The sequence below is a fragment of the Musca autumnalis genome, unplaced genomic scaffold (assembly GCF_047663935.1).
Source record: "Musca autumnalis isolate F117 unplaced genomic scaffold, ASM4766393v1 scaffold_3, whole genome shotgun sequence".
Classification (NCBI taxonomy): domain Eukaryota; kingdom Metazoa; phylum Arthropoda; class Insecta; order Diptera; family Muscidae; genus Musca; species Musca autumnalis.
Window position 1 is genome coordinate 58812096 of NW_027411866.1, and position 288358 is coordinate 59100453.

Below are 288358 nucleotides of genomic sequence, written 5' to 3' on the forward strand. Positions count from 1 at the left end.
AAAAATTGCGAGCTGTATCTTGATTTCAACAGACAGACGGACGGACAGACGGACATGGTTAGATCGAGTTAGAATTTTATGCTGATCAATAATATATATACTTTATAGGGTCTCCGACGAATATTTCGATGTGTTACAAACGGAATGGCAAATTTAATTATACCCTCCATATGGCGGAGAGTATACAAATAGTATTTTTAAAACATAGATCCTAGGGGAGGTACCCCGACTCAGAAATTTTCAAGAAAATCGGTTCAGCCGTTCTTGAGTATTTACGGAACATACATTGTCTTTTATATATAGCCTATTTTCACCAAGGGTGTTCCCAGTACATTCTCTGAAATTTTCAAGAAAATCGGATCAGCCGTTTTTGAGTATATACGGAACATACATACTAACATACACACATTGTCTTTTATATATAAGACTGGCCGGCCCGGTCCGCCTTGCTGGCCCTTGAAACAGTTTTATGTTACCTTTTCTTAAGTAAATTATATTTTTCTTGCATCGCAAATTAGGCGGGAACTGCAAGTGACTATAAATAAAACATCTTCGGAAATGTTGGTGTCTATATGAAATTTTGGCGGTACGTTAACTGATGACTTGAGGGATGCATTTATTTCATCTGCTGGAATAGTATAACTGGAAGTGTTTGTCTGAAATCTAAACGTGAATTGCTTTTAAATCCTTCAAGAATCGCTCTAAAGCTTCTTGGGAATTTTTATGTGCCATCGTACATTCGGGAGTGATCGGGTCTTAATGCTAAAATATGTAACACGGGTTGGGGAAACGGACACGTTCGTAAGTTTATATAGCCTATTTCCGCCAGTGGTCAACCCTGTACATCATCTAAAAATTAATTGGAAATCGGTTCAGAAGTTTTGGAGATATAACGTATTTAAAAAATGGGCGTGCTAAAAGTGTTTTAAAATAAGGAGGGCAAGGGGGAGGTACCCAGTCCCCTCCGATTAAAAAAATTTCAATTCAAAAAAATTATAGCCTATTTTCACCACGGGTGTTCATGTTGGGCCATCGCTGTACATTCTCGGAAATTTTAAAGAAAATGGGCTCAGAACTTTCAGAGATATAACATACTTAACAAAGTGGGCATGGTCGGGTCTTTAAGCCCTAAATAAGTACCTAGGGTCGGAGATTCAACCACCGTTGTCTCGCAAATTTATTTTCTAAGCCATACGATAGTATGTTTTGTTGCAAAGACAGAGTTTTAATAAAATAGGGCATAGGGGAGGTACCCCGCCCCGCAGAAATTAAACAAAATATATAGCCTATTTCCACCAGGGGTCATCACTATCCATTCTCTGGTTTAGTCGTTTTGGATATATAAGATATTTAAAAAGTGGGGTCTGGTTCCAAATGTTTACATAGGGTCGGAAACACAACAACCATTGTCTCGCAAATTAATTTTCTCTCCGATACGTTCGTCAACTTTACTAAAATAGCTTTTTTAAAAAATAGGGAATAGGGGAGGTACCCCGCCCCCTCCGAAATGCAAAAAATATATAGCCTATTTTCACCACCGGTGTTCCCTGTACATTCTCTGAAATTTTCAAGAAAATCGGTTCAGCCGTTTTTGAGTCTATACGGAACATACAAACACACAAACATACAAACATACACACATTGCCTTTTATATATAAGAAGATTAAGTTAGTTTTTTTCGTTTCCGTATTCAACAAATATTTTGCGAGACTATAAAGTAAATTAGAGTGAAATTCTGAGTCGATTTATGGATGTCCGCCTGTCCGTCTGTGGTAATCACTCTAGCTTCTAAACAAATTGAGATACACTAAAAATAATTATATGGTACAGCCATGATTATCTTTAAACTTATAGTTAAGGACTATTTTCCAGATGTTATTTATTTACGATAGTAGTGGTTAGTGTTCTTGTTCATACCTATGACTGGCGACCTTGTTTGTCTTATATACATATAAGTAATATTATTCAAATTAATTTTTCTTTGCAAATAATTATACATATGGTACAGGGAAAAATTTTAAAGTTATAATTTCACTACAAAGGACCTGAACAGAATTATTGACATAAAATGTATTTAGGATTAAGTACAATAAAAAAACATGCAATTTAGGAATATTTGGAATGGTTCCCATTGGGTTCTGTCCCTGGCTGCAGCCCTGGGAAACAATAAAATCGTGGAAACTGATTTATGGACAGAAATCAAAAGCTATATCATGATTTTTTTTACTTTTCTTAAAATTTTAAATCAGATATGTCCAATAGAACCAACTACTTTCAATATAAATGATGAAACTCATCCCCCACAAGGTGTTTGTAAACTGCCTGACGACTACAATTTGGGTCTGGATCATATTAGTGACCAACAAAAACTTATGTATGTCAAACGGTGCACTCTTTTTACAACTTTTAATTGTAGAAAATAAACAAATGATAAAATAAAAATTAAAAATGGCAAGTTATAGTAATGTTAAATACTAAAATAATAGAAGAATTCCCTGAAAACATCAATGAGCAAAACATTACAGTTGCTTACTCAGTTGCTCGATAAGTACCCTATTGTACGTTCTCGAAATGGGTATATATCATCTAAATTTCTCGTTTTATGTCACTTTAAATGATATTACACCGTTATATAGTGCATATGGGGAATTCCAAGTGAAATCGGACAATTCGGAGAAAAGTAATTTTTGATTTCAATTGTTTTTGGTTCAATTTATGCTCCTAGCCAACAGAACATTTTAGTATATTTTAAAATTATTTTTTGGCCAACGGTACAGAGATATCGCCTATTGAAATTATCGCATTTTTAAAGAACTATGTTCAAATAAATATTCATAACTTCTTTAATATTGGTCCAAATGGGACCATCTTTTTTTGATTTTTTTGTTTTTTTATCATCCATCCATCTTTTTTTTTGATTTGTTTGTTTTTTTATCAGCTATCGAAAGAAATATTTAGAAGAAAAATGCACAGTGGGCTTCAATGCAATTTTCGGGATTCAATATTTAAAATAAATTTTTAAACATGATTGCACCCTTCGATTTTTTCAAAAAAAAATTTATGGTAAACTACGTCCAATTACAAAAATTTTAAGCCCTATGTGGAAATGGGATTCGGACGATTACTATTTTTTCTGAATTTTTTAAAATTTGTCAATACAATTTTTCCTTTATACCTTTGTGCAAAATTTGTATTTCCTGTATTTTTGAAGCTAAGAGTACATATTTATCATTATATATTATATATTTATCAAAAAAATAGAAAAAAATCCACAGTGGACTTTAATGGAATTTTCGCTGATGCATTTTCAAAATCGAAAAACGACGCAGTTTTTAATATGTTTGAGATAAATTCAGAAATATAAAATCAAAACAAATATTTATAAACTAGCAAATGCCCGCTACTTCGTATGCGGAAAGGAAACGAAATATATATAAACAATATTTAATACGGGAATGGTGAATACTGGAGATTCTGTTGTACTAAGACCTATTTTATTACCAATATTTTTTCGATTGTAGTCAGAATTAAAAAAAAAAAATCTGCCGTATCGCATCCCTACACATCTACCATATTTTTATTACGAATTTCCAAAACTATTGCAAATTTCAGATTTGACTCCTGGTTTTACCTCTTCACTAACACAGCATTCCCTTCCAGTACGAATTTCCAAACACTTAACTTTATCTCACCCCTTCACAACAACAATCACGCACATTCACAATTCAAGGTTCTAGCTTTAGCGGTTTCGCCCAGAACCCGAATAGGTCCGTTAAATTTTCGGCGTTCAAAATGGCCATAAAAATCCACGTTTTCGGATATCCCCATATAACGGTACCTCTCGACCAAGTGTATTTAAAAAGAAGAACAAATGTATATTGTCCAATTTTCTTTAAATTTGGACCTTGAATACTCAGAGGATATAAAAGTTTAATTTAAAAAATCTCCACTTCAGTCCACGTTTATTAGAAGAGATATTTTGAAGATTTAGAGTATTTTGAAAATCTTCTGCACATTTTCCAACCGAAATTCGGAATTTGTGGCATGAAAGGTTAGAAAACTTCTTTACAAAAAATTGTACTTAATGTGCACGGGTATGTCAACCGTATATAACGGAAAATTTTTTGAAGGCATTTCAATTTAGGATTTTTTAATATCAGGGGGGTAAATACCTTCTAGTTAACAAAATTGTCGCATTGGACCACGTTTTCAAATTTACATACCAAAGCGGTCAGAACAAAAAAAAAACATTTTTTGAAAAGATACTTCACGTTTGACTACTTAATTTCAGTACATTTTTTACAAACTCCTTGGCGTTAACATCAAATCAATGGAACAATATGCAGTACAATTTTTCAAACTCACCAAATATATTCAACAAATATTTTTCCATTTCGTATTTTTTGTAAAAATAGCGTATTTCCAAATTATATAATCCCAGTTTTGTTCCTACACCCAACACCAAATTTAGTACCTTAACTATTTAAAATAGTTTTGGTACCAACATGTTACCCAACTTATCGTACACATAGGTAAACGTTTTCAAAATGACTTCCTTATATTCAACATATATCCTAACCCCAATTCACTTTTCCAGTTTTACCAGTTCACCTGAAACCCATTTGGGGACTATTTAGTAGTTTTTGTATAAATAAGTACGAATTTTCAAAACCTCCCTACCTCCACTCTAAACACCAATTGCTAATCTAATACCGAATTTCAAAATTCCAGTTCTACCCTTTACAAAATCAAAATTGTACAAAATTCTATACCATATAGCAAATACCAAAAGGTACCAAATTTTGTACCATTTAGCACTTTTCGTACACGATTTCCAATGTAGTTCCATTTAGCACTTTCCCATAAGTACGAATTTCCAAAACTACCTCAATCCTACACTCGAACAATAATCTGTTCACGCAAATACAAATTATAGCGAATGTCGTACCATTTAGTACGATTTTCCAAAGCTACCTCCATATCTCAATTCTATATTTCAACAGTAATCTTAATTCCAAATTTCAGGATTCCAGCTCTTCAAATCCATATCATACTAAACTCACTACCATTTAGGACTTTTCGACCTTTGGTACATCTTTCTTACCCCCATTCCAAATTTCAAGATTCCGGCCCTATTCGTTAACCCATATCCAAATTGTACTATATTTAGTACCATTTAGTATTTTTCGTATAATTTTAATTCGAATTTCCAAAAACCTTTCATTTTTACTCTCCATCAGTGACCTTCATTCAAATTTCAGGATTCCAGCTCTATTCGTTCACCCAAATCCAAATTGTACTAAATTTAGTACCATTTAGTACTTTTCGTATTTACAAAAACCTTTCATTGTTACTCTTCATCAGTGACCCTCATTCTAAATGTCTGTATTCCAGCTCAATCCGTTCACCCAAATCAAAATTGTTCTACATTTAGTACCATTTAGTACTTTTCGTACCCTTGTAATTCGAATTTCCAAAAACCTTTCTTTTTTACTCTCCATCAGTGACCTTCATTCCAAATTTCAGGATTCCAGCTCTATTCGTTCATCCAAACCCAAATTGTACTAAATTTAGTACCATTTATTACTTTTCCTATATTATAGTTCGAATTTCAAAAACCTTTAATTTTTACTCTTCATCAGTGATCCTCATTCCAAATTTCAGGATTCCAGCTCTATCTGTTCACCCAAATCCGAATTGTACTAAATTTAGTACCATTTAGTACTTCTCGTGCACTTATGGTTCGAATTTCTAAAAACCTTTCATTGCTACTCTCCATCAGTGACCCTCATTACAAATTTCAGGATTCCAGCTCAATCTGTTCACCCAAATCCAAATTGTACTAAATTTAGTACCATTTAGAACTTTCCCTGCACTTATAGTTCAAGTTTCCAAAAACCTTTCATTGTTAGTCTCCACCAGTGACCCTAATTTCAAATTTCAGGATTCTAGTGCCATCCGTTCACCCAAATCCAAATTGTACTAAATTTAGTACCATTTAGTACTTTTCTTACCCTTATAGTTCGAATTTACAATCCCACGGCAGCGGATTCTTTCGTACCGGATTGACCCGAAACCATTGTGTTTCGGCCAGCGGCTGCCAACCCAGCAAAAAACCTATGCTTATACGTAGGTTTCTAGCTGCTACAACAACAACAAATTTACAAAAACCTTTCATTGTTACTCTTCATCAGTGACCCTCATTCCAAATTTCTGCATTCCAGCTCAATCCGTTCACCCAAATCAAAATTGTACTAAATTTAGTACCATTTAGTACTTTTCGTACCCTTATAGTTCGAATTTACAAAAACCTTTCATTGTTACTCTTCATCAGTGACCCTCATTCCAAATGTCTGTATTCCAGCTCAATCCGTTCACCCAAATCAAAATTGTACTAAATTTAGTACCATTTAGTACTTTTCGTACCCTTACAGTTCGAATTTCCAAAAACCTTTTATTGTTACTCTTCATCAGTGACCCTCATTCCAAATGCCTGTATTCCAGCTCTATACGTTCACCCAAATCCGAATTGTACTAAATTTAGTACCATTTAGTACTTTTCGTGCACTTATGGTTCGAATTTCTAAAAACCTTTCTTTGCTACTCTTCATCAGTGACCCTCATTACAAATTTCAGGATTCCAGTTCAATCCCTTCACCCAAATCCAAATTGTACTAAATTTAGTACCATTTAGCACTTTTCGTACCCTTGTAATTCGAATTTCCAAAAACCTTCCTTTTTTACTCTCCATCAGTGACCTTCATTCCAAATTTCAGGATTCCAGCTCTATTCGTTCACCCAAACCCAAATTGTACTAAATTTAGTACCATTTATTACTTTTCGTGCACTTATGGTTCGAATTTCTAAAAACCTTTCCTTGCTACTGTCCATCAGTGACCCTCATTACAAATTTCAGGATTCCAGCTCAATCCGTTCACCCAAATCCAAATTGTACTAAATTTAGTACCATTTAGTACTTTTCGTACCCTTGTAATTCGAATTTCCAAAAACCTTTCATTTTTACTCTTCATCAGAGATCCTCATTCCAAATTTCAGGATTCCAGCTCTATCCGTTCACCCTAATCCAAATTGTACTAAATTTAGTACCATTTAGTACTTTTCGTACCCTTATAGTTCGAATTTACAAAAACCTTTCATTGTTACTCTTCATCAGTGACCCTCATTCCAAATGTCTGTATTCCAGCTCAATCCGTTCACCCAAATCAAAATTGTACTAAATTTAGTACCATTTAGTACTTTTCGTACCCTTACAGTTCGAATTTCCAAAAACCTTTCATTGTTACTCTTCATCAGTGACCCTCATTCCAAATGTCTGTATTCCAGCTCTATCCGTTCACCCAAATCCGAATTGTACTAATTTTAGTACCATTTAGTACTTTTCGTGCACTTATGGTTCGAATTTCTAAAAACCTTTCTTTGCTACTCTCCATCAGTGACCCTCATTACAAATTTCAGGATTCCAGTTCAATCCCTTCACCCAAATCCATATTGTACTAAATTTAGTACCATTTAGCACTTTTCGTACCCTTGTAATTCGAATTTCCAAAAACCTTTCTTTTTTACTCTCCATCAGTGACCTTCATTCCAAATTTCAGGATTCCAGCTCTATTCGTTCACCCAAACCCAAATTGTACTAAATTTAGTACCATTTATTACTTTTCGTGCACTTATGGTTCGAATTTCTAAAAACCTTTCTTTGCTACTCTCCATCAGTGACCCTCATTACAAATTTCAGGATTCCAGCTCAATCCGTTCACCCAAATCCAAATTGTACTAAATTTAGTACCATTTAGTACTTTTCGTACCCTTGTAATTCGAATTTCCAAAAACCTTTCATTTTTACTCTTCATCAGAGATCCTCATTCCAAATTTCAGGATTCCAGCTCTATCCGTTCACCCAAATCCGAATTGTACTAAATTTAGTACCATTTATTACTTTTCGTGCACTTATGGTTCGAATTTCCAAAAACCTTTCTTTGTTACTCTCCACCAGTGACCCTAATTTAAAATTTCAGGATTCTAGCTCCATCCGTTCACCCAAATCCGAGTTGTACTAAATTTAGTACCATTTAGTACTTTTCGTACCCTTATAGTTCGAATTTACAAAAACCTTTCATTGTTACTCTTCATCAGTGACCCTCGTTCCAAATATCTTTATTCCAGCTCAATCCGTTCACCCAAATCAAAATTGTACTAAATTTAGTACCATTTAGAACTTTTCGTACCCTTGTAGTTCGAATTTCCAAAAACCCTTTGGTACATCTTTCTAGCTCTCCATCAGTTACCCCCATTCCAAATTTCAGAATTCTAGCTCTTACCGTTTGCCTAATACAAAGGGTACCATATTTAGTACCTTTTAGTACTTTTCGTACACTTCTAGGTCGAATTTCCAAAAACCCAGCCTTATCTCACCCCTACACACCAACAGCAACCTACACTCAAAATTTCAACTTTCTAGCTTCAGCGGTTTCGTCTGGGCGCTGATGAATCAGTCAGTCAATCAGTCAGTCAGTCAGTCAGTCACTCACCTCACTACTCTTTTATATATATAGATAGATAAAACTTTTAACTTTTTAATAAAATAATAAATTTTGGACAAAGGTATAAAGGAAAATTTGTATTGACAAATTTTAAAAAATTCATAAAAAATAGTAATCGTCCGAATCCCATTACCACATAGGGCTTAACATTTTTGTAATTGAACGTAGTTTAACATAAATTTTTTTTGAAAAAATCGAAGGGTGCAATCATGTTTAAAAATTGATTTTAAATATTAAATCCCGAAAATTGCATTGAAGCCCACTGTGCATTTTTCTTTTAAATATTTCTTTCGATAGCCGGCTGTCGGTTGTCCCATTTGGACCAATATTAAAGAAGTTATGAGTATTTCTTTGCATGTAGTTTTTACAGAATTTGACTTTTTCAAGGCGCGATATCTCTGGAACCGTTAGTCAAAAAAATTTGAAAATATACTAAAATGTTTTGTTAATCAGCAGCATCGCCACAGCAAAAAATAAAGGAAATCAAAAACCTCATCTTGAAAAAGTGTCCGATTTCACTCAGAAATCCCCATATGTATCTGTCTAACAGGTACATGTGTTTTATTATGATTCGGCACTATAAAGGACAAGTTTGGTGTTAAATTTGGCCTTTCGAACAGTACGAAATCTTCCAATTTTTACATTTTTTAAATCGTCTCTTAGTTATCTATCATTTAACGTTGTAACATCTGCATATTGTTTGATTACGTAACGTTTTGTAGGTCACTTATTTGGTCCTGACCCAAATTATAGCCGCCAGGCAGGTTATAAACTACTAATTTGGATGTATTACACAATTGATATTGAACATATTTCTGTTATTTAGTTTCAATTGAAATGTTTGTAAAAATGTACAAAAATCTTGGTCAAACCTTGCAGTATAACAAAATTTCGGCCTATATGCCAATATGCAATTGTCATCTGGTTTCCAGGGTCATATTAAGAGACGGAATGATATACAAGCCAGTCTGATTGTACTTAAAGTTCATGCAACTGTGTTGCACATAATCCAAAATTAATTTTATGTCAATATCTGTACTTAATCTTTTTGTAATAAAATAAGAACATAAATATTTTACATTGTACCATATAAAAATTTCTCAAGAAAAGTTTTAAAAAAAATATTGTTATTAAAATAACGGTATATGTATAAATGCCACAAGGTGAACAGTTATAGGTTATAATAAGCACCTAATACACTAAAAACATAAATTATAAAAATCCCGGTTATGTACATTTTTAAGAAAAATTTGGACATAGACCATGTTTATATTTATATTATAGCTTTTTGCAGGGTTAACCTTCTTAATTAGGATTTACTTGACGTATACGCAAAGGAATTGACATTTGTAACCCAGTGCGTTTGTTAAATCCACTTGTATATAAACGTACTAATATTTATATTTGTAACATATAATTATTTCTAGGGCTGTAGTACTCTAAAAGTTTGCACAGATAGGTATTTACTTTGTGAAATAGCCCCCATATAACTGTACCGCTCGATTTCATGTATTTTGAAGTTTTTCGCCACATTTTCCGACTGAAATAGCTATAATTTGGCATTTGACCATTTTTCACAAGGTGAGAAAATGTCGAAAAACCTATTACAACATACAAATGTCGGTAATGGAAAAATTAAAACAAATTCAAAAACTCAATCAGATATGTCAAAATCAACGTATCCAAATATGGTGATAGTTTCTACTCGACCAAAATTGTCTAGCAAAAAAATAAAAGGAGCTAAAGATAATCATCGGAATTTTTGTTTAGATAAAAGCGCAATTTTTCTAGTTTTTGGAATACGTATACGTTTTTTTAGCACAAAATGAAGTATAATTTTTGAATAGCCTCAAATAAGATTTGAATAGTCTAATTCAGTATATACAAACATAAATTGACAATTTTTGTTCTATGTGGTCATTGATATTGATGACATGGTTTTAGTTTAATGCACTAAAAGTACGTAATTTTATAATATCGATCTGGATTGTATACAACACATAATGCAGAATTGGGAAATGTTCACTCCTCAGTGAAAAGTAATGGATTATTCTAATACCCATCCATGATGAATAATAAGCAAAATGAAGACCATCCAATGATTAGTGCTCAATGGCATCATTTAGAAAAACTACACAATAGCGTGGTAGTGGTAAAAGAAGTCAAAAACCTTGAAATTGTCTTTAACATAGCAAAACATTCATACATTTCAGCTGGAAAAGCATTTGGAATGCTAAAAAATATAGTTTCAAGTAAGATTCTGTGTGACCTTTTTTATAGTTAAAACAAGTGAGAAAAGACTATAGTCGGGACGGGACAGACCATGTGATACTCTACTCCACTACCCCGGTGCATAAGCTTTTCACTGGTAAACATTTCTTTTAGGGAATATAATCCGACTACCGCCAAACATAATATGCCTCTTTCTGTCTGGGAGCCCCATAAGCAACCAACATTTCGTGACCATCCGATCAAAATTGCGACCTGTAGCGTGATTGCAAAAAAAATGGAAGAATTGGATGCATTACCGATATCTCCCTTGTTTGACCACATTCGCCAACCTACTTTACACCAATGTAAAGGTAATATTTTCTTCTTCCATTGACAGGCTTTGCCGTTGAAAACCCCTACTAGAAACCGTTATATTCACAAAGAATAAAACTCTTATCCGAATATCACCAAAATCAGTAGGCTTCTTCCTCTGTGGGGCCCATCAACCCCCAATATTTCGTGACTATCCGATCAAAATTCCAACCTGAAGCGTGATTACAAAAAAAATTAAAAATTTGTTGTTTGCCCACTTAAGCCAACATACTTTGCATCAATATAAAAGAAGATCTTTTCTTCTTCCATTGGCGGGCATTTTTTTGGAACACTCCTATCAGAAGCGGAGGTATTCGAATAAGAAAAAACCGTTGACTTTTCTCCAAATAAGTTTTTGCCCATTCCGACCCCTGAATATTATCCGACCATCAGCGCGATTTCGAAAAAAATGTAAAAATGGGATGTATTACCGACTATTGCTATATCTCCGTTATTTGGCCACCTAATCCAACCTACTTTGCATCATTGCACTGTGGGGCCAATGGCAAGGTTGTGAGGCAACAAATCACAGGGGCAAGCAACACCTTCGAAATGTCGTACATATGTTTATAATGGGCTTAGACCAAAAGTGCAAAAATTCGGTTCAGATATAGATATAGCTCCCCTATATATATATATATATATATATATATATATATATATATATATATATATTCCACATTTCAGATTTGTCTCATAAAAGCCATAATATGCATCAGATCTTAACATAATTTGGTGTGTTACTTCTTTATAAGTTAATGCAAGCATTCTAAATTTGGTTTAAAAATAAGATGTAGTTATTGGTCCACTGGGACCAATGGGCTATGTCAAGACATAGCTAATTTAGTAAAAATGTACATAAAAGCATGAAAATGCCAAAACTCGGGAGGTACCTTTACATGGGGGTATTATAAAAATTTGAACCCTATCCATAATTTTTGGTGGACAATTGTTTGTCTACTGGGAACCCTAAATGTCGAAAAATATAGCTTAAACCCTTAAAATACCGAAAATCGGACGGTACCGTTATATGGAGGCTATACGAAAACGTGAACCGATATAGCCCATTTTCGAACTTGGCCTAAGTTAACACCAAATACACATAATGACAAAATTTCAGCGCTCTATCCCTATTCATTCGGAAGATAGGTTGATTAGAATATACGGACAGACGAACGGATTGACGGACATTGCTAAATCGACTTAGAATTTTACGCTGATGAAGAAAATATGAATGATTATTTCGATGAGTTACAAACGGAACGGCAAACGTAATGTACCCCCCATTTTATGGCGGATGGTATATATAAAAATAACCAAATTCGTAAGTTTTACGTCAACTAAAATCAGATTTTTTTTTTTGTTTTGCCTTATTAAGGCGAAGGTCATTTTTAGAGTGATATTTGAATTAATTCTCTTTCGAGTTGAGCTATTTAGACCTAATAGGTACATTGAAAAATTAGGAATCCACCGAAGTCCCACACATTCAACCACTATGCTACGTTTCACGGGTGGTTAGACCGATCATCAGGCATTGTATGAAAAGGCGCGGATGGGCGCTGCTATTTTTTCCACAATATGATAGTACACATTAATACCTTTCACCACATATATATAATATCACAGATACACCCCGATACCGATAGTAATACTCCAGAGAACACATGGACGACAAAACAAAATACTCCAAAAAAACATCACATATTAACTCAAAAATACATTTACCATACGTAACATTTTTATTATTTGTTAATGCTATCTTATTTTACATACCCATAGAAGAGTTTTCCATTTTTAAAAAATATAAAAACGTTGAGATGTTCTGTTTGACACCTAAAATGCTTTCACTATTTATTTATGATGACTGTCAGAAAATGATGCATAAGAAAATATGTGATCGGTATATCGTTATGTGATGTTACCAGATTGATTTATTTCTTATTTTTTGTGATTCAGAGTGTTGGCAATAGAAATCCGTTACAACTTTTTTCAAATTGTACACTTCAAAAATTGACTTTTTGCCTCGAAAACCTACCATTGGCCCCATCGTGCAGTGTAAAGGTGGGATATTCTACTTTCATAGTCAGGCATTGCGTTTGGAAGCTCCCCAACCAAAGCTGTGATATTCGTCATTATAAATTAAATCGCGAAAATGAGAAGTTGCGTTGTGTTTAAGTTAGAAACTCTCTATTGGTATTTTCACTACAAATCTCCAGGGAGCCTTTGTTCGCCTAGTTCGGATCGCAGAGAGGTCTCCTTTCCTTAGGTGTTCTCTACAAACCCTCTGAGAAACTATGTTCGCTTACGGCGGACCGTAGGGTGCTATTTCCAATCATTGCCCTGCAAATCTTCTCAGAGACTATGTTCGCTCAGTGCGGATCGTAGAGAGTACTCTCTTGGTAGTGGAATTTCTCTGCAATTTCTCCCGGGAACTGTATTCGCTCAGTTTGGATCGTAGTGAGAAGTTTCTTTCCAATAAGCAGTGATTTCCTCAGCCTTGATTCACTTTCGGTTTTTATACACAAATCACTTATTAGTCATCTCTTCACCAGTACGGAAGTACTTTTCGGTTTACTCGCGAATTGTAACGCGTCTCACCCCACTCAAGGTAAAGTCATCAGTACTTTTCGCCTTAATAAATCACCCACACCAATATTATTATTTATACAAACTAAAAACCGTTGTGTTTTATTTCATCTCCTTTTATTTATCGGTAACACTCCGGTTTGTATCACCATCATTCATCTCCACAAACAACAACTACTGCGGCCTTTCTGAGCTATCACCTAAACATCTGGTCCAGTCGAGCCGGGTAAGTTCCTTTGGATTTTGTTGTTGTCCACCTAAACATTTCATCCAATCTACGGATCAGTGGACAATTTACACGGTGTTGTTTGTGCTAATCGGAGTTTTTGTTCTATTCTTCACCACACAAAAGATTCCCCAATCACCCCTCACCACCATCCTCATCAACAAAACTATCCAATCGTATCACCAACAACATATATTCCCCCAAAAAACATACTAGGTATGTAAATTCAGTGTTTTTCATAAGTGAGCAAATCGCGAGTGTTAAATTTTTATCTCTTTTCGCATAAAAAATATTTCGGTTGCTGATCGACTTTAATCCACCCTATAGGTCGGTAATTACAAACAAATACGGTTAAAATCTTCATACAGTCCACACACTAAATCATTTGATAAAAATTCTCACCAAAATACGGTTGCATTCCCTTTGAAATATTAGCAAAATATCGTTTATTTTGTGAATTTAATAAATCAAATATACGGCATATCGTGCTTATGTCCGTGTTTATACAGGGAAAGTTGATGGGAAAGAAAATTGAGTTTATGGGCGAGGGAGTAGAGAGGAATAAGAGGGGGTACACACACCTCTGTACTGGAAAATTCTGTTTTGTTTCGTTTTTCTTCGTATACAACCTGAAGTTGGCTGCAGATTTGTTTTTGCATTTTCTTTAATTTTATTTTCTCTGTCGAGAAACAAACAACAGCGGAGACAATTAAGAAAAACCTTATTTTTTAAGCAAAAACAATGAGTGTGAAGAAGAATAAGATAAATTATAAAATTGACACAAACATGATTTCCGTGTCTAAACAACAAGGAAATTTTAAAAGAAATTGAGAAGAAAAATTTTCTTTCGAGATTGAATGTCTAAACACGGTTTATTTAATTATTCAATAACAAGACAACAAGTGTAGTCACTATCAGTACATCCATAATTATTCCAAAGGGAGAGCCCTTTAGTGAGAATTGCAACAATAAACGTCTTACAAATCAGCCGCCTTTTTTAGCATCACCTAATAAAACGAAAAAAACCTACCAACAACAATTCAATACGTTGTGGTCTCTCTACCTGCCTACCTACTACATAGTACATACCAGCATACGTCTACTGCTAGTTGTGTGTACTTTTGTTTTGTTGTACATATTCGTTATTTCTTCTGCTACAGTGGGTCGCAGGTGGAAAAATTATTTTTTATATAAATTATTTTTTAATATTTTTTCGGAAAAATAAATATTTGCATATTTCTTGAAAAATAATCAGTGTTCGTTATAAACGTTTTTGGACATGGTACACCCTACAATCGGCATTATATATTTTTATTTTTTATTAAATATAACATATATTTTTTCAAATATTCAATATAAATTTATATTTATAAATACTTAAATCACATTTTTTATTAACATATTTGAATTTTCGGTGGTGGTTTTTTGATTTTTTGGTTGTTCTGAAGCCGTGCACCCTACATTCGGTCCCTTTGGAATTTAAAATTTTCATTTTGCACAAGAAAAACATCCTCAAATTATTCGGTTTTCGATATTTTGGCAATTTGTGTTTCCCTTTCACACAAAATTAATCGGTTTTGTACATTCAGGCATTGATTGCTAAAACAATAAATTCAATTGATTCTTTGCAGCTTTTTGAAAATTCTTTGCAATTTCTTGAACGGATTCTCGGGAATTTGTTTAAATTTTCGGACATTTGGTTTTTTTGTGTTTCCGTTTCCGCAAAATAAATCAGTTTTGACATTTTAGCTATTGGTTCACCCTACACCTCGTGCAAAAATAATAAAATGTATTGAATTTTTGCAACTCTTTGTACATTTTTGTGAATTATTCCAACAAATTCGTGGAAATTTGTCTAATTTTTTGAAACAAAGAAATTCTCTACAATGCCGTTCGATTCCCCTTTCAACCAAATGCGAGTTGATCAGTTAGATCAGTACGACTTGGAGTTTCGTAGCACAGAATTGGACAAGCTGTGGTCAAAGGTCCAATTAACATTCGATCGTTGCCTCGATTATTTAATGTCGGCGGTAGATTTGAAAAAGGATAACATTGATTCGTTAGATAGTAAATACGAAGTGTGAGACTTACATTACTTGTAGGTCAACTATGAATCGCAAATTGGGCAAAATTCTTCAATCCTCCAAATCTTCACCTCACATCTCAATAAATGGTTCGAACCTCTCGGCAGAAGAATTTCACGGTGACCAAGCAAATAATATGAGTACGTCGACACCTGCATCTCATGAAATCGGTACTCAGGTGGATCATCCAGTCTCTTCATTAGTTGAAAACAGTTTTCAAACTCAAGAATCCTTCTTTTCACCTAATCCGGACAGTGTACATAATCTAGTACTCCTTCCCTGCGATATAGAAACCTTTCATGGTGATTTTTTGTCGTGGGCGACTTTCCGAGACCTTTTCACCGCGGTATATATAAATAATTCTGGTCTTAGTGACATTGAGAGACTGTGTCATTTAATTAGAAAGACAGACGGCGAGGCTAAAGAAATTGTTTCCAAGTTCCCACTAACTCACCGTAGCTTCGTCTTAGCATGGAAAGCTCTCAAAAATCGGTTTGACAATAAACGGGTTATTGTCAATAGTCACATGAAGCTTCTTTTTGATCTTTCACACATCGATCGTGAAACTAGTTCGGGATTGAAAACCCTTCAGCGCGGAATAAATAGCTGTTTATATGCTATGGCCGCATATGATATCAACACAGTACATTGGGATCCTATCATAGTCTTCATTTTTATTCAGCGTTTACCGCGAATAACTGTCACTCTATGGGAACGGAGTGTTAGAGACAAATCCGCTTTGTCTTCTTGGGAAGACTTGGATTCATTTATTTCTGAAAGAGTCCAGATACTTGACTGTTTGCGTGATATCAAAGGCCCTGAAACCAATAAAAAGTCTTCTTCCAAAGAATTTAAATCACCAATCACCAATAATTCGGTTTATAACAAATTCAAATCACCAGCCACGATAACTTGTCTTCTATGTCCTACGGAAATTCATTCTTTGCGAGCTTGTCCAAAGTTTAAACAATTGTCCTTTGATCAAAAATCTTCAACAGTGAAGAAACAAGGCAGTTGTTGGAATTGTCTTTCACGGGGTCATACAATTAAAACTTGTACTAGCACCCATAATTGCAATATATGTCGTGGAAGACATCACACCCTCCTCCACCGTTCTACTAATTCACCCCCCTCAACTCCTTCTTCATCAAATTCTACACCTTCTTCTTCTCGCCATTCTGTACTTCACAACAATGACAATATAGCTTCCACCTCCACCGGTGCCAATCCAACTATTGTAAATCAACAAGTCTTCCATACATTACAGAATCGTAATGTTCTTCTGGGAACTGCTATAGTGAATCTAATCTATAACGGTGAAGAGTATCCTGTTAGAGCTCTGATTGATCCAGCATCTGAGGGTTCTTTCATTTCTGAAACCATTAAAAATCGGTTACATTTGCCCACTCGCTCTTCTCTAGCTCGTATTTCAGGCGTAAATGGAACGGTATCAGCTAATACTCAGAAAAGTTGTTCTCTGAAAATCGGTTCAAGAATCAATTCTTCTTTGGTACTTCAAACGGAAGCATTTGTTCTCCCTCGGATATCGGATGACCTTCCATCTGTCTCAATGGATCCCGATATAACACATTGTTTGCCAAACATTCAGTTAGCTGATCCACACTTCTTTGATAGTAGACCTGTAGATCTATTGATCGGAGCTGGCTTATATCCAAAAATATTAAAAGACGGAACTCAGCAAAATATACTCGGCTCATTACTTGCACAAAATACGGTATTTGGATGGATTCTAACTGGTCCAATGTCCTCTTCACCTAGTAAATCCAGTGAATAAAATTCAAAGGGCAGCACCAACATACAACCAAAATTGCTCGTATCTAAACTATTTTCACTAGGAAGTATTTCCATTAGGTTCTCACCACGTATTCAAATATACATTATCTAACTGGTAATTCTAAAAAATGTTGATTCTAACGGCATATAATTATATTATTTTTTCCCTTCTCCAGTTGTACTAGTTACCCAACGGCTATGACACAGTACTAAATTTTAAATATAAGATCGCCAACATATTGAATTAAAATGCAATCATCGGAAAAGCTCATCTACCCTGAATTTACATACTTGGATTCCTAGTTGTAAGTTACTTTGAGTTTACCCATTTTATGTTGAAACAACCCTATGTGTTTCAAGGCTGGCGGCTAATGTTTAAGTTAGAAACTCTCTATTGGTATTTTCACTACAAATCTCCAGGGAGCCTTTGTTCGCCTAGTTCGGATCGCAGAGAGGCCTCCTTTCCTTAGGTGTTCTCTACAAACCCTCTGAGAAACTATGTTCGCTTACGGCGGACCGTAGGGTGATATTTCCAATCATTGCCCTGCGAATCTTCTGAGAGACTATGTTCGCTCAGTGCGGATCGTAGAAAGTACTCTCTTGGTAGTGGAATTTCTCTGTAATTTCTCCCTGGAACTGTATTCGCTCAGTTTGGATCGTAGTGAGAAGTTTCCAATAAGCAGTGATTGCCTCAGCCTTGATTCACTTTCGGTTTTTATACACAAATCACTTATTAGTCATCTCTTCACCAGTACGGAAGTACTTTTCGGTTTACTCGCGAATTGTAACGCGTCTCACCCCACTCAAGGTAAAGTCATCAGTACTTTTCGCCTTAATAAATCACCCACACCAATATTATTATTTATACAAACTAAAAACCGTTGTGTTTTATTTCATCTCCTTTTATTTATCGGTAACACTCGGGTTTGTATCACCATCATTCATCTCCACAAACAACAACTATTCTCTGCGGCCTTTCTGAGCTATCACCTAAACAGGTTGTATTAGCGACTATTGTGATATTTTCGACAACCTATTATACATCGTTGTAAAGGTGATATTTTCTACTTTCATTAGCAGGTTTTGCTTTTGATATATGTACCCCTTGTAGATGCGGAGATATTCGCTTTGAAATAAAACGTTGACTTTTTCTCCAAACAATTTTTTTGCCCATTCCGACCCCTGAATATAATCCGACCAAAATCAATAGGCTTTTTCCCTCCGGGACCCTTATCAACACCCAAAATTTAGTGACGATCCGATCAAAATTGCGACCTGTAGCGTGATTACAAGGTTTAGATGGACAGACGGACGGGCGGACACACATAGCCAGATAGACTCAGCTCGTCGAGGCATTCATTTTGGTATATATAAGTATGGGTCTACGACCATTACGATGCGTTACAAACTTTTTGGCCAAAACCAGCTTATAGTAGACTCCCCACATAGTGGTGTAGGGTATAAAGAATATTTTTATATTTAAAAAGAAATATTTATTATTTAAGTCAATAATATTCAAAAAGTTCATTCACTCCTCAAGGTGCTCCTGAACAAACTTTAAATAAAAAGAGCTTACACCTGGGAAGTCTTTGCGGGTTCTGAAACTACAATGTTCATAGATGAGAAAATCCAAAAGACAAAAAAAAAATCGCCGGTGAAGTAAATCCCGGTGAATGTTCACATTTTAGGGATTTTCAGGTTTTCACGATTTTTCTGGGAAACGGCAAGCCCTATCCGAATGGAACTATAAAAAATGTTTTAGAAGTGAAAATTCACCACAAGATTGTCCTTTATAATATTTTCGTAGGTTCTACCATTTTAAAGATGTAGAATTTCAAACTGGGACAATGCACTGACTGTATCGTCTCCTTATAAAACAATGTCATTACTGCAATTTCCCAACTTAAACTTATATATCTCAAAAATGATACAACCAAGGAAAGATTACGAAAGCCAGTCTCGTAGAGAATTTTCACAGCTATAAGAATTTCTCTAGTCCCATTTAGATAAGACTTGCCGTTTTCAAGCAAATCGTGAAAACCTAACAAAAAACCTAAAAATGTGACCTAAACTTCTATATCTCAAAAATGGTAAAACTTAGGAACAAATCATAACGGGCAATCCTCTAGAGAATTTTCACAGCTACAAAATTTTTTATTCCCATTTCGATAGGTTGCGGTTTCCAAGCAAAATCGTGAAAACTTAAAAAAAACCTAAAAACGTGATTTTTTGTTTTCTGATTTTTGAAGGCAAAGATTTCAATGAATCTGTTGAAGCGAGTTCAACAAGTAGTATTAAGATAAATTGGTTATTATTTGAATTTGCTACTTTATGTTCATATAAGCGATCTGGTAGCCCCTTGTAACAATAAAGCTTTCACTCAATTACAAAAGGCTACCATTTCATGTATTAAATTCCACCTGTTTCTCTTTACAACAACTAAGAAAACAACTGCATATTATTGCAGCAAATAAATGATATTTACTTGTACCTAAACCGCAAAGACGACAAGAAGTCTTAAATAAACTCTGCCGCATACTTCCATACTTTACCGAAACCAGGCCTTTTTATTTCAACCGCTTTAACAGTAAAAGGAGTTGCCACCGCTACAACTATAATTAAATTACAGTCCACTAAAGGCCAACTCCCGAAAATGTTCATGGTCCTATCGAGCCTCTGAGGGATAGAAGAATCTTTTTGGATCACGTCCACCGCTTTTATCTTTTAATTTCTTGGAGGAAGACGTACTTAATATAAATGGAAAAAAGGTATGTAAAGTGTGGTTACATATATGTGAGCATTCAGGGTTTTCTTCTTGTTTCCATGGCTTGAATTTTAATCAAAAAATTCTTACACTTCATCTGTAAACACAAAATCTTTGTTCAAGTCAAACAAAACCGCTCTCAACCAAAAATACATAGACAAAGTCTACCCGCAAAATGTTTCCAACAAAAATCCGCAACAACAACATCAAGAAAATAATTTTTTCCACACATCAAGAGCAATTTAATCTTTGCCTCACACATATCAAAGAATTGATAGAAACTCTTACTTTCGCGTTCTTTTACATGAACCAATAACCGCTAATCAATTCTAACCATCCATAGCCAAATCATCCTATAAAAAACAACAAAAACAACCATTAAGCCCAACACTTTACTCTTAATGAAGAGATCATACAATAACCTTATTCTCCAAAATTTGCTCCAACTGTCATACTGGAACTGATGGACCAACACACAAACAAACAGATCGTTTCAGATTTCTTACCCATTACAACAACCACATGCAATCATATGCGTAAGAGAATTGGGTTGCTGCATGGACACTCAACACGTGGTTTTGTCAAACAATAATTAAAAGAGATCAGCATACAGTATTTTGTGTTGACAGCCGAAGGGATGTCATATACAAAGTGAAAAAGGAATTGCACAATTATCAAAGAAAAAGTTAATAAAAACTATTTTACCTAAAAACAAATATGAAGAAGTGAATTAATAATATAATAATTACAGAAAAGGCTAATAAATCACCAGAAAATAATTTGTTACATGCAAAAGAAGAAAAGAAGGAAAAAAGCAAATTATGATTCTTTGTGGTAATTTCTATCAATTCTGTTCTATCCTTCTTTTTGTGATTTGCACCGAAAATAATAACAACAAATTCAACCTTTTTGCTTCATGCAGTGTGTGCAAACAGTAACCAAATAGACAACAAAGCAAAGAAGAAACAAACATATTAACAAATATTCCTTACGTGCATAATTTGTGTGGTTTACCAAACAGAATAATCAAAACAAAGAAAAAAAAAATTAAGAGTTGGGGTTTCAATAGCTGTGTTCCAGTATGCCAGAAACTATTAATTTCATGTTTGTATTATGGTGTTTTGATGATCATAAAGCGATACGTTACAGAAACCACACACTAACAGCAAGATATTTTTTGCCAAGCCACATTAACAAGGTCCCCGGAGGAAATATCGGATGGATTCCTGACAGAGCCACATATTCCAGTAAAGAATTGAATTGTGCCGATTTCATCAAACCATCGACACACAATAAATGGATTTGGTTTTTGGGTTAGCAAATTATGCATTTTTTCGACTTTACATTGTCTTTAATCGGCAAGTTCCTCCAAACGAACACGACTGTGAAGACCATCAAGGGCCTATAACTGAAAAAGAAAAAAAACAAGGTCTCCATAACAGACCACGTAAGGAATACCATTTGATCCAGAATTCGTCAAGCTGTCATTGTGTGTGTTTATGTTTTCATACAGCTAATTCAAAATAGCAACGAATTTGACAGATTTGGGGAAATCAGTTGGCCTCTTTACGCCACCTTATCATTACATCATGAGTGGGAGAGTAGCCTCAACTCATAAGCAATAGTTCCATCGCTGCAGTACAAAGCGAAGATCAACGTTTGTTTCCTTACTAATTATATTACACTGTCTCAAACCCGCTCACATACATACATATATAACTACACTTTGCATTTTACCTTTTTATTGCCAACTGTTTCAAAAAGTAAAGTTCTTTCAGCCGCTTCGATCATGTCTAGTTGGGTTGATCCTATCCGGAGGCAACGGCTATTCAGTTGCGTTACCGCAAGAGGGCCCGCCATGTTGAAGCGAGTTCAACAAGTAGTATTAAGATAAATTGGTTATTATTTGAATTTGCTACTTTATGTTCATATAAGCGATCTGGTAGCCCTTTGTAACAATAAAGCTTTCACTCAATTACAAAAGGCTACCATTTCATGTATTAAATTCCACCTGTTTCTCTTTACAACAACTAAGAAAACAACTGCATATTATTGCAGCAAATAAATGATATTTACTTGTACCTAAACCGCAAAGACGACAAGAAGTCTTAAATAAACTCTGCCGCATACTTCCATACTTTACCGAAACCAGGCCTTTTTATTTCAACCGCTTTAACAGTAAAAGGAGTTGCCACCGCCACAACTATAATTAAATTACAGTCCACTAAAGGCCAACTCCCGAAAATGTTCAGAATCTTAATTTCCAAAAAGATGAAATTTCATACCTGTCCCCAGTTTTACTTACATCCTGCTGTAAACTTTAAAATCGTCATATTACTAGCTCTAATTTCACAATCTGTAGTGCGATTCTCTAACTCATTTTTTGAGTTACCGACAAAAATCGGTAAAATTAAAACGCAAAACTATGAATGAAAAGTTAAAATAAAAGTTGACAATACTCTTGCTATCGGTAGAACTTTACGACTCCTTTTTATTCGTCGCTAACTTACCGAAAAACATCGGTAATTAACAAAATGATAAGCATTTTAAATTTACCGACAATTGTCGGTAACTCAAAAAATGAGTTAGAGAATCGCACCACAGATTGGCTTTTACAATTTAAAAAAGTATTATTATACGACTACCACGAGTGATTTAATCATAGAAAATAATTAATTTTCTTTACTATTCGTTAATCCGGACAATTTAACAATAATTCAGACACCACTCTGATTGAGGTTTTGAACAAATTTGTATAGGAAAGCAACTTATGTTATAATAAGAAGGCTGGGTTATGGGAAATTTTCTCACCTTGTGAAAACTAATTTTGTTTATATATATATATATATATATATATATATATATATATATATATTTTTTTTTTTTTATTTATTTAACAACCGAACATTAATTCAAAGCCATCGGGCCAAAAAAGATGAATTAAATTATAACAATTCATTGTATGTTATCACTATCACTAAGACTTATTAGTCCAGAATTATTGCTGTGGGGAATATCTGGAGAGCCTTAATAACATAATAATTTGCTAAGAAATCGACGTTTAACGGCAATAAACTTAATTTAGAACACTTTTTTGATGATTTTCCAAATTTAATTGACGATTTTCGTCAAAAAAAAAAAAAAAAAAAAAAATGCTTGCATATTTTTTGTACATATTCTGCACATTTTTGCATACTTTGCATATGCAAATATGCGAAAAAAAATAAAAAGATGAGCCCGTCATTGCATTCAGTTTTCTTCGAAACCAATTTTGGTCCAATCAGAATTTTCGTATCTTTATTAATAAAAAATATGTAAATATGCAAAATCCGATGTCTAATGAGATTAGACCTAAAGTTTATCGCCGAGTCCGAAAGGCGTGTCCTAAGACACCACTTGCAGATAAGTTTTACCTGGCTGAAGTACTCAGAAAATGTAGCTAACATTACCGAGGGGTATTTTGCCCACCCACTACCTTCAGCGTGCAGAAGGTTAGAGCTAGCAAACTATTGATATTTCCAACATTGGGTATTGTCTTTTGCATAACAAGGGTGATCCAACTAGAGGTACTTTTTTTCAATAGCCTTTTTTGACTGATCACGTGTGAGTCGTGTCATGTTATCATGTTATTTTTATTTAGTATTGTTTGATATTTTATCGTGGAAAGACTTACGATTGAACAATGTTTGCAAATCGTTCAACTTTATTACGAAAATTCGCTTTCTTTGAGGAATGTGTTTCGAGCCAAATTTTGTTCAACGATCCATTCTGGATTAATGGGTTATGTAAACAAGGAAAGTAGCCACATTTAGGTTAAGAGAAACCTAAACAGATTCAAGAGGTGTCACTCTATCCAGAAAAAAACAACGGTATCGTGTGGTTTGTCCGCTGGTAGAACTATCAGCTCATATTTCCGTCTAAGACGTAGACGCGGCCAACATTTGATAGACATAACTTAAAAAAATAAATGCCAAAGAATATTTTTTCAAATGATAATAAACAGTTGCCATTCAGTTATAACTGTCTGTGTTTTTTCTTTAAAAAATTTAGGAACCTCTAATTGGATCACCCTATACATCACAGAAATATAAAGAAGAACTAACAATTGTTTTTATTTAATAAATAGACACAAAAATACAATTTACTTTTCACAAAAATTTTCAGGTGAGACTACTCACATTCACAAAACCGGAAAGCCGCGTGATTTCTATTTTAGATTAAGGGTTTATAATCCGATAATATCGATAGACAAAACTATCGACTATCAATAAGGATAATTGATTTAAAAAATCGATACTACCGATGGTCATGATCCAGATCCATGCAGTGTACGTGATCCCATTTAGTAATTAAGAATAAAACAGTACAAAGTAATTTTACAATTTATTTATTTTTTTTTTCTTTTTTTGTGTTGATTCTGAATGCTATGGTTGTTGCCTTCACTAAATATTTAAAATTAAAACCTTTAAAATTTACTCAAAATATGTATTTATTCATAAATTTTTATTTGTTTCTTTCGACCACTACTTTCGTAAATATACTTTTTCTTAAACTCAATCAATTTATTTGATGCTTTTGTGTCACTTAATTTTCACAAAACATGCATTCGTTTCAATATTATTTTGGGTTGATTTGTTTTTAATAGTTATAACTTTAGTTCCTGTTTTTTTGGATTTGTTCTTTTTGTCCCATTGGTTAAAAATGATTCTTGTTTGTTTTAAGATTTATTTATTCACTAATTAACATTATTTATCAGAGATCCATTTTTTCTTCTTCTAAATACATATATATGTATATGTGTATATGTTCTGTAAGTAATAAAAAATAAACATTTGAACAAATTGCTTTTGTTTCTTATCAATTACCAATTACATATTGCCTTTTTACGAGCAACCGGTATTGGATTACATACACCCAAGGTATTGGAGAATACACCTAAATGTGGTCCACAATATTGTCATCGGCTTTGAATAGGATAACGAATGTGACAACTTTTTTATGTAATAATAGAAAATGTTATAAATAAAAATTGCATGTTTTTCTCAAGATTGAAAATTTGTTTACAAGTTTCATAGTTTCCAGAAATTTGGTTAAACTGTGAAGATGTAAAAATTCGATATGACTTTTCTTGGCCGTATTCCATATCAACATATCAAACATTTGACAACAGCAACATAATGTTTTAAACAGTTCTGTACTACATTAATTTCATCAATCCAATCCATTATGCTAAATATAAAGTTGCAAGTTTTCATTTTTATCCAATAAAAAAAATTGTTTACAAATTGCACAATATTGCGCTTTATTCTAACTTTTTATTCAGAGAGGTTTTTAAATTTCCAACATTTTTTCACATTATGGGCCTGTTCATGTATGTCGATAAGAAAATGAATGCGCAAGAAAAACTACCAAATTTGAGTGTGTTTTTCAAATTTGTTTTTTGTTTTGAAGCAAAAGCAAAGGCAATAATATTTCAAAAACTAAAGTTTGGGTGTGTTTCATGCGCACACATTTTCGTTTCGAAATACATAAACTGGGTGTATAGCTTCGTTCCAGAACTAAAAAGTTTTCACACATTTAACACATTTTGAACATTTTCCCCCGAAATGCGTTCCCGTACAGCAAAAAAGTTGCAAAATGTTCACTTCTCTTTGAACAAAAATGGCGCTGAGTGGCTTTCTCTTTAGAAACTTTTTACACGACAAATTTGAGCGAGCAAAAATGTGCAACATGTTTGCCGGCTTTCGATTAAAAAAGTACTGGAACGGAGCTTATGTAAACAAATTGTAAAATGAGTTCAAATATGATTTATGTGCAAACATTTTTTGCATATGGAAATATTTATTTCCGTATATGCACAATTAATTGGCAAAGTTGTAAGTTACAATTTATGGAACATTTTCTCATAATAATATTTGAATGTGCTTGAGAGAGGAAAATAAATATTTATGACAAAATTCATTTCAACATTCTACATAAGAATAGAAATTAATTATTGTGGTACTGCAGTTATGTTAAGTTAGGTTATCACAAGTAGTTCTTAAGTCCAACATATCGCTCTTTTACTCAAAAAGTGTCAAATCTCAAAATCTCAAAAAAATTTAGTTTCGAGAAAAAAGCGTTTTACGTTACCTATTGAAATTTGACTTCCCGACTTGAAAAGATTATTACGCAAAAAATAAAATAACCACTTCGACCATCTTTTGTAAAGATCTAGCCAGTTATCAGTGCTAAACTTCAGTACAAGATCAAGCATGATTTGAAGTCTTTTAGTGCTTCATAAACTCAATAAGCTTTCTTGTCGATTTATGCCAAACCCATAGCGAATGAGCTGTAACTCGTTAAGTTTTAAAGACATCAACATGAAAATTTGACACAAGATAAAGTAGAAGTCGAAAAAAGTAGAAAAAATAGAAATTGCTAACTCAGAAAACACAACTCTTTGAGTAAATGAGCGATATGTTCTTCAATGTCTTACAAGCACTTTGAAATATAGCAATTTGACCACATAAATCTAACTAAATTAAAGATTAACTTCCTAACTCTATAATCCGGTTGCTTGAATAATTACGATGTTATCTCCGAAAGGTACTGCGCCAACATTTGATCCCAATATATTGTTAATAAGAAAATATAATAATAAATATAATTAGATAAACTACAAAGAAAAAAATCAAAATAGGAAAAATTTTCTCAATGATATATTTACAATCGTATAAGGAAATATCACATTGGTAATTTGTTGTACAAAAACGAAGTGAGAACTGGTTGTTATAATCTAAAAAGACGGAATTATTCTGGATACATATGTATATTATAAAAATTATTAGAGTTTTTTAAGAAGCATGACGACAGACCAATGAAGGTGATATAAAAGCCTTTAGCAAATTATAGCTTTGTTCCTATTAGTTATCTTTACCTACGCATTTGGTAATTTCTACACGCCATATACCGAGGCGTGTAATTTTTGAAATGATGTGGTAACATTGCCGATTTTCATCCATGAGTTCGCAAAATCGTTGCAACATAGAAGTATTTTACAACTTTTAACACATTGGCAACAATCAGCCAGGTAAAATCCTTGGTGTAAGTAACACGGCCGTTTTTGGTCCGGTGAAGTTACCTATGAGTTGAAATTGTAAAATTTTGTTTACACGGGAGAAATCTATGAGCTCATAGATAACTACGCGTAGAAATTACGGGCATAAGGTCTTTAATACATTTGCTTTTTCATATATCTTACATGTTTTTCAAAAAAACAAGCAACATCCAATTTTATTTAAGAAAGTTTTGTTATTACATAATGCTTTCATATCCAATGCAACGATGACAATTCTAAGTTTTTTTTTTTATTTTATATTGGAACCATTTCAGCAAATATTGGCCAGACATTTATAATGTAAGTAAATAAATGAATAATGCCCGTAATTTCTAGCCCTAGGTAACCGGGTAGGTAGCTACTTATTAGTTATCTTTACCTACGCGTTTGGTAATTTCTACGTGCCATTTACCGAGGCGTGCAAATTTTGAAAACATGTGGTAACATTGGTGATTTTCATTCATGATTTCGTAAAAACATTGCCATATATAAGTGTTTTACAATTTTTAACACATTGGCAACGATCAACCAGGCAAAATCCTTGGTGTAAGTAACACGGCCGTTTTCGACCCGGTAACGTTACCTATGGATTGAAATTGTGAAATTTTGCTTACACGGGGGATATCTAAGAACTCATAGATAACTACGTGTAGAAATTACGGGCATAAGTATAACTATGTCTATATGTATATGTAAGAACATATATATTTATATATTATATGTATATAATTGACGTGCATGTAAAATGGCTTTAGTTCACTTCATTTCCTCGCCAAGAAGATACAAAAATTACATTTTTAAATATATTGGGCTCGGATTAAAAAGTTGAAAAAAATTATTAAGCGGGCTAAATTCAGGGCATTCATTACTTTAGTTTATATGGATAAAGTTTTAGACAAACATCTATATTTGAGGATATTTACACACACATACAGGATGAGAAAATTATCACCTATAATTGTGTATCAAATTATCGTCCACATGACTGACAAAAGTAAAGTGAATTTTGGTTAAATGATTTTAATAACAAGTGTTCATAAAAATTACATAATATTTGTATATTATGTACACTATAATAGTCTATAATCGTAAAAGCAATTAAATTACATTACATACTCACTTGTCAAAAACATGCAACAATTTGCTAGAGAAAAACTGCTTCCGGATTTGAAAACTAATTTGAGTTAGAAAAAGCAAAAAATAGAAACCAAATTTCCTATTTATTCCAAGAAGAAAAATGTATGCGATTGACATATGTACTTGCTGTGTGCGATGTATGAACGCCCCAAGCCCGCGAGATCCATAGAATGAACACTTCGGACCTTTACATATTACATTTAAGAGAGAAATTTTTACAAAAAGGATTTCAAATACATACATACATACATTTAAATATGTATATACAAAAATAGCCTTCAGTTTTATACAATAGTGTATGTGTGTGTATAAAAAAATAAATAATAATAATAATAAGAATTAATAAAAATAGATTATTAATATTAAAAAAAAACTAAAATATTATAATAAATATTTTGTGGTCCCTGATGTATTTCTAAGAAGAAATCAAAGACACACACATACATGTCAAGTGGAATAAAGATGTTTTTCTGATAAAAATATTTCTGTAGATAAGTACAAACGTGCTTGTCCTTATATTTAAATGTAATTAATAAAAAATAAAATCACTTGATTTTCATTTATGAACGGACTCATTTTCGTTTTTTATTAATGTTAACCTTCATACATTCCGTCTAGTGTGAGAAAAGAAGAAAATAATTAAGTGGGCTAGTCGGAATGTATGGAAGTGATGAGCACATGACCATATATTGGTTATATCAACAGTGGTTATGAATACAGAATATGTACGAGTAAAAGAACATAATAGATTTTTAAAATAGTAGACAGTTAACTGAAAAAATGGCATAATTTTCCAACATCAGTATAACTTGTCATTCTTGAAAATTTGCAAGCAATGTTGAAGCGAGTTCAACAAAATCGATTTACGATAATAATTCCAATTTTAAGATATGTGAAAATTTTTATTTTATCTGGTAACGATTTATAAAATTATATTTGACCCCAAATAACTTTTTTGCACACATGGGATCGATGGGGGTTTTTTATGACATTGCTTTTAATGGCAAACAAATGGAAATTTCTGTTATTTCCCCTTTGTACGCCTGTTTGACTGGATCTTTATTGACTGTGCAATACTTCACTTATACCAGAATCGCTGCATGAACATCGTCGACTTTTACAACCGAGGCACTTTCGAAATTTAAGGCTGTATTAACCTCCGCAATATTTTCATCTCCACGATTCCACTGGATGGAAGGAATTTCACCATCAAGCATTTCTTTTATTCTGACTACAAATAAGTTATCGTGGGGTTCCAGCATACTCAAAAAGAGTTTGTAAATAATATACCCAAACAATAGGAGTTTTAGAAAAAATATCGCGCAAATTGTATATTCCACTGTGCAACACTGGAAATGCAAATAACTTCTAATGGGCATTTTCTGAAAGTACATATTAAGACTACAAAAACCTTAGTTGGGTTTTGCCTTGGTAGATCGGGTTTGGATTTTATGGCCTCATATAAACCGGGCTAAAAGTAGTAGAACTTATATATCATATATCATTCCCAAAGATGACATAAAGAAAAATTTAACAGTTTTGGAGATACGCTGTGATATATATATATATATATATATATATATATATATACTTGTTTACGTTATCATTCGCTTGCTGGTTAAACTATGAAACCGTGCTCAGAGTGAAGATAGAAGAACACTGTGCAACAAAAGCCTTATTTGTTTTTTTTTTTTTTGGATCGGGTCGGATTTGTGGCTTCATCTTCAACATGGTGAAATATTGAGTTTTTAAAGCAACTCGGGGCCATATCTCTGAAACCAATACGAATCATGTTTTGACCTCTGCAGCAAACTTGTAGATAACAGCAAGATGAACTCGAAAAACTACATTTATGGCCTGAAATTTTATAATTTATCTAAAAATTCTCCAATTTATATATATATATATATATATATATATATATATATATATATATATATATATATATATTTATATATATATATAAATTGGAGATAAATTATAAATATATATATATATATATATATATATATAAATTGGAGAATTTTTAGATAAATTATAAAATTTCAGGCCATAAATGTAGTTTTTCGAGTTCATCTTGCTGTTATCTACAAGTTTGCTGCAGAGGTCAAAACATGATTCGTATTGGTTTCAGAGATATGGCCCCGAGTTGCTTTAAAAACTCAATATTTCACCATGTTGAAGATGAAGCCACAAATCCGACCCGATCCAAAAAAAAAAAAAAAACAAATAAGGCTTTTGTTGCACAGTGTTCTTCTATCTTCACTCTGAGCACGGTTTCATAGTTTAACCAGCAAGCGAATGATAACGTAAACAAGTAAAACTGCATCAGTTGGCTTTGCCGACAAAGATATACCCTCAGCATCTATATTGAGTCATTGCTTCGATGCACTTAAACAAAAATGTTGAACGTTTGTGAGGGAGGTACACTAAGGAGTGGACCGATAAGCACCATCTCCGAACTTTATCTAAGATTCGAAGAAATATTTCGTTATGCAAAATTTGGACCAACACAAGTAGCAACCAGCTGGTTGCTACACATGATTATCATGTGGGGGTTTTTCAGCTCTCGGGCCCCTTTCTTAGGAAGTATGGAATTGCCCCTGAAAATGTGTGTGCGTCGTAATAGTGGCCCCGAGTACAACCTGTTGCAAAAAATCAATGCTTTTGAAGCCTTGCACGTTTCAGAAATCTTGTGTGGGAGGTACCCAAAGGAGTGGACCAATATTATGCATACTCGCACCTGATCTATGTCTCGTAGAAATATTATGATGTTAGAAAAGTTTTGAACTTTTCAACCAGCCAGACAGAACGACATGGCTAAATCGACTCTAAATTGTGTGAATGTTGTGGTCTAAAACCATTATTTTGGTGAGGAACAATTTGGTCGTATATGGTAAAAACCAAAATAGTTTAACAATCGATGAATCCGAGATTCACCCTTTCAGCAATCGCGAACTGTTAATATATATGGCTTAACCTTGCATTTCATGGGCAATCTGATATTAGTATATGATTTTTCCACATAAAATAGATGATGACATTTTGAAGCCTGAATTTCAGGGTTTTTCGACTTTTTTAATAATCCGGACGCGTAACAAGGTAATATTCAAAACCGATTAAATGATTACAGAACTCGTTATTTCTTCTATTTGGTTGCTCCATCTAAGCCTTGGCCTGCCAGTTCTGCGCGCACCACCATGTGGGACGTGTTTATACGCCTTTTTAGCGGGTTCATCATCGCTCATTCTTATGACATGGCCTAGCCAACGCAATTGTTGCATCCTGATGCATTTATCTATACTGGTGGCGTTGTATAGCAGATACAGTTCGTGGTTCATACGACGTCGATATTCACCGTCAAAGCAGAGTGATCCGTAGATCTTTCGAAGAATTTTTCTCTCAAACACACCAAGCACTGCCATGTCTGCTTGCGCAAGTACCCAGGCTTCGGAACCATACATCAGCACAGGTAGTATGAGTTTTTTTAAACCTTATTTTTGTTCGACGAGATGTGGCTTCGTATTGAAACTGCTTACTTAAGCCAAAGTAGCATCTGTTGGCCAATACAATTCTTCTTTTTATTTCACAACGGATGTTGTTGTTGTGTTTACGGTGGTGTCGTGATAGATGAAGTCTTTTACTACCTCAAAATTATATGACCCAACTTCTTTTGGTACAAAACTGTTCGGAGAGGTTCTTTCCTATTTTAACTGAGGTTCGAGTGTCAGTTAAAGTCATTTTACAAAGCCGAATGAACTTTGCCAAATTCAGACTTGGCTTGTAATACCTTTGAACGTAAGGGGCTGTCGAAGGCTGTCTTATAATCGACAAAAAGGTGGTAGGTGTCGATCTGCATCTCTTGGGTGTTCTCCAGGATTTGCCGCATGTGGTCAATGGTGGATTTGCCAGGTCTAAAGCTGCTTTGGTATGGCCCAATTATTTCGTTGACCATAGGCTTTAGTCGTTCGCACAGTATCCCTCACACTATCTTATAGGCAATAGGGAGAAGATTTATGCACCTATAGTTGGAGCATAAAGTCTTATCTCCTTTCTTATGGACGGGACAAAGGATGTTCAGGTTCCAATCGTCGGGTACGCGTTCTTCCTGCCAGATGGAGCTAACTACCTGATGCATACACCTTATCAGCGTATCGCCTCCGGTTTCAAAAAGCTCGGCTGGTAGGCCATCAGCTCCTGCGGGCTTATTATTCTTCAGCCGGTTTATTGCTGTTTTTACCTCATCTTGGCTGGGCGGTATATATTCAATACCATCTTCTGGGATTGTATCTGTGGTGTCTTCTTCGTCTTCGCTACTATTGGACACCAACAGTTTTGAAAAATGCTCTTTCCATATCCTGGGCACACTATCTGTATCAGTTACCAAATTACCTTGATGGTCTCTATCGAAGCCATGAGTTTGATATTTTACTCTTTGGTAGAACTTTCGGACTTCATTCTCGCTCCTGTACATCTCGATTTTTTCACACTCTCGCTTTTCCATTTCTCTCTTTTTCCTGCGGAAAAGACGTTTCTCCTCTCTGCTTTTCTCCGGATCCGGTAGCCCTATATGCCACATTTTTTTTCTTCGCTAGCAGCACGACATGGTCATACCGTAGATTCCCCAGTGGAGGTCTCTGGTATTCAATTACTGATTTTACGGCTGCTTGCATGGAGTAGGTAATATTTTGCTGGCCCATTTCTTTGATTAAGCAATTGGGCCAGTTGAGTGCAGTATGCTGTGTCTAATCTGGTGACAGCCAGGTGCCCTTATGAATATCGAGATGCTTAACCCACTTAAAGCCACTGGTCGTTTAAACGCCACCAAAAATGGTTCCAAAATTAACGTAAAACTTGGATATTTTCGCACATTTTTGTGTGATTTTTTGCATTTTGTTATAGTATTTGACCTATGCATTTCCTCGTAATTGGCCTAAAACGCAAGCAATTCAAAAAATTGTGTTTTTGTAATTTTCGATTTTTAATGAAAAATTTAGATATGCGATAAAATTTTAATCATAAATGTTACATGCATATCAAGTCAAGGATTTGTTAGGAATATTGTAAGAGTATTTTCTCAAACAAAAACCAATGGATTGGCATGTAAGAATACACCTATATTACCCTGCAAAGTTTTTGGGACTTTAAAAATAAGGCTAGATTGCAGGAAAACTATACGTTTTAGAGAAAAAAATATTTGTTAAAAAATGCTTGAAAAGTCTCAAAAATATAATTTTCATATAAAATTTTAAGTTCTCTGTGGAAAAAAATTCTCGGCGCTAAGTGGGTTAAATCTGGTACTGCTAACTGCCATGTTTTTCCTGCTGCGAAGTCTATCAGCCTCATTCCATTGTTAGATGTTTCACTATGGAGACTGAATTTCCCGACTGTTGCGTCTTTATCCGTAATGCAGCAAGTCTTTTATTCACTGGTGTCAAGCTGGAGACCAGATGTTTTAACCTCCGACCAACTACAAATCCGTAGTGCGTCACCTTTAGGTGTTGTTGTGACGCTTTTCCCATTCGATTGTATTTCCTGTATGGCAGTAATGTCGGCATTGTACTTTTCAAGTACATCTGCCAAAGCGTAAACTGCACCTTCACTATAAAGAGTGCGAACAGCTACCCCAGGTGACACCACGGGAAGGTCAGTTTCCGCGTTCGAACCCAACCACTAAAACCGCGGATATAGATACTTTGAAAATAGGAAAATCACCAAAAGGATATTTTGATAAATTCACGTTCTAAACCTCTATTCTCTTTGAATATTTTTTTATAAATGGAATACTTTATACGCGATTATAATATTTACGAAAAGGTGTGTCATAAATTTCACAGATACGCGAGTAATATGTGTGTATTTTACCCAAAATAGAATGTGGAGGCACAGCCGCGGTTCTTGATGAATCTATTTGAAACAGAAGTACATTGACGTATTTTTTGATGGGTGCTACTGAAATCGGATGCGCATCAAAATCGTATGCACATTGCGCGACTTTTACACATTTTAAGGTTTTTTGCATTGTGTGGTGCAACTGACGCCACACTTTGGCCGCTGAGTGAAACATCGAAATATATGCATATTCTGATGTAATGTTGAATTAGATTGATTCGCTGTATCCAAAAGTGGATGCGCATCTACTGATTTTAACTAATTCGCGAATAACAGGCTTTTTAATTGTTTACATTTTTTCAATGGCTGTAATGTCAATATTACTCTTAATTTCCCATCCTCATAAAATAAAAATTACCGTACCGTGGTCAAAGTGAGCACGATTGTGGTCGAAATATTAAAAATTGAGCACGCATGTGACACCATTCATGGTCAGATTCAAAAAATGACAAAAGCCGTGGTAAAAAAATAGCACGCCTGTAGTCATGTTGACACCATACGGTGTTGATTTTGAATCTAATTTCTCCCTCTGTGTAGCCTATGTGGCTAAAAAATTAAAAATTACGAAAATCGGGGAGTACCGTTCTATGGGTGCTATATCAAGAAGTTGACCTACATATACAGACACATTTTTGATGGAAAGTTGTATGCCCCCAAGAAGGTTAAATACCAAATTTCAGCCATTTTGATGAGACATTGTTATTTGCGATTGCTTCAAACTAATAACAAAGTTAAAACCAAAGAGGCTTTGGAAGATTTGCATTCGTTTTCATTTCATATTATTTCAGGCTGTTAATGTTGATGTTGAATTATTATGCCATTATTTGGAATGAGAAATACAATTTCATACGTTTACATTGGTGGCTCAGACAAATAAAGAAGTCTTGAAAGAGAATTTGGAAAAGTGTGACCTTAGGTGTGGAATTGGCCTATTGCAAACCAACCAATTTAGACATTATATATAGATTACGTTATTTCTATTGCTTGTATTCCATCCGGGAAGATGTTGTGTGAGAGGGTGATAGGCTAGATTGTGAAATGGAAACATGATCGGTCATGAAACAATTACATACATACATATGTATGTTAATGTGTGTTTTAATAATACATTTTCAATTAATCTATATAAGATATTAAAGCTTTCAGATTTCATTATTCTAAAGTAGTATTCTTAAAAATATAGGCCGTTATCTTATTTTATTTAAAGAGGTATTTACATGTTTGACAGACATCTATTTCATTTATCATCTGGTATGACCATTGATCGGTTGCATTCCTCCTCCAAGTCCTGATGACTTCAACAAGGTATTGAATGACGTATAATTGGGTATATTCGTTGGTACCGCGTCTAAACGAAATATACGTACGTGTACTTCTTAGCCAGTTAAGGGGACACAGTGGTGGTGATTGATAAATGAGAATTGTACTCTTCGGTTTTGGCGGTAACACGAATATTATTCGGCTGTGTACATTTGAAGTTGTGACCGAGGGCGGGACTGAGGACACTGGGCACTGTGGTCCCTTAATACAATTATTAAATGCTATTGGCGTTATTGCGCTCGTTTGTTAGTCGTAAAGCTAGTTGTGTATTTAGTTATGTATTTGTTTTGATAGTTTAGACTAGAATGTAATTGTACGTTTCAATACTGTGAAATTGCTTTAATTTACTGACTAAAATACTATTAACATAAGAACGGGTTTTTGTGTATTTAACTAATTTTCAAAGTTTGTCTTTATCACGATCGATGCTCATGGCCTTGAAGATGCCGCTGCGACCTATACCGTACCTCATATTAAACTGGTCAAGGCTGGAGGCACGTGGTCGGGAATGGGTCGGCATCTGCTCGACTTCAGTTTCGCTGCATTCGGTTTCGGTGTCACTCAGTTTTCTTCGTCTACGCAAAAATGTGCTGCCTAGCTTGGTATTGGGCAGAGGAGAGCTTTCGGTGAGTGAATGTCCACGTTTTCGTTCCTGCTTCTCCATTTCGGCGGCTAACATTCGTACTTCCCAATCATTGTGATGAACCTGCTTGTCAGAACTGTCGTTGTCGTCATTTTCCTCCGCTTCCTCGCCCAAATGTAACTTCTCCTCTGATGAACTAGAACTGGAACTACTTTCGCCAATGTCGAGGATAACACTATCGCTTAGTCTGGTAAGGTTGTCGGCCACACTGACAACTAATTCGGGTTGATTTGTTGCCTTTCCTTTGCCATTTTTAATTTTGCTCCCATTACCAGTTTTAACGTAAGGACTATAGTCATAAGAAAAGTCTTCCCGACTGCGACTGGTTTTGGGTGAACACACATAGTGTCGTTTGGATTGTGTAGGGGGGGAGGAGGTAAAAACTGTATCCAGGGAATCACCACGCTGAAAAAATTATACAACCACAATTGATGCTACAGTTTCCTTTAGTAAAATAGACTACAGAAAACTTACCATAAAAAGTAATTCGGCCGATGAACCCGAGCTACTATCATCTTCCGCATTGGCATCTTGTTGCTCGTCAACTTCATTGCTTGCAGAGCTTATGGGTCCACTGATTTTATCACGATGTTGTTTTCGCCGCGATGCTGACGACGCGCTCAATTCCAACGTCCTAACCTTTGATTGGAGGTGTGCAATAAGGACATCTCTTTTTTCCACCTCCAATGCCATGCTTGAGAACTGAGATTCAAACTTTGAATGCATTTCACTGACATGCTTTCGTATTACATTGTCGATGCCACACAAAATCTGACTGAAGCAGTCGTGACCCTCGGGGTAACCTATTTATAGGAAGGGATTAACAGATTCAACATTCATTAAATACAAGTAATAAATAAATTTCCTCAGTTCAGTGCTTGTATTTGGTATTCGGCTACTGATGTTCGGTATTTAGTGTTCCAAAAAAATGTGCATTCGAAAGCTACTTACACTCGATTGAACATTGTATGTAAGAGGGACATTGCATGGCGTTTGTTAGTTTAGTGATATAAGCATTCCAATTATACATATGTACGTACATAGAAATACCTACCTTGTATTCTGTCAGGCAGGATGAGTAGAGACTTGGTATACGTACAAGTTTGTTTGTAACGGAAAACTACAATACGAAGGTACTTCATAAGTTCGGCCGAATATAGATACATAGATATACATAGTGTGCGTGTGTGTATATTTTATTAATTTTGCAAGAAAAAAATTACCAGAAATTATTGGAAGACACATTTATACTAATTACCCTGTGCAACACTGAAAATGCAAACTACTTCTAGTATGCAAATTTTGGAAGTATTTATTGAGACTACAAAAACCCTAGTTGGTTTTTTTTATTTTCAGATCCCGTTTGCATTGTATGGCCTGATTCAAACCGGGCTAAAACTACCCTTTTCTGCACTTATCGGGACTTTATCTCAGAAACGATTACTACTTTTGCCTTGCAGTCTTTCACAATATTGTAGCCCAATTTTTTTCTGAAATTCTGGTTAGTAGCTGCTAAACTATTGGGAGTTGAACCAAGTAACCTTCTTGCAAATAATTTGCTTATTTCTTCTTCTTCTTTCAGCTGTATTTTATATCATATATTTTGCAGCACTTATTTTAAACACAGTTCACAACGGGAGTTTATTCTCGTATTTGGGATCTGACTACATTGTTGATATAAATCAAATTATCAAAAATATACTACAAAACCGTTATAGAGGCATTTTACATCGATGGCTGAAGAGTTGTGTATTAAATTCCAACTATTATTGTTTGCGAAGATAAAACTACAACAAATTTAACAGTTTTTGAGATATGGTGCGAAATATATACAAATTGTGGAATTTTTTCGAGTTCTTTAGTTTTTCAAAAATTGTTATACACTCAGTCTTTAGGTTAAAGAGGGTATATACTAGGCTGGGCGATTTGAACATCATAGGAGGCCCTTCGTGTTTCTGATTCCTGACATTGTACTTAGCAAACAAGTTCCCAAGACCATATGTCTAAGGTCTAGTTTGTAGCACAGTGTCATTTATCGACATTTTCGAAAAAATTTCACTGTCTCAAGACCAAAACTGCCGAAGGAGCGTTCCAATGCTTTTGCGATGAACTGGAGAGTTCTTATTTATTGTCTTGGCTACAATTTTTGTCTTTGTGTTAGATCCAAAATCTCAATGGTTTGGCTGTTATATGCCAAAATATCCAAAACATGTGAATAAAAGCTTCAAGTCAAAAGCGGGAGGCTCGATTTTCACTTTTGACATATGGTCTAGTAGACTTTTTTGCTCAGTACAATTCCAGGAATAGAGAACGCGAAAGGCCCATTAAAGTTTTTTCTTTCATACAAATCGCCCCGCCCTAGTATATACATTTTAATCCTCATCGAAAGTACGGTTTTAGGTCGCAAGTATGTTTATATGAAACCCGTTTCAGACAATTTGCAGTAGATATAGCCACGCCCGTCCGTCTGTACGTCCGTCCGAGTAGTACGTAGGATAACCCTCGAAGTGAGAAACAAATTTGATCCAAACGTTTTACATCGTATTATTTCTTACAGACTCGGATTTTAAGGACTCGTCTGGCAACATGTTGTGTATGCGACCCTTACAATTTCTTTCTGCGGTAAGTCCATACTTCCTGAGAAATTGGCATAAAAACTAAAAAGAAAACATTTTTAAAGGTCCGAGGCTGAGGTTAGATCTCACTGATACTTCCTTATTTGTTTTCATCGATTTGTTTTAAAATTGGATCTGATAAAACAAAAACCCAAATAAGATTTTTGTCGTTTGTGTCTCTATTTCCATAAAATGCTCGGTAGAAGTTGTTTGCACACAATTACCTTAATAATACTGCACAGTGTTATTCTAACATTCTCAAACAGTGAAAATCTGGAAATTGTTCATTTGATAAAAGTATTTTCTAGTTGCAAGTTCCCGCACCAAATGCATTAATGTTCTGACATGCATTCATGTTATTATTTATTAAAATGACCGATACGCTCTTCTTAATGATAATATGATACACCAATATTATGCAGGGGTTCTGATGTACCAATTCGGGGTGCATAAAAGACGAAAATATCTCAGTATTCTTTGGGTTACTTAATTTTTTGATTTTATAACGGTAAGGGTAGAGAAAACATGGGTTGTTTTAGATTTCAACTTTAAAGTCGAATATTATCTTTCAAACAAGCCATTATTTTTTTAAACGAAAAATGACATCTTAAATCGTTGATCACACATTTGCAGATTATACATTGCGCTTGTGTGAGTATAAAAAATCCGAACGACCAACATTAGTATTACACTACCAAATCAACGTTCTTCTCATCGACTTACTTGTAAACAACACGCCAACCTAACGATCGCTTTGGAAATTGTTGTTGCTGGCCATCTCTGTCTTAAATCTACTGGATTTGCTAAATCAAGCATAGTCTAAACGGGACATTAGTGTGTATGACTGTTATTATAATCTTTCTAATAAATAACAAGCATACGAACTAAGGTACCAATGCACAATGGTTTCAGCCATTGGCCAAAAATAAAAAAACTGAATGTAAAATTTTTGGTACAACATCGGGCAACTCTGATTGCTACGAGGGCTACTAGAAAAGTTTCTGACCTAATAATGTAAACGCGAATATTTATTATCAAAAATAGTTTTATTGTTTTGTACGGTATTCTCCAGCATTTTTGCATGCACTCAAACCAATTTTTGGAGTACTTTTTCCACTCCGAATGAGGCATCTCAAAAACGTGGATTTGGAACACTTGAACAGCATTTTTTGACGAAGAAAATCGTTGACCACACTTTTTTCTTGATGTGTGGGAATTCAAAGAAGTCATTGAGTACCAAGTCTGGGTTGTACCCGCGTTTTGTCCGGTAAAAGGTTTTGGTTTGAAAGTGAGAGCGATGTGTGAGTGTTCGCATTGACATGGTGCACAATGTTTCGACTTTTCATATTGGTTTTTCGAAACTCCGAAGACTTCAGGAAAATAAATTGTGGTGAACCTACGTTCCTCAAGCCGTATAGTCGCCACATGGTCAGTTTAGCTGAAGAAACTGGCGACCATTTGCTTCGAAGTGATTCTTCCATGAATACCTTTTGTGGATTTGGCTTGTCTTCGAAGACCCACATGGTCGATTGTTGTTCTGTTTCGACCCATACGCATAGAAGCATGATTCGCCACTTGTGACGATCATATAACATTATATGAAGAACCGCGGGAAACAAAAAGCGATTAACATTGCTATTATCTATTCCAGTCAATTGTTTAGCCATCCATAAACAAAATTCGGAACTGTTATCATGTGTTTTTGGAAAATGCATCTGTTCATGTCTTTATTTCTATATGTTTTTGTCACTGTAAACAACTAAACACATGATCGTACGTTAAAACCGTACTAAGCAATGGAAATGTCAAATGGCCAAAGACATATAGAACAACGTGTGTTATAATAGTGTGGAATTTTGGTTATAGATGGCTAAACAATTTATTGGAATAGATAACAGCAATGTTAATCACTTTTGTTTCCCATAGAAAACATAAACATCGCGTTTTGTGGCTAAAATTTGTTTGTTTACTTTTGTTTTTTATTAATTAAAAATGAATGGTATTACATATGAGTTTAAATTTGTTTTTGTCAATATTCGAATGCATTTCAGAGAATAACAGTTTTTCGTACACTCTCTACTTAACAGAATATTGTTATGATATGGTAGCAACAACACAAAGTGTTCCCTAGGCCATAGACAAATTGTCGTATAGCCCATGGTGTAATAATATCAAAGATGTCAATATTATAAGATAGGAAAAGTCAATTGTGAAAAATTAACTGTAGGTGGAGTTAACCTCTGTTGCTACGACATCATAGCAACATTCTGTTAAACGAAAACTGTTATTCATTGGAATATTGACAAGAAAAACATTAAAACTCAAATTTGACGGCGTTGACTTTTGTTTTTTTATTAAATAAAAAATAAAAAATAGTGAAGAAACAAATTTTAGCCACAAAACACAACGTTTATGTTTTCTGTCGCGAGAAATGGGAATCAAAAACGATTGGCATTGCTGTTATCAATTCCAGTAAGTTGTTTTGCCATCTGTAACCAAAATGTGGAACTATTAGCATATGTTTTTGGAAAATGCATTTGTTCGGGTCTTTATTGCTATACGTCTTTGATAATATAAGGTGTTTGCATGAATTACAACAACTAACAATTTTACAATAACAAAATAATTTTATGGGAACTAAATGTCAATGGCAACGTTTGAATACTAGGGTCTTTCCAAAATAGTTCGGAAAAATTTACAAGAAATAAATAAAACGATTTAAAATTTAAATCTAATTGGCATCGAAATTACTCTATACATAATGTGATACATTCTACACTTCATATATTTATTGTGCGGCGCACAATGGTTCAGGAATCGATTTTCCTGGCCAAAAATCAACATTTTGTTTTGTCAAAAATATTTAATTTCTATATGGGATTCGATAGTAAACATATTGAAACTAAGGAAACCAAAAAATTAGGACCAAATATTGGAAGGTGTGGGCGTGGCGTGCCCCTAAAGACGAGCATTTTCCCCGTTTTTGGGAAATACGTCATTTTTGCAAATTTCTGGAAAAAGACGAAGCTATTTCTATGAAACTATAACAGATATTGTGTTCATTGTTTTTTTTGTAAGGTAGGTAGGATTGTGGCCTTAAAAATTCGTTTTAGCAAATTACCGTAGCGTTTACACAACATGATCTATTTTATTTTTCCTCGGGTACTAAATTTTATGAAATTCTAAATTTAGTGGACTAGAACTTTTGTGGAACAACATGGAACAAAGTTCTGTTTTCACAGAAAGATGCCCGAAGGTCTCCTCTTCCAGCCCATATATACTTTTGTTCCCGTCCCGTTCCGTCCGTTTAACACTTTTTTCAATTTATTGAAATTACATGGGTAAAAAAGTGTATTTTTCTATACTGTTTCCATATTAATTACAGTTTTTTACACAAATTACAACTTTTTTGAGTATATGAGTTTTTATACGAGTTATATAAATTTTATTTAAACCCAAGAAGAATTTTTTTATTTTTTGAAAAAATTAAATTTTTTTTGTAAAATTTTTTTTTACAAATTTTTGAAAAAATTTTTTTTCGACATTTTTTCGAATTTTTTTGTTTAGTTTTTTGGTAATTATTTTGTTTATTTGTTGGTGTTTGACTATCTTTAATACATAGGAATATATAAAAACCACAAAAACACTCATATTTTGATGAAAAATAGTTAAAAAACTCAAAAGTTTAACTTTGACATTGAATTTCTCTGCAACTACCAGACCGAACTTGACCGCTTATAATTCAAAGCTGAAAGCTGATTGTGTTATCTGTCTAACAAAAAAAGAATTATGAACATATCTCTATCCGTTCAAAAGTTACAGAATTTTGACCAGGAAAAAACGATTCTGAACCACTGTGCGGCGCTGAATAGAACAGATTGGACATCTATTTGTTAAATTTTGGAATTTTCGGGTAGATCCTAATATATTCTGACAATTCAGTTTATAAAAAAGTTCAAAGCCGTATGATTGTCACTTACACCTTACGAGAGTGGTACGTGCTTCCAGGAAGAACGCTATATTAAAAATGTTAACAATTTTTAGAGTTGTGTAGTTCCGTAACAAACTAGTTACAAGGAATTATTCCGGATAAGGGACTATTTCTAGTTAATATAGTTCCATTTATTCTCCTTCCTTTCCACTTCGATCTTTCTCGTTCGTTTCGTCCATTTTTTATATGCTGTCAAATTGTTAAGTAAACTTAAATCACGTGCACGTTACATCGCTGCAGTTTATTTGTATGTCCATTGTTTATGTCAACTAATCCACCAAACGATGAAAACAAAAAGAGTAATGAAATATTTGTTGAATTATTACGGTCTGGGAACTAGAAAGACTCATTGAACTCCATCGGTCTCGGAACTATTTGGAACTCCACCTTTTCACATGTAATTCGAAACATTCCTGTTGTAATTCGTAACATTTCATTTGTCATTCGAGAATTCCATTTGCAATTCGATTTATTCCATTTGTAATTCAAACTATTCCTTTTGTAATTCGAATTATTCTATTTGTTATTCGAATTGTTCCATTTGTAACTCGAATTATTCCATTTGAAATTCGAATTATTCCATTTGTAATTCGAATTATTCCATTTGAAATTCGAATTATTCTATTTGTAATTCGAATTATTCTATTTGTAATTCGAATTATTCCGTTTGAAATTCGAATTGTTTGATTTGTAATCCGAATTATTCCATTTGTAATTCGAATTATTTCATTCGATATGACAAATAGAATAAATAAAAATGGAACAATTGGAATTACAAATAGAATAATTCGAATTACAAATAGAACAATTCGAATTTCAAATGGAATAATTCAAATTACAAATGGAAATAATTCGAATTTCAATTGGATGTCTCAAATTACAAGTGAAATGTTTCGAATTACAACTGAAATTATTCGAATTACATGTGAAAATGGTGTAGATTTCCAAACTCTACCAATTTGATCTATATAACCCGCTAAATTGGTACGTTGGTTGTTGTTTTGGAGATTGCTCTGTTTCGCTATGTCTATTTTTGCATCATAAGATAATCGGTACTCTTGTTCATGACATTTTGTATTAACAGCATACGACAATTCATACTGTATACCCGGTCCAGAGGGGAGTGAGGGGATAATGCTACGTCCATGGTTTCTAAAAGCAATCGGCAGCAGCACAAAGCAGTAACCAGCGCATTAGCTTGCTATTTGCACAGGAAATATTTTTGGCCACCTCCTCCATACTAGTGGAAGCACTATGCATTGGAACTTTAGTGCGTATGATTGTTATTATAATCTTTCTAACAAATAATAAGCATACGAATTAAGTTTTCGCTTCTAAGAAGTACAAAATATTACAAAAAACAATAAACTTGGCTCACTGTCAGTTTAATACCTAGTATGGACATTAGGGTTTTAACTTTTTTGCATTTTTGCAAATATGAAAAATACCACCATAGCCCTGTAGAGTTTGAAAAAATATTAAGAAACGCTTTGTCACTTTCCCCCTCCCGTTAATGTACATATATATATGTATGTATATCCCAACGGCATCCCAGAAGTGATATGTATTTCTCTTATATCGAAAATAAGGGACCCCATTACTGAGAGTTAACTAACACTGAAAAATTTTCTGATGTTCTTACAAGGTTATGTGATAGATATGGTGTTCTTTTAGCTATTCCCCGCTTTTTAATTGTTGATGTAGCTAGTTACCAGAGGTGGATACAAAATTGAACTAGAAATATTGCATGCTTGTTACTGAATATACATATGTATGTATGTATGTTACTGAATATACATATGTATGTTAATATGATGTTGTGTGTATATACATATAGGTATGTAGGTACATATGTGTGTTGTTAGTATTATACAGACACACGCGTAAATATGCATTATGTTGTCTATTATACAAGTTGGTTATTTACTTGACGAATGTAGTTATGTTGAAGAAAAATTTGCATCACATTACTTGAGTTGCAGGATTAGTAGATTATCGATTTATAACATCGAAGTGGGATGTGTACATAGAAGCATTGGAGTTTGGGTTAGTAGTTAGGTCGAATGCAGGAACCAGGGTAGTAGTTACAGGGGAGTCCTGTGAAAATATTGCTGTAAAAATTATTTACCTGGCAACGATGGAACATGAGTCTGGCATGTGGTGTGATTTGTATCGGTGAGCGGGTAAAAATTTGTGGGATACATGGTTAGGGTGCTACTACTATTCATTTGAAATGTCTGGGAGACATTGGCTGAGGTACAGGTTGCAATTGATTCGGCGCGTATTAAATCGGGTGGTGACATCATCGAATCGTTGAAAAATGCATTTGTCGTGGTGGTCGGTGTCAATGTGTGACCAGATGGCAAAGGTTTTTCGGAGTGTGTGGAATCCTCTTGTAGACTGCCAGCATTGCTGGGAGGGCTAGAAAGAGTTGAATTGAATGTTACACTCTTGAACAGTTTACTGTGCCGCGCCACGTACCCTTCGACTGTGGGCTCCATGGAGAGACCTCTACTTTGCGAATTGGAGTCTGTCGACGCATCACAGCCTGTCCCAGCTAGTGATCTTCGGTGTTGTCGATCGTGGCTGATTTTCTTGAGAATGCTTTTCAGTTTTCTTCGCTCGAATGTTTCATTGGACTCTGGACTAAGAGGAGCGTAATCGTGTTGCACCGAATCCAAGTGATGATGTCGATGGTATAGTGAGGGTGGGGCACCCTTCGGTGTCTGCGATGCGGATGTATTGGTTGATGTTGTTGAGCTGGACTCACAAACTGATAAGAATTGTGAATTTATGCCTGCCGTATCGCTATGGCAACGGTACAGTGCTTCAGGTATGGGAACACAACTGGTTGTTTTGGAACTGTCTAAACTGAAGCTGCGAGTTTGCAGGGCACTCTCCAGTTCCGCCAATTTTTGACGTTCGTTCAGTATTTTCAGCCGTTTCACGAACGGCAATCCACTGTATTCAGGTGATAAGTCGAATACAGACTGATAAAGTTTCGAACTGCTTGCAGCAGTATCATTGTGACCGTTCCCTCGTCCATTGGCATTGCCTGAGTTGGTCTGTTTTGCCGTTTCGGATTTCTTTGACATTGCCTGCCCCAAGACTTCTTGACGATAGCCTCTTTTTCTTGCAGGTACGGGTGGAGGTTTTGATTCCTTCAACGGTCTTCCCTCTTTCGATATCTGTTGTGGTATGTTGCCATCGGAGAAGTTTTTCAATGGCGAAAATATGTCATCTGATGATGTATTTGATGTGGCTAAGCTGGTATAACTGGACGAAATCATTGTCGCCAACTTAAGCTTGGACCATGGTTTTATCGGAGTGTCTGAATCGGATAAAACTGAGGGTGTTGCAGTGGACGGTTTAACGATTTGACTTGAGATTGTGGATATTTGCTTGTGCGATGTATTGGATCCGATCGCACCAGCAGTCTCCTTTTCCCCGCATTTGAGAACCGCTAAAGATTTTGGAGGTTCCTTCTTTACACCACCATTTGATGCTGCAGTCGTTGCTGTTCTTTCATTTGTCTCCACGCCTGGGCTCGGCGATATTTTAACAGTGTCACCTTTTGAACTTCCTGTAGCCTCTTGCAGTTTTTGTATTCTTTGTCTAAAGGATACTTTCATCATGGGCTTGATTTGAGCCACAGCCAAAGAAGTTTGAGCCACATTGCTATGACTACTACTTGCAATCGATATGTTTTCTACTTGTTTGGTCATTTCAGGTACCGAAGTCATCTGCAAATTGAAGGAGATCATTAGACCAATGAGGAGTTAATAATGATAATACTAACTTACCGGTTGAGAGGAGTCTGTCCCCTGCGCAACAGGTGGATCGTTTTTAATCTTAAGTTGCTGCAAGCGTTGAATCAGAGGCAAACCTTCGTTAATCTCCCTCTCGGGCTCTTCCTGTATCGATTCCTGTGGTGATAACGTACAGGTTACATGTGAGTTAGGTGGAGATTTCTGTGGTGGTGTAGACTTAACAGCTCGCTCTTCGCGATCCTAGTGCAAGACACATAAAGACACATACAAAACTACTTTAGGAGCGGGGATTGACACTCAGTAACTCAGTTTAGCGGGTTGGCAGTGTATTTGTAAAACTAAATAAAAATAATGAAATTAGCGAAAAATAAGCAAATAATACTAAAAACAAGAAAATATCACATTCAAATTAAGCACGCCATACACAGAAAAACATCTGTAGGAACTTATTAAATATAACGAAATTTGTGTGTGTGTGTTTAAATGTGAAGATGACAAATTGTATTTCTTTTAAAAGTAAACGAATTTCTTAAATATCTCAGCTAACAACATTAATTAGTCCTGTCAAAATAGACCATGAAATAGCAAAAATCCCCACAAAGCCGAATTTTGGTATAAAGCTAGGGTTTGTTATTAAAGAAATAACCCAATCGATCCTACATGTGCAAAAGAATTTATTCGGGATCAATGGTAATATTTTAAGGGTTTTCGGAATTTTACTTCAAAACATATCATATCACATATAATTTTATTTCATTTCGGAGTCGAGCAATTTTGCTGGAGTCGGAGTCGGAGTCGAAAAAAATAACTCGACTCCGGGCAAAATTCTTTCCTACATTTATTAACACACGGTGTATTTTATTCTTATATGAACAATATTCGAACAAAAATGTTGTGTGTCCGTTTATACACATTATAAAAAAAAACTTTGAAAACATGTAAGCAAAAACTATATTATACTGAGTTAGAGGATGAGGAATATGATATTTACTATCATTGAAGCTCCACCATAATCAATTTCTATATCTATTTTGTCATGTCAGTATGTCTGTTGATTTTAAGATAGAGTTTCAAATTATATATTTTAAATTCGTCACAGAAATCTTATCAATCCGAATTGTTTTAATTCTTGTATAGGTCAAAGTTTTTATAGTTCCTTCAAGCTTACAATGTTCAATGTTTAAAGATTTTCTCACGGGAAAGGGTGCCAGTCGAACTTCACTTCGGTTTTATTGAGTTTTCATTTCAATGTGATAAGCTCAGGCTTTATATGCAAGTTTTGTAGTTGAGTATTATATTAGAACGAATGTTATCTAAAGGAATATATTATGAAAAAGCCAACATATAGGAAAAATTGTACATAAACTTGTACATCTAATATTAATTTGGTATTGAAAATTACCCTCGGAGTCTGGAGTCGTGAAAAAAATCGACTCCAGAGTCGGAGTCGAACTAAAATGGCTCAACTCCGAAACCCTGGTTTATGGACCTTTTTCAATATTTTAAATGGAATAAAATTTAGTATTGTCAATAGAAGGCAAAAGGTTATTGATTCTTGTAAAAGGAAATAATTTTTTGAGCAATTTTTTTCATTTCATAGTATTAAAAAAAATCAAACTGGTTTGTGGGTGACCTTTTTAATACTTAAAAAGAATAAAGGTTATTTTAGTCATTAGAAGGTAAAAGTTCATTCATTTTTGCTACTGGAAATCATTTTTGAGAAAAAAGGTAAGAAAGTCATAAGCCTAATACACAAATTCATGCGATCCGGCTAAAATAACCGGGGTAACCGGGTCTGTCCCCAAAAACTATTGTTCTGAAATTGGGATTCTGAAATTGATTTGAGCATACATACAAATGTATAAATACATTGTATTGACGGAAAATATCAATTATATTAAAAGAATTTAAAGTATTTTCAATATTCTATTAAAATCTGGAATTCTTACTTACTTACTTAGCTGGCCCATTACAGAACATTTGTTCCATAAGCCGAACTCAGAACAGATCTCCAGTTCTCTCTGTTTGTTGCTTCGCTTTTTGGAATACCGCGTCTTTCCATATCTTTTTCCACTTGTTCGCTCCATCGAATCCTTAGCCTGTCAGTTCTGTGTGTACCGCCATGTGCCCCGTATTTAAACGCCTTTTTAGCGGGTTCATTAGACGCTCATTCTTATGATATTGCCTAGCAAACGCAAGCGTTGCATCTCGATACGTTTATCTATACTGATGTCGTTGTATAGCAGATACAGCTCGTGGTTCATACGACATCGATATTCACCGTCAACGCAGATTGGTCCGAAGATCATTCGAAGAATTTTTCTCTCAAACACTCCAAGCAGAACCTTATCTGCTTGCGCAAGTACCCAGGTTTCGGAACCATACATTAGCACAGGTAGCATCAGTGTTTTGTAAAGCGTTGTTTTTGTTTGACGAGATGTGGCCTTGTTTTTAAACTGCTTACTTAGCCCAAAGTAGCATCTGTTGGCCAACACAATTCTTCTCTTTATTTCACAACTGATGTTGTTTGTTGTGTTTATAGAGGTGCCGAGGTAGACGAAGTCTTTTACTACCTCAAAATTATAGGAACCATTTTCCACTGTTGGTCCTAGGTCTATGGACGACGCATTGCGTCGACACCATCATCTTTGTCTTTTCGCCGTTTACTGCCAGATCCACTTTTGCTGATTCTCCTTCGACCTTCTTAATGGTATCAGTTACTTCCTTTACTGATCGTCCCATAATGTTAATGTCATCAGCATAATCAAGTAACATGTGGCTGTTGCAACATATTGTGCCATTTCTTTTAACATTTGCATCTCGTATAACCTTTTCCAGCTGGATGTTGAACAGGTCACACGAAACCTCTTTGGTACTAAATTGTTCGGAGAGGTTCTTTCCTATTTTAATGGAGGACCTAGGACCAGTTAAAGTTACCTTACATCGCCGAATGAGCTTTGCGGGGATACCAAATTCAGACATGTTTTGGAATACCTTTGGGCATAGGGGGCTGTAGAAGGCTGCCTTATAAACCACAAAAAGGTGGTAGGTGTCGATCTGCATCTCTTGGGTCTTCTCCAGGATTTGCCGCAGGGTAAATATCTGGTCAATGGTGGACTAAAGCCGCATTGGTATGGTCCAATTATTTTATTGACCATAGGCTTTAGTCGTTCGCATAATATCGCTGACACTAACTTATAGGCAATAGGGAGAAGACTTATGCCTGTATATTTAGAGCATACAGTCTTGTCTCCTTTCATGTGGACGGGACACAGAGTACTCATCTTCCAATCGTCGGGTACGCGTTCTTCCTGCCAGATGGTGCTAACTATCTGATGCATACACCTTATCAGCGTGTCGCCTCCGGCTCCTGCTGCCTTATTATTCTTGAGACGGTTTATTACTGTCTTTGCCTCATCTTAGCCAAGTGGTATACATTCAGTACCACCTTCTGGGATTGGATCTGTGGTATCTTCGTCGTCTTCGCTACTATTGGACACTAATAGTTTGGAAAAATGCTCTTTCCATATCCTGGGGCCTAATTCTCGCATTCCCTTATCGAGCGAGTTTTTGTTCGAAGAAAAATTACGAACGTTCGAAAATTTTGGATTCCCTTATACGATCGAAATTATTTAAAAAAGTTATCGATACATACGGTTATCGAACGGTGACGAACGGTGAAAACATATGGTAGACACAAAATATTACAAACAAACAAGTTGTTGTGCGGCAAGTTTCTCGTAAAATTAAATGAAAACTTGAAAATTGTATAAAATAGAATATAGAAAATTGTGAAAAAAACTCGCAAGATTCCACTCGAAAGTGTATTCGATAACGGATGCCGTAATCAAAATACTGAAAATATCGATCGAAATAACTCGATCACGTATACGAGAATTAGGCCCCTGAGCACACTATCTGTATCAGTTACCAAATTACCTTGCTGGTCTCTACAGGAGGATGTGCCTGTACCAAAGCCATCAGTTTGATGTTTTACTCTTCGGTAGAACTTTAGGACTTCATTCTGGCTCCTGCACATCTCTCTCCTTTTTTCCCGACACCTCTCTCGTGCGCTACTCATTGCTACTGATTGTAGAGTAGCCATATATGCCGCATTTTTCTCTTCGGTAGCAGCACGACACTCCTGGTCATACCACGGATTCCTCAGTGGAGGTCTCTGGTATCCAAGTATGGATTTTGCGACTGTTTGCCTGGAATGCACAATACTTTGCCATTGTGGTGATATGTTATCGGGACGAGGAGTGATTTGATTAAGCAATTGGGCCAGTTGAGTGGAATATATTATGGCTATCTGTTGTGATTGCAGCTAACCGATGTCTATCTTTCGTGTTGTGTCTATTCGTACTTTATTCACTACGTTTAATCTGGTACGTACCTTTGCTGCTACAAGGTAGTGGTCCGAGTCTATGTTTGCTCAACGGAACGATCGTACATACAACACGCCCGATGAATGTCTCCTATCTATCATAACGTGATCAATTTGATTTCTTGTTCTCTGATCCGGAGACAGCCAGGTGCCCTTATGAATGTCGAAATGCTTAAATATGGTGCTGCTAACTACCATGTTTTTTGCCACAGAAAAAAATTCTATTAGCCTCATTCCGTTGTGGAGACTAAATTTCCGACTGTTGGGCCAAAGATATTCCCCTTTCCAATTTTTGCATTAAAATCGCCTAGAATAATTTTATCGTCATGGGCAGGACAACGGTCATATGTTTCTTCTAAGCGCTCGAAGAATATATCTTTGTTCCGTTCGTCTTTGTCTTCGGTTGGAGCATGAGTGCAGATAAAGCTAATGTTGAAGAATTTTGCTTTTATCCGTATTGTAGCAAGTCTTCCGACTAAACTCATGCTTTGTGTCATGGCAGATATAACACAGTGCATCAACTTTAGGTCTTGTTGTGACGCCTTTCCCAATCCATCGCATTTCCTGTATGGCAGTAATGTCGGCCTTGTACTTTTGAAGTACATCTGCCAAAGCGTAAACTGCACCTTCTCTATAAAGAGTGCGAACATTCCAAGTGCAGATTCCCAGATCATGGTCCTTAAAACGTTTGCGGGGGTCGTCAACTTTAGAGATGTTTGTTTTTCTTTTCTTCCGTTTTTTCATAGTAGACTACTTTTTTCTAGGGGAGGTTTACTAACCCGACGCCCAAACCCAAGTTTTTAACGTTCTTATGGGTGAACGCGCAGCACATGTTAGCTCAATACTTTTAACGGGTGTTGAAGGTAGCTCCCCAGGTGCCACCACGGGGAGGACAGTGTCCACTTGAGATGAAAGAGGGATCAGATAGATAGATCCTCGGCTTTGTCAAAAAATCTGGGATTCACATATGGAAATTTCAAGAATTGACGTTTGAGAAATACGTACGATGTTTTTGATTCCACGGAAGTTTCAGTACTGGAATTCTGAAGCTCTTTTTTGGTTACATCTTTAGTCGCTAAGTCCTACCAATAGTAACAGAAGCGTCAACTATATTTTAAAAGTCGAATTAATGGTTTTGTTTTTTATTTCTATCGGTTTTTGTCGGTAACCCTATTGTTAAAGTAGAAAGATTTGTTAAACATTTGGCTTTTGGTTCTACAATTACACGGATAAGCTAATAATTAGTAATCATATTAATCATTTTCCAGAGAGTCCAGTTTCGTTTATTCTCCAGTTGCTGCACAAGCACTTACAATTCTATAATAATATTTTCTCAAGTTATGTTGGTTTGTTGGGTTGTCATTTATAATAGAAACAATTTGTGTTTTGAAATTTGTCATTTCAAAAGCAAAAGCTCTATTTATACCCTACACTACTATGTGGGGAGGGTATTATAAGTTGGTTTTGACCAAAAAGTTTGTAACGCATCGAAATAATGGTCGTAGACCCATACTTATATGTACCAAAATGAATGTCTCGACGAGCTGAGTCGATCTGGCTATGTGTGTCCGTCTGTCCATCTAAACCTTGTAATCACGCTACAGGTCGCAATTTTGATCGGATCGTCACGAAATTTTGGATGTTGATGGGGGTCCCGGAGGGGAAGAAGCCTATTGATTTTGGTGATGGTCGGATAATAATTAGGGGTCGGAAAGGGCAAAAAACTTAGGTGGATAAAAAGACAACGTTTTTTTCCAAAGCGAATATCTCAGCTTCTATATAGGGTATACCAAAAGCAAAACCTGACAATAAAAGCAGAAAATATCACCTTTCTAATGATGTATAGTAGGTGCTCGCAGGTGATCAAACAACGAAGATATCGCAATAGTAGCAAATAAAACCCAAATTTTAATTTTTGCGATGTTAATTATATTGACAAATATCACAGCTTTGGTTGAAAATTTTCCAAAAGCAAAGCCTGACTATGAAAGAAGAAGATCCCATCTTTACAATGATGCAAACTAGGTCGGCGTAGGTAACCAAATAACGGAGACATCGCAAAAGTCGATAATACATCCCATTTTTCTATTTTTTTTTTTTTTTTTTTTTTGGAAATCACGCTACAGGTCGCAATTTTGATCGGATCGTCACGAAAATTTGAGGGTAAATGGGGGTCTCACAGATGAAGAAGCCTATTGATTTTGATGATGGTCGGATAATAGTTAGGGGTCGGAATGGGCAAACACTTATTTGGAGAAAAGTCAACATTTTATTTCAAAGCCAATATCTCTGTTTCTTTAAGAGGAATATCAAAAGCAAGGAAAGTAGAAAATATCACCTTTACAACGATGTAAAGTAGGTTGTCGTAGCTGGTCAAACAACAGAGATATCGCAATAGTCGGTAATGCATCCCATTTTCCAATTTGTTTGTAATCACGCTACAGGTCGCAATTTTGATCGGATCGTCACGAATTTTTTTGGGAGTTGCTGAGGGTCCCACAGAGGAAGAATCCTATTGATTTTGTTGATAGTCGGATAATATTTAGGGGTCGGAATGGGGAAAAACTCATTTGGAGACAAATTCAAAGTTTTATTCTTTGTGAATATATTGGCTTCTAGTAGGGGTATTCCAACGACAAAGCCTGTCAATGGAAGAAGAACATATTACCTTTACATTGGTGTAAAGCAGGTTGGCGAAGGTGGTCAAACAAGGGAGATACCACAATAGTCGGTAATGCATCCAATTCTTCCATTTTTTGCAGTCAAGTTACAGGTCGTAATTTTGATGGGATGGTCACGAAATTTTGGTTGCTTATGGGGGTCCCAGAAAGAAAGACGCATATTATTTTTGGTGGTAGTCGGTTTATATTCCATAAAAGAAATGTTTACCAGTAAAAAGCTTATGCACAGGGGTAGTGGTGTAGGGTATAACATGGTCGGCCCCGTCCCGACTATAGCCTTTGCTCACATGTTTTCAATTGTATGGTGAGCAAATTGACACGCACACCGACAGCCTATGGTTTAGAACATTGGTGTAGAAGATTTTGTGGAGAAACCTTAACGCTTCAATATTTATTTTCTAGGTTAAAAAACCTGATTGTTGCATTTGTGTTTAGTAAATGTGAAGTTTTAGCAAAACAGGTCATACCAGGGTTCTATAGATTTCTCCAGACTTGCTTTACCTTTTTCTTTATACCCAAAAGGGATCATTTTGTCAGTCTAATATCTTCTAACAATTGTGATTTATTCTCAAAAGCAAAGTTGCAGCTCTTGTCTTTAAGAACAAAAACTGTTGACACATACAATCCATCAAACGTCATCTTCAAGGGCATAATCCTGAAGGTCAAATTTCTGTTATAATTTTTTCTCGGGTTTAAACGCGAAAGTGAAAGTGATATCTCGCACAGTGTCACGACCACGGCCAAACCATGTACATATTTCGGAATACAAATTTATTGATGGAAATTAATAGAAAACATTTCAATTTGAATGAATTTAAATAATGACATTGATATGCCAAGTACTTTTGTTAATGTGAAGGTGCTAATCCGAAAATTGTTGGAAATAAGTATTTTTGTCCTGATTTTACTAAAATTAATAAATTGTATTATGATCCAATATTCTAATATTTATAGTAATGGTCGTTCTAAAGGTAACTTTTACAGTTGTTTGGGATGTAATAAACTTGGATTTATTTTTGTTTGGAGGTAAATAATGATCATATGGTGTTCACACTTATTCAAGTCTGTAGTACTAGTACATTGGTTTTGTGAACCAAATTTTAAAATAAGTGGAATGGAAAAAATTTTCTATAAAAGTGCATATCGGTATTATTTGCGGTTGTGAAAAGTGAGTACTTCAAATGTATAACGAAGCCAGCTTTACATATTTGCATACGAACCTGTTATTTATCTTTTTCAGTGATAATTAAGGGGTTACCCCAATTTTTATACAAATGTTTTGGGGTGTCCACTAAGGCTCGAAAACTAATGGGCCGATTATCATATATTATTGTGGGCTTTTTAGGTACCCTATAATATTGTCTTTAAATGAGGAAATTTTAAATACATCCGTTTTGTTTAAAGTGTGAACTTTCAAAGCCAAAATTCCGATTTTTAATAAAAACAATTAGCCGTTTTTGACCTTACATCTCTTACTTAAAGAAAAAATTTTGATGTATTCAATAAGCCCAAAAATATATGAAGACTGAACACCAAATTTCAGTCATTACGGGTGGATAATGTGGCTAAAACCTTCAAAATAACGAAAATCGGGCGGAAACGTTCCATGGGGGCTATACCAAAATTTGGACCAATACTCACAATTCTCTGTATAAATATTTCGCAGCCCTCGCTAAATACCAAATATCAGGTTCTTTGGTTGGATAATGTGGCTAAAACCTTCAAAATACTGAAAATCGGGCGGTGTCGTTCTATATCAAAGCGTGGACATATGCTCATAATTTTTATCAGAAAACTTTTTTGTCCACTAGGAACCCTCAATGCAAAAATTTAGCCAATTTGATCGGTAAACTTAGGTAAAATCTGCAAAAATACCGATAATCAGGCGGTACCGTTCGTGGGGGTTATATCAAACGTTGACCTATACTTATATTTTCTATCAGAACATTTTGTTTGCGGGAACCCTCAATGCAAAAATTCAGCCAATTTGGTCGAGAGACTTAGGTAAAATCTTCAAAATATCGAAAATCGGCAGGTCCCGTTATATGGAAGCTATACTAAAACGTTGACCGACCTTTACAATTTTTTGACCTCGACATTGTCAGCCAACAATAAGTACTTGTACCAAAATTCCATCCACCTACGCAAACTCCTTCTATTTTTGGCCATCGTTTATATGTCGCACAGTGTAATGATCGAAACAATGATTTTTGGAAATGCGACAAGAACATGCTAACATTTCTTCATTTGTATTGTATAACACTGTGACACAAAATGGAACTCAAAGTCTGGGGGGTGGAAAATTTCTTTTGAATATGAAAGCCCTTGATGAGTAAACTATGAACCCAAAAGGAAATTTTCGCCATAGGTCAAGTTTCTGAGATATCGCGCGATGAAGTTTTTGATTTTTTCCTATAATACTTGGTAAAATAGCTCCATATCTCTGTTCGGCGTTGTTGTAGCTTCATTTTGAGGTGACATGTCTTCAGTCAAATCGACTGGCGAATCTTTTTGTAGAACATTTCATTCTTCTAACTGAATGCCTTTCATGTCCTTTATTTCTTGAACCGTTGTGAAAGTACCATAATATGCGATTTTGCAGCATACAAATATTCTACAAAAATGTTGCTCAGAAGATTTTAGGTACGGTTCTCTTTGACAACTAATCGATTTTTTTCCGTTTTCATTGTCCTTTTTGACATTTAATCGGTTTTGGTTCAGAAATAAACTATGGTTTGTTTTTCTGTATATTCGTCATTGGTTATTTATTGGTATGTAGACATAACAATTGGTTATTGCTTATGTAGACATATGGGGTGCTTCTGAAATATTTACCGCAAATAGCTCTTGTAATGATGAACACGTTAATAAAAAATTTTCTTGGAGGATAGATCCGGTTATCTCAATTTTTGAACCGGATATTCCGACATTAAAACCGATTGACAACTCTATAAGCTTTTGTATGGTATACATATATGTTTAATCGGTTACTTACAACCGGTTCAAAAATTGAGATAACCGGATCTATCTTCCAAGAAAATTTGTTATTAACGTGTTCATCATTACAAGAGCTATTTGCGGTAAATATTTCAGAAGCACCCCATATGTCTACATAAGCAATAACCAATTGTTATGTCTATATACCGGGACAAAATCGATTAGTTGTCAAGGAGAACCGTACCTAAAACCTTCTGAGCAAAACTTTTGTAGAATATTAAAATGCTAAAAAAATCTCATATTTTGGTACTTTCACTACGGTTCACGAAATAAAGGACGAAAAGGACATGAAAGGCGTAAGTTAGAAGAACGAATTGTTCCACAAAAAGATTCGCCAATCGATTTGACTGAAGACATGTCACCTCAAAATGAAACTACAACAAAGCCAAACAAAGAGATATGGAGCTATTTCCCATATTAATTTATTAGTGGGAAAAAATTGACGATGTTTACCAATGGGTAAGGCAGGGAAGACTATTTTTTTTTGATTTCTCACGAATAAATTAAATTTGTTTTAATAAAATAATTAAACAACGACTATGGGATTAAGTCTGATTAATTTAATTTATTTATTATTATTTTTTGTGAACAAAGTTTTGGTTGCACGGCGTATTTTGGTATTGGTGTAAGACACCAGAAAAAAGTTACCATTAATTGCTTTAGCATACCTATATTATTCTGACATGGGACATTTTTGGTCTGTTTCAGATCTACAAGAATCTACTAATTTTTGCTTCGATAACAATTTTTCCTTTATGATATCGAGAAAATAGTAAAAGTTTGTAGATTCTTGCAGTTCTGAAAATATCACCTATGTTGACTCCGAACGGCTTATCGACTTTTTTTGTGACACCTCTTACAGGGAAATACTGAGAAAATGAGTATAGCATTTGTTTGAATGTATAAGATTTTATTTAAGCTCAATATGTGCGAATATGTGCAACTAGCAACGTACCAAACAAAAAACAATTTGTTAATACAAGTTCAGAAGAGTTTCACAAAAACTGAATTCCAGAAAATATTTTTTAAGAATGCATTAAACATGTTTGTCGTGACAAATATTTCTCTAGTCTGCTTGAAAATTCCTTGTTATGCATAATAATTTCTAAATATGTATCTACGACAACAAAGCAATAACAAATCGTATTTTTTTGCAAAATAGGACTGTTCATTTGTGCGTTATAAGTACAAAAACTTTTCTATAATTAAGCGTGTTTGATAAGAAATCTTTTGAGTGCAGTGCATTTTCTATGGTGTGGTATAGTGGTTATATGCTAACACATATTATGACATTATATGCGACAATTTTATTTATTTATGTATTTTTTGGATGAATTTGCATGTTTTGATCAAAAATAGTTTCCTGTAGCAGGATTGATTGAACATTTGCCTATTAATGATTTATGTATGAACATTTTCACGCATAAACCTCTTTAAAATTATATCTTTGTGAAAAAAATCTATTTTTGTTTTCTTTTTTAAATCGTATAAACCAAAAATGAAAAAGTGTCAAAAATCATAGAACTGTATGGAACTTTGCACAGTGGATGCATTTCTTTAAGACAATGAGACAAAAATAGTAAACATTGGCCTATCATATTAAAACTTTGTGGACTGTGTATTTATCACTACAGAAGAATCATCACAAATTTTGAATATAATCGGACATGCTTAAGGTATCCTTTCGATGCTAAAACCATCCATATCCACATCAAAACGGCTATGCCGATAGATATAAAACCTCAGCCTGTGTGAATTGAAAAAAAACAAATCCCTAAAAAATTATGTATTTAGGGAGTTTTTGTGGCCCTCTTTCGATATATGAACTTAACCACAAAAATATGGATTTGGAGTAAAGCTCAAAAGGTTTCGGAGGAGGTACCTGAATGAATAGACAGATTTTAGAATTGGGTCTTATTTTGGGAGTGATTCCTTTCGTTAGACCAGTCATATCTGTTGGTCACCGTATAATTTAGAGTCATTATATCAGGAAGCATGGACTTGCCCACGCTGTAAACAGGGTCACAAGGAGTACCTTCGGTAAAATGTCCAAAGAATCCTTAAACAGATTTTAAACTGCACTTAAACTAAAATGTTGAAGTTTTGTGAGTGGGCCGATATGACCAATTGTCGAAATTAGACTAAGTTAGGACAACATATTACGAGATTTAAAGTTTGGTTGTTTCACTTAGGAGATATCGCGCGTACAATCTTAGCAAATATTTTAGTGGGAGGGTACCGATAAGTACCATCTTCGAACTGTATCTGAGATTCGGAGAAATATTACGATATGTAATCTTTATACCAAGGCCGATTCGAAAATTGTAGGGTTAGCTTTTTTTTACCGATGTTGAGACTTTTTCTAAGGGAGTATGGAGGACTTGCTCCAACTTCTTCATTTAGAGGTTAGGTCACAAAATTGGTTACTACACGTTCATCTGCAAACTTCCGCAGTTAGCTTATACATTTTTTAAATCTTAACACCTAAAGCTACAAAAAATGCTAATAAAACTATCTTCGCCATAATAGTGATGCTAGTTCAATTTTTATAGGAAGTTAGTCAAACACAAAAAATTACATACCCCTATTATAAGTCTTCTTTGGATTTATCGAACAGATTTATAGTGTTCCGGTTAACTTAAAGTTAAAAGTGATGATTGAATATTAAGGAGGAGCTTCTTGGCATTAACTTTCAATGTAAAAATTGTATTTTTAATACCTCCAAATTGGTTTATTTTTCATTTTCAAATCCATCAAATAGTTAAATAACACATGTAATAATGGCCCATAACATATTTTTTGCCTATTATTATTAATACACAAATATCACTATAGAGATAAAATGATATAGAAAATAGACTCATATCTTGAATATCATCTACCATTTTACAAATCGTTATATATATTTGATTTTACTTTTTTTTAATTTATTTGTAAATCACTTTTTTGTTCCGTTTACAACGTACTATTTTTAAGAAAGAACACATCTTTTTATTTTTCTCCCATCAGAAAATACCATTATAAATTGTCAAAACATTGTTAGTACCGTGAATTTGGATATGTTTATAACACTCATTGAAATGTTATACGCAGACATAATATTTTTTTCCTATAGACGCATCCACTGTGCGTTGGCATTTTTTATGATTTTCACAATTAAAGAAAATTTGTGAGGAACAGAAAAGCTTGTTCCATTTTTATACACTTTTTTACATGTATGCTGAATTGCTCTTTGGTTGCGTAATGATAGCTGCCTGTTGGGGTGTTTTTACAGAAACTATATTATGGGCGTTAATTTTTTGAATGTTTTGAACATTTTTCGAAATTGTACAGGTATAAAGTCATTCAAAAAGTCCATTCATAAGTAAAATATCGAAAAAATATTACTGGAAAGACAGCAGAATAGATACCTGCAATGTTAATCGTTTTTGTTTCCCATTAGTGCCCATAAAAACATAAACGTGTGATTTGAGGTTAAAATATGTTTCTTCACTTTCATTTGGTTTTTACTTAACAAAAAAAAAAAACAAAAATTAATGCTTTCACATGTGAGTTTAAATTTGTTTCTTGTCAATATTCCAATTAATTTCTGAACAGTTTTCGTACACTCTACTTAACAGAATGTTGTTATGATATCGTGTTAACAACAGAGGTCAACTCCATCTATCGATAATTTTCCACAATTGACTTTTCCCATCTTGTTTATTTACATCTTTGTAGTATAGATACATACGTGTTCATGGATACTTTTGTTGAGGAAAAAATATTTGAAATACAATATGTTAAGTATTATTTAGAGATTTGGAAATTAAATATTCATGTAGACCATATGCGATCACGGCTGAAACGGCGGTGCCAAAGTTTTTCCGCAATTTACACCCACACGACCCGAATGCAAAGAAAGAGCGTACAAATATGCAGGGTTTCGGAGTCGATGTATTTTTGGCTCGACTCCGACTCCGACTCCAGGCGGGTTTTTTTCACGACTCCGGCTCCGATTCCGACTCCGGGTCGACTCCGAGAGTGATTTCTTGTGATTTCCTATACCGCTAAAAATGAATAAAATGTGCACAAATTTTTAACTTTTTCCTATATTTTGCCCTATATAGGCTATATAGTTTTTCCTTACATATTCATTAGAAACACTGTGTGTAATTTTTTGAGTCATGTTTTATTAACCATATTCTGACTCCACAGTGTGATAGAACACAAAAAACGAGAAGACACGTGTCTCGCCGTTTTTCCCTATCTCATCAACTTTCGCGGTTATAGGCCTCCAAAGGTTTGAGGCTTTGATGTAAAAAGGGTCATTTAGTCAGGGCTATATCTTCTAAACCTTTAGGAAATTTGAATTTATCTCATAGGCAAAGTTGTAGCGCTTGTCTCAAAGAACAAAAATTGTGAACACATATAATCCATCAAACTTCATCTGCAAGGTCAAAATCGCTATGTTAAAATTTCATTTAAAATTTATTCTCAAGTTTTGCTATCAGCTATCAAATTTGAAGCAAACAACAAACTACAAACTACAAAAATGTACAAAAAATCTCAATAAACATCTTTCTAGAATATACGAACTCTGTAGAAGGGGATCTTAATGGTTAAAATAGCAAAACAATTGCGATTTTTATCCTCTTTTCTCGTCTTCTGCTCCATAGATACTAAACCGTTCAAAATTCAAGAAAACAATCAACCACAATATTGTAGCAAAGGCATCAATAAGCAACTTTCTGGAACATACGAAATGTCTATGAACGGTTCTCAATGGAAAAAATAGCAAAAATCTTTTGAAAATATCCAATTTTTATGTTTTTCCCCCGACTCTGGTCCAAAGATACGCAACCTCCCAAAAATTAAGGATACCGTCAACCACAAAAATGTTCCTAAGATTTCAATAAACAACTTTTTAGAACAAATGAAGATTCTGGGAACGATTCTTCAAGCTCAAAATTCGATTATTTTAGATCAAAAAATTCATTATGACATAACCCAGAAATTTCAGCTATGGGATCGTTTGGTGTTCTCAATTGGGGCTTTCATTCCGAAAAGGAATTTTTCCTTCCCCAGATCTTAACTTCCATTTTGTGTCACAGGGTATTCAGTAAGATTTCCCATAGATACCACAGTGTCTTTAATAGAAGACAAGGATGACTTCTCATAAAAAAACAAGATAAAAAAATAACAATAGACCTTTGTGAGATGATCAGTAAGACTTCTGACGAAAGAGGTTAAAGATCCAATCTTAATTCGATTGTCATAGAACTTTACTTTTTTATTTTTGCCTTATTAAGGCGAAGGTCATTTATAGTGATACTTCGAGTTGATCTGTATAGACCTACTTTTTCAATGTATCTCTTAGCTCTAAACAACTCAACTCGAAATAGAAATTTACTTTTGTTTGCAAAAATGTAAAGAATCAATTGGATCAACAAAATACACTTCATAGAAAATATCCTGTGAATTGTACTTTAACTTAGTATAATATACCGTTTGCATACATATTTTCTTATACCTTTCTTTTAAAATAAATAATGATTTAAAAATAATGTTCTTGTTCCAAATTTAATGTTATATTTCTATAACGTGGAAAAAATTTCGCCCGGAGTCGGAGTCGAGTAATTTTTTTCGACTCAGACTCCGACTCCGACTCCACCAAAATTGCTCGACTCCGACTCCGACTCCGAAACCCTGCAAATATGTTTTGATTTGTTTTTATTTTGTAGCTTGCGTGCATACAAACTTACTAAACACTGCCGTAAGCTGCCAATATTTTGAATACATTCACAGATTATCTGCGCTCTTCTTGGTCACTCATGATCTAGACTTTGATATTAACGAAATAGACCTCGATAACTGTCAGTTTTGTTGGTCGGTTAACAGTATAATTTTTTTTTAATAATGATAGAAAAATGTGAATAATAGCACGTAATTCAAGAAGAGTGCTTCAAACGAGCAGAAAAACGAGAAAACATAACCCCGAAAAAACACGCCATTGGACGCTTCACATTTCTTCGGTCCACTACCATAGGACGGACAGGTAGAGAGAGTCGCTCTTTTTGCTATGGAGCTTAAACCCCTGTGGAGTAAAATATTGAACTTCCCGTATATAACGGACCAAGCCATTAAGACAACAACACTTCCGAAAGACTACGAACTGTTTAACATGACCATGGTAAAATGCGAGTTAATGTGCAAAGAGAGTGATAACCTCTACAAACTGAGAACAAAGGCCGCATTGGTTATTCCAGCGGCAAACCTGCAGCAGCCAATGCAACCCGCCCATCCAAGCGAAGGAGGGCAATGGAATCGACTCTTACCAGCTCATCGATACCTGATGGTTCCAAAAGTAGCGCGGACTCATCTGTACAGACATTTACATAAATCTTAACGTCCTATAACGTCGATCTATGTCATCTTTTAGATTCCACAACTTTTAGAGAACACGACGGCAAACTTAAAAACGTTTCTTGTTGTTTCATTACATTACCTAAAAAGTCTACAAGTTATGGGAAAATTAAAAGTATTTTTATTAATAGTTTGAACCATTACCAACGCTGTATAGAATGTTTCCAAAATGTATTCATGAATTCGGGGTAAATTGACGAAGTTAGCATTAATAATTTTAGAGAATTGGATTGTTTGAAAAATAAAGTGATTAGGGTGATTGCATTTTTCTAGGTGCATATTTCAATTAGTGTCGGTACTTAACGTATCAACAAATAACAAACGTGTTTCATTTCTGTCATCAATCAATGTGAAAAATGATGACGTTGTCATATACATACAAGTAATGAAAATAATGATTACCAGCAACTGAATGGGGTTGCAAACAAAAAAGGTAAATAAATAAGAAAAAGAAAAAAAAAAAAGAAATACAAATTTTACAAACACACAAGCGGGACGCATAAATACCTGTTTCTCTTTGAGTAAACGCAGTCTTTGCAACAGGGGGAGCCCCGCCCCAATGGGACTGGGAGTTTTGTCGTGTAATTCGGCCTTTACCTCTGCTGATTCTTCTTTTTCGTCCGAACGCACTCGCGACATTCGTTTTAGCATTGTTTTCCCATTTTTTGGGGATGTGTTGTGTAACGGCTGCATTTCCAGTGATTCATCACTCCTTCGCGACGTTCTTATAGGTTTCCAAAATATAGTACAAATTAAACAATGTGTATTTTTTTTTTGGATTAAGACAAGTTATACTTAATTGTAATTTAAATGTTAATGAATTTACATGCCATTCTAATCTAAAATAATAATTCCCACAAGCATTCCCGAGTAGCCAAGGGGTGGCTATATATCAATGAGTATAGCCCAATTTTATTGTTTGGTTATTGATATTGAACCTTCTTTTTATCACTCAGTGCGAACAGTATATCGAACACAATACAACGTGACTTGTAGATAACTTTTACATGACTGAAATATTTAATAAACCCACTCTAAGCTAATATTTCATTATTAGTTTGCCTGGAAGTCGAACCCAGGCATTCAGTGTGCAAGGTTGGCAAGTTAACGAGCATTGCACTTAGCTGGTATCCACATTCAAATCACAATAATGCAGTTTAACAATCAAATGAATAATCAAATCAGTTGGACCATTGCATGACCTTGTAATGAACTAATGTTGCATTTTTAAGATACAATACATATTACATATAAATTACCTGGTTTTCTTAAGTACACTTCGGAATCCTTTAACATCATGTCTCAATTTATCGACAATCTTCTTTGAGGCACTATTTTCACTACTATCACTGTGATTAACATGGTGGCTATGGTGATGGTGATGACTCTGATGATTTGCTGCATCCTTGTCCGCCTTAGCTTTGGCGTGTTTCTTGTTCACACATCTGACTTCCATCAGACGTTTTCTTCCCAGAGTCTGAAGTATTTCTTGGGCCTCTGGATAGTCTTTCATTGCCGCCAAAACATCTTCGCGGGATAAGGAAAAAAGCTCTGAGTAGCCAACGGAACGAACATCAGCAGTGCGTCTGAAATTGTTTAAATCAAAGCCTTTCTTTAACTATGCGGCAATAATATTTTTTGTTGTCATACTTGTTCAAACCATCTAAATTTAATATTCCAATTTCACCGAAAAAATCGCCCGCCTTCATTGTTGTCAATACTTTCCCGGTTTCACTCAAAACCTCCAAGATACCATCGGCAATTATGAACATTTCTCTGGCTACTTCTCCTTTTCGACATATTGAGTCACCTGGGGTGAAAATATACGCTTTCATTTTTAGCACTAAATCGTGCAGGAACTCCGGTTGGCATTCTTGAAAAATTGTAACTTTTTTTAAAACGCTCAGATTTACGTGCAGGGCTAGTTCGGTCTTTAATTTATCTGGCAAAAGTCCCAAAGCAGTGTTTATATCACCACCACCTTGGATACGACCTCTCGACCAACTGTAATCGTACCAGCGAAGAACTCTACGTTTCATACCACCGGGTACCTGAAACAAAATGCAAATTCTCGTTATTTATAGTGAAAATTTGGGATGGTGATCGTTGCCGTACCTTATGGTGTCTCATGTACGTTTTTGCGCCATCAAGTAGCCGTTCAAATTCCAATCGATTCGCATTTCGATTGGTTATCACATTGCCGACCTGACCAACAATGGTCGCAAATATGAAAACTCCAATTAAATAGCTGACTATGGTGAAAACGTATCTGCAATTCAGAAGGATTTTCATGATTTCTTTTTTTATCAAAGGCACTATAAAATCGAGTTCATCAAAGTTTTCGAAAACAAGGATGACTTCACAAATGAAGGATTTGAGAATGAAATGCTCATTGGAATGAATATCACTGCTGAAGGCTGTCCAATATTTTCGAAAACTTTGATTCTGTTACAATCGTTATTATTAAGAACAAATCAGAAGAATTATAAATCCACGTGACAAAATTACAACTTCAATATACATCGATATCGATGGTGCATTTGAGTTGCCTTTTTCTTTAGCTTATTCGCATATTTTCTACCGGCGGACAGCCCTCATTTTGTTTTGATATTTATTCCAGAGAGATTCCATAGTTATACGTAAAGTTATTTTCATACCCATAACTTGAACCGAACTGAAGTAATCTGGATTTGATTCCACGTCTGGGGATCGATCTTGGGCCGTCCACCGAAAAATTTGGTCTTTTTATGTTTACATGTTGTGTTTAAAAATATTTAATATAAAATTAAAAAAGAGAAATAGTGGTAAGTAAATAATTGTTACTAAACAAACATTTCCGAACATTGAAATGATCTCATAACCCCCATATGAAACAATAACGACCGCAACCGTGTCTTTTAGAATGCTTACTAAGGTGGTTTTATCTCATATGGAAAATTCGATGTTGAATATTTTTGGAATTTTTTAGATTTTAGGATTGCCAAATATGTTTTGCACTCTCAAGTCAAACAGTGCCAGGCCAACAAGTTCAAAACCAAGAAACCACGTATGATTTATCATTTTGTTAATTCCTTTTTCTGATATTCAATGCTTTCGTAATTCAATAGATTCACAATGAGGTCTAGAGGTCTTGTTTAGGTGCTAAACACACTTTGGGGGGTCACAGTAGACTCGAACGATGAAAACACAAAGATCTTCTACGTCCTCTTCATACTGAGAAATCAGACTAAACTGATCACGGAAGAGTTGCATTTTCAGACAGTATAAAAAAGTTTGCCATCCATCAGGCATGGTGTACCGGACCTGGAGACCCGAAGCCCACATCTTTTCCGTTTAGACGGCCAAGATATATAAATAGGGATATATAAATAGGGACATTGGCTTTATTATATTGAATTCAAGACAACATAAAATGTTACAAACAGAATAGTTATTAATTTGATGTATAATTCGGGCAAATAGCCATTCCAGAGATATGGGTCGCAAATGTCTCAAAATACTTAAAGAATCGAGATTTTCAAAATTTCGAGGCTCCAGTAAGACGTGTTAATATTTTCCAATTGTCTTCAAACTTTAGCAATCTTAAAATCCAACCAAATGAAACATCGACATCGATTTTTTTCCTTTGGGATAAAACCACTCTAATATCCATATATTTGGAAAAAAAACTATTTAGGTCGATCATACGACATCTTCTTAACAAAGTCATGTTTAAAAATACAGAAAAAATATATTTGGCGCGAACGAAAAACTGGATAAAACCGTAAAATAGACCCTAAGCTATGTCTGGAAAATAAGAGCTCATAGAGAAAAAACTGCTTCCGGATTTGAAAATAACTTGCCAATTTGAGTCTGAAACTGAAAAAAATTGGATGAAAAAAAAATTATTTTGTTGACCAGTGTGATCCAAGGAAATTTTATACACTGTTTTTGGGATTGATAAATTTACCAAAAACTTAAGATTGTTTAAACGGGTGGTATCGTTATATGGGTTCTGGCCTATATTAGAAAAATGTTAATAGGATTTATTTGGTCAGATCGTCCAGAAACTTCTTTACACCTGTATGAATAGATTTAAGAACAAACCTATAATTTTGACGAAATACGTGGATGATTTATTCTTTATTCTTGAACAAAAATGCAATATTGGAGACATAAGAGACACTAAATAATTTTTTCATAACTTGACACATACATATGTAACGAGAAAAGATGGTAAATTATTTAAAGATTGATACCAAAAACTAACTGCCTCTGTACGGATAACAAACTTTTACTCAAAGCACCCCAAGCAAATAATTACTAATACTGGACGTAACTTCATAAACCGAATTTTAAAGATTAGTGATATAGAATTCCACGAAGAAACAAGATATCTTAGCAATGTATTGTTTTTCAAAACCAATGACTGAAAATCCTTTAGCAAGCTATTATACGAGTGCGAGATCTGAAAATCATATAAGTCTATAACATATATCCCAGGAACATTGGAAAGATTCCAACATTCCGACCTACATGACAAAAATACATATAACATAGCACAACGCTGTAACAACACTACCTGTCTAACGTCTTTTAAGTAAAACAAAAGACAAAATTACAAACCTCGAAGACATAATCTTATTTATAAGGTTGAATGTAGTGGAAATGAATGCAAAATATGAGTATGCGTGTCCGATGCTATTTTATTATAGCGACAATATCAAATAGCATCAGCATCGCTAGCAATATTTTTGTGAAATTTGTTGCTACTGTTGCCGTTGTTCATTGTTGCTTAACATATTTCGAAGCAATTTTAGCAGGCAAAACTGCAAATATTCGGTGCTTTTGCTAATATGGCGTTAACATTTTAAACCCTGACTAAAATAAAATATAAAAATATAAACTAAAATAAAAATATAAAAAATATTTGGAATGAATCAAGACTTCATACAATTTTCGTTAATAAATATAAATAATATTGTATTTAAATGTAAACAAAACAAGTAAGAAAGGGCAGACCGAACTTGTTATACCCTCCACCACGAGTTGTATTGAAGTAAAATGGCACAATTTGTTTCCTTTCGTTTATGAAGAATACTAAATACCAAATTTTAGCAAGTTCCGTAAAACAATGTGGCTAACCTTCAAAATACCGAAATTCGGGAGGTACCGTTCTATGGGGGCTATATCGAAACGTGGACCTATACCGACGAATTGCAGCCAGAAAGGCTTTTACCCCCAATAAAGACTAAATACCAAATTTTAGCCATTTCGGTGTGATAATGAGGCTAAAACCTTCGTTTTATTTATTGAAGGCGTGGACCTACACGCACTAACACGGATATTTAAAAACAAGTAAGAACGGCGTTAAGTTCGGCCGGGCCACGAGTTGTGTTGAAGTAAAATGGAACAATTAGTTTCCTTTCCTTTATGAAGAAGACTAACCCCCTGTTTTTGTAACTAATTTTTGTTCGTTCGTCTATTTTCGTAATAATTTAAGCATCCATAGCTCTGCCCTCAGATGACATACAGACCTAATTTTTCGTAGACGCGTTCCATATTTAGTAGAGAATTCCTCATTTAAAAATCAGCGTTGTACATTTGCGCTAAGGCGAGTAAATCGATCTACAAAATTTGACAATTCGTGTAAGAAGAATAAATTTTTTTTCAAAAACTGGGGGTTAATACCAAATTTCAGCAAGGTCGGTAAAACAATGTGTCTAACTTTCAAAATACCGAAATTTGGGAGGTTCTATTGGGGCAATATGAACCTATACCGAGAAATTTCTGGGGGAAAGTTTTATACCTCCAACGAAGACTAACTACCAAATTTGGCCATTTCGCTGGATTATTGTTGTCACAACCTTCAAAATACCGAAAATCGGGAGCTACCGCTCTATGGGGGCTATATGAAAGCGTGGACCTATACCGACAAATTTCGAAAATCGGGAGGTACCGTTCCATGTTGGCTATATCAAAACATGGACTGATATAGCCTATTTGCAATACCAAACATCCTGGGAGTAATAGAAACTTCCATACCAAATTACAAAGCTCTATCTTAAAAATTGCGATCTGTGTCCTGATTTCAACAGACGGACAGACGGACTTGGTTATATCTAATTAGAATTTTACCCTGATCAAGAATATATATATATATATATACTTTATAGGGTCTCCGATGAATATTTCAATGTGTTACAAACATAGCTATATCGATGTAGAATTGCACGCTGATCAAGAATATACAGATGCTCACACTGAAAGTGAACCACCTTCTTCACTAAAAATGTTTTGCATTTATAGTATACTAAAGATGGTATTTTAAATGTTTTTTTATTTCTAGGCTTGATCCGTTAGAACGACACTTTCATCCCAATATATTACCCACATATATCATTGTTATATATACGAAAACTAACAAAGGACACATTTCAGAGGTCACAGTTAAAGTGAACCACTTTAATAAAAACTCAAATTTGTTACAATTGAGCATTCGACATGACCACTTTTGGTTAGAAAATTTGATTATTATTAATTTTAAGTCGACTTCAAGAGACAAGTTGCATATTATTAGAGTGGACAGGATGACAATGTTTATTGTTTATTGAAAGAAGAATACACTATTGGCCTAATTTTTGGAACTTATTTGAAGTTAGGTGAATGAAAACTTTACATAATATTTTAGCTACCCGAGCATTCCTGATAGGTAAGGTCCACTATATACGAGGGATTGAGTGGTAATTTTTTGCAAAACGTTGCGATCCATATCATGGTGGCAGAAAAATCTGCCATTTACACAAGGACAGATATTTTCTTGTTAAATGTAATAATTATAATATTTAGACGTTCTTCTAGACGCGAAGAAATTTGTACTTAGTTTCCGCCTATAAATCAATTTTTGGCATACATTGATTGCGTGCTTAGTGCATCAAATAAAATAAAATGGGAGCTATAGCGTTTCTACAAAGCTCTTATGTTCTAGCAAGTTATTTATTAAGATCCAAGGCAACTTTTGTAGTTGCTTGTTTGCTTAAATTTTGATCGGTTTGATAAATAAAAATTCCTATCGGTTTAGAAGATATGAGCATGACAAAATGGTCCCTTTTGACATCTAGGCATCAACCCGCAAAATTGCAAGTGACAAGGAAAACCGCCAGGACGTGTGTCTTCTTATTTTTGGTCGTCTGTCACGCTGCATTGTCAGAATATGGTTAATTTATTTTCATGTAGCACAGTGATTTTGTTTAAAGTATTTGATATTGATTTGTATTTATTTGATTGATATTAATTTGCAATGATATAAGAGCTGTATTCTTCGAAACTATTGAATATATTGAAAACCCCGTTAATTTGTATTTTTTTAAACTAACCGCCTTTAACTGGAATCCCGATAAATAGTAATTTTCGATAATTCGTAAAATTTGTCTTGTCCCTTGAATTACCGGCACTCTACTGTATGTATTAATAAATAATTCTGTGTGCAGGGCGAGCATGTAATTTCTTCATATTGTAATTTATATAATTATTTTTAAATTAAGTGTACAAAGTGTAAATGTAAATACATTATATATTTTACTGAAACATCTGTGGAACTTACTCAGCATTTGTTTCCGGTGTTGGCAAATCACCAATTGTAGTTAAGGTAAGTGTTGACCAATATAAACTTCCCAAATATTTCCGAGTTAATGTTGCATAATCTCCCGGACGATATGGATATACCCAATCACCCTAAAACAAAAATATGAACGACAGTTATTTGGAAATATAAATAAAATAAATAAATATAAAAAATTAATTTAGCGATCTTACTTGAAAACCTTCTGCTTCCGATAATAAATAATAAAAACAACCGAACCAGTGGGCCAGTATTAAGAGAATATGAATTAGGTTAACAACGCGCCATAAATTTGGCCAAACAGTTCTACTTTCAACAATATAATAAAAACGAACAGATCTATAAACCTGTAAAAATACACATAAAAAGTTATTTCCGCTTTCAATGAGACATTCATAAATGTGACATGCCTTAAAGAAACGGGTAAAACGTAACAATGGCTGAGAACCCATTCGCAGTTGCAACAAGTCAAATGGTACCAATGAGATCATATCCAATACAAAGTTTCTCGAATGAATATAATGGCTGGCCAACTTCTTATCATCATAAACCTGAAAGCAAACAAACGAATTTTTATTCTCAAACGATGAATTGCTATAAATCAGGCTATTGTACGTTTAGATTTACGAAATCAACACGATTTCAAATTTCATAGCGTATACGTGAAATAGAATTTATGACGAGGATTTATTTCACGTATACATACATACGCATTTGAAATCGACTAGATTTCGTAAATCTAAACGTACATACATACATATGTACATATTAAGACTTACCATGAGACCTTGTTCCAAATAACCGGTTCGCAGTTGGACAACAATGTCAAGAACGAATACCACATCTGTTACGGTATCACAAATAAACCAAAATGTTGGAACCGCTTGCTGCCAAATTAGAGAAAATGTTATAAGTGAGATACAAAGACATGGCTATCCTGTTAGCAATACCTGTAATTCGGGAAAACTCTGTCGAACAATAAGAGTCCATAAATTGTACAGAACACAAATTGTCAACACCATTAGCCAATAAAAATGGAAATTTTCATCGGGATTGACAACAGAACGTCGTTTCTGAAGGTAACGTCTTCGCCTTTTAACGGTTTTATCAACGTCTCCGGAGGCACTTTCTGACCCTGTGTCTTCGACGGTTTCCTATTAAAAATAAAATTTTCAAAGAAATAATATTTTTTTTTTAATTTTAAAGTATTTTTCCGAGCACACTCTTTGCTTCCCCCATAAACACAACAAGTGAGCAAACGCTATAGTCCGGACGGGGCCGACTATGTGATGCCCTATAGCAGTACCTCTGTGCATAATTATCAGACACCCAGATACCCCTTTTATACCAAATGACTTAGGTCTATTACATAAAAAATCTACCATTTCTACGCTATTCGATTCCTTCAAAGTTCTATAGAAATCTCGAAAACTATGACTAAAATGTTTTAAAGTCTAGTTGTTTGATGGTTTTCTTTGATTTCATCAAATGTATTACACTGCTCAACAAAATTTAAAAAGTTGAATGTTTCAGACGAAGTTGCAGTTGTTTCTAGATGAAATCGGCGAGTTATTTTCAAATCCGGCCCCGGTTTTTCTCCATCAGCTCTTGTTTTTGAGATATAGCTCAAAATCGGTTTTTACGAATTTAACCCAGACTTTCGTTATTTTCGGATACAAACAAATATTTTTGTGGGTTTTTCGACATTAATATATTAAGGAGATGTTGTACGCTCGATAAAAATTGTTTTTGAAATAGTTATGGTGAGTATATATCAAAAAAAATATATGGGAAATATACGACGGACCTTGTACAAATTGCTTATTTTGAGTACTTTAAGCTGTAATTACGTCATCGGGGGAAGTCATAGGATCTTCATATGGCAATGCGGATATGCTTAGGGTGTCTACTTTATAGTCCAGTATTCAAATATATAATATAAAGTTCATAGCGCCCATGATTCGGCCATAACCTAAAAATCATCATGAAGACTGCCATTGAAAAGCAAATGGCTTCTGTGGTAATGATATTACTGGTAAATTATTTCCCTTTAGCAGTCTTCATGGCGATTTTTAGGTTTTGGCCGAATCATGGGGGCTACGAACTTTATATTATACATTTGAATACTGGATTATATAGAAGACACCCTAAGCATATCCGGAGTACCATATGAAGATCCTATGACTTCCCCCGATGACGTAATTACAGCTTAAAGCACTCAAAATATGAAATTTTTACAAGGTCCGTCGTATATTTTCTATATTTTTTTGATATATACTCACCATAACTATATCAAAAACGATTTGTGTCGAGCGTACAACATCTCCTTAATATATTAATGTCGATAAACCCACAAAAATATTTGTTTGTATCCGAAAATAACGAAAGCCTGGGTTAAACTCGTAAAAACAGATTTTGAGCTATATCTCAAAAACAAGAGCTGATGGAGAAAAACCGGGACCGGATTTGAAAATAACTGGCCGATATCATCTAGAAACATCTGCAACTTTGGTTGAAACAAAAGTCCTGTTGACCAGTGTTATAGACCCCGCCATGATCAACGTCTAACCTTCAAAAATTGCTAATAAAAAGGCGATTACAGATCGTTTGTAAGACATCGAAATATAACCAAGTTCGTTCGATATAACCAAGTCCGTCCAACCGTCTGTTCAAGTTACAGCTCTCAATTTTTAAGATAGAGCTTTATAATTTGCTGTAGAAGTTTATATTACTCTTATATACTCCTAGGATTAGGGTTTTGGGGTTTCCCGGTTTTTATCATTCCCGGGAAACGGGAATCATAAAATCGCCATTCCCGGCAATCCGGGATTTCCTGGGAAATTTTAAAATGCAAGAGTGGATCAATATTTCCGTGATTTTTTATCTTTCCATAGTAACTTATATGAAATACAATATTTTCAGAGGGTTGCGGGCTCAAAAATGGATTACACGTTTTCGCTCTATCGATTAAAAACGAAAAAATGTGGAAAAATGTTCCATGTTGCCGGATTTTGCCTACACTGACCATTTCTATTATTCAAAGCTAAGGAAATCGCTCGATGGAAAGTGATTTGGCTCAAACTATGAATTTAGGAGGTATGGATTTGCTCCGAAAAATGTGTACCGTTTTAACTAGGGCCGGACACAAAACATGTTGCCAAACATTTAAAAGAGAGGGTATAGGGGTGATTTTACGTACTACCCAATGTAGTCGGTACCGGCAGGATTTTTTGAGATTTTGGGCCTTTACCTCAGGAAGAGTGGACTTGCCATCCCAAAAAAAGTTGCGCCGTCGTAACAGGGCCTTCAAGTAGAACTTTTTGGAAAGAATTTCAAAACGATTCGAGATGAGCTGTTAAACTGCACTTTTCCTAAATTTTGGAGGTACCCGAAGTGCTGGACCGATATAATCCATATTCCAACCTGATACATGACTAGATGAAATAATACGATGTGCAAAGTTTGGACCAATCAGAAACTTCCTGCGGGAGTTATCATGCCAATTTTCCATTTTAGTTGTTACCGTCAAGGTTTCTTATAGCTTTTAAGACATTATCTCAGGAAGTATGAACTTGCCCCCGGCAAAATTTGTACCGTCGTAAAGGGGACCGTAAAGACAAACTGCTGAAAAAATTCAAATCGATCCGAGAGGGGCTCTTAAACTTCACTTTTTCCGAATTGTGTGTGGAACTCGTTCAATGCCTGGAACTAATATTACCATATGCAAAATAATTACCGATTCGGTTATCTTCCGATATGGTCCATCTTCGAACTTAAACTAAGTTTGAACAAAATCTCCAATGCCAAATTTTTTACCTTATCGGTGGCTTCGTTCGAGAGTTATCGTGTGCACCAGCCAGCCGGACCCTCTTCAGCCCAATGTCTGAGGGTATAAAAATGGGATTTCAAAATCGAAAATATTCTTTCGCATTTAAATTAGACAGAATAAAAATCCGTCGTTATAGTCCATGTTTTTGGTGCGGCAATTATAATTTTCCCTGAAAACACGTTTGCATATCAAAGTTATTTCCAAATCTTTTGTAATTTTTTGATTCTGTAAAATCTAATCGAATTCTGATTCTATGGTATAAAAGTGACGGGCATAGTTTATTCATTCATTCAATATTAGTTGTAATAAATGTAAAAAGGTATTTCCCGATTTCCCGGAAAATATGATTTTTTCCCGGGAAAATCCCGTAACCAAAAAACCGAGAATTCTCGGGAATATATAGCCCCCATAGAACGGTACCACCTATTTCCGGTATTTTGAAAGTTGTGGCCTCAATATTCCACCGAAATGGCTGCATTTTGTTATTTGGTCTTCAGTTGGGGTATTAAACGTTCCATATGAGATTTGTCAGAATAGGTCCACGCCTTCATATAGCCCCCATAGAACGGTACAACCCCATTTTCGGTATTTTGAAGGTTTTAGCCTCATTATCGCACCGAAATGGCTGAAAGTTGGTACTTAGTCTTCATTACTTACTTACTTACTTACTTAGCTGGCCCATTACAGAACATTTGTTCTATAGGCCGAACTAAGAAGAGATCTCCATTCCTCTCTATTTGTTGCTTTGCACTCTGGAATACCGCGCCTTTTCATCTCAACATCCACTTGTTTGCGCCATCTATTCCTTGGCCTGCCAATTCTGCGTGCACCGCCATGTGGCATGTATTCATACGCCTTTTTAGCGGGTTCATCATCGCTCATTCTTATGATATGGCCTAGCCAACGCAATCGCTGCATCTCGATACGTTTAACAATATTGATGTCGTTGTATAGCAGATACAGCTCGTGGTTCATGCGACGTCGATATTCACCGTCAACGCAGATTGGTCCGTAGATCTTTCGAAGAATTTTTCTCTCAAACACACCAAGCACTGCCATGTCTGCTTGCGCAAGTACCCAGGCTTCGGAGCCATACATCAGCACGGGTAGTATCAGTGTTTTGTAGAGCGTTATTTTTGTTTGACGAGACGTGGCTTTGTTTTTAAACTGCTTACTTAATCCAAAGTAGCATCTGTTGGCCAATACAATTCTTCTTTTTATTTCACAACTGATGTCGTTTGTTGTGTTGACGGAGGTGCCGAGGTAGACGAAGTCTTTTACTACCTCAATATTATAGGAACCAACTTCCACAGTCGGTCCGAGCTCAATGGACGCATTGCGCGTCGACACCATCAACTTGGTCTTCTCACCGTTTACCGCCAGACCCACTTTAGCAGATTCTCCTTCGACCTTTATAAAGGTATCAGTTACTTCTTTTACTGATCGACCCATGATGTCTATATCATCAGCATAAGCAAGTAACATGTGACTATTGGTGTAGATTGTGCCACTTCTTTTGACGTTTGCCTCTCGTATAACCTTTTCTAGCAGGATGTTGAAGAGGTCACACGAAAGGCTGTCTCCTTGTCTGAAACCTCTTTTGGTACCAAACTCTTCGGAGAGGTTCTTTCCTATTTTAACTGAGGACCTCGTGTCAGTTAAAGTCATTTTACAAAGCCGGATGAGCTTTGCGGGAATACCAAATTCAGACATGGCTTGGAATACCTTTGAGCGCAGCGGACTGTCGAAGGCTGCTTTATAATCGACAAAAAGGTGGTAGGTGTCGATCTGCATCTCTTGGGTCTTCTCCAGGATTTGCCGCAGGGTAAATATCTGGTCAATGGTGGACTTGCCAGGTCTAAAGCCGCATTGGTATGGTCCAATAATCTCGTTGACCATTGGCTTTAGTCGTTCGCACAATATCCCTGACACGATCTTGTAGGCAATAGGGAGTAGACTTATGCCCCTATAGTTAGAGCATACAGTCTTATCTCCCTTCTTGTGGACGGGGCACAGGATACTCAGGTTCCAATCGTCGGGTACTCGTTCTTCCTGCCAGATGGTGCTAACTAGCTGATGAATACACCTTATCAGCGTGTCGCCTCCGGTTTTGAACAGCTCGGCTGGTAAGCCATCGGCCCCTGCTGCCTTATTATTCTTCAGCCGATTTATTGCTGTCTTTACCTCATCTTGGCTGGGCGGTATACATTCAATACCATCTTCTGGGATTGGGACTGTGGTATCCTCGTCGTCTTCGCTGCTATTGGATACCAACAGATTTGAAAAATGTTCTTTCCATATCCTGAGTACACTATCAGTATCAGTTACCAAATTACCTTGCTGGTCTCTACAGGAGGATGTGCCTGTACCAAGGCCATCAGTTTGATGCTTGACTCTTTGGTAGAATTTTCGGACTTCATTCTGGCTCCTGTACATCTCGATTTTTTCACACTCCCGCTTTTCCATCTCTCTCTTTTTCCTGCGGAAAAGACGTTTCTCCTCTCTCCTTTTCTCCCTGTATCTCTCTCGTGCGCTACGCGTTGCTACGGATTGTAAAGTAGCCTTATATGCCGCATTTTTCTCTTCGGTGGCAGCACGACACTCCTCATCATACCATGGATTCCTTGGTGGAGGTCTCTGGTATCCAAGTATGGATTTTGCGGCTGTTTGCATGGAGTGGGCAATGCTTTGCCATTGCGCTGATATGTTATCGGGATGAGGAGGGCTTTGATTAAGCAATTGGGCTAGTTGAGTGGAATATGCTGTGGCTATCTGTTGTGATTGCAGCTTACCGATGTCTAACTTTCGTGTTGTGTCTGTTCGTACTTTGTTTGCTACGTTTAAGCGGGTGCGTACCTTTGCTGCAACAAGGTAGTGGTCCGAATCAATGTTTGCGCCTCGGAACGATCGTACATCCAACACGCTCGATGAATGTCTTCCATCTATCACAACATGATCAATTTGGTTTCTTGTTTTCTGATCTGGAGACAGCCAGGTGCCCTTATGAATATCGAGATGATTAAATCTGGTACTGCTAACTACCATGTTTTTTGCAGCTGCAAAGTCTATCAGTCTCATACCATTGTCAGATGTTTCACTGTGGAGACTGAATTTCCCGACTGTTGGGCCAAAGATATTCTCCTTTCCAATTTTGGCATTAAAATCGCCTAGAATGATTTTAATGTCATGGGCAGGGCAACGGTCATATGTTTCTTCTAAGCGCTCGTAAAATATATCTTTGGTCTGTTCGTCCTTTTCTTCAGTGGGAGCATGAGCGCAAATAAAGCTGATGTTGAAGAATTTAGCTTTTATTCGAATTGCAGCAAGTCTTTCATTCACTGGAGTGAAGCTGGATACAAGATGTTTTAGTCTCCGACTAACTACGAATCCACAACCAAACTCATGCTTTACGTCATGGCAGCTATAATACAGTGCGTCACCTTTAGGTGTTGTTGTGACGCCTTTCCCAATCCATCGTATTTCCTGTATGGCAGTAATATCGGTCTTGTACTTTTCAAGTACGTCTGCCAATGCGAAGACTGCACCTTCTCTATAAAGAGTGCGAACATTCCAGGTGCAGATTCGCAGATCATGGTCCTTAAAACGTTTGCGGGGTTCGTCAACTTTAGAGGGGTTTGTTTTTCTTTTCTTTCGTTTTTTCATAGTAGGCTGTTTTTCTAGGGGAGGGTTACTAACCCGACGCCCAAACCCAAGTTTTTAACGTTCTTATGGGTGAACGCGCGGCACATGTTAGCTCACTACCTTTAACGGGTGTTAAAGGCAGTTCCCCAGGTGACACCACGGGGAGGTCAGTGTCCACTTGGGATGAAAGAGGGACCAAGATAAATCCTGGGCTTTGCCATGTTAAGACCGGTCAGGACCGTTGCTTGGTATCTTCCATCCCCTACGTCACCCACTTAGTCTTCATTGGGGGTATAAAACTTTCTCACAGAAATTTATCGGTATAGGTCCACGCCTTCATATAGCCCTATAGGTATTTTGAAGGTTGTGGCCACAGCCACCCACCGAAATGGCTGAAATTTGGTATTTAGTCTTTGAAGGTTAGCCACATTGTTTTACGGAACTTGCTGAAATTTTGTATTTAGTCTTTGAAGTTTAGCCACATTGTTTTACCGAACTTGCTGAAATTTGGTATTTAGTCTTCTTCATAACCGACAGGCAACTAATTGTTCCATTTTACTTCAATACAACTCGCGGTTGAGGGTATAACTTGTTCGACATGATCGAAGTTAACGCCGTTCTTACTTGTTTAAGAATTTGAATTGTAACCTAAATTTTTATTAAGCATTTGGTATATTTGTATCAGTTTTGCAACAACAACTACTGTATGGAGTTTACTGCAATCATAAAATTATCGCTTAGTCTTAATTTACACTGTGTACACTGTTTGTTTTTGTACCCTCTCTCTCTTTTAGTTTGGCTATTCTGTTAAGCTTCTATATTGTGACGTCATTCATTGTAACCCCTCCTACTCCCTCGTATTTATTACCTATGCCCCATTAGTTGTTTACATGCATCCATCTGTATCTATGTTTGTATACACATGTGGATCTCGTTTGAACATTGAAGAACCTCCCAGATGAAGGATGCTAGAACAGTCCATGCATACTAGAGTTGGGTAATCTAGTTCCTAGTTCCTTGTACTAGTTCCAAAACGTATGAGTAACATCACGAAATGTAACGAGTGTTGTTAAGTATACGCAGTTTGTTCAAAGAAAAAATGTGGGCCATTGGAACTGCGAAGTGAACGAGATAGTTCCATATAGTTCCTTTGGCACAACTCTAATGCATACACAAGCTAGTGTAAATAAGGGAGCATAGCGGGTGGGCTATCGAGTCGTAATTCAACCCGCGACTTAAATCCATCAGTGTAACCTACGAAGTAAAGAAAAACCTGAATAGAGTAAAGCTTTGTGCTTACTAGAAATAAGCTTTGTACAAATCGTATCGGACAGTTTTGTTGAAATGCACCCAACCAAAGCTGAGATGGATATTCGTCATTACAATTCAAAGCAAAACAAAAATGGGATGTACTACCCACTTTTGCGATATCACCGTTGTTTGACCACCTACACCAACCTATTTTACATCATTTTAAAGGTGATCTTTACCCAATGAACTGTATCGCCCGATTTCGGCATTTTCAGGTTTTAGCCGCATTATTCTACAGAAATGGATGCAATTTAGTATTTTGTGTTCTTTGGGGCTACAAAACGTTCCCCCAAAAAGTTGTCCGTTTGTGATTTTTTAATGTTCTTAGCAGTTTTCATCCAGATTGACTATATTTAGTTACATATCTAGAATACAGGTATTATGATGGGTTTTTGCTTCACCTTCGAATAATATCAGCTGAAAATTTTCGTTTAGGATTGTTAAAGGATCGAAATCTTCCTTGAAAAGTTTCCGAATAAAATAGGAATTTTATCTCGTTGTGACAAAATATATGAGCCCAGCTTTCTTAAGTTTCTATAAATGTCCTCTTTAAGCAGTCAAACAATCAAAATGTACGTGTAGCGACAAACATGGATGGTCACACTGTCAAGCAAGCGATATTTGAGCTAAGCTGTTATACAAAACTGACAATGAATACCCAGCATTACTTTGCTGCATTACTGTAAACTCGATAACCATAGACATGACAAAATTATCAGTGAAAAATCGCATTAAACAATAACTGTTAAAGTGAGAATTAATATTCAGTATAAATTTGCATGGTTTCATAATGTTCGTTCTTAGCCTTAAATTCATTTGTTCAATTTGTATACTCGTTAGAAAACAGCCTACTCCTCATCATCAAGGAGTTTTCTAAAGAGTGTTGTTTTTGCGCCTACGCGACCTTTCGGCATTATTATCGGCGCTTGGTTTTCGATCGCCACTCGTAACACTGGTAATCTGTTCGCCTTGTTAATTTTCCCTTTATTTACTTATATCATAGACTAATGAAATTATAGACGCCGGAATGTTCTCATCCGAACTTGTGAACATTTTCGTCATTCATAATTTTTTCACAACTTTCGACGTGGATAATCACATCAAATTAAATATTTGTATGTCGTTAAAGGACCATCCTTTAGCGCTATGAAAACTGATTTAATGAATTCAACCGAGGCCGATAATCGCTAAAAATCGAAGGTCGCGAGAGTCGTTCAAAAACGGTCATTGTGCCAGAAAAAATTAAGCCGTGCTTGAACGGATAATGCAAGATCGCCATGTTATATACCGTGAGATAAAGGCATCATTGGGCATTTTTTCCACCAACTAACATTTAAAATTGCATGAAAATGGCAAAAATTTTCTCGTTGGATCCCGTGTTGATCGGTACAACAAACATTTAAAATTGCATGAAAATGGCAAAAATTTTCTCGTTGGATCCCGTGTTGATCGAAAAAATACGATCGCAGTTCTTCAAAAGACGTTTATAACATGGATCCATGTGACGAATCATGGAACTAGGCATATGAGCCCGAAAAATACCAGCAATCGCTAGAAGATGCTGTAAAAGCGTTCAAAAACCATGTTTTGGAGGTGTTTCAATCAAGTCACTGTAAACAACACAACACACGATCGTATGTCAAACTGTCCCGAGTATAGTTAGCATAAAAACAACACGGCGTGTTGCATAGGCTAGAAAGTTTTCTAGTTCCCCTCGTGTACTTAAATTTTACCTAAGATTTTAGTCATGATGCCCACCATCTGCACAGCAGCACAAAGCTGCAATCAGCGTATTAACTTGAAACTTGCACTGGAAATATTTTTGGCCACTTTCTCCACCCAAATTGATCCACTGTGCATTCGTTTGAAAAACAATTTTTTTACAAAAACAGGCTGTAATTTAACAAACCCACCGGGAAAATCGATTATCCGTAATGTCTCCGGTCCCGACCATTACGGATAATTGATGTTCGACTTTAATTCTTAATTTTTGAATGCAAGTAATTACCCAAAATAAATAAAGACAATTATCGCTATGTTGTTGCGTGAGAAATAATATCAAAAACATTAGATTTGTTTAGTGGTGTGTTTGTGTGTAGCTTACCTGAGCTTCGGGTATTTGTCGTGTAGAGAATCGTTTTAGAAATGAGTCTTCCCTCTTCAGCGGTGGTTTCTTCTGCATAGCAGATGATATTTGAACTGTTGTTCGAAGTTTCATCCATCGTTGATTCGATCTTGTCCTGTTGTTATAAGAGTACTATATTAATCACCAACTTGTTAATTACGAAAAAGACTAAGAAATTTTCCGAAGGCCAATAATAAACACACATTTAAAGCACATATGGTTAATTTATTGTCTTTTTTAAACGAAATTACAATTACAAAGAACAAAAAACACAAAAACAAAATAGGAACAGTAAACTGGGGTAATAGTTGACTACTTACGTTACAATAACATGGACTACTTACAAAATTGTAGGATGACACAGATACGGAACGAACGAGCGAGCGAGTTAATCAACATATAGATGAAGTGAAGATTGGTGGAGACTATGATGCACATACATATCTACACATAGAGTAGCACCCTGTACGGGTACACGATTATGGATGTGGAGTATGAAAACGAAACAGAAATGTAAAGGCAAATCGAAACGTAAACGAAACGGAAACGTGGAAACATTTACTACCCATACAACAAAGATTGTATGTTTGTTTGTCTGTCTGTGTCATCTCACACATTTCACATGCAATTCCACTTCACATCGATTTCTAAAAAAAGAATAGCAACATTGAGTTTCAAAAATCAAACCAAACAAAAAAATATAAAACAGAAACTAAGAGGTTTTTTTGTAAATTACAGCTAAAGAAAAAAGACTAAAAGTTAGTTAACACAGGGTTAGTAATTTTAGTTCCATAGACATTTTAGTAATTTTGGAAAAAAAAACTTAAGACAAAATTCATTCCAAGCTATTCGCTTTAATTACTTAAATGTTTCCGCCTTTTATTTAATAATTATTTTAAATTCTAAAATTCCTACATACGTTTTGATAGGGAATTTTCAACGTCTCTAAGACAGGACATGACTATGGTCCGTGTACTCTCTCCATTACAAAGCTCTCACATCTAACAATTCAATTTAACTTAACGTATTTACAAGAACGCAACTTCAGCGTATTATCTATCACTCATGGTTGAATTCAACGAGGCTACCTCAAAAATTCCAACAAACTTTATGAATATTACGTATGAGAGGCATAATATTGTATGATGGCAAAAACAAACAGAACGGAAACTGAAGCAAGCATCAATTTGTCAACAACGACAGGGCTAGACACGGCTGTCGTTTTTTTTTTGTACCGCTAATAAAATAAGAAACGCTAAAATTGCAAAAAGTAATATCTATAAAGGTACAAATTGTTTGTATATGTTTCTTTTAATTGACAATTCGCATCAAATTTTCAAGTCTAAATATGTATTTAAATTTGTTTATGTATATTATGTAGGTGAATAGGTATGCGCAAAACATTTTTGTTTGTTTTCAAAATTAATTGGTTATTACGAATGTGTGCTTTAATTTATTACATTTTGTTGTTTTTGTTTGTATTAATTTAAAATTGTTTTTGTTTGTTTAACAAAGCGTACATGCCGATTAGCCAACCCATTAGTTAAGCTGTTCTTTTAGTAGGTTCTTTATTTTGTTTTGTGGACTTACCAATCGGATTCTGGATCCGAAGTTCCATCTCCGATACGTGATTTCCTAGATGAATTCAAAATGTCATTCAGAAAGTTACTTAAGTGACAGTAAGAAAATGATTGCAAAAGCTAAGAAAAAATAAAGGAATTGTACAGCTTCTGAATTTAATTTTCTTTCCGTTCCTCCGGTACCTAGCACCTTAAACGTCGTAGTTTCTTTTTTGGCGGAAAAACAAACATTCTTTTGGCGGAAAAACATTCCTATATTAAACTTTCTCTTCTACGTTACAAGTACAAACAATAATATTTATGTATATTATAAATACACAAAAAATACATACATTTATGTATATGTAGTAAAATAAAATTAAGTAATTTATTCAGAAATATCAACTTAATGGCCAATCGAAAGAGAGATAGAGAGTCATTTATGTTAGACAAGCTTTCTTTCGACTGAATGAATGATATACAGAACTTTAAATATCAAATCGGCAATGACAACAAAGGCGAGGAAACCAAAATAATTATCCTTTTCACCGTACCCAGATACATATTGTTTTTAAATACATATCACACCTGTTCAACTAAAGGGTGTTAACTCAAATTGTTGAAATATTTCACTTTTCACTTTATTAAAAACGATACAAAACGCTCAACTCCGCCCACTGTAAAAATCTCCCATTATTTTGTAATCTATTTCGTCAAAAATACCGTTATGTTACTCTTCATGTCTTCGGAGTAACTATTTATGTATCGATAGTTTCATGTCTCTGTTGAATAGGACAAGTAAAAAAGTATCAGTAATCTTTGTCGACAGGAATATACCATCAGCTTGTGGAAATTGAAACATTTTTTTGTTTTCAAAAAAAGCTTACGACACAAATGTGTATTGGGATTAAAGTTCAAAGGTGTTGCGGAGGAGGTACTCAAAGTAATGGACCGACATTGTCAATTATGGAAGTGGATCTTAATTTGGGAATCATATCTTTTCGATAGACATCGCGCCCACTAGTCATTTCAGTCGGTCATTGTATAACTTTTGGACCAGTATCTCAAGAAGCATGGACTTGTCCACGGAAAACATAAAACGCTGTAAACAGGACCCCAACGAACAGCAGCGGTATACATTTCCAAAGGATCTTCGAACAGATCCTAATCGACAGATCCGTTCGAGAGTTATCTTGCGCTCCAACCACTACGCACGGTGTCATTTTCTTAGAAAGTATGGACTTGCCCTTGATGAAACTTGTACCGTCGTATGCGGGCAGTGAATACAAGTAGCTATAAAAAAAAATCGATTCGAGAGCAGGTCCTAAACTGAACTTTTCCGAAGTTTTGTGTGGGATGTACATGAAAGAGTGGTCCGATTGATGCAATATTGGAACCTCATTTAAGTCTGGTAGAAATTTCACGATGTGCAAAGTATGGACCAAATCGCTTACTCCCTTCAAGAGTTATCTTGGGCACAAATTTTCCGAACATTTTCGAACTTTTGTGGTGGAGGTTCCGGAAGGAGTGGACCGATTTAATCCATCTTCGAACTTAAACTAAGTTTGGAGAAAATATTATGAAACCAAATTTTGGACCGAATGGTTTGATCCGTTCGAGAGTTATCATGCGCTCCAGCCAGACAGGCGGAAGGACATGGCTAAATCAACTCCAAATTGTCTAAGACGGATTTCTAACAAACATATTTGGGGTCTATATGCCCTCGTTAGCATAAATGCTGAAGGTATAAACATTTGAGTTAGTATCTGGGTCTACACAACGTCGGCCCATAAGCTCACCTGATTACTATGATTGTCAAAAACATTATTTTGATTTAAAATACAAAGAAATTCAAATCACAATAATGAAACGGTTATTATGTTTGTTGTCAAGATTAGTCTAAGTGCCGACATTGTGTAGGCCTTGGTTACTACCCTTTTGTTCAACAGGTGCGACATGTATTTCCACCTACATGCGTTATGCATTTGTATTCAATCCATATGTGAATTGCTCATCGAGAAACTATTGAAGTAAAAAGCGCTTAAAATTAACTAATTTTATAACAAACAACTTTTTGTTCACTTTAAACTTTATAACAATATTACCGAGTTATTGTGTTCCCAATATGAGATTTGCACTGACATACTAAACATTTATAGTTATTTCCAAAATTTCGAAGTGAAGAAAATATCTATGACAGTTTCTTCCGTTCTAGAGTCTGAAGGTTCGAATTTGTGAGTTTCAATTGTATTTTAATTGAAAAATTACCTACTCGCATCCTTCTCGCTTTTTCTGTCAATAAATATTTTAATCGTTGTGCATATCAACAGCCGTATCGTTACCAATAATAGGTAACATCGTTGCCACAAATACGCCAATCAAGCATTTGCCTTTTTTTATTAAGAAAACACCAACCAGCCTTAACGAAGTATGCACACCATGTACACAAATATAGGTAACGATGAGTTCATTGTAAACATTTTCGATTTTTTTTGTATTGAATTTCGTCATGTGTGAATGTGAATATCCAATCAATATTTAAATTGCGTTTTAATTACAAAACTGCCTCCTACTACTGTTTATGTGATATCGGGGTTTATCGGGTAAATATAACACCTAAAACGAAAAGCGGTTCCATTGTGAAATCCAAAGAAGCGGAAGCTTTAATATTTCTTATCAGGAGACAACAAATAAAAGAGGCGGCGAATTAACTTTCTAAATAAATTTATCTTACTGACGCATGTTGGAATAATAGAATATTGAGAAGGTTGAAGGTTGATATGTACAAGCATTCGAATTTAATATTTACCTATATATATATTTTTTTTGCTTTTTAACATTAGCATGTTAGTTTCTTTGTACATTTAAATCTTTTTGATGTCGTTAGTTGTCATTAAGAAATTTAACATTTTGCAAATTTATAATAGACTTTGAAAGCAAAGAAAACAGCAAAGTATTTATTTTATAAAAACCTAATTTTTTTCTGATTTGTTTCTTGGGTCCTTTGTTGTTGTCTTTTCCGATTTGATGATATATGTACATATATAAATTCGTAATAGTTGAAGTAATATAATTTTTTATAAAATAATCAAATTGACTTGAAAAATCTTCAGAGCCTCTGTTCGGTATATTGTCATTGATCTAAACTATGTTAAAAATATTTCGGGGAAAGCTGGTATTTCTCTTATTATTTGTAATTATCGGGTATAAGAAGTTGACTTTTTAAAAAATTCACAATATTCATATAGGTATACAGTGAGAATCAAAATAAACTTTACACTTCTCAAACTTTACATAAACTTTACACAAAATATGCAAAATATGCAAAAAATATGCAAAATATGCAAAAAATATGCAGAATATGCAAAATATGCAAGAAGATTTTGGCCGAAAATCGTCATAAAAGTCGTAAAATTGTTATTTAAAGATGGTAAAACCATCAAAAAATACATAACAGTGTTCTAAACTAAGACTGTTGACCGTATAACGTCGATTTTTTCAGCAGATTATTATGTTATTGAGACCATTTACGACAGTGAGGTGTAGGGTATAAAAATATGGTATCGTAATACCATTTTTTTATTATTAAACTATGTAAAAATATAAAATTTGATAAAATATCAAACGTTTTATGTAAAATTCAATATTTTATTTTTTGTAGCATCTTAATTTAATTTGTAGCATTGGGCTGGTTTTAACTCAAAGGACCAAATCGATCTCGAATTTTTTAGCCGGGGAGCCGCCTAAACCTTATAGTATTGTTAGATTTTAAGATTGCCAAAGTTTGAGCACAATTCGAATATGTTAAAACGTGTGGTACTGGGGCCTCGAAGTTATGAAAATCTATTTTTTTTTTTTTTTTTGCTTTTTGGCGACTTCGACGGTCCATATATGTGGAACGGTTAAAGCTACTTGCATTACGCATTTAATTAAAAGCTATTATGTTCTTAACATTTCTTGCTGAACAACAAAGTGCGTAAGTCTTACTGAATTCGAGATAATAAACCCAATGTCCCGAAAAAGGCCTAAGGGCAAAAATGAAGTCTATTAAAAAAAAACAACTTTTTTCTTCCTATATTATCAAATTTTTGGGAATGAGAACGAATATATTTTACTTTATTTGAAAATTTTGCCTATTAGGGCGAAGATCTATTTTAATATTAATTTTAATTCATTTCTCGTTGGACTCGAGCTTAATGACCGATGATGTTTGCAAGTGAAAAAGGAAAGCCGAAGATGCGAACCCCCACAACCACCATTATGTGACATGTTACGTCTTTTGTAGAGACTCATCAGACATATCGGCCGTGGAATGGCATCGCCATCCATCAAACATTCCATCAATGTAATTTTATTTTTACAAAGATGGACATTTGTACATTCATTGTATGGCTTCAATGACAAACGCTTTCATTTTGTTCATACATATTTTAATTTACTTATGCCCGTAATTTCAACGCCTGGGTAAACGGGTAGGTAGCTTCCTATTAGTTATCTTTACCTACGCGTTTAGTAATTTCTCCATGTTATTTACCGAGGCGTGTAAATTTTGAAATCATGTGGTAATATTGGTGATTTTTATTCATGATTTCGCAAAATCATTGCCATATAGAAGTGTTTTACAACTTTTAACACATTGGCAACGATTAACCAGGTAAAATCCTTGGTGTAAGTAACACGGGCGTTTTTGACTCGGTAACGTTACCTATGCGTTGAAATTATAAACCGTTGCTTACACGGGAGATATCTGTGAACTCATAGATAGCTAAGTCTTGAAATTACGGGCATTAAGGGACTGACATAATGTGGTTTTGGAGCCATCTGGGTACAGATGACAACTTGGTGATGAACTCGACTCCTTGCTATGTCGCTCAAAATTTTCAAGTTATTTACCATCCTTTACCCCTCCTGGTAATTGATGTTCTGTGGTCAAGTTGCATTATCTTTTTCAAGAAATTCGGAGTTAAAGTTTAATCTCTTGAACAACAATTAAGTCTCACTTGTAATTATGCCTGGTAAACCTTTTTCTAGGAATTTCGGCAGTTGATTTTTGTAAGTTTGGATCGATTATTTCTGGAGAAATTCTTTGCTTTGTTAAGATTTTTGTCGTCTTTTGGATCTTTACGGTGTTTTGCACTATCAGATCAAACAATGCCAGACCAATAAGTTCAGGACTAAGGTGCCACATATGATTTATCATTTTGTTATTTCCTTTATCTGATATTTGTTGCCTTTCGTATTAGGTAAATCTTGAATGCGGATTAGGTCTTGTTTTGGACCTAAAAACATTTCTGAATATCGTTTTCACTATTTTTTTTGTACTAAACTCAATCTATTGTCTCTATTTCTTTTTAACCTATTGATAATGTTTACCCAATATATCCTATATAATATGCTGTTTATATTAGAGCTTTTTGCAGGGTTAACCTTCTTTATAAGGATTTGTTTGAAATATAAGCAATGGAATTGACATTTAAAACCCAGTCGGTTTGTTAAATCCGGTTATATATAAACGGGGTATTATATCGATATAAACATTATCTTGTTCATTATACGTTTTGTAAAATCAATAACCCAAACTCTCACTTATAACACTCAGTTGTTGTCGTGTGTGATACCAAATAAATAAATAAAATAGAAAAACATTCTGGGGGCGTCCAGTCTCGAACGATTTGAACACAAGGTGCTTCTACGGCCTCTTGTTCTTGGGAAGTGGGCTGGGCAGTAGTTCTAAAACACTCTCGCCTACTTCGAACTTGGATTTGTCAAACACAGACTATTCTTATAGAAATCGCTTGAACATGTTTGGTTGATGTCCGGATGTGCTTCCAAACTTGCAGTCAAAAATCCCTCTCAACAATTTTCTAACAAGTTTGTACGGTGGTACGGAAGCTCTCGACCTAATATCTGCTCGAGCTGGTGAGACCCCATTTTTCTAGGCATTTGTACACTGCTAGTTCTTGTTTCTCCCATGAGCTACTGTCAGTTTTAGGAACACCTAGGAGTTGTTCTTTACCCCCATGTGATACCAGAACAGCAACCCGTTTTTTCTTCCCTGTTTTGAGAATATCTGGTAATAGTTTTCCATGCCAGTGCACACAAATAGCCTCGTTCCTTCCGCTGTTCACGGAAAAAGCTTCTAGAGATCTTATATTTGTAGGGATCCTCTCCGATAGCTTCTACTAGTAACGTTCCTATACACCTTACAGGGGTCGAGCACCAATGACAATTGCATTCTTGAAGCCACGCTTGATTGTTTTCGGGTTCTTCAGATTCTACGATACGTTTAGCATCAAAACAAGACCTAGACCTCATTGAAAATGTATTGAAATATGAAAACATTGACACACAAATTTCAGAAAAAGGAAATAACAACATAATTAATAATCTGTGGTATCTTCGTCCTGAACTTGCTGCCCTGGCATTGTTTGACCCAACGGTGCAAAACGCCGTAATTTTTGCATATTTTTGCATGTTTTTGATATGACCCCAAATATCGAAAAATTAACCCTTAAAACGCATAGATCCAAAATTTGAGTCCAATCGGATGAGATATAAAAAACATGCAAAAATCCGATGTCTACTTACCACAATGCAATTTTTTTAAATATTTAGTGGTCAATTAAAATCCCAAAAATATTAACCCCTTCATTAGTTCTATTAATGATTAATGAAGATTTTACAAAATAACCCACAAGTTTTGTATTTATTTAACCTGGCGTACCTTTATTTTGGCTTTTGAACTTCTTTTCATCACATTCGAGCCTTCTGGCATACAATAGGCCTTTATTTATATACATGAATTTGATGTATAGAGACTACAATGAGTACATAGGGTAGAAGATATTGATTGCTTAAGTCTGGAGTATTCCTCCATTGACTTAACTTCATCATTACCCTCTATTATAGAGAAGATAATGTTCTCGTATCCATGAAACTATTTGTCGGAATCTTGTCACTGTCATGCACGCGCTAAACTACAGGATACTTCATATTGTTTGAGTTTGGATTCAGTGGATTCCTAAAATTTCAACGTGCCTTTTAGGTCATAACAGCTCAACTCGAAAGAGAACTAGTTCAAATATCACTATAAAATTACCTTCCCCTTAATAAGGCAAAACTAAAAATGATTCCAGCATGAGCCAGGTTGGTGTTCGAACCTGTCTCCGACAACCAAGGAACACGGTTGCCGGCGTCATAGCGTTCTAAGCCACCATCAACTTGTCAAAACTTCCGATGACAAATATTGATGATCAAATCTTTTGATACAGAAGGATAAATAAAAATAAAAGTGGAAAAAAGCTGCCATAGTATTTCTTAAAAGGCATAGGAAAAGTTTGGAATTAAATAACTGACATAAAACAATAAATGCTAGTTTCCAAGCTTAGGCTTCGTCCACTCACCAAAATAACATTCTAATATGCCTGATGATCGGACTTAACCACCCGTGAAACGTAGCATAATGGTTGAATGTTTGGGACTTCGGTGGATTACTAATTTTTCAATGTAGCTCTTAGGTTATAACAGCTCAAATCGAAATTAAAATGCTTATAATTTCAGTAATTAACGGAAATTTTCTGTAAGTTAACAACCAAAGTGAAGTCGTCGCTAAGTCCCACCGATATCAACAATGTTGTAAACTTATATTAATACTTTTCGTACATAATTTTGCGTTTTAATTTTACAGATTTTTGTAGGTAACTCAAAAAATGAGTTACAGATTTTCTCTACTGGGAATGTCTGAAGCCTGCAGTGATGATGAGGAATGGAATGGTCGATAAGAACACACCAACATTTCTGTGAAAGTCTAAAAGGGAATAAGGAATTCGGCAGCAGTGAAGACTGAACTCATTCTGGGTGCAGAAGCTTCATCTATACAAAAACAAGGTTGGCGATAATGTTTACTTTTTTCGTAATGTATGGTAAAAACGCGCATACTTAGAAAAAGTCTCGGTTTAACCAGCATCCGGCAGAAAGGGGCACACGTTCCCTTGATGAGAATAACAACAGAACAACCACCATTCAATCTTCGTTCAGAAGTCAATGAAGAAGGTTCTGTTGTCGCTTGCTTCAATGATTTTTAATTTTAGCAATGCATTAACGCACACGCTGTTTGTGGAGAGAGCGAGAGAGAGTAGTATGCCTGAGACCGCAAACAAAGCGTTTGTATTAGTGCCGATACCTGGTTAAAACCCAGGCCAGGAAATTAGGCGCCCGTGTGCGCTCATTTAACGTTGCTCTCTCCGCACACACAATTCAACCCATTGAAAAATCATGCACTCACACAATGACGCCCCGTAAAGTATGCAATAGAAAAGTATGGTGCCTGACACTGGTTTAAACCATCACTACGATTGGTGTACGGGAGATATAACAATGGTTAGTATTGGAGCCGCTTTCACATTTTGAATTAAAATTTTTATCTGAGAACTGGCAGAACTAGAGAGCTACAATACAAATGCATTCTTGTTACACATGCTGAAGGCAGGCTACTATGGCCAAAATATGTAAATTTTCCAGTCTGTTTGGATACGCTACAAATTCTACAGAGATAGACATGTCTTTATATTATTTCTTATTTTTGAAGTCGCGGACATCTTCATTAGTAGTAGTTTTCTGTTCCACATTAAATATTTGGTTTTATTTATCCTTGAATTGAAGTTAAGGGTTTAACGTAGGTAAAAACACAGAAAATTATTTACTTTAAATTTTGAACTTTTGTTATGAGAACGTAATACAGCAATTTTGACAACAAGTGACGATATGTCTATGTTCCCAGCCTTAATGTTGAGCATGTCTGACCATAATATTTCCTCACTTAGGTATGGTCTTATCCCCATTAAATACATTCATTATTATGATTTTCAAGTTAACCATAGATCTGTCTGGTTACCCAAAAGTTTGTAACAATTTGTACAAATTGTTACAGAAAGTTGTCTGTTAACACACTTTGTTTACAGTTCTTCAATGAAAACTTGCAACTTCTTGCTGGAGAAATTTCTTCTAGCAAGAACTTGCAAGTAACCAGACACACATCATATTTGGAAAATAAGGCCATGTTTATATTATAGCCTTTTGCAGGGTTAAACTTCTTTATGAGGATTTATTTGAAATTTAAGCAATGGAATTGACATTTGAAACCCAGTGGGTTTGTTAAATCCAGTTATATATAACAATTTTAAATGAAATCGAAAAATAAATCAATTTACAAAAAAAAAAAAAAAAATAGCTCGATACAATTTTTGAGGAAATATTTAGAACTTTCCATAAGTTTTAAGTATGTCCCATAATATTTGTATTTTGTTTAAAGACTCGTAAAAAGACTCAATAAATTCCAAAATTCCAACTATTCCATAAAATGTTCTCTACTCTAGTTCAGATCAATGACAAGCACTTTATAGATTACAGGTTTGATTTGTTGTAACTAGAAAGCATCTGAAGGGTTTTCACATCGCCACCGATCAAAATTGAAGTAAACGTAGCAAGTTCGAATGTTGAAGAAATAGAAAGTTTGATTAGTAGGATGACATTCCTTACATCAAGTAGAAAATAATAAAAATATGTACTATTAAATATTAATATGTTCTACGGAAGGGGTGTAGTGGTAGAGGATAATGTCAGAATGTATGCATGTTCCAGGAATGTATGCTCAGAGAGTGTGTATTTTATAGGTGTCTAGTTTTTTACCCGTAATTTCACAAATAAGTACATACATGCATATATGCATATGCATGTACATATATATGTATTTACGGTTGAATGTGATTATGTAAACGACATGATTTTTCATAATAGAGAACTAAGTTAATATTTATGTTTGGATAGATACGAATATTTAGATAAGTAGTAGTAGTAGTAGATTAGAAACAATAACAAAGGTATATTTAATTTAAAGTGGACCGTTCCTCTTAATGCGGCGCAACGAACAATAATAGGCCATAACTGCTCGGACACTCTTCCACTTTTGATTTTGATTGGGGCTAGTACCATTTGCATTAATTGTTGGCGGATTCTCATTGTAATTGTTGATACTCCTTTCACTATCGGCTACTTGGGCGGCACTGTTCTGCTGGTGCTGGGAGCATTTAAGCGAGTTACTTGTTGCAGAATTTGCAATACTATTCAGAATTTCCGATGACGGACTATTTAGAAGCAGCGTAACATGTCGACGATTGGTATAATCGACTGATGAATGATCCGACAGTGTAAGACGATCTCTTTCCGTGTAGTTCCTAATGGCTGTCTGTCGCGTTGTTGCTCTGCAACTGTTATAACGTTTTTGTTCAGGGGTGGGGTATTTATTTCCAATACTCTGAGAAAATGTTGTCGACGAAGAGGAAGGAGATCTTAAGAAATGGTAAATATTTAAACGTTGTATAAGTGACTATTATTCTATTTACTGTAGTGTTAGTATGTCTGTCTGCAAGAACATTTTAGGAGCCAATAAATTCCATTTAAAAATCCCTATTCAATATTAAGTTTACTACTATAGATAGCAAATATTATACTTTTTTTAATGTTCCTATATAATATAATAATATATGTATATTTCATTTTCACAATTAAAAAACTCACGATTGAAATATTTCGAAAAAGAAAATATATCTGGAGATTCAAGATGAAATGGCTAAACTAACGAATCGAATATATGACTTTGGGAAATTATTGGAAAATATAAGTTGCTGGATAACCTAAAATCGCCGCAATCATCTCCGAAACGACGTAAGTCAGCCAGAAATGTAAACAAAGAGAAACGTGATGAAAATGAGAACAATGAGATCAATGCTCCGTCGTCTTCAAATTGCTCCTCTACTTTAACATCTAACATGTCATCACAAATTTCAAAGAACTCATATATTTGAAATAATGTCATGCCTTTAAACTGTCAGTCGTCAAATGATTTATCAAACATGATGTCTGAAAATCTACCAATAACTTACGGAGGAACAGTCAACAATCCTCCTGCTCCCCTTTGAAAGATGAACAACCTGGTATTATTACACTTGGAGCCATTCCACCGAAAAAAGTGTTTTTATTACGAGACTCGCAGCTGAAACTACAGTTGAATCTATTGACCTTTTCATTAAATCTAAACTTGGTCAAACTACTGATATTTTAATTCACAAATTTAACTCCATTCAACAACGTTCTATTTGATCATTTAAAGTTACTGTCTCTGATAACATTTATAATCGGCTTATTGATCCTGATTTTTGGCCAGAATATACAGTTGTTCGTGAATATATATACAGGGAAAGACAAAGAACCGTTAATTTTGGCTTCATACCTCAAAATAACGAAAATGTTTCAAAAACTAAGTACTGTTAATAACGATACTATTTCCATTGCCTATCAGAATGTGCGTGGTATTCGAACCAAAATATAAATTGTATCTGGAAAGCTTTACCTTTGTTTATCATATCGTAGTAATGACAGAGACATGGTTAAATGAGACAATTATGAACTCAGAAATTTTATCAAATAAATACAATATCTTTAGACGTGACCGAGGTAGCAATGGTGGTGGTGTACTAATAGCTGTATCTAATATTTTTACATGTGAATTGTTGGATACTGATTCTACACTTAACATTGAGTTTGTTGCCGTTCAAGTTAAACATAATTCTAAGAAAATGCTAATATTATGTTCCTTTATTCCACCTTCGTCTCCCCAAATACCATATGAAAAGCACAGTCAAGCTTTTAAAGCTGTTCTGCAAAAAGCTAAACCAGAGGATTTAATTCTTGTTTTAGGTGATTTTAATGTACCAAGTATTTCGTGGAATTTCCTACCCGAAGATAAATACTTAATGCGTGCAAATATACACAAATCCAATGAAGAATTCTTCGATACACTATTCGATTTTGGTCTTTTTCAAGTAAATTCTATTCGTAACTCCAGCCATAAGTTACTAGACCTTATCTTTGTAAATCAAGTCGATGAATGTTACATTAAACGAACTGATCCAATAACATGCCCAGAAGATCAATACCATCCGACAATAGAAATGAAGGTCGCCTTTCCAGCTATCAACAATGTTGAACATAACATTCGTATCGAAAAATCCTTATGTTTTCCGAAAACAAACTATCTACAGTTATGTGAATTATTACAGAACACCGACTGGCGTGACCTCTTATCCTGCACTTATGATCTGAATTGTGTCATAAACATATTTTACAAAAAGATATATGAGTACATTGATGTCTGCGTGCCGAAAGATTTTTATAAAAAGCTGTCAGGACCACCATGGAACACTAAAGCATTAGCAAGATCTAAGAATAACAAAAATAAGCAGTTCAAAAAATACAAGCGTACTGGTTCTGCTATCGACTACGGAAGATATTCAGTTGCACGCTCAGAATATACCAACTTGAATAATATTTGCTATTCAAAATATATTTCAAAACTCAAACACAACTTTAAACAAAACCCGAAATATTTTTACAAATTTGTCAATTCGAAACGTAAAGCCAGCGGTTTTCCTGCAACTTTAAGGTACGGAAAAACAGAATCATCCGACAACAATGTTATAAGCAACTTATTCGCAGATTTTTTCACAACAACATATTCAACTAAAACCTATTCTAACAACATGTACCCTTTTCAACTCAACTCTAACCAATCAATATCAATTACACTATCGGACAGTACAATGGTTTTAAAAGAATTGAAACATTTAAAATATGGCTATGATTTTGGACCTGATAAGATCCCAAGTTGCATTTTAATAAAATGTGCAGCAGCTTTTGCTTTACCTTTAACTATGCTGTTTAACGTTTCGATTAATCAAGCTGTTTTTCCTGACGTCTGGAAAACGTCGTATATCATACCACTCTTTAAAAGTGGAAATAAATCCGATATTGCTAATTATCGTGGAATTGCAAAATTAAGTGTGATTCCAAAGCTCTTTGAAAAAATCATCACGGATAACATTTACCACCATGTTAGTTCTCCTATCAGTACGGTTTTCAGAAAAAGTGCTCTACAGCAACTAACATACTTCACTTTTGCACAACAATCAATCGGGGTTTTCTTCAAGGAAAGCAAACTGATGCTGTTTACACGGACTTCAGCAAAGCATTCTATAAAGTAAATCACAAGCTTTTACGAATAAAACTTGAGTGCTTAGGATTTACTAACAGGAGTGTCAACTGGATTTATTCATACCTAAAACATAGGACACAAAATGTAAATTTTAACAATACCATATCGAGAAGTATTGTAGTTTCCTCTGGAGTACCACAAGGTAGCCATCTAGGACCACTCCTGTTTTCATAATTTATAAACGACTTGCCTCAAACAATAAAGTTTTCAAATATCTTGATGTACGCCGACGATGTGAAAATATTTCTCAGTTTTACAGATATGTCAATCAGCTGTTGCAAGATGATCTGAATTCGTTTGCTAATTGGTGTAATATTAACCTTATGGAAATAAATTACTCGAAATGCAAACTCATGAGATTTGCGAGAAAGAAGTTAATGGATACTGGTTATACTCTCAACGACTACTCTCTGGAGAAAGTTAACACGTTTGTGGATCTCGAGTTCTTTTGGATCGTAAACTGAATTTTAACTCACACATTTCGGTAACAATAAACAAAGCCAAGTCAGTGCTCGGATTTGTTAAACGGTGGAGTAAGGAGTTCATGGATCCTTATGTCACAAAAAAATTATACACAACGCTTGTTCGCCCTATACTAGAATATTCATCGATCATATGGGATCCTATATATAATACCCACAGCGATCGCATCGAGTCCGTTCAAAAGCAATTCTTACTTTTCTGTTTACGGAGCTTAAACTTTTCGTTCCATAATCGTTCATTATAGACTTTCCCTCATCAAGCTGCCAACTTTAAAAAGCCGAAGAAAAATGTTAAATGTATCATTCCTTTTTAATGTGATAATGGGTGACGTTAATGCTGGATTTCTAATCAACAATATTCGCTTTAATATTCCCCAAAGAGCTACTCGCAATTATGTACCACTAGCTATTCAATTTTCTAGAATGAATTATACAAATGCTGATCCCTTAACAGGAATGTCTAAAGATTTTAATGAATTATATAATCTTATTGATTTTTCTATGAATCCTAATACTCTGAAAAGTAAAATTGTAATATATTTAAATTCAGAAAATTAAGTACAACATTTTTAATTATATAGTCTGTAAGGAAAATATCCATATCCATAAAATAAAAAAAATTTTTTTGAAACAATACAACAATCTGATAAATCGATGGATTACTATCTCAACCTCGTATCTTAAAAACAGAAATTTTCAGGAGAAATGAAAAACGATAAATTTTTTGATACATCTGCGTTTTTTGGGTAAAAGTTTAAATGCATAAATTTTGCCAATTTTTTTTTAAATTGTATTTATAAGTATAAGGAATAGATGATTTTCCTTTTAAATATATTGTAGCAATTTTAAGTTGAACTTGATGTGAAGAAATCACAAGTTTTCAAATTATTAGTCCAAAAATACACTAAAAGTTGAAACACATTTCTTCTTTTACTCCTATCAGTATAAAAATTGTGACTCTGCCTAAAATAACACAAGACATAAGTAAAAATTAGAGTATTCCATTGTTGTCCATCTTACAAATAGCCGCATTAGAGAGAGGAAACAGTTTTTTGTATATCCTCCGTAAGTTAAAAAAAGTAAGTGTCTGACCTCATACTCTTTAGTCCCATTTCGATAAAGCTTTCGGTTTCCAAGCAAAAATCTTGAAAAAACTCCCTTAAAAGGTGACCTTTGACCGCGATTTATTTAAAAATCCTTCCGGCGATTTTTTGTTTGTTTTTCTCATCTATGAACATTGTTGTTTCAGAATCCGTAAAAACTTTTCATGAGTAAGCACTTTTCATTTGTTCATTCATTTTTGTTTTATAAGACTGCGATACATTCAGTGCATTGTCCTAATTTCTATATATCAACAAGTTAAAAACCTTAAGTTCGGCCGGGCCGAACTTTTTATACCCTCCACAATGAAATACTCTGAGCTAATATGGAATTATTAGGCTTCATTCTGTTGCGAAAGTGCATAAGCCAAAATTTTAGGTGGAGAAGTATCTTGACTACTAGAAACCCTAAATGCCAAATTTTAGCTAATTAGGCCAGAAAATTTAGCTAAAACCGTCAAAATACCTGAAATCGAGCGATGCCGTTATATGGGGGCTAAAAGAAAACGTGGACCTATGTCCATAATTTATAGTGGAGGAGTTTCTTTGACACTGGGAACCCTAAATGTCAAATTATAGCTAATTCGGTCTGAAAGTGTAGCTAAAAACGTCCAAATAGCTTAAATGGGGCGGTACCGCTATATGGGGGCTGTACCAAAACGTATACCTATGACCATAATTTTTGGTGGAGAAGTTTTTTGATCACTGAGAAACCTGAATGCCAAATTATAGATAATTCGGCGAGAACATTAGCTATATGTCAAAATACCGGAAATCGGGCGGTACCGTTATATGGGGGCTATAAGAAAATTTTTGGTGCAGAAGTTCCATTTTTGGTGCAGAAGTTCCTTGGTCCTGTGGTACCGTTATGTGTGGCCTATACCAAAATGTGGACCGATATAGCCCATCTTCGAACTTGATCTAAGTTCAGACCCAAAACACTTGTGTACAAAATTTCAGCTTTGTAGCTCGACTCGTTCGGAAGATAGCGTGATTACAACAGATGGACTGACAGACGGACGACTTAGAACTTTACGCTGATCAAGAAGCAAGTTGTCCAACAAAACATCATTCTAGATGGATGACGTCAAAGACAAAAATATTCTCCGTCAAATTTCGCTGTAGGTCACCGTAGAAATGTAATATCTATTTACATGATACAACAATGAAATATCTTTATGAATGTTGTCAACAAAACACGAAATTATTTTTTGATGAAATTGTTTTCCTTCTTTTTTCGAGGTGATGCGTGAAAGTAACCTGAAAATTAGTTTTAGACAAATACACAGAACCAAAGGAATCGATGCAAAACTAAGAATAAAGTACTTATCTACACCTTTTTCAGATGTTATTCGAATTATTTTAATTGTAATTCGTAACATTTCATTTGTAATTCGAGAATTCCATCTGTAATTCGAATTGCTCCATTTGTAATTCGAATTATTCCTTTTGTAATTCGAATTATTCCATTTGTTATTCGAAATATTCCATTTGTAATTCGAATTATTCATTTGTAATTTCAAATAAAATAATTCGAATTACAAATAGAATAATTCGAATTACAAAAGAAATAATTGGTATTATAAGTGGAATAATTCGAATTTCAAATGGAATAATTCGAATTACAAATAGAATAATACACTAGACAGACGGCAGAGTTAATTTGCATTAAAAATGTCCTAATTTGAATTAATTTTTCACCCTGACAGACGATAGTATCTGCATTTATGAAACAGCTGTTTGTGTTGTTTGTTTGTACCCAGCAGACCATTTCATAACGCTTTACAAAAGATCGCCAAAATATGCAAAACAAATGCACTTTCTACCTTTGATCTTTTCACCACGATGAAGCAAAAATAAATTTAATTTATTCGCGATATTTTTGAGTCTTTTTAATATTATAAAAATATTGCAAAACTTTAAAAAACATTTGAGGAAGATATAATTTTCGATAGAATTGGTATGGTGGGTAATGAAATTTTTTGTGAAAATAAAAATTGTAAAAATAGATTTGATAGAAGGCGTGAAAAACGATTAGCTGCTATTCTACTCGCGAAAGACCACTACTTATTTTGAAGAAACGCGAAAATTGCTGATTTGCTTTCCATTTTTATTTTCTTAAACATGGAAATTTGACAAAAGACAATAGATTTTCAACAGCATTGCCATATTGAAATTGCTAAATTCAGTTTAAATTTCCTTTGATTTTGGGCATTAAGAATGTGGATAATGCACGAATTAATTTGTACATATGTATGTACACTCTGTTTCAATAGCACATTTCAAATTGCTTTTTATACCCTACACCACTATGTGGTAAGGGGTATTATGTGTTAGTGCATTTGTATGTAACATACAAAAGGAAGCGAGATAGACCCATAGTTCCTTCTAGGGATATACATAGAATCACTTTCTGAGTCGATTTATGCATGTCCGTCCGTCCGTCCGTCCGTCCGTCCGTCCGTCCGTCCGTCCGTTCGCAACATACAGGTCGCATTTGTTGACCGATTTCGCTGAAAATTGGGGAATACCATTTTTTTAGCCGTCGGAAGATCAAGTTCGAAGATGGGCTATATCGGTCCAAGTTTTGGTATAGCCCCCATATATATTTTCGGCCGATTTCACGTATTTTCTGTAACACACACGCTATATATGTCCGATTTCGATGAAATTTGGAATGTGTGACTGAATTTGGTCTAAAAATAAATGTGCCAAATTATATCGAAATCGGTTCAGATTTGGATATAGCTTCCATATATATGTTCGCCCGATTTCACGTATGCGATGTACCAATCACGCTATATACGTCCGATTTTAATGAAATTTGGAATGTTTGACTGAATTTGGTATAGAAATAAGTGTGCCAAATTATATAGAAATCGGTTCAGATTTGGATATAGCTCCCATATATATTTTCGGCCGATTTCACGTATTTTCTGTACCAAACACGCTATATATTTCCGATTTCGATGAAATTTGGAATGTGTGACTGAATTCAGTCTAGAAATAAATGTGCCAAATTATATCGAAATCGGTTCAGATTTGGATATAGCACCCATATATATTTTCGGCCGATTTCGCGTATTTGCTGCTCCAAACACGCTATATAAGTCGGATTTCAATGATATTTGGAATGTGTGACTGAATTCGGTCTGGAAATAAATGTGCCAAATTATATCAAAATCGGTTTAGATCTGGATATAGCTCCGATTTATATTTTACATATTCACAGTGGTGTAGGGTATCATATAGTCGGCCCCGCCCGACTTTGATCCTTTCCTTACTGGTTGTTACTTCAGTTTAGTCGATATTCGTGGAATAACCTCGGGAAAGTTGATATATCTTGGTTTGTAATTTTATGAAGTATCTTTCAACAAAAAGTTTAGCTTCGATAACGTACCGTTATAATTTTTTTTAATTATACCCTCAGCATTAATGCTAACGAGGGTATATACACTTTCATACGGGCAAAATGTGCCTCATCGAAATAATGGTTTTAGACGCCAAGTATGTTTGGACGAAATGTGTTTCAGACAATTTGGAGTCGATTGAGCAATGTCCGTCCGTCTGTCTGGCTGTCTGGCTGGAGCGCAGGATAACTCTCGAACGGATCAACCGATTGGAACCAAATTTTGGCTTTCGTAATATTTTACCCAAACTTAGTTTAAGTTCGAAGATGGGCTATATCGGTCCTCTCCTTCCGGTACCTCTCCCACAAAAGTTCCAAAATGTTCGGAAAATTTGTGCGCAAGATAACTCTTAAAGGGAGTAACCGATTTGGTCCATACATTGCACATTATGAAATTTCTACCAGACTTAAATAAGGTTTCAATCGGTCCACTCCTTCGGCTACCTCCCACACAAAATTTCGGAAAAGTTAAGTTTAGGGCCATCTCTCGAATCGCTTTGATTTTTGTTTTAGCAACTTGTATTCACTGCCCTCCATACAACGGTACAAGTTTCATCAGGGGTAAGTCCATACTTCCTGAGAAAATAGCCTGAAAGTTGCAAAAAACACCTAGTTTCTTTCTGTGTATAGGTATGACCTCGTTTTTATACCCTACACCACTATGTGGGGAGGGTATTATAAGTTGGTTTTGGCCAAAAAGTTTGTAACGCATCGAAATAATGGTCGTAGACCCATACTTATATATACCAAAATGAATGTCTCGACGAGCTGAGTCGATCTGGCTATGTGTGTCCGTCCGTCAGTCCGTCCGTCTGTCCGTCTGCCCATCTAAACCTTGTAATCACGCTACAGGTCGCAATTTTGATCGGATCGTCACAAAATTTTGGATGTTGATGGGGGTCCCGGAGGGGAAGAAGCCTATTGATTTTGGTGTTGGTCGGATAATATTTAGGGGTCGGAATGGGCAAAAAACTGATGTGGATAGAACGACAACGTTTTTTCCCAAAGCGAATATCTCAGCTTGTATACAGGGTATACCAAAAGCAAAACCTGACAATAAAAGTAGAAAATATCACCTTTCTAATGATGTAAAGTAGGTTCTCGTAGGTGATCAAACAACGAAGATATCACAATAGTCGCAAATAAAACCCAAATTTTCATTTTCGCGATTTTAATTATCATGACGATTATCACAGCTTTGGTTGGGGACTTTCCAAAAGCAAAGCCGGGCAATGAAAGTAGAAGACCCCGTCTTTACAATGATGTAAACTAGGTCGGCGTAGGTGACCAAATAACGGAGATTTCCCAATAGTCGTTAATACATCCCATTTTTCCACTTTTTTGGAAATTACGCTACAGGTCGCAATTTTGATCGGATCGTCACGAAATTTTGGGGGTTAATGGGGATCCTACAGATGCTAATGAAAGTAGAAAATATCACCTTTGCATGCATGTTACGTAGGTTGTCGTAGGTGGTCAAACAACGAAGATATCGCAATAGCCGCTAATAGAACACAACTTTTCATTTTTGCGATTTTAATAATAATGACGAATATCACAGCTTTGGTTCGGGACCTTCCAAAAGCAAAGTCTAACAATGAAAGTAAAAAATCCCATCATTACAATGATGTAAAGCAGGTTGGCGTAGGTATCCAAATAACGGACATATCGCAATAGTCAGTAATACATCCCATTTTTCCACATTTTTGGAAATCACGCTACAGGTCGCAATTTTAATTGGATCGTCACGAACTTTTGGGTGTTATTGGGGGTCCCACAGAGGAAAAAACCTTTTGATTTTTGATAATGGTCGGATTATTCAGGGGTCCGAATGTGAAAAAAATATTTGGAAAAAAGACCAACGTTTTATTTCAAAGTTAAAATCTCCCATCTGTAGGAGGTATATCGAAAGCAAAACCTGGCAAGGAAAGTAGAAAATATCACCTTTACAACGATGTGAAGTAGGTTGTCATAGGTGGTCAAACAACAGAGATATCGCAATAGTCGGTAATGCATCCCTTTTTCCATTTTTGTGCAATCACACTACGAAATTTTGATCGGATCCTCACGAAATTTTGGTGGTTGATGGGGGTCTAACAGAGAAAGAAGCCTATTGATGGTTGGCATACATCCCACTTTTCCATTTTTTATTTATTTGGGTTGTAATGTCGATGCACTTAAATGCGTTTCAAAAAAATTTACCTGTGTTAATGAAGACATTCAGAGCAACTAGAGCATTCAGAGCGCTAAGCTATCCCAATTTTTATATTTTATTTAGTCAAAAGCTTATGAACAGGGGTAGTGGTGTAGGGTATCACATAGTCGGCCCCGACCCGACTATAGCCTTGGCTCACTTGTTTCTTGATAGTATGTTGGCTCAGACCCAGAGCAATAACAATCACCTGCTATTTTAATGATTAACTTATCTTAATGCCAAGATTGACCCGTATTATGGAATAGGAGTCGTAGGAATTTGAAGTTTCTCGATCAAAAATGCACAATTTTCAGTTGAATTTCAAGTTTGTTTTGCACCATTCCTTCGTTTTTTTTTTTTTGTTTGTTTTGTTAATGTATTATAGATAATTGAAGTCCACAGCTTTTATGAGGTCTAATTTCCCCGGTATTAAAGTCATAGTTTGACCAATTTTAGCGTTTTAAACTTGAAATAGCTTTTATTTATTCGAATTTTAAAGAATCGTAACAGTAGCATTCAAAATTTACATTTGTACTCAAGTTATTGGGATTTTTGAAAGAAAATTAAAAAAATTATAACGGTAGGTTATCGAAGCCAAATTTTTGTTGAAATATACTTCATAAAATTACAAACCAAGATATATAAACTTTCCCGAGGTTATTCCACGGATATCGTCTAAACTGAAGTAACAAGAAGTAGGAAAAGCGTTAAGTTCGGTCGGGCCGAACTTTTTATACCCTCCACCACAAATTTCAGTCATTTCGGTGGATTAATGTGGCCACAACCTTCAAAATACCGAAAATCTCAATGTACTGTTCTATGGGGGCTATATGATGGCGTGGACCTATACCTACGAACTTCTGGGGGAAAGTTTTATACCCCAAACGAAGACTAAATACCAAATTTCAGCCATCTCGGTGTGATAATGAGGCCAAAACCTTCAAAATACCGAAAATCGGCAGATATCGTCCTATGGGGCTATATCAAAACGTGGACCTATATAAACATTTTATGGTAGAAATGTTTCTTAGCCTCTGGAAATGCAAAATACAAATTTGCAACCGATTCTGTTGTTAAATGTGACTAATACATTCAAAATATATTAAAATGACGCGTACTTTATATGGGGCGTTATATGGGGGTAATACCAAAACGTGGACCTATATAAACCAACTTTGGTAGGAATGTTTTTTGGCCTCTGGAGACACAAAATACCAAATTACAACCAATTCGGTGGTAAAATGGGACAAATATCTTAAAAATTCCCTAAAACGACGACGCGTCACGCGTCATTTTGTATGGAGGCTATACGAAAGCATGGACCTACATAGCCCGTTTCCTACGTACATATAATAGATTTTCCCAAAATTTCATCCACCTACGTCAATCCGTTCGGACGCTAGAGTGATTTCCACAGACGGACAGAAGGACGGGCATGGCTATATCAATGTAGAATTGCACGCTGGTCAAGAATATATATAGTTTGTGGGGTCTACAATGATTATTTCGAGTAGTTACAAACGTAGTGACAAACTTAATATACCCCCATCCTATGGTGGAGGGTATAAAATACAATTTGAAATGTGCTATTGACATGAAACAGGGTGTATATTAATAGTAGAAATTGTTTGTTTGCATTTTTCTACCCTCCACCATAATATGGAGGGTATAATTAAATTTTTCACTCCGTTTTTAACCAATCGAAATATTCAGCGGATACCCTATAAAGTATATATATTCTTGATCAGGGTAAAATTCTAAGTCAATATAACCATGTTCGTCTGTCCATCCGTCAGTTGAAATCAAGATATGGCTCGCAATTTTAAAGATAGAGGTTTATAATTTGGTATAGAAGCTTCTATTACTCCTAGGGTATTTGGTATTGCAAATGGGCTATATCGGTTCACGTTTTGATATAGCCCCCATAGAACGGTACCACCCGATTTTCGGTATTTTTAAGGTTTTAGCCTCATTATCACACCGAAATGGGTGGAATTTGGTACTTAGTCTTCGTTTGGGGTATAAAACTTTCCCCCCAGAAATTTGTCTGTATAGGTCCACGCCCCCATAAAACGGTACCTCCCGATTTTCGGTATTTTCAAGGTTTTAGCCTCATTATCACCCCGAAATGGCTGAAATTTTTTACTTAATCTTCGTTGAGGTTATAAAAATTTCTCCCAGAAATTTGTCGGTAAGGGTTCACGCCTTCATATAGCTTTCCGCAAGAAATTTGTAAGTATAGATCGATGTTTTGATATAGCCCCCATGGAATGGTACCTCCCGAATTTCGATATTTTGAAGGTTTAGTATTTAGTCTTTTTCATAAACGAAAGGAAACTAATTGCTCCATTATATTTCAGTTTAACTCGTTGTGGAGGGTATAACAAGTTCGGCCTGCCCGAAATTAACGCCGTTCTTACTTGTTACTGTTAATTTTGAATGTTTTGATACAGAATCAACAACTCTCAAAGTATTTCACTTTTTTGGGATAATATCAAAAGAAAATAAATTTTTACATCAAAGAAATCTTATCAAAGAATTATGATTACAGATTTCAACATAATATATTTTGCCCCCACCCCCTAGTTCTTGATATATAGTTTAAATATGTAGTGTTATTTTCATAAAAATGATTATACCTGGATAAGTAGTTAATTCTGAGACTTTTAGTGAAATTTTGTATAGAATATTTCTTTTTTAGTACTATTTGTCTTAAACTAATTTTCAGGTATCACCTTGAAAAAGAACTAAAACAATTTCATTAATAAATAACGTGTTTTGTTGAAAAAATTGGTATTGATTGTTATATGTAATGAAAAAAGATATTTCTTTGGTGACTCACAGTGAAGTTTGACGGAGAACATTTTTGCCTTTGACGTCATCCATGTAAAATGATGTTTTATGGGACAACTTGGCATACAATTAGATGAAGTATAAAACACACTTTTGATTTTTATAGATTCCTGGCGTCCAGGTAGGATTTAGAGTTTTGATGTATTCTAGGACTTTTTAAAAGTAAGATGTGTGATGAAATTAAAAACAAATTCTCTACATCAACTGTCTAAAAATAGAATTTTTTCCACCTTACTTTTCGACTTCTAGTGGCCACAGAATAACTAGTTATTCTAGTGGTCATAAAATAACTACAAAATGAGTGCGACATGCCCTTGTAAAAATAATGGGGAAGAAAGGGGGTTTGAGAGTAGTTACGGCTGCCAAAAATCCCTTACGAAACCCATGATTTTGGGAGGAATTTTTTGCTGGGACATAACTGAATTGCAAATTATATTCCAAGATAGGCATCAAATCAATTTAATAACACAGGTATCATATTGAAAGCAAGAATTAATAAATAATAGCAGCATAATATGTCATTTGAAATGCGGCAAAGAAACGTTCATAAATGAACAAAATCACTACATAATATATGTACATACATACATATAAATAAATATTGACTGGTGCGATAATACAAATATGTTTGGAAGATATATGACGGGTCTAAAGAAGCGATATTGTGATACTGTGATTTCAAATCATGACTGCGACAAAACATTTAATACCCTAATAAAACCGTGTTCTGATTTTGAATTTACAATACTCTTAATAAGATTAAGTTTTAAAAACAAATTAGCCAAAATTTCCTTAACTTTATAATCGTACAATTTTAATCTTGATTTGATTATTTTTCTAGAATTTGGTTAGATAAGTAGATTTCTTAGTAACTCTTTAAATTGGCAATTATTGTGAACGACTAAATCTCATTTCCAACGAAGTAATTGGATCATACAATTGCGCCCTTAGATATGACAATGCAGCCCTATTTCAAATTATGGAAAGTACTAAAACACTAACAAACTTTTTTCCAGAATTACAAGAAAAATCGAAAACAGGTAATAAAAAATGTACATCGGTAGTTGACCTTACAAACCTACCAACCAAATAACCAATTTGTACATGTTTGACATATTTTCGTATAAAACGTTAACATTCTAGTGTCAACTTCCAAAAGCTGGGATCCTAAATCGAATTTTACTGTGGATCTCTGTATACACCAAAACGGAGATACAAGTGTCCTCTACTTTTTGGGCTTTTTCATAATATAACAGATTTTTCTTGTAATTTTTTGTTACATTATTGGTTACACAAATGATGTAGAAAAAATAATAAATTATGAGAAACGTCATGTTTTCCTGGAATAGTTTCATTAAAATTAAAGAATTTTCAAAAAGTCAGGACATGAACAACCTTTATTCTCCAAAAATATCGGAATCTTTTGGTCTTTGAAATTTCTATTTGGACTAAGATTAGAATCGGACTAAAACAGAGTAGTAGAGAAAATATATGATAGCATACCACAAATATTTCGCATTTTTTAAGACCTAAGTAATAAACAACAATAACAACAAATAACAAATAGGTACAGTACTGCTCAAAACATTTGCAACTGAGAAAATTTGATTCAAAATCTGAGGTAACTATTTTTGTTTCGAAAATATATTGTAAGTTAAACCTTTTATTTATTATCTGGACACATCATAAAGGCATCCAGTTAACTAAATAAATTAATATATCCTTTGGAATCCTGTCTCTAAGGAAAATTGTTAAATACCAAGGTTTTATTCGATATTTAATAGGGTAGAGTCAATTTTAGGGTCCCGGAACATCCTATATGAATTTAGATCACTTAATCTGATCGGGTCCGATAATAACACAAAAAATATTTGCAACAAATTACGAGTTTTGCGTGGTTATATATACATATCGCTCATTTACTCAAAGAGTGATATAACTCATTTTCTGAGTTACGACTTCTACTTCATGCTGTGTCAAATTTTCATGATGATATCTCTAAAACTTAGCGAATTACAGCTCATTTACTACGGGTTTGACATAATTCAACAAAAAAGTTTTTTGAGCTTATGAAGTACTAAAACACTTCAAATCAGTCTTGATCTTGCATAGAAAGTTAGCACCGATATCTGGCTAGCTGTTTGCAAAAGATAGTCCTAGTAGTTATTCTATTTTTTGTGTAAGAATATTTTATATAATTTATATAATAATTCAATCCCCAGCCTAAAACGCATTTTTCTCTAAACAGGATTTTTTGAAATGTGCCACTCTTTGAGTAAATGAGCGATATGTTTAGTGTCGGTAGTGTGTACATAGTGCGATTTCGACATGTTATATATCCGGTTAGTTTTTAAATCTAATAAATATCTCGACCTCTTGCCTCCAGTGCCATCACTGGTCAACTTTTTGTATAAGGGGACAAATTTGATCATCATTCGACCTGCTGATAAAATACATTTTTTCAAGTCATATAACTCAAATATTGTTTTAAGTCGACGAAAAGTACTACATTTTACAACTCTAAAAACAATTCCAAACTTTTTCTGAAAAATTTATATGGAAAATTGATTTTTTCCTGGAAATTACTGTTTTCCTAAAATTAGCCTATATAGGTATGTATCGGAGGGTTTGTATAGATTTATCGATGCTAAGCCTTTATCTAACATCTGTTGTTGTAATCTGAGAGATCTGCTTAATAATTGGCATCATTATTTGATTATCCCCTGCAGTATGTAGTTGTCTATTCACCTCCTTTCTATCTTATAGTGATTTTAGTACTTTTTACGCGGTATACATCTCATTTTTAAATATTGTAATTTTCTTATGATTATTTTTGGACTGCGTTTGGTCCAAAATTTTCAGAAATAAACATTTTTGCAAATCTTTGATACAAATTTTGGGCCATAACTTTTGTTTTTCTTTAAAAATTAGACTGCATACTTGTCTGTTAAAATTACACATAGGCGGGATAAAATGCATTCCTCATGAAAGCTTTTTGTGCCCTTCTTCTGATTGAAAACAATCTTATCCCAATCAATACAAAAAAAAACTCATCAAAAATTAAGTAATAGATATTCGAACCACGGAATTACAAATGATTCGAGCAGGCTAAAACACTTCATCCTGCGATATTTCACACATTTCTGTAACATAAGTGTTAAAAACTGAATAATAATTTTCAAGTCTTGAAAATAGGGTCAATTAAGAATCAAATTACAAAAATAAATATATTTCAAAGCACAAAATGTCCCCAAAAATAGTTTAAATGTGATATAGGCAACTGAGTTGCAAACGTTTAGAGCAGCACTTTATCTATATCAAGAATATTTTTCGGGAAATGACTTTATCTTTCTTCAGAAAATTACAAAAATTGGTCTGTCTCTAAAGTCAAGTAACTTGAAATAAGCTTCTTCAGAAGCATATCTTCATATTTGATGTAATTTGTTGCTACATTAGTTGTAATATGTTAAAATTAAATGCGGAGGCACTGTGCGGCTTATTTATTTCATATCAAATTAATCAAATAATTTTTTACGGTGAACGTATTTCATAAACTCTTCTTTGATACAAGTCGTTATACTTAGGGGATAAGTTCGATGTGTTATGACTTTTTAAGCATGACGATTGCGAATATGCGAAGATAGAAATGTTGGGAAAAAGTTAGGTGTACCTCATCCAACATTCCACCATGAAATCAGTCCATTGGAAGTACTTAATAGGAAGATTTTTAGGTTTACATACATTCAACAAATATGTTATTATTTAGGTATATGTAAAAAGAGTGTACATATGTATATATATTTATATAAGAAGAGAAATATTCGACTTCTTCCGAAGTTATAAGTACATAAAATCGCTGTATTTACATAACTTCAAACAGCTTTTGGCTGCAGTATGATCGCGTTGCATACATATTTATGTAGGTATTTATGTTATTTGAATGAATATGGTGTTTGTTTGTGTGTGTGTGGTGAACATTTATGTATAAACTTTGAAACTTACCTTTGACTCGGACTTTTACTATCAGAGGAATGGGCGTTACTGTTCTGGTCATCATCTCGTCTCTTCGATCGACGTTTATTGTCGACACGAACATGATCCCCTGAACTGCTTGTGGGACTGATCACATCCGAGTCACTATTATTGCATTCGGTTTGATTCATTGTTTGAGGGAAGGAAATTGCAGCTTCGCTAGTTTCAATCTAAAAAATATTGGAATTGACTGTTAAACGGCTACACGATTACATTGAAACTTGAATACTAATCTGCTAATCAAAACTTACCGCATATAAACCTGCCGATGAGGCTGTTGACGAGGAGGCCGCTGCCCCCGTGCTGCCGTAGTTGAGTTGTGAGTGATAACCGCTCGACAATATTTTCTTGTGAGCCGATGCGTGTGCGCGGTACGCACTCACGCTTAGTTTCATTGTGATGTACACATAAAATACAAATACTTAGACGTGACGCCCGATTGCAGTCTAACACCATACACGGCCACATTTACTACTACCCTTCGTTTTTCATAGGCTGATGGAATTTGAACTATTGTATTCTTACCTCTAGGAGTTGTGGGAAATCCCTTTTTCTCCTTAAGCGAGTATATACAAGCGTTGAATGGAAGTTGACAATGCATTTAAATTACATTTCCTTGCCACATATGTGGCTGGGTAAGTACTTAGCGTCCCTGCGGCTACACACCCTTTTTCTCTTATATATGTACATATGTATGTAAATTTATCTTACCACGATTTAATCATGACAAAACATCAGTGGTTAAGGCCCCTACGTCTGTAAAAGAAAAAATCCACTATTATTTCCATGCTAACATTTTACAAATATAACAAGTAAGAACGGCATTAAGTTCGGCCGGGCCGAACTTGTTATACCCTCCACCACAAATTGTATTGAAGTAAAATGGAATAATTAGTTTCCTTTCGTGTATGAAGAAGACAATACTAAATTTCAGCAATTTCGGTAAAACAATGTGAGGCACCGTTCTATGGGGGCTATTTCAAAACCTCGATCTATACCGACAAATTTCTGACGGAAAGTTTTTAGACTCAAAGAAGACTAAATACCAAATTTCGGTAAGAGAATGTGGCTAAAACTTAAAAAATACCGAAAATCAAGAAGTACGCTTCTATGGGGATATAGGTCCACGTCCTATACTGATAATACTCTTCTGGAGTATTTTATAACTCTTGGAAGACGAAATAACGAATTTCAGCCATTTCGGTTGAATATTGATCTTTAGTATTACTAAAATCGGGAGGTACCGTTCTATGGGGGCTATATCGAAACGTGGACCTATACCGACGAATTTTAGTCAGAAATGGGGCAATATGAAAGCGTGGAGCTGTACAGACATATTTCTGGCGAACAGTTTTGAAGACTAAATACTAAATTTCAGCCATTTTGGTGGAATATTGAAGACACAACCTTCAAAATACGAAAAATCGGGAAGTACCTTTCCATGGGGGCTATATGAAGATGTGGACCAATACCGACAAAATTCGGGGGGAAAGTTTTATACTCAGCTATTTTGGTAGGATAATGAAGCTAAAACCTTAAAAATACCGAAAATCGGGAGGTACGGTTCTATGGGGGCTATATGAAGGCATGGACCGATACCGACAAAGTTCTGGGGAAAAGTTTTATACCACCAACGTAGACTAAGTACCAACTTCCAGCCATTTCGGTGTGATAATGAAGCTAAAACCTTAAAAATACCGAAAATCGGGAGGTACGGTTCTATGGGGGCTATATGAAGGTGTGGACCGATACCGACAAAATTCTGGGGGAAAGTTTTATACCCCTAAAGAAGACTACGTACCGAATTTCAGTCATTTTGGTAGGATAATGAAGCTAAAACCTTCAAAATACCGAAAATCGGGAGGTACCGTTCTATGGCGGCTATATGAAGGCATGGACCGATACCGACAAAGTTCTGGGGAAAAGTTTTATACCACCAACGTAGACTAAGTACCAAATTCCAGCCATTTCGGTGTGATAATGAAGCTAAAACCTTAAAAATACCGAAAATCGGGAGGTACGGTTCTATGGGGGCTATATGAAGGTGTGGACCGATACCGACAAAATTCTGGGGGAAAGTTTTATACCCCTAAAGAAGACTACGTACCGAATTTCAGTCATTTTGGTAGGATAATGAAGCTAAAACCTTCAAAATACCGAAAATCGGGAGGTACCGTTCTATGGCGGCTATATGATACCGATACCGATAAAATTCGGGGGAAACGTTTTATGTCCCTAAAGAAGACTACGTACCAAATTTCAGCCACTTTGGTGGGATAATGAAGCTAAAACCTTAAAAATACCGAAAATCGGGAGGTACCGTTCTATGGGGGCTATATCAAAACGTGGACCGATATATCCCATTTTCAATACCAACCATCCTGCAAGTAATAAAAACTTCTGTACCAAATTTTGACTCTCTATCTTTAAAATTGCGAGCTGTATCTTGATTTCAACAGACAGACAGACGGACGGACGGACAGACGGACATGGTCAAATCGACATAGAATTTTATGCTGATCAATAATATATATACTTTATAGGGTCTCCGACGAATATTTCGATGTGTTACAAACGGAATGACAAATTTAATTATACCCTCCATATGGTGGAGGGTATAAAAAATCGAAATGGGTCTAATTTGCTTGCAATGTGACGATCATAATGCAATTATATTGTCAGTAAGGTTCATTTAGTAAGGTTACTCAGGAAGCGAATTCAGGGCTTACTCTTCTCTTGATGTCAAACATTTTTGTAGCGAGGAATGCACAGAACAACAAATATTAATATTAGGTAATAACAGGTCACCTCGAAAGAGAATTAATTCAAATATCACTCTAAAACAAATGACCTTGGCCTTAATAAGGCAAAAAAATATTATGTTTGTCCTTTTACTTACTAAATTTTACTGAACAAATTTCTTACGTATTGTGTAGCATCATTTCAGTTATACAGTTTCCAAAATTTGAGTAAAAGAAGAACATTCAGTAAAATTTTGTAAATTATCGAGTACACGGACAGGCATACTATTGGCAAAATTCGAATAAACGAATTGTAAAAATGTACCACGGTTCACTTAGTAAGGTTACCCAGAAAGCAAATTCCGATTTTAGGGGCCAAATATATACATAATGTCCGTTGTGACTCGCGTCACGCGTTAAAAACACAACTACATGAAAAATGTGTAAGTGATGCCAAGTTTGTTATTGAAGTTTTCGCGTGGTTGTTGTCACGCGTCACTCAACGGACCGTATGTGCAGAGCCGTTTAGCCTTCTTTTCAATATGTGTGTTCGTTTACTCAAAATTTGTACGAATTGTTACTCTACAGTAAACGAACAACAATGCAAAAAACCTTAGTCGATTACAAGAAGTTACTGGACTTGTACAAATTTGTACAAATTGTTGAGTAAACGAACAAACCTAATGTTTTTCTAGAAAAGAATAAAACCACGAAATATTATTGGCACAATTCAAATAAACAAATAAAAAAATTGTAGAAGAGGGGTGTTCAAGGGGAGCCCATTCCCATGCTTGTTTTTTCGAAATATTCAAATTTTTTACATACAAATTAACTGTTTTGTAGGATCTAGGGGGGGCAGCTGCCCCCCCTAGCTATTCCTGGCTACGCCCATGATAGAAAGGATGAACAATTTAAGAAGAATTTTTATAATATATCTGTGGTAAGTATTAATACATTTTATGACACAATTAATTATAGTGTAATTTCATTAAACATGTATACATCTTGTTTCAGGGACTTTTGAATGATCTGAAGGACACACGGACCAAATAACCATAATTCGGCAAGTACCAAATTAACATAAATTGCTGTATCAAGCAGTCACATACAATTTTAGGTATCAAGGATCAAGATGAACCTATCATATCCATATGTATACAAGATTATATTGTCCTTTGTACAGTTTTTGCACACCATGTAATAAAGTATGGCTAAAGCATATGCGTATGCATTTATCCATTTATCTGACTTCAACTTACTAGCAATTTTGACTATCATTTCTGACTACCGAATTGACTGGTTACTGGTAATGCAACGAAGGGAGAATTGTGTTTCCCAAGACTATTGAATTGACTGGTTACTGGTAATGCAATGAAGAGACAATAGCCTTTCACACAACTATCGAATTGGATGGTTACTGGTAATGCAGTGAGGGGACAATAGACCACTTCCTATGACATCCCCATGTTAAATTCACAAGCCTATAGCATTGGGAGTAGATTGGGTGGTAACTAGTTGTGTTTACCAGTAGCCAGCAAAATTACTAGTTATTCCCTAGTTACCCGAACAACTGGGAAATAGCAATTGTCTACTTTGACATACCCCCCGTTTACACATGCAAATGACAGTTCGAAAAATACCAATACACTCATACATATTCACTGCCACACCAACAACCTCACTGCCGATAAAATTTCCTTGTCAGTAATCAATGTAAGTGCTTTGAAAGTAACTTCAATTTTTTCCGAACGTTTACACATGCAAGTGTCAGTTCGAAAAAATTGAAGTTTCGACTATAATATGTATACACAACTGTCTGCAAGTTACTTGCATGTGTAATCATTGGGATAGTTATGTAACTAGTTACTCATTGATCCTAGTTACTTTACACTAGGGCTGTTCAAAGGGCGCCCTTCTGTTGTCGGTGTGTGTCAATTTGCTCACTCACACAATTAAAAAAGAGAGCTTTTATTTTTGAAATGACAATTTTCAATACACATTTTTTTTCTAAGGCAAAAGACAACCCAGCATACTAAAATAATGATCTAAAGAACACACGAGAAAAAACATTACAAGGACCAAATAAACATAAGTCGCTGTATCAAGTAGCCACACACAAGTTCCAGAATCAAGGATCAAGATGTACCTATTATATCCATATGTATACAAGATTATATTGTCATTGTAAAATTTTTGCACTCCATGTAATAAAATAAAGTGTGGCTAATGCATATACATATCGCTCATTTACTCAAAGAGTTAGCAAATTCTATTTTTTCTACGACTTCTACTTTATCTGGTGTCAAATTTGTATACTGATATCTCTAAAACTCGACGACTTACAGCTCATTTACTACGAGTTTCGCATTAATCAACACAAAAGTGTTTTATGAAACACTAAAACACATTATACCATGCTTGGTCTTGCACAGAAATTTTGCGCTGATATCTGGCTAGCTGTTTGCAAAATATGGCCGAAGTAGTTATTTTAGTTTTTGTGTAATAATCATTGTAAGTTGGGAAGTCGAATTTCAATAGCCAACTTATAACGCGTTTTTCTCGAAACTTGATTTTTTGAGATGTGTCACTCTTTGAGTAAATGAGCGATATGTATGCATTTACCCATTTATCTGACTTCAATTTAGTAGTAATTTTGGCTATCATTTCTGACTAACGAATTGACTGGTTACTGGTAATGGAGTGAGGGGACAATTGACCCTTTCCTATGACATCCCCATCTTAAATTCACCAGTCTTAGCATTGCGAGTAGATTGGGTGGTAACTAGTTGTGTTTTCCAGTAGCCAGCAAAATTGCTATTTATTCCCTAGTTACCCGAATAACTGGGTTTTTTTTTTTTGTTTTAAAAATTTTAAAACACAAATTTTTTCAATGGAAAAAGACAACCCAACATTTAAAAATTACTTGAGATAATATTAGGGCTCGATTATGGATATTAACTCAACTGTAGTTGCGTTGCCAGATGAGAAAATCATACAATTAAAATATTTGAAACGACAGAAATTTTTGTCAAATCCATTCAATATCAGTGTTGTGTTTTGAACCTTCAAATATTTATTAAATTGTAACAAAGTATGAATTTCAATGCGGAAATGGAAATTTCTATTATTAAATTTGCTCTCGACAACGAAACTGGAGTTGGATTGCTATCCATAATCGACCCCTTAGAAAAAAAAAAACTTTTTAAATTTATTGCTCTGTTCCAAAACCTGCAAGAAGCTAATATTTTTTACTACGATAACATTTTTTCCTTTATGTTATCGGAAAAAATAGTAAAATTTAGTAGATTCTTGCAGTTCTGGAACAGACCATATATGTATGTATGTAGTTAATAACAGGGAAATAATCTAAACGATATCCTATGGAAAATATTTAATATGCACGCATATTGTAGGGTTATCCGTGTAGAAGTAGAATAGGTTTATAAATATTTTTTGTTATTTCATAAAATTACACAAAATGGTATGTTTCCAGTAGAAAATTGAATCATTGAAATTGAATTGAAAGTGTCTTTAAGACAACATTGATGAATCGTATACGACATTTCTAATTCGTTCACGACTCCTTGCAGACAGCCCTTTGGAATCGTTGACGACTTTTTCACACAAGTGTCCCAGTATTCATGCTTGGCAACATGGGCGACAAGGTAAGCGAAGCTGTCGCGATGACGATTTGGAAGACAAAAATTTGTCATTGACGACCCTACTAAAAACAATTTATTTTGTTGTCGTGTGTCAAATTTTATTTTTATTACTCTATAAAATACATAATTTTACAAATTTTATCTAACATTAATAATTATTTCTTAAAAATCCTGTGATCCACCTTTTTTTAACTTATCTGCGCCTCATTTTCCCATCACAACAGATAGAGTTGATGACCTCCTTTATTTATGGATTCTGTAAAAAGAAAACATTATGAATGAATACAATAACCAATAATAAAATCTTTAATCTTACCATAAACCACCGCCGCATCTTTTAAAGCCGCTGGAATTTTCAGCATTCTCCATAACTTCAACCTATACATGTATATGTATTAAAAAAATAACTTAAATTATTTTTAAGTTTCCTTAATATAATTATTCTTACTTACCGTTCTTTGGATGAAGCACACTGTTTAATCATTGACACGAGTTCAGAAATTTTCTGATTTTATTATCTTACATTTATTACAAAATGAACATTTCGAATCAATATGTGAACAATCATTTCATAGCACGGTTTTTTTAACATTTTTAGGTTTTTTTTTGCCGCGACACATTGCAAGAAATGCTCTTGTGCCAGACACTGAAAATAACACATGAAAATATCTTAGCTATTAGGAGAGAGCGGAGGTGAAGGAGCCCCCTTTCTCCCTTCTTACCCATAAGCTCAAAACATTTTCATAGTCTGGCACAAGACATGGTCATGCACCTTGTCGTACATGACAACATATAGCATTTCGTCAATGATTCGTCGACGAAAATGTCATCAACGATTCCATTTTCTATTGGTTTGGGTTTCTATTGGGATGTTTTGTATATATACATGTGTGTGTCCTCTATTTTGAAAACAAAAGCCAAACTAATCAGGGAAATCAATTTATTGTAAAGGAAAATTATTTGTTTCTACGAATGAAAAAAGGTTTAATATGCTTTAATCGTGGTTTTGTGTTTTAATCGGGAATTCACTCATAACGTATTTGGGTATTTGTGGTAGGATGGTGAATTATTATAGTACGTCGCGTAGAATATAAGGTATACGCGTTAAAACAAAAATGTATTTTGACAGCAAAAGAAGACATCAGCTTTGTTCCTTTACTTTTTTTAATGGTAAAAATGGTAAATGAGAAGTAAAGGAACGAAAAAATGGTAGATCTGGTAGCAATGTCAAAAAGAAACATAAAAATTCACTTTTCTTCTTCTATTTCACAGTTTTTAATTTTTTTTCTGTCAGCGCTCGCTTTTTTCTTCTGTTTTTGTTCATTTTTTCATCATTGTCAAATAATCGACAAACAAATGTCGAAAAATCAGTTCTACCCATGCACTATAGGTAATTTACCCTGTTTTTGAGGCAAAAATGAATAAAAGGGAATTAAAGGGTATTTTAACTTTTTAAATTATTTATGTGTAAAAATGAGATAAAACAAAGATTTCTACAGATAAATTGGGATATAACGAACAACGGTTATAAGCAACTACGTATATAACGAACAAAGTTATTTCTTCCAATGCCATTTTCATTAGTTTTCTTATACACAACAAACTGTTGAAAACGATCACGGTAGTAACGAACAAACATTTTGTCTCCGCGATTAGATTTTCAAGCGAATTTGTTATAACAATTTTGTATATTTTTTAATGTACTTTAAAAAAGGCGAGTTTAGTACTCCTTTAAACCGTATCAATGATTAATTAAAGAGATGTAAAATAAAGCTTAATATAACGAACAGTTTGTCGCCATTACTTATTTTACTTGCAATGAAATTGTAAACACCAATATTTTTATATTTATTTCTTATTTCCTCTTGCCAAACTTCCATAATTTTAAGATTTTCAATTAAGAAGTAACCTATAAAAGTCTGATAAATATCAAAAAACGGGCAAAATCGGGGTTTGAAACCTAGTAATACCAATGCAGAAGACTTTCAGTAATGTGTTCTAGGTGGCAAAATCACGGTCAATTTTGTATAAGTCTATATGAATTGAGTTTAAGAAAAATAAAATATTTACTTCTGACTTTTTGTGTTTTTTTGGTCGCTAACCAAAATATTTAAGCTATATTATATATTAAATAATTTCCTCTCGCAATTGCCAATCAATTCTATTTTACATATATTTATATTTGTTTTATTTTTCCGCGGCTTTAAACACATTGAAATATGCCATATAATATATATTTTTTAGTTTTTCTTCGAAATGTTCACTTTGACTGCAATTTAAACCGCGATAATGGCGCTATTTTGAAAAATATCATTCATATTGATAAATTCTGATATGTTCTTTTTTCAATGCCAACTAAAAAATTAATATTATTAAAAGTTGCAAAATCGACTTGTGCCTCAAAAACTGGGCAAATTACCAATAGTGCCATGGCACAATTACCAGGTAGTGGTATCACTCTCTCTCTCTTCTCTCCCTCTATCTTAAAAATTGCTTCCAAGTTTACCACTTTTTGGGGTTAAGGAACGCTTACATTACGTTAGGATTTTTCCTTGCGGCAATTTCCAGGTTTATGGAGAGAGAGGCGAGGCATATGCTAATCCTTTGCCTCTCAACACCCTCCCTCACCTACAAACTGACAATTGCCGCAAGTAAAATGGCCTAATGTAAATTGGCACTACTTTTGGTTGAACTGGCATACAATATACAAAACTCATATTCGAACACCCCTCAAAAACGAGTAAAATCCGTTTTTATAGTAAGTGCATTAATTTGTTGGAGAATATGTAAGAATAAGCTACATGAAGCAAAACAAGTAAGAAAGTATCAGTCAGCTGTGGTTTCAAGAATGTGTTGCATAAATTTGATTTAAGATTTTGAGTCTTATTCGCGAGTTTACCTTCTACTCGATAGCTACAAAGCCAGTGAGTGATTTTGACATTCCTTTTCTATACAAAACAGTCCTTTCAAAATACATAAACCCAAATTTACATGGAAAGTGTACGTTTACGTATTATTTCGTATGGATTGTCGGTCGCATAGATTTTCGTTTCGAAGGGCAAGAAACCTTTCGATCGACATACATAAACAGGCAGTAAGTTTGGAAGAAATTTTTGAAAAAGTTTTATGCCGGGCATACACTATGGGCATGCAGGACAGCATTTGTAATAGTATTAGGATATTGGCAGGATTGAAATCAAAATAGTTTTGATTTTGTAAATGAACCCCTTTCAATCCGATGAATTTTGTTTATTTTCCAAGTAACCAACAAATAATTTTTGAAACAACAAATATTATTTGTGAGGAAATTAAAAACTTGGAAAACTTCAACCCAAAATCGAGTTCTGGAGGAAAATTCATCATTTTTGCAATATGGATTGAAGGAATGCCACACACTATTCAATCACACACTTACACAAGGGTTCATCGGTTGCTCTCCTGCATGCCCATAGTGTATGCCCGGCATTAGAATTATCTTGCACAATAGTCATTTTAGTATGTGTCGGCAGAGTTTTGTAGCTTTTGGGCCGTTACCTCAGGCAGTATTGACTTACTCCGGAAAAAATTATACCGTTGTAAATGAGGCCGCTAGAACAACCTACTGGAAAAAGAATCAAAACGATGCGAGAGGAGCTCTTAAACTTCACTTCATTCTGCGTGGTAGGTACTCGAAGGAGTGGACCGATATAGTCCATATTCGAACCCGATCTATATCTGCGAGGAATAATACGATGTGTGGACCAAAACGATTGCTTCACACCATTTTACAGGAACATTTTAAACTTGTGTGGGGGAGGTACCTGAAGGAGTGGACCGATATGACCCATCTTCGAACTTAAACTAAGTTTGGACAAAATATTACGATACCCAAATTTTGGTTCCAATCGGTTGATCCGATCGAGAGTTATCGTGCGCACCAGCCAGACAGACGGACGGACATGGCAAAATCGACTCCAAATTGTCTTAAACAAATTTCGTCCAAACATACTTGGGGTCTAAAACCGTTATTTCTATGAGGCACATTTTTGGTCGTATCAAAGTGTATATATCCTATCCTAAAGGCTGAGGGTATAAATATATTTTAATTAGTTCCATTATTTCTGCCACTAAAAGTTTGCTGTTTTTGAAGGATTTTTCTAGGTAAAGTTTGGTTTTTTGTACTTGAATATCCTTGAGGAGGCCTCTGATGTTCAGAAACATAAAATTTAGTAAAGTTAATATTAGAAATTTTGTAAAACGTGAATATAAGTTTAATGGCAGGACATTTCTATTTTCTACGTTCTTAATTATTCTCTATCCAATATATTAATGCGTGATCCAAATAGTTATTTTATTTTTATGTAATAATCTTTTACGGTGGGAAATCAAATTTCAATCGACAACTTAAAGACTTGATTGACGATTTTTGATTAAAATAGCTAGACATTCTTGCATATTTTCATCTGCGGTATTACAGTGGTAGTTAGAGCCCCGAGTCTTTTTTGAAAGTCTATTGTCAAAATTAATTTGAAGCTTTGAAGGTCAGTCGTTGTTTAACTTTGCTGCTAGCCAGACGTGTTACTGCTTAAAATGGCAATATTTCGTTAACAACAATTTCATAAAAAATTGCAACGGTTTATTTATTTTTTTTTTTTTTTTTGTTCTATAATTTTAACAAACAAAAAGACAGTGCACTGTCTTGCAGTGTTCCAATTTTTTGCATGCGTGCATTAATTGCATTGCTTGCAAAACCTGAATTAACCACAACACAAAAAATAACAATAATTAAAAAAATAGCCGCAATGAGTGTTACAACAAAAAGTAATGCAACTGATTGCATTGATGATCAAGAAGAAAAGTGGCAGGAAGTGTCAACTAAAAGAAAAATACCTGTGTTCCCACCATTAGGTAAATCGCCAAAAAGGAAGCAAGTGGTTGATGACAACCAGCCGTCCACATCCAACAGATTTAGTGTATTATCAACTATGTAAAATGAAAACAACATCGATCAAGCTGAACCGAATAAACCAGAACCAAATCAAGCTGTACCAAAACCGCCACCAATTTTTATTCCGTATATGTTGCATACCATAAATAAAATTATTTCAGTTGAAGATTTTAATTTTAAATCTCTTCTAAAAGGTGAAGTTCGTCTAATGATAAAAAAAATGTTGATTCGTACAGAAAAGTAATTAAGCACTTTGGTAGTAACAAAATATGCCATCATACTTATCAACTGAAAACGGAAAGAGCTTACGGGGTAGTAATTAAAAATTTACACTACACCACCTATGTATCGGATATAAAAGCCTTTTTAATGAGCAAGGGTCACGATGTAAGGAGCGTACGTAACATTATTAGCAGAAAAACCAAAGAGCCTTTACCCATGTTCTTCGTTGATTTGGACCCCAAAAGTAACAATTAAAAGATTTGTAATATTACTGGTATATTCAATAACGACTTAGTGCAATGTTTTAGATGTCAAGAATTTGGACACACAAAATCATACTGCCGTAAACCTTTTAGGTGCGTTAAATGTGGTTTAGGTCATCCCACATTAGAATGTAATAAACCAGAAAATACCGCACCTAAATGTTTGCACTGCTTGAACACCCATACAGCTAGTTACAAAGGATGCCCAATTTACCAAAAACTGGTTCAAAAGAAGTCTGCTCCCGTGTATTCTAGACGTAACGAAACTGCTTATGATGATAACACCATGCCCAGATAACTTTAGGTCGTATGCCCAAGCCGTAAAAGGTCAAAGCACGGGAGAAATAAATTTGTTAAGCAAGATAGAATCTTTGCTAACAAAACAAATAGAAATGTCAAATTCTTTAATGAATATGATGACATTGCTAATGCCAAAATTATGCAAGTCGATTTGATCATTGCTGAGTTGAATGCCAATGGAATTTCAAATCATAGAAATTAAATAGAATTATTTCTTCATAAAAATTTCATAGATATTCTACTTATTTCTGAAACTCATTTTACAAGCAAATAATACTTCAGAATAAAAGATTATGACATTATAACAGCGAGTCATCCAGATAACCGAGCCTATGGAGGTGCAGCTATAATTATTAAATCTAAAATTATATACGAAGAAGCGGAGCCAATCTTAGAATCTTTTATGCTGGCAGCTGGTGTTAATATAATATGCGACAATTCAAAAGTATCTATTAACTCCCTTTACCTTCATCCTCGATTTAATTTAAAATGTATACAATATGAAAATTTTTTCAAAAATCTTGGAAGCAAATTCATCGTTGGTGGCGATTTCAATGCCAAACATACTTGGTGCGGATCTCGGCTATCAACCCCCAAAGGAAGAGAAATGTCTAAATGCATCGCTTTTAATCTTTACGAAGTTTTGTCAACTGGTAGTCCTACATATTGGCCTGCAGACCCAAATAAAATTCCAGATCTAATAGATTTTGTCATCTACTCAGGAATATGCCAGTCAATGCTAAGTATAAACGCATGTTATGACTTAGACTCAGACACAGTCCAATTATTCTTAACTTTAGTACAAGAAATGTTCATAAACCTATGGTACAACATCACATTGAACAACACCTAATTTTAAATATCCCGATTAAATCCGGAAAGGAATTGGAAAATGCTGTAGAACATTTAACACAAGTCATACACAATGCTACAAATCTATACACTCCCGATAAAATTGATTTAAATTCCACAAACTTTTATGTTACGGCTGAAATACGATCAATGATAAGAGAAAAGAGACGATTGCGCAGAATTTGGCAAAATTCGAGACACCCAATGGACAAAACAAATTTAAACAGAGCTTCAAATCGGCTTGAAACCCTTCTAAGTGACTGCAAAAACCAATCAATTGGAAGCTTCTTAATTTAAGTCCAGATGAAAGTAACGAGCACAGTTTATGGATTGCAACAAAATATCTTAAGAGACCTCAAAAGAGAAATGAGCCTGTAAAACATTCAAATGGAAATTGGTGTAGATCAAACAAGGATAAAGCTGAGGCGTTTAAAGACCACTTGCAGAATTCCTTTACACCTTTTGAATTATGTAGTCCCAAACAAAATAAATTAATTTCCGATTTTTTGGATGTTCCATGCCAAATGAGTCGCCCTATTAAACATTTTATGTTTAGTGAAGTTTGTAAGGAAATTAAAAATCAAAAGAAAAAACACCAGGGTCAGACTTAGTTGATCACAAAGTCATAAGATTGCTTCCAAGGAAGGGTTTGGTGTTCCTAGCAACAATTTATAATTCTATTATGAGACTGTCCCATTTTCCAGTGCAATGGAAATGTGCTAAAATAACTGTTCTGCTGCCTTTCTGGATGTCAAACAGGCGTTTGATAGGGTTTGGCATCAAGGCTTGTTGTATAAACTAAAAATGTTATTACCTGCTCCTTTTTATTTATTATTAAATTCATATCTGAATGGAAGAACATTTTATGTACACATCAATGATAAAGAATCTAATTTTGGCGTCATCAAAGCTGGTGTGTCACAAGGTAGTGTTTTAGGTCTTGTTTTATATACGCTTTATACAACAGATATGCCCGTAAGAAATGAGACTATGATTGCTACTTATGCAGATGATACTGCCGTTCTTACTATTAACGATGATTCTTCTTCAGCTACTGACTTACTCCGAACACATCTGAATGATATCGAGGAATGGTTTAATAACTGGAATATTGGAGTCAATACTGAAAAATCTGTGCATGTTACATTTTCCTTAAGGAAAGGAAACTGTCTTTCTCCAAAATTGAATGGACTTACAATTCCTTCTGCGAATTGTGTTAAATATCTGGGTCTGCACCTTGATAGAAAACTTAACTGAAAAATCATATAACATATAAGAGACAGCAACTAGACCTGAAGACTAAAAGAATGTTCTGGCTTCTTGGTCCAAAATCAAAACTAAACTTGAATAACAAATTACTACTGTATAAAACAATTCTAAAGCCTATTTGGACATACGGAGTACAACTATGGGGAACAGCCAGCAATTCTAATATTGAGATACTTCAACGATATCTATCAAAGACGCTTAGATTGATTACGGGCACCGACGTAGTCAGGGGGGAGGCCCGGGGGGCCCGGGCCCCCCCGAAATGGTAACTTTTTATACGGTTTTGGTACATTTTACTTGCAAAAGTTAAAATTTTTTCCATTGGGCCCCCCCCCCGAAATGGTGTCGAGAGCCATTTCTGACTACGTCCCTGATTACGGGTGCTCCTTGGTTTCTTAATAATAACGCGATTCATAGAGATTTAAACATAAATAAAATTACAGATGAAATTAAAAAAAATAGTACTACGTATCTTAACAAATTAAGTAACCATTCGAATGTCTTAGCAATTAATCTATTAGATGACACAGATGAAATTAGAAGACTAAAACGAAGACATGTTTTAGACCTCCCATTTATTTAATTTATTTATTTCATTTATTTTGTAATATGTATGTATATATTGTTAAATCCACTGGGGTTTAACAATTCTGTTATATTGTAGTAATTATTAAATTTGCTGAATGTTTCTTGTAAATAGATTGCAAATAAAAAGAATAAATAATAAAAAAAGGCTTTGAAGGTACAAGACTCCCAAATTTTTTATGGGTATAATATAATCAAATGTCGGACTGATACGACGTTTACATTCATACAAATTTAAGGTAAGTAATAGTGTCCTTTATCCTTAGCCGGATTTACCGATATCAGCCGGGGGCCCGGGCCCGATATATAACTTCCGATAACTTTTTTGAGCTACTTTAACAAATTATTACGTTTTTTCTCTAAATAATTTTTGGAAATTTCAAATGAAAACCTGTATGGTTCTGAAGGTTCTGTACTAAAGATGTACTTTATTAATCATTTGTCTAAGAAATATATACAATTGTTTCTTTGAATATTCTTTCTGGGAGAAAATCTTAATTACTTCTTTATGCCATGTCATTTTACTATCAAATAATAAAGGGTCGCGGAATTCTGTAATGAATATAAAGGTCTTGAGGCTTTAAACTCATTCTGTATTCAAAAAAATACGAGTTCAGCACTGTGCGGATTAGAAGTGCATGAAATGATATGTCTATTGGACAAAATGTACGATATATCAAGGGTTTTCCGTGGAAAAATTAGAAAATCCTTTTAATGCCTTAATCAAAATTTTGTATTGCTATTTTAGATAAATTTGTTTGCGTCATAAAGCTTTAATATCTGCTATAAGCAGCATACCCACCTGAATTTGTTCCTATCATTAACAAAGTTGTAGCTGAAACAACCGTAAACGAAATGAATGCTCAAACATTCCTTATATGGTATTAAAATCTGCTGTAAATTGTATTTTGTATTCTACCCTCAGCCTTTAGGCTAACGATAAAAGTGTACCTCATCGAAATAATGATGTTAAATGTCTCATATGTTTTCAAGAAATTCAGTTCGTCCGTCTGCTTCGCTCGAGCGCATAATTACTCTCGAACGATTTGGTCCAAATTTTGGATGTCGCAAACTTTAAGTCATATCGGTCCACTCCTTCGGGCAACACAAGATCTTTAAATGTTTCGCTAAAATAGTGCGCACAATAATACGAAGCTCCAAATAGATACAAATATTAAGTTCGAATATGGATTATATAGGTTCACTCCTTCATGTACCTCCCACAGAAAATTTCAAATGTCCGATTTCACCGAAACTTTGAGCATCCTAAAATTACTTTCAGGCGTAAATATATCAAATACAAAGAGGGCCTATATTGGACACATATTCGGATACCTCCCTCACAAATGTTCAACATAAGTGCAGTTTAAGCGATGTTCGAGGATCCATTAAACATTTTAACAAATGGTACTCCTTGCGGTCTTGTTTACAGCGATATTCTATTTTTCGTGGGTAAATCCATGCTTCGTGACATAATGGTTTAAAAACTCTAAATCTTACGGTGGGCAACTAAAACGACGGCTTTCCATGATAACTATCAAAAGGAAAGACTTCCAAAATTAGGGCCACTTTCAAAATTCTTTCAGGTATCTTCTCCACAAAAGTGATAAACGTTTGCGTTTTTATCAGAGTTCGAAAATAAACAGTACACTAACATAGTGTACCGCTCCGAGAACAGTATCACTAAAATATTTTTAGCGTTAGTGTTCCGGAACACAAACACTAAAAAATATTTTAGTGATACTGTTCCGGAGCACAACGATAAACGTAGTGTACTACATTTTGGTACACTAAAAACGTTGGGTACCGCAGTCGGAACCAGGGTTTCGGAGTCGAGGTATTTTAGGCTCGACTCCGACTCCGACTCCAGGCGAGTTTTTTTCACGACTCCGACTCAGACTCCGGGTCGACTCCGAGAGTGAATTCCTATATCACTAAAATGGATAAAATGTGCACAAATTTTTAATATTTTCCTATATTTTGGCCTATATAGGCTAATGTCCTAATTTCCTTACATATTCATTAATGTTTCTGAAGAATCTTACATTGAAATATAGCAAAGTTCGAAAGTTTTTGTCGGTTTTCCATTTGTTGCACTAGTATATTCTGGGCGGAATTTTTTCGCGTGAGAAAATCTTTAAGCTTTCAAAATATGTGAAAATGATGGGGCAATACAAATCGTAAGGACTACATGCAATAAAAACTATAAGCAATTCACGACTAAGTTTCAAACTGGATGTAAGCCAACATTTTAGTGTGCTTAGCCTTATAAAGTTGTAAAGCTCAATAAAAGGCATTTTTCATAATTGTTTTTCGAGAAAAACTACGTATCTTTTTGGCGGATTTTTTCTTCATCTGAAAGAGAAAAATATTACGAAGTTTTGAGGCCGTCTACGAAACCCTGTTTTTATTAAAGCATTTTGCGGTGCCCACTCTATCTCGAAAACTAATAAACCAATTGTCATATATTTTTGTGGCCGATTTCGAAAAAAACACAGTCTATATGCTGCATACAAAATTAAATAAATTGTTCCCATCCAACGCTTATTCTGAGTCATTATTGTTCCGATCGACTTTAAAAATTTGACCACATATTATATGCTATTTATACTTTCTACTTTTTTCTGAAATTCTTAAACTAAAATTCAGCGCTCACATTTTGAATTTTGGTGTGGGTGGAGTGGATAATTTTATTGAAATATTTGAGATATATTGTGTACACCACTCAGCACGTAGGCAGATGGATGTTTTTTATTTTTTTGGAACTGAAAAATTAGCAAACGATGAGATTTCGTACATGAAAATATTCTACAAAAATGTTGCTAGAAAAATTTTATGTAGTGTCGGTCCACTAGGACAAGAAATCGACATTGTAATGTCATGTCATTTCATTGTCCTATATCACTTTTACCCGATCCTTTCTCATGAAAACTTTATGATTATGTATTTCATTGAATTTCGTATATGCAATTAATTGTGTAGAAAACTCGGATACACATCAACTATATCTGTTCCTGACGGACAGATCCCGTTATTTGAATGTCTCCATCTAAAGCCCTCATTGAGTATATAATGAATCCTATGGGATCATTTGGGGTTCTCAATTGGGGATATCATTCACAAAAGGAATTGTCCTCCCCCAGATCTTAACTTTCGTTTTGTGTCACAGGGTATTCAGTAAGATTTCCCATAGAGACCACAGTGTCTTTAATAGAAGACAAGGATGATTTCTCATTAAAAACAAGATGAGAATACCAGTAGACCTTTGTGAGAAGACCAGTAAGAAATCCGACGAAAGAAGTTAAGGATCCAATCTTAATTCGATCTCAGAGGATAGTAAATATCCTGTGAATTGTCATTTTACTTAGTATAATATATAATTTGCATATATATTTTCTTATACCTTTCTTTTAAAATAAATAATGATTTAAAAAAATGTTCTTGTTCCAAATTTAATGTTATATTACTATAACGTGGAAAAAAATTTGCCCGGAGTCGAGTTATTTTTTTCGACTCAGACTCCGACTCCGACTCCAGCAAAATTGCTCGACTCCGACTCGTAGACTCCGACTCCGAAACCCTGGTCGGAACACTAACATTTTTAATGTTCCACACTCGAACACTATGATTTTTGGTGCTCCATTGTCTAAAAATCAAATCAGATGTTTTACACATTTTCTTCTAATTTTTATTTATTAAATATTAATTTATTAAATAATTTATTAAATAATAATAAATAAATACATATTTATTTATTCTAAAAACATAAAATATTTAATAAACACATAATAAACAGACGATTATCTTAACATTATTATTAGCGTTTCGTCTCGGGTACGCTACAATTTTTAGTGCTCCGACAGTCGGAACACTACGATTTTTAGTGCTCCATTGTCCAAAAACCAAATCAGATGTTTTTTTTCACATTTTCTTTTAATTTTTATTTATTAAAAAATATATAATATTTAATTTCCTCAGAAATCATAATAAATTAATGTATGGTTCATTACCTTATAGTTTCAAAACGTGATACAAAACGATTTTCCACAAAAACTAAAAATTGTTTTTTCATAATTTTTCCAAATTTCGCAATGTGTTTAACTAATTTAAACATACATGGATGTAACAGTTTATCTTAATTTTTATTTAATCAAATTTAAACAAATATTTAATTTTCCTAAGAAAACATAATACCTTTATTATTTTTTAGCGTTCCAACACGTGGTGCACTATGATTTTTAGAGATCCGGCAGTCGGAACACTAAAATTTTTAGTCCTCCGCAGTCGGAACACTAAAAATGTTAGTGCTCCGCAGTCGGAGCACTACGATTTTTAGTGCTCCGGCAGTCGGAACACTAAAATTTTTAGTGCTCCGCAGTCGGAACACTAAAATTTTTAGTGCTCCGCAGTCGGAACACTACGATTTTTAGTCCTCCGCAGTCGGAGCACTACGATTTTTAGTGCTCCGGCATGCGGTACACTACGAATATCGTTGTGTTCCGGTACAGTATCACTAAAATATGTTTTAGTGTTTGTGTTCCGGAGCGGTACACTATCGTAGTGTACCTATCCACCTTGGTACGGTACAGAACGGTACGGTACGATATCATAGTGTTTATTTTCGAACACTGGTTTTTATCGAAGTCAAATTTATGAGCACAATAGAGCATTTATTATTCGCACAATCGTGAATTTATATACCCCAAATGTTTCGATATTTTTGTCGGAAAGTTTATACGTCCAAAGAAAGGTCACGAAATTCAGAAACTGACTGACAACACAATTTTTAGGAAAAAGATTTTGGTTATGTTGCCCGATCTATATATAGATAAAAGTCTCAACTCACACAGTCTGATATTAATAATACTTATCCTTTTTTTCTTGTTTTCCAGAAAACAAAAGTTATGAATTTTTGTCTCCAGTGTGCTGACAGAAGTGGTTAATCTTTGGACATAGTACTTGAAAAGTTTTTAATGTCATCCAGTCCATAATCATCTACTCGTACAATTAAGATAGAAATAAGCCGGAACCACAACCATTGGGGTATCAGATTGAGTTTTTTTCGACTTAACATATTTTTTCAGGACTTAGCTAAAATTCGGCCATGTTTTTGCAAAGCCCATGTTTATATTATAGCCTTTTGCAGGGTTAAGCCTCTTTATGAGGATTTATTTGGAATATAAGCAATGGAATTGAGGGTTTGTTAAATCGAGTTATATATAAACGTACTATCAGTCTCAAAACATGGTAGCCCAAAGAAGGTAGATTAAATACTACAACAAATACAACTCAACAACAACCACATAGAAATTTGTTTTTGTTTGTAATGTTAGTGTCACCGGTACATTTAAACAAAACAAGGAAATGTCTATATATTATTGGAATTTATAAAACTAATATTTTTCACATTTGATTTAATATTTTGAAAAACATGAATGAAAATTTGTTACATTTTCAATTTCAAAGTATCCATATCATTCCACAAAATGTATAATTTCTCACAGAAAGTATAATTCTTGCAAAAATGTTAGGGGTCGCTAAAAATTCATTGAAATAGGAGAAGCTGTTTCAAACTTTTGTTTTTGAAATCAAAAAGCACATGTTTATAAGGGCTTTATTTTTTTTTTCAAATTTATCAAAATACCACGCACATTAGCAAATGTTGTACCGCCTCTATAAGCGGTGTTATAGTGTGCAGCACGTTGTTCGGACTTGGAAAAGGTAACATACCATTGATATGAAGAACTCTTTACGGGAAATAGTTTTTTTCTGAATGATATATTTTTCCCTCAAAAAATATACAAATGTCCCTAATATACATACATCGATAATAGAAATAGAAATATAAAATGTCGTATGGAATTTGGCACTAACATTACAGTCTAGTTTAATCAGCTAGGTATTGATGTTACCTTATTTTGTTTTACTATGGTCTCAAGCAGTACTGCGAGTTATTCGGAGTCTATGAGTCGTAGTTTGTATCGCCCAACTCCTGATAAAAATGGTTTCTTCTGAACTCGCGGATTCGAGTTATTCTTCTTTTTCGAGGTATTTATTACAATTAATTAATAATTGGTATACAAATAATTTTAAAAGGTTTCGATAGCGAAAAGGTGAACCCATATTATCAATTCTATGCAGGAATTAGAAATCAAAATGCCAAATAAGGTTGACATTTCTGGGAAACACCAAAACGTAAAGCTATATCTGTAATATTCGTTTTAAACAGAGTTTAAAAATATTAGCATTAGCTGTACACTTCAACTGCTACACAATATTGACACACACGGCTAAATAAGCAACCGAACGCATATTTATTTTTGTACATTTTTGCTTATTTCGTTTTTTACGCCTAATCTTTTTTGCGTTAGGCATAATCGACAACCACGCTACATATTTAGCAGTCTGCTGACCATTCGTAAGAACGAATTAGCATCCGAGGGTGGTTTTTTGATTAGAGTTGCCAACGCAGTAATAAAAAAGGTGTCATTTAATGTCAAAGTGCCTCCATCATATGGTAGGACCTAAAGAACACTAATTATTATTGTTTAAAAATAAAAAATAAATATATTGAACGGCTTCACCAAAAATTCACATGACCTTTGAACGAAAAATTGGACTCTGATCTCAAAAACAATTGTTTGCTGAAAACCTGGCTAAGCCGTTGAAACTTTGTTGCTTATTCTCCCCTGCAAACAATTTCTATCGCCTAAGAATAATACGCGATTTTCCTGGGCGAATAATTTTTCTGCGTAACACCAACCTAAAGTAAGTGTTTGTGGAATGCGACTCGCGACCAAGATTCGCTGACGAATCATTTGGAAGATCTTAAGAAGAAGAAAATATAAACAAAAAATTAAAGAAAATTTATTTTTCATTTTTCTTTATTTTTGTTTCTTTAATTTTTTGTCTTTGATTTTTATACTTTTTATTTTATTTTCTGATTTGTTATAATTTTTTATCATTCCTTATGACATAGTGGTTTATACTGCTTCTCGATCCTTTCTTAATTCCACTTGGCAAAACCCAGACATGTACTATGTTTGTCAATACTCATAATATAATATGTGCCTTTTATACCAAAGTTATGCAGAATGTGTATATTACAATTATAAGCAACCAAATCAAAAATTTTAGTAACAATCGCGTGATCGGGGTTCGGAAAATAATATATTATTCGCCTGCTCTAACAATAGCGGAACATAACACAATCTCGCGGAAAGATCGCCGAGAAGCATAACAGGTAATTTTTCGTAGCGATTGATTATAGACAATAATTTTTGAGAATCGTCTACGAATGGCAAATTACTCGCATGGGTGAATTTTATATAAAAATTCGCTAAAAGATCGCCGGAAAGAAGCGTTGAAGAAAAATCTGGTCGAAAACTCGTCCAACAATTTTCTAATGGTTTGCAGGGTCTTTTCTGATATGTGTTGATCATGTGTGATACAAAATATGAGTATGCGTGCCCGATGCTATTTTATTAAAGCGACAATATCAAATAGCATCGCCATCGCTAGCAATATTTTAGTGAAATTTGTTGCTACATGTTGCCGTTGTTCATTGTTGCTAAACATATTTCGAAGAAATTTTAGCAGGCAAAGCTGCAAGTATTCGGTGCTTTTGCTAAAATGGCGTTAGCATTTTAAACCCTGGTTTTAAACATTATTTAGGTATTGCATCAATTCTGTTGAAGAATTTGGTTATGCCTTGTTCTTAATGACGGTTGTTCGCCCTCTTTTCGTCGTTCGACATCCAATTACAATTTAATAACATAATTTTCCATACAAAATTTTGTAAGCGAACTACCATTTTTGTACATTGTTCAGTTTAAATTACTCTTCGAACGACAATAAAATATGTCGCATCTCTAAAAAATTAGAGTATTTATCGAAATAAATTAAAAAAGTTGTCAATTCCAATGAATATCTGTCAAATAATTTACGTATTTGCCCCAAATACTTGTTTTAGGCGCAAGTGTAATTAGGTCTTATGCAAAAATCCAGCCGCTTATGTACCCAAGCCTTTAGAGAAACAGGCAATTAATATGTTAATTCAAAATTTTGCTTTTTAATTTTTATCGATTTTTGTCGATAACGACAAAAAATATCAAGCAGAACGACTGTTCATTACTGGAATTCTGTAACTCTTTTTTGGTCACCGACAAAAATCGACGAAATGAAAATGCAAGATTATAAATGAAAAGTTGACAGCACAGTTGCTATCGGTGGGGCTTAAAGACTACTACTACCATTTCAACGAAAGAAATCCCTGGTACAATGTAGAAGTTATGCCCGTTTAAAGGCCGAAAACCCAAGAAAGTCATTTTTTATCTATAGTTACCGTTATAAAATCACTTTACACAGTGGTCTTGAAAAAACATAGGTATTTTCGTCTTCCATGGACTCTAAAAAACGAATTAGTGCATGAGAACCCCTGCATTTTTTTTTTTTTGTTTTTTGGTGTAGCACAGTGTGATCAACCGATTTAACTAAAAATGTATATACACCCTTTCTATGAGTAGAAAATCTCCCTACAATTTCCCTACAAAATAGGTCCAAGTTTTGATATAGCTCCCATATAACGGTACCGCCCATTTTAAGGTTGAAATGTATACGAAAAATACTAATTTTGGTACCGTTAGTATTGGGAAGGTGAGGAATCGGATTCCGAAATCTTTTTCAAATCTTACTTTATGAGCACGGGCAATTGCTTGTTACAAGGCCTACAGAAGGTCGGCCATTCGGAGTACTGTTAACAACATTTGACAACAAACATAATAGATTGTTCATTATTGTGATTTGATTTCCTTTGTATTTTATGTCACAGTAATGTATTTGACAGCAAACTAAATAGTCAGGGCTATGTATTTATAAAAGTCTCATAAAATATTTATTAATATCTTTAGTTGTAATTCGTGCATATGTATCTTATATAAAATATATACATATACATACATATGTACCTTGTCTGAGTCTAATGTTATATGAACATGGCAAATTACGACATATTTTTACAGTCAGAAATATACATTTTATTCCAGTGTGTTTTCAGCATTATTAAATATAAGTATTATTAATAATACCTGAATGTTTTTGCGCCTTCATTGAGTATTCCTGAACAATCGACAATTAGGGCTCTTAAGTACTCCAGCCCACTCAAGTCATTTAATACTTTTGAGTGGATAACCAGTCATGTGTTTTCATCGAATGTATGTACATTATTGCACGTACACATGAATACATACATACATATGTATGTACGTATATTAAATATGCAGTCAGTGTGAAAACGACACCGGCTTTGCAATAAACAAGTGGAATTAATTTTATCATACAAATACAAATATATGCGGATAATTAATTTAGGCCAAATAATTAATTTGACAATCAATTTTAAGTATGACAACAAGTCAGATTGTTTGATTTAAAAACATAATGTCATAAGTATGCATTTTAAACAATTTCAATATAATAACAATGCGATCGCATATAATATTTAGCCATGTGAGCAATGACTGATCATAAAATTCGAAATTGTAATTAATGATTTGTTAATGGTCGATCAGTCATAGATTCTAATTGATATCGCAGTAACATCATTATCTAGGTTTTGTTCTATTTTATTTTTATTTTATTAGAGCCCTAATCAAAGGGTGATGCAGGCTGAACTATTTTTACGGATCTCAGCGTTCGAAGTTAGATGTTCTACTACTACAAAATGTATATCCCACCGATCGGATTAACGGACCAAGACCTTATCGCACCCCTACACATAAACAACGACCCACATTTTAAATTTCAGTCCTCGTTTTATTAGATTTTACCAACACTTTCCAACCGTAATTTAGGAATTTGTGATATCAAAAAATAGAAAACCTTTATTCAAAAAATTTTACTTAATGCGCAATTTTTGACTTGGCGCCTATATAACAGTCATTTTTTAGGATTTTTAATTTAAAAATATGCACCTTTGACTTTTTCATTTCAGTGCATTATTTAGAAACCGCCTTTGCACTAACATGAAAGCAATAGTACACTATTTAGTAAAATTTTTAAAATTCGCGGTATTACATGTAGAAACATTTCATGACAAATTTATTGCACTTTCGTACTTTTCGCACACTAATTATATAATTCCAGCATCACCCAACACCAAATATAGTACCATTTTGTACTTTTCGTATTTAAAACACCAACTCAATATTTCAGTCCATAGCGACCTCCATACCTAATTTCAGAATTTGTATGTTTTTCAAAAACTCCTTATCTAAACGCCAACATTGACCCTAATACAAAAATTCTAAATTCCAGCTATATCCCTTTATGCAAGATCAAAACGGTACCAAATTTAGTACTTATAATAGGTATAAGCTTCAAAAATTATCCACATCCATATCTGAACCCTACACACCAACAGCGACTATAATACCAAACTTCAGAGTTCTCTATTTACATATATACCAAATTTAATACCATCTAATGTTTGGCTTACATTCGGCGTCTTTTCGTGATTTCGAAGGCGTTTCGTGATTTCGCGCGGAATCAAGCAAAAATTGTCATGATTTCGCATACAAAAGCGAAATCATCTCATTTCGTGATTTCAGCGAAATCAACATCGATATCGCAGTACACATGATATACAACCCTGTTATTGCCTGAAAAAGTACCAAAAGTTGCAACACTTTTCACGTATCACAATAAACAAGGTAGATGGTCAATTGATGCAACAAAAAATTTTAGTATCAAAATTTGTAAACAATGTGAAAGAAATATTAAATTACTTTGTCACAATGCTATTTTTCAGTGAGTTATTGTACTTTTTTAATGGTAATGTTAGAAAAAAGAGCGAATTGTCAAAAATTGATTCCCCATACAAATTTCTTAAAAAATAATGGAACGAAAAAATTACGGAAATTCCTAAAACTGCAGCAAATCAACGTATCAGCTATCGTATTTAGATGATAATGAACATGTTGCTAGTTTCTACTATGCCAAAATTGTATGGCAAAAAACAGGAGAATAGGGTGTTATTCGGCGCTGTTTTTGTTTAAAGAGAAGTGCAAGTCTTGCTAAACTTCGGAGTACGGGAACGCATTTTTAGCCCTAAGCGGGAAAACTGCTGCAAGTTCTGAACACAACTTTTATCTATCAAAATTTATTATTATGATGTCTCAACGATAAAATCATTTTTTATTTTTTCATTTGTTATTCCTATACACAATTAATACGATATATAGATAATTTTACGATAATTTTCGAAATAAAGTTGTAAAGTTCTATATTGTCGTATATTTTTGATGACTAATTTAATTTACAACAACTTGTTTTGAAAATTCATGTTCGATCAGCTGCGCATATGCATCTACCTTGATCATTGTGATATGTTTGAAATCAACAAAAAAATAAGTGTAAACACCGGGATGTATTTCAGGATTTCGTGAAATCCAGTGGATTTTAGAGCGCAAGTGTAAACTTGGCATAATACTTTTCGTACGAATGCACGAATTTCAATAACTATCTCAATCATCCACTCCAATCGATTATGGATAGTTGCGTTGTTAGATGAGAAAATCATACAATTAAAATAACTGAAACGACAGAAATTTTTGTCAAATTTCAGTGTTTTGAACCTTCAAATATTTATTAAATTGTAAAAAAGTATGAATTTCAATGCGGAAATGGAAATTTCTATTATTAAAATTTGCTGTCGGCAACGCAACTGGAGTTGGATTGCTATACATAATCGACCCCTTAATTCTATCTTTCAGGATTTTAGCTCGATGCGTTCACCAAATCTAAATTGTATCACATTTAGTACTTTTCGTACACATTAGTACGAATTTCCAAAACTACCTAAATCCTCCACTACAACAGTAATCACCGTTCACCAAATCTAAATTGTATCACATTTAGTACTTTTCGTACACATTAGTACGAATTTCCAAAACTACCTAAATCCTCCACTACAACAGTAATCTTAATTCCGAATTTCAGGATTCCACCTCTATTCGTTCACCCAAATCCAAATTGTATCATATTTAGAACCATTTAGTAATTTTCGTACACATAAGAACGAATTTCCGAAATCTGTTTCAATCTTCGACGCAACAGTAATTACAATTCCAAATTTCACGATTCCAGCTCTATCCATTTACCAAAATCCAAATTGTACTAAATTTAGTACCAGTTGGTACACATAAGTACGAATCCATATCTCAATCCTCCACTTCAACAGCAATTACTATTCCAAATTTCAGGTTTCCAGCTCTATCCATTCATTCAAATCAAAATTGTACCAAACTTACTACCGTTTAGTACTTTTCGTACGCATAAGTACAAATTTCCAAACCTACCTCAATCCTATACTCCAACAGTAATCGTTTTTCCAAATTTCAGGTTTCCAGCCTATCCATTCACCCAAAACCAAATTGTACCAAATTTAGTACCATTTAGTACTTTTCGTACGCAATAAGTTCAAAACTACCTCAATCCCTCAGTCCAACAGCATTTTTAATTCCAAATTCCATCTCTATCCGTTCAATCAAATCTAAATACAGTATAGTCTCGATAATCCGGACACTCGTTAATCCGGACAACGCGGTAATCCGGACACTAGAATTTTTTACATTGTAGACTCTATAATCCGGACATCTCATATTTTTCGTGCCTCGATAATTCGGACATCAACATTTTTTTCCTATCTTGAGCATTAGATTATTTTTTATTTCATAGACGTTTTCGTTCTTAGCAATAGCAATTGGTGTACAAATAAGAAAAATTAAGTTTTTTAAAGTTTTCGGTGCACATTTCGCCTTTTCGCCTACCCACTGTTGACTCAGTTATACGCTCCCAGTCTAAAAATGGTCGCAACCCGTGATATTTGCTTAACATGAATTCGTTTTGCTTAAATGTCATGTTATTATCTAGTAAACGTCCATTATTAATGATTTTAATTTACAAAATTATACGTTTTTTTAACTACTCGGTAATCCGGACAATTCGATAATCCGGACATGTGGTGTCCGGATTATCGAGACTATACTGTAGTACCAAATTAAGTACCTTTAAGTAATTTTCAAAAATACCGACATATCTCAATCCTACACTTCAACAGTAATCATTATTCCTAATTTCAGGGTTCCATCTCTATCCATTCATCCAAATCCAAGTTGTACCAAAATTTTCAAAGCTACCTCAATACCTCAATCCTACACTTAAACAGTAATCCTAATTGCAAATTTCAGGTTTGCAGCTCTATCCGTTCACACAAATCCTAAATGTACTAAATTTAGTATCATTTAGTACTTTTCGTACACATAAGTACGAATTTACAAAACTACCCCCATATCCCAATCATACAGTTCAACAGTGATGTTAATTCCAAATTTCCAGCTCCGTCCATTCCCCCGAAGCCAAATTGTACTAAATTTAGTACCATTTAGTACTTTAACAGGGTGTTTTTGTAAAAATGCTTGCCTGTCACACGAACCGTTCGTACTAAAACGTATACGTTCAAATTTTGGTTCTTGTAAAATTTTACGAACCATTCATTTTTATCTGAAAGCTTTCGTCTATTTCATAAAAGCTTTTATATTTCAGGGTTTCCATGATACTTATTTTGTGAATTTTGCATAGGCATCTGCACGTAAACTGTGTTACTTGATGGCAACCCCGATAAACAGATAAAAAAACAAAAAATAAGAAAAAAAATGTAATCAAATTTGTCCAAAAATAATTTTGATAATATGAAGAAACGGATGTACATATACGCGTGTGCTTCTATGGAAATAAATAAAATTGCATTCCCTTCCAATTTTCGTGTGTTTTGTGCCATTTATTACTCAAGTTATTTAATTTTCATTCAAAACGATGGGTCTTTTCCATTCGTTTATTTTTGACGTATACGTTCGTCTGATTTTGTTACGAAAACCAAAAAAATTACGAAAATGAAAAGCTTTCATTTGTTTGTCACACGAATACAAACGTCAACCGCTATGAAAACCAAATTGTGTCTTCGTTCATGAAATCGACGAACGAATGGGCAAAAACTTTTTACAAAAACACGCTGTAAGTACGAATTTCCAAAACCATTCTCTTTTATAAACACCACTTCCCAACCTTGATTTTCATACGAAATTACAAGATTATAGCTATAGTTGTTCAATATATACAATTAGTATTAAATTTAATAAATTGTAGTATTTTCGTACACTTATAAATCGAATTTCCAAAAAAACCTTCACTTCAAATTACGTAAAATCGGCATATTGGGAATATACCAAAATTGAGCTTTTCTACCAATTGAGAATCCGAAATACCAATTTACAGTTACTACAGTAAACTAATTATATAAAAGGCTTCACATCCTTCCAATCTGAGAACCCGCAATGCCTCTTTTAAGGGGGCTATATTAATACGTGCACAATATCCAAAATTCTCTGTAGGCATATTTTATATTATATCGAATACTAAATACCTAATTTGAGTAATTTCGGTCGGATAATGATGGACGGGGACCTATGCCGACAATTCACTGCAGGAATTCTATATATCCTCAACGAAGTCTGTATACCGAATTTTACATATTTCTGTAGGATAATGCGGCGGGGCTATATTAATACGTGCACAATATCCACAATTCTCTGTGGGCATATTTTATATTATATCGAATACTAAATACCTAATTTGAGTAATTTCGGTCGGATAATGATGGACGGGGAACTATGCCGACAATTCACTGCAGGAATTCTATATATCCTCAACGAAGTCTGTATACCGAATTTTACATATTTCTGTAGGATAATGCGGCTAAAACCATGAAAATACCAAAATTCGGGCAGTACCGTTCTATGGGGGCTATATGAAAATGTGGACCTTATAACGTCAAATTTCTGTAAGACATTTTGGTTAGATAAGTAGCTAAAACCTTCAAAATATCAAAAATCGGGAGGTACCATTTTATGGGGTAATATCAAAACGTGGACCGATATAGCCCATTTTCAATATAAATAATATAATTATATGTGCAAACTAATATTGTGATATTTTTTGTCGAAAACAAAATATATTTCCAATATTATTTTTACATTGTAGTTAGTGCTTACGATTGCTTTTAAAATAGAAAACAAAATTGCGTTGTTATTAATTTCACATTAAAGAAAAATAATTTATAAAAACAATTCATAGAAAATATTTATATGTGCAATAACGAAAATGTTTTAAAAAATTCATAATAATGAAAAAATTGTTGTACATTTAACATGATATTGTATTGCTCTTGTGGATTATGACTTGTACTCCCATTCAGCGTGGTGCACTGCTTTGACTTCGCGAAAACTTTGTCGGATAGTATGCCACGAAGGTCTTCAGTGGGTTTGTGGCCATGAGTTAAAGCTGGCCACTCCAATAACTGTACATTTCATGCCTTTAAAAACTCCTTTGTATGTCGAACAGGGTGATTTGGGGCATTATCCTGCTGGAAAGTCCAATTATATCCGTACAGTTCTCCAGCAAAATCTATTAAGTTGTTCTCTAACAACTCAACTTTTGTTTCGGCACTCATATTTGTCGAAACAAAACTTAAATTAAAAAAACATCATGTTAAATGTAAAACAATTTTTTCATTATTATGATTTTTTTATAAAAATTTTCGTTTTTGCACATATACATATTTTCTATGAGAATTTTTTTATACATTATTTTTCCTCATATGAAATTAAGAAGAACGCAATTTTCTTTTATATTTTACGTGCAATCGTAAGCACTAACTACAATGTAAAAAGAATATTGGATATATATATTAAATATATTATATTTAGTTTTCGACAGTAAAAATCACAATATTAATTTGCACATATAATTATTTTACATAGGTGTAAAGCTCTATCTTAAATATTGCGAGCTGTATCTTTATTTTAACAGACGGACATGGTGATATCAAGGAACACGCAAGACCGATTTTTTAGTTTTAAAAACTGTTGCTTCATTCGACAGATTCAGATATGTAGTTTCACATCTTCCTGGCGTGGCTAGCCAGAAAGTCAAGATTTGGACCGGAAACCCCGAAAAACTTAATTTTGTTATTTGTTCACCAATTGCTATTCCTATAGGAAAAAATATTGATGTCCGGATTATCGAGGTCGATGTGATGTCCGCATTACAGAGTCTACAATGTAAAATATTCTAGTGTCCGGATTACCGCGTTATCCGGACTAAGGAATGTCCGGATTATCGAGACTATACTGTACTTAGCAAACAAATTTGGTTTCAAAGAATTGAAAAGATTACAATTTGATTTCAGGTATTGTTGCGAAGTAACAGGTTTGCGGACGGTAAGATCTCTAGGCGATGAATATTTCTTCAAAATTTATGCGTTCGGTCCCACGCATCTCGCGCGACTACAGAATAAACATCAGCTCGCAAAATACAAATAACATATTAGTCAATGTTTACATTAGGCAATTTTCCATATGCCTTACCTCTCTCACTATCAAGCTGACAATTGCCGCAAGGAAAATTGCCGAATGTAAATATGGACTTTGTATTGATTACTTATTATACACACAAATAAATATATTACGAAACATACCAAAATGGAACAAACAAAAAATACTACAAACGCAGCTCATTGGCTATTCTACTGTTTCACAGACGGATTTGTAAATTAAGTGCCAGAACCTATAATATAATAAGCTGTTATAAATTACACAAAGGGATCTAATTGGATTACACTGTGCAACATTTTTAAGGTGATCTTGTGCAAACAATTTGAACTGACAAACAATTCGAACTAGTTGGGTTTTGTTGTGTCAGATCCAGCTCGGATTTTATGGCCCCATCTAAACATGGTTAAATATTGAGTTTTTAAAGAAATTCGGGGCTACATCTCTGAAACCAATGCGAATCTTCTTCTGACCTCTGAAGCAAATTTGTAGATAAGGACAAGAATAAAATATTTGGAGAAATAAAGAACTCGAAAAACTATATTTATTGCCTCAAATTTCAAAATATGTGCACAAATTCCACAATTTTTAAACATTTCGCACCGTATTTCCAAAACCGTTAATTTTTTCTGAATATTTTCTTTTAGAAAAATAGTCCCTGGAATGTAATTCACAACTCTTCAGAACATGTCATTGTTGTAAAATGCCTCTATGCCGTTGTTTTCAGTACATTTTTCAACGACGATCTAAAAAAATGTCAATAATGTAGTGAAATCCGAAATGCGAGAATAAACTGTTGGTGTGAACTGTGTTTGAAATAAGTGTTGTAAAAGATATGATGCAAAATACCGCTGAAACAACATGAAGTAAGCATTTTAGAGTTTCAGAATGTTCTAAAGAATTGTTGAGAAATTAATTTGGAAGATTTTTGCATAAGGTAACTTGGTTCAACTCCCAATAGTTTAGCCGATACTGACCAGAATTTCAGCAATTATGTAAAATTTTCTACATTTTATAGATTTTGATGCCCATCTACTGGTTAAGGGTTACAATATTGCTAAAGACTGCAAGGCCAAATTCCTAATCGTTTCTGAGATAAAGGCCTGATAAATGCAAAAAAGTGTATATTTAGCCCGGTTTAGATGAGGCCATAAAACCAGAACTGGATCTGACAGGACAAAACCCTACTAGGGTTTTTGTAATCTAAATATGTACTTTCAAAAAATGCATACTAGAAGTTGTTTGCATTTTCAGTGTTGCATAGTGTTATTCAAGACATAATTAGTTCTCGCAAACCATAATTTTATCGATTGAAGATTACGTGTTCTACGAGAAGGAACATTGTGATCTCTGTATTTCGGCAGTGAGAAGTGGACAATCAATTAGTCCGCGTAGTAGTGATAAATAAATTTAAATGCAAAAATTACAGAAAAAAAAAATAATTAAAAAATTAAGTTTTATTTATAAATGCAATAAAAACTAGAAAATTATTTTTCGCTTAGACTTAATAAGTATATCCTTCATCATGATGGAGTCTCTCAAATAAAAAGCTTGCCGTTTGATTTTGTCACCATTTTTAATTTAAATGCAAGCGTTTTATTTGAGCCATTCATTCTCTATTTAAGAAGATAGGAAGTTTTTATATTTTTTAAACGAAAACAACCACAAGCGAAAGTATTTAAGAAAATACTGTAAAAATATACAAATAATTTAAAATCGCCGCCCCGAACTGCTACCGACAAATTCAGACATAATTATTTTTTAAATAATTTTATGAAATCTGAGGATTTTGTGGATATATCGGCATTGTTTGGCACTTAAGCCTCCTCAAATAAACAATTCCGCCCAAATTCTAACTTCTTTAAAATTTATAACGGTTTATTCCAGATCAATAGAAAAAACTGTAAATATCGAAATTAAACAAAAAATAATTTTGAAATTAAGAAAAAACGTTGGGAGTTATTTCCGCGTTTTTGTCCGTGAAGCAAAAAGGACATAACCCCCAATGATTTTTGTGATTGTACATGTGTATGTATTGAGAAATGATTCTAGACAAGACTCTAGGCTTCAAAAATACTTCGTTGGTAGAGGGTATACGAACACATCCCACTCTTGCTATGAACGGATTTCTTATAGAAAATTACGCATAGCACACAATGGATGGATTTGTTAGGTCGAATTTTCAATTTGTCATTTTCTTTTATATCGAATGACAATTATTATCAATAAATTTCACCATGCCGATGAATAAACGTTGAACCCATCGGTCAAGTGGCTTCATTGTTAACACTTACATAGATGGTGTGTGGGTGTATGTGATGAATTGTTTTTCGTTTTTTTTATTTTTTATTTTTGCTTTTGCTGTACACATTTTAGTTAGCAGTGATCGTACTAAACATACAATTGCTTTCTACGTAAGTAAGAATTTGTTTAAAGAAATTTCGGAGTAGGTGCTCTATCAAAATGTTAGACATAAGCAAATATTGATATTTCAAAAAGAAATACGAAAACCTGATAAGAATTACAGAAAAACATTCATTATTTGCTGCCACTCTTACGCGTTCACCAACGACTACTCCTCCCCGGCCAACCTTACCGTTCAGATAATGGTGGCAATACGAGTACATGTGTATGTTTTTGAAGTTCAGTGTTGTGATATATCTTCGAGATAAGGAAATAAAATTATATTAATTTAAATTAAACACTACAGAAAGGAATATAATAAATTATAAAAACAAATCAAATTCACAGCAGTCAATGTTGGATCTATTGGCACCCTACACCAAACAATTATATTTATAGATAGTAGTCTTGGAGAAATGTTTAGTTCCATTTTTTGATTAGACGGATGTTAATTCAAGCTGAATTAAAAATGCATCTAATCATGGTAAATCATCTGCCACCGTTACCCATATTGACATAAGATGCATCAATAGACACAAATGGCTGTAGTTTCAACAACCTCCTGAATCTGTTATTTCTTCATAAAATAATATATAAACGAAAGCCAAAATATCTTTATAACAGACTTAGCTTTGCCAGAGCAAACAGAGGAAATATGTTGATACCCATGAGAGGTCAAAGCCTGGTATCTGAAAGGCAATTTAATTATTTTAAGTATTTTATTTTATAATTATTCTGATGTAATAATCCTGTACTGTAATTTATAAGGCGGCAGTCTTGTTGTGCAGGATGTTGTCGCAAATAAATAAATTAAGTAATAAATGCTTGAGGATCTCATGGATATTCATACACATGTACTTACGGACAAGTCATTCATTAAACCAAACATTCTATTCTAATTCCAAGTAATACATACATATATCGGAAACAGTGAAAAAATAAAATAGCGACATAAAAATAATATTTTTGTAAATTTATTGACCTGATTATTCGTTTCTGTTTTTTATTTATTATTATGAGAATAGCATACACTTCAGTCGACTTAATTCTCCCTCAGGTTATTTCTTTTGTAAAATTTATTTCCTCAAAATAATTTGACCTTGAAAAGACATTTTCCCATATCGCAATTTAAATTTTAACCACTGTGCGGAGGTAATTGACGTGTGTTGTGAATGTGTGAGCGAGCGTGCATACAAAAACAGCAACCAAGTGTCGATTGGAGTTCTCTGCGAGAACTTTCATTTGAAGAGCATTGTCTGTACTGCTTGTTATGTTCAGATAGATATCCTCATAGACGTGTTAGGTTAGTTAGTCGGACGGTAAACGGGTAATAGGAAAATCACAACCTCGTATGCGCAATCAAACGTTAAACAATCGTCAACCGCATAGCGGGCAGAAACAACACCTTCAGTGTTAAAGTCGCGGCCAGTCTTAGCGAACAAATTATGAATAAACAATTAATTGTGATATTTTGCCTTGGATTGTCGACTGGTTTGTGTTCGCTTGATGTAAATACAGTAACGGGAGTGTTAGCATCGACAGTAAACGCTACGGTGCCCGGCATTGAGAGTATTGAAAAGTTACGCGTAGCATTAACGGGAACTGTTAACAGTGTGCCAGTTAACGAGAGCACATACACGATTTCGACAGATTTAAATGTAACAAGAAGTGCCGACGAAACATGTTCATCGCTCGACGATGCTGCCCAACTGACGCAGACTCAGTTGATAAATCGTCTGACAGCATCCTGCCGCTATGATCGACTGGAACGGCCAAATGTGGTGGTAAATGACACGATTGTCGATTCTCCTCTAGATGTGTATGTTCGGGTTTACATATACGTGCTGCAAAATCTGGATTCTAGCGACTTGCAATTCAAGATGCACGGTTTGGTACAGTTGCGTTATAAGGATCCCCGGCTGGCCTTCGATAAATATGCACCGAGTCGGACGCAATCAATTTTGGGGGAATCCAAGTTGCGTGAATTGATTTGGGTTCCGCATATTTTTCTAGCTAACGAACACGATTCAAGCGTTCTTGGAACGAGCGAAAAAGACATTCTTACATCAATTAGTCCAGATGGCACTGTGATCACATCCTCTAGAATTCAAGCTACTTTGTACTGTTGGATGAAATTGCAAAAGTTTCCCTTCGATGAACAATATTGCCCCACAGTTCTGGAAAGTTGGATGTACAACGCAACCGAACTACGTCTGTTTTGGGAGGAAAATGCCCCAGTAACATTCGATCCCAAGATGCACTTGACCGAATACGCCCTGCAAGATGCGTGGACAAATGAAACTATTATCAACGCAGACCTTGATGACTTGCGACATGGAGCATTTGCTGGTAATTACAGTTCCCTGAGCTTTACTGTTCACCTGGTACGAGAAGTGGGATACTATGTCATGGACTACTTCCTGCCCTCAATAATGATTGTTGCCATATCATGGGTATCTTTCTGGTTGCAAGCTGATCAAACACCTGCTCGCACAACTCTCGGTTGTACCACTATGTTGTCATTCATCACGCTAGCTTCGTCACAGGAGAATAACCTGCCAAAAGTTAGCTATATAAAGGTTTCAGAGGTATGGTTTTTGGGCTGTACTTTCTTCATATTCGGCAGTTTGGTTGAGTTTGCATTTGTAAATACCATATGGCGGCGCAAGAACAGCGTTGAAGTGAAAAAAGTAAAAAGCAAATATATTTTGAAATCTACCCTAACACCGCGCATGAAACGTCACAAAATGATCGATAACGAACGACAGCAATCGCGTCCAACTTGTGATCGTTTCCTTTCCGTGGATCCGCCATCGCCTGTCATCATTACTGTAGGTGATGAGACACCCAATAAATTTACCTCATCGGATTCCATAGCAACCATAACATCAAGTGTGGATGACAATTTCCCAGATCCCGATAATAAACGAAATGAAAATCACTCCTGGTCCACAATGACACCACATGAAGTGTCCTTGTGGATAGATAGGAAGGCCCGTTTCTTATTCCCTGTGGCATTTATAATATTCAATGCATTCTTTTGGACATTTGTGTATTGTTTGTGACAATAAAGTTAGAATAGAAAAAAAAGAACATTGTAAATGTTGTTTCATTCTGACTAAGAATATTATTATTTAGAATATCAACCAAACAGTTAATTTGCGTTTGAACTGTGACCGCGTAAATGAATAAAAATAGGTAAAAACGTAAAACGTGTTGAAGCTAACGAGATTTTTACGTTGTCGCTAATCCATCAAATTACAGCTACATGTCCAGAGAAGAAGTAGAAGAATATAATATTGAGATTACACTTCTACTGTATAACTTTTAAGAATCTAAGCTGCACACACCTTTAAAGAATGCTGACCCTGTAGTAGTTGCTGAGTAGTGAGTCATAATCAGTGTAAGCATTGGAGGTAGTAAGTCAATTGTTCATGATGGGCCCTATGAAGACATTGGTACCAGAGTTTCAATACTAGATTTTTCGGTCTTTTTGGAGTTTTTAGTAGATTTAAAAGGTAGATGCATAATCGTACGTTTAGATTTACGAAATTAACTGGTTTCAAATAAAATCCACTGGTTATAAATAGAATTTATTCGTTATACGTAATGGATTTGACATTCCGTGGATTTCGTAAATCTATGCGTTCTATACGACAATGAACTTAGCTCAAACACTACAGTTTTGTGTAAATTGTATATTTTATCAAAGAAAGTAAATATTAAGATTGTTAACAAAATGTTGACAAATTCACCATAATAGTAGACACTGGTGGTGACATGTCGACACTTGACCCCAGTTTCCTTTCACGGGACATTTTGAAGACTGAATTTTTTGTGTTTTTGTATTTTTAATCTAGCTGCGACGTGCATTAGGATATTTCTAAACACGAATCATAGGATTAAAGTGCTCGCGATTATGCATAATTTGATATGTTTACTGACTGTGTAGTTCATACAGCATCACAGTAATCTACTTCCGAAGGTCATATTGTGCAATTTTTTCTAAAAACCCTATTTGTGCATTTGTATATAACATGCATTTGGGGATATACATAGAATCACTTTCTGAGTCGTTATATATGTACATGTAGTCCGTTCGTTAGCAGTGTACAGATCACATTTATTGTGCGATTCGGCTTAAAATTGGGGAAGGTAATTTTTTCGTCATAGGAAGAAACCTATTGCTTTTCGTGAAAATCGGTTTAGATTTGGATATATATATATATATTTTCGGCCGATTTCATGTATTTGCTGCACCAAACGCGCATCCGATGTCGATAACATTTGGAATGTGTGACTGAATTCGGTCTAGAAGTAAATGTGCCATTTAAATCGGTTCAGATTTGGATATAGCTCCCATTTACATATATTTAACATATTCACAGTGGTGTAGTGTATCATATATTCGCCTAATGTGACCCTACATTTAAGGTTCATAGTGGTCAATAAACTTATCCACCAACATTTTTAGACATGTGCAGGGTTCGGTATAGACCCCATATAACGGTACCACCCAATTTAAAGTATTTTGTAGTTTATATCTTTTTTTGATAAAATTGGGTTAAATTGGCATTTATGATTTCCTGTGTTAAAAATTCTTCACCAAACATTGCGTACACGTTTTGGTATAGACCCCATATAACGATTCAATGCCGATTTCATATTTTGAGTTAAACAGCGATAATTCGGAAAGTGTTTCCGGTCCCATGGATTAGGAATTTTCGGGATACTACCGTTGTTTTCAAAATTTCAGTGCTTACAACGGAAGAGACATTTTGTTTTTAAATAATGGACCAGATACATATCAGCTTCTAATATGTCCCTAAATTACTTATCTTGTAAGTTCCAAAAATTTGTATACTTTAAAAGAAGAACATGCCTCCCAGATATCAGAGATATTATTATTTATTTGTTTATACGTTTATTTATTCATGCACAACAAGATAATTATCTTAAAATCTACACTGAATGAAATATGACTAATACATACCAAATACACATACGAGTAAAGTAATTTGAAAATCTTTATAAAAAATCAAATGTTGTTCGTTGGTAATTGCATCACTTAAGATCGGCTGCACTATTTAAATAAAGTGTTATCCATTTAGTGGTTTCAAAAGTATGGGACTGGAATTCGACATCTGTCAAACTAAATCGTTAAACCAATATTTTTTCTATTAATTAATTCTCTTTCGAGTTGAGCTTTCATGACCTAAGAGGTACATTGAAAAATTAGGCGTCTTTTTCTTTTCAGTTGAAAGTCTGACGTTGACGAAAATGGATCCCTTATTTATCACACAACGCGTAAAAATAATCAAAACGTACTACAAAAATGGTGATTTGTTTTTGATAGATTTTTCGTGATTTTTGACCAAATTTTCTTCAGCGATGAGGCACATTTCTCACTCGGTGGGTATGTTAATAATCAAAATTGTCGAATATGGGATTCTGAGAATCCTCAAGTAATTGAAGAGGCCATAACCTCCAGAAAAAGTCACCAACAGGCCACCAAGATCATGCGATTTAACCCCATTAAACTTTTATATGGGGCTACGCGAAAGACCTGTTCACTAAGATAAACATTCAACTCTTGAGCACTTAACAACCACCATTCATCAAGTTATGGCAGAGATACCACTCAATATGTGCAAAAACGTGGTCGAAAATTACCTCAAAGGAATTAATGATTGCAACAGTTCGCGTGGAGGTCATTTAAATGATAAATGACACTACACGTTTCGCAAATAATGTCAACGTTCAAACTTTATAATAAAAAAGAAATATCATAAAAAAATATTTTATGTGTTTTATTTGCGTTTACTTTTGAAACCACGAAATGGATAACCCTTTACGCAGAGAAGAGATAATAGGGGTGTCTTTTTACTTACTAAATGTTGCTGAAACATATTTTTCAGCAACTTTTCCTTTACACAACTGTCAAAATCTGCAACATTAGTAATAATTATTACTAATTATCACGTAAAAAGACACAGCTATTATAGGAACAAAATAGTGTATTTAAAAAATCTGAAAATATATATTGTTGTTCCAACCATATATTTTTTTATCGGGAAACATAATGTCATAAAATATATTGTTGCACCAACAACACATGTTTTCAGAAATTAAAAATACTCTATTTTGTTCTTAGAATATGATTGTTCCTACAATATCTCTTCTCTGCGTGTTTATATATTGTTTTGTAATGTTCGCCATTGCGCAACATATTTTTCACGGAAAGAAAAATTGACCGTGTCCGCCAAGCGTTTTCGCAGTTTTAGTTTCTTTACATACTCCCATTTGTACATGATTTATTATACTTCAAATACTCGGCCTCATAAAATTGATATTATATAAAACAGTTTTTCATTTTATAACGTTTTTTGCTTATCCTGTAAAGTTTTGGTTTTATGGTTTACGTATTCGGGCATTTATGGTGACGATATGTTACATCTACAAAAGTACTGAACCGATTTTCCTGAAAATTTTCCGTTGAAAATAAGGTACATACTTATTTTGTTGAATTTCGGAGGGAAGGAACCCTATGCCCTATTTTTAAAACCGCTATATTTGCAATAATTACGAATGTATCGGTTTGAAAATTAATTTGCTAAACAATGGTGGTTGTGTCTCCGGCCGTACTTACAAAACTACTAGTCGGGTTTTCATGAAATTTGGGGACAATGCTCAAAGTTGTGCCATGGTGATAATAGAAAGCATAAGCCTCATAGTCCAGTCAAAATAGACATGCGTATAAGGGGGAAATAGCAAAAATTCCCACATAGCTGAATTTTAGTGGAAAGCTCGGGTTTGCCAAACGAAGTTATTTAGGGTCAAAGGTCATTTTTAGAGGCCTTATTCAGTTTTTTTTTTTGATTTTTCTCAAAAAAGATATGACCTATTAGAAATCAACTAAAGTAAAAGTTTTAGGCTTAAAAATTGTCTACAAGAATGATCTGCATTACTTTTCAAATATCGAGATATAAGTGTCAAATTACACATGTGAAGAAGTAAACTGCGTAAGAACATCATGAGGCGGATCGGTTAAAATAACAACGCCATGTGTTAGGTATTTCCAAAAGCTTTCAAACGATATCCACTTTGCGGGGATCGGTTCAGCAGAATCGGGTATAACCCGGTTTTAAATCTGGCCTTTCGGGCCAAATAACCGGCGAACCTGTTCCACTACCCACGAAAATTATACATTTCCGTAATCAGAGCAACAAACCTTACCTTTTGACAAAAATTCAAAAAATGGGAGAGTTTTCGTTGGGGATTTCACATATGCGTTAAATGGGCTATTTTTCACAAAATGATTCTAACATAGAATAACACTAATAAACACGCTCCAATTTTGTTGGAGTTTTTTTAAATATAGACATATTTTCTGTCTTCAAGAAACCATATATTTTTTGGGGGACAGGCCCGGTTACTCCGGTTATTTTAGCCGTTTCACCTGAATATGCGCGTATTTCCCTTATAAGTATTTTTTAGAACCGCTATATCTCAAGAATGGTTCCTCCTATGAATAAAATTATAAACACCAAACTTGTGGAGAATTTTTCTGTCTACAATATTTGCTCCAGTCACTTTCTGATTAGACCCCCGTTTTCAAGAAAAAATCCGAAAACCTAAAAAAGCCCTAAATGTTGACCTTTGACGCCGAATAACTGTTTTTGTGCTCATGGGTTTGATGGGGACTTTAAGGACATGATTTTAATGGCAAACCCTAGCTCTCCACCAAAATTCAGCTTTGTAAGAATTTTTGCTCTTTCAATGTCTATTTTGACTGACCTTAATACTATTTATATCCTACACCACACTGTAATAAGGCGTATTATGTCTGTGTGCTGTAACATGCAAAAGGAAACAAGATAACCCATAGTTCAGTCCATGTTGGTCCATGCTGCATTTATTGTCTGATTCGCATGAAAATTTGGGTAGATCATTTTTTGGCCAAAGAACGAAAGCTATTTATTTTGGTACGAATCGATTCAGAGTCGGATATAGCTCCCGTATAATTTTTCGTCGGCCACACCATTTATGTCCAATTTCAATGAAATTTGAAATGTGTGGCGGAATTTGATCCAGAAACTAGTTTGCCAATTTATATTGAAATCGGTTCAAATCGTCCATAGATATATTTGCCCGATTTCATGTATTCGACGCACCAAATACAAATAGGACGCACCAAATACAAATAGGACGCACCAAATGCCTGTCCACATTTTGATGAAGTTTGGCAAATTTGACGGAATTTGTCTAGCAAAAACTTCGCAAAATTATATCGAAATCGTATGGCATTACTTTTATCATTTCCTTACTGGTTTTTAAAATGCTATATTTGGAAAAAGTTTGGATGTTTCGCTTGGAAATTTAATTTGCGAAAAATGGCGGTTGCATTTCAGAATATACATAGGTACTTCCTTGGAGCGAAAACACCCGATGCCTACTTTTTAAAATATGTTATATCTCCAAAACTACTGAACCGTTATGCATGAAATTTGCAGCAAATTTTTAAGTTTTGCCGTGGTAATATATGAATTCCGGAGGAATTGGGGTACCTTCCCAGGTCCATTTGTAAAACGCTTTATATGCAAAATTGATGACCATATCGGTTTGAGCATTCATTTTGGGAGACAATCAGATTGTGTCTCCTACCCTAGGTACATACATTTTTGGACCAAAATATCCGTCCACATTTTTTTACCTTTGTTATATCGTGAAGACTATCAAAACTACTGAACCTAGTTTCATGAAATTTTCAGACAATGCTCAAGAATGTCCAGTGGTGAAAAAAGGATATATATTTGTTGACGAATTTCAGAGGGCCTATTGTTTTAAAATCGCTACATTTGCTAAACTTATTGACGCATCGACTTGCAAATTAATTTGCGAGATAACGGTGGTTCTGCCCCTGATTAAATGTTCTTAATTACGGAAATCCCGACCACGGTCACTTTTTAAATATGCTATAGCTCGAAAACTAACGAAACGGCATTTATGATATTTTCTGGAATGTGCCGTGGTACAATTAAAATACGGGGGTGGATCAATGTTTCCTTAATTTTTCCATCTTCCCACACAGTTAGATGAAATACAACACCTGTTCTATCTAGTGCCATTTATTAGAGGATCAAACACAATCCAGAGAGTTCCGTTCCGAAAAATGGCTGATGCGATTACGCCTTATCGAGCAAAAAAAACAAGAAACATGGAAAAATGCACTGATTGGGTTACGAATTGACGTCTTATCGACCATGTTCTCCGCATTTTGCCCGCAGTGACCATTTCCATTATTCAAAACGCTCGTTGGAAAGAGCTTCGGCTCGAGGAAATTATTGATCAGAAATTCCTATTTTATGGACCCCGAAAATCCTGTGTTTTTGGAAAGGAATCAAATGACGGTACTCCCTGATATTTGGACTCTAGGATAAATTTACATGGTACTACATGGAAACGATATTCTATTTCATATAACTGGAAGTTGGAAAAGTCACGGAATTATTGGTCCACCCTCGTATTGTTCTACAATTAAAAGTGTATTTATAAATAACAACGAAAATCAGACAAATAAAAATCCAAATAGAGACATGACGTAAAATATCACGGTTTTAATAAAAATATCTTGTGCTTAAGATTGTTTCAAAACAAGGGACTTTAAGATAGAAAATATTCTTTCGCACTTATGTGAAGCAGGACAGAATGTTATAGTCCATGTTTTGGTAAGACATTCACTAAGTTTTTTCCTGAAAAAAAAACAATTGTCGGTTTAACTTATTTCCAAATCTTTTGTCATTTCCTGATTCTGTAAAATCCTAATCGGATCCCGTTGCCATAATACCGAGAATTCCCGAGAAATCCCGGAGCGGGAATTCTCTACCCAAAACCGCATATAACTTGTAGTACACTTTCCCCTTCGACCTTGTAATGTATTGTTTGATATGGACAATTGAAAATTCATTTATAATTCGATTCAATGAGTTTTATCGCATGTTAATGCGCCATTGGACTTTCGTCCGAAATAATGATTTGCCAAGAACTTCAAACTATATTGGTTTCGATCTGAATGATCTCATTATTTATGTTTCGTGAAGGACTTACCACCCTTGTCTGTGAATCTAGTTTCTAATATCAATAATGTATGTCTGGATCGGTTTAAGGATCAGGGATTTTAAATCCACTTAGTTCGATATTATTATACCCTGTTGCATTATTTGTTTGTCGCTGTCCGGAAACATGTTTTATATATCTGAGTGTTAAAAGAAAATGGGGTGAATCTGGTGTTCCACCACGTAGCAAAGAATATTGTTACGAATGTAACTGATAGATTTAAGTTAATTTAGTTTAATTTCCGTTAATTTAAATATTTGAATTGTAACGTAAAGTTTTATTATGCAGTTACTTTATTTAAGCAACAACAACAACTACCATGTAGAAATCTCTTCATCATTCTAGTTCTTTACCTTTCATTAATGTGCTTTTATTTTGTTTTGCCATAGTCATGTAATTATTGTTTAGTTTGTCACTTCTTTATTTCTTGCATCTGTTTGTTGTTGTAGTTACGTCATTACTTTGTCCACTGTATTGATCATCCCCCATGTATGCGAGTCTTAGTGCGAATGTGCGTCTGTGTGTTCGTTGTACATATTCGAGGAGTTGCCAGACATTTTCTAGAGGACTCTCGAACAGGGAGACTTTGGGATATAAATACAGGGGAACTGGCAATGACGAGTTAGTTGTGTTTTAAGCGTTGAACTGAACAGATCGGTTAAATAATAGCTGCGTGCTAACTAGAGACAAGGTGTGTGCTCAGTACTTAAAGTCGGTTCCGAATAAGTGTAATAAAGTAAATAAAGCATTGTAGAAACGTAATCTAAAATGAACCCTGTTTTATTTGGTACAAATCGTACTGGGGAATAAAACAACGTCTACATGGAGATTAGTTAAACCTAATTCCGTAACAATATAATGGCTCTGCTGGTATGGGAAATAGTGGTAGTTTCACTTTGCCACCGAGGTAACATAATCCAGTCGTTTCTCTAGATAGCTTCAAAGCTATTTGACACAATTTGAATAGGTGAATGTGACTAGAGTCAATTGAGCAGTCGTGATAAAACGCACGCTAGACAATTAAAATCACCGCTCGAAGCACTTTTTCTTGTGCGTTGAGTTAGATTTTGGCGTCTTCTTGTGCGTTGATCCAAATTTTGATGTTGTTCTGCGATAAGTTTGACAATTTCTCATTGCTAACTGAGTTTGATTATTCGCTTGTCATTGTTCGTGTTGTGATGCACGAAGTCTGTCAGCGTACTGTTCTCGTGCAGTTTCCTGATCATCCCTATTCAATTGATGTGTAATATTCCGATGATGTTCACTTCGCATCCGACGTCAAAAAACATTTGATCGTATTCGCGGCATTGACAAATGAATTTGAACATTTCTCAACCATTACCATATGAGAATTATATACATCCAACAAAAACAAAACTTTCTATGTAAAAGTGTTTTACAAAAAAAAATGTCGATAACGTTCGAAAACGAAAATCTGTTGCTATTTCTTTGCACAATTCTTCAAATTGTGTCTGATAATGTTGATAATTTAAAGTCAACTTAGATGCTTTTGCCTAAAACTAAAGAATAGAATATTGAGGAAACGGCCGCTTAACTATGCATATCCGAAGAAATTGCAAAGCTATTGATGTCGCTAAAATACGTACAACAATTACTTGCAAGTAACCAAGAAGAATGTTTTTTTGTAACTGTTGCGTTAAGAAATCTCATTGGGTATAGGGATGGTGAGCCTACCAAAGAAAAGAATGCCGAAGGAGTGAGTGCTCAACAACAAAATTAACCTTTAATTTGTTGTTGAGCAATTAACACGACTAAGATGCTACAAATAATAGACGATTTTTAATGGGGTGGAATTACCAATACTTTCCATAATTAAAAAAAATCACTAGCTTAAAGACAATATTTTGATGTACCTTGTAAGCCCACAAAAATATAGATTGGCCGGAGTCTTCAAAAAATGCTATTTCAAGAAAAAACGCTTTTTAATTTTTTATGTTGCATACAAAAATCAATGCATTTTTTCCTTTTCAAGAAATTAACCAAAGAAGGATACTTCTGTGGGGAAATAATTTAAATTTGCATTGCAAAGTTGCCGAGCCGGTTCTAATACGGAAAAAATATTTATTTACTGTGAAAACGAAAGAGGGGCAATTCGATGACCCAGTATTCCTGTAAAGACTATTAGTATTTGAAATAAAGTTAAATATGGGTGAAATACTGCATAGAAAACTCAAATGGAAAGATTCTCTCCAAAAAAAGAGAAAACAAAGCTCACAGATGTTGGTCAACCTGTAGAAGGGATATTCATTCTAAATGGGGTATCAATCAGTGTTGCCGAATTTGACGATTTATCGTCATTTTGACGATTATTTGGCCTAAAATTGAAAAATGACGATTTGAAGATTTTATGGTCCAAAATGACGATTTTTCACGTAATTCCGTGAAATAAAAGACGATAACTATATTTTGACCAGAATTTCACGAAAGTCTTTAAGAAAAGCAATATTCCATACTCGATTTCATAAGCAATTTAATGCTTTTAAACAATTTCGAGACGGATTGGCTTTATTTAGGCACATACATATCTGGAATAGAGGTATTTTCATACTTTTTGCCTCATCTTGGATTTACATCAGCTGAAAATTTTCATGTAGGGTTGTTAATGGATGAAAATCTTCCATGAAAATTTTTCGAGATAAAATACTTCCTACCCATGTCCTTTCTAATGAGAGTTTTTTTGTCGACTTTCGACTGTCCATCAACCAAATGTACGTGTACCGACAAACATGGAGGGTCACACTGTCAAGCAAGCGATGTTTGAGCTAATCTGTCATTCAAAAGTGGCAATGTGTAGATTTTTAAAAAAAATTTTGCTCGATTTTTTGACAGAAAACAGTCAATTTTTTCGATAAAATCAGTTATTTTTTTAAGTTTGTTTAAAATTCTGTTTCGCCTTTAGACAGATTAATAGGTTCTTAAAATGCTTACAAACATGTACGATGATCGGCTCATCCGTTTTACAAAAAAAGGTTTCGCAGATAGCCATTTATCACGAGACTTTACAATATTTTTCAACAACAAAAATTCCAAAAGTAGTATAAGATGTGCTCTTTCAGATGAAAGAAAGAACTTTTTAAAAAAATTTGGTAGTTTCTTTGAAAACAATTCACGAAAATGAGTTTTTTTGGTCTGCCCAACCAGGGACAACCCTTTAAGTGAGATTGGGTTATATTTATTGCTGTGGGTTGTACATTTTATGTTGTCAGTCTCATTGACAAAACTATCGGCTAAAAAATCGCATTAAACGGTAACCAAACCCAGTTTTGGATCATGATGACGATTTTTGACGATTTTCCAAATTTTGTTGACGATTTTTTTGACGATTTCCGACCAAAATCCGTCGGCAACGCTGGTATCAATGCAGTGAGACACACTGGCTCCCCAACATCGAGCTATCCTAACATAAGCAACTTTAGTCTGCTATACAGCTATGGACAACAAATGTAATACAGTCTAACCTCGATTATCCAGGAACTTCGACTGACCTTTTTTCATTAACTCTATTAATTGTTAATAACTTCTTTTGAAATTGTTTTTCAATCATGGGAAGTAATTCAATCATAATAAGTAATTGTGGACATGCAGAACATCATTTGTAATAGAATAAGTAAATTTTTAAGTATTTGTCAATGTATATGTGAGTATTTAAAGCAGGATAGAAATCGAAATAAGCCACGAACAGTTTTTGAAAATAACAAATATTGTTTGTGACGAAATTAAACAATTTGGAAACTGCAACTAAAAATCGTGTTCTGAAGGAAAATTTATCAATTTTTAGAATATGGATTAAAGGAATGCCACACACTAGCTTTGTTCCTTTACGTTAAAGTTTTTCTAAGTTTTACCATTTTTAACTCGGAAAGCGTTCCTTAACCCCAAAAAATAGTAAAACTGTAAGCAAATTTTAAGAGAGTGAGAGAGGAGAGAGAGCCACAATGGCTTTCTCTTTTACTACTTTCTGTTCGACAAATTTCGTTGTGTAAAAGGTGGAAAATCTGTCAAACTGCTGATTTGACATTTATTTGACAATTAAGGCAAAAGGAAAAAAGAAAACTACGCGCATTGTCAATGCAAAATAAAAAGAAATAAAATAAAATAATAAAAATTTAAACTAGCGAAATAAAAAACAGTGAAATTTTGTTTTGTTTGTTATTTCTTTTTTAAGCAGTCATGGTTGTTTTTTTGACATTGCTGCCAGATCTACTATTTTTCCGTTTCCTTACTTTTGTGCAAAACTTGTTACGTGAGAGCAATTTTCACAGTTTTCTGAGAGAAGAGGGAAATTCTCTCTTTTGCTACTTTTACTATTAAATAATAATAGGTAAAAAACTTTTTAAGTTAAACGGTTTTATGTTTAACATATATTGCAATGTTTAAGATAAATGTACTAAAAACCAAAAAATAATAAAATAGATACAGTCGTGGAAATTATAAACATATGCATAGACTAGACTAAAATAAAACCGTGGGGCACGTCAATTGTCTACGAATTATCGACTTAATGTGCGATAGAAGAATCGTTTTATTTCTTGCTCATGGAAATTCCAATAGTTATACACTCCATGTAAATAAAAGAGATGTTTCAACTAGTTTATCGTTGGACATTCACACTGGTGGCTGGCGAGGAATCGTTTCACTGCTCGTAGTTTGTCTTTAATCGACAAAGTACTACTCGCTCACCACTATGAAACCCTAAAACTCGCTTATAATCGAGCTTGCTAGCTTGTTTCCACATTCTATCCCTACTTATCACACGTCCATCGTTGTCGGTTGAACAACTGCCTAATTATAGTGTAACATTACAAAACAAACATTTTAATCAACGATTGTAAACAATTGACGTGCCCCACGGTTTTATTTTAGTCTAGTCTATGCATATGTTTATAATTTCCACGACTGTATCTATTTTATTATTTTTTGGTTTTTAGTACATTTATCTTAAACATTGCAATATATGTTAAACATAAAACCGTTTAACTTAAAAAGTTTTTTACCTATTTTTATTTTCTAGGTTTTAGCTTTTATTTCGCATTCTATTTAATTCATTTAGTGCAGTCCAACTGTACCGCTAACGACGTATCATTTTTAGCCACCCTAACGCCACACAGTCCTCAACTCGATAAAAAATCTTGACTTGGGTGGTGAATTCAGGCTGAATTAATCAGATACCTAAATTAAAGATTCAATTTCTAAATTTAAATCTTAATTATACGCCATTTAGTTGCTGCGCCCATCTTAAATATTGAGGTTGTATAGTACACTGTATTCTTCTTGTCAAGCCCTTTTATTTGATACCCATATTGGTGGGATTGATAAAAAATTGTTATCAGCCATTTGGTAGCGGCGGCCATCTTAGATTTCAATTTTGCATAGTAAATTGTATTCTACTTGTAGAGACCTTTCATTTGATACCCATGTTGATGGGATTGATAAAACCTAAGTTATCCGCCATTTTGTAGAGGCCGCCATCTTGGATTTTAATTTTATATAGTACATTGTATTCTACTGGTTGAGCACTTTCATTTGATACCCATATTGATGGGATTGATAAAACCTACGTTATCCGCCATTTTGTAGCGGCGGCCATCTTGAATTTATAATGATAATGAATAAACATAATTGTATTGTCACCAAAATCCAAAGTGTATACAAAATTTCAGATTAATCGGTTAACAGGAAGAGGGTGAAATTTGAATTACTAAATTTGACCCAAGAATAAATAATGAAACAAACGGGGTGAGCTAAATAAAACCATTTAAAAAGTAAAGGAACAAACTATTTAATCACACGCGTACACAAAAGGTTCACCGGCAGCAGCAGTTTGGTCGTTAATGTATAGACGGCATTAGGCAGGGCACTCACTATCAAATTGGCTTGTCAGAATTTGTGATAGAATGTGTATATTTATCAAAATATGAGAATGTGTGAGTGAATTTTTCTGATTGGGGAAAATCATTTGATTCTCAAAATGAAAATTGTCAAAAAGCAATTTTGAGAAATAGAATATTGATTATTTTTTGAGGAAAATTTTAAGGTTTCGGTTGCAGATTGATTAAATACATTGCTAAGTAAAATTTTATGAGTATTGACAAGCAAAACACATGTCCAGGTTTTGCCAAGTTTAACTAAAAAAGACAACAAAGTGAGTGAGGAAACAGTATAACCAAGACCTATAAGAGGTCGGTCGATAAGCCCACCTGATTATTATGATTGTTGTCAAAAACATTATTAAAATACATTTTTTGTCAAAGGTTGTCAAAATTATACTAAATGGCCGACCTTGTTTACATGGCTGCCAGATTTGACGATTTATCGTCATTTTGACGATTTTTTGGTCAAAAATTGATAAATGACGATTTGACGATTTTTGTCCAAAAAATGACGATTTTTGGTTATTTTGCTAATTAAGTCATAATTAATTTTTTAAAACACGATTTTCTAAAAACTGCTCAAATATTCTTAGTTGATTTTAATAAATAATTCGTAGACAATAATTAAATATAGTTTGTGTATACATAAAGGAATTGTTAACAAAAAACAAAACTGGATTCAAGTGAACCAAGCAAAATATACAATTGCTAGGCTTCAGAGCCTGCAAAAATCTATTATTTTTGAATTTTTTGGAAAATTTATGAAGGAAATTTGGTCAAAGTTTCAATAATAGTAGACTCTTGCAAGTTCTGGAACAGAACAATCAACTGAAAGTTCTAAAATTGTGAAAGCAATTTTATTAGTTTTTCGAAATCTTTAAAGAATTTACACATTTCGTAAACATGGAGGAAAAACAAAAAATGGATTCAAAATTTCGTGAACTAAGATTTTTGGATATTACGGAAATGTTTGAAAATAATGAAACGGAGTTATTTCGCTTTTGGAATGCAATATTCAGTTTGAAACGTGGTGATGTCTCATATGTATTTCCTATAAGAACAAAATTTGTAAAGAAACCCACCAAAAATACCTTTAACCCTTTATTTTAAGAAGGGCATGTCGCGCGAAATTAGTGGTTGTCTTTGACCACTAAAATAAGTAGTCACGACTTTAAACGACTACTTTCTTAACTATTTATTTCAATGGTCAAACAGTAACTACTTACTTGGCGCGACAGGCCCTTCTTAAAATAAAGGGTTAGTAAGGGGTTTTGTAAGGGGTAGTTTTGCTGGGAGTTAATGATAGGTATTACGTCATTCGTCAGAAAATGTTGAATGCGTTCTCAGCCAAGTAAATCTTAAAAAAATAAAATATCAAAATTCTCTTCATAATGATTCAATGGAGGGTATACTTTATACCAAAGATGATTTAAAACTTAACAAAACATATTGTTATGACATCTTTATTAAGCCCGATCTCTTAAAGATGATAAACTAAAATATTTACAAAATAAATAACTTAATGGCGAAATGTTTGTTCACATTCTTGAATACCCATTTTTGTTTTCTTTTAATAAGAAATATATTAATATATATCTAAAAGTGCGTATTTTAATTTTTGACGATTTTTTTGACGATTTTATAAAATAGATTTGACGATTTCTAAAATAAAAATCGTCATTTTGACGATTTTCCAAAAAAATAATCTGGCAGCCCTGCTTGTTTAGGCTTTGAGTATAACTAAACACCTAATTAATAATTAAAATCATTACGAAGCACAAAAGCTAACAAAAGGGTTAAAACTCAACAACAAATGAAAGAAACAAAAAAAAAAAAAAACAAAACCCAAAGAAGAATGAAGACGAAACTTCATTTGCTCTATTCTTTTTTAATTTTTCTTTATATTTTGATCATCTAAATATCTTCCATATGATTATTCGGGGATTCTTCCTCGAAAATCGCTTCCTGGACACACTTAATGTTGGGTATTCGCAGAAGATCTTTAGGTGCGCTCTTCCGCTTTTGAATTAATTGATCTTCCCCGCGAATCGCTTGTTATCTTTAATGTTTGCAGGGATAGTTTCCCAACATACCATTTAATGTAATTTTATGAAATGACAAAAAAATACTTATAAACATATTCTTCTTATACACAGACAAGCCTAAAATGAGCGTGCATATTAAATATTTTCCATTTATACATTACATTTTAACACTTTTTTGTAATATTATCTCAAGTAATTTTAGTATGTTAGGTTGTATTTTGCCATAGAAAGAATTTGCGTTTTGAAAATTTTCAAACCAAAAAAAAAAAACATTTTCTGTTTTCAAATTGTGTGTGTGTGTGTGAGAAAATTGGCGCACACCGACAGCAGAAGGGGCTCCCATTGAACACCCTTGACATACATATGTATGTATACTAATACCTCGATTTGCGTTGCCTCGATTTGCGTTAAGAAAAAATATAACAGATTTCTTCGATTTACGCTACTGATTCGATTTGCGTTATTAATAACTAATATTTCTGACTTTTAATTTTGTGAAGAAGTTACTCAAAACATGTGGAAACATGTGTTTCGACTTGCGTTGTTACGCTTTGCGTCGGAACCAATTATTAATGCAAATCGAGGTATGAGTGTATGTATATTGTAAATTTGTAGAAAAATGCATTCGTTGTATTCTAACAACCAACCTAGAAATATCTATCAACATTTTTCAATAAATATGTACATTGTACATACATATATGTATATTTTTCTTCGCTTCAATTTTAATCCATCGTATTCTACATTTCTAGGAACTCTACTATCCGGGATGGAAATCTTCCAGTTTCACACGATTTTTGTATTTATGGTTTTTTTATTGACAATTTTTTATGGACTTTATGTTTGACAATTTAAAAATAGATATTTTCTACTTCACTTCTTCGGTCCATTGTCAAACCGAGAAGGATTTTAAATTTATCAACAGATTTTGTCTCTAACCTTTCTTCTCTCTTATGGACTTTGTCGAGTTTTGTGCCCATGCTTAGGATTTATTATCGTCCACGTCCCATGTCTTTACAATAAAGCAATCTAATTATAAAAGTTTAAACAAGTAAGCAAAGGCTATAGTCGGACGGGGCCGACCATGTGATACCCTACACCACAACCTCTAGGAATTAGCTATATGCAACCACTTTGCACGCTGAATGTCCGGGTGTGATTCCCAGGCCTGGCCACATCAAATCAAACGGTAATGCTACCGATACTTTTTGAGTATTTCAGCCATGAAAAACTTCTCTACAAGTGGCAACATAGGACTCGCCTTTTGGATTCGGCGATAAAAAATACGTCAAATATCAATTACATAACATGAATCCATTGGTATAAGATAAGCCTCCTTTGTCCTTATTGTGATATATGTGGAACAATTATATAAATTATACATACATATACACATATATACCAAAATTGGGAATTTAACATTGATTGTGGGTTTATTAAAGATCTATCGTCCTCACATATGCTTGGTAATGCCAACAGTTTTGTGATTTTCAGGGCATTTCGAAAATAGTTCATTGTGGTTATATACATATTTTATACCGATAGAAATAACTAATAATGAATAGAAATTCAAATAATTTGCATGCAAACAAATTTATAAATCCCAAAATTATTCATATTCAATTACACACCAAGTAAGATAGTATAAGTCAGCTCCGCTAACGGTGATATATGTATGTACCTTCAGCATCTGACCAAAAAAGAAACAAACACAATAATTATGCCGTATAAAAAAATCTATATATTTTTTATTTTGTAGGTATCGTACAGTAAGGCTATACTAAATCAATTGTAGTAAGCTAGCCTCTGATCTTTGAAAAATTTTGAGAATTATTTTTGGAAATTTTGGACCATTACCTCAGGAAGTATGGTAAAAATTGTACCGTTGCACAATGGTCCCAAATCCAAATTTTCTGGCCAAAACTATTTCAACGTCCATTTTGTATTGAAATTAATTAGTATTTATAGTAAATGTGTACAAACAGCAATTCTTACGTTTTATCGACCAAAATTACCAAAAACTGCCAAAATTTGTTGACAGGGCGGTCTCGTTGTGTGGGGTCTAAACCAAAACATTGACCTATGTTAAAATTTTTTGGTACGAAGGATTCATATCTTCCAAGAGGTCAAAATACCAAACTTCAGCCGATTCGGTCATAAAGTGTCGCTAAAATCCACAAAATATCTAAAATCGGACAGTACTTTTATGTGGGGGCTATGACAAAAAATGGACCTATTTTCAAAAAAATTATACATACTTGTTTTCTACACTCTGAACCCCTTTATCTACACACTGAAACCCTTAATTATGAATTTTAAGGAAAATCGGTTGATAGATGTGCGTATTACCGTTCTATTTCAATTGGATACTACGTACAGTCACAACAGGTATTTACAAAAAATTCTCCCATCTTAAAATAGAAAAATCCACTTTATTTTAACTGTGGCAAATTTGAGCACGATTTGACTTTTGAAGTCATTAGTACAGACCCCCTGCTATCTTTCAAATTCGATTTGGAGGCGGACATATTTGGACATTTTTTTAAAAGGTTAAGTATATTTAAAAAATATTTGTAAAAAATAATTTTTAAAATATATAAAATATATATACAATATAGACAGTAAGACAGACAAATGAACGGACAGCGCTAAATCGACACCAAATTGTTTGAAACAAATTTCGTCCAAACATACTTGGGGTCTAAAACCATTTTTTCGATGGGCACATCTTTGGTCGTATTTTGTATATTTTTTATTAACCTAAAGGCTAAGGGTATAAAATAGGGGGCGCAGCGATCCCATGCTGCAATATTTGTATAAAAATTCAATTGGACAACTGAACTGAAAATTTCTCTGTCATTATTGAGACAATTTGTAGTATGAGAGGAAATTGTGGTTCTCTACACAAAACCCATTACATATTACACAGTAGGCCAGTTATCTAGCAGACACGTTATTGCAATTTGCATCAGGGAAAATATCAGTATTCGTTTTCCCATATGAAGGCTACTTTGCCGGTATGAGCCCTCCAGGAAGTAAAATATGGACCAAAAATAAAATTTGTATATTTTTTATACAAAAGTAATGGTCCATTTCACCATCTAAATAATATCGGATCATCATCCAAAAATATAGGCATCTTCTTCGACCTAAACCCTTTCATCGTGCAAAATTTCGTGACTATTTAGCTATAATTGCGACCTCTAGTGTGTTTTTGATTATACTTCAAGCGAAAAACTGGATATATTAGGCTGTAACTCTGTTATCTGAGCACGTAAACCAACGTAATTGGCATCAATGGAAAGGTCAAGCGTTCCTCTTCCAAGTATAGATTACTTGCCCGGAATGTCTCTTCCGGGAAAAAAGATATAAGCTGTATATTAAAAATTTTCACAATTTTCACACAAAAGTTGTGGTCCATTTAACCCTCTAAATATTATCTGATCGCCATCTCTAATTGCAAGCTTTTTCTTTGTCATATACTCTTACTTTATTTAAATTTTCTAGGCGATCGGACTATTACTGCGACCTACAGAGCAGCTACAAAATCGAATAAAAATTATGTTTTTGGTCCATTTCACCCGCTAATTATTTCACGATCATCACCAATTAAAATAGCGATCTATTCTGATGTGAAACCGACCTCCATACCAAGTTTCGTGACGATCGGTCCATAATTGCGGCCTGGAGTTTGATTACAATTTATAATGGACAGACGGACACACGGACGGACGGACACACATCTCAAAATCGCTTTATCTCGCCGAGATATGAAGATTGGTATACCACATTGGGGGTCTCCGACGAATATTTCGCGGTGTTACATGAATTTTTACCAAAACAAACTTATAATACCCTTTCCACATAGTGGTGTAGGGTATAAAAATTTAGGATTTATTATCGTCCAAGTCCCATGTCTTTACAATAAAGCAATCTAATTATAAAAGTTTAAAAAATTTTAAATCTAATTCTCCCGCTTATTGAGACTTATATGTTTTAGTTTTTCATGCCTGATGGACCGTTGAACCTCGTTATTCTTGATCGGGGACGCAACCATCGCAATTTGCAATGCGATGCACTCATAAGTTTAGCAAATAAAGCGATTAGAAAACAATAGGCCCCTGAAATTCGTCTTCAAATATATAGCATTTTGGACCACGGGACATTCCTGAACATTTTTTAAAAATTTCATGAAATTAGGTTCAGTAGTTTTGGATAAATATGTATTGAAAGGAGTGGGAGTGATAATCAGTTTTCTAGATACATATAATTTATTTATTTTGGCTCCAAATCATAAGTTTGGCTTATACATATAGCGTTTTAAAGAAAGGCGTGGGAAAGGTACCCAACCTCAACATTCGTAATTTTTGCAAATATGAATTTTTGCAAATGTCGTGATTTTTATTTATATAGATATAGCATTTTTAAAGAAATACGGTGTAGGGGAAGTACCCCGCCCCTTCTGGAATTTGACTAAATTTGTAGCCTATTTTAACCTGGGGACATCTCTGTACATTCCCTGGCAATTTCAGGAAAATCGGTTCAGTAGTTTTTGTAGAAAAGATTGAAATTGAAAATTGAAAAAAGTGGCCGTAAACGTGGGCGTGGTCAAATTTAATTTGCATAAAAACCTATGTCGGGTTATGGCGAACATTTCACAGAAAGAATTATCCAAATAGGTCCAGCCGTTCTCAACTGATACCATTACCAACGAACGACATTTGATTTTTATTTATATATGTAGACATAGCATTTTTAAAGAAACAGGGTATAGGGGAAGTACCCCGCCCCTTCCGAAATTCAACTAAATTTGTAGCCTATTTTAACCGGGACCATCCCTGTACATTCCCTGGCAATTTCATGAAAATCGGTTCAATAGTTTTGGTAGATATTGTAAAAATTTAAAATTAAAAAAAGTAGGCCTAAAAGAGGGCGTGGTCAAATTTTCTTTGCATATAAACCCAAGCCGAGTTATGGCGCATATTCTACAGAAAGAATTATCGAAATCGGTCCAGCCGTTCTCAACTGATACCATTACCAACGAACGACATTTGATTTTTATTTATATAGATTGTTCGATTCAAATAAAAATTGGGGAAGATAATTTTTTGGACAACGGACCAACGCTATTTATTTTGGTAAGAATCGGTTCAGATTTAGATATAGCTCCCATATATATAATCGCCAGATTTTAGGTATTTCATGATACGTATGTCCAATTTTGATGAAATGTGTGACGGAATTTGGTCTAGAAAAAAGTTTGCCAAATTATATTGAAATCGATTCAGATTTGATTGTAGCTCTTATTCGCCCAATTTTGGATCGCAAATCAATGAAATTTGGAATACGTGACGGAGTTGACAACTTTTGTATAACAGTGTTATTGTGCAAATACTACAACGAATACGCCATTTTTACATAGAAATATGTTCAAAAACTGCATAAAAACCTTGAACGTCGATTATCCATAAAAACACTACAAAAAGTCCAAAGAATGTGCTGCTTGAGCATCTACGGAGCAGTGAAATAAAAACAAGTTTGTATGTGCATCCTATACAAATGCAAGTAAGGTAGGAAGCAAACATGACAGCCATAAGACCCAGGACATGGATCGATGGATCAATAGAAACCACGGAATAAACCACCAAAGTTTATAATGATTTACAATGGGACATTCAGTAGGTCACATTTTATCAGATGATGCTTCATGTGGTTGGATTATTGTTAACTACAGAACTACGTCCTTACGGACAGTAAAATATTTGTTTTGTTTATTGTTGAAGATTCAATCTCATTTTCGATTGCTTGAGTGGAGTATTCCCCCATTGGCTCAACTTCATTTATTACCCTCTATTACAGAGTGTAATGTTTTTCAAAACGAACTGACAGTGTTGCAAAATTTTGCTGATCGCTACCAATATCATGATTTCATCCCGGCGAAGGGAATTATCAATTGGCTTCTCAGTTTTTGAAATGATGCCTTTTTAGCGAAAAACCGAACTCTAGTAGTAGTATTCTCATATGAATGAGAATCACACTCACTTTTCGGCTTTTCCAAAGAAACACCAAAATCAAAATATTTTGCAACATGTCAGCACGTATCAACTAAGAATTCTTCGAATTCTGTGAGTTGAAAAGAACACCAACACAGTTGCCTGTGAGGTTGTTATTGGAATTTTGTTTTTTTGTTTTCAAAAACTGAGAAGCCAATTGATAATTCCCTTCGCCGGGATGAAATCATGATATTGGTAGCGATCAGTAAAATATCTATAAATGATATAACAGCTACGACTACTACTCCCAACAAGGCTCGGTGCACATTATATATGTAGGTACCATGACATGCAGGTATTAGAGGTAACGAAAGTACCGGACTACTAACCACGGTAAGCCTAGACAATGCTAAGCCCCAAATTGTGGGGCTAGAGCCAAAGTTATGTGCAAAAATTGAAACTTTTGATCTATGGACACTAGGCGATAACACAACGAAAAGAATGTATTTTTTGCAGACAAAAATATATAAACTTTTGGGGTATTTATCTTAACGATTGTGGACGTTCCGAACGAATGCTGATATTTTGCTAACCAATTTTATTTAGATTAAAGCGCAAAAGTGTTAAAATTTTGCCGAGGCAGTTCCTAAATGAGTGAACCGACATAGTCCATTCTGAAAGTTGGTCTTATTTTAGGAGTCATGCCTACGGTCACTGTAGGATCTGTTAGAGCTCTTGAAACATGTACTTGCCCCAAAAAAAACATATCGTTGTAATCAGAATCACAAGTACTACCAAAGACAAAATCACATATAGACACCGGAATGTTATCATCTGTTTTATGATGCATTTTTGCTGTTTGAGTGATTTTACTGAAGTCACTCAAACATTATATGTCCAAAAAAAATAACAAAAACATTTGTTTGGCGACAAATGTAGTTGAGTTTTCATGTAAACTACATTCCGATAAAAAACAACTATATAAAAAATAAATTCATTTGTTAGAAAAATTCATTATTTGTTTTCGAAGTCGAGTGATTTGACCACGCAAACACAAAAGCTGAACCAGCTGAAGGATGAGAAAATGAAAGTTGTATATTTCTTTATTTGTCTATGGTATTACCTTCGATGAATCGTTTGTGAAGGTGGTACCGGAAGGAGTTGTTCGATATTTGTAGTGTATTTGGGCCCACCAGCCATTTTTTAAAGATTTTAGACCACACGTACACTATAGGCAACATTGTGTGCTTTCGTTCAGTTGAGACATTTGTTGTTGTTTAACACAGTACATGTACAATGTTTAGCCTCTAATTGTGATGGTGCACATTGCTTTTTAGACCATTATGTCAGGAAGCATGGACTTGCCCATGAAAATCATTTTATCGCTTTACGGTATACTTTTCAAAATGGTTCTCGAACAGTTGCCGAAGGTATTGTCCGATATGGAGGACCTTCTTGGAACTTGATGTGATTTTTGAAGAAATTTGACTATATGTAAAGTTTCAGTCAAGTCGGATAAACAATTCGTAAGTATTCGTACTCATCACAAAATTTTATTTGGTACCAGAAGGGTCTTTTAGAGCTTTTTGGCCACTATATTAGAAGGAATGGATTCACAAAGGAAAATGTACCGTTTTAAAAAGTGTCACGAGGACAACTTTCTGCAAAAAAAATTTCAAAACAATTCTTTAAGCTACACTTTTGAAAAGTTTTGTGTGGGATGTACTCGATATAATGGACCGATATAGATATGGACTATCTGGACGAATTATTAAGAGAAACAAATTTTGAACAAAATCGGTTGGGAGGTACATATTTTGATTTTTTTCTCTTTGCCTACATATCCATTTGGATAAGTGACGAGATAGGTATTAACACAAAAGTACTATAGGTAAACACAGATTAGAATAAACAATAACCTACTATTACTAATTAAGGTCGATTTTAGTAGACTGACAGGTATCCTTCGTTTACAAACACATCTGCACAAAAAGGATGTGCAAAAAATAGTATGTGTATGGCATGCGAATTGGACGACAAAACGTTGGAACACTTTCTTTACCATTGTCCAAATTTGGTAAACCTCAGAACCCAGCTCTTACAGAAACTTGTGGCCTGATTCACTAAGACGATTCGAATACAAATTCGTTCGAACTACAACCAAACTTCTGTTTCTTGAAAAATATTTGATTTGTTTTTGTTTTCAATCAAACAAACATTTGAAATAACAATAGGAATTTGGTAGTAATTCAAACGAATTTAAATTCGAAACGTCTTAGAGAAACAGGTCATTAACATAATCAGTATAAACGATTATAAAACTTTCTCAATGGCCCACTATTATGCTAAGGAATATAATTACGATTGATTATTGTTTCATCATGTTGTGCTTTTTATGTTTATTTTTTATTTTTACATGTCTCTGTTATACAGCAACGCCCTTACAATTTTTTTAAACGACTTGTACGTCAAATGCGTTTTCTATATAGTTTTATGTCTTTGCAATTTTCATAGTCGAAATATTCAGAAAATGATGCTAGTATTTTGCTGAGAATCTACCTACCGCATAAACATATAATATTGGCTTGTTCAAATATCAAAAAACACGGCCGATTTGAAAGTTCCTAATTTTTCGCCACTTTAACATTAAACGTAAATGAGATAATCACATCATTTATAGCATAGCTTGACTCAGTTCGAATCAGTTCTTCAGAACTCGTAATATACTCACTTGTGATTTCATTAAATATCAGAGAGAGACAGTTTTTGATATCCAATTTAAACCTAAAACTTCGGTGACGAAAAGCATAACCTAATGTTCTTTTAATTATCTTTGGTTTGAGGGAATTCCTGGAATTAAATTGATTGAGGTCGTTCTGTGGGTGACCCGTATATGTTATGTTTCAAGAAATTGTAAAGAAAATTTGTAGATCAGATTGTATACTAATCCGACATTCATAAAGATTTATTTTTAATTTATTGCTAACTTTATTAACAACCATATCCATCCATCGGCACACCCGCTAACCCTGACAAATGGACAAAACATAACACACACTTAAATACATATGTATACATACAAATACAAACATCCATACATATTTATGTATGTATGTTTGTACAAAACATGTACATACATACATAAATATCGTTGTGATGCAATGTGAATGTGTGAATACATAAGTAGGTTACATAGCTGAAGGAGATTCTACACACATATTCTTCCTTTAATATTTTATTATTATATAATATTTGTATAATAAAAAAACAATCGGAATTCAAAGAAAAGTGTTACTTTGCCGACACTCCTGGAAATACATAAATTCGACGATGCTTAAAGTTGTCTCCACGAGTGTTATGTAAACATATGACTGATGGAGAAATAGAGAAATGAAACATCCACCAGCGTCCGATGTTTACGAAATGACCTGCATTCATTTAATTCAGTTACACATAAAGTAGTACAATGTTCCTGTATTTGTTAAGTATCCACAGACACAAACGCATTACATTTAAGGGGATGAGGGTGGGATTTAGGAGAAATACCATTTCTTAAGCAATGCCAGTTTGTGAGCCTTTGTGGTTATATATGTGTATGTGCGAGATTGTAGTATTTATGTATGCATAATAGTGTTAGTCGTCAATGAGATGTATCTTTTCCTTTTCTTATGCTTTCTTGGTATTTCCTTTTTTCTATTTTTTGTCCTTTTGTTTAATATTCGTTCGTCGTATATACACACAGCTGTAGGAATGTTTCTTATGTATGTGGTTGTCCTTTTAACACTCCTACATATGAGTGTATAAATGTGGTTGACACACTAACACTTCCACTTTGAGTAAATTGGAATTTGTTTCTATTTTTTCGTTTTCCATTCACTTTCTTTCCTTTTTGTTCTTCAATTTGAAATTGATTTGTGGTTTTATGTTGACTTTGATTTTTCGGTCTTTTTGTTTTTTCCTTTGTAATACAAAAGTGGCCCCAATCATAATTTATTTATTAAATCCATGGTTTTTCTCAACACTTGCTCGACACACTCGCGTTCGCATACATTTTACATCCGTCAAGTGATGAATGTACATTTATTTTACAATTAACCAACAATCACAGTGTACATACACCGTAGACAAATCACTCACACATACGCACGTTATTTTATTGGGCTTTTAATCGGGACATCATGTAAACATATCCAACCGTTGAAAAGGACAATCAGAATTGATATGTATGTGTGTAGAATAATTATCCGACTCACGCACATCATATACATAAATGTATATGTTAGCAATTGATACGGGAAAGCGAGGATTTTTTTTCGTATATACATATGTATAAGTATACATAAGTATATGTATCTCTACGTATATGTATTTATTAATTATAATTTTCAAAAAACACACATTTTCACATACTTTTACATGTAACATAAAATAAACTTTCACTTGCAATTTGTGTGAAAAAAATCTTTCTTCTACATTTCCATTTTAATTTCTATTTCGAGAATGACCCATTTCATTTTTTCAAGTAAACATTTTTTCACGATACACACTTTATTACTGTAAAAATACTCCTTTGAAAATGTAATTACCAAACTTTTATTTCATTTTACACTGACAAGCATTTTGAAGATTTCGACATAGCCGCACACGATATTCTTAATTTATTTCCGTTTTGAAATAATTTTTAATTTATATTGTTATATGATTTTTCCTATTTTTTGTGTATATAGATGTAAAATTGTTGTTGTTTCTTGTTAATATTTTTCCTCTGCATTGAAACGATTCTTAGGAATCCGAACGTTGCTCTGTATACTTTGGCACTGATTGTTAGCTTATAAAATTTAACTCCAGAACTGGCGTATCATGATATACAAAGAAGTTTATTTGAGGAGACACGACGCGTTCTCACTTCCTCTGTCGAGTGGCGTATTTCATCGTAAAAATGAAAAACTCTCTGTGTCCGGAGACCACGATGACTGCGGCGCCAATTAGAATGAATGGCTCGCTGGCAGATAATACAGACAACGTGTCACAAAGAAATCACGGGTGTCCTGCTAAAAGTCTTCTCAGTTTGTCGTGTGCGAAAAAGTTTGTCTACGTTATAGAGCTTTAGAGATGCGCATGAGTGCTGCTACACATACCAAAACTCATACAAGACACATCAAGGAGGTTCAGTGCTTGTGTATGTTGTTAGCCTGGCAGAGTAACGGAATGACAATAGCTATTGCATTAATCCAGTTGATGAGAGTTATTAGCTTAGGAGCACGTAGCACGTGGTTGTCTATTATTTATCAAATGTGTCGTCTTTGCATTGTCTTCGAAACAATTGATGTTTATACACTCATGGGAGTATTATGATTTAATTAATCTATTACAAATGAGCACCCTCTTGAGAAATAACAAAAGCGTCTATACATTGTCTCAATTGTGTGATTCGATAAAATCTATGCGTCGGTTTTGCATGAAACGAATATACGACGATGTGTTGTAACGATTTAAATAATTGTTGACGTATTTTTGTTCCATTGAATGTTACTCTAAAAACAAGTAAAAAAGTATCAGTCGGCTTTGCCGACCGAGATATACCCTCAGCGTATGTGAATTGAAACTTTCATCTACGGACAGATCGAATGTATTTAGGGTCTTTTCAGAATTGTGTGGAATTGTGTGGCCCTTTTTGGGCATTTGAATTTGGCGACAAAAATATGGATTAGGATTAAAGTTCAAAAGTGTTGCGGAGGAGGTACTTAAAGCAATTCAGCGACATAGTCCATTAAGGAAGTGGATTTTATTTTGGGAGTCAAAGCTTTTCGATAGATATCTCGCCCAATTGTCATTTCAGTGGGTCATCGTATAACATTTGGACGGACCAGTACACCAGGAAACATGGACTTGTCCACGGAGAACATACCCTAAACTGCACTTAGACACAAATGTTGAACGACTGTTGGAAGGTATCCTAAGGAGAGCACCGATATGGGCCATTTTAGAAGTTAAACTAAATTTGGACAACAAATTAGGAGATCCAAAGTTTGGAACAAATTGGTTGCCCTGTGTTCAACAGATAACGTTTAATTGACATTTTTAAATATTGGGGGAAGTACCGGAAGTTATGTACTGGTATTGCCAATCTTCAAACAGAAACTAAGTTTGGACAAAATATGACGAAGGTCTAATTTTGGACCAAATCGGTTGATCAGTTCGAGAGTTATCGTGCTCTCCTGCCACTACATATGGTGCCATACGGGTTTTTACACCTTTCGGGCTGTTTTCTCAAGTTTGAACTTTTTTTTATTCCTTTATTTATTCCGCTTGGGAACATAGGGCTTCTACAAGAGAGTTCCATCTTAATTTATCGTTACAAATATGTTTTAAGTTTTCAAAATTTGTATTTTGCTTTGATATTTCTTGCAAGACCGTTCTTCGCCAGGTGATTCTTGGTCGTCCAGGACGTCGGCTGCCTTGAGGGTTCCATCAAGGGCCATTCTAGCTATACTATTATGTGGCTTCCGTTGCGTATGTCCTATTTATTTCCATTTTCTTCTTGTTATTTGGCGGATTATTGGTTCCTCTTTTGTCATTATCCACAGATCAATGTTTGTGATTCGGTTTGGCCAGAATATGCGACATATTATACGGAGGCATCTGCTCACGAATGCTTGAAGTCTATTGATTATATATGTCGTAGTTTTCCACGTTTCACTACCATAGAGTAGGATGTATTCTGTGAGATTTGTGTTGATCGCCATATTTTATATAAACGACCGAAAACGGCGCGCGCTTTATTAAGCCGGTTATTTAAGTCGTTATCTATTCCTCCATCCTCTGACATTGCGCTACCAAGATAGCAAAAAGCCGATACGTACTCTATCTGTTGATTTTCTATATGGATATGCATATTTGTGTTGTTATTTATTCGCATTGCTTTTGTCTTTTCTATGTTTATTTCTAATCCCACATTTTTGGCCAGTTCAACGAGCTCGTTGAGTTTTTCTTGCATATCGGTGAATTTGTGTGCTAATAAGCAAATGTCATCTGCAAAGTCGACGTCCTCCAGTTTCCTATGCAAATTCCAAACAATTCCCCTTTTCTTAGTTTCAAGTTGCAACATAATTTGATCCAAAGTGATGGCGAATAGGAGCGGGGATAACGGACACCCTTGTTTGACTCCTGTGTTTGTTTCAACGAAATCACTGGTTGTTCAGTTGTGACGCACATGTAGTTTGGTGTTTGTATACATAGCTTTAATTAGGTTTATTATTTTCAGAGGTACACCCTTTTTCTTTAATGGGGACCAAATTGCATCTCGCCGAATAGAGTCAAATGCTTTTTTGAAATCGACGAATACCAAGTAGAGAGGGGATCTCCATTCAACCGACTGTTCGATTATAATACGCAGTGTATTAGTCTGGTCCACACAACTACGATGTGGTCGGAAACCTGCTTGTTCGTCGCGTAGCGATTCTTCTACACAGTGTAGCCTGTTATTTATGATAGTGGATACTATTTTATATACTGTATTAAGTAGCGTGATGCCTCTCCAATTATTGCAATCTACCCGGTCATTTTTCTTGTGCAATTTTATAATTCCACCGTTTGTCCACTGACTCGGGAATATTTCATTAGACCATGCATCGAATATATGTGGGAATAGTAATTCAGCCGAAGCGATTGGGTTTGACTGTAACAGCTCCGGGGGTATTCCATCTTCTCCTGGTGATTTATTAGTTTTCAATTTTGTAATAACACTGGCAATCTCTTCTACGCTCGGATGTTCTGCTGATATTCGGCTATCTACAATACAGTCCTCATTTCGTGAAGCAGGGGCTTCTGTACTATTCACGATTCCACAATTGCTTATTTCTATGAAGTGCTGTCTCCACCTGCGTGTTTGGTCAGCAGTGTCTGTCAAAAGATTACCACTTTTATCATTTACGGCATGGCTCCGGTTACCGTTTTGGTTTGAAATTTGGTTAATAATTTGATGTAATTCTTTCATATTATTTGCACCTGCCGCTGCCACTGCTTCGCTAGCCATTGTTTCCAAGAATTTCCTTTTGTCATTTCTCGCAGCTCTTTTGACTTTTTTCGCTAAATTGGAGTATCTTGTTTGAAAGTTGGGGTTGTCATTTTTTCGAATTTTCATGTTATTGCGTTCTTTGATTGGGTTCCACGTGTTATCCGATATCCATACTTTCCTTTCCGATTTCTCGCTGTAGCCTATTGTATCTTTCGCTATATTTATAATTGCTTCGTATGTGTCTTCCCATGATGTTTGTAACGACGGTACGCAGTCTCTTAGCGCGTTTCCGACGTCATCTCTCTTCAGGCTATTTTTTAATTCTGATACATTAAATCGTTTTGGTATATTGTTCTGCCTCTTCTTAAATATTCTCCTCAGCTTTATTTTCATAGTAGCAACCACAAGCTCGTGGTCGCTGTCGATATCCGCACCTCTGCTTGTGCGTACGTCCATTAACGACCCTCTCCATTTGCGACGTATACAAATGTGGTCTATTTGATTTTTTATGTAGCCATTTGCTGAGGTCCATGTATATTAATGGATATCCTTGTGTGGAAATAGTGAACCGCCTATAACGAGCTGGAATGTTTGTTGTTGTTCCTTTCTCCCAAGCCGTGTTTTCCCATAATTTCAGGTATGCCATGATTATTGTTGCCAATTCTTGCGTTAAATTCACCTGTTAGTAGAAGTATGTCACGCTCCGCTACCTTATGAATAGTGGCAGTCAACTGGTTGTAAAACTGGTCCTTAATTTCTTCTTCTGCATCCTTCGTGGGTGCATAGCAATGCACAATAGTAACATTTTTCTTGACATCACTATAGAAGCGGGCCATTAAAATGCGTTCGGAAATTGGGCTCCATGACACCGTATTCGCTTCTTGTTTCATGTCCACTGAACAATATGAGGTTATCACTTGCAGATATCATTAAGCCATTTCCAGGCCATCGCATTTCGCTTATACCCAATACAGCAATGTTGAACCTTTTTGCCTGCGCCTCTAGTCTTGAAGACTCTCTTAATGTACGAACGTTCCATTGTCCTATTCTTATCCGTTTTCGTTTGCTAAATGTCGTCATCGTTTCGGTTGATTCAGTTTCTGTTTCTCTTGTATCAGTTTCAGTAATCGGATTATGATTCAGATAGATGAGTGATTGGTCCATCGTACCCTATGATGGTACTGGGGCTGCCAGTTCATAGCCACCATCCCGGCTATCTGTGAACTTGCTCCTAAAAAACGTTTACCGTCGTGATTGAGGCAGCGAATGCAAGTTGCTTCAACAAATCAAAGTGATTCGAGAGCAGTAGTGCGATTATCTTACTTACTTACTTAGCTGGCCCATTACAGAACATTTGTTCTATAGGCCGAACTAAGAAGAGATCTCCATTCCTCTCTATTTGTTGCTTTGCACTCTGGAATACCGCGCCTTTTCATCTCAACATCCACTTGTTTGCGCCATCTATTCCTTGGCCTGCCAATTCTGCGTGCACCGCCATGTGGCATGTATTCATACGCCTTTTTAGCGGGTTCATCATCGCTCATTCTTATGATATGGCCTAGCCAACGCAATCGCTGCATCTCGATACGTTTAACAATATTCATGTCGTTGTATAGCAGATACAGCTCGTGGTTCATGCGACGTCGATATTCACCGTCAACGCAGATTGGTCCGTAGATCTTTCGAAGAATTTTTCTCTCAAACACACCAAGCACTGCCATGTCTGCTTGCGCAAGTACCCAGGCTTCGGAGCCATACATCAGCACGGGTAGTATCAGTGTTTTGTAGAGCGTTATTTTTGTTTGACGAGATGTGGCTTTGTTTTTAAACTGCTTACTTAATCCAAAGTAGCATCTGTTGGCCAATACAATTCTTCTTTTTATTTCACAACTGATGTCGTTTGTTGTGTTGGCGGAGGTGCCGAGATAGACGAAGTCTTTTACTACCTCAATATTATAGGAACCAACTTCCACAGTCGGTCCGAGCTCAATGGACGCATTGCGCGTCGACACCATCAACTTGGTCTTCTCACCGTTTACCGCCAGACCCACTTTAGCAGATTCTCCTTCGACCTTTATAAAGGTATCAGTTACTTCTTTTACTGATCGACCCATGATGTCTATATCATCAGCATAAGCAAGTAACATGTGACTATTGGTGTAGATTGTGCCACTTCTTTTGACGTTTGCCTCTCGTATAACCTTTTCTAGCAGGATGTTGAAGAGGTCACACGAAAGGCTGTCTCCTTGTCTGAAACCTCTTTTGGTACCAAACTCTTCGGAGAGGTTCTTTCCTATTTTAACTGAGGACCTCGTGTCAGTTAAAGTCATTTTACAAAGCCGGATGAGCTTTGCGGGAATACCAAATTCAGACATGGCTTGGAATACCTTTGAGCGCAGCGGACTGTCGAAGGCTGCTTTATAATCGACAAAAAGGTGGTAGGTGTCGATCTGCATCTCTTGGGTCTTCTCCAGGATTTGCCGCAGGGTAAATATCTGGTCAATGGTGGACTTGCCAGGTCTAAAGCCGCATTGGTATGGTCCAATAATCTGCGATTATCTAACTCACATTAAAACGCAAAATTATAAATAAAAAGTTAAAATAAAAGTTGACAACACTTTTGCTATCGGTATACTTTGCGATTACTTTTTATTGCCCGCTAACTTACCGAATAATATGTGTGTTCGTTTACTCAAAATTTGTACAAATTGTTACTGGATGTTGTTCGTTTACTCTACAGTACAATGCAAAAAACCTTAGTCGATTACAAGAAGTTACTGGACTTGTACAAATTTGTACAAATTGTTGAGTAAACGAACACATCTAATATCGTTAAATATCTAAATTATAAATATTTTATTTGTACCGATTTTTATCGGTAACTCAAAAAAAGAATTAGAGAATTGCACTACAGGTCTTAAAGTGAACTTATCCAAACTTTTGTGTGGGAAGTACCCGAAGGAGTGGACAAATATAGTCCATATTCGAACTGGATCTATATCTGGTAGATATATTAGGGTGTGTAAAGTATGGACCCAATCGGTCACACCCTTCAAGAGTTATTGTGCGCACAATTCGAACATTGTAATAAAATAATAAAATAAAGTGTATCTAATGTAAATATATGCATTTACCCATTTAGCTGACTTCAACGTACCAGTAATTTTGACTATCATTTCTGACTACCGAATTGACTGGTTACTGGTAATGCAATGAAGGGACAATTCGGTTTCCTAAGAGTGCCATCAAACCATATCGCTCATTTACTGAAAGAGTGGCATAACTCAAAAATGCTTTTTCTGAGTTAGCAATTTCTATTTTTTCTACGACTTCTATATTATCTTGTGTCAAATTTTCATGCTGATATCTTAAAAACTCGACGAGTTACAGCTCATTTACTACGAGCTTCGCATAATTCAACATACAAGTTTTTTGCGTTTATGAAGCACTAAAACATTTCAAATCATGCTCGATCTTGCACAGAAATTAAGCACTGATGTCTGGCTAGCTGTTTGCAAAATATGGTCCAAGTAGTTATTTTAGGTTTTGTGTAATAATCTTTTTAAGTTGGGAAGTCAAATTTCAATCGCCAACTTAAAACGCGTTTTTCTCGAAACTGGATTTTTTTGAGATGTGTCACTCTCTGATTAAATGAGCGATATGTTTTTGGTATGTTATGTATCTATTTTTCAGTAGTGGGATTCTGTAACTTTTTTTCTACCGAACCGATATTGATAATTAACGAAATATTTCGGTTGAATTACCGAAAGTGCTATTCTGTAACTCAATGTTATCGATACAAAAATTTTAGCGGCGTATATTGGTAGAATGACGGAATTTAAAAGAAGATGCACGTCATTTCAAAATGAAAAGCGTATACGAAGTATAAAAAATATTCTAATTTTTAAACGTTTCTTGTTTTTATTAGGAGAAATAGACAAAGTTAACATAATTCAAACTTGAAATTATTTAAATCACTATTGTATATAAAATAAGTATGTTTCAAATTACATGTAGAAAAATTCAACTTTAGGACATGTTTATATTATAGCCTTTTGCAGGGTTAACCTTCTCTATGAAGTTTTATTTGAAATATAAGCAATGGAATTGACATTTGAAACCCAGTGGGTTTATTAAATATTAAAAATCGTACGTTTACATACATATAACTATATTTATTTAAATTAATTCTCTTTCGAGTTGAGCTGTTAGGCCTTTAGAGATACATTGAAAAATTAGGAGTCTACCGAAGTCCCACGCATCCAACCATTACACTACGTTTCACGGGTGGTAAATCCGATCTTCAGGTGTATTAGGATGTTGTTTTTGTGGCAGACGAAGGCAAAGCTTGGTAACTGGTATATATATCGAACTTCATTAGATAAATGTATATGCGAAATTATGTCAGTTAATTGAAACTCCAAACTTTTCCTATAGTCCTGCTTGGTAATCCCATTTTTCAATGTTCACAAATACTATGGTAAGTTTTATTCCTACATCTTAGCGTTCTAAGCCACCATCAACTTGTCAAAACTTTAGTAGACAATAATTGATGATCAAAAAATAAAATCTTCTGATATAGAAGAGCAATTACTAATGATGTAGGAATAAAACTTACCATAGTATTTGTGAACATTGAAAAATGGGATTACCAAGCAGGACTATAGGAAAAGTTTGGAGTTTCAATTAACTGACATAATTTCGCATATACATTTATCTAATGAAGTTCGATATATATACCAGTTACCAAGCTTTGCCTTCGTCTGCCACAAAAACAACATCCTAATACACCTGAAGATCGGATTTACCACCCGTGAAACGTAGTGTAATGGTTGGATGCGTGGGACTTCGGTAGACTCCTAATTTTTCAATGTATCTCTAAAGGCCTAACAGCTCAACTCGAAAGAGAATTAATTAAAAATATCACTATAAATGGCCTTCGCCTTAATAAGGCAAAAATAAAAAATAATTTCAGCATGAGCCAGGCTGGGATTCGAACCTGGGTCTCCGACAACTGAGTGTCAAGGTTGCCGGCGTCTTAGCGTTCTAAGCCACCATCAACTTGTCAAAACTTTAGTAGACAATAATTGATGATCAAAAAATAAAATCTTCTGATATAGAAGAGCAATTACTAATGATGTAGGAATAAAACTGACCATAGTATTTGTGAACATTGAAAAATGGGATTACCAAGCAGGACTATAGGAAAAGTTTGGAGTTTCAATTAACTGACATAATTTCGCATATACATTTATCTAATGAAGTTCGATATATATACCAGTTACCAAGCTTTGCCTTCGTCTGCCACAAAAACAACATCCTAATACACCTGAAGATCGGATTTACCACCCGTGAAACGTAGTGTAATGGTTGGATGCGTGGGACTTCGGTAGACTCCTAATTTTTCAATGTATCTCTAAAGGCCTAACAGCTCAACTCGAAAGAGAATTAATTAAAAATATCACTATAAATGGCCTTCGCCTTAATAAGGCAAAAATAAAAAATATATTTATTTTATTTTATATTTATTCCGGTGGATTTTAATTGTCTAATCCATTGGATATACGTATAAATTCTCATAACCCGGCAAGTTCTAATGTAAACATGGTGTAATATTCGACAAATTGGTTGAATTGTTTGAAACGGAATATTTAAAATCCTAACATTTAATATGTATATTTTGAACAGGAATATTTAAATTGTGTATATTGATCTGTTATATCAGAATTACGTATTATCAGGGAATATGACGACCATGGTGATATTCTTCTTTCTTTTAACGTTGATGGTAATCGAAACGACCAATACATTTTTATATGGGTAGCAACTGTTACGGGATATATCCTTCAAAATATTTTCTGGTACTGAAAACAGTTATTATTTTCTCAGAGATTTTTTCCGCAATTCTGGAAGTTTAAAAATTACCCCCAATTTCATCCATTATTTTATAAAATGTATCCATTTCCAATTTGTCATAAGCTTCCTATTATTTTGATTGTCGCAGAATTTTCTTTTTATATGCGTAAAGAAATGTATCTCAGCCCAGCAAAAAAAGTGCTGCCAAAATCATGGGTTTTGTAAGGGATTTTTGGCAGCCGTAACTACTCGCAAACCCCCTTTCTTCCCCATTATTTTTACAAGGGCATGTCGCACTCAGTTTGTAGTTATTTTATGACCACTAGAATAACTAGTTATTCTGTGGCCACTAGAAGTTGAAAAGAAAGTTGAAAAAAATTCTGTTTTTAAAACAGTTGATGTAGAGATTTTTTTTAATTTCATCACACTTCTTACTTTATTTTACTTTATTTTATTTCGATAGCTGTGCGAGTTGAACACACGAACCCTCTGATTTCTAGCCAAAGACACTACATACTATGCCACGCACACGAACATTAAGGGTTGCTTAAGAACTTAAATGTGCAGTGCACATGTGCACCACGAACTGTTATTTTTTATTAAATAAAAATCGCGTGCCTGCAGTGAGCGTTGAACACGCAACCCTAGGATTTATAGTCGGACACACACTCACTGTGCCACCGTCCTCATTACTTAGTGAGGAGCAAAGTAAGTGGGTTTGCCTTGTAATTTTTTTAAGAAGTATCCCATTACTTTTCAGATTACTTGTAATGGGAAAAGAAGCTTGTTTACATTACTTTGTAATGGGTTACGTAATGACTAATGGATCCGAATTTTTGCTGGGAGCTTATCTTTTTATTTGCCATGAAATATATTCCAAAATCATTTCTTAAAAAATTTATTATTTTCATTGATTTTTATACCCTCCACCATAGGATGGGGGTATATTAAGTTTGTCACTACGTTTGTAACTACTCGAAATAATAATTGTAGACCCCACAAACTATATATATTCTTGATCAGCGTGCAATTCTACATCGATATAGCCATGTCCGTCCGTCTGTCCGTCTGTGGAAATCACTCTAGCGACCGGACGGAGTGACGTAGGTGGATGAAATTTTGGGAAAATCTATTATTTGTACGTAGGACTTTTGGTATTGAAAGCGGGTTATGTAGGTCCACGCTTTCGTATAGCCCCCATACAAAATGACGCGTGACACGTCGTCGTTTTAAGGAATTTTTAAGATATTTGTCCCATTTTACCACCGAATTGGTTGTAATTTGGTATTTTGTGTCTCCAGAGGCCAAAAAACATTCCTACTAAAGTTGGTTTATATAGGTTCACGTTTTGGTATAGCCCCCATATAACGCCCCGTTTTGATATAGCCCCCATAGGACCATATCTCCCGATTTTCGGTATTTTGAAGGTTTTTGCCTCATTGTCACACCGAGATGGCTGAAATTTGTTATTTAGTCTTCGTTGGGGATATAAACCCCCCCCAGAAATTTGTAGGTATAGGTCCGCGCCATCATATAGCCCCCATAGAACGGTAACTTCCGATTTTCGGTATTTTGAAGGTTATGGCCACATTAGTCCACCGAAATGGCTGAAATTTTTGGTGGAGGGTATAAAAAGTTCGGCCCGACCGAACTTAACGCTTTTCCCACTTGTTTTGTTTAAAATATGAAAATTCTTTTATATCGGTAGACTTAACGACTCCTTTTTTCGACTAACTATCGACATTTGTCGTTAATTCCATCGGTAGAGAGTTACAAAATCGCACTACAGATCTGTAAGTTCCCTGTAGGAAGTGTGGGGTCATGTGTTGACATGTCGCCACTTTGTCTACTAATATGGTGACAAAGTCAACACTTTGTCACCAGGTTGTCAACTATTGATACCTTTACCTGAAAAAGAAGAAGCATTGTGTATATTGACAGATGATAGCCCAACGAAGCATCCTTTTTTAATTTTCTTAATTGTTTGGCGTAAAATGATTTTTGCGGTTGGTGAAAAAAGTGTTTTTGTAAAAATCAATAAAATATCGTGAAAACTTAAAGCATATAATTTCAATAACAAGTATGAGCAAAAGAAAATATAAAAGACATGTGAAAAATAAACAATTCGATAGCAAAGTACGAATTCTGAGGCGACTAACAACATTTGTGGTGAAATTTCGACAATTAGACATTATGTGGAACCTTTAGAGAAGATTGTGGAGCCTGATGTATATATTGTCCCGTCTCGCTGGAAATGCTGAATGCAACTAAACATAATAATGAATTACAATGTTGAAGAATTATTTGGCAAAAATCGATTGTGAGATTTTTCCAATGTTATACAGCTGTAATAGGCAAGAAAATTTAAGGACATATTTTTTATTTAAGTTTATACATGTTTATTCTTTTCAATTCCTAGATGTTATATCAACATTCAGGGAATCGCCTGATAAAACGTTAAGTGCAACAGAAGAAGAACTATTTTAAGCAGACAAGTCATTGGTGCGACTTGGCCAAGAAAATAAAACGAAAACGTTTTTTATTATTTATATGTTAAAATGTTTAAGCAGCCTTGAAAACATTGTCTTTATTTACTAATTTTTACTTATGTGGATTTTTTATGTAATACGCAATTTGTACATTTTTAGCATTTTCAATATTATTTGTTTTATTCTTTAATAAAATATAGTATTTAAACAAATGTGTAGCTTCATCTTCTTATTAAACGTACTATATAGCTGTTTTATCTATGAAAAGTTCCAAATAAGCTAAAAAGTTTAGTATTGAAAATCTGGTACTATTGACTCACTACCGCCAATGTCTATACTGACTCACTACCTCCATTGTCTATACTGACTTACTATCTCCAATGTCTATACTGGTGGTAGACCAATGTCTATACTGACTCACTACCTCCAATGTCAACACATGGTTCCTCAGGAACTACTGACTTACTATTGACATACTAGTTCCATTGTCAGTACTGACTATCGAATGACACGTTCATACAAAATGTCTATAGAAAATTACATTAGTTGTCTACAGTTTGTCAGTAGTACTGTTGACAATGTCAGTAGTAAGTCAGTATAGATTCACTATTGACATTTCCTACAGGGTTCTACTCGTCGTGTGATACATAAAAAATTGTGATGAATCAAAATGAGATGACAACACATACATATGTACATTTTTTCGATTTGAGTGCGCTCTTTTCTCGTCCGTAAACATAAAGGGAACAGCTGTTTTGTTTGTTTGGCAAAGCTGTTGTTTACATTTTTAGGTTATGTCATACCAAACAACATAACCAGGTATTAGGCCATTTACATATGACATCATTAGCCGGATTTAGACCATTATCAGGTTTTATTTGCTAAATCCGGCCAAAATCTACCAGATTTACCATACAAAAATAAATCCTCGTATTGAGTGGATTTGTTTTAAATCCGACATAAATCCTCGTATACAACTCTGTTTTTTGCAACATGAAAATACAAAAAGTTGCAAGCTAACACAAGAAATAAGGTAGATGCATCCGTGAATTGCTACAACAAAAATAATTTAAAATATCAAAATTTGTAAACAAGGCGAAAAAATTAAATTTGCTTTGATATACAAAGTTTATTTTAATGAACCAAGACTAATATTTACGATGTCTAAACGATAAAATAATTCTTTATTTGCTCATTAGTTAGCATTAGTAGCATAATGTGCTAACATTTTCAATATTAAAGTATATATTTTTTTATTTCAAATATTTATTATAATAAAAAATTACAATAAAATTATATAAAAAATAGCACTAGCATCTAAGGCTATCGGCTAATAAAGAATAACATGTGTATGTCGAAAGAAGAATGTGTGCGAATGAAACACGCCTAAACTCAAGTTTTCAAAATTATTTTACCTTTGCTTTTGTTTCAAAACAAAAAACAAATTTGAAAAACACACAAGAGTTTGGGCGAATGAAACGCACACATTCTTCCTTCGACATACAGAAACAGGATGTAAATTTGTAATTTGCCGTATGTTTTTTGAAACGAATTCAATTTCAACAACTTTTTTGACGTTTCAAATACGATCAGATGGGCTGATGCATCCTTGCATCTACCTTGATAATTGTGCCATGGACAAAAATCAGCTGACTGCCATTTAAGTCCTCCAAAGGTATATCTAAATGCAATGAGATTTGTACTGGATTTATTAAATCCAGTTGAGGATTAATGGCTAGTCTAAATGAGCTATATGATAGCAAAAATCATAAACTGTATGTAAAATCGAAAACATAAAAAAATAAGACTAGACAAAATGCATGCAAGAAAAAAATGTTTATGAAACAATATATAGAAACATTACCCTTAACAGTAACAATGCAGGTTGCACGTAATTTAAAATCGTAACCAAGAAAGAAAATTGCATGTAATGGTATCAGAAACGACATTTATGAATTCAAGGATCTATTTCAGAAGAATTCCACGTCAATTTGATCGTTAACTTCGGTTAAATACAGTATGCAAAGTTCATATTCGTACAACCCTACAAATTTATTAAAATAGTTATAATTTCCATATTTTATGTGCAAATGTGAAACAATTGATGGGAATTACCATGACGAAGAAATATTTAAGAATAACAAACCAAATTTTTAATTTATTCCGTCATTTAGGTATAGATGGCGCCTGTGTGGGTGGCAAAGTCCGTATTCGTACACCTATCAGCACTATATATTTGGGAATTTTAAGGATTTTTAACGCAAAATTCCGCAGTTTTAGTTATTTTCATCTTATGGAATGCCTCTGCTCTAAAAATGTGTAAAAATATCGATAATTTTATTACAAATTTTGCAGGAATAAAAAGTCAGACTAATATTTGAAATACTTAAGAAAAATGTGGTAGATATGATTAACTATGACAATTTATTCCCGAATTTTGGACGAATATAGCTAATAGAAGCCCTTCTGCAACAATATTCGAGGTCTAATACGAAAATAAATGTTGTCAGCGTTTGGAAATGCAAAGAAACGTAATCTGGGCTTAGGTAAAGTAAACACATTTTTGGAAAAAACGCAAGTTTCGTTTTATATTTGACATAATTGGTCTGCTCCAGAACTGCAAGTAGCTACTAACTTTTACTATTTTCATCGATAACATAAAGGAAAAAATTTTACCGTAGTAAAAAATAGTAGCTTCTTGCAGGTTCTGGAACAGAGCAAAAATGTATTGAAGTTTTAGAATACGGCTTCTAAAATCATTTTATGTCAAGGCATATCGGAAATTACTAGGAATTGTTAAGGTAGAAAATTCCCCCGAAAATAATGCATTTCTTCAATGCTTCACGTTCTTTCCTGGACAATTTACATCATTCTTTTGACATTTTTGTATCCTTCGGTAAAGAAATATTATTTTCGAGAAGTAAAAACTATTATTTTTGCAATTTTGGCAGCCATAATCCTCGTTCATAATAAGCGTAGAATTTCAGTCGTACACAGTTTCATTGTTCTTCATAATTTCTCACAGTTTTCGACATAAAATAATTTTCTAAACCGTATTCTAAAACTTCAATACATTTTATGTCAAATATAAAAGGAAACTTTCGATTTCTGATTTCTGTCAAGTAGAAACCAAACATGTGTTTACTTTACCTTAGCCCGAATAACGTTTCTTTGCATTTCCAAACGTTGATAACTTTTATTTTCACATTAGACCTCGAATATTGTTGCAGAAAGACTGCTATTAGCTATTTTCGTCCGAAATTCAGGAATAATTTGTCATAGTTAATCACATCTACCACATTTTCTTAAGTATTGTAAACGTTCGTCCGACTTTTTATTCATGCAAATTTTTTATTAAAATTATCGTTATTTTTAAAATGTTCTGCAGCAGAGGTATTCCAAAGAAGATAATAACACAAATTGGCGGTATTTTGCTTTAAAAATCCTTAAAAACCTCAAATATATAGTGCTTATAGATGTACGAATACGAACTTCGCCACCCACACAGGCGCCGTCTATACCTAAGTGACGGAATAAATTAAAAATTTATTTTGTTATTCTTAAATCTTTCTTCGTTATAGTAATTACCATCATCGTTATGGAGTTAATAACGATTTTATTCAAGTTTTAGGGGTGTACGAATATGAACTTTGCATACTGTACGTACAAAACATTAGAGTTGTGTCGTTCATGAACGAACCGGTTCAAAGGAACGATTCCGTGAAAAGAACGAACGGATCCGTATCCAGCTCATTCTTTTATATCGTTCATTTAGATCCCCGATGACCGAGTCATTGCTGCTTACAAAACAAAACCACCACCATTAGCTTTGCATACACACAAGCACACAAGCAAGCAAAAAAAAAACGAATGCATTGGTTTTGCAGTCAAGCAGCACAAATTTCCACACAAAACAAACAATGATTCAGAGAGCTACTCTCGCTCAGTAACAACACATCTCGGTCATATCTTTCTTTTGCATCATTCGTTCATCTGGTTCTTTCATATCAAATCCAGAAACAAAACCACCCCCATTAGCACACAATGTGTCATTCGTGAACGAACATTTTCAAAAGAACGATTCGGTGAAAAGAACGACGGAGTCATATGCAGCGGAGAACGAACGACTTCAAAAGAAAATAACACAGTCAAATGTATTGTTGAACGAAAAAGAGCCAACGAACGAAGTGAAAGATCCGGATCTTTTTGGTGAACGGAATGAAAAAGATCGATCCGCTTAATGAACGAGATTGCCCAACACTACAAAACATATACATAAAAGAAAATAATGTTATTTGCCCATATCATAAAATTACATTATGTTCAATTCAACAAAGACATAGAACAAATAAGACTAGACGAAAAATTGTGCTCGGCTAATCCAACTAAAGCACAAAAAAGATCATCTCGATATTTGCATTTTTGCAAAAATTACAGTGATTTTTCGTTGAAAAACATTAGTTGCGATTTTAACGAGTAGAGATGGAAATTTGCAATGTAAAGCTAAAAGTGTGTGCTATGCGAGCACAATTCAGCAAAATTTACAGAATTGAAAAATTATTTTTTTTGCGGAAATGATAAGGTTTTTTTTAATTTTCAGCGAAAAACGAGTAAAGTTGGAAATTTCCAATGTATGGACGAAAAATTGTGCTCGGCGAATCCAACTCAGCACAAAAAAGATGATCCCGATATTTGTATTATTACAGAAATTACAGTGAATTTTCATACAAAATTCTGGTTTTTTGAAATTGCCATATCTTGAAAACTGTTAGAGGTATTGAAAAGATGTAAACGGCACAAGTTGGCACAAATTGAGTAGAATTCAGCACAACTTTTTTTTTGAAATTCGAAAATTGCAATTAGATCGGATACCACATCACTTATTGTTTATATAACACATCAAGTCATCTGAATATAATTAGTTTTTGTAAATAACGTTAGTATTCGTTGATTGGCGCAGTACCAAAGTTGACACTTTTTTATGTAAAAACAAGTAAGAAAAGCGTTAAGTTCGGTCGGGCCGAACTTTTTATACCCTCCACCACAAATTTCAGCCATTTCAGTGGATTAATGTGGCCACTACCTTCAAAATACCGAAATTCGGAAGGTACCGTTCTATGGGGGCTATATGATGGCGTGGACCTATACCTACAAATTTCTGGGGGAAAGTTTTATACGCCTAAAGAAGACTAAATACCAAATTTCAGCCATATCGGTGTGATAATGAGGCTAAAACGTTCAAAATATCGGAAATCGGGAGATATTGTATTATGGGGGCTATATCAACACGTGGACCTATATAAACATTTTGTGGTAGAAATATTTCTTAGCCTCTGGAAACACAAAATACAAAGTTACAACCGATTCTTTGGTCAAATGGGTCTAATACATTCAAAATATATTAAAATGACGCGTACTTTATAAGGGGTCTTATGTGGGGACTATACCAAAACGTGGACCTATATAACCCAACTTTGGTAGGAATGTTTTCTGGCCTCTGAAGACACAAAATACCAAATTACAACCAATTCTGTGGTCAAATGGGTCTAATACATTCAAAATATATTAAAATGACGCGTACTTTATATGGGACCCTATATGGGGGCTATACCAAAACGTGGACCTATATAACCCAACTTTGGTAGGAATATTTTTTGGCCTCTGGAGACACAATGTACCAAATTAAAAACAATTCGGTGGTAAAATAGGACAAATATCTTAAAAATTCCTTAAAACGACGACGCATCACGCGTCATTTTGTATGGGGGCTATACGAAAGCGTGGACCTAAATAGCCCGCTTTCAATACCAAAAGTCCTACGTAAATATAACATATTTTCCCAAAATTTCATGAACCTACGTCAATCCGTTCGGACGCTAGAGTGATTTCCACAGACGGACAGACAGACAGACGGACGGACATGGCTATATCGATGTAGAATTGCACGCTGATCAAGAATATATATATACTTTGTGGGGTCTACAATGATTATTTCGAGTAGTTACAAACGTAGTGACAAACTTAATATACCCCCATCCTATGGTGGAGGGTATAATAAAACAGACTTTGTGCTGTAAAATATACAGTTTTTGTTGTATTGCGTCGCTGCATAAATGTTCAGAAGTGAGACCAAAGTCATTATGAATCGGGAAGCTGTTAATGAGTACTTTCATAATATTTACAAAAATAACGATGAAATTTGTTACATTAGCGTAATGAAATCAATGTTTTTATATATATTAAAAATTATGTTTTACAAATATTTTTTAAATATACTTAAACTTTAAAAAAATTTCCAAATATGTTCACCTCCAAATCGAATTTGAAAGATAGCAGGGGGTCTGTACTAACAAATTCAGAAGTCAAATCGTGCTCAAATTTGCCACAGTTAAAATAAAGTGGATTTTTCTATTTTAAGGTGGGAGAATTTTTTGTAAATACCTGTTGTGACTGTACGTAGTATCCAATTGAAATAGAACGGTAATACCCACATCTATCAACCGATTTTCCTTAAAATTCATATTTAAGGGTTTCAGAGTGTAGAAAACAAGTATGCATAATTTTTTGAAAATAGGTCCATTTTTTGTCGTAGCCCACACATAAAAGTACCGTCCGATTTTAGATATTTCGTGGATTTTAGCGACACTTTATGTCCGATTCGGCTGAAATTTGGTATTTTGACCTCTTGGAAGATACGAATCCTTCGTACCAAAAATCACATTATTCTAATTTTATTTTTTTATGTTTTTATGGGAAAAGTTGAAAAAAGGCTTGAGTTCTTCGTTATTTTTGTCAAAATTTCACGCAATAATAAAGATATTCCGTTGCAACAAATTTTTCGCTTATAGTTTTCCTATTGGCGAATAATTTTAGAGCATTATATTAAATCAAAAGGAATTGTGACATAACATTAAAATAATGTTATATTGAATATTACAACATTTGAAACGCATATAAACCGCGTAATAGTGAAAATGACATGATGCGCATCCGATTTTCCAACACAGCGTCAATCCCTTTTATTTGATGTACAATTTGTGAAATTCTATTTGCCGGTCACGATGTAGCATCTGTTGCATATTAGGGCGCAAAATACATAAAAATGGTCATAATTTCCACGAAGTTCATTTACATTTTATACGCATCCGATAGCGATTATAACCTTTAAAAATACATAATTTGATGTCGTTTCATGGCGATCCATCAAGAACCGTGGATGTAGCATCACACTTAATTTTTAGAAAAAACAATTGTATCTCCGGATTCGCTACAGTCTTTAAATATCTGTTTTCGCACATTTTAAGCAGGGGTAGCGCTCTCTTTAGTTGAGTATAAATCCAAAACGCTTTTAAATACACGATATTTTCAAAAACATTTGTTGCAGGTTTTCGAAATTTGAGGGGTATCATAGCTGCCGATATAGTGGATGGATTTAGACGCGCCGTGGCTTTTTAGATTCAGAACGTAAAAAAAAACTAAATTTACGAGGGTTTCCGCGGAAATCGAATGACGTTTGTAAATTTTAAACCAAAAAAAACAGTTTTTTTTAGAAAAATGTACTTACAAAAATTTCGGCTTTAAGCTCGGATTACTGTGATCCTATGAGGGCTACACGCTCATGTTATACATTAAAAAAAACGCGAAATCGCGAGTACTACAATCAAATAATAAACTTTTAGATAAATCCAGCTGCGCGTCCCGATTAGAGCAAAAATTCAAAAAACCCCATTTTTCAGTATTCGAAATGTCAGCATCCGTTTGAGTTAGATACAGTGGATATATAAAAAGTCATACATCTGAAACTTCAACTCTGAAGTGTATTCTTTAACTTCTCCTTTGAGCATTAAGCTCTACATTGTGTTGTAAAACCTCTAATTGAAAATTAAGATAAAAAACTCGTTTCCTTCAACGAATTTTTCCGTTCCTTCAACGATTTCTAAATGAATGTTGAAGATAGTCACTATAATCTTCTAATATCTTACCATATTCCACAAGCGTCATGCTGGAGTTTTCAAAGTTATCCATGACTTCAACCTACATACATGTATCAAAATTATAACTATAACAAGTAAGCAAAGGCTATAGTCGGACGCGGCCGAACATGTCATACCGTACATCATTACTCCTGGTAATTAGCTTTCAGCAAATCAAAATTCCTTTTTGAAACAAATATGTATACTTATTGTAGGAAATTGCTTTGTGGATTCTGTCATCTTATCACGAACGGAGAGAAGATCCACTTGATGAAATACTCAGAAAATGTCGCCAACATTACTGATGTGTAGACATCGGATTTTTGAATGTTTTTTTATTTCTTATCCGATTGGACTCAAATTTTGGATCTAGGCTTTTTAAGGGACAAATTGTCGATATTTGGGGTCATGTCAAAAACATGCAAAATATATGCAAAAAATGCAGAATATGCAAGTAATTTTTGACGAAAATCGTTAAATTAAATTTGGAAAATCATCAAAAAGTGTTCTAAATTAAGTTTATTGTCGTTAAACGTCGATTTCTTAGCAGATTATTATGTTATTAATTATTATTCCGCCACAGCAATAAATCTGGACTAAACTACTTAAATAAATAAGATATAAACAAAATTAGTTTGGCCGAAAATCGTCATAAAAGTCGTAAAATTGTCAATTAATGTTGGTAAAATCATCAAAAATCTTCAAAGTGTTCTACATTAAGATAGTTGGCCGTTTAACGTCGATTTTTTAGCAGATTATTGTGTTATCGAGACCTCTTACGACAGTGTGGTGTAGGGTATAAAAGTATGGTATTGTAATACAATTTTTATACCCTACACCACACTGTGGTAAGGGGTATTATGCCTTTGTGCATTTGTATGCAACATACAAAAGGAAACGAATTAGACCCATAGTTCCTTTCGAGGATATACATATTATCAGTTTCTGAGTCGATTTATGCATGTCCGTCCGTCTGTCCATGTATTTTTGTTCGCAACGTACAGGTCGTATTTTTTGTCCGATTCAGCTGAAAATTGGGGACTACAATTTTTTTAGCCATAGGAAGAACGCTATTGCTTTTGGTGAAAATCGGTTCAGATTTATATTTATTTATTTTCTGCCGATTTCACGTATTTTCTGTACCAAACACTCTATATACGTCCGATTTCAATGAAATTAGGAACGTTTGACTGAATTCGGTCTAGAAATAAGTGTGCCAAATTATATCGAAATCGGTTAAGATTTGGATATAGCTCCCATATATATTTTCGGCCGATTTCGCGTATTTGCTGCACCAAACACGCTATATAAGTCCGATTTTAATAATATTTGGAATGTGTGACTGAATTCGGTCAAGAAAACAGACATATTTCTATATTAATTTATGAAAAAATTACTCATAATTGTGATAAAAATGTCGGGTTTTTTGTAAAAATTAGTTGGACGACTTATTTAAGACAAGACAGGATGAACCAAGAAAAAATTAACGCACGTAGTCCAACAAAAATGACGAAAACCAATAACTACATGTAATGCAAGTTGTCAAATAAATGTTTTCGAAATGTAATAAAGGTTCCAAAATACCCCATATTTTCGGTAAATACTTGAAAATCATGACATTTTATGAATTTTATTCTTAACAGGGATTAACTACTAACAAGTATCAACAATATTAAACATCGAATATCCGTACTAGGAGGGTTACCATATGGACCAAAGAAGTACCAGGTCATCTCACATGTTAACAGGGTCCTGTAGGTTTTAAACCGGGAATATGTGAAAAGATGTTAAGACGTTTTATGAGTTTCTTTAGTTCACTAATTGGATTGGCATCAACGAAGAAAAATATTACCTTCAGAATAATTAAATCAGGAGGGTTGCCAGATCAACTAAAAAGGTACCAGATTATATAAACAGTAAGACGGCACCGAAGTTTGTTGTTTCACTTCAAATTAATTAAGAGATAATGATATTTCAAGAAACAATCGGAAATATCGCAGTAGGAGACTAATATTGCTTAGAAATGTATGGCGTACAGATTTCGATAATTTTCGGAAATGGAAGCCAAACAAATTAGAGAATTACTCTGAACTGGCTCTAAACAGTTGAAATCGGATGTCTGTTATAAAATCAGTATAGACTGACAATATCTTGCATATATATTTCTAATCGATTTTTGTACTTTTATGTCATATTTTGGTTTATTTTTGGAGAATTGCCTTATCCCTTACTTCAATTTGAGTTAAATAAACAAATCTTAAGCCCTGGTTATAGATTCAGTTGGTCTCATTTGCTGTTTATAAAATCTGGTGCCTTTTTAGTTGATCTGGCAACCCTCCTGCTTTTATTATTCTGAAGGTAATATTTTTTTTAGTTGATGCCAATCCATCCTAGTGAACTAAAGAAACTCATAAAACGTCTTAGTTTTCAGATATTCCCTGTTTAAGACCTATAGGACCCTGTTTACACGTCAGATGACCTGGTACTTCTTTGGTCCATATGGTAACCCTCCTAGTACGGATATTCGATGTTTAATATTGTTGATACTTGTTAGTAGTTAATCCCTGTTAAGAATAAAATTCATAAAATGTCATGATTTTCAAGTATTTACCGAAAATATGGGGTATTTTTTAACCTTTATTACATTTCGAAAACATTTATTTGACAGCTTGAATTACATGTAGTTATTGGATTTTCGTTATTTTTTGTTGGACTACGTGGGTTGATTTTTTTTATTCATCCTGTCTTGTCTTAAATAAGTCGTCCAACTAATATTTGCAAAAAACCCGACATTTTTATCATAATTATCAGCCATTTTTCATAAATTAATACAGAAAAAAATTAGTTTTCTTGGTCAATTACTTGACAAACTGTCAATTACTTGACAAACTGTATGTATGTATGTATGTAAAATTCAATATTTTCTTTGTCACAATTTGTTGCAGTGGGCTGGTTTTTGTTCAAAGGGAACAAATCGATGTCGGATTTTTTTAGCCGGGGAACCGCCTGAACCTTTTAGTATTAAGTCTGTCCGGTTACTTTCCCAACAAGAATTGTCTAGCAAGAACTTTCTCAGAGAGTAAGGAGATTTTGTTCTCTTTTGCTAGAAATTTTTGAAAAGTAGACAGACACCTTCCCAGCAAAAAACAGCAAACAATCAGCTGACTTGCCACAACAGAGCAATTTGTCCGCAAATAAAGGAAGCAAACACGTTGTATTTTATTAAAAATAAAAAAAATAAAATGAAACAAAAAAGTATTTTTCCACTTTACAAATTTGTTCTCCATAAAACAATACAATTAGACTATGTTATTTCCACAATAAAATAGTTTTTAATTTTCACAAACATAAATCAACAAAAAAATAAAAGCAGATGATTGACTGTTTTCAGGAAGAAGAAGAATTGCTAGTGCTTGCTAGAAGACATTTGTCCAGCAAGAATTTGCAAACTCTCAGAGAAAGAACTGTCAAAATGTCTGTCTCGAATCGCTCTCTTTTGCTGTGTTTTGTGTTAACAGACGACTTCCAGCAACAATTGGTACAAGTTGTTGCAAATTTTAGGGTAACCAGACAGACCTATTGTTAGATTTTAAGATTGCCAAAGTTAACACATATATGTATGTAGAACGGTTAAAGCTATTTGCCCGTATTATGCATTCAATTAAAGTAATAAAAGTACAACAAAGTACGTAAGTGTTACTGAATAATAATAAAGCCAATGTCTCGAAAAACGTCTTAGGGCGAAAATGGAGTCTATTAAAAAAACATGTTCTTCCTTTTTATCAATTTTTTTAATGAAAACACATGTCTTTTAAATTTTGTTCTAATTTAAATGTATTCAAGAGTCAGACATCATGTGGTTTTGGAGCTATCTGGGTACAGCTGACTACTTGAAGAACGCTCTACTATGTAGTTCGAAACTTTCAAGTTGTTTACCATCCTTTGCGCCTCCTGGAAATTCGGAATTAATGTTTAATCTTTTGCACAACAAGAAGTCCCACATTTAATTATGCCAGACCTTTTCTTGGAATTTTGGCAGTTGCTCTTTTGGAAGTTTGGATCGAATATTTCTGAAGAAATTTCCATCTTTGCTTTTGATTTGATTTTTTTAGCCTTTAGGCTCTTTACGTTTTGCACCGTTGCACTGTGGTCGAAATCACTGATCTAGCGGCGCGAAATTAATAACTTGGAAACGAATGGAGATATCTTTCTGAAATTTTACACAAACTCAGTCTGTGTCCGTGGGTAATAATGTACTACTACTATGAACAACATCCGCTAAAATTTTGGTATAGCCTCCAAATAACGGTACCTCCTGATATTCGGTATTTTGAGGATTTAAGCCATCCTTTCCTTCCAAATTAGTTGTAATTTGGTACTTGGGGTTTCTAGTGATCACTAAACCTTTCCACCAAAAATTGTGGGCATAGGTGCACGTTTGGGTATAGGCCCCTTTTAAGGTACCTCCCGACTGTCAGTATTTTGGGGGTTTAAAGCTACATTTCCCGGCCAAATTAGGTGAAATTTGGTATTTGGGGTTCCCAGTGGACACAAACATCCTCCACTAAAAATTGTGGACGCAGGTCGACATTTTAATATTGTCCCCATATAACTGTACCTCCCAATATTCGGTATTGTTAGGATTTTGTCTACATTTTCAGAACAAATAAGCTGAATTTTGGCATAGGAGGTTGTCGTTGGTTATACATCTTCTCCATTGTAAACATAGGTCTACATTTCTATATAGCCCCCATATAACTGTACCGACAGATTTTGGGTATTTAGAGGATTTAAGCTATTTTTCAAGACCATTTATCAGCAAGATTTGCAGCTAAATTGTGGTTATTCGGAATCTAGGTAGTCCAATTTAATTAGTAAAAAAATAAATTGGACTGAACCTCAGTGGACCTTGGTAGTTACGCTCCATTCAACAAAAGTACCCAGCAAAATGAATTGGAAGTAGTGCAATGTGGACTAGTTCTGTCACGGCATGTTTTGATGCAGTTCAACCGGAGTCGTGAAAAAGGCACTCCAATTCCTCACAATTTAACAGCATCCGGATGCAGTCCAAACGGAGTCGTGAAAAAGGCACACCATTCGCTACATACATATTATTAGCAGTTGTTAGAGATCCATACATGTACATAAATCAGTTTGTACATCTCTACAGTCAGCGGCATACATTTACCAATAAGAGATAAGCGTGTTAACATTTTCAAACATTTGTTAATACAAACTAAATAATAGTTGTGTCTTTTTACTTTTTCAGTAATAATTATTCAGTAACTTCTTTCCAGAGAGTAAGAGAGATTTTACTCTTTGATACGAAAATAGAGAAAGAAGTAAAAAGACAGCATTTAGTAAACTTTAGCAAGATAACAGTTGATAACCAAAACAAAAACATTGGCGCCAATGCATGAAAGAAAAAATAACTCCAAAGCAATGAAAAAGTTCTTCAATTTTAACCAAAATAATAAAATAATCAATAATAATCAATAAATATAAATAATCAATAAATATAAATAATAAAATAATCAATAAATATAGCTGAATCGTAATATTTATAGTATTTTTCCACAAAAATCAGATAAATATTGAGCATCTGACCATTAACAGATGATTTAAAAACAGCTGATCGAACTTGCTAAATGTTGCTGGGAAAAATTCTTTCAGCAACTTTTAGCAATTTCTCAGCAAACAACTGTCAAAATTGTTCTCTCGCTTCGCTCTCTTTTACTGAACTTTTGTGTAAAAAGACAGCATTTAGTAACATTTGGTAATAATTATTACAAATTATCACGTAAAAAGACACAGCTAATATTTCATTTGTGAACATTTTTGCGGTAACTCAAGAGAAGAAAATTTCCGAATGGAGTGCTGTTGGAGTACATGTCGAAATCTTAACTGGTGATGGGAAGACAGCCCATTTAGCAAATGAAGCAAAAACAGTTCAGCTTGGAACAAATGGAGAGCGGAGGAAACAGACATGTTTGCGATTGAATTCAATGGAGAATTTTCATAATTTGTGTTAATGTAATAAAGTTCTTAATATTTTTGTTTTACACAAATAATGCATTTTATTTGTTCTGGCATATTTTGTAATGGCTTGCACAATTTCCGCAGAATGCCTGTATCAAAACATGTGCTTTGGACTGCCTCCTATTCTACCCCAAAGGGTTAGTTAAAATGCAATGCCAAAGGGTCAGTTAAAATGCAGTGCCAGAGGGTCAGTTAAAATGCAGTGCCAAAGGGTCAGTTAAAATGCAGTGCAATGGAGTGCCTCTTTCCGTAGTCACGCTCTTGTAAAAATCATGAGTGAAAATGCATAATTTGATGCACTTCCAGATCACTTGTACATATCATTTAACTGCCTCTTTGGAGGCAAACTTTTTGTTGGTATATTTCACTAAAAACATAAAAAAAATTATAATTTTTGAAAATTTATTGCTACATAACTAAGTAACTCCAGGCCCCCTCCCCTATCAATAAAAAATAAACTTTGTTTAGTTTTATTACGAATTTATTAAACAATTAAACAAATATGAAATCAGGGTTTTAGCAAAAATGTTGTTAAAATCGGATGCATCAAAATTTCTTGCACTTGACAGTTAATAACTGAGTGAATATTTACAACAACAAAAAATTGAAAACAAAATTTTAGTCAGCAGAGTGTCTGTAATCGATACAATGGAAACATTTCGCAATTTTGTACTTTGATTTTTTGACTTTCGAGCCGCTACACGATGGGGCCAATAGCAGGTTTTCGAGGCAAAAAGTCAATTTTTGAAGTGAACAATTTGAAAAAAATAATAACGGATTTCGATTGCCAACACTCTGAATAACTAAAAATAAAAAAATAAATCAATCTGGTAACATCACATAGCGACATACTGATCTGGCAATGGTGACATATTTTCTTATGCATCATTTTCCGACATTCATTATAAATAAGTAGTGAAAGCATTTTAGGCGCCAAAAAGAACATTTCAACATTTTTATATTTTTTAAACATGGAAAGCTCTTCAATGGGTATGTAAAATAAGATAGTGTTAACAAATAATAAAAATGTTATGTGTGGTAAATGTATTTTTGAGTTAAGATGTTATGTCTTTTTTGGAGTATTTTGCTTTGTTATCCGTGTGTTCTCTGGAGTATAACTTTTGAGATCTAGGTAGATCTAGGATATTATATATATGTGGTGAAAGGTATTAATGTGTACTATCATTTTGTGAAAAAATTAGCTGCGCCTATCTGCGCCTTTTCATAAAAATCTTATTTCAGATGTCGTAATACTTAAAAATATGGACATTTTTATGTTTTGGTTGGCGAATAATCGGAAACCCATTAATGTTACCAATTGGATTTCGGAAAAATTTAAAAGACATATATAATAATAATAATATATAATTTCAAAGATATCGCAAAATTTTTGCTTTTGTGGTGGAATCTTAGCCGATTTTTACTAAATTTGGAACCTTTTTTATTAACTTATAACAAACCACAGACAAAACCATGAAATTTGAACATATGTATAGAGGGGAGCTATTTCTATATCTGAACCGATTTTAATATAACTTGACAAACTTATTTGTAGTCCGAATTCCGTAACATTTTCCAACTTTTATTGTAATTTGATGGAATTTGCATGCTTGGTCAATCATTTTCCTGAAATCGGGCGAACATATATATGGGATCTATATCCAATTCTGAACCGATTTCAATATGCTTTGCCAAAAATGTTTCTAGACCAAAATCCTTCACACATTTCAAATTTCATCAAGATTGGACATACATAGCGGGATTGGTGTACCAAATACCTAAAATCGGGCGAAAATATATATGGGAGCAATATCAAAATCTGAACCGATTTCAATATAACTTGGCAAACTTATTTGTAGTCCTAATTCCGTGGTATTTTCCAAATCGCATAAAAATTGGGCAGAATTTGCGTGTTTGGTCCATCAATTGCTTGAAATCGGGCGAACATATATTCGGCAGCTATATGTATATATGAACCGATATGAACCAAATTTGGCATATTAGTTTCTAAGCCCATTATAAACATCTGTACACAATTTGGAAGGTCTAGCTTGCCCCAGTGATTTGTTGCCTCGAAAACCTGTCATTGGCCCCATCGTGCGCTAGATCAATGGTTTCGACCAGTGTGCGTTGGATCAAACAATGACAGGTTAACAAGTTCAAGACTAAGATACCACAGATTATTAATCATGTAGTTATTTCCTTGTTTTGATGCTTAACGTATCGTAGATTCTGAAGAACCATCCGTCCCGAAAAGAATCAAGCGTGGCTTCAAGAAAATCGTAACTATGAAATTGTCATTGTTGCTGGACCTGGAAGCTATCGGAGAGGATCCCTACAAATATAAGATCTCTAGAAGCTTTATCCGTGAACAGCGGAGAATAAAACGTGAAAAATACACGCAACAACTTCAAGGAACAGGCTATTTGCGTGCACTGGCATGGAAAACTATTACCAGATATTCTCAAAGCAGAGCAGAAAGAACGGGTTGCTGTTCTGATATCACATGGGGGTAAAGAACAACTCCTAGGTGTTCCTGAAACTGACAGTAGCTCAGGGGAGAAACAAGACCAAGCAGTATACAAATGCCTACACAGAAAAAAAAAATTGTAGCTATTTAATAAAGAAATTCAAAGATTCAATCAAAAATTTATCGATTTTCAGGCGATAAAAAATTTGTCTTATTGACAAAATTCGATAAAATTATTTGATCACAAAGTAAAAATACAGGTTGATAAAATAAAATTGTAATATTGATTAAAATATTTATCGATTTCTTATTTTTAAACTGATAAAATATTTCTCATATTGACAAAAATATTTATCAAAATATTCCACATTTTGTTTGATAAAAACAAAATATTTCCTTGATTAAAAAAATTGTTGAATGCATTTTTTCCAATCGATAAAAAAATATTCATATTTGTTTTTTTGTTAAATACAAACCCAAAAGCCACAAAAAAGATACATACACACATTTATAAATGGTAGTGGTTATTTATTTAATTGAAACGCCAAGTACAAAAGCAACAACAGACGCATAGGTACATAAAAAATAACAGATGAAAGAAAGAAAAACGGAATGGAATAATTAATAACAGAAGTAAATAATTATTTAGTGCCACACTTCAATTTTAATAAAAGAAAACAAAAAAAATCACTTTTAAATATAAAATGCAGGGAACATCGTTGAACGCTTTTCGTTAGTTGTGAAATACATTCTTCTGCCACATTGAAAATCGTCAGCGGAAAATGGATATCTGTAATTACAAATATATTACATACATATTTCAAATATGTAAAATGTATTGATGTTATTACCAATATCACATGCGGTTGCTTCTTTGTCCAATAAAATATTCTTATTCTCCTTCCTCAGATACGTGAATTCAATTATAAAATGTATTGGGCATTTAATTTACTTGAAAGGCACCTTTACTTTAAGAAAACACACAAACACTGATTTACTCGTATTCCTGCACTACCGATCCACACACAAAGACTGCTTTAAAAAGACTGCCAAAAATTCCAAACTGACGGTTAATAAATGTTATCTGCCTTTCTTAACCACAAACAGAACAAAACATGAGAACTCGTACCATTTTTTCCTTCCCTCTTCGTTTGTTAGGTCATAAAAAACAGTAAGAAACTTATTGTATACATACAAGCCTTCACCCGAGCACAAGTAGATAAACAACCCAAATGCCAAACAAACGCATCATCGCTCCATGCCAAAAATGCCCATAAACCATTGATGTCAACGCCTGCACGTTGTCGTAACAACAGAGAATAAAGAATTGAAATGAGAGCTATGTCAGCCGTTGTTTAACAAAGGGACATTACTTTCCCATCAATTCTCTCTCATTTATTTTGGACATCAACACTTTTGGTTTGGTAACTTTTATAGGGTTTGTCCCAATTTACATTAGGCGAGTTTACTTGCGGCAATTGTCAGTTTGTTGGTGAGAGAGGGTGCTGAGAGGCAAAGGGTTACCATATGCCTCACCTCTCTCTCCTACAAAATGACAATAGCCGCAAGTAAACTCGCCCAATGTAAATTGGGACTTTGATTGTACAAACTATAAATGCTCTGTTCCAGAACCTTCAGAACCTTTTTCTTTATTTTATCGAAAAATAGTAAAAATTAGTAGATTCTTGCAGTACTGGAACATACCAAATATGTTTGCTTTTCTTTTTTTATTTTCCGCATGTAAATGTGCATCAAATTGGTCAACGGCAAGAAATGCAAATATCATAGTAAGGGTCTTTCTTCACATCGGTTATGCACCTATTCTACCTGTTTGTTGCAAGATGTTTCCTACTATCCGCATAAAACCTTAAGAATAGCTAAAATAGTGAAGTTATACAATTCCCTGTAACGAAGAGAAACGACCAAAATGTAAGCCATGTCGATTCGATAATTGGTAAAATACCGAAAGTCGGGCGGTATCCTTCTAAGGGTGCAATATCAAACGATTTTCGAAAGAAATGTTTTATACACAGTAACTACCAACTTTGAGCATCTTCAGTTGGATAATGTGGCTAAAACCTTCAATATTTGAAACAATTGAGAGGTACCGTTCTATGGTGGTAGACAGTAGAAATAATTTAAAACAACAGCGAAAACTAATTACCAATGAACAGGACATGAGTTCCTTTTCTAAATGTAACTTTCGGGCGAACATATCTTCCAGTAATAAAGATATAGTCATTATACTAAAAATTTTACCAATTTTCCCGCAAAACTGTTGGTTCATTTCACCCACTAAATATTATCTGATCATCATGTTAAGGCAGGCTTCTTCTACGTCGTCATCTCAAACTATACATAAACTTTCGCGTCGATAAGACCATCATTGCGACCTACATAGCCGCTACAAAATCGGATTAAAAGCTTGTTTTTGGTCCCTAAATATTTCATGATAACCCACTAATCGTTTTTATTCTGGTGGGAGCCCGACGTGACGATTCGTGAAGATTGCGGCCTGCAGTTTGATCAAAATTTTTAGTGGACGGACACACATCTCAAAATCGGCGAGATATGAGTTTTGGTTTACTACAGGGGGTCTACGACGAATATTTCGCGGAGTTACATGCATTTTCCGAAATTCTGGATCTAAAAATGTTTTGTTTGTGTACCCAACAGAGACCAAATACTAACTATCAGCCATTTCGTATAGATACTGTGGCTATAACTTTAAAATGTCGAAAAACGGGAGGTTACAGTCAAAAATATTACAAAAATATTCGATTTACAATTTTAATTTTTTTCTTTTTGTTGCCGTGGCATTTAAAAAAATGTATATAATGGATCCATGCAACCCTATAAGAGAGAAAAATAAATATCTATTTTATATTAGAACAAGGCACATTTATATAAGGTAGAAGTGACAATCAGCTGTATTTTTTTTTTTTTTTTTTTTTGTAAATTTGTGCTCTGTTCCAGAACCTGCAAGAAGCTACTATTTTTATCAAAAACACCCACCACATTAATTGTCCACCGATGCACGAAGATGGCCCTTTTCAGCAGATGTCTGTCACTGCCAGAAGCTACTATTTTTTTACTACGATAACATTTTGTCCTTTATGTTATCGACAAAAAATAGGAAAAAATAGTAGATTCTTGCAGTACTGGAACATGCCATTGTTTTTCAAAATGTAATAGGATTTGAAACATCGAAATTTGCTACCATAAAATACAATGACCTGCGACAGTTCTGTATGCATTTTGATTAAAATTTTTTCTATTTTAAAGGATTTTTAAAATGTATTTATGTTTTTCCTGAGAAAATTTTTAGAACGACCCCATTATTCAATATTTTCTTTGACATTAAATTTTTAATAACAACGATGTTTTTGTAATTTTCTTAGTTGTTGTAATTCATGCATTTACCGTATATAAATATGCCTTGATCTAGAATATATACATTTTACAGGGTTTCAAATGCATAGTTCGATGTGTAACAAACGAAATGGCAAATTTAATTTGTTGGTAACTTTTTGGTAATATTTTCGGAAAATTTTGGTAGACAATTTTTTTGTCCGGTGGCAACCGTGGACATCAATGCCATAAACATAGCAACGACACTCATTTCAAGAAAACGCACAGCACATTGTTGTAGAGCTCTCTCTCTCTCTCTCTCTCTATGCCGTAAAAACGATTTTTTTTCTCTCGCTCTTGAGAGCGAGAACATGCGACAAACGTTGAAAACCATTTTAACAACAGAAATTCATTAATAACCATAAACAAATTTTAATAAATGATTTGTTTGAAATCGTTTATCGATCGCTTTCTAGTAACATTTTCATGTTTGATAAACATTTTACCAATATATTCGTAATATTTTATCGTCATTCGACAAAAATATGGTGATAAAGCTTTTAATCAAAATTTTCTGGGTGACTTTTTTTCTGTGTAGAAAAATGGGGTCTCACCAGCTCGAGCAGATATTAGGTCGAGAGCTTCTGTACCACCGTACAGACTTATTAGAAGCACATCCGGACATCAAGCAAACATATTCAAGCGATTTCTATAAGTCTAAATAGTCTGCGATTGACAAATCCAAGTTCGAAGTAGGAATAGAGAACAAGAGGCCGTAGAAGCACCTTGCGTTTAAATCGTTTGAGACTGGTTTAACGCCCCCAGAATGTTTTTTTTTCTATTTTATTTATTTATTTGGTACCCCACACGACAACAACTGAGTGTTATACGTGAGAGTTTGGGTTGTTGATTTTATAAAATGTATAATGAACAAGATAATGTTTATATAGATATAATATGGGATATATTGGGTATTATCAATAGGTTGAAAAGAAAATGAGACAACAGATTGAGTTTAATACAAAAAAATAGTGAAAACGATATTCAGAAATATTTTTAGGTCCAAAACAAGACCTAAACCGCATCGAAGATTTATTGAAATACGAAAGGCATTCACAAACAAATATCAGATAAAGGAAATAACAAAATGATAAATCATATGTGGTACCTTAGTCCTGAGCTTATTGGCCTGGCATTGTTTGATATGATAGTGCAAAACACCGTAAGAACCAAAAGACGACAAAAATCATAACAAAGCAAAGATAGAAATTTCTCCAGAAATATTCGATCCAAACTTACAAAAAATCAACTGCCGAAATTCCTAGAAAAAGGTTTACCAGGCATAATTACAAGTGAGATTGATTAATTGTTGTGCAAGAGATTAAACATTAACTCCGAATTTCTTAAAAAAGATCATGCAACTTGACCACAGAACAACAATCACCAGAAGGGGTAAAGGATGGTAAACAACTTGAAAATTGTGAGCGACATAGCAAGGATTCGAGTGCATCACCAAGTTTTCAACTGTGCCCAGATGGCTCCAAAACCACATTAAAAAATGTAAGCGTTTGTCATTGAAGCCATACAATGAATGTACAAATCGCTCATTTACTCAAAGAGTGACATAACTCAAAAAACGCGTTTTCTGAGTTAGTAATTTCTATTTTTTCTACGACTTCTACTTTATCTTGTGTCAAATTTTCATGCTGATATCTCTAAAACTCGACGAGTTAAATTAGCACTGATATCTGGCTATCTGGTTCCAAAGTATGGTCCAAGTAGTTATTTTAGTTTTAGTGTAATAATATTTTTAAGTTGGGAAGTCAAATTTCAATCGCCAACTTAAAACGCGTTTTTCTCGAAACTTGATTTTTCGAGTAAATGAGCGAAATGTCCATCTTTGTAAAAACAAAATTGCATTTGAAAAAGGAAATGTTTGATGATAGCGAAGCCATTCCACTGATGAGCCTCTACAAAAAGCGAAACATGTCACATAATGGTGGTTGTGTGGGTTCGAATCTTCGCATTCCTTTTTCACTTGCAAAAATCTAACAATACTAAAAGGTTAAGGCGGCTCCCCGGCTAAAAAATCCAAGATAGATTTGTTCCTTTGGGTTAAAACCAGGCAAATGCTACAAATTAAGACAAAGAAATTATTGCAATTTACATAAAACGTTTGATATTTTATCAAATTTTATATTTTTGCATAGTTTAATAATAAAAAATGGTATTACGATACCATATTTTTATACCCTACACCAAACTATAGTAAACGGTCTCAAAAAAAAAAATCGCTGTTAATAGTCTTATGCCAAGTTTACACTAGCGCTCCAAAATCCACTGGATTTCACGAAATCCTGAAATACACCCCGGTGTTCACACTCATTTTTTGTTGATTTCAAACATATCACAATGATCAAGGTAGATGCATATGCGCAGCTGATCGAACATGAATTTTCACAAGTTGTTGTAAATTGAATTATTCATCAAAAATATAGAACTTTACAACTTTTTTTGGAAAATTATCGTAAAATTATCTATATATTGTATTAATTCTAACAAATGAAAAATAAAAAAATGATTTTATCGTTGATACATCATAATAATAAATTTTGATAGATAAAAGTTGTGCTCAGAAACAATATATGGGATTATTCGTGTTCATTATGTTTCCAAATACATTATCCGTTTAGTGCTAAAAATGCGTTCCCGTTCTCCGAAATCTAGCAAGACTTGCACTTGTCTTTAAACAAAAATAGCGCCGAATAACACCTTCTTCTCCTGTTTTCTGCCATACAATTTTGGCCTAGTAGAAACTAGCAGCAAGTATTTTCATTGACATCTAATATGATAGCTGATACGTTGATTTTGACATTTATGCAGGAGTTTCTGCAATTTCCGTCATTTTTCCGTTCCCGAATTTTTTAAGAAATTTGTATGAGGAAGCAATTTTTGACAATTCGCTCTTTTTTCTAACATTGCCATTAAAAAAGTACGGGAACACAATAAAAAAATAGCATTGTAACCATGCAATTACCCAGGTAGTGGCATCGTAAAATTTTGAATATGTTGTGTCAAAACTTTCTTTATGTTGTTGGGGAAATTACAACAAAAATATTTTTTTTTATAAAGGGATTTGACTTTTCATATTTGATCAGCTGGTGTGATACCACTACCTGGTAGTTCTGCCATGATTGTAACAAAGTAATTTTAAAAATTTGTCACATTGTTTACAAATTTTTATACTAACATTTTTTGTTGCAGCAATTGACCATCTACCTTATTTATTATGATACGTGAAAAGTGTTGTAACTTTTGGTACTTTTTTAGGCAAAACCAGGGTTGTATATCATGTGTACTGTGATTTCGATGTTGATTTCGCTGAAATCACGAAATGAGATGATTTCATTTTTGTATGCGAAATCATGATAAATTTAGCTTGATTCCGCGCGAAATCACGAAACGCCTTCGAAATCACGAAACGACGCCGAATGTAAACCAAACATTAGTTTAGAACACTTTAAGTATTTTTTGATGGTTTTTCCAACTTTATATGACAATTTAACGGCTTTTATGACGATTTTCGGCCAAAATCTGTTTGCATATGCAAAATATGCAAAATAAATACAAAATATGACCCTGTTATTGAATTCAGTTTTCTTTGAAATGAATTTTGGTCCAATCAGAATCTTCGTATCTTATTATTAAAAAATATGCAAAATCCGATGTCTACTGCTGGGTATTTCCACCCGTAGAAAATTTGAAGTTACCTGGCCAGGGAATCGATCAACGGTGGCAAAATACCCCGTAGTAATGTTGGCGACATTTCCTGAGTATTTTAGCCATGGAAAACTTCTCTACAAGTGGTGTCTTAGGTCACGCCGTTCGGATTCGGCGGTAAATTGCTGTATGTATAAATCCCAAATTAGCAACACCGAGTACATTTAAAAAAATGGTGGCGAGGCGACCCCATGTCCCCCTAACCTTTTGTTGTACAGGTGCGATATGTATAACAAATCCAATTCGACAATTAATACAGCCGGGCTCCACGTAATTTGAAATAATGCACAAACTGGGAATTTCTCTGTCATGATAGAGAGAATTTATAGCATGGGAGGAAAATGTGGTTCTCAAAAGAAAACCCATTTTATACTCGGCATTACAGTACATTTATATACCTATAACATTGCTTATATTTCAAATAAATCCTATAATATAAACATGGCCTTAGCCTCGTTATCTACCAAACTCATTCTGGCATGTTCTGGCATTCACCTCTGCACCTCACGTGTATCGAACACACCTAAAGCTGTTCTGCAACACACTTTACACCTAGTTGGGGTGTATTCCTCACACTGTAATATTGATGGCGAGAGCTGAGTGAATCCTTATTTTTTAAAGAAACTAATTGAAATTTACTACAAAAAACTACATAGGACTAAAATTTAATGTGCTCTTTATGAGCATTTAAACAAAATATTTAATTTTCTTAACAAAATATTATTTAACAAGTAAAAAAGTATCTGTCGGTTTTGCCGACAGAGATATACCCTCAGCCTGTTTGGATTGAAATAGGTTTTTTGCAAAAAAAAACTTATGTTCATTTAGGGGGGTTTTCAAATTTGCGGGGATACCGATAGATAGGGAGGTACCGGAAGGAGTGGACCTATAAGCACCACCTTCGAATTCCATCTAATATTCGAAGAAATATTACGATATCCAAAGTGTAGACGAACGCAGTATTCGAGCTCTCCAACCACTACCTATTGTGCCATAGAGGTTTTTTACAATTTTTCGGTCTGTTTTCTCAAGAAGTATAGACTTGCCTCTGAAAAAACTTTTACTGTCGTAATTGAGGCAGTGAATGCAAGTTGCTTCAACAAAAATCAAATTGATTCGAGAGCTGGTCTTAAAGTGAATTTAACCAAAATTTTGTGTGGGAGGTACCCGAAGGTGTCGACAAATATAGTCCATATTCGAACCTGATCTATATCTGGTAGAGATATTGGGATGTGTAAGTTATAGACCAAATCGGTCACTCCCATCAAGAGTTATCGTGCGAACAATTTTCCGAGCATTTTTGAACTTTTGTGGGGGAGGTACCTGAAGGAGTGGACCGATGTGGGTTATCTTCGAACTTAAACTAAGTTTGCACAACATATTACGAAGGCCAAATTTTGGACCGAATCGGCAGATCCCTTCGAGAGTTATCTTGCGCTCCAACCACTACACACGGTGTCATAGGGGTTTTTGCACCTTTCAGGCTATTTTCTCAGGAAGTATGGACTTGCCCTTGATGAAACAAAATGCTACAACAAAAATCAAAGCGATCCGAAAGCAGGTCCTAAACTGAACCTTTCCGAAATTTTGGGTGGGAGGTACCCGAAGGAGTGAACCCATTCAGTCCATATTGGAACCTCATCTAAGTCTGGTAGAAATTTCACGATGTGCAAAGTATGGACCAAATCGGATACTCCCTTCAAGAGTTATCGTGCGCACAAATTTTCCGAACATTTTTGAACTTTTGTGGGGGAGGTACCGCAAGGAGTGGACCGATATAACCCATCTTCGAACATAAACTAAGTTTGGACAAAATATTACGAACGCCAAACTTTGGACCGAATCGGTTGATCCGTTCGAGAGTTATCATGCGCTCCAGCCAGACAGACAGACGGACGGACATGGCTAAATCAACTCCAAGTTGTCTGAAACACATTTCGTCCAAACATACTTTGGGTCCAAAACCATTATTTCGATGAGGCACATTTTGCCCGTATGAAGGTGTATATGGGAAATGTTGCCAATTATTTCATATTCCATTTCCAAAAAATTGTTTTTTTTTCTTTTCGCGCTACATTAACGATTTTTGGTACATAGGTTAAGAAAAAATTCCCCAGAACAAATCCGCTCGTGAGCAAATTTTTGGTTGTTGCGGACAAATGTTATCGCGGTTTTATTTCTACTTTTAAGAAAAAATTATTTTAAAAACGCTAATTATTTTATTGAGCACAATTGTCACTAAAAAGTTATCACGAAGCGACGTCATTGCATAATATTTGTAAAATGTTACTCAGCATTCGCGGAATTTACAAAAAATTGACAAAATCTTATATGTAATTCGAAAAAATTACAAAAAAATAACAGTTTTAAATAAAGACTCCACGGGGAATCAGATGAGACCAAACTTATAAACATCGGGATAGGATATCATAGGCAAAATAAGCACATACAGTTCCCGAAATAAACATAGGTTCACATGTAAATTTCTAAATTTTCCATAATTCAGATGACTTTTATAGGATTTTATAATTTTGTATTATGGAGTTGGGCAAACCCCATGATGTCTACATATCAATTATTGGATTTTGCGACAAAATAAAAAATTAAAAATTTTTTCCCTTATTTTTGGTGCGAAATAATGATAGGTTCAGGCCAATTACTAGGGATTTACACGCATAAATTTGAGGAAAACTTTTTACAAATCGTTGTTTTTTTTTAGATCGCCGATGTCCAACGAGTAATTTAGCTTTGAAATTGTCTCCGAATTATTTTCAAAATGCAGATTAGTTCAACACTTTAATGCAGTTTTCAAGAAACACGTTTTTAGCGTGGGAGACGGGGTAAACCTGTGGTTGTCCGAGGCAAGGATCATTTCAATTTGCATGAAAAGAGTAACACTCAAATAATTAAAACCAGTTTTGTAAAAAGTTTCATAAATTGGGCGCCAATTCGAACGTCAAAAAAGCCTGGAGGGTTCTCCAATACCACTTTGACGTCAAGAATCGCTTATTTTTCCCATTTAATCGAGTGAAAACAACTTAGCATCTCAAAACAACAGTCAACTTGATCTTCAGATATAGAAAATGTGATGTAAACAAACGTTAGTAAGCTCAAATCAAAAATTGCCAAGTAAAACTGCAACCGAGCCCAAAAAATAAAACCGCCAGATTTCGACTAAAAATTATGTGAACTCTCATGCAAAATGGCTAGGATGGATTTTTTTCTATTACTCAAACAATTTCCCATCCATTTTTCATAAACATTTTTATTTAAACCTAGGTCTGTTCTTCTGCAGGTTCGATTGCTGTTTTACTTGGCAATTTTTGTATTCTTCCTAGGTCGATTTAAGCTTACTAACGTTTGTTTACATCGCATTTTCGATACCTGAAGATCAAGTTGACTGTTGTTTTGAGATGCTAAGTTGTTTTAACTCGAATAAATGGGAAAAAATAAGCGATTCTTGACGTCAAAGTGGTATTGGAGAACCCTCCAGGCTTTTTTGACGTTCAAATTGGCGCCCAATTTATGAAACTTTTTACCAAATTGGTTTTAATTATTTGAGTGTTACTCTTTTCATGCAAATTGAAATGATCCTTGCCTCAGACAACCACAGGTTTACCCCGTCTCCCACGTTGAAAATGTGTTTCTTGAAAACTGCATTAAAGTGTTGAACTAATCTGCATTTTGAAAATAATTCGGAGACAATTTCTAAACTATATTACTCGTTGGACATCGGCGATCTAAAAAACAACGATTTGTAAAAAGTTTTCCTCAAATTTATGCGTGTAAATCCCTAATAATTGCGCTGAACCTATCATTATTTCGCACCAAAAATAAGAAAAAAAATTTTAAATTTTACTAATTTTTATTTTGTTGCAAAACCAAATAATTGATATGTTGACATTACGGGGAGTGCCCAACTCCATAATACAACATTATATAATCCTATAAAAATCATCTGAATTATGGAAAATTTAGAAATTTACATGTGAACCTATGTTTATTTCGGGCACTGTATTTGTGTTAGAACAAACAAATTTTGGTTTGGAATAATAGTTTTCACATGCATTCTAGAGTTGAAAACATTGGAAAATTCTATAGAGTTCTATATAGAGTTGAAAATATTGGAAAAATTCTATAGGAGTACTTCTTTTATTTTTCTTGAAACTCCCAAGAAAATGGGCGGATTTTGCTTCACATAGAAGGTTTCCCGTTGAGGAAAGCTATCGGGTTGATGAAATAAATCATTAAACTTCTTAACGGAAATAGAGTTCAAATAAACCGCTTTAACTTATATGCATTATTAAAATATGTGTAAGTCGCGTAATTATCAAAATCGTTTGTCCGCATGTGATTTTCGTGTACAGCAAGACCATATCTTTTAATTTGTATATATTTTTCGAAATATAACTTGGATGCTTAGATGTAGCATCGGCTGCATCTAAGCATTAAAAAACCTATAAAACATCTCTAATTTGCGCAAGGTACAATAAATTTTGTTCCGCATCCGGTTTCAGTGTCACCACGAAAGTCTGCATCGATATATGTATATCTATTTCAAGGCGATCAATCAGGAGCCGTGGATGTAGCATCGCACACTGTTTTTTGGGATAAAATTAATGTAGCTCCCTTATCGGTGAAGTTTTTAAATCTCTGTTTCCAGTTTTTTCATTGCAGTAGAAACGGCCCCCAGAATACGCGATAAAATGCGCGATATTTTCGAAAACATTTTTAGGTGATTTTCCTACCTTGGAATTTCTCGTATCTCGCGTTTTAGTTGATGGAATTTCACGAGTAATGATTTATTAGATCCCCAACGTAAAAACCTAAAATTTGCAATCAAGTACGAGTAAATCGAATGACAATTGTAAAAATTAGGCCCGAAAAATATGATTTTTAGAAAAATGTTCGCACAAAATTTTCGTATTTGGATGCAGATTTCTGTGAAGCTGTGTATACAGTAGTTTTGATTTTGCTACCAATCGTTTTAGTGCGAATTTGATTTTCCTGCCAAAAAAACTAAAATATTTGCATTTTTGTCAAATTTTCAATGCAAATTACACTTTTAACTGCTACTCATCTCAGTGCGAATCTAAAATCACGTCATGCGACAGTAGCTAACTCATGCACAGAGTCTTTTGTACAGAAGAAAACTGTTTTATGTTGATCATTTGTAGACAACCTATGATATTATGGAAACAAAATAGTTACGCTTTTTTAGTCGTGGGAACTCTTTCTAGAACTTATAATAATTAATTTATTGTTGTAAAATAATTCCAGCTTAATCTCGGGTTTTGTTGTTTTTAAATTTGATTTTTTAAATGTTTCTGATGAATTCGCATTTAAACAAAGTCATAAAATTGGGAAAGAGTTCTTTGTTTCAATACAAAGAACTAAGAGAACTGATGAGTCCAAGTGGCGTTGGACGAAAGTAGTATTCTTCGCCTTTCCCGTAATTAAATCAATTTTAACTGCATACAACTTTAAATAAAACTTGTTGTTTTAAAAATTTAACAAGTAAGAAAAGCGTTAAGTTCTGCCGGGCCGAACTTTTTATACCCTCCACCACAAATTTCAGCCATTTCGGTGGATTAATGTGGCCACAACCTTCAAAATACCGAAATTCGGAAGGTACCGTTCTATGGGGGCTATATAATGGCGTGGACCTATACCTACAAATTTCTGGGGGAAAGTTTTATACGCCTAAAGAAGACTAAATACCAAAATTCAGCCATATCGGTGTGATAATGAGGCTAAAACGTTCAAAATATCGAAAATCGGGAGATATTGTATTATGGGGGCTATATCAACACGTGGACCTATATAAACATTTTATGGTAGAAATGTTTCTTAGCCTCTGGAAACACAAAATACAAAGTTACAACCGATTCTTTGGTCAAATGGGTCTAATACATTCAAAATCTATTAAAATGACGCGTACTTTATAAGGGGTCTTATATGGGGGCTATAACAAAACGTGGACCTATATAACTCAACTTTGGTAGGAATGTTTTCTGGCCTCTTGAGACACAAAATACCAAATTACAACCAATTCTGTTGTCAAATGAGTCTAATACATTCAAAATATATTAAAATGACGCGTACTTTATATGGGGCCTTATATGGGGGCTATACCAAAACGTGGACCTATATAACCCAACTTTGGTAGGAATATTTTTTGGCCTCTGGAGACACAAAGTACCAAATTACAACCAATTCGGTGGTAAAATGGGCCAAATATCTTAAAAATTCCTTAAAACGACGACGCGTCACGCGTCATTTTGTATGGGGGCTATACGAAAGCGTGGACCTACATAGCCCGCTTTCAATACCAAAAGTCCTACGTAAATATAACATATTTTCCCAAAATTTCATCAACCTACGTCAATCCGTTCGGACGCTAGAGTGATTTCCACAGACGGACAGACGGACAGACGGACAGACGGACGGACATGGCTATATCGATGTAGAATTGCACGCTGATCAAGAATATATATACTTTGTGGGGTCTACAATGATTATTTCGAGTAGTTACAAACGTAGTGACAAACTTAATATACCCCCATCCTATGGTGGAGGGTATAAAAACAACAGAACCCGAGATTAAGCTGGAATTATTTTACAACAATAAAATAATACACATCTCAACAAAACTGCCAATGTGAATCTAATAATAATTATTAATTATTCCACAAACATCCCAGAAGGGGCAAGGGAGACTTCTCTCATATCACATCTGCAGGTTCAAGGCATATTTATTGTGTCACCTTCATAGCTGTGTTCCTTTACTTACCTGAGGTTACCATTTTTGCCATTTGTTACCATTTTTAACCTGCAAAGCGTTCCTTAAACCCGAAAAGTGGCAAAACTGGAAGAAATTTTTAAGAGAGTGAGAGTGGAGAGAGAGCGAAAATGGCTTCCTCTTCTACCACAGGCTACCAGCAAAATTTCTGCAGGTAAAAAATGGCAGAACTGATTTTTCGACTTTTGAGTCGAACGCTGACAAAACTAAATGAAAACTGTGAAATAAAAGACGAAAATTGATTTTTTATGTTTCTTTTTGACATTGCTGCCACATCTACCATTTTCCGTTCCTTTACTTTTCTGGTAAAAATGTTCATGAGAGAGCAATTTTGACATTTTTCTCTTTTACCACCCTTACCATTAAAAAAGTAAAGGAACAAAGCTAATACAAAGAAAAAGTTAACATCACTTTCTTTGAAACAGAAATTGAATGACAGATGTGGAAGCAAATATAACGATAATAATTGTTATTAAATTCCATTTTGGTTCTTTCAGCTGAAGCAAAATAAGCTTTTGGATTATAAGTTTTTATTTTTTACTATTCCTCTCCAAATAGTTTTCGGATATCAAAAAATCTGAAGCTGAATATTACATGAAGAGCCAATTCTTTGGCAGGTGAACGAATCGGATAACTGTCACTTTTTGGCAGCTAACAATATTAAAGATGAGTGCGAAATTCACTTTGCTGCCACAAAATGCGTGCAAAACTTGTGTTGGCAGCTAAGTCCAAACTACTGTAATACATTCAAGACACATATATCAAATAACTCAGAATCGCGAGATCTACAATCCTATTAATGATTTTTTGAAAAACCGGTTTGCGGAACGAAATTAGTCAAAAAGGGCAAAAAACACTTAAAATCTGGCTTCACAATGTCAGCATCATTTAATGGTAGACGCAGATCAAATTTTGAGAAGTTACACACTAGTGAGATGATCCTTATTTAGTTGCCTTCTACTTTTACTTTGACGGGAAAATCGTGAAAAGTGTGGTTTAATCACAAATCGAGATAGTACAAAAAAAGACACGTTAGCTTCAACCCATTTTTACCCATTATTTAACATAAACAACATTTCATTTTATCCGAAAGCATTTAATTTGTATAATATTCAACCACATTTGGCGAGTTATTAAAGGCTAAACCTTGGCTTCAACTATGTTAACCCATAAATCTCGGGTTGCTAATTCCATAAATTGTACGATAATACTCATATTTCCTTGTGGCGCACGTATACTTTTGTAAGTATCATTTTTTGGTTTTTGTAAAATTTACCGTTATTTATACACTCCACGTCAGTAGAATAGAACACCTAACTTTTTGTTCATGTTAGCCTATTTATCCCAAAACGAATGAATCTGCGTTTTTAATCTTGTGGGGATTTAAATTATTTCTCTAGCTCTCCGGGAAATGATTTTCTGATCAATTTTCTGATAGTACTATGAAAAATATGCATTTATTTTTGGTCATCAGGATAGAACAGTCACTTTATTTTCGCGAATTTTTGAGATATTAACGCCGATAACTCCGATTTCAGTCGATAAAGCAAGTTAAAGCGTTAAAGGGTTTATGTTGACAGATATTTGAAACATCTCGGAATATCAATAGGAGTCGCGCAGTTATGTCATATTTCTTCACCATAAGATAGAATATGACACAGACAACCTCGACGTATACAATCGAGTGCTTCGGATGCTTATAAGATGGAACATTTTCAAAATAATTATGAAAAACTTCGAAATTTCATATAAAACCCATCATGTTTCGTTCAATAAAATGGTTTTTCCGCTAATAAGTCTGCCGTTTAAAGGTTTAGAAATATGCTCCAGATAAGAGGAAAATAATCTGATATGAAAACCGCTTTTTAAATACACTGAGGGAAATTTTAGCAGATTTTTCAAATTGAACACACCCTTTGGACTTTGAATTTTATATGTGTTCTTATTTCGGTGTCCGCGACTGTTATCAACTGTGTTATGCTCCAATATAAATGGACCAGGTTATGCTCTCCATATCGAATTTTACGAATTATTAGTTTTTTTAACTGAACTCGCAAATGTAAAGGCCCCGTTTTCGCGGGAAAACACAGTCATGGAAATTGAGGTTTTAGGTTTCGTATGTTGTTTTAAAAAGTACTAAAACTTCCCTTAGTGTATTAAACTAACGGTTGTTTTCGTATCGGATTAGCTTCCTCCAAATCTGGAGCATATTTCCAAATTTTTGAACGGCAGACCTTTAACGCTGTTATTTCGGTGTTCGCGGAACAATTTATAAGTTTTCTTTAGTGAAAAATTATTAGAAAGCCTTGCTTTATCGACTGAAAGAAAATTCGGCGTTACTATCTCAAAAATTCGCGAAAATAAAGTGAGTATTCTATCCTGATGACCAAACATAAATGCTTTTTTTATAGTACTATCGGAAAATTGAACAGAAAATAATTTCGCGAAGAGCTAGAAACATAATTTTTTCTGTGTTTGATACAGAACATCATAGACTTTAAATCCCTAAAAGATTAAAAACGTACATTCATTCGTTTTAGGATAAATAAGCTAACATTAACAAAAAATTAGGTGTTCTATTCTACTGACGTGGAGTGTATTATGGAATATACTTTTGTTGTATTAAATATTGTTTATTAGTGAGACGAAATAAACCTGTGTACTTGGAATTTCATAAATATCATTACTTTTTCTAAAACCCGAGATTTATGGGGCGTACGTATACTTATGTAAGACTGTGTAGGTGTTTTTTCTTATAGTACCAAATTCAATATGTTAATGCTCTTGTATGTTCGTTTCTTTATTTACGTCTGTTTCGCCAACACAGACTGATATTTTTTTCATTGTTAATGATAAAGTTTAAAAGCTCTAATAAAGCTTTCCAAAGTTCTTTCGTGAAATATGAAAGCTCTTTTCACGTGAAATACCGAAACGCAATTGCTTTCACAGGTGAAGTGCATGTGTAATGTGAAATGGATGCACGGTGAATTCCCGAACATGCCCGATTATTGCAATTTGTATCAGGGGTATGGTCAGTCGTTCTTTTTTCACATGTAGGCTACTTTGGCGGTATATGCCATCTGGCAATTAAAATATGGACCAAATATAAAATGTTTATATTTTTCATACTAAAGTAATGGTCCATTTCACTAGCTAAATAATATCAGATCATCATCCACGATACGATAGTAGGCATCTTCTTCGACCTAAAGTCTTACCTCTTGCAAAATTTCGTGATAATTGAGTTATAATTTCGACCTCTAGCGTGTTTATTATTACACTACAAACAAATAAATTCATACGATAGTTCATCAGAATTTGGACCGAAATCGTTCCGAAAGTCTGCAAAAACTTCCGATTTTCATCAGAATTTCGGTCCGAACTCATATGCTTTTTCCGATTTTGGTTTGCTGGGTATCTAAAATAAAATAAAATTAACATCAAAATTTTAATTTCTTGGGATATTCTAGTGTTTTGAATACAGCTATGATAACTGTTGTTTCGCTATATGCTGTTATTGGTTTCTTTGGTTATGTACATACGTTATGGACCGGAAGTGAGAGTCAGTGTTACATTGAATTTACCCGATGGTGCACCGTGAGTTTGAATAGAGTTCTTTGTTTCGAAATGATATTTTTATGATGTTTTTTTCTTTAGTTTGTCCGGCACTGCAAAATTATTGATAGCTATTGCAATACTCTTTACCTATGGCCTCCAATTCTATGTACCCAATGATATTCTATGGCAGAAAATCAATCATAATTACGATTCCAAAAATCACAATAGAACACAAATTTTGTTGAGAACTGGGGCTGGGTTCTTGTTCTATGAAAATTTGAAATGAAAAATATTTCCTTTATAATTTTTTTCATTTGACAGTTTTCTCCTTTATAAAAGTTTTCATTTCACATTTTCATAGAAACAGAATTGAGCCCCTGTAGTGGAATTCTGTAACTCATTTTTTGAGTTACCGACAAAAATCGGTAACATTAAAACGCAAAATTGTGAATGAAAGGTATCAATAAAAGTTGACTGCATTGTTGCTCTCGGTAGAATTTAGCAACAGCTTTATTTTGGTTGTTAACTTACCGAAAATATTCGTTAATTACCGAAATTATAAGCATTTTAATTTTACCGATATTTGTCGGTAACTCGAAAAATGAGTTGCAGAATTCCACTACTGGCATTATTTTGATTAGTGGTGGTGTTGCTGCAGCCATACCTAATTTGGAACCATTCATCAGTTTGGTTGGTGCTGTATTCTTCTCAATGTTGTGTTGGGTAAGTGGAAAATGAAAACGGGATTTTGACTATCGCTTGAATGTCTGTTACATGCATTTACATCAATTGGATTTTTGTACTTTTCAATTCCTTCGAATTTTTGCCTTATAAAACACGTTTATAAAGTTTAAAGCATGTACTTTAGGAAATCGTGTGTTTTTATATGTATCTAAAAGGATTGATAAAAGAGATGTTTTATTAAAACACCTTTGAATTAAATGTACCTCATATTTACTAATTAAAAAAAGCGGAATATGCCCATTGTCTTTATGTATATGACATAAATGCGATATAATCTTTGTTTTTATGAGGCTCTCAGCGCCAAAACGGCCTAACCCACATGCCCAAAAAAATCAAAGACTATAAAGATCAAGGCACATTGAATAAGGTAGCCGATTCGACAAATAGCAACAACAAAAAACCTCTTCTTGTACACTTTAAATGTCAACATTTGTTATGTTTTAGTATGAAGAATTGTTGTTGTATGTTGTTTACAAAAAAATTTTTGACATTTCATGTTCAATCAGCTGACGTGAAGCGGCTACCTTATTCAATGTGCCTTGATAAACATCTAATCAGAAGCTTTTGAAATAACTACTAAGTTCCATATTGCATTGAATAACATAAGAGGATTTCTGACCTAATTCATTAACAAACAGCAAAATTGTATGGAACTGGTTCCATGAGATACCATGTTTTCCCTGGATCTCATCAGCATTTGAACCCATTCAAATGAAGTCGTGAAAGATCCGATCTTTTACATCGAATTATCATGAGTTCGAATGGGGTCGTGAAAGATCCGATCCTTTTCATTGAATTTTCATGAGTGCAATTGAAGTCGTGAAAGAACCGATCTTTCTCATCGAATTTTCATGAGTGCAAATAAAGTGGTGAAAGATCCGATCTTTGTCATAATATTGTCATAAGTACCCGTACAAAAAATGATCAAATAATCTTGTACCCGAATAATTGTTTATTTGCAAAAGCAATTGTTAGAATGAAAATAAAAGTCAGAAGAAAGTGATCGATAGTGGCAAAATTAACATACTCCAATTAAAAGTACTATGTATATTGTTATAAAACAACAAGAAAAATATATTTTGTTTGTTGGAAACCTGTTTCATTTTGTGGAATTACAAAATATGTATAAAGGAGACCCGGTCGATAAAACCATGTGCTGTACCCGCCGACCGACACCGATATAGTAAAACGTATAGACTATTGCGTTGCCTGGGCCATGTCAAAAGGATGAATATAGCCACCGGCATACGAATACGAGCCATTTGACGAGAAAACCCCTATGGAAAGACCAAGTTGAATATGATGTCCATGTTTTGTGACATTTAAAATTGCAGTAGAAGGTTGGTGCGTTTGGAAATATATTCCTAGTTCAGCTTAGGTAACAATATGTTGTGTTTAGAATAAAAACCATCTAAATAAGTATAAATGAGACCACCAAAACATGGTAACTATTACAGAATATATTGTTTAAAAATAATATAATTCAAATTTATACTAGGTTTCCCAAATGGTGAGCCTGGTGCAGAGATTGGCACATAATTGATCGAATATTGAAAAAACGGAACCCCAAGTTAAATGAAATTTCTTGCAGCATGGGAAGAAATAACTATGATTTTGGCAGATCAATATAATATATTGAAAAACACATAAAGATAATAATCTTGAAAACTACATAAAAATAAAGAAAAATTACATCTGATGATAGAAATCATCTGTCTATTGTATTCAACAAATTACATAATTGGTCCGCAAATTTTATTTCTGATTGTTGGAAATCAGGATCCAATGAATTGGTGTAAAATATCATGACAACGAACTGGTACAAGTTGCCATGACAATGAACTGTTGCAAAATGTCATGACAATTAGGATTAGGGTGTCCAAAACCAAAACCGGTTAACCGTTCTTGAGTTACAAAACCGAAACCGGTTTTCGCCAAAAACGTCATTTTCGGTTAACCGAAAAAAAACTGGTTATTTGTGTCGGTTAACCGGTTTTAAAAAAGTAGTAATATTTTTAATATTAAACTAAAATTATATTCTTGAACGTAAACTAAAAAAAATATTATTATAGTGTTATAGTTACTATATATACATATGTCATATTTACTATATGTTATAGTTACTATATATAATGATTTATATGAAATGATGGCGATGCACAAGGGGTGAAAACGCAAAAAAATTGAGATTAAAAAACTTAAATTCGGTTTTTGGTATAACTGTCGTTACATGGTAATATGGTACACAATTCTAAATCTCTAACCAAAATGTCAAGATCATATATTGTTTACTTCTACAGTTACACTATGTTGAAGCTAAAGAATTTTTTATAATTTGAAGAGCACCATAAAAAATTAAATTTTTTGGTGTATAAAGTGTAATATTTTTTACGCATCAAAACCACCATTTTAGAATGGAATCGTCAACTTCAGGTAGATATTAGAATCTTAGAAAAATATATTTATGGCAAAAGAAGTTTAGAAACATATTAAAATGTATTTTTTGCTATTTTTGAAAAGTATTTAGAGTTAAAAAAGTAGCGGAATGTTTTATATGGAGGTTATTCCAAAACGAGAATATATGGAGATCACGTTAAATAAAAATCTTTTTAAACTCTTCAAATTAGTTGCAATATATGCATACAATTTTCGAAAAACCCCAAATTTGACTGTACCTCTATATGGGGGCTATACCAAAACTTTGACCTATTCAGAACTATAAATCCTAATTTATAGATAAATATACTAAAAAATGTGGAAAAGACCCTCGAAATACATAAAATCGGGAGACATTTTTGTATGGGAGCTACACGAAAATATTGACTTAACTTTACAATTTTTTGCCAAATATTAGCTTAACCAATAATTAGTCATATTGGAAGATTTTAGATTAATCAAATAAGAAATGTAGACAAAACCGTAAAAACACTTCATAGTTTTCATGGTACCTATTTAATTTGCACCAAAACTCTGTTCCGTTATATTGATTGAGGTATAAACATTCGAAACATATTAACATTTTATCACCCAAATGCTTCCCTGAATTAATCTCCGTTTTTTGGAATCTTGCCCCAATGTGCGACGTGCAAAGTTTGGACCGAATCAATTGCTCCCTTCAAGAGTTATCGTTCACAGCATTTTACAGAAAAATTTTAAACTTTTGTGGGGGAGGTACCCGAGGGAGTGGACCAATATGGCCCATCTTCGAACTTAAACTAAGTTTGAACAAAATATTATGCTACCCAAAATCGGATCGAATCGGTTGATCCTTTCGAGATTTATCGTGCGCACCAGCCAGACGGACGGACATGGCTAAATCGACTCCAAATTGTCTGAAACGAATTTCGCCCAAACATACTTGGTGTCTAAAACCGTTATTTCAATGAGGCACATTTTGGTCGTATCAAAGTGTATATGGGAAATGTTGCCAATTATTTCATATTCCATTTCCAAAAAATTGATTTTTTTCTTTTCGCGCTACATTAACGATTTTTGGTACATACAGTACAAATCCACTCGCGAGAAAATTTTTGGTTGTTGCGAACAAATATTATCGCGGTTTTACTTCTGCTTTTAAGAAAAAATTATTATAAAAAACGCTAATTATTTTATTGAGCACAATTGTCACTAAAAAGTTATCACGAAGTGACGTCATTAAGTAGATTGCATAATATTTGTAAAATGTTACTCAGCATTCGCGGAATTTTTGTAAATTGACAAAATCTTAAATGTAATCCGGATTTTTTGAAAATATAGGTCCATTTACCCTTCAAAAATTACAAAAAATAACAGTTTTAAATAAAGACTCCACGGGGAATCAAGTGAGACCAAACTTATAACACTGTGAACACAAATTTTGGGGCAGAGATAATTCCTTTTGGAGATGAATGCCCTTGGTGAGTATATTAAGAATCCAAAGGACAGATCCGCCGTGAGTCGAACTTCCGCGTTATGGCGTGATGAAGTTTTGCTAGAGACCCTGTAAGGCATCAGGAATTAGCGTTATGTGTTTGTTCACTGTTGTTTTAGCTTATTTTTGAGATGACATGTCTTAAGTCAAATCGAATGAGAATTATTTTTGTAGAGCACTTCGACCTTCTAACTCGCTTCCTTCATTGTCCTTTTCGTCCTTTATTTTAAGAGCCGCTATAAAAGTACCACAAGATGATGTTTTTCAGCTTCGAACTGTTCTGCAAAAATGTCGGTCAGAAAATTTTAGGTACGGCTCTCATTGACAACTAATCGATTTTGTCGCGTTTTCGTGGTCGTTTTGTGCATTTACCCTGTTTTTGTTCAGAAAAAGACTATATTTTGTTTTTTGTGTATTCGTTACAGAACATACAAAAAAAACAAAACACAGTTTTTTCTGAGCAAACAGGGGTAAATGTCAAAAATGACTATGGAAATGCGACAAAATCGATTAGTTGTCAATGAGAGCCGTACCTAAAATTTTCTGACCGATATTTTTGGAGAACTTTTCGAAGCTGAAAAACGTCATCTTGTGGTACTTTTATAGCTGCTCTTAAAATAAAGGACGAAAAGGGCATTGAAAGAAGCGAGTTAGAAGGTCTAAATGCTCTACAAAAATAATCCTCATTCGATTTGACTGAAGACATGTTATCTCATAAATAAGCTAGAACAATATTTAACAAAGCTATAACGCTAATTTCAGATACCTGACAGGGTTTTCAGAAGAAATTTTATCACGCCATAACTCGGAACTTCGACTCACGGCGGATCTGTCCTTCGGGATTGTTAATATACTCACAAAGGGCTTTCATCCCCAAAAGGAATTATCTCTGCCCCAGATTTTCACCTCCATTTTGTGTCACAGTGTTATTAGGAATGTTTTAAACCTAAATTCTCTCTTTAGGATTATTTCGCTATAAACTTAATTGATGCCCAAAAATTATGAAATGTTTATGTTCAAGGAAGCAAAACATGCTGCGAGTTGCACTTTTATGTCATTACATATCATTAGAATTTCACTATTGCGATATCTCCGTTAGTTGGTCACCTACGCCGACCTAGTATGCATCATTGTAAAGATGGGATCTTCTACTTTTATAGTCAGGCTTTGATTTTGGAAAGTCCTCAACCAAACTGTGATATTCGTCATTATATTTAAAATCGCAAAAATTAAAAGTTGGGTTTTATTTGCGACTATTGTGATATCCTCGTTGTTTGATCACCTACGATAACCTACTTAACATCATTAGAAAGGTGATATTTTCTACTTTCATTGTCAGGTTTTGCTTTTGGTATACCCCATACAGAAGCTGAGATATTCGCTTTGGAAAAAAACGTTGTCTTTTTATCCACATAAGTTTTTTGCCCATTCCGACCCCTAAATATTATCCGACCATCACCAAAATCAATAGGCTTCTACCCCTCCGGGACCCCCATCAACATCCAAAATTTTGTGACGATCCGATCAAAATTGCGACCTGTAGCATGATTAGATGGATGGACAGACGGACATCGGACGGACACACATAGCAAGATCGACTCAGCTCGTAGAGACATTCATTTTGGTATATACATATAAGTATGGGTCTACGACCATTATTTCGATGCGTTACAAACTTTTTGGCCAAAACCAACTTATAACACCCTCCCCACATAGTGATGTAGGGTATAACAAAGAAACTTACTTTAAAAGCAAGTACTTATTTGAAAAATTATAAGATTAAAGCGTATTTCTTGTAATATAGTCGAATAACTACATGGTATGTTAATGTATAATTTTGATGTAAGCGACAATCCGCTGTCACCTAAAAATGTAAACAAAATAAAAAGGGCGCTTACATCAAAATTGTTGTTGCTCTAATTTCGTAACGGTACGTGGCAGAGTTCTAAAAATTTGGGAGATGGTGTGTTGTAATATTCTTTATCCATTTCCGTAAAAAAAAGAAAATCGAAAAAATGTCGCTTACATCTTTTTCGCGGGAAGGGCTCGATATCTTTTAACTTGTATATATTTTTCGAAACATAACTTGGACGCTTAGATGTAGCATCGGCTGCACCTAAGCATTAAAAAACCTATAAAACATCTCTAATTTGCGCAAGGTACAATAAATTTTGTTCCGCATCCGGTTTCAGTGTCACCACGAAAGTCTACATCACACAACTTTTTGGTATAAAATTAATGTAGCTCCCTTATAAGTGAAGTTTTCGAAGTTTTTCGTTTCACAAAAACGAAGATGCTGCACTAGTTTTTTCATTGCAGTGGAAACGATCCGCAGAATGCGCGATAAAATGCGCGATATTTTCGAAAACAATTTTAGGTGATTTTCTACCTTGGAATTTCTCGTATCTCACGTTTTAGTAGATGGAATTTCACGAGTAAAGATTTATTAGATCCGCAACGTAAAAATCTAAAATTTGCAATCAAGTACGAGAAGAATCAAGTACGAAAAATTTCGCACAAAATTTTTGTATTTGAATGTAGATTTCTGTGAAGCTGTGTAGGCTACATTCACGACACATACATACATATGTATATCAAATAACTCAGAATCGCGAGTTCTACAATCCTATAAACGATTTTTTTTTAAAGTCAGCATCATTTAATGGTAGCGCAGATCAAATTTTGAGAAGTTATACACTAGAGAGATGTTCCGTATATAGTTGCCTTAAAAAACCTTTTTGCCTTCTACTTTAACTTTGAAGGGAAATGGTGAAAGTGTTGTTTAATCACAAAAAAATACACGTTGGCTTGCTTCAACCCATTATTTAACATAAATGTAGCCACAGCTTCCACGCAAATTAACTTTTAATGCCAATATTTTTTGTCAAGTCTAAAAACAACCAAATTTCGCGAGTTATTAAAGGCTAAACCTTGTCTTCAACTATGTTAAATTTTCAAAAATATTGCCCACATACCCTTTCTAGCCTAAAGGCTGAGGGTATTAAAAAATAAAAATTACTGAAAACGTTTCACTTCTAATTGATCCAAAAAAGAAATAACTATCGATATTAGCCCAAAAATAAAATATCGATAGTGCTATCGATATTTTGCCAGCTCTAGTTCTTTCGTTCTGTCTTTCCATTATGTTGTCAGTCAATTGTTTTTCAATACCATCTAACTTGAGAAAATAAATGTTACCACGATTCTTTTTCCAGATGGTGTAGTGGTTTGCATTGGTCTGCATACGTCACTATGGATCAATTCCAATGGGGCTAAAGATTTCGTTGTTGATTGCTTTGGAAATGGCAATCGAGTCATTTTGCCTTTAACGCAAGTTTCACAAATTTCCTCTATTCCACATTTTTCTAATTGCTTCTGGATTACGATGTCCAAGCTTCCGATGCCATTCGTGGATGCAGTTTTCGTTGTCTTGCAATACCGCATTGACAAATCGGGTTGCCGCAAAATATGTATACATTTCACCGTAGAGCTGGCAAATTATCGATAGTCGCACCATTCGATAGTTTCGATATTTCTTATAAAATATCGATAGTATCGATACTATCGTTTTTCATCGTCTGTATTTGAAATGAAAATGGTGGATTTTAAATGTCAAATAAAATCCACTGGATTTATTTGCAAAGATTCATTTGACGAATAAGCAAGGTGACAACTGAAATCCAGTGGATTTCCTACATTTAAAACGCCATACACATTAGACCTTTTATCGGGTTAGATTTCTTTATGAAAATTACAGCCTGTTTATATATAACCTTTCCCTTCCCCTTTATGTTCCAATAAACAAAAACATATAAAACTTTTCAAATTTTTAGTTCGTTTGCATTTACGAAATCGAGTGGATTTCAATTGTCAATTCTTTAGGTATATGTCAAATTAAAACTCATGTGAAATCCATTGGATTTCATTTGACGTTTAAGCAAAGGAATTGACAGTTGAAATAGAGTTTATTTCGTAAATGTAAACCCAGCATTAAAGTGAAAAGGGTTCAAATTTGTTCCTCGAGAGCATAAACGCATCATTATTTTACAAAAGAAAAAATGCTTCGTAATAAAATAAAAATAAAAAAGACTTTTCAGTTCTAATTGATCCAAACAATTTTAATTTGTGTTGACTTTGGCGTTATTCTTTTGCTTTCTTTCAATATTACTAATGGCGGAATACTGTCGATAATATCGATAGAAAAAATAATTATCGATATTAGCCCAAAAAATAAAATATCGATACCATCGATATTTTGCCAGCTCTATTTCACCGTCGATAACTGCCATTCCGACATTTTTATTTCCAACATTTATGCATTTTTAAATGATACGATTTCACGAAATCCTGAAATTCACCCCGTTGTTTACACTTATTTTTTGTTGATTTCAAACCATGGCACAATCATACAGGTTCCCGCTTCAGCACAGCTGATGTACTGCAAGCTCTCAAAAAAGTTGGTGGGTGTATTTGAAAACACAAAATTAAAAAACAAAAATTTAAACGAGAAATTGTGAATTTTTGGTGTATTTTTGTAATAATGCGTTTATTAATATCTGCCTAGCAAAATTTTGTTGAAAAAATTGCGCGAATCGCTTTATTTTTGGAAAACATTTATGACATTTCACAGTACTGAACTAGTTTTTGTTGTAGTTGTTGGCTGATGCATCTACCTGGTAATTGTGCCATGTTTCAAACATATCTCAATAATCAAGGTAGATGCATATGCGGAGCTGAGCATGAATGACAAAATAAATTGGATTTTTCAATTAAAATATACGAAATATGGAACATTACTGCTTTATGCTAACCAGTTAATACTAACAAATTAAGAAATAAAAAATGTTTTATAGTTGAAAAAAAAAATAATGAGCAATTTCGCCTGATAAAAGTTGTGTTCCAGAACATGTAAAATAGTACTAGTAAAACTTTTGCTTATCTATATACAACAAAATGGCGCTGAATAATACCATATTCTCCTATTTGCTGCTATAGAAATTTGTATTGGAAAGTAGTTTTTGACAATACCCACTTTTGCTAACTTTAACATTAAATAAAAAAGTATGGGAACACAATCAAAAATACCAAAGCTATTTGTTCACATTGCATACAAATTTTGATAAAAAAATGTCTTTGTTGCAGCAATTCAATATCTTTTTTATTGTGCTACGTGAAAAGTGTTGCAACTTTTGGTACTTTTTCAGGCAAAAACAGTGTTGAATATCATGGGTACTGTGATTTTGATGTTGATTTCGCTGAAATCACGAAATGAGATGATTTCATTTTTGTATGCGAAATCATGGTAAAGTTTGCTTGATTTCGAACGAAATCACGAAACGATGCCGAATGTAAACCAATCATTACTGAGAGAATAATACCAACCAAACAAGGTGCATATAGTACCTCTCTTAACATTATTGTGTGTTTGTTATAATCCCGCCTTGTTTTCAGCCATTTCTTTCAAAACTACATCGTTTCCTTCGTTGGATGCGTGATGCTTTCTTTCATATTGTTACGAATGTAACTGATAGGTTTAAGTAAATTTAGTTTAATTTCGGTTAATTTAAACATTTGAATTGTAACGTAAAGTTTTATTACGCAGTTACTTTACTTAAGCAACAACAACTACCATGTAGAATTCTCTTTATCATTCTAGTTCTTACTTTACATGTTACTAATGTGCCTTTGTTTCCATTTGTTTTGCCATAATCATTCAATTATAGTTTGCCATTTCTATATTTGTTTTTGTTGTACTTTCTGGTATAATAGTCCATTACGTCATGTCTGTCTTCTGCGTTCTAATGCGAATGTAACCTCTTCTTACTTTCGAGATTCTAGATATGTAATTAACGTATCATATCCTTCCGGAAGACTGCTTAAAAGCATGGCAGCACTCTATTTATCAGACAGACTTTTTCACCGATGTCCCGTAGTTTGGTAAATAAATCATTCATTGGATTTATGTAGCTAATTGCGTTACCTCCTTCTTGAAGTTTCAAGCTACATATAGATCTCATTAAAAATACCTTGTTCGTGAGCGTATTCGTCTCATGCTTCATCGTCCTTTGAATCCCATGCGTCAACTTCCGACTGATAAGCATTTTCATTTTTATTACCTCTTTTCGGTTCTGGACGAGTTCCTTCGATTACGTGTTTCTATAAATTGTTCTTTCGTAATAACAGCTCCATCCTGAATTTCCAATTCGCGTAATTTTCATTATTGAGCTTCGAAAATTTTGGTTTGGCGTCTGCCATGTTGCCATTCTTTGAAAATTTTCAGTTTGAAAATCCTTATACAAAAACTGCAATATCCTTGATAGAATGATTTGATATCCTTAATCGTGGAAAATTTTCAGACAAGGTCCATAACCTATTGAAAACGCTTATTGAATAATAAAACCACAAGGCAAAGAATCGTTGTGTTCAATTCAGTTTTTATTTAGAAACTAAACTTCTTGATAGGGTGCCACCGTGGTGCAATGGTATGCACACCGCCTTGCACACATAAGGTCGTGGGTTCGATTCCCCGGCCTGGCAACATCAAAACACTTTTCAACGGTGGCGAAATACCCCTCAGTAATGTTGGCGACATTTCCTGAGTATTTCAGCCATGAAAACTTTTCTACAAAAGTGGTGTCTTAGACACGCCGTTCGGACTCGGCGATAAACAGTAGGTCCCATATCATTGGGCTAATGTGAATCGGGATGCACTCATTGATATGAGAGAAGTCTCCCTTGTCCCATCTGGGATGTTTGTGGAACAATTATTATTATTATTATAAACTTCTTGATAATTGCAACAGATGTACAATCAATTACACGTAAACTTCTGAAGCATAGAATACAGAGTTCAAATATTGATGTTATTCAAAAAAGTGAATGTTTTAGTAAATAATAACAAAGCGTTTAATGTATACAACAGGTTGTTGTTACGTTTGTCGTACAACAACACTTGCCTCTACCTGTAAAATAATTGTACCATGGTCCTAATAAGACAACTCAACGAACACATAACAGTGGAAAAGATTTGGCTTTGTTTGCAAGTGATGTTGCCCGAGTTTAGGTAGTGCCAAAGAAATTCTCGATAAGAGTGTTTCTTTGGCCACTTATCTATTTGAGGGAGCAATTGACACTTTAGTATAAAAAGTTTCTTGTTGAAAAACAAAATTTTTCCCACTAATAAATTAAAGTTGTATTAATTAAAACAACGACTATGGGATTAAGCCTGACTATTTTGAAAAGCAAAATAGAAGTCATCATAAAAAAAAACGCCAACCCTCCTAATAAATAAAAATCATATGATTAGAAATTACTGTAGAAGTAAGAATTGTGAAAAAATGTTTTATTTAAAGAAAGTATTTTGTTTGCAATGAAAGTTATTTTTTACAAAATGCCGGGAGTTTCTGTTGTATATGCAAAGTAATCAATATATCATTGAACAAATACCTTTTTTTTTTGCTATTCATGCTGATGCTGGTTCAGAATTGCAGAGATGTACAGAAAGACGTTTTCCTTTGCTTCATAGACAATGAAAAGTGGTTTGACACTGTCCAACACGAAAAATAAATCAATATTTTGAAGAACATTGGAATTGGGGAGAAAGAAGTAAAATGTATAAAAAAAACTTATATTGGAATCAAAAAGCTAGGATTGAGATCAATGGTGAACCAACCGAGGAAATTACAATATCAAGAGGAGTGAGACAGGGATGCATATTGTCCCCTTTGCTTTTCAACATCTATTCCCAGAAAATATTTAATGAAGGCCTTTAAAAATGAAAGAACATGAATAAAAGTACATCGGCACATAATAAACAACATACGATATACAGATGACACCGCAATAGTAGCTGCCAGCATAGCGTAGACAAACGTTCTTGTGTGAGCGAAACATATGGTCTAAAATAAGCATTAAAAAACAAATAATATGGTTGTGAGTAAAAAAAATTATCACTATCACACCACACTAAAAATTAATAATAACATTACAGGGTTTAAAAGCCAGCATCTAAAAACATTAGCATTAGCTGTACACTTCAACTGCTACACAATATTCACACACACGGCTAAATAATAGCCCATTTAGATATGACATCATTAGCCGGATTTAGCACATTATCAGGTTTTATTTGCTAAATACAGCTAAAATCTACCAGATTTCCCTTACAAAAATAAATCCTCGTATTGGGTGTAGAGTTGTGCAAATTGAACTATATTGAACTACCTAGTTCACAATCTAGTTCAATGGACACCGGTCGTTTCTTTGAACAAAATGCGTATACTTATTATTTCACGTTAGTTTGTATGATGTTACTCATACGTTTTTGAACTAGGACAGTGAACTAGGTCGTTCAATTGCCCAACTCTAATTGGGTGGATTTGATTTAAATCTGGCATAAATCCTCGTATACAACTCTGTTTTCTGCAACATGTTGCTAGAAAATACAAAAAGTTTCAAGCTGCCACAAAAAAACAAGGTAGATGCATCGTTGAATTGCTACACTAAAAATAATTTAAAATGGAAAAATTAAATTTGTTTTGATGTACAAAGTTGATTTTAATCAACCAAGACTAATATTTACGATGTATAAACGATAAAATAATTAGTTTATTTATTTTAGATGGGAAAACTGCGATAAAATAATTCTTTATTTGCTCTTTAGTTAGCATTAGTAGCATAATGTGCTAACATTTTCAGTAGTAAACAATAAATTTGTAATTAGACGTATGTTTTTTTAAAAGAATTCCATTTACAAAAAATTCTTTTGACGTTTCAAATTCGATCAGATGGGCTGATGCATCTACCTTGGTAATTGTGCTATGAACAAAAATCAGCTGACTGCCATTTAAATCCTCCAAAATGTATATCTAAATGCAATGAGATTTGTACTGGATTTATATATTAAATCCAGTCGAGGATTTATGGCTAGTCTAAATGAGCTATAAGCAACCGAACGCATATTTATTTTTGTACATTTTTGCTTATTTCGTTTTGTATGCCTAATCTATGGCCCAATTATAGGTCCTCCGGCAAAATCAGATGATATCGATTTGAGCTGTCAAAATTCATATTTGTCATTTGAATTCGCTGTGAGGTATTGAAACTTCGAACTGTATAGAAACAGGTAGATGTATCTCGAAAAAAGAAAACAAATAAGCTTAATGTTGTACACGTAAAAATGTCAAAATTTGTTGTGTTTGTATGAGAATTTTATTTACAATAAATTATTTTAGCAGTTCAAGTTCGATCAGCTGGTATTTTCTGTTTCGTCAAACAAAAATAACTACGGTAACAACTTTTTCTCGGAAAATGTTTTGTATGTATCTACCTGAATTGACAGAAAAGAAATTCGCCTCAAAAATTTTTTCGCCTCTGTTTATGAATTTTGACATTTAAAATCTTCGTTTTTCTTTGAATTCCCTTGATGGAGGACCTATTGGGCCATGGCCATGGTACAATTAGAAAGGTAGATGCCTCAGCCCAGCTCATCGAATCTAAAACTTCAAAAAACTATGAATTCGCCATGAAAAATCAAAACAAAAAACCATATGATTCGGTAAGTAAGAGATAGCATGTCTACACTTTATAGACAAACACAAGCGATAAAAAGAGACAACAGGAGACCATTTGGCGAAAATTTTGACAGTTTACATTACAAAAAAAGTTGCTTTGTTGTAGCAATTCGCCGATGCATCTACCTTTCTTATTGTACCATGGCCATAGCCTAATCTATTTTTCGTTAGGCATAATCGACAACCACGCTACACATTTAGCAGTCGGCTGACCATTCGTCGCAGCGAATTAGCCAGAGAGGGTGTTTTTTGTCATTAGAGTTGCCAACGCAGTAATAAAAAATATGTCATTTAATGTCAAAATGCTCCCATCATATGGTAGAACCTAAAGAATACTAATAATTATTGTTTACAAATAAAAAAATATATTTTCAACGGCTTCACCAAAAATTCACATGTCCTTTGAACAAAAAAGTGGAATTAATTATATCGTGATTTTTAATGCATTACACTGGTAACCCTGATCTCAAAAACAATTGTTTGCTGAAAACATGGCTAATAGCTCACTTAGACTAGCCATAAATCCTCGACTGGATTTAATAAATCCAGTACAAATCTCATTGCATTTAGATATACATTTTGGAGGATTTAAATGGCAGTCAGCTGGCTTTTGTTCATAGCACAATTACCAAGGTAGATGCATCAGCCCATCTGATCGAATTTGAAACGTCAAAAGAATTGTTTGTAAATTGAATTCGTTTCAAAAAACATACGTCAAATTACAAATTTATTGTTTAATACTGAAAATGTTAGCACATTATGCTACTAATGGTAACTAAATAAAGAATTATTGTATCGCAGTTTGCCAATCTAAAATAAATAAACGAATTATTTTATCGTTTAGACATCGTAAATATTAGTCTTGGTTGATTAAAGTCAACTTTGCACATCTAAACAAATTTAATCTTACCGCCTTGTTTACAAATTTTTACATTTTAAATTATTTTTAGTGTAGCAATTCACCGATGCATCTACCTTGTTTCTTGTGCCAGTTTGCAACTTTTTGTATTTTCTGGCAACATGTTGCAAAAAATAGTGTTGTATACGAGGATTTATGCCAGATTTAAAACAAATCCACTCAATAGGAGGATTTATTTTTGTATGGGAAATCTGGTAGATTTTGGCTGGATTTAGCAAATAAAACCTGATAATGTGCTAAAACCGGCTATTGAAGTCATATCTAAATGGGCTATAAGCCGTTGAAACGTTGTTGCTTAGTCCCAATTTACATTAGGCGAGTTTACTTGCGGCAATTGTCAGTTTGATGGATAGAGAGGTGAGGCATATGGTAACCCTTTGCCTCTCAGCCCCCTCTCTCACCGACAAACTGACAATTGCCGCAAGTAAACTCGCCTAATGTAAATTGGGACTTATTCTCTTTTCTGATATGTGTTGATCATAGCTCTGTTCCTTTACGTGCAAGAATCTTCAAGTTTTACAACTTTTTACTCGAAAAGCGTTCCTTTACTTCAGACACCATACAATTCATATGGAAGCAGATTACAACTTTTGCTACTTTTGCCGGTTTTACCACTTTCAATAGTAAAGGAACAGACCACATGTGTGCTGCAAAATATGAGTATGCGTGTCCGATGCTTTTTTATTAAAGCGACAATATCAAATAACATCAGCATCGCTAGCAACATTTTTGTGAACTTTGTTGCTACATGTTGCCGTTGTTCGTTGTTGCTAAACATATTTCGAAGAAATTTTAGCAGGCAAAGCTGCAAATATTCGGTGCTTTTGCAAATATGGCGTTAGCATTTTAAACCCTGACTAATTTGCTAGTATCGCAGAGAATTAAAAATGAGCGTGGTAACTTCAAGAATGCTTTTATTATAGAGCAGAGCTGAGCAAAATCGAGAGAGAGGCAAATTTAAGGGAGAATTAATATTTAATTTTTCTTGATGTTTCATTACTTATTTCAACATTTTTTAAACATTAATGTTGTCTAAAATCGTCCAAAATGAAAATTATTAAAAAATATAAATAAAAAATTGCATAAACTTTTAATTGTTCATGGTTCACAAAAAACTAAGAGTACGTTTTCACAATTTGCCTGTGTGCTAGCACAAAGGCGAGCTCATCCCTGTTCAATGGTGCACAAGAAGAGAATACTATTTTGGGATTTTGTATGGGAAAGAGAGTTGTAGTTAACTTTTTCGTAAAGACGCGTGCATGGCTGTCTCTGTTATAGAGGTACGGAATATATACAGGTTTGCCAAAGTAGGCATAAATTATATGAATGAGTAATGTTGCCATATGTTAAACTTATTTTTCCTTCTCAACATCCTCACTAATAATACATTTAATTAATTATTTAATTTAATCCCATGTTCTTAACAAAACGATCGAACTTAATTTTACTTAACGGCTTCGTAAAAATATCAGCTAACATCTTTGGTGATCCGACGACATCCACAGATACTTTTCCAGCATTTATAGATTCTCCAATAAAATGATGTCGAACGTATGTGGTATCCGATGGAATTGCAATTTTCGAATTTCGAAAAAAGATGAGTTGTGCTGAATTGTGCTAGGTTTGTGCCCATTTGTGCCGAAATTTTTTTTTTCGAAATTCGAAAAAATGTCTGAGATATTCGACAAAACATTTTTTTCGAAAAAATGTTGCCAGAATTGCAATTTTCGAATTTCGAAAAAATTTAAGTTGTGCTGAATTGTGCTCAGTTTGTGCCGCAAAAATTTTTTCGATATCTCGTACCATTTTCGAAAAAACCGATATTTTCGAATACATCACAGAATTGCAATTTTCGAATTTCGAAAAAACAAAAGTTGTGCTGAATTGTGCTCAGTTTGTGCTCATTTGTGCCGCAAAAATTTTTTCGATATCTCCTACCATTTTCGAAAAAAACCGATATTTTCGAAAATACGATAGAATTGCAATTTTCGAATTTCGAAAAAACAAAAGTTGTGCTGAATTCTACTCAATTTGTGCTAACTTGTGCCGTTTAAATTTTTTCAATATCTCTAACCGTTTTCAAGATATGGTAATTTCGAAAAACCAGTATTTTGTATGAAAAATCACTGTAATTTCTGCAATAATGCAAATATCGAGATGATCTTTTTTGTGCTGAGTTGGATTCACCGAGCACAATTTTTCGTCCATACGTTGGAAATTTCCAAATTTACTCGTTACTCGCTGAAAATGAAAAAAACCTTATCATTTCAGCAAAAAAAATATTTTTTTAATTTTGTAAATTGCGCTGAATTGTGCTCGCCTAGCACACAATTTTCGCCATACATTGCAAATTTCCATCTCTACTCGTTACTCGTTAAAATAGCAAATAATGTTTTTCAACGAAAAATCATTGTAATTTTTGCAAAAATGCAAATATCGAGATGAACTTTTTTGTGCTGAGTTGGATTCACCGAGCACAATTTTTCATCCATACATTGGAAATTTCCAACTTTACTCGTTACTCGCTGAAAATGAAAAAAAAACCTTATCACTTCCGTTTAAATAGGAATTTTTTAATTCTGTAAATTGTGCTCGCCTAGCACACATTTTTCGCCTTACATTGCAAAATTCCATCTCTACTCGTTACTCGTTAAAATCGCAAATAATTTTTTTCAAAGCAAAATCATTGTAATTTTTGCAAAAATGCAAATATCGAGATGATCTTTTTTGTACTGAGTTGGATTCACCGAGCACAATTTTTCATCCATACATTGGAAATTTCCAACTTTACTCGTTACTCGCTGAAAATGAAAAAAACCTTATCACTTCCGTTTAAATAGGAATTTTGGAATTTTGCAATGTAAGGCGAAAAATGTGTGCTAGGCGAGCACAATTCAGCACAATTTACAAAATTAAAAAAATATTTTTTTTTTTGCTGAAATGATAAGGTTTTTTTCATTTTCAGCGAGTAACGAGTAAAGTTGGAAATTTCCAACGTATGGACGAAAAATTGTGCTCGGTGAATCCAACTCAGCACAAAAAAGATCATCTCGATATTTGCATTATTGCAGAAATTACAGTGATTTTTCATACAAAATACTGGTTTTTCGAAATTACCATATCTTGAAAACGGTTAGAGAGATTGAAAAAATTTAAACGGCACAAGTTAGCACAAATTGAGTAGAATTCAGCACAACTTTTGTTTTTTCGAAATTCGAAAATTGCAATTCCATCGGATACCACATGTCGAACGTCTATGTGTTTGGTTCTTGATAACATTCATTTGATGCAAGTTGAACTGCTGCGTGGTTGTCACAAAATATTTTTATTGGTTCACCATTCTTGTTGAACAACTCTTCAGCGAAACCTTTCAACCAGATTGCTTCTTGGTCTGCAGTGCCTAATGCCATATATTCGGCTTCACATGTAGACCAAACCCGTTCGTTAGTATTGTTAAGGTTGCGAAGTTTTTCGGCAAATCACACACACGCGACCCGAACGCAAACTAAGAGAGCAAATGTTTTGATTTTTTACTTCAGTCTTGTACTGAATGTCATGCAAGCAGGTTGATGCCGCTTTATTTGTTTTTTTTTTTTTTGGGTACACTGAAAAGATTTTGCAGTTGTACAGCAAATATGTGGAGGGAAGAATTTGAAAACGATTTTCATCTTCGTATACAATTTTGCTCTGTTCCTTTACCTGCCTGAGGTTACCATTTCTTACCATTTTTAACCTGTAAGGTGTTCCCTTACTTTTAATAGCATACAATTTATATGATAGCAGTTTGCCACTTTTACCATTTTCTGCCACTGTTACCATTTTTAAAAGTAAAGGAACAGACCATTTGTTTTTTCTTTCAAAAAAATTAACATATTGTTACGAATGTAACTGATAGGTTTAAGTTAGTTTAGTTTAATTTCCGTTAATTTAAAAATTTGAATTGTAACGTAAAGTTTTTATTACGCAGTTACTTTATTTAAGCAACAACAACTACCATGTAGAACTCTCTTCATTATTCTGGATGTTACTTTACCTTTCATTAATGTGCTTTTATTTTGTTTTGCCATAGTCATGTAATTATTGTTTAGTTTGTCACTTCTTTATTTCTTGCATCTGTTTGTTGTTGAAGTTACGTCATTACTGTGCTTGTCGTCCAATTGTATTCCCCCCATGTATGTATGTGAGTATGGTTGTTCGCTTAGTGCGAATGTGCGTCTGTGTGTTCGCTGCACAGATTCGAGGTGTTGCCATATGTGTTCTAGAGGACTCTAGAACAGGGAGACTTTGGGGTATAAATACACCGTAACAATTGGTGTCAGGAAGTGAGATTACGATAATCCTACAATGAACTTAAAATTCAAGGATCTACAAGAGGAACACTTGAAGAAGTTCCTATCTAAGCTTGGGTTGCCAACTACCGGAAGTAAGGCTGTGCTACAAAAACGCCTTTTGGAAGAGTTAAAGTACCGTGAAGTGGACATCGACAAATGTGAGTTTGATATTAGAGATGAAACTTCAGATGCGGTTCCGAGTTATACGGAGGTTGCAAAAGTGATTGCAGCAACGTTGGCTAAGGAATTTAGTAAGAGAATGGAAGAGGAATCTATTGCAATAAATGAAAGCTTCAAATGTCTGACGGAGGAATTGGACGAAAAATTGGAAGAATTAGAGGCAAGAATCAGCGAAAGACTCGACAATATTACGCAAGTTATTGGAAAGCGATTCGAGGTTGTGGAAAACCATTTAAAGAAATTGGATAGGCAATTTCACGACGAGAAGATTGTGAATCTGGAAAAGAAAATGTCTGAACTGGAAATCAAAGGAGGACCAGTGCGAGTTATTGATAACACTCTGAAAATCAAGCCTCCGGAATTCGACGGGTCTACATCGTTTGATGTCTTCAAATTACAATTTGAGACGGTTGCTTCGAGAAATTCGTGGAACGACAACGACAAGGCGGTACAACTGCTTATGTCATTGAAGGGCGGTGCTGCTGACGTATTACAGAATATTCCCGCCGCTTCTAGAAGCAAATATGGAGATATAATTGCTGCTCTCGAACTTAAGTACGGTGGCGGACATAAGCAAGAGACAATGGTGAAACCTCAGGCTTGCAATGTGCGGAGGCTGGAAGTTGAGGACAACAATCCCCAGACCGTTGTCGAACTAATGAAAGATGCACTAATGCAGGTAATAGATAAAGTGAAACGAGGGGCTGGAAAAACGAGAAAGACTTGCTACAACTGTCGGAAAACTGGACACTTGGCCCGAGAATGCAGATTGAGACAAGCAAGGCCCAGATCCACCTCACCGCCTTCAAAAAGCGACGACCAACTGGTGGCCAAGAATCTGGAAAGAGAGACATCAGGTGAATCAACAAAAGTGGATTCCGTCAATCACGAGGCGCCGCTGGCAGGTGAAGAAAACGATGGTCCCACCATCTCTATAGCCATAGTCACACAGAAGAATCACAACCTAACGGTTAAAGGCTTCATCAATGGTGTTTTGCTTAACTTGACATTGGACACCGGTGCAGCAAAGTCCATTATTAGACCGGATTTGGTAAAAGGGAAGGTATTGCCGTTAAATGGAGTCAAATTGCGGACGGCCACAGGCGAGACTACAACGGTGCATGGAAAGGCCTACCAAAGGCTGAGCATGGGTAGAAAATCTGTAAATTTCGATTTTATAGTGGCCGATATTGTGGACGAAGTTATACTTGGTGTAGACTTCATGATTGCCTTCGATATCAACCTGGACATAAAGCACCGTATGATGACTTGGTCCAATGTGGAAATACCGATAAGTGTGGGCTACAACGAGAAAAGCAAACATCGCCCAAAGGCAGAATCCGGCGAGATCGATGTCGATGTCCGTACGCTGAAGGTGGAAGCCGCCGACAATTGGCCCGTAGGAAAGCGGAAAAATCCAGCAACGAGGACGAGAAAGCGAAGATGTGCGTCGAGGAAAGGTCCATCGAAAAGCGGCCGTACAACAAGGAAGGACAAGTCCGATGACGACCAGGTGGCACTTAGGAGGGTGACCGAGAAAGAAGATATAACGTCACGATACCTGGAGAGAAAAGAGCGAAAGTCCAAAGCTAATGGCGTAGAGGGTACAACTAAATTGGTTGCTACAACTACGGAACGAGAACTGTGCCAGGTCATGAGGAACAGGCTTAAGCGGGAGGCAGTGTTACCAATGCCCATACCACAGAGAGGGAACTGTGCCTATTCGGGACGAACAGGCTTAAGCGGGAGGCAATGTTACGAATGTAACTGATAGGTTTAAGTTAGTTTAGTTTAATTTCCGTTAATTTAAAAATTTGAATTGTAACGTAAAGTTTTTATTACGCAGTTACTTTATTTAAGCAACAACAACTACCATGTAGAACTCTCTTCATTATTCTGGATGTTACTTTACCTTTCATTAATGTGCTTTTATATTGTTTTGCCATAGTCATGTAATTATTGTTTAGTTTGTCACTTCTTTATGTCTTGCATCTGTTTGTTGTTGTAGTTACGTCATTACTGTGCTTGTCGTCCAATTGTATTCCCCCCATGTATGTATGTGAGTATGGTTGTTCGCTTAGTGCGAATGTGGGTCTGTGTGTTCGCTGCACAGATTCGAGGTGTTGCCATATGTGTTCTAGAGGACTCTAGAACAGGGAGACTTTGGGGTATAAATACAGGGGAACTGGCAATGACGAGTGAGTTGTGTTTTAAGCGTTGAACTGAACAGATCGGTTAAATAAGAGCTGCGTGCTAACTAGAGACTTGCTGTGTGCTTTGTAATTAAAGTCGGTTCTGAATAAGTGTAATAAAGTAAATAAAGCATTGTAGAAACGTAATCTAAAACGAACCCTGTTTTATTTGGTACAAATCGTACTGGGGAATAAAACAACGTCAACACGGAGATTAGTTAAACCTAATTCCGTAACAATATGAAGAAAAATACTCTTCAAATTATGAAGTTATTTATATCATTTTTAATTTTAGTCATACCTACAATGCGAACGCGCCAACAATATATTTTTTCTATTTGAAAATTTTGCCTTTTTAGGCGAAGATCATTTTTAGTATTAATTTTTTTTTAATTTATTAATCGAGCTTTTTTATGATCTATAATGCAAATGAAAAAGGAAAGCCGACGATTGTTTGACTCTGAACGCTAACACGCCGTGACAACTTTTTTCCTGTGTTTTTCATTTCACACTCAATATGAAAATCATCACCCTGTTCTGTCAGTGTAATTTTACCCACACATAAACAATTTAAGCGCTTGCTCTTCTTGGTCGGCTATGATGTAGAGTCTACATTATGTAGACATTGTAGACAAGGCCGTTGTAGATTGCTTTTTAGATCCCCATGTGATAGGAGCGCCTTGCTTCATAAAAATCTAACCGCTGACGGACTTTCTTTAAACCATGTCGCTCGCATTATCGGAGTCGGAGTATCCTTGTAGAATACTATGGGAATTTCTTTTAAACGTCAATTTCAAGTTGATTGTTCCTTTGATATACCGAAGAATACGTTTAGCCGCTAACCAATGTTGCATACCGAAGTTATTGTTAAACCGACTTAGAAAATTTACAGCATAACATATGTCTGGTCTAGTAACTTGGGCTGCAAATAAAAGACTTCCAATCAAATCTTGATACGGATACCTTTTCATGTCTTCCTTTTCCGTCTTGGGGCTTTCCTCCTTACTTAATTTTACGTTCGGGTCCATCGGAGTGGTGACAGGGTTACATGAAGACATTGAAAATCGTTCTAACACTTGTTGTAAATAATACGATTGGGCTTAAGTCTCGTTTAAGGGCACCTCTCGAATCGGGCTGAAATTTTCACCATAGGTAGTCCTTGGGACCCTGATAACAACTATATATATATTTCCCGGGGGAAGTCCATACTTCCCGAGATATGGGTCTTGACATTTCGGGAAGTCCTTTAACACCATTACTTTATTTATGGGCACCTCTCGGATCGGGCTGAAATTTTCAACATAGGTAGTCCTTGGGACCCTGATCACAACGATATATATCTTTTCCGGGGGAAGTACATACTTCCCGAGATATGGGTCTTGACATTTTACTATTTTTACTTGGGAAATATGGGTATCATTTTAAAGCTCGTGGTGAGTACTTTTCTTTGCTATTACGACTTTTGCTTCAGATTTGTGTTATCTGTTCGATAACACAAAAGTTTGTACAAATTTGCACAAACTTTTACAAAATGCGGTTTGATAACAAACTTGTTCAATAAAATAGAAATGAGAAGCATTGGAAGTACTTGCAAGAACTTGCAAATACTTTTCACTTGCGATGTTATCGAACAGACCTAATATATAGCTTTTTCGGGAGGAGTCCATACTTCTCGAGATATGGGTCTTGAGATTTTACTATTTTTACTTGGGCAAAATGGGTATCATTTTAAAGCTCGTGGTGAGTACTTTTGATTGCTTTTAGGAGAAAGTCTTAAATCCCGGCCGAAGGCCGGCTACCTACAAAAAACTTATCATTTTGGAAAAACTTTTGTTCGCGTAGCCCACTTTTGCTCCTGTCCATAGGAGAAAGTCTTAAATCCCGGCCGAAGGCCGGCTACTTAAAGAAAACTTCTTATTTTGGAAAAACGTTTGTTCGCGTAGCCCATTTTTGCTCCTGTCCATAGGAGAAAGTCTCAAATCCCGGCCGAAGGCCGGCTACTTAAAGAAAACTTATAATTTTGGAGAAACTATATATTGTTGTAATCTGAAGTAAAAGTCGTAATAGCAAAGAAAAGTCCTCACCACGAGCTTTAAAATGATGCCCATACTGCCCAAGTAAAAATAGTAAAATGTCAAGACCCATATTTCGGGAAGTATGTACTTCCCCCGGAAAAGATATATATAGTTGTGATCAGGGTCCCAAGGACTACCTATGGTGAAAATTTCAGCCCGATTCGAGAGGTGCCCATAAATAAAGTAATGGTGTTAAAGTAGGACATTCCCGAAATGTCAAGACCCATATCTCGGGAAGTATGGACTTCCCCCGGGAAAGATATATATAGTCGTGATCAGGGTCCCAAGGACTACCTATGGTAAAAATTTCAGCCCGATCGGAGAGGTGCCCCTAAACAAGACTTGTTCCTACGATTGATCAAGGGATAAACTTTGATCTAATTCTTTTGTCACACGTATGCCCAAAAACGATTTTATTTTTCCAAGATCTTTAAGTTTAAATTTCTACTTTAATAACCAATTCTTTTGATCTTCATTATTCCAAAAAAAATCCATACCGTCTGGTGTATCAATGTAAATATCCTCCTGTAGATCGCCTTGTAGAAAGGCTGTGCAAACATCTACGTGATTCATGTTAAGATTATGTTCAACTGCTACTGAAAATAAATACCTCAGTGATCTATATCGCATCACTTTTTATCTTAAAAATCCATTTCGTTGTCAGAAGTTTGCATTACTAGGCTTATCAACAACTTTCCATGTATTATTTTCTTTCAAACTATTAAGTTCTTCTTCGATAGCCTTTTTCCAAAAATTATTTTCTTTACCATTCATTGCTTCTGTATAATTACCTGGTTCATTCGATATTCCAAATGTGGCATAAGTAACATTATCACTCATATTCGGTGGACGAGGTATTCTAGTAGATTTTCTGACTATTTGATTTTCTTCCACTGTTACACCAGTTCCTTTATATTCTTCGTCGTCCTCATCTTCAAATATCTCATATTCATTTCTTCTTCTCCGCCTTCGTGCTCTTCACTTTTCTATATATTCTTGATTAGGTTCTGTTGCGTGCTCAATTTGGCTATTGTTGTCATACTGATGTGAATTTTCATCTAGAATAATCCTCACTAAATTCTCATCACCTTTATTTTTCGTTATTTTATTCGCTGTTGCTCCTGTTTCATTATTTTTCGTTAAATACATTTGGTCTTTAAAAAAATAGTACAACATTTCTGCTTACGTACATTTTATTTACTTCAGGATCATACACTCTATAAGCTTTGGATGTTTCACAGTAGCCAAGCATAACGCATTTCTTTGATCTTGGATCCCATTTCTTTCTATGTTGTTTAGGAGTCATAACCATTGCTACGCAACCAAATACTCGAAGATGTGATAACTTTATCTCACGTTCGCTCCATATTTCCTCAGGTGATTTTCCATTATCCCTCTTGTTAGGCGTTCTGTTTAATAAATATGTGGCAGTATTTATGTTCTCTGCCCAAAAACATTTTTTCAAATTTGCATCAATCATTGTTCTGGCCTTTTCAACTATAGTACGGTTCATCCTCTCTGCTTTACCATTTTGTTGCGGAGTGTATGGAGCAGATGTCTGGTGTACAATGCCATTATTTTCGCAAATTTTCCTCATTTCGCCATTACAAAATTCCAAACCATTATCTCCGGAACTGTTTAACCTCTTCCTTTCTAAAATTCCACACCCTCCAGACGGCATAGAGATCGTGATGTATGCGGATGATTGTACGATCTTGGCGTCGGGTCCTACAGTCGATGACATATGTGATAGATTAAATGTCTACATAGCATAGTCCGGTCAAAAAAGACATGCGTATAAGGGGGAAATAGCAAAAATTCAAAAAGCTGAATTTTGGTGGAGAGCTAGGGTTGGCCATTAAAAGCAACGTCTTAAAACTCCCCATCGATCCCATGTGTGCAAAACAAGTTATTCGGGGTCAAAGGTCATTTTTGGAGGCATTATTCAGTTTTTTTTTAATTTTTCTCAAAAACGGTAATACTTAGCAAAAGCCCGCTAAAGTAAAAGTTGTAGATTCAATAATTGTCTACAAGATTGGTCCTTACGATTCTTAAAAAAGACTTACCATTTTCGAGATATCTCGACCTAAAGGTGAAATAAAAAATTAGCCGCGTAAGTACATTATGAGGCGAACCGGTTAAAGTAACGACACTATGTGTTAGATACTTCCGTAAGCTTTCAAACGATATCCCCTTTGCAGTAATCGGTTCAGTAGAACCGGGTCTAACCCGGTTTTTAAATTTGGCCTTTCGGGTCTAATAACCGTCGAACCGGATCTGCAACCGTTGAAAATTATACATTTCCGTAATCAGCGCAACAAACCCTACCTTCGGACAAAACTTGAAAAAAAAATCGGAGAGTTTTCGTTGGGGTCGTTCCCGTTGGGCTTTCGATTATACATGTGGGTTAAATAGGCTATTTTTGCATAAAATGACTCTAACATTGAATAACTCTACTAAACACACTCTGATTTTGTTGGAATTTTTTTTAGAAGATAGCTATAATTTCGCCCTTCAAGAAAATATATATATTTTTGGGGGCCAGACCCGATTACTTCGCTTATTTTAGCCGGTTCGTCTGAATATGTGCATATTTCCCTTATAAGTGCATAAAAATCATGTGTTTTTTAGAACAGCTATATCTCAAGAATGGTTCCTTCTAAGAAAAAAATTGTAAGGGTCAAACTTGTAGATAATTTTTCTGTCTACAATATTTACTTTAGTCACTTTTTGATTAGATCAACCGTTTTCAAAAAATAAATCCGAAAACCTAAAAACCCTTAAATTTTGACCTTTGAACCCGAATAACTTGTTTTGCACACATGGGATCGATGGGGACTTTTAGGACGTTGCTTCTAATGGCAAACCCTAGCTCTCCACCAAAATTCACCTTTGTGGGAATTTTTGCTATTTCAATGTCTATTTTGACCGGACTAGCAGGCCTAGTGCAGTTCTTCCATCTGAGGAATATGAAAATATCCGTCGCTAAACCCCCTGTCACTCTGTTCACCACATGGACGGCTGAAATGAGGCTCCCACTGAACATATTGGTCGATGGTACACTGATTCCGACCACTAACTACCCAAAAATACAGAATGCCGCCCTGGGGACTGCAACAGGGTGCCTCCTCATGACACCAGTGGACCATCTTCATGAGGAGACGAAGATTTTACCGGTGTGTCAACACAACAAGAAGTTGTCGATACAGTTCCTGCTTGGGTGTTATCGCAGTGAGCATCCCTGTGGATGTAATGGACATGCTTCCTCCACCCAGGCACGTCAGGTGAGATCTTTATGATCTAGAGAGAGAGGTCCAAAGGTATAAAAGAGGACCTCCAGACCAACGGGCCTATCAGGCAGGCTTGGATAGCATTCACACAGACATGGTTGCGCAGGCAGTACAGAACCACTCTCTATCCATCGCAGCAGAAGAACGACAATGTCAGTGTTGCCACTTCATATACTTTGTCTTGATATGATATTGTCAATATTTTCAATGTAAATATTGCATTTATGAAGTCAGTCTGTACGTGTGACTGTGTAGGAAATTGATTGAAATGACAGCCAAAATATCTTCATAACCGAAGTATAATATGTTCATAAAATGTGTACAAATATTCAAGCCACAGAAATTCCAAAGTCGCTTAAAAATTCATTCTTCTTGATATTTCTAAATACTGTTGCATGCACAAAAACAAAAATTGATCAATTTGAAACATTCTTGTGACGTGTAATATGTATGAAATACACTGTGAATTCCAGAACATCCCCGATTGTGTCAATACAAGGTATTAATTTTACAGAAAATTTTATTGGAATGTAAGAATAAAAAATAAGTACGAATACATTTTAGTGCTAGTTATTCTGTACGAATTTAAAAAATGGTGGAACTAACTGGATTTATAAAGCTGACTGTATAATAATATCCCATGGATTTGATGCAATCTTACCATTCTTCATCAATGCCGATTGCTTAATAAATTATAATGCGCCATAGTAAATACATCTATTAAATAATAGTAATTTATTACATAAGAATACATATACATATATATGTAGATAACAAAATAATAATAATAAAATCATCATTTTTTTAGATGTTACTGCCTAGGAACAGCTTAATACATGAAGGGGAATATGACAGTACTACTACACATAGTCTATAGATTCATTTTAAATGTTATGAAATATAATATGATAAAAACTTGTTATGTTTAATTTTTATTTTAATTGTTCAAATATAGAGAAATGGACGTGTAAATATAGGTATGTATATACTCTCCATCAAACCAACACATATTTGTCGGTGAGAGATTATTCTATGTATACTTGATAATTGTTTTAATTTACTCCCTTGACTTCACAAAATCTCTTGACGATGCTCCGTAAAACATCGTTTTACAAAAATGTTTGTTATATGTATATCAATTTATGTATGTATGCAATTTATAAATATCAATAATATGTAAACGACAAATAAAACATGGAAAAAAATCTGATCAAAACAAAACAATCATGTCTCAGCTTTGAATTATTCTATCTCTGTCCTCAACATATTTTCGTTAACGACTTCAGTTTAATTTTCATAATTATTGTATTGTTATTAATAATATTATCAATTGCAAGGCTCTTTCCATCTGCAATTTATTGATTTTTTATGTAATCGATTCTGTCACTAACCGATTCTATTCGCAAACCTAATACCGACGATTATTAAACTGAGTATTTATTGCCGAGTTAACTACTGAGCTTGTGGCTTCCTGGACATGCTGGTTACGCATGAACTCGGTAGCAAATTCAGCCTGTGCCTTGGCCATACTCGCGCCAGAACTTCTATATATGGAATGGATCTGAAAATCGAATAGAAAATAGTCTTATAAGTATTTTTTCTTGTTCTGGAATATAAAATTTAGTTTACCTTAGTAATCATCATTATATTTGCAGCAGCTGTAATAGCAAAACAGAAAGCAATGCAGAGCAAAAGTAGACCGACAATAATACCAGCAGCTGATGAATTAAATTGTGATATGGCAACTATGAACCCACAATAACCACTTTTTGGAAAACCAATTGCTTGAAACACGGAGAATAGTGTTTGAAAGAAATAAACAAAAAAGAAAACCATGAAGTTGAAGCTAGAATCGTTGCGAAATGCCTTGTAGGCTGGTCGGAACCTATAAAGAAAAACAATATTAAGGTATATTTCATGTAAATTCTGATAAATAAGACTACTTACCAACAAATGTACGATGCAGGTGTAAACAACAAAGTATAGAAAATCGAGAGTCCGAAATTTGTAAAATCACCAGAATATAACAGAATGGTTAGACCTCCTATAATGTTGACACACATAGTCAAAGTGTAGACTAACATATAAGGAAAATAAAATAATTTATATTATTTTAAAAAATCTGATACTAGTTCAACAACTTACACATCCATGTATAATATAAGTGCTTGACAAGCCTTTGGAATTCTGGGGGTATTTCTAAATTGAAATCCTGATAGAAACATGGTTTCACACAAAAATTGTCTGGTAAAGGTGGCCAGTTATTTAGTTGGGGAACATTGCCTTGCAATTGCTGTTCTCGTCTATCTAGTTCTGCTGCTTTTCTATCCAATTCTTCTTGTCGGCGCTAAATGATGATAATTGAAAGAAAAAATCAATTTAATGTCTAGACTATTGTAAAGCATTAATTTATAATTCAAGTCATTTTGTAACAAATCACGATTTCAATTGTATTAATTTTAAAATAATAAATAAAATAATATTTTTTTCCAGTGCCTTAAGAGGCTTTATTAGAAATATATAATATATTAATTAAATTTGGCGTGTATTTCAAAATTTAATGTTGGCAACGTTAAGGATCAATCAGCGTTAAAATTCAATTTTAATCAGAAAATACATTTCTACAAGGTATATGAGAAGAAGACGACATACAGTGGCACAGATAAGTAAACGTACCCCTTACAAAAATGAAGTTTAATCTTAATTGTTGGGTCTTTTATAGCAACAACTGCACTGTGTGGCTCCTTGGAGACAAAATAACCATAATGACACAAATTTATTTCAATGTAATACGTATATTTATTACAATTAAAGAAAATAAATTTTCACAACACAGAAAAGTATACGTACGTATTAAAACTATTTGCCTTTTAGTTACAATAACTTAAGGAAAACATTGGGATATATATGTTCATTTGTTTTGTATTAGGTCCATTTAATACATTTTTACCGAATAGACAAGTTTATACGTATTTTACATGGCAATGGTCAGACATTCAAGGCAATCATGAATATTTCCCTCGGAATTTTCTGCACGGAAAACGACTTAAAAAGGTGAAGTTCTTTTAAAATTTATATTTTGAAATGTTGAATACTACTAGAATCATTTAATTATGGAACATTCATTTCGTATCGACAAAAATATTCTCTAACCTAAATATGGAAAAAAATTGTGAAATTAGGGAAAGAAAACAAATTACGCACGGAATTTTTATTAATATGAGATATGCCGCCAAGCCCTAGACTGGAATACCCAGGGGCACAGAAAGAAGGGCCAGGACCACTTGGAAAGAAGCCTAATGAAAGAAGTAGATAGCAATAGTACTAGCTGAAATGAAATGAAACATATCCCGAATTATAGAATAATTAGTTGGAAATAAAGTAAGATGAAATTTAGCTAATTCTCTTTCAGCCCAAACATGAATATACTTGCGCAATGCAGTTCACGCGGAATAGTTTTTTCTCGAGAGAACATTCCTCCTATTATGAATAATTGGGGAAAAATAATCATTGAGTTTGGCAGCACTGAAGGGTCGTTTTAGTACCTTGTGTGCCCTAATTGTTGTGAAAACAAAGATTTAAATACATTAAGATAGGAAATCTCAATTGTTAACTTTTGTCAATAGATGGAGTTAAGCTCTGTTGTTACGATATCATAACAACATTCTGTTAAGTAGTTAACCATTTCAGGCGATTTTAACCGCTAAGTTCATACTTAATGAACTGGAAACTGCTATGGAATACAATTCTGAGTCCAACTTTTTGCTTTCCTACAATTTGTATAAGCCGAATTGCGCTTTAATGGGGTTTTTATCATTAACATACCCCTGTTGTTGGTAAAATGTTTATATACTTTGTATCATAAACATTTGTGCATTATGCATCTTTTCCAGTCTTTACAGTTCTATCTCTTTGGTGAAAACAAAGAGAAAATGTTAAGTGTTTGTGTTTTTAGACAAAATAAACAAATTTAATCAAATAAATTACACTTTTACCCATCAAAGAAATTCAGAAGATGTTACTTGTTATGAAAATCATCAAAAAAGATTGTAAAATTCCAAGGAAACAACTATCATGAATGTATCAAAAACCAGTGTTTTTAATAAAAAAAAAATGATGGCAAAAATTGAAAAAATATGAATTTTGAAATAAAAATAATTGGAAATATGGAATTATCCAGTTTTTCAACAATAACGAAGCGGTGTATTGTATGTGCAAAATTCTGCTATCCTTCGTTGATCGGTACAAAAAGTTGAGAATGACCGAGTTTGCAAACTAATGTTATTTTGTGAAATATGTTAATTTTTTAATAAATTTCCAACCGCGAATTGAAGATTTTAGTATAAAAACTCAACAAATCTGTTTATTTTGCATGTTTTTTACAGCACTTTTGGGAAATACCAACTTTTTTTGTAATCTCCCTTCAGTTTTGCAAGGGAGATTTTTTTGGAGGAAAACACATGTTTGAGAGCGTTCATGATACCTACTTTTTCTCCATTGGAATGTTTTTCCGTGCGGATTTTTTGTTTGTGATAGGAGAGAAGAGAAAAGAGAGAAATTCCGCACGGAATTTTCATTCATGATTGGGCTGTTTACATTTAAAAATATGTATTGTTGACATTTACGATATATTGGAGGTTCTTATAGGGTATTATCTTGTTTCTGGATCCCATAAAAGGTTTGGTCACTTCTTTCGGGGTCTAGAATTTTATTATTAACTAACGTTTTTACTAAGATTGCAATTTTTAGATTTCGTCAAAATATTTCAATTGCACACTAATGCATTATTTCTCGATAATACATTGCAACCCATTTCTTAAATGTTATACCTAGTAATAAGTTAGAATATGTCTGAACAAAATTTCTCTGGTTTGCTCTTAGAGATTTGCTTTGCACTGCCCCCCTATGGACATCCGTTACAACATATTCATCTCCCGACTATAGAACGGAGACATTTAATGATTAGAGCAGTTTACGTGTTCAGATCAGTGCCGACCAAGAAGAGCGAGGACAAAAATGTGTAATATGGGCGTTGTTGTGGTAGGGACGTGAAATATTTGCGTACGTCTCGTCCGTAATTAGTTATAGCAGTAAAGGCTTCGATACATAATGCGCCCCATACACTGTGAGCCATGCCGGACAGCATTTGTAATAGTATTTAATTTAATAGTATTTTAATTTTTATACATTGTTCAATTTAAATTACTCTCCGAACGACGATAAAATATGTCCCATCTCTAACAAATGAGAGAATTTATCGAAATAAATTAATTATGACAGAAAAAATACAACATTTAAAAATTTATTAAAACCCCAAATATTTTTAGAAAAACTGCAAAACATGAATGAACTAGTATACACACAATTCATAGCAAAGTTTGTCTTCTCTTTCATTGCAGCTGAATTTCTTGTCCATCATTTCAAATTCGCGTACAAATCTAGACATAAAAATCTAATGCCTGCCACAAAGTGTGTATACCAAAAAGATATTTTGGCAGGTCTCTCTCGTTATATTTGAAAATAGAAAAATTAAAAAATTTACTGAAAACGCCAAAATTGTGAGAAAAAATAGAAACCATGAATGAAAATAATATAGTTCAATATAAAATAGATATCTGAAAGAAGGACAAATAATCGTATCAATGAATTTTACTCGTCTTTTTGCTGAAACTTTCTTTAAAATCAGTAAATAAAAAGTATGAAAATATGAATCATGTTGCTATGAATTGTGTACCATGTCGTATGAACGGGTTAATTCGTGTACGTAATTATGAGAGCAAACAACGTGATTCAAATGCTGGTATGGCATTAGTCTGTTCAGAACTGCACAAATCTACTAATTTTTACTATATTTTTCGATAACATAAGGGAAAAATTGTTATCGTATGTAGTAAAAACTTGTAGATTCTTGCAGGTTCTGGAACAGGAATATTGTTTGTGACGAAATTAAAAATAATTAAAACTTCAACTAAAAATTGTGTTTTGGAGGAAAATGTATCATTATCATTCATTGGAAAATGGATTGAATGAATACTATTATTCAATTACACATGTACACAAGGCGTTCATCGGCAGCAGCAGTTTGGTAGTAAATGTATAGCACTCTTCAAATTCGTTTTCCAAGCCAAATGAACCCCTTCTGTACGTGTGTGCTTGATAAGTGTATAGCAAAGTATTCAATCAAACTTCAATCTGCAATCAAAATCCTCAAATTTCCTTAAAAATATAAAGTATGTTCTGGGTACACTTCACCTCTCACTTCATGCCTCAAGCATTTTGTTCACCCAATTTACGCTTATTTTCCGAGTATTTTATGGACGAACTTGGGGGTGATCTCCTTTTTAAATACCCTAATGAGTCTTAGCGCCAGGATATTCGATTCGAATTCAAGATCGTTAAAAAAGGCTATACATGATATTTAAAGCAATTTGTATGCTTGTATAAAATTGGCGGATCCTCTACATGGAATAAATACTTTTATTTTACGTCTACAATTTGTTGCAAAAACATGTTATGTTGTGTCGTCCTTATTGCACGATTAGTTTAGTTTTTCAAATTTTTTGCCCGAAATATCCACAAAATTTAGAAAAAAACGGAAAATTATTCTTCGCGAAGCTTAAATAAAGATGTTGTACCTAGATATTCTTTATAGAAGCGAAATATTTGTTATTTATTTTTGAATAAAAATATGTTTTGACAGCAAATTAAGACATCAGTTGGTATTATTGTACCACCTTTCTTGCACAATGCTTAAGAAATTTCCCTACTTACTTAATTTGGTTCTATAATTTACATTTTTATATGATGAAAAATTATATAATACGGACATTTTTGTATTTTACAGCATCTTACATCCATAAAATACCGAATGAAACCCTTTCATCATTCTGAAGATTATTAACAATTAGTTGCAATACAATGTAATTATTATTATATGATTGTTTTATATAATTATGTAAGAAAATGTTATTTGTTTCTCTTTAAAGTGAATAAAATCCCTGATGATGACTATCGATGATAGTCGAAATATCGGATATTAAAAATAAAAACTAAAAACCGAAAATGTTCTGTTTTTAATTCTTTATGACCTTAAGCCAAACTATTAGAAGAAGAAGATTATTTTTTAGGTTAAAAACAACATTTATTTTTTTGATACGACAAATCGGTGTTACGTATGGCGTTGAGGAACGAGAAAAGAAACGTGGCCAATTTCGTTAACCAAATCATACAAAAAGAAAATCAAATCGATTTCAAAATAATCTTTAGGCAATAATTATTAAAATATATTGGAAAACAACTAAAATAAATACAACATTTCACAACTAAAATAAATACAACATTTCCTAAGAAAAAACTCGTGTTTTGTCAGATGACAAAACTTTCTATAGAAAATCTGTTAGAATCCTCATTTTACAATTCATGCAAAGCAATTTGCTTAATTCTTGTACCAAAGATGATTTCAAACAATTTGTTTTATACAATTTATAAAATATATATATTTTTAATTTTGTATAAGAAAAAATTGTCGTTGTCGTAAATGTTACGTGGTACCAATAAATAACACTACGACAACGACTACGCCAACGACCGCACAAACGTCGACGTCAAATGTTTATTTTGATTGTAAAAACTGTAGGGTTGGTTTTTCTTCTTAAAAATGATCTACTAACAATTCTATACATTTTTGTTTCCAAAAAAATTCTTTAAAAATTTATATTTTTGCTTTTTTGTACAAATACATGCATAATACCAATTAGTCGTTACGACACGTCAACTTACAATTTTTGATACGACAACGCCAACCGTAATAAGGGTGAATATCTCTGCCCCGCCTAATATACCACACTTAAAAGAAGTGCTTTAGAAAATGTTGGTGCGTTGTAACGCCTTTGACTGTCAGACCGCTTGTGCCAGACGAATTGCGCGTAGCGGTCATTGACAGAGCGGATCCTGAATGCAGGATCAACGACAAACACTGGCGGCTGATTGAAAATCAGCTGCGTGAGATAGTGTTTGCTGGCGAAGGGGAGCCTCCCAAGCACACACAATTCGGCAGTGCAGCTCCTTTCAGAGGCATCAGGATCGTCTGTTGTGAGAACAAGGAATCCTTGAATTTCCTTGTTAATACAATAAACGGCCTTGGTGAACTCTGGGAGGGCTGCCAATTGGCGGCTGTGGGTGTAGACGAGGTTCCCAGAAGAAAAGTATTGTCGGCGTGGGTACCCCCGCCTGCGGTGGACCCAACAAGGATTCTGACGATACTTGCCAGACAGAACCCTAACCTCCAGACCAGCTCATGGAAGCTCATCAGCCACAGTCCGGAGGGTGAGGGTATGGCGATAAGGGTGTCAATTGACACACATGGGCAGGAATACCTGCGGGCTCGAGAGGGAAAACCGCACTTTGGCCTAGGATGGATAAGATTCCGTCTAGGTCAAAGACAGTAAAGGAACGACGGCAGCAGCCGCTTCGCATTATGCAGATTAACCTGCATCACTGCAAAGCGGCTGCTGCTGAACTTCTACTCTCCCTCTCAAAGTCAGAAGTTGACATCGCTTTAGTCCAGGAACCCTACTTATATAAAAATAAGGTTGCTGGGCTAAGCGATAGAAACTATACTATCTTCGCCACATCCAGATGATTGTCTTATGTTCAATTCGCGCATAATAGTACCCGAATGCTACAGAAAACAAATTCTCAAACAACTGCATCGCGGTTACATAGGAACAGAAAGAAGCAAATCTATCGCACGCAGCTACGTATATTGGCCAAACATAGACAAGGACATAGAGACTTACGTCAAGAAATGCAACAATTGCCAACTCGCAGCAAAAAGTCCCATCAAAACCAACCTTTGTCCTTGGACCACAACAACACGCGTTCTCGAACGTGTTCACATAGATTACGCAGGTCCTGTAAAAAGCATTTACTACCTCGTAATAGTGGATTCATATTCCAAATATCCCGTCATATATGAAACTTCATCAACCACGACCGCAGCAACATTAAGGTTACTAACTACTTATTGTTCACAGTTTGGAAATCCTGAACAAATCGTATCCGACAATGGAACACAATTTTCCTCAGCGGACTTTGAAAATTGGTGTTCTCAACGAGGAATCAAACACACGCGAACAGTTCGATATCACCCAAGTTCCAATGGTCAAGCAGAAAGATTCGTCGATACTCTCAAACGATCTTTAAAAAAATCAGAGGGAAAGGAGACGGCATCTAATGCACTACAAACATTCTTAGAAGTGTATCGTTCAACACCGAACAAAAACTCACCTAATGAACTCTCTCCAGCGGAATCATTCCTAGGTCGAAAAATGAGAACAGTTTTCGATTTAATAACAAAGCCTCCACCAGCGAGCAGAGAGAGAAACATTCAAATGGAGAAACAATACAACCGGAAACATGGTACAAAACAACGAAATTTCATCACTGGAGATCTTGTCTACGCTAGAGCAAGAGAAACCGATCAAAATGTACCTGCAGAGCAAAATGATAATCTTCCTCTTCAAATCCTACTAGAAGACTTCAACATTAGTCCACCAATGGAAGAAGATTTCACAACTCCACCATCATTACCGGTTATGTACCCACAACGCATCACTTCTCGAAGAAACCCTGTACAACCAGTATCCAGGACCCCCGAGAAGTCTCAAAAAGGGATATGTTAGGGTTCCACTGTAAACAATCAGAAACTAGGCATCATTGTTATTATGCATGCACACATACATACACACACACACTTGCAATCCTCATGCTATACTCTTTCTCACTCAGTCTCTTTCAGTCATTCAGACAACAGAGTCATTGTATTACACCACAAGTAGTAACACGCACATCAACTCATTGTAACGTATTTTCAGTTTCCAGAATTAAACAGAATAAATCTTGCTTAAGTTTGTTAATTTATCAATAAGTCTTTTATTTATAACATAAAAGCGCAACTAAATCTTTTACTCAAACATAAGAGTACAACAACTCTATTTTCCGCACTTACAGCACTGACGTAGCCAGGGGGCCCGAGCCCGTCCCGAAATTTTATTTTTGGTAAATTTTTATATATTTTACTCAAAAATAATCAAATTTGTCGATTGGGCCTTGTGCTTGAGATCTAAGCATAATCAAGTCTTACCTTTAAGCAGATGATGCTCAATTGCTATTTTCCGATGCTAAGAGCAATGACGTTTTGTTAAATACCTAGCAAAATTTTAAGGAAGGGGTTCCATGCGATGACCTGATTTCATGGCATCTGTTGCATTGGTTTAAACGAAGGCGTGAAAGATCCGATCTTTTCATCAGCATTTGAACTCATTCCATCGATCAAATAGAGATGCATTTTGTGTTTTTATTTATACACATTCTTCTATATATATATAAGATTTATTATTTACAATAGGCTTGATATCGTTGGAGACTAGAAATCACAACCAACGTTGTTAAAACTCTCGTCGTAATGATAATGTCATTGCAAAGGGTTGGCATGTCAATGCATTGGTGTAAAATGACATGCTTTGAATCCAAAAATGAATAGCATCTTTTGGGGCATAAGCTGCCCCTGCGTACATAAGCTGCCTTGCCTGCTTACCTTGCTTGCTTCTGATAAAAGAATAAAAAAGAAAAGGGCAACCCAGTTCGAAATTTGCTCGGCCTTCTTTGTTCTTTTATTTTTATTATGTCAGAAATGAAGCAGGAAAGCAAGGCTATCAGGCAAGGCAGCTTATGTACGCAGGCCATAAGGGTAAAAGAATTCATTGGTCAGTTTGCACAGTTGAAGAGACTCACAACTTTCTATAGAATTATTCGAAACGACTCTACTAGCGATGTGGTTTCAAGGTTTATTTTTCTCCAAATTATTATACCTATTATTTGATTTTCTCTTTTTGAAATATCGTTTGTTGTTAATGTTGCGAGATTATCAAGACCAATATCGACAGCGAGAATCGAATACCTATAGGATTGTATACTTCTATTCTTGTAAATACATTGCCAGAAAGTTATGGTCATATTTCTTATTATTCCCCACCTCGAACCTTAATCCATATTACACTAATTATTTCTTTAATTATTGAATTTGTAATAGTAGTATTTAAATTTGAATACGAAATGTATTTACTAATGTTTATTGTATATTATAATGTTTATGAGTAGTTATGATCTAAAGGGGGCAACTTATAATCAATGCAATTATTTCTTTAAATTTTTTATGTATGGTTTGTAAGAACAATAATGTTTAATATTTTATTTATAGAGTAGCTATGAAGAACGGAATTGGCCATTGAATTAACCTTATGGCTTCGATTGCAAAGTAATGAAATAAATAAATAAAAATAATGTTTTGCTGTATACAATATGAGTTATTAGCCGTAAAGGCTTATGGCCTGTTTCATTAAGACGATTCGAATTCAAATTCTTTTTGCTTTCAATCAAATAAAAATTTTTTACAACAGGAGTTTGGTAGTAATAAATTGAAATTTGAATTTGAAAAAATTTACAATTTTTATAAAATTTTGTTCCCATTCCCGAGATTTGCATCTCTCCATAGGAGGAAGTTTTAAGGGATGACCCCCATTTGTATATTTCAGAAAATCGAAAAAAATGTTATTGGCCCATTTTAAAGTATAAGTAGCATTGAATGTATGTTTCTTAACACCGTAGTACGTTTTTTCCCGATATAACATTTTGAAAACGGTGCCAACTCTAGCTCAAAAATAAATAAAATAAAAATAATAAACCAATTGTCATAAAATTTTGTGGGCTTATCAAGGACTTAAAAAACTAGCCTTTCATCGACCGATTTTATTTTTAAATGTTTCCCCTTTTAAAAACGTTAGTTTTTTAAGCCAAAAATTGAAATTTCGACATTTTGTACCACAATTTCCATAAAATCTAATGTTTTTTTTTTTTTTTAAAAAAAAGAAATCAATCGATGAAGGATTAGATCTCTATGTTCTAAATCAAGGCCGCTCAAAGGGCGCCCTTCTGCTGTCGGTGTGTGTCAATTTGCTCACTTACACAATTAAAAAATAGTGCTTTTGTTTTTGAAATGAACATTTTCAATACACAATTTTTTCCATTACACAAGACAACCCAACAAACCAACATTACTCGAAAAAACATCATATTTTAATTATAAATACTTGTGTAGCCACTGGAGAATATACGAAACTTGATTCTCTTGAAAATAACGAATGTTTATGCTAATTATTAGCTTATCCGTGTAATTGAAGAATGTATTTATACGAATTATTTTTCGTAAATTTTATAAATATCAGACTGAACGGAATGTTGGGAAACTATCAAAATGTTTGTGTTTCAAAACTAACCCCCCCGTTTACACATGCAAATGACAGTTCGAAAAATACCAATACACTAACACATATTCACTGCCACACCAACTAACAACCTCACTGCCGATAAAATTTCCTTGTCAGTAATCAATGTAAGTGCTTTGAAAGTAACTTCAATTTTTTCCGAACGTTTACACATGCAAGTGTCAGTTCGAAAAAATTGAAGTTTCGACTATAATATGTATACACAACTGTCTGCAAGTTACTTGCATGTGTAATCATTGGGTAACACAATAACAAAGTATATGACGGCAGGTTCATTAGTTTTTGAGCTAGAGTTGGCACCGCAAAACGCTTTAATAAAAATAGGTTGGTAGACGGTCAATTGCCACAAAACTACGTAGTATTTTTCAGCAAGAAAAATTCAGAAAGTAGATTAAGAGTACGTTTATATATAACCGGATTTAACAATCCCACCGGATTTTAAGTGTCAATTCCATTGGGTATACGGCCGGCTATTATGAGAAAAATTCACTACTTATAAAAATTTTTGATCCCATTCCCAAGATGTGCACCTGTTTATAGGGGAAAGTCTTAAATCTCCGGCCAAAGGCCGTCTACTTAGAAAAACTTACATTTAAAAAATATTTTTCAGAGAGTTAGCTACCGGGAAAAAATTATTTAAAAAAAACGGAATTTTACAAATGTTCTGTTCCAGAACTGCATGAATTTACTAATTTTTACTATTTTTTCCGATAACATAAAGGAAAAAATGTTATCGTAGTAAAAAATTGCTCTGTTCCAAAACCTACTCCTCTGCTCTGTTCAAGAAGCTACTACGAAAAAATAGTAAAAATTAGAAGATCCTTGCAGTACTGGAACTGACCAAATAGTAGCTTTTTTCAGTAGTGCGATTCTCGAACTCATTTTTTGAGTTACCGACAATGTCATTAACATTAAAATGCTTTTAATTTCGGTAATTAACGATATTTTTCGGTGAGTTAGTGAAGAATAAAAAGCAGTCGTAAAGTTATACCAATAGCAAGAGTGTTGTCAACTATTACTTGAAGTTTTCATTCATAATTTTGCGTTTTAATTTTACCGATTTTTGTCGGTAACTCAAAAAATGAGTTGGAGAATCGCACTACAGGTTCAGGAACAGAACAAAAAGTAAACGAAGTAAAGCAATGTCAATGTTGCAACACATATTTACTTCGTCTTTTTATGATGTCAATATTTGCAATGAAGTGGTCTGTTCCAGTACTGCATGAATCTACTTACTATTTTTGGCATATCTTTGCTTTACCGACAGTATTCGGAAAGATATGAAATCTTTGCTACATATAGTGCTTTTTAAGCTGATATATGTACGCTGTATAATTTTTGTTGGGGAAATGTATACTTCCCGAGATATGGGCCTCTGAAGTTTCAAAAATTCCCTTGTTTAAAGGCCGGCTACTTAGAGAAAAATTTTAATTTAAAAGAAAATGTTGTTCCCGTTCCCGAGATTGGCTCCAGTCCATAGTAGAAAGTTTCAAATGCCCGGTCGAAGGCCGGCTATTAAAAAAACTCACGATTTTTGAAAAAAATTTCAAACTGTCGGTAAAGGAAATGTGTACCCTATTTTTTACTATTTTTTTCGATATAAAGGAAAAATTTTTATCGTAGTAGCTTCTTGCAGGTTCTGGTACAGAGCATAAATATTGCAAATTAGGGTTCCCAAGATTTATTTCAAACTAAATTTATCCACATTGTACTTTTTATGTTTCCTTCTAAATATTTTTAGCTTAGTTTTACAGAATTTTGCCAGAAATCAGTTTTGATCATACATTGAAATTATAATATACGCCACGTATTTGTTATTTTAAACCGCCAGAATAAATGATATTTAAGTTTATCTGTAATTTTTCATTTCGGTTGTCATCTGAAAACAAGAAACCATAGAAAACCGAGAAAATGCTCAACGCCCAATATGCATTTGGTGCGTTTCATTGCATTAAACATACAATATGGAGATGTTGATTGAGAATCGTATTACCGACCTGTAATTCCTCTGTGGTTATTTGAATACTGGTGCTAGGTGCTGCGGGGGCGCGTTGTTGTGCTGGCGGTATGTTTTGTGATAGAGGTTGCACCACAGCAGCATTAGAATTAATTGTAGAGTTAATTTGTAGTTGTGGCTTTGATTGTTCCTGCTCAAATGGGTTGTAATCCTCTAATGAACTCTGAACGTTGGTTGTTGTGCGCGTCGCCTGTTGTATAGCTGGGTCCTGAAATTCATAGGGGATCATAATTAAGTCTCCATTGTTATTTTATTCACTTTGAACACACAATAAGGCTTTTGTGTTCTCGTACGTGAGAAGAGATAACGAAAAATGATTCAATAATACATACATCCATGTGTGTATTGTAAAAACAGTCTTAATTTTCTCTCACATCACGCAGTATACACAATCAATTCCTTACCGCAAATGGATTGTCCAGATTTGGTTCCCCAAAAGGATTATCATCGAAGCCAGACATTTTTTCTTCTGATAATCGGAGAGATATTCAAAAAAATACTATAACTTTTCACTTTTTGAGCTGAGTCAGTCAGATGGATCTGTAGATCGAAAAATAAACGAACATATGGATCTGTAGATCGACGTGTTGCAGGAATACTAAATACTTTCCGTGTAGAAATAGTGCAATGACGTAACGTACAATGCTGTCCATGGACTATACCAACCCAGCAAAAAGTTTGCATCCGTGGATGCCCAGCAAAAAATTTTGGAAGTTGTGCAATTCGAGTTATGATTTCACAACATCTTTCGATGTAGTCCAACAGAGTTATGAAAAATGCACTCCGTTCGATACATTTTATAAGCAGTTGCTTTAGAGATCCCCACAAAACAATAACAGTTGGTTAGCACTAAATTACGGAATTTAATCCCCAAATATAATGTGTGTTCGTTTACTCAAAATTCGTACAAATTGTTAGTGGATGTTGCTCATTTACTCTCCAGTACAATGCAAAAGCCCTTATTCGTTTTTAAGATGTTACTGGACTTGTACAAATTATGAGTAAACGAACACACCTATAGTTTTAGTTTTTTCTGAAAAAATCTCAGATACACAGAGACATTCGACAAAACAATAAAATGTATAAATTTTGCTGCTAATTCCATAAATTGCACGGTAATACAGATATTTCCTTGGGGTGTGTAACCTTTTATCCCAATAATTTTTTTTGGTTTTTGTGAAACGTCAAATAAATTTTCATATAGTAGGTTAACCCGGCAAAAAGCTCTAATAGTACGGTTACACTAGAGTTTTTGCAATCCCACGGCAGCGTGTTCTTTCGTACCGGATTGACCGGAAACCATACTGTTTCGGCCAGCGGCTGTCAACCCAGCATCAAACCTATGCTTCTACTAGAGTTGTGCCAATTGAACTATATTCAACGACCTAGTTCATTATCTAGTTCAATGGACACCGGTCATGTGTAGGAACAAACTGCGTATACTTAATATCACACGTTAGTTTGTATGACGTTACTCATACGTTTTTGAACTAGGACAGTGAACTAGGTCGTTCAATTGCCCAACTCTAGCTTCTACGTAGGTTTCACATTTGCCACAGTTGGTAGAATGTTACCAAAATTGGTAACTTTTTTTGGGGTTGGTAATTTGGTAAATTCGTTTTTGGTTTGGTAACTTTTTAAGGTTTGAACAACTATCCAATTTTTGATTTGCTTTTAACAATTTCCGCATTACTTAACATACTGAAAAACATTAAAACAACTGTGTACGTGCGCTAAATTGTTCAACGGCGTGATAGGCAAATATCATAGTTAGGGTCTTTGTTCACATTGATATGTTATGCACCTATAGTGGCTGTTTTTCTTGCAAAATATTTTCTACCATCCAGCTAAAACTTTAATAAGTCATGTAGGTTCGTATCCTTCAAAATACCGAAAATAGAACGATACTCATCAAATGCTGCAATATCAGAGTGATGAACTACACGACAATTCTCTTAAGAAATGTTTTATTCCCATAGTGAAAAGTAAATACGAAATTTGTGCTACTTCAGTTGGACAATGTGACTTCAATGCTTCAATGTGTCCGTCAAGATTTCAAAAATAGGGCGGTATCGTTATATGGGGGCTATACCAAATTTCTCAGTAGAAATATTACCAAAAACTAATTACCAAATATAAGCCACGTCGGTTATATAATATGGTAAAATAATTCAAAATACCAAAAATCGGGCGGCATCGTTCTATTAGAGCTATATCAAAAATATATAAAAACATGTTTTATATACCCAACGGAAACCAAAATACTAAATCTCAGACATTTCATATACATACTGGGCTAATACCTTAAAAATATAGAAAAGCGGGAGACACGTTCTACGTCGGCTGCTGTCAAAAATATATTTTTAAAAGCTTCAATAGCATCGTTGACGACGCCTTTTTCCTTTATGTTCGGGAATCATATGAAATAATTGAGTGCAAAGGCAGGATGTATGGCGGATGACCCATCAATTCCACGTTTCGTCCCGTCGGTGTTTGAGAGGTCGCATTGTCATGGTGCAGAATGATTCGTCTTCTCATGTTCGTTTTTCTAATTTCTCTGGAGAATTCAGGTAAACAAATTGTAGTGTTTCACTCAAAATTAACCGTCCTACGTTGCTCAAACCGTATAGTTGCCACATGGTCAGTTTTGCCGAAGAAACAGGCGGCCATTTGCTTCGAAGTGCTTCTTCCATGAACAACTTCCGTAGGATTTGGCTTGCCTTCGAAGACCCACACGGTCGATGGCTGTTTTGTTTAGGGCTCATACGCATAGATCCAAGATTCGTCGATTGTGACGATCTTATAAACGTCGTTTTAGTCACCGCGACGTATTTATTCACAATTTCTTTGCATCAATCGACAAGACCCTTTTTTGAGCAATTTTCAAATTGTGCTGGATCGAACGAGAAACCCCCATTTCAATTTCCATTTTTTTTTTGCAAAGTGACCCTTTGTCCAACTTTCCGGAGGGTAAAAACTGTCAAATTTTCCAAAAAAAAATTATAATAGCGTCTGGCAACACTACGTGTTACCTAGGTCGCAATCTTTTGTAGTTCCCCTCGTATACGTGTATATCAAAACGTGAACCGATATATCCCATTTTCAATACCAAACATTGAATGAGTAATATACAAACATATATTCTAAATTATAAAGCTTTATCTTAGGTATTGCGAGCTGTATCTTGATTTCAACAGACAGACGGACATCGTTGTTTTATAAATTTAATTATTAAAAAAAATTGTTTATATTAGGCCCATACCTATATACGGACGTATACCCAGGGCGTGTGTGGTGAAAAGAGTAGAACACATGTATTCTTATGAGAACTACCGAAATACGTCGAGCGTATACTTTTTGTAAGTTGAACATTTTCAACTTTGACAGAACGTACGATATGTTATTATCAGGGTTTAAAAGCCAGCATCTAAAAACATTAGCATTAGCTGTACACTTCAAATGCTACACAATATTCACACACACGGCTAAACAAGCAACCGAACGCATATTTATTTTTGTACATTTTTGCTTATTTCGTTTTTTACGCCTAATCTTTTTTGCGTTAGGCATAATCAACAACCACGCTACATATTTAGCAGTCGGCTGACCATTCGTCAGAACGAATTAGCATCCCAGGGTGGTTTTTTGATTAGAGTTGCCAACGCAGTAATAAAAATGGTGTCATTTAATGTCAAAATGCCTCCATCATATGGTAGAACCTAAAGAATACTAATTATTATTGGTTAAAAATAAAAAAATATATATTGAACAGCTTCACTAAAAATTCACATGTCCTTTGAACGAAAAAGTGGAATTAATTATATCGTGATTTTTATTGCATTACACTGGTAACCCTGATCTCAAAAACAATTGCTTGCTGAAAACATGGCTAAGCCGCTGAAACTTTGTTGCTTATTCTCTTTCCTGATATGTGTTTATCATGTGTGCTGCAAAATATGAGTATGCGTGTCCGACGCTTTTTTATTAAAGCAACAATATCAAATAGCATCAGCATCGCTAGCAGTATTTTTGTGAAATTTGTTGCTACATGTTGCCGTTGTTCATTGTTGCTAAACATATTTCGAAGAAATTTAAGCAGGCAAAGCTGCAAATATTCGATGCTTTTGCTAATATGGCGTTAGCATTTTAAACCCTGGTTATTATAGGTATGTATGTGTGTGTTTTGTATTTTGAAAACAAAAGCCCATGGTAGAATAAGAAAAGGTAGCAGCAATACACAGCTGACTAAACTGGGTTGTAACGTTAGTGCCAAATTTCATATGACATTTTATACATTTATTTCTATTTCGATGTACATTAGGGACATATATTTTCTGAGAAAAAAATATATCATTCGGAAAAAACCATTTCCCAGAAAGACTTCTTCATAGAAGTTCGAACGATAAGCCGCGCAGTAAATCCCCGCTTGTAGAGGCGATACAACGTTTGTTAATATGTGAGGTATTTTGTTAAAATTTAAAAAATAAAGCCCTAATAAACATGTGCTTCTTTGATTTCTAAAACAAAATATTGAAACAGCTTCTCCTTTTTCTATGAATTTCCAGCGACCCCAAAGTTTTCTGCAAGAATTCTACTTTCTGCGAGAATTTATGCATTTAGTGGAATGATGTGGAAACATAAAAATTTAAAATGTAACGAATTTTCATTCATGTTTTCCAAAATATTCAACCAAATGTGAAAAATTATTAGTTTTTTAAATTCCAATAATTTATAGACATTTCCTTGTTTTGTTTACAAATACAACTGGCAGTAACGTTACAAACAAAAACAAATTCCTTTGTGGTTGTTGTTCGAGTTGTATTTGTTGTAGTATTAACTGTACCTTATATTTGTTCTACCATGACAAAAGCCCAACAAAACATGAAATACAATTCATTGCAAAGGAAAAATATTTGTTTTACGAATGAAAACATTTAATAAAGTTTCAGTCGCGGTTTTTGTGTTTTAAATGGGATTTCGGATTCAACGTATTTGGGTAATACGGACGCTCAGAGAGCGTTGTTGTGGTAGGTAGGTGAATATTTTTTGTACGTCACGACTTAAATTAGGTATAGCTGTTAAACATTTGTTGGTAACTCTTTGGTAACATTTTCGGAAAATTTTGGTAGATATTTTTTTTACTCAGTGGCAACCTACTAGGTTTATATGCTACTACAACAACAACTAGAGTTTTTGCCGGGTTAGGCCATGTTTATATTGTTACGAATGTAACTGATAGGTTTAGGTTAATTTAGTTTAATTTCCGTTAATTTAAAAATTTGAATTGTAACGTAAAGTTTTATTACGCAGTTACTTTATTTAAGCAACAACAACTACCATGTAGAATTCTCTCCATCATTCTAGTTCTTACAGGGTGTTTTTGTAAAAATGCTTGCCTGTCACACGAACCGTTCGTACTAAAACGTATACGTTCAAAATTTGGTTCTTGTAAAATTTTTCGTCTATTTCGTAAAAGCTTTTATATTTCAGGGCTTCCATGATACTTATTTTGTGAATTTTGCATAGGCATCTGCACGTCAAATGTGTTACTTGATGGTAACCCCGATAAACAGATGAAAAACAACAAATAAGAAAAAAATTTAATCAAATTTGTCCAAAAATAATTGTGATAATATGAAGAAACGGATGTACATATACGCGTGTGCTTCTATGGAAATAAATAAAATTGCATTCCTTTCCAGTTTTCGTGTGTTTTGTGCCATTTATTACTCAAATTATTTAATTTTCGTTCAAAACGATGGGTCTTTTCCATTCGTTTATTATTGACGTATTCGTTCGTCTGATTTTGTTACGAAAACCAAAAAAATTACGAAAATAAAAAGCTTTCATTTGTTTGTCACACGAATACAAACGTCAACCGCTATGAAAACCAAATTGTGTCTTCGTTCATAAAATCGACGAACGAATGGGCAAAAACTTTTTACAAAAACACGCTGTTAATTTACCTTTCATTTGACGTGCTTTTGTTTTGCCATAATCATGTAATTATCATTTAGTTTGCTACTTCTTTATTTCTTGCATTTGTTTGTTGTTGTAATTACGTCATTAGTGTGTTTGTCCACTTGTATTTATCTTCCCCCATGTATGTGAGTATGGTTGTTCGCTTAGGGGTATCAATAGGTGTGTTCGTTTGCTCAATAATTTGTACAAATTTGTACATGTCCAGTAATTTCTTGTAAACGATTAAGGTCTTTTGCAGTGCACTGTAGAGTAAACGAACAGCATCCAGTAACAGTTTGTACAAATTTTGTAAACAGATTTGAATGTTCTAGAGGTTAGTGGTGTTGAAATTGGGGAGTTATAAATCAACTGTATACAAAGTGAGGGATGATGGTAATCTTCAGGAATAGATACAGGATGAATTCTCGAAATTTCAAAATTTAGAGTATTATTCACAAATACTAAATCCAGTATCTTACCATACTTATTTATTACATTATTTATTTGATACATATTTATATCCGAGAAGCGAGTTACAACATCAAAAGAGAGCTGGTTCGTATTCTCACTTGGGGTCAATGGTGTCATACCATCAGAGTCCTCAAGCGAAAGCCACTTAATTGACGGCAAGTTAAAGTCTCCTAGTATTAGAATTTTATCAGTATCACACATTCTCGAGGCTATTGAGTTTATTGCAGACAAATGTTGAAAATACAGATTGTGGTCAGATGCAGGAGGTATATATGAACAGGTAACAAATAATTTAAATTTGACAAATTCAATACAGACTCCTATGAACTCGATGTCATATATGTCATTTAATGTAATAATATTAGAAGGGTATTTGGAATCGACTGCAATTAGAACACCGCCATCTTTTTTAATGATTCGATCTTTTCTAAAAATTTGATATCTTGAGCATAATATTTCGCTATTTAAAACAGAAGGTTTCAGCCAAGTTTCTGAGAGTACTATAATTTGAAACTCGAAATCGAAACTATCAGTGAACAGTCGAGACAATTTTGTATTTAGTCCCCTAACGTTCTGATAGCAAATTAAAATAGAATTATTTAGTTTTTTGGAGTCGACTCTGGTCTATGAGGTAAGTGAGCTAAGTTGTCTGATTTTTCAACAAATTCTTTTATAAATGCTTGAGGAGGCCAAAAATCTCTCGATAATATCTGATCAAATATGTTCTGAGGTACAATAATTTTGAATGACGATCTATTCTCTGAGTAGCGCTGTTTTAATTTATAAGTTTTCAGAAAATAATCTCCATTTATTTTAGATTTGATATAGTAATTTATGTCATCAACCGTTACAACTGGTGCGAACCTGGAAGCAAAAACAGCTTTCATGGGCTGAGCCATTAACAACGGTCTTTGGGAGATTCGCGGGGTTTGTGACGGAGCAGATGCGAGAGTTGGTGCGTTTGTAGAAGTCTCACTAAATTCTACATTTCTAACAGTGGGAGTCGATGAACTCGCTACATTGGTAGATGATGTAGGATTTTTTAGGGCTTTTTTATTCCTTAAAGTTGGAGTGCATACACTCGCTACACTAAAAGGATTAGCAGAGCCCTCGGGAACTTCAACAGCGGCAACCGATGTTGGCTGAGCTAACTCAGGTTGTCTGGACTCAACATCCCTGTTATAGGAAGCAGAAGTGCTCCCATGATTTAGTTGAGATGTGGAATCTTTTTGGGCTTTCTTACTCCTTAGAGTTGGAGTAGAATTACTCGCTGCACTCAAAGGGTTAACAGAGCCCATGACAATATCAGTGTTAGTAGCCGGGGTACGCAGAGCTGGGTCCGCCACAATGGTAGCATCAGTTTTCGGCCCCCCATATTCTGTAACAGGATTAGCAGATATAAGCGGTGAGAAAACAGTGCCACCTGAAACGCTAGGTGTATTAGGAAGCTTCGCTTTATTTGAAGTTTTCTTATTTGACCTTTTACGTTTCGTTGCAGATGTGGCTGGTGATGAAGAAAAATCATCTAAGTTTGGATATTTTTCAAAAATCCCATTAAAGCGGGTCATCCGTAAATACGCGTTCCAGATTTCCCTATTTATTTCAGTTATTTCAGTCGATAAGTCTTTAGCAAAATTGTAAAATTCAAAATCTATATTACGACACTTTACACAACACCATCTAAGCCCGTTAAAATCATGGTTGAGTGAGTCAGCAGTTTTTTCATCAATCCCAGCACATGTAGCATGTGAGTGATTGAGACAGAGCCAACACTCAATGGTTCTATCAGGATCAGTTGGATTCATGCAATTGTCATAAAAGCAAAACATTTTAGTAAGTTGTATTATATATAACAAGCTAATTAATTTAATTAAAAATTGAATTAGTAGAAAATCCGATGCCAGTATTCAATATATGATTGAGGCAAATAAAATTAGTCGATGGCAACTCTGTTTTGTATAAGTAAAGAAAAAAACAGAATATAACACAAAAGAAAATACAAGATATCAATTCAAATTACGAGAAATAATAAGAAGAAGACAACTTTCTAATTGGAAAAGAAAATTTTTAAAACAAACAATTTAAAGATATTCACTAATAAATTAAAAGCACAAACAAGTACACTTGAACTTGGTATACTTATCTACAAATTAGGAGGGATTAATAACTATTTAACGTTGATTTAACTGAGAAAAAATACGTTTTTAGTAACTCGAACAGAGAGCGCACAAATTCACAACTTTACACGACAGGATTGCCAAGCTTTTTGGTTTTGGGAACGTTCGAACACACAATGTCATATGACACGAAATAAAAACATTCCATATCTACCCACGCAGGCAATGTGGAGACGTAATTTTATTACAATTTTGCTGGTGTGGCCGCACAAAGTAAATGGCATAAGGAAAATCCCCAATATTGCACATATTAGCGACTATAGCTCTGTTCCTTTACGTGCAAGAATCTTCAAGTTTTACCACTTTTTACTCGAAAAGCGTTCCTTTACTTCAGACACCATACAATTCATATGGGAGCAGTTTACAACTTTTACTACTTTTCCCGGTTTTACCATTTTCAAAAGTAAAGGAACAGACCATATATAACGATGGATAATTTCATGTCATATGACATTTACATATAGTGTAAACTACCCCTTAGTGCGAATGTGCGTCTGTGTGTTCACTGCACAGATTCAAGGTGTTGCCAGATGTTCTGGATAATTCTAGACCAAGGAGATTTTGGGAATAAATACAGGTTGGAACGGCAACATTGAGTTAGTTGTGTTTGAAGCGTTGAACTGAACAGATCGGTTAAACAATAGCTGCGTGCTAACTAGAGACAAGCTGTGTGCTGAGTAATTAAAGTCGGTTCCGAATAAGTGCAATAAAGTAAATAAAGCATTGTAGAAACGTAATCTAAAACGAACCCTGTTTTATTTGGTACAAATCGTACTGGGGAATAAAACAACGTCTACACGGAGATTAGTTAAATCTAATTCCGTAACAATATTATAGGCTTTTGCAGGGTTAACCTTCTTAATGAGGATTTATTTGACGTATACGCAAAGGAATTGACATATGAAACCCAGTGGGTTTGTTAAATCCGGTTATATATAAACGTACTATTAACCGATTTCGAGAGGATTTATTTGACGTTTGCGCTATGGAATTGACATTTGAAATCCAATCCCACTGGGTTAAACCGCTTAAGTGTAACCGGGGTATAATTCAAACGCCTTTTTAATGTCAGTCTTCTAGCTTATGCTCCGAAATCCACTGGATTTCACGAAATCCTGAAATACAACCCATTGTTTACACTTATTTTTATTGATATCAAACATATATACGACGATATACAAATTTACTTCTTTATTTCGAAAATAATCGTAAAATATCAACATATGTCATAATTACTGTGTATAATACTAACAAAGAAAGCATTTTTTTCACCGTAGAAGCATCATAATTAGAAGTTTTTATTGATACCCAGCAAAAAATTTTGGAAGTTGTGCATGTGGAGTTATGATTTCACAACATCCTTCGATGCAGTCCACACGGAGTTATGAGAAATGCGCTCCGCTAGATACAATTTATAAGCAGTTACTTTGTCGATGGTCAGACTAGCAAGGTTTCTTGAAACCAATTTCGTTAAAGTTTCTTTTCAAGTTTCGTTAGTGTCCACACACGTTAGCGTGAAATTTAAGATTTTTGCGTGTCCTCTTTAATTTACCATTCGCGTTTGTTGTGTTTCTCAGACCAATAAAAACAAAAATAAATAAACTAAAAAACAACACAAAATAATTAACATTAATAATTAAATTAATATTAATAGTTAAATTTTCACTATTTCATAATTTAAATGTTTTTATTAAATATTTTTATGCTTGTTTTGTAGTTAACGTTTGCTTGAGAAAATAAAAATGAAAGAAAATGGAAGAAAAAATCTTGCAACGAATAACAAGAAGAGGCAACACAACAAACACAGAAAACCATGTACATGGGTTTCACTACTTCATACCCCTCGCCTATAAACTTGACGTCGCCATGTTGAAATCGTGCTAGTCTGACCATCGACTTTAGAGATCCCTACAAAAAAAAAAAAAAAACAAAAACAGTTGGTGGATCCCTACCCACCGCTGGAGAAATCACTTATTCTAAAAATAAGAGTGCATACATTTCTAAGAATTTGTAATAAAATAAGGAAATAAAAACTTAAGTTGCGAAAATTTTTGCGGTAATTCACGAGACGGAAATTTTTATATATGCTTTGCTTAAAATGAAACTAAAAAACCGATAATTGATTTTTCACTTGGATGCTGGTTTTCAGGTAGGATTTCAGGATCAATTATTTTCAAATAGAGTTAACGCAAGCTTTTTGATTTTCCTGTAATACTGGTGTCAAATTCCAGACAACATTAAGTTGATGCCCAATGATTGTATCAGACCAAGGCAATTCAAGACCTTCTTTATGTAATTTGCGCCAAAAATTTCGCGCAATCTATTAATTTCCTGAGAAATCTCAGGAAAAACGTGCACTTATTGACGCTCAGGAAAGTATATTATGCAAAAGGACAACTTCAAAGCTTTCTGGATCTCAAGATCCGCAATCTGGGACTTGTATTACAGTTTTTTTTTTAAAGTACAATACCCAAAAAACGCAAAGAAATCAGCAAGGGTCCACTTTAACGAGCTATACAAAAAGTCTGACACTAAATTACAGCATTTAACCCCCAAATATAGTTTTGGTTTTTCTGAAAAAAATTCAGATACACAGAGACATTCGCCAAGACAATAAAATGTATAAATTTTGCTGCTAATTCCATAAATTGTACGGTAATACAGACATTTCCTTGGGGTGTCCCAGAAAAAAATTTTGGAAGTTTTGCAAATGGAGTTATGATTTCACAAAAAAAAAAAACAAACAAAAACAGTTGGTTGATCCCTACCCGCCGTTGACGAAAACATTTATTTATTCTAAAAATAAGAGAGAGTGTATACATTTCTAAGAATTTGTTATAAAATAAATAAATAAAAACTTAAGTTGCGAACATTTTTGCGGTAATTCACGAGACGGACATTTTTAATGGAGTGGAGTCCAGTTGGAAGTCGAAAGCTGAACAAGTGATGGAAAGGCAACATAAAAAACTTAGGATGATGAAAGAAAATCAGATTCACTTGGATTAAATCGAGAACGGAGGATGTAAGCTCAAATGTGATTGAATTTAATGGAAACTTTTTTTAATTTGTGTTTATATAATAAAGTTCTTTGTATTATTGTTTTACACAAATAATAAATGATTTTTTTTATTCGGGGATATTTCGCAATGGCTTGCATTTTTATTGCATCTTTAGACTGACTAAAAATGCAGTTCGAAAAGTGCCTTTAAATTGAATCCAAAACACTACATCAAAAGCTGTGATTTGGATCGAAACTGGAGTGCATCCTAGGTGCGCGCTCCCTTGTAAAATTCATAAGTGAATTCATAGAAATAGATGTACTCCAGCAAAAAAAATTGGAAGTTTTGGGATTGGAGTTATGGTTTCATAACATCTTTCAATGTAGTCCAACAGAGTTATGAGAAATTCACTCCGTTCGATACATTTTATAAGCAGTTGCTTTAGAGATCCCTAGAAAAAAAAAAACAAAAACAGTTGGTTGATCCCTATTCAGCGCTAGCATTTTTTAAGACAACAAAAAATTACTGTTCAAATTTCTAAGAATTTGTTATAAAATAAAGAAATACAAGCTAAACTCCAACATTTTTGCGGTGATTCAAGAGACGGAAATTCTTAATGGAGTGGAGTTGGAGTCCATGTCGAAAGCTATACCTGTGCTGGGAATGCAACATAAAAACCTTTTGCATGATTAAGCAAATTCAGTTGGGGTTGTATAAAATGCAGAGTAGGAGGAAGTCGACTCAGTTGTGATTTAATTTAATGACGAATTTTTATAATTTGTGCTAATGTAATAAAGTTTTTAATATTATTGTTTAAAACAAATAAAAAATGAATTGTGTTTATTCTGAGGTGTTTCGCAATGGCTTGCATTTTTACTGCATCTTTATGCTTGGTTTACATTTACGAAATCCACTCCATTTCAACTGTCAGTTCCTTTTCGTATACGTCAAATGAAAACTCATTAGCAATCCATTGGATTTCATTAGACGTTTAAGCAATGGAATTGACAGTTAAAATCGAGTGGATTTCGTAAATGTAAACCAAGCATTAGATTGATTAAAAACACAATCCGAAGAGTGCATATAAATTCAATCCAAAACACTACATCAAAAGCTGTGATTTGGATCGAAAATGTAGTGCATCCCAACTGTGTGCGGTGGAAGCAAAATGGAGTGCATCCTAGCTGCGCGCTCTCTTGTAAAATTCATAAGTGAATTCATAGGAAAAGATGTACTCCAACGGCAAATGTACTGTACAGTTGTAGTGATTCAACTGCATCCGCAGATACAAACTTTTTGCTGGGTACTCCAACGGCACTTGTACTGTACACTTGTAGTGATTCAATTGCAGTACAAATCTCATTACATTTAGATATTCCTTTGGAGGATTTAAATGGCAGTCAGCTAATTTTTGTTCATAGCACAATTACCAAGGTAGATGCATCAGCCCATCTGATCGCCGTCAAAAGAAGTTCCCAGCAAAAAAATTGGAAGTTGTGCAATTGGAGTTATGATTTCACAACATCTTTCGATGTAGTCCAACAGAGTTATGAAAAATGCACTCCGTTCGATACATTTTATAAACAGTTGCTGTAGAAATCCCTACAGAAAAACAGTTGGTTGATCCCTACACATCTTTTCAAAAGATAAGCAAGAGTTTATACATTTCGAAGAATAATGTTTGGTTTACATTCGGCGTCTTTTCGTGATTTCGAAGGCGTTTCGTGATTTCGCGCGGAATCAAGCAAAAATTATCATGATTTCGCATACAAAAATGAAATCATCTCATTTCGTGATTTCAGCGAAATCAACATCGAAATCGCAGTACACATAATATACAACCCTGTTATTGCCTGAAAAAGTACCAAAAGTTGCAACACTTTTCACTTATCACAATAAACAAGGTAGATGGTCAATTGATGCAACAAAAAATTTTAGTATCAAAATTTGTAAACAATGTGAAAAAAATATTAAATTACTTTGTCACAATGCTATTTTTCAGTGTGTTATTGTACTTTTTTAATGTCAAAAATTGATTCCCCATACAAATTTCTTGGAAAATAATGGAACGAAAAAATTACGGAAATTGCAAAAACTGCAGCAAATCAACGTATCAGCTATCGTATTTAGATGATAATGAACATGTTGCTAGTTTCTACTCTGCCAAAATTGTATGGCAAAAAACAGGAGAATAGGGTGTTATTCGGCGCTATTTTTTTTTAAAGAGAAGTCCAAGTCTTGCTAAACTTCGGAGTATGGGAACGAATTTTTAGCACTAAACGGGAAAACTGCTGCAAGTTCTGAACACAACTTTTATCTATCAAAATTTATTATTATGATGTATCAACGATAAAATCATTTTTTATTTTTTCATTTGTTATTACTATACACAATTAATACGATATATAGATAATTTTACGATAATTTTCGAAATAAAGTTGTAAAGTTCTATATTGTCGTATATTTTTGATGACTAATTCAATTTACAACAACTTGTTTTGAAAATTCATGTTCGATCAGCTGCGCATATGCATCTACCTTGATCATTGTGATATGTTTGAAATCAACAAAAAATAAGTGTAAACACCGGGATGTATTTCAGGATTTCGTGAAATCCAGTGTTATGCCAAGTTTACACTTGCGCTCCAAAATCCATTGGATTTCACGAAATCCTGAAATACACCCCGGTGTTTACACTTATTTTTTGTTGATTTCAAACATATCACAATGATCAAGGTAGATGCATATGCGCAGCTGATTGAACATGAATTTTCAAAACAAGTTGTTGTAAATTGAATTAAACATCAAAAATATTCGACAATACAGAACTTTACAACTTTATTTAAAAAAATATCGTAAAATTATCTATATATCATATCAATTGTGTATAGTACCAAAAAATAAAAGAAATAAATAATGATTTTATAGTTGAGACATCATAATAATAAATTTTGATAGATAAAAGTTGTGCTCAGAACCTACAAAATATTAGTACATGCAGTAGTTTTCCCGTTTAGTGCTAAAAATGCGTTCCCGTACTCCGAAATCTAGCAAGACTCACACTTCTCTTTAAACAAAAATAGCGCCGAATAACACCCTCTTCTCCTGTTTTCTGCCATACAATTTTGGCCTATTAGAAACTAGCAGCAAGCATGTTCATATGTTCATTGGTATCTAATATTATAGCTGATACGTTGATTTTGACATTTCTGCTGGAGTTATTGCAATTTCTGTCATTTTTTCGTTTCCGTATTTTTTAGGAAATTTGTATGGGGGAGAAATTTTTTACAATTAGATCTATTTTCTAAAATTACCATTAAAAAAGTACGGGAACACAATGAAAAATAGCATTGTAACAAAGTTATTTAATATTTTTTCACGTTGTTTACAAATTTTGATACTAAAATTTGTTGTTTCAGCAATTCGCACTTCTACCTTGTTTATTGTGATACGTGAAAAGTGTTGCAACTTTTGGTACTTTTTTAGGCAAAAGCAAGGTTGTATATCATGTGTACTGTGATTTCGATGTTGATTTCGCTGAAATCACGAAATGAGATGATTTCATTTTTGTATGCGAAATCATGATAAATTTTGCATGATTCCGAGCGAAATCACGAAACGCCTTCGAAATCACGAAAAGACGCCGAATGTAAACCAAACATTAGTTATAAAATAAAGAAATAACTGAAGTTGCGAACATTTTTGCTGTAATTCACGAGACGGAAATTTTTAATGGAGTGGAGTTGGAGTCCATGTCGAAAGCTGAACTAGTGATGGGAAGGCAACATAAAAAAAACATAAGGATGATGAAAGAAAATCAGATGCGCTTGGACTAAATCGAGAACGGAGGAAGTAAAATCAAATGTGATTGAATTTAATGGAAACTTTTTTAATTTGTGTTTATATAATAAAGCTCTTTGTGTTCTTGTTTTACACAAATAAAAAATGCATTTTATTTATTCTGGGATATTTCGCAATGGCTTCCATTTTTATTGCACCTTTAGACTGACTACAAATGCAATCCGAAGAGTGTCTTTAAATTCAATCCAAAACACTACATCAAAAGCTGTGATTTGGATCGAAAATGGAGTGCATCCTAGCTGTGTGCTATGGAAGCAAAATGGAGTGCATCCTAGCTGCGCGCTATCTTGCAAAATTCATAAGTGAATTCATAGGAAAAGATGTACTCCAACGGCAAATGTACCGTACACTTGTAGTGATTCAACTGCATCCGCGGATGCAAACTTTTTGCTGGGTTAGTACAAGTGTACAGTATAAGAGCCGTTATGTGCTTTTTACATTAGCATGGAAAATAGGTTTTAGGGCTGTTTCGTCATTTATTTGCTAAAACAGGCAACATTTTGCGACATTTACCATACAAAAATAAATGACGATAGCTGCGTCATTTATTCTAAACAACGCACGAAAACACCATACTATTATACGCAACCCTGCTTTTTCGTCATAAACTACCAAAAATGCAACTGTTTTATGATGTCTTTGTTTGTTTGTGTTGTAGAAAAACAAAAATTCTCATATGATGACAAAAGTGTAAATAAATTATTAAAAAACTTGCAAAAGTTGTATTTTTTTAATTTTAAATTAATTCAAGTTTGTTGGTAAACATTAAGCGCTCGGCACATACAACGCGTTGAGCGTCGCGGTACAACAACCACATGAAAAAAGTGTAAGTGATGCCAAGTTTTTTGAAAAACAACAATGTGGTCGACGCATTAAAGTTAAACATAATTTAACTTTTTTTGGGACAACGGGTGTCCCAACGTGTCACTAAACGCACCGTATTTGCCGAGCGCTTTAGTGTTGTGAAATTCTTATTTTTCGGAATTAAAATTATTGTGTGCGTGTGTATGTGTTATTGTATCCGTGTGTATGTGCGATTGTGTGCCTAAAGCGCTCGGCACATACGGTGCGTTGTGCGTCGCGCTACAACAACCACATGAAAAATGTGTACGTGATGCCAAGTTTTTTGAAAAACAACAACATGGCTGGCGCATTAAAGTTAAACATAATTTAACTGTTTTGGGACAACGCATGTCCCAACGTGTCACTAAACGGACCGTATGTGCCGAGGGCTTAAGCAAATGACGCATAAAAACAGATGTAAACATGTGGTCTGTTCCTTTACCTTTAAAAATGGTAACAGTGGCAAAAAATGGTAAAAGTGGTAACCTGTGGCTGGATTCTTGTTCTATGAAAATTTGAAATGAAAAATTTTTCCTTTATATTTTTTTTTCATTTGACAGTTTATAAAAGTTTTCATTTCACATTTTCATAGAAACAGAATTGAGCCCCTGCTCTCATATAAATTGTATGCTTTTTAAAGTAAAGGAACGCTTTGCAGGTTAAAAATGGTAACCTCAAGTGAGTAAAGGAACAGAGCAATGGTTCAATTATTAGAAGGTGTTGTGTTACCCCCTTCACACCGTGACCGCCCTGGCTATGCTGATATGGGTCGTGGTTTCTCAACCCTATGTCACCTGAGGGCACAACTAGTAAACTTATCGGAGACAAACATGGACTAACAACACTGACAATAAAGTTTTTAATATTATTGTTTAAAACAAATAAAAAATGAATTGTGTTTATTCTGAGGTGTTTCGCAATGGCTTGCATTTTTACTGCATCTTTATGCTTGGTTTACATTTACGAAATCCACTCCATTTCAACTGTCAGTTCCTTTACGTATACGTCAAATGAAAACTCATTAGCAATCCATTGGATTTCATTAGACGTTTAAGCAATGAAATTGACAGTTAAAATCGAGTGGATTTCGTAAATGTAAACCAAGCATTAGATTGATTAAAAACACAATCCGAAGAGTGCATATAAATTCAATCCAAAACACTACATCAAAAGCTGTGATTTGGATCGAAAATGTCGTGCATCCCAACTGTGTGCGGTGGAAGCAAAATGGAGTGCATCCTAGCTGCGCGCTCTCTTGTAAAATTCATAAGTGAATTCATAGGAAAAGATGTACTCCAACGGCAAATGTACTGTACAGTTGTAGTGATTCAACTGCATCCGCAGATACAAACTTTTTGCTGGGTACTCCAACGGCACTTGTACTGTACACTTGTAGTGATTCAATTGCAGTACAAATCTCATTACATTTAGATATTCCTTTGGAGGATTTAAATGGCAGTCAGCTAATTTTTGTTCATAGCACAATTACCAAGGTAGATGCATCAGCCCATCTGATCGCCGTCAAAAGAAGTTCCCAGCAAAAAAATTGGAAGTTGTGCAATTGGAGTTATGATTTCACAACATCTTTCGATGTAGTCCACCACACGGAGTTATGAAAAATGCGCTCCGCTAGATACAATTTATAAGCAGTTACTTTAGAGATCCCTACAAAAAAAAAAAAAAACAAAAACAGTTGGTGGATCCCTACCCACCGCTGGAGAAATCACTTATTCTAAAAATAAGAGTGCATACATTTCTAAGAATTTGTAATAAAATAAGGAAATAAAAACTTAAGTTGCGAAAATTTTTGCGGTAATTCACGAGACGGAAATTTTTATATATGCTTTGCTTAAAATTAAACTAAAAAACCGATAATTGATTTTTCACTTGGATGCTGGTTTTCAGGTAGGATTTCAGGATCAATTATTTTCAAATAGAGTTAACGCAAGCTTTTTGATTTTCCTGTAATACTGGTGTCAAATTCCAGACAACATTAAGTTGATGCCCAATGATTGTATCAGACCAAGGCAATTCAAGACCTTCTTTATGTAATTTGCGCCAAAAATTTCGCGCAATCTATTAATTTCCTGAGAAATCTCAGGAAAAACGTGCACTTATTGACGCTCAGGAAAGTATATTATGCAAAAGGACAACTTCAAAGCTTTCTGGATCTCAAGATCCGCAATCTGGGACTTGTATTACAGTTTTTTTTAAAGTACAATACCCAAAAAACGCAAAGAAATCAGCAAGGGTCCACTTTAACGAGCTATACAAAAAGTCTGACACTAAATTACAGCATTTAACCCCCAAATATAGTTTTGGTTTTTCTGAAAAAAATTCAGATACACAGAGACATTCGCCAAGACAATAAAATGTATAAATTTTGCTGCTAATTCCATAAATTGTACGGTAATACAGACATTTCCTTGGGGTGTCCCAGAAAAAAATTTTGGAAGTTTTGCAAATGGAGTTATGATTTCACAAAAAAAAACAAACAAAAACAGTTGGTTGATCCCTACCCGCCGCTGACGAAAACATTTATTTATTCTAAAAATAAGAGAGAGTGTATACATTTCTAAGAATTTGTTATAAAATAAATAAATAAAAACTTAAGTTGCGAACATTTTTGCGGTAATTCACGAGACGGACATTTTTAATGGAGTGGAGTCCAGTTGGAAGTCGAAAGCTGAACAAGTGATGGAAAGGCAACATAAAAAACTTAGGATGATGAAAGAAAATCAGATTCACTTGGATTAAATCGAGAACGGAGGATGTAAGCTCAAATGTGATTGAATTTAATGGAAACTTTTTTTAATTTGTGTTTATATAATAAAGTTCTTTGTATTATTGTTTTACACAAATAATAAATGATTTTTTTTATTCGGGGATATTTCGCAATGGCTTGCATTTTTATTGCATCTTTAGACTGACTAAAAATGCAGTTCGAAAAGTGCCTTTAAATTGAATCCAAAACACTACATCAAAAGCTGTGATTTGGATCGAAACTGGAGTGCATCCTAGGTGCGCGCTCCCTTGTAAAATTCATAAGTGAATTCATAGAAATAGATGTACTCCAGCAAAAAAAAATTGGAAGTTTTGGGATTGGAGTTATGGTTTCATAACATCTTTCAATGTAGTCCAACAGAGTTATGACAAATTCACTCCGTTCGATACATTTTATAAGCAGTTGCTTTAGAGATCCCTAGAAAAAAAAAACAAAAAAAGTTGGTTGATCCCTATTCGGCGCTAGCATTTTTTAAGACAACAAAAAATGACTGTTCAAATTTCTAAGAATTTGTTATAAAATAAAGAAATACAAGCTAAACTCCAACATTTTTGCGGTGATTCAAGAGACGGAAATTCTTAATGGAGTGGAGTTGGAGTCCATGTCGAAAGCTATACCTGTGCTGGGAATGCAACATAAAAACCTTTTGCATGATTAAGCAAATTCAGTTGGGGTTGTATAAAATGCAGAGTAGGAGGAAGTCGACTCAGTTGTGATTTAATTTAATGACGAATTTTTATAATTTGTGCTAATGTAATAAAGTTTTTAATATTATTGTTTAAAACAAATAAAAAATGAATTGTGTTTATTCTGAGGTGTTTCGCAATGGCTTGCATTTTTACTGCATCTTTATGCTTGGTTTACATTTACGAAATCCACTCCATTCCAACTGTCAGTTCCTTTACGTATACGTCAAATGAAAACTCATTAGCAATCCATTGGATTTCATTAGACGTTTAAGCAATGGAATTGACAGTTAAAATCGAGTGGATTTCGTAAATGTAAACCAAGCATTAGATTGATTAAAAACACAATCCGAAGAGTGCATATAAATTCAATCCAAAACACTACATCAAAAGCTGTGATTTGGATCGAAAATGTAGTGCATCCCAACTGTGTGCGGTGGAAGCAAAATGGAGTGCATCCTAGCTGCGCGCTCTCTTGTAAAATTCATAAGTGAATTCATAGGAAAAGATGTACTCCAACGGCAAATATACTGTACAGTTGTAGTGATTCAACTGCATCCGCAGATACAAACTTTTTGCTGGGTACTCCAACGGCACTTGTACTGTACACTTGTAGTGATTCAATTGCAGTACAAATCTCATTACATTTAGATATTCCTTTGGAGGATTTAAATGGCAGTCAGCTAATTTTTGTTCATAGCACAATTACCAAGGTAGATGCATCAGCCCATCTGATCGCCGTCAAAAGAAGTTCCCAGCAAAAAAATTGGAAGTTGTGCAATTGGAGTTATGATTTCACAACATCTTTCGATGTAGTCCAACAGAGTTATGAAAAATGCACTCCGTTCGATACATTTTATAAACAGTTGCTGTAGAAATCCCTACAGAAAAAACAGTTGGTTGATCCCTACACATCTTTTCAAAAGATAAGCAAGAGTTTATACATTTCGAAGAATTAGTTATAAAATAAAGAAATAACTTAAGTTGCGAACATTTTTGCTGTAATTCACGAGACGGAAATTTTTAATGGAGTATAGTTGGAGTCCATGTCGAAAGCTGAACTAGTGATGGGAAGGCAACATAAAAAACATAAGGATGATGAAAGAAAATCAGATGCGCTTGGACTAAATCGAGAACGGAGGAAGTAAAATCAAATGTGATTGAATTTAATGGAAACTTTTTTAATTTGTGTTTATATAATAAAGCTCTTTGTGTTCTTGTTTTACACAAATAAAAAATACATTTTATTTATTCTGGGATATTTCGCAATGGCTTCCATTTTTATTGCACCTTTAGACTGACTACAAATGCAATCCGAAGAGTGTATTTAAATTCAATCCAAAACACTACATCAAAAGCTGTGATTTGGATCGAAAATGGAGTGCATCCTAGCTGTGTGCTATGAAAGCAAAATGGAGTGCATCCTAGCTGCGCGCTATCTTGTAAAATTCATAAGTGAATTCATAGGAAAAGATGTACTCCAACGGCAAATGTACCGTACACTTGTAGTGATTCAACTGCATCCGCGGATGCAAACTTTTTGCTGGGTTAGTACAAGTGTACAGTATAAGTGCCGTTATGTGCTTTTTACATTAGCATGGAAAACAGGTTTTAGGGCTGTTTCGTCATTTATTTGCTAAAACAGGCAACATTTTGCGACATTTACCATACAAAAATAAATGACGATAGCTGCGTCATTTATTCTAAACAACGCACGAAAACACCATACTATTATACGCAACCCTGCTTTTTCGTCATAAACTACCAAAAATGCAACTGTTTTATGATGTCTTTGTTTGTTTGTGTTGTAGAAAAACAAAAATTCTCATATGATGACAAAAGTGTAAATAAATTATTAAAAAACTTGCAAAAGTTGTATTTTTTTAATTTTAAATTAATTCAAGTTTGTTGGTAAACATTAAGCGCTCGGCACATACAACGCGTTGAGCGTCGCGGTACAACAACCACATGAAAAAAGTGTAAGTGATGCCAAGTTTTTTGAAAAACAACAATGTGGTCGACGCATTAAAGTTAAACATAATTTAACTTTTTTTGGGACAACGGGTGTCCCAACGTGTCACTAAACGCACCGTATGTGCCGAGCGCTTTAGTGTTGTGAAATTCTTATTTTTCGGAATTAAAATTATTGTGTGCGTGTGTATGTGTTATTGTATCCGTGTGTATGTGCGATTGTGTGCCTAAAGCGCTCGGCACATACGGTGCGTTGTGCGTCGCGCTACAACAACCACATGAAAAATGTGTACGTGATGCCAAGTTTTTTGAAAAACAACAACATGGCTGGCGCATTAAAGTTAAACATAATTTAACTGTTTTGGGACAACGCATGTCCCAACGTGTCACTAAACGGACCGTATGTGCCGAGGGCTTAAGCAAATGACGCATAAAAACAGATGTAAACATGTGGTCTGTTCCTTTACCTTTAAAAATGGTAACAGTGGCAAAAAATGGTAAAAGTGGTAACCTGTGGCTGGATTCTTGTTCTATGAAAATTTGAAATGAAAAATTTTTCCTTTATATTTTTTTTTCATTTGACAGTTTATAAAAGTTTTCATTTCACATTTTCATAGAAACAGAATTGAGCCCCTGCTCTCATATAAATTGTATGCTTTTTAAAGTAAAGGAACGCTTTGCAGGTTAAAAATGGTAACCTCAAGTGAGTAAAGGAACAGAGCAATGCACGATGGGGCCAATGACAGGTTTTCGAGGCAACAAATCACTGGGGCAAGCTAGACCTTCCAAATTTTGTACAGATGTTTATAATGGGCTTAGAAACTAATATGCCAAATTTTGTTCATATCGGCTCATATATACATATAGCTGCCGTATATATGTTCGCCCGATTTCAAGCAATTGATGGACCAAACACGCCAATTCTGTCCAATTTTTATGCGATTTGGAAAATACCACGGAATAAGGACTACAAATAAGTTTGCCAAGTTATATTGAAATCGGTTCAGATTTTGATATTGCTCCCTTATATATTTTCGCCCGATTTTAGGTATTCGGTGCACCAATCCCGCTATGTATGTCCAATCTTGATGAAATTTGAAATGTGTGACGGATTTTGGTCTAGAAACATTTTTGGCAAATCATATTGAAATCGGTTCAGAATTGGATATATCTCCCTTATATATGTTCGCCCGATTTCAGGAAAATGATTGACCAAGCATGCAAATTCCTTCAAATTACAATAAAATTTGGAAAATGTTACGGAATTCGGACTACAAATAAGTTTGTCAAGTTATATTGAAGTCGTTTCAAATATAGAAATAGCTCCCCTATATACATATGTTCAAATTTCATGATTTTGTCTGTGCTTTGTTATAAGTTAATAAAAAAAGGTTCCAAATTTAGTAAAAATCGGCTAAGATTCCGCCACAAAAGCCAAAGTTTGCGATATCTTTGAAATTATATATTATTATTATTATATACGTCTATTAAATTTTTCCGAAATCCAATTGGTAACATTAATGGGTTTCGCCAACCAAAACATAAAAATGTCATATATTTTTAAGTATTACGACATTTGAAATCAGATTTTTATGAAAAGGCGCAGATAGGCGCAGCTAATTTTTTCACAAAATGATAGTACACATTAATACCTTTCAGCACATATATATAATATCCTAGATCTACCTAGATCTCAAAAGTTATACTCCAGAGAACACATGGATAACAAAGCAAAATACTCCAAAAAAGACATAACATCTTAACTCAAAAATACATTTACCACACATAACATTTTTATTATTTGTTAACACTATCTTATTTTACATACCCATTGAAGAGCTTTCCATGTTTAAAAAATATAAAAATGTTGAAATGTTCTTTTTGGTGCCTAAAATGCTTTCACTACTTATTTATAATGAATGTCGGAAAATTATGCATAAGAAAATATGTCACCATTGCCAGATCAGTATGTCGCTATGTGATGTTTCCAGATTGATTTATTTTTTTATTTTTGGTGAATCAGAGTGTTGGCAATCGAAATCCGTTATTATTTTTTTCAAATTGTTCACTACAAAAATGGACTTTTTGCCTCGAAAACCTGCTATTGGCCCCATCGTGCAATGGTTCAATTATTAGAAGGTGTTGTGTTACCCCCTTCACACCGTGACCGCCCTGGCTATGCTGATATGGGTCGTGGTTTCTCAACCCTATGTCACCTGAGGGCACAACTAGTAAACTTATCGGAGACAAACATGGACTAACAACACTGACAATAAAGTTTTTAATATTATTGTTTAAAACAAATAAAAAATGAATTGTGTTTATTCTGAGGTGTTTCGCAATGGCTTGCATTTTTACTGCATCTTTATGCTTGGTTTACATTTACGAAATCCACTCCATTTCAACTGTCAGTTCCTTTACGTATACGTCAAATGAAAACTCATTAGCAATCCATTGGATTTCATTAGACGTTTAAGCAATGGAATTGACAGTTAAAATCGAGTGGATTTCGTAAATGTAAACCAAGCATTAGATTGATTAAAAACACAATCCGAAGAGTGCATATAAATTCAATCCAAAACACTACATCAAAAGCTGTGATTTGGATCGAAAATGTCGTGCATCCCAACTGTGTGCGGTGGAAGCAAAATGGAGTGCATCCTAGCTGCGCGCTCTCTTGTAAAATTCATAAGTGAATTCATAGGAAAAGATGTACTCCAACGGCAAATGTACTGTACAGTTGTAGTGATTCAACTGCATCCGCAGATACAAACTTTTTGCTGGGTACTCCAACGGCACTTGTACTGTACACTTGTAGTGATTCAATTGCAGTACAAATCTCATTACATTTAGATATTCCTTTGGAGGATTTAAATGGCAGTCAGCTAATTTTTGTTCATAGCACAATTACCAAGGTAGATGCATCAGCCCATCTGATCGCCGTCAAAAGAAGTTCCCAGCAAAAAAATTGGAAGTTGTGCAATTGGAGTTATGATTTCACAACATCTTTCGATGTAGTCCACCACACGGAGTTATGAAAAATGCGCTCCGCTAGATACAATTTATAAGCAGTTACTTTAGAGATCCCTACAAAAAAAAAAAAAAAACAAAAACAGTTGGTGGATCCCTACCCACCGCTGGAGAAATCACTTATTCTAAAAATAAGAGTGCATACATTTCTAAGAATTTGTAATAAAATAAGGAAATAAAAACTTAAGTTGCGAAAATTTTTGCGGTAATTCACGAGACGGAAATTTTTATATATGCTTTGCTTAAAATTAAACTAAAAAACCGATAATTGATTTTTCACTTGGATGCTGGTTTTCAGGTAGGATTTCAGGATCAATTATTTTCAAATAGAGTTAACGCAAGCTTTTTGATTTTCCTGTAATACTGGTGTCAAATTCCAGACAACATTAAGTTGATGCCCAATGATTGTATCAGACCAAGGCAATTCAAGACCTTCTTTATGTAATTTGCGCCAAAAATTTCGCGCAATCTATTAATTTCCTGAGAAATCTCAGGAAAAACGTGCACTTATTGACGCTCAGGAAAGTATATTATGCAAAAGGACAACTTCAAAGCTTTCTGGATCTCAAGATCCGCAATCTGGGACTTGTATTACAGTTTTTTTTAAAGTACAATACCCAAAAAACGCAAAGAAATCAGCAAGGGTCCACTTTAACGAGCTATACAAAAAGTCTGACACTAAATTACAGCATTTAACCCCCAAATATAGTTTTGGTTTTTCTGAAAAAAATTCAGATACACAGAGACATTCGCCAAGACAATAAAATGTATAAATTTTGCTGCTAATTCCATAAATTGTACGGTAATACAGACATTTCCTTGGGGTGTCCCAGAAAAAAATTTTGGAAGTTTTGCAAATGGAGTTATGATTTCACAAAAAAAAACAAACAAAAACAGTTGGTTGATCCCTACCCGCCGCTGACGAAAACATTTATTTATTCTAAAAATAAGAGAGAGTGTATACATTTCTAAGAATTTGTTATAAAATAAATAAATAAAAACTTAAGTTGCGAACATTTTTGCGGTAATTCACGAGACGGACATTTTTAATGGAGTGGAGTCCAGTTGGAAGTCGAAAGCTGAACAAGTGATGGAAAGGCAACATAAAAAACTTAGGATGATGAAAGAAAATCAGATTCACTTGGATTAAATCGAGAACGGAGGATGTAAGCTCAAATGTGATTGAATTTAATGGAAACTTTTTTTAATTTGTGTTTATATAATAAAGTTCTTTGTATTATTGTTTTACACAAATAATAAATGATTTTTTTTATTCGGGGATATTTCGCAATGGCTTGCATTTTTATTGCATCTTTAGACTGACTAAAAATGCAGTTCGAAAAGTGCCTTTAAATTGAATCCAAAACACTACATCAAAAGCTGTGATTTGGATCGAAACTGGAGTGCATCCTAGGTGCGCGCTCCCTTGTAAAATTCATAAGTGAATTCATAGAAATAGATGTACTCCAGCAAAAAAAAATTGGAAGTTTTGGGATTGGAGTTATGGTTTCATAACATCTTTCAATGTAGTCCAACAGAGTTATGACAAATTCACTCCGTTCGATACATTTTATAAGCAGTTGCTTTAGAGATCCCTAGAAAAAAAAAACAAAAAAAGTTGGTTGATCCCTATTCGGCGCTAGCATTTTTTAAGACAACAAAAAATGACTGTTCAAATTTCTAAGAATTTGTTATAAAATAAAGAAATACAAGCTAAACTCCAACATTTTTGCGGTGATTCAAGAGACGGAAATTCTTAATGGAGTGGAGTTGGAGTCCATGTCGAAAGCTATACCTGTGCTGGGAATGCAACATAAAAACCTTTTGCATGATTAAGCAAATTCAGTTGGGGTTGTATAAAATGCAGAGTAGGAGGAAGTCGACTCAGTTGTGATTTAATTTAATGACGAATTTTTATAATTTGTGCTAATGTAATAAAGTTTTTAATATTATTGTTTAAAACAAATAAAAAATGAATTGTGTTTATTCTGAGGTGTTTCGCAATGGCTTGCATTTTTACTGCATCTTTATGCTTGGTTTACATTTACGAAATCCACTCCATTTCAACTGTCAGTTCCTTTACGTATACGTCAAATGAAAACTCATTAGCAATCCATTGGATTTCATTAGACGTTTAAGCAATGGAATTGACAGTTAAAATCGAGTGGATTTCGTAAATGTAAACCAAGCATTAGATTGATTAAAAACACAATCCGAAGAGTGCATATAAATTCAATCCAAAACACTACATCAAAAGCTGTGATTTGGATCGAAAATGTAGTGCATCCCAACTGTGTGCGGTGGAAGCAAAATGGAGTGCATCCTAGCTGCGCGCTCTCTTGTAAAATTCATAAGTGAATTCATAGGAAAAGATGTACTCCAACGGCAAATATACTGTACAGTTGTAGTGATTCAACTGCATCCGCAGATACAAACTTTTTGCTGGGTACTCCAACGGCACTTGTACTGTACACTTGTAGTGATTCAATTGCAGTACAAATCTCATTACATTTAGATATTCCTTTGGAGGATTTAAATGGCAGTCAGCTAATTTTTGTTCATAGCACAATTACCAAGGTAGATGCATCAGCCCATCTGATCGCCGTCAAAAGAAGTTCCCAGCAAAAAAATTGGAAGTTGTGCAATTGGAGTTATGATTTCCAACATCTTTCGATGTAGTCCAACAGAGTTATGAAAAATGCACTCCGTTCGATACATTTTATAAACAGTTGCTGTAGAAATCCCTACAGAAAAAACAGTTGGTTGATCCCTACACATCTTTTCAAAAGATAAGCAAGAGTTTATACATTTCGAAGAATTAGTTATAAAATAAAGAAATAACTTAAGTTGCGAACATTTTTGCTGTAATTCACGAGACGGAAATTTTTAATGGAGTATAGTTGGAGTCCATGTCGAAAGCTGAACTAGTGATGGGAAGGCAACATAAAAAACATAAGGATGATGAAAGAAAATCAGATGCGCTTGGACTAAATCGAGAACGGAGGAAGTAAAATCAAATGTGATTGAATTTAATGGAAACTTTTTTAATTTGTGTTTATATAATAAAGCTCTTTGTGTTCTTGTTTTACACAAATAAAAAATACATTTTATTTATTCTGGGATATTTCGCAATGGCTTCCATTTTTATTGCACCTTTAGACTGACTACAAAT

General features: G+C 34.4%; 3 protein-coding genes and 1 long non-coding RNA gene across 18 annotated transcripts; 1 reads left to right on the forward strand and 3 right to left on the reverse strand.

Moving 5' to 3' along the window:
- Positions 1 to 33812: 33812 nt before the first annotated feature.
- On the reverse strand, positions 33813 to 173413 carry Cngl (Cyclic nucleotide-gated ion channel-like). 15 transcript variants are annotated; one of them, XM_073978944.1, is made up of 20 exons: positions 173080 to 173413; positions 111031 to 111535; positions 110750 to 110949; positions 83633 to 83677; positions 82022 to 82157; positions 72086 to 72289; positions 71915 to 72022; positions 71546 to 71686; positions 71330 to 71482; positions 71118 to 71248; positions 66193 to 66276; positions 65651 to 65804; positions 65186 to 65586; positions 64795 to 65121; positions 64043 to 64259; positions 47099 to 47305; positions 45777 to 47038; positions 45424 to 45716; positions 37164 to 37492; positions 33813 to 37094 (listed from the first exon to the last, which is right to left on the reverse strand). In XM_073978944.1, the coding sequence occupies exons 2-20, from the start codon at positions 111172 to 111174 to the stop codon at positions 36447 to 36449; spliced, it is 5184 nt and encodes a 1727-aa protein (XP_073835045.1). In that variant the 5' UTR covers positions 111175 to 111535; positions 173080 to 173413; the 3' UTR covers positions 33813 to 36446. The 15 variants fall into 15 exon arrangements, with proteins under 15 accessions (XP_073835045.1, XP_073835053.1, XP_073835048.1 ...); XM_073978952.1 differs by lacking the exon at positions 66193 to 66276 and having other exon boundaries at positions 47099 to 47221; XM_073978947.1 differs by having other exon boundaries at positions 45424 to 47038; positions 47099 to 47221.
- On the reverse strand, positions 92318 to 97811 carry LOC141399724 (uncharacterized). Its single transcript, XR_012411914.1, has 2 exons — positions 96773 to 97811; positions 92318 to 96740 (listed from the first exon to the last, which is right to left on the reverse strand). It is a non-coding gene; the product is annotated as an uncharacterized lncRNA (long non-coding RNA).
- Positions 144378 to 147538, forward strand: LOC141399720 (pH-sensitive chloride channel 2-like). Its single transcript, XM_073978941.1, has one exon. The coding sequence runs from the start codon at positions 145894 to 145896 to the stop codon at positions 147511 to 147513; it is 1620 nt and encodes a 539-aa protein (XP_073835042.1). The 5' UTR covers positions 144378 to 145893; the 3' UTR covers positions 147514 to 147538.
- Positions 173414 to 246543: 73130 nt separating the features above from the next.
- Scamp (secretory carrier membrane protein) lies at positions 246544 to 260965 on the reverse strand. The gene is made up of 6 exons (XM_073978960.1): positions 260807 to 260965; positions 260383 to 260610; positions 248187 to 248388; positions 247989 to 248118; positions 247671 to 247926; positions 246544 to 247602 (listed from the first exon to the last, which is right to left on the reverse strand). The coding sequence occupies exons 1-6, from the start codon at positions 260861 to 260863 to the stop codon at positions 247450 to 247452; spliced, it is 1026 nt and encodes a 341-aa protein (XP_073835061.1). The 5' UTR covers positions 260864 to 260965; the 3' UTR covers positions 246544 to 247449.
- Between the last annotated feature and the right edge of the window lie 27393 nt (positions 260966 to 288358).

What these genes read in the sequence shown, in the direction of transcription:
- Cngl (XM_073978942.1), bottom strand. Translation starts at nt 111,174, where the DNA reads ATGAAACTAAGCGTGAGTGCGTACCGCGCACACGCATCGGCTCACAAG. An exon ending in AGAGTTTTCCCGAATTACAG is followed by an intron (nt 72,023 to 72,085) that starts GTATTGCTAACA and finishes CTAATTTGGCAG; the next exon opens with CAAGCGGTTCCAACATTTTG. An exon ending in AATTTAGATGGTTTGAACAA is followed by an intron (nt 65,122 to 65,185) that starts GTATGACAACAA and finishes AAACAATTTCAG; the next exon opens with ACGCACTGCTGATGTTCGTT.
- LOC141399720 (XM_073978941.1), top strand. Translation starts at nt 145,894, where the DNA reads ATGAATAAACAATTAATTGTGATATTTTGCCTTGGATTGTCGACTGGT.
- Scamp (XM_073978960.1), bottom strand. Translation starts at nt 260,863, where the DNA reads ATGTCTGGCTTCGATGATAATCCTTTTGGGGAACCAAATCTGGACAAT. An exon ending in ATCTGGACAATCCATTTGCG is followed by an intron (nt 260,611 to 260,806) that starts GTAAGGAATTGA and finishes TATGAATTTCAG; the next exon opens with GACCCAGCTATACAACAGGC. An exon ending in CTTATATTATACATGGATGT is followed by an intron (nt 248,119 to 248,186) that starts GTAAGTTGTTGA and finishes CTTATATGTTAG; the next exon opens with TCTACACTTTGACTATGTGT.